Consider the following 288,358-nt stretch of genomic DNA (forward strand, 5'->3'; position numbering starts at 1 on the left):
ACCATCTTTTACAGTTTGACTGTGTAATTCTTTCCTTTGAGTCATTTGAAGTCATGTAAAATTTTCCTCCCTAAAATTTTGGATTTCTTTTAACAGGATTCTCCAACATATAAATAATCTGAAGAAAGTCAAGGGAGGAAAAATCTGAAAAAACAAAGGTACTTAATACTTGCTTTAAGGATCTGTCCCCTGAACTGCATGCAGCCTTTATAACTTCCCTAAGTGGCCACATAACTGTAAAGCCACTTAAATTCTTCAATTGTTGTGCATTTTTCTGAGCCCTCGGCATGTTGCCACACTGGTATGACTGTCCAGCTTCTCAAATGGAGCAGGATTAGCTGGAGCTGGGTTGGAGGAAGTGCAGATTGAACCTTTAGTTGTCTTTAGCCATAGCTCCATGTAAAAACTTCAGTATTTCCCAAAGGCTTTAAATTCCTTTTTCCTGGGCATCCCAGGACTAGCTTGGTGTGGAGTGGCCCAGCTGTAATTTACATTTAAGCCTAATTTGGATTCATAAGCAAGGAATTCCTCAGTGTGTTTTACCTGAGGGGCTTTATCCAGCTGGCATGCTTTTAGCATGACTAACGGTGCAGGCTGTGTGTGAAGTACAGCAGCAGGAGGTGATGGGAGTCCTCAATCATTCCTCCAACCAGAGTATAGGTAGACATTGTAGGGAGCCTGGGTTCAATCTCTTCCTGGCAGAAGTTGGTCATGCCCACCTTTCACGCCAGTCTTCCACTTAAAAGCTATTATAATATGGCTTTCCTCTGCAAAACAGCTCCACATTTTAAAGGAATATGTACTTATTTCCTAAGTAAATGGGAAGAGGTGAGGAGAAGCATACACAAAATTTGTGCCAGAATAGTCAAGTTATTTTGGTGTCCTGAGGCAGTTAAGTTAGAGCTCTTGTCTGGAAAAAGGAGAGGGAGGACTTCTAGTCCTTGTTAGTGGTTATTTAAAAGCTTTGACTGATGACTGATTAACTAAAAATTCATGAATGTTAGCCTCCTGGCTATTGTAAATCTCAACTAGATGCCTAATTCTGCTCACAAGTTGAAGAGGAAAGGGATGTACCTTCGTTGGTAGGAAGTGTACTTGCCTGCTTGCCTCTTTGACCCCACCTTCCCTCCCACCCTCCTTCTAACAGGTCCTTTATGCCTTTTTCTGTATTTAGACCCTGAATTTTTAGGCTTCCGTCATTGCCTTCTCCAACTATACCAAAGAACATAAAATGAGATTTGCCCTAAGGCACAGAACCCAGCATCTGCATTAAAAAGCTTTGTGTGCGCACACCTGGCTAATGCAATGGTATTTGAAAATGAGCAGAAATGGATGTCATTACACATGTTTGGCAGCAGTGGGTGTAGAGCATGCAAAGAAGAACAGGTCTTGTAACTTGTATGTCTCATTCAGAATGCAGAGCAGTGAATAGGAGAGGCTAAATCAAGGTAATGTGGACATTTCAGAGTGTTTGCACGCCATTTGGTAGAATAGCTTAAGACTTTTAAATGTAAGTATTCTTGAAAGGCAAAAGGCACTTGAATTACTAATATGTGTATAAATGTAAATTTTGGCTTAACAGAATATGTGTATTTTTTGCTTTTTTAAAATGTTGTTTAATATTGGTACTAAAGATGTGCACTCAGTACATGAAACATAAAAGAAGTGCCTCATCTTCGTCATTCTCCCAGTGTAAAACTTGAGCAAGTAAGATGTTACTGCAAAGCAACTACACCAGAATAAAACTGTGGGAGTTAGAGTAGTGTTATTCTAAGTCTCTGAATAAGGCATAGCTCAAGTTATTCTTTACACTGTTCAGAGCATTATCTAATCTTTATACAGCTGACATCAGTTATAGTTGGGATGAGTGTGGTGGTTGATAGTCTATGTAGCGTGGTGGCAAGCTAAGGGCAGATTTTTGTGCTGTTCATGCACAGCAAAGTCAGCACATGATCTAGAATCTGTTGTGATGTGTTGTGATGAGATGACCACCACTTTCAAAACACTTTTAAAAGAGACTATTCTTTCATTAAAGTCAGACTACACATGTAGAAAACTCAAACATACAGGATATCTGTAGGTTGTAACAGAGTAATTTAGCCAGCAGGTTGTTTCTACTCAGGTTAAAGCAGAAAAGCTGGGAATTGTGAGACAGTGGAGAGGAGGATCAAGATGTTGAGAGATTAAGATTTATCACCAAAGTATATTTTCCCAGATTTGAAAGAAACAGAGAGGTCATTTTTTTCACTTGTAACACCACTGTAAAAGTATCGAAGACAGTCCATTTACTAGATTATCTTGAAACTTCAGAAACTTGAAAGCGTGTTATATGGGAAGTGTAGTCCTGCATAAGCCCTCAGACTTCAGCCAGCAAGAAAAAAGGGAAATTTAATACTCTAATAGTATTAACATTGTATTTACAGCTGCTGCCGCTGCCCACATGAAAAAATGTTTCCCAGGGGCTGAGATCAAAGGTACTGCCACAGTGTGACATACTATGGGACTACACTATAATAATTTTACAGATTTAACAGATTGTTTCCAATGAAAATGTGTGTGATATAAACTGCAGGTGTTCATAAACAGAGGAGGATTATTATTTTTTTTTTTAGATACAGGTTAAATTTTAAATTAGCTACTTGCTTCAGTTGTGCAACAGCCTCATGTTTGATCCTGGAAATGTACCTCCTTTATCTGTAATTTTCAAGGAGCAAATATATTCCAAATATCCTAGACTTTTGACCTTGAATCCCTTGTAACTGCTAGCCTACTCTTTCATGTTAAACCAATAGGTTTCTAGCAGTCTGTGTTTGCTATGGCTTTTCTTAATTAGTTTTTATAATGCTGTTAGATACCTTATAAGTAAGGAAGTTTATATGCAAGTGGAGGGTTCTTTATTAAAATCGAGGCAACCCCCTCCAGTTACTGTACTTTGCAGAATGTCTTAGCTGAAGGAGACTAGGCTGTCCTTCTTTGTTTTATTTTGCCACCCTGATACAGATGAGGGAAGCATCATATTCAAAAGGACTTAGAAATGGCAGCAGGCTACTTGCCAGGCAGTGTGGGTATGTCATCAGAATGGCATGCAGGCATTTAGCCTCCTGACTCTATTAACGTTAATGGGAGTCAGGCAGTTCAACCTCCATATACCATGCTCCAAACATATCCATTGAAGTCTGGCAAACAAGCCCTGAGGCTTCCTTGTAAAAGTCTTTGAAACTGCTGCTCTTCTGTAAGATTTGTGATGAAAAACAAGCCAGAAAGCTGTCCACTATACAGGGATTTCTATGCAAAAGCTGTGCCTGAATATAGATAGGTCTGATGTTTTTTTCATACTACTAAAATCAAAGCACTCTGAAGGGAAGAAGGGTGATACAAGAGGTCCCTGCTTCCCATGGGCAATGAACTGGCTGGCTTTGTAGATGCATCTTCAGGCAGGCCTTTTCTTTATGTATTATATTGAAAGTTGCTGAGAAACACCTGAATCAGGCACCACAGTTCACATCCCCTGACAAAGAGTTGCTGATTTATTGTGCTGTTCTGGTCTGGTGCAGAGTGGCTGTAGAAACCGTTTATCTTTCTTCTGGGAGTGTGGAAAGATATTAATGTGTTACAGAAGGCTGACCATAAAAATTTCCCTTTCAGCTCCTCTCTCAGTAGGGAGAATCTCTGCTGCCCCCAGTTGTGGGGAGCAGGAACTGGGGGAGCTGCCCTTGCAACAGCTGATCAGTTGGTTACCCATGAGAGGATAAGACTTAGCCACATCTGGGAATGGGGCCCCAGGGAACTCATTCTTCATGCCTTCTGCCACGTGTCATCTTATCTATGATAAAGTCTGAAGGTAATACTTATTCCCATGTAGATATTGCAACAGGATCACAGATGGTGCAAAAATAGTTTCTGGAATGCAAATATAAAGGGGCAGGAAGCCAGAATCCATTGCTTTCTTACGTGCACCACCGTAAGTTTGAAATAATATTACTTCTGTCATCAGAGCTACTCACTATCAAGATGCTGAGAGAAGGAGAGTCAAGTTCTTTCTTACTTCCAGATGCCTTAAATTCCTTGACTCTTCAAATGGATAAGTGAAGATAGATGGTTCCAGGTTAAGCTAGTTTGAAGTTACTCTTATGCATGTTCAGAATCAACAAGTTTTTAACAGTGGCCTATTTTTACACTTCCTGTATTTCTGCAGCTGTGTGGTCCCCTGCAGACTGGGCTGCCTTCCACAAGCCATAAACCAATTTGAGGACTGCCCTGATTTAGGCTTTGTGTAAAATTCTCCTTGACTGCAATCATTGGCCAGAAGTGCAGCAATGCGGGGTTGCAAAATACAGCTATATTGCAACTGAGAATCTGCCCCCAAACTGTTTGATTTTAATCAGGTGCAATGCAAGATATGTCAGGTAACAGATTTCCTGTTAGGAGAATTTGGTCAAATTTTTCATGGTTGCATGGAGTCATATTTCACTGTTTATGTCTTTGTCCTCAGTAATACAAAGTAACTTGCAGAGGAAATATGTGGCTGGATAAAGGAAACTGAACTTCATGCTTTAGGCTATAATTTGATCCCTGCAGAGAAAGAGGTCTCTCCGCCCCTGCTGCCTGTGCTATTGCAGAAGCAATCATGTTGTGCATAAGCAGTGTTGTGTGTGTGCTGAGACAGGAGCCAGCAAGAGTGAGTTTGCTGGTCCTTTCACCTCACTCACTGACCGCGGCAGGGAGCTGGAGTATAGATGAGAGCAAATGTGTCACGTGTCCACGTGACACACTGTGTCCCTAGCCACCATGGCTGCCCACGTTTCTACCTCTGCTACCCTAACCTGCAGGATTTGTTTGGCTGTTGCTGAAAGCAAGCTTTGTTTGTTTCACCAGTAATTTTACTCTCTGGAGAAATACCATCTGCTGCTTCATGCTTTTTTCTGGCTGCTACAAGAAATGTGGTGAACTAGTATTTCAATGAATAATATTTTTAATTCTTCAGGAAAACAGTTAGGCATTTTTGGAGGCCTTTAAGCTTTATATGCGGCTTTCAAGGATGGTCATAGCTTTCCGTGCATGTTTTAGAAGGGTAAGCTTTCCTTTCCAGGGTAAATAAAATCCAATTGAAAAAAAAAAAACAAACCAGCAGACAAACACTTTATCAGCAAGAACAACTGCAATGAAACTTTTTTACCTGGCTTCCTAATGTTTGGATGATTGAAATTAAACTGGAACGTCACACAAACTTAAAAATGAAAAATTAGAAAGCTAAGAATAGACTTGATTTGTTTACGCTGTCTTTTAGCTAACTGTGATTATTAATCTGAGAGGTAGTAGCATGATTTTAAGGTTTCTTTTAAAATAAATTTGCATTCTTTTTCCTGAGGGTACTGGTTGGCAAGGTGTACATACTCAAAATAATGCTAATATCTTGTTCTTGCAGCAAAGAATGCAATAAAAAGCCACCTGTGGCCATATGTTGTGTGTTGATCCACTTCCTATTCATAGATGACACATACTACAGTCTGATTCCAACTAGTAAGATTAATTTTTAATTAATCAAAATACAGCACTCCCAAAGCTGTGGATCACATGTTGATCTCAGCATTTTTCCTTGATAAAGCTTGTTACTGCATTACAGGCTACTCACATCTTCTATTTGGTTCTGCAATATTTTGTACTTTCGGAAGGCTTTCAGCTGCTTTTTTTGATTTGTTTACTGACATGTTGAAAAGGTGAAGGAATTTCCACTGGCTCAGTGACCCCAGTTTTTTTCCCATCATTGTTGAAAGTAGACACTCTGCAGGATGGGCTTATTCCATTTGATTATAGGAGAAGGCTTTCAGAAATGCACAACTGTGTTTTGTGCATGGTTTTCTCTATGTTCAGTTTGGCTTATTGACTCAGAGTTGAGATAGGGTCAAGATTCTGTGATCAAAATTAAATCCTGCTGTTTATTTGCGCTAAACAGAAGTTCATTGTTAAAACAAGATCTAAGAATTGAGAACCTGAAGTAAAAGTTAAAAGATTCGCATGTTCTTAAAATCATAGCAATGGTTGTAAGAAAAAACCCAACCCAACCCAACCAAATCAAACCAAACCAAATTATTTGCTTGTTATTTCTGGCAACATACAGTAAAAATGTCAAATACAGGATGCAATAACAGTTCTGGGGTTTAATTTTGCTTCTTGCATGAGTTCTTTCTTAGGTTATTACAACTGATGTTTATACAAACTATTTTTTTCTTGAAAATTAGCTTTATTACTTTATTTTACTGTTTTATCCAGATGAAGCAGAAATTTTCCCATATCAGATTTTCATTTTGCAAAATTGTATGACCTTACAGCTTTCAAAAGAATAACAAAGCAGGTTAATTTACCAAAGTTGGAAGATGCAGAATAATGTTATTTTAACTATATTTCAGCAACTATATTTTTAAAACAGAAAATTGAGCCATCAATCAGTGCCAAAAATCTGTCAAAAAAATATGCATCTTCTGCAATTCTTAGCACCTATGAAACTAAGTGGTATTAATTCCTCTACTTCTAAGGAGAAACCCCACCTATTTGCATTACAATTACTAGTTAATACATGGCATAAGAGTTTATAGATTTCAAACTCATGTCTATTTTAAGTACTGGAATATTAAGCCATAGATACACAAATTTCATGAGAAGTTAGTAGGTTGGCACTGGGATTTTCCGTTATGTAAACAGTTCAAGATTGCATTTAACTCTTCAAACAGGCATACCTAGTAGCCATACCCAAAGACATGAGGATCATGTAAGTGAACTGCAAATAAAGAAGACATATAATAAAACTGTTTGCTAAAAAAAATATTTACAAAACATAAGGTGAACAGAAATTCCCCTTCCCCAATTTTTATTTTAAGACTTGCTTCTTACATATTTTCAGGATTGCAAGATATAAAAAAGTGTAACTATTATGGAAATAATTCATTGCCTGTGTAGGAAAGAAACCCAACATCATGGATAAAGCTTATCACATCTCTGACAGGTAAGGAAGTTTGTATATCTGTTTTCTGCAGCTCATATTTCCCCTTATTAATTGCAAAACAAATTAAGTAACACCAAGTTTTCTAACTGTGGCACACTCCAGAGAAGACCCTAGAAGGATTCAAGATGTTTGAAGTATTTGTCAGAAACTAAAAAAATCCTCTTTCAGTGGCACCTAAACCTGAATTTTCAACAGGCCTCTTCAGCTTCTCTGGGATCTGGGCACTGGCTGCACAGCTCCTGGCTGTCCTGCTGACCTGTTGCATGCAGACAGGGAGTGTCTGCAGGCACTGACAAATCTCAGAAGGGCTTAGTTTCTGATTAAATGATTCATATCACTGCAGGGGGGGATTTCTTTTTTGTTTGTTTGGGAGTATTTTGAAACAAAGGTGGTGCCAGAACTGGTGCCCACCTGGTATCATAGTAACGAATACACTAATCTAGAAAGAAAAGATGTTGATAATCACTCCCTATGCTATCCTATCTCCCCACTTTGCAGGAGTATATGTTTTGGAGGCCTGGTCTTTTAAAAAGCTGGACAGAGGCAGGTGGAAGTAGTTATCCAGCAGTTGGGTGCAATTACATTTTGGTGCTGCTCTTCAGCTGATAACAATTGTAATTACCTGTTGTGCTTTCTGCTCATGCAACTTCTGAAAGCTGAGCTCTCAACATGCATTTTAGTGTGCTTTCACTAGTACAGTTGTGAACTTCTCATTCTTTTTTTTCTTTGTGTTCCTGTGGCAGTAAGGTGTTCTTGTTTCAAGGAAGTAAGTTGCTGAGCTATGATCTTCACTGTCACAAAGGGTAAGAGTATTATTTAAACTAAGAAAATCTGCTATGTGTAGAAGGCTAGGAAAAAACACAGTAGACTACAAATGTTTTAATGTATTTATGCAGCCTTTGAGAAAATTAAGAGGTTATTTAATGTTTCTGTAGGTTTTATGTGTAGTGGGGTCTGAGGGACAAAGAATGTTGTTGCTAGAGCTATGCACAGTCCGTCTGTGACCTATATCAAAAGTCAGCAAATGCAGCTATGTAATATCTCTACGGTGTTTTGTTTTGTTCCTGTGCATCCCATATCTGAGTGATCTGTGTGTATGGCAATTTTGAAAAGAATGTTCCACGGCCAAGATCCAGAAAGTTTTGAAATGGCAATTTTGAAAGTTGCCCTTAAGGAAGAAACACTGTAAGACACAGGCAGGTACTGTTTTCTGGCACTCCTTTTCCAGTCTCCTTTTTTTTTTTTTTGTTTCATCAAACTTAATAAATCCAGTGTCACTAAATGTGATAATCTGGCAAGTACAGCTAATCAGATACTTAATGGGACACTGAGCTGTGTTTAAATTCAGTTCTGTTACCAAGACAGCTTGTTTTAAAAGAGCAAAAATGTGGCTGCAGTACATCCATCTCATCAGTAGCGTGTACCCCTCATAAGCTTCTTGGAAAGAAAGCATCTTTGGAACAATAACCTCTTAAAAGAAAAGTAAAAATCTAGTTAGAATATTTGCTCAAGTTCCCAAAAACTAAGGCTGAAGTCCCTTCTCTAATGGAAAGGTTTGACCCCTGCTTAATTATCTCCAGCAGAAATGGTTTAAGCAATGGAGTGACAAAGTATTCTGCGATGGAGCATTCTAACTTTTGCCTGTGGTTTTGTTCAGTTAGCCATTTAGTTGATGGCATGTTTAATGTGATTGGCCAGTTGTCCCTATCCTGAATAAATGCTCTAACTCTTAAGGTTACGCAGTTACATTCGTACTCTCTAGACCCTATTATCTAACATTAACTATAAGATGGCTTATGATCTCTTTCTTTCTTGCTCCTGCTGACCTGGGAAGTTCTCCGCAAAAGCAGAGTTCTTTCTGTGGAGAAAGATGCCAAAGAGCTCTGTAACCCTGTAGAGCTTACTTTTCATGTTCTATCACCTTCAGTAGAACTGGGAATTCAAAAGTCATGTTTTGTTCCTTGGTCAGTGCCCCAGTAGTGGTGCTGCTTGGGTAGAGGAGAGGCCTGCCTTTTCTCCCAGCTGGGTGGGATTTAAAGTGGGGATTGGTGTATTTTTCGAAAGAACACAAATAAGAATTGTAAGAAAAAAGATGATTTTGTAGGCTGAGAAAACCTGGCAAGGAAGGTGATCACCACCTCTGCAGATCCTGGCAGGGCTTGGGACTATGCTCTTTGTTCAGCTCTGCCAGGGTTTGGGCAGTTATGAGCAAGCCCAGAAGCAAATCTTGCCCTTTGTGCAGAAAGAGTCTCAGCCACCTGCTTAACCCCTTCAAGAAATACAGGTACCTTGGAGGGTAGGTGAGAGCCAAGCAAGATTTGTGAGAATGAAGCTTTTGGGCTGATGTGTTCAAGTTGTCTGAACGCCTTTATGCTAACTCTAAACTGTTATTGCTAACTGTGGTATTCTAAATGAGTCAAATACATAAGGGTGGATGAGTAAAAATGTTTCCGCAAACACTTATTCCTTCACTATTGCCAGGAGCCTTTTACAGCTCAACAAGGATATTTTCATGTTAGTTACTGGTTAAGCATAGGAACAAGTGTAGTGGTTTGGAGCCTATAAATGCATGGCTATTTCTAAGCTGCTCCTTTTCTACAAGCAAAGTACTTCTATCTTCAGATTTGATGTGCCATGTTGTGTGCAGCATTGAGTAATTGAAACGATTTGTCTGATGGTATTTCAGAAGAAAGTAATCGATCACCAGCTGAAACTGCAAATGGGTGCTTCTTCAAGCTTAGTTATTTCAATCCCTGTCGTCAAATTTATCTACAGATTCATATGTTTTATTAGGCATAATAAACCTCCATCTTTTAAATGTGCAAATTGCCATTACATTTTGGACACCACAGCGCTATAACAATGATGCCAAGAAAAACTATGCACAAGCATGACTTTAACACTGTTCAAATGAGACAAAATAACTTGGCAAAGTTTTTTTTTCTAAAGAAGAACATGTTTTTATTCTCTAATATCAAAATCTGGAATAATACTTCATTTTAAATATTTAAAGGCAGCATTTAAAATCTAAGACTCAAATTACTAAGAGTAAATTCATAAGGCATGCTTTTTTTTTTTAATGGTGGGTAATTAAGATAATACCTGTTTTCAAGTAAGTGGAAAGAAAAAAATGAGTTTTGCTGAATTAGTACGTCTCACAAACATTTTGACCTACCTGTATATTGGTATGATTTTAATTGCCTGAGATGTTATTCCCTTTTAATACAGTTGAATTAGTTGCAAAATTATAGATATTTTTTTTTCTTTTTCTATTTTTAACATCAGCTGCAAAGTAGGTGCGTACATCTGTATTTTACTAAAAGGAATATAAGGACTGTGCTTGTTCAGTCTGCTTCCTAAGCAAGCATCTTCCCTCTGTTATGTAGATGGTTTTATATTTGCCCTCTATTCCTTTTCTAACCGAAGGGGTTTGAAAAAACTCTTTGAAACAGCGGGGTGATGAAGTGGGATGTGATTTGGCCCCCATCCCCATGCTCTAGTGAACCATAATGACATGGCTATATATTGTTTAGAGCTAACATCAACATCACAATTATATGTATGAAAAGTTATCTGCGATCTTAAGTACTACTGTTACAATTTTTATTAGGATGGAAAAGAGAAATTTATTGCCTTGTTTTACAAAATCTTGGGTGAGTACAGTGTGTCCATTCAGTGATGTATGTTATTCGCAATCGAATTTCAGATGCTTTTGCAACAGTAGAACAACATGCCATTTGAAAAGTACGAAAAGTAGTTTCAATCCTTTTTACTTATTTTTACATGGCTTTACTTAGAAAATGTCAAAATGTATGAGAAGAGAGAAAGCACTGTTAATCTTCTGACTTTTAAAATAGTGTTGGGTTCAACTGATATGTTTAATGCTGTCCTCTTGTGAATGTGAGCGTTTGGTGGTGCCAAAGACCTGGGCAGCTCAAAAGAACAGATCAACAATGGATTAACTTGGGTGAAAATACGAGTAAGAATTTTTTTGTAACCAAGTCACAACAAGACTTAAGGTCAGCCATAAAGCTTTAGGCCAACCAGGACATTAGGTGGGAAAAGAACTTGTGCCATGGCAAGACAGAGGCTGAAAGTGCTGGAATAGTCAATAGCCAAGAGAAGGTACTTGCAGGACTGAGGCAACCTCAATGTTTCTGTCATGTTTGTCTCGGGCTGCTTCTGCATCAGCAACTGATGAACCTTTTGTTGCTTAACTCCAAAGCTGTGCTGGTAGTGGAGGCTGCAACATATCTTTGCCTGATTATTTAGAAACCATTGGGAGCTTTGCCTCTCTCCTTCCATCTCCTCCTCCTTCTTTCCCACCCCCACCCCTGCTGCCATGTATGTTACACCCGCATTTTGCAAGAACTAAGATGCACCTTTTTTGAATGTAACTCCCTGAAGAATCTGTCTGTGTGTGGTAGCAATATAAAGGTGCAAAAGTTATGTTGAAATATACTTTCAGCAAATGTGATTAGATTTTAACGAGTTGACATTTGGCCTTGGCTTATTTCACTTTCTTATTGCTTAGTATTTCTTCCCTACCTACAATATTTCCTTTGTTAATTGGATGCTTTTTATAGTAAACTGCATGATACTGTCCTTAATAGTTGACTGGCATGTTTCACTTGGACTTTTAAATACAGAATTCCCATTCTTTACCTATGTGAATGAAGGGAGGAAAAAAATACCCTGTGTTCTAGCACAAAGCTACCAGTGTGGGAAAGTAGGCAGGGAGCGTAGTGCTGGCGCATTGGGCCACTGCTTCTGTGGTCCTCTGTTCCAGGATTGCGTGCTGTGAATAGTGTCATCTCCAGTACATGGCTTCAAGTAGCCAAAACTCCACACAAATATACTGATTAAAACCAGGTGTGAGCAGAAATGGAGGGCCACTCTGGCTTTTGCAGCACGTATAATTTTGTGGTCTTTTGTGAACTTTGATGCTGGCTATATTTGATAACTGTGGTATTTATAATGAAGGGCTAGGATGGTGGTTTCCATGCTCTGGACTATGAGGCTGTGGTACATGGCCTTCACAACTATGTTAAGCAAAACAACAGTTATTGATTCAGGAGGACTGAGCTTAGTGTGATCGTGTGGTTTTCCTGGCTTGCTCATGTGTCTGCCGTTCTACAGGACATGATGAGCAATTAGGCTAAACAAGGAAAATGTAGTTAGTTTGTTGGTAGCTTCAAGAACATGAGATGCAAGAATAATGATCATGATGAATTTCAGTCCCATTGAATTAAAACTAAACTTGCTGCACCTTGTTGTTTTTATAGAACCTAAATCATAGAATAGTTAGGGTTGGAAAGGACCTTAAGATCATCTAGTTGCAAACCCCCTGCCATGGGCAGGGATGCTTCACCCTAGACCATGTTGCCCAAGGTTCTGTTCAAGCTGGCCTTGAACATTGCCGGGGATGGAGCATTCACCACTTCTCTGGGCAACCTGTTCCAGTGCCTCACCACCCTCACAGTAATGTCACTTCTTTTCTTTTCTGGACTTTTTCTTCCTGCAAGATATGTAGGTCCTATATTAGCAGTCAGGATGGGGAATATAGGTGATGATTTCCAGAAAAACACAATGAAATGTCTGCAGTTTGGCACCAAATATGTATCTCTTTACCCCCCTAGGCTGCTGCAAAGCTAAACATGTATGAAGACTTATCTTCACTTGTGTAAATATTAATTTTGGGAATTTCATTAACATAAGCATATGTTTTAACCTCTTTCATTCCAGAGATTTTGTGCATTGAAACAGAATTTCTGCTTTGCAACGCATACAGTCCTCTAAACAGCTAAATAGCTTTTGTGATGGATAATTGAAGGTTACTACCGATCTGTTAACAGGGAAGGAAAAAGAGGAGGGAGTCCTGTTTTTCTGGGAAGTTTTTATTCTGTTGCAATGTGCCCAGCACACACTTCTCATGCTTTACTTGTTGAAGGTTTTTTTCCATGTCTAGGGAGGAAAACAGGATATGAAGTTTTCGCAATGGCACTAAAATGGCTTGTATGCCTAAAAAAAAAAAAAAAAAAAAAAAAAAAAAATCCTGAAATCATGATGGTGTGATTCTTGCACCTACGTGCAAACATGACACCAACCCTAGAGGCTTTCTGGGAACTGGGCATGGGACTTTCCTGATATAGGTGCCTGTCCCTTAGCTGTTTGTCAAGTTCATTTTAAAATCTTTGCAGAGAATGAGAAAACTTTAGGATGTGATTGTTCTGATTGTTTCAGATGCCGCCACCTTGGCAAAATGAAGTATTGCCTAGAAATAGTTCTTTCTGTAAAGAGAGGTTATTTCAAATCCAGACAGGTACATTTAGTGACATAACTGTAGCCACCCGGGGTCCTTCACCGCCACTTTAACACTTCATTTAAAAAAAGAAAATAAAAAATAAATTGATTAAACCCTCGTTACGTGTTAATGCATTACATTGTTAGTCAAAGCAACAGTATCATTATGGTCTCTTAGCTGCAAGTGGCTATCTAAGATGTAGAAAGATTAAGACCAAAAACTTTGCTGATTTTAAGGTCTTTCAGTGTCTGAAGATGTCATCAAATATAGCTACAAACATTGAGGGACTACTGAAAGAAATAGGGTTTCTCTTTTCAAGTAGTTTCTGAACATGCTACTCATACATACCATTGGTAATGTGAATCTAATAAGTTCCTTACATAATCAAGTTTAAAAATAAGTTTGTCTTGATATGTAGGTTGTTACCACTGGAAGTATGGTGCTTGCATAAACAGTTAAATTAGAAGTTTTGGTCTTCCAATCAACTGGTATGTTCTTGCTGTTTCCTCACCCCACCATCCATAAAAATGTTAGAAATGGTTAGAATGATCAGGACCATTAGGTATTTTGTTAAATCATTCTAGGTATTGTTTTATTTGTGAGTTTGGTTTGTTTTGGGGTTTTTTTTTTTTTTTGCCCTTCATTCTTTATCTTCCGCACAGGCTGTTTCAGACTGAATTTTTTTTGTTTTTTTTTTAAATAGCAATAACGAGTAACAACAAATCCCAAAGTTTTCCTCATCTACAAAGTTCTGAAGAAATCGTTAGTTAACAAAAAGTTCAATACATTCTTGAAACCCTTAAAAACTGATAGGGTTTCACCTAAATAAGCGTTAATTTTTTGTCTTTTCTTTTTGGAAGTTTATTCAACAACTTGCTTGAAATCCTAACTTTTTTTGCAAAGGACATTTTTGTTGCAACATCTTCATGAATGTTCTTCTTGAATTTCATCTATGCTTTAGCTGCTTTTCCTGAAATGTCCTATATATTCACTGACTTGCAAACCTCTAGCCAACTTCCTAACTCTGATGCCAGTATTTTGGGTTCATTCCTACCCTGTCCCCAGTCAAACTTCAATGTGCTGTTACAGCCATTCTGTAACAAAATAGATGTCAGTGTCTGTCTTTCTAGAAGAGCTCCACTCATTGCTAATTCACAAACCTGGTGGGTGATAGAGATTAAAGCCTCACTGTAGTTTATGGTTTCCTGATCACTTGAGGGAAGTTTCAGTAGGATCTGTTCCAGAGGCTTTTAAATTTTGTTCTATGTATGCTACCTCCTTACAGAGGAATCCATATATATTTCAGGCTTTGCAGCAACACGTGATTAATTCCAATACTACAAGTTGGATGTGGGCAAGCACTGTCACAGCTTGTATAGATCTGCAGTACTGGGCAATGAATTATTCTCTGTAAAATAAATGCCCCTCACAAGCGTGTTCACTTAAGCAGTAAGATGCTGAAGACCAGCGTTTCTGACTAATCTGTATTTGGTGCATAATGCAGATGTACAAGGAGCATATACCATTTGTCTATAAAGATTCAGTTAACTGGAGCTGTAGATTTGTGAGCCATTGTATTGCTCACACTACTTTTTTCCAGCTCATGGAGTCTTTGAAGTCACGTTACACATAAGATTGTCATCAACCTGGTGGGTTGCATTAATTATTTGCATTGTATCATCAGAGTGCAGGAGTTCAGAAGACTTCACAGACATAACTGTGGGTTGTCCACTATAGGGATAGTAATTGTGCAGTTATGGTTACCAGTAAGGCTTTTAATTTATATCTGCGATGCCTGTGTTTTTAAGGTGGCAGCAAAGAGACTAAAGCAAAAAAGGGAGGCTAGAGCGTTCCCTGTGTGCTTCTGTTACTAAACCTGTCTGGATCCTGCAGTTGAATAAATTCTATTTTATTCTAAGCCTGCTCAAGAGGAAGCAGTCCTGTTGCAAAAGTACTGAATTTTCCCTTGCTTCAAGAGCTCTAATAATTTTACAAGTATGATTGGTTTTATGCTGCTGCTGAATTTGCATAGGTTGTGTGACATGACAGTTGTTTGTGTCAGATAAACACTGATCATTAGTCAGGGAAATCAAGGAAAACTGGCACATAACTTTTTTTTTTTGTTTACAGCTGGTATTGTAAAACCGATTATGAAACGGGATGTGCCGTAAATATATACGGTATCATTCTCCTCTAATTTAATGATGGAAACTTGTATGCAAGTTTTTATAGTTATTTACTGCTCTTCTTCTTTCTGTTACCCAGGAACGCTTGTAATTTCTCCTGATGTTTCTGAGATCAGTGGTGTTAATGCTCTGTTGTAATGTCAGCCTAAGTGTCTATGCTGATGACTGATTGAAACCTCTGACTCTGCTTGGTGTATTTCCAAAAGCCTGAGCTGGTCTAGAGAAGCAGGGTGCTTTTGCAACTTGTCACCTTGGTGGAGTCATGTTGGGCGTGTGGTGAGGCAGCTTTCTTTTCCCCAGATGCTCGGCTCCTCTACGTTCATAAACACTACTGAAAGTGGAGTTGGGAATTTTATGAGCTCAGAGACAGTGGTTTTGATGGAAGTAAGTGCACAGCATTTAAAAATGAATTACTTTGGGTAGTTGCAATGTGCCTTGCACTCAAAACTTCAGTTTCTCCCCTCCCCCATTAAAAAGAAGAGCAGCATCGTTCTCATATAGAACCTAAAAAAATTACGAACAAATCATTGTAACTTTGTTGACAAATGACACTTATTACCAAAACCCAGAATTTCATGTGACTTGATAGTAAACCTAAATTGCCATTGTAATACTTCATTATTTAATTATATCATTGTTTTACTCACATATTCATCAGATTATAATGGTCTTCTGATTTGTTCGGCCATTGGGTAATTTCATGTGACTTAAGTACCAAAATGTGAAAAAATGTTAAACTACATCCTCCACCCTGAAGAGTAATGGAAGAGGCTGCCCTATTTCTGAGTTCTTTATAGTGCTGAAACAATTGATTTTATCTGAAGAAAAATCTTGTGTCTCAGACAATAATTACCAAGTAGACACTCTTTAACACCCAGAACAAACATCTGGATCATGTTGACTTTCTTTTCACCATGGCAAAAAGGGTGAATGAAATATAATTCCTGCTTTCTGATGTCATGAGGATTCCTTCATTCTCACAGCAGCTGGGGCTCCCAATATACATAAGCATTTATATATTATTTTTTTTTAAGTGTTGCAGATGTGTGTTTTTAAAAAGAATAGACACAGCTCACTATGAACTGGTTTCTGTGTCAAAAGAGGTAGATAGATGAATTATTCTTTATGTGTAGCCTTTGTTAGTCATTATTTTGAGCAAAATGTAAAACATTTAATGTCCTTGTTGGATATATTAGTACTATCAGAATCAAGTTATAATTCCTAATTGCTTATGAATAGATTAAGCTGTTCCATTTTCATCTTCTGCATGTGTTTATATTTTGGGTTTTTTTTTGGCATTCATAGCAGTTTCTTGGATCTGTATGTATGTTTGATTTTCTTGAGTATTTCTAATGCTCTATTATTTCTAGAATAATATTCTTAATAAAGCATAATCTTCCATGATAAACTGTAGCAGACCGGCTATGGGACAGAAAAAAGCTATGCTAAATCTTGGTCTGAATTTTAGGCCCCTTGTTAGGTTTTAAAAGAAAGAACCTGCATTAAAAATAGTTTGACTCTTTTATGTGGTGGATTAGCCTGGGTTTAGCTGCTTTGAAATCTGGTAATCAGATAAAGTTCTTCACAAAGCAACTGCAGCTCTTTGCACTAGTGCTTACGGTATGGACCAGCTTGAGGTCAGTGATCAGGATGAAGGTACATTTCAAAGAATTTCCCTTGGGAATGTGTGCTGAGCATTGCTGATGGATCAAAAGAGCTGGTCTGTGGTGATGAAAAGGAGCAGAGAAGCACTTACTGTCATGGAAGTACAAACTGCGTTTGCAGTAGCACTTGGCATCTTTTGTAAAGTGCATGGCTATCAGGATAACGGAAAGCATGACAGCCTGCGTTGCGTACTTAATCTTCTGAGCAGAATTATTTAACCAGCTGTGGCCCTTCTCTTTCATGCCTGGACAAGGAGGCCTAGGCACTGGTGTAGGTTTTCTGAGAGTGAAACTGGTCCATTTTCCCTGACAGTGGAACTGATTCAGTTTTGCTGAATTGAATGTCTTCATCAGCCTGGCTGATCCTGGCTACCCTGCTGTCAGGTGCAAGTAGGGTTGTGATGCACCCAGGCAGAGAGGGGAGTCCTCTAAAATAGCAAAAACAGGGTTTCTGCTGCCACTCTGGAGCAAGAGGGGAGATTGTCCTATTTGCTTCCTATGTTTTCCCAAAATTGCAGGCATTCCTCTTGGCTGGACTCTGTATTCTGGTAGAGGTGAACATGAATAATACCATCACACTTTCTTTGTGATAAAATCATACACATTCCAGCCTAGGATCCACTGAAACTTGCAGACAGGCACACACAAGCAAAAGGCAATAAAGCTGGTTAATTTGAGTTTTTCCTTCTCTACATCAGTCTAAGAGAGGAGAATTGGCTTACCACTTCTTGCAGTTCAAAACAAGCACATGAGCTTGCTGGCATATATATACACTTGGAGAATGCAGCAAGTCTTGTTCAGTGGGATTGATGCAGACCTGTAAAATGAAAGTCTTGGGTAGCTTTTGTTATCGCAGCTGCTAGTTGCAGAAGGAGAGAGTCTGAATGTCCTCTCCTTGCTGCCTCTATGAAATTGTGAGTGAGCATAACATGCCAGCAAAGTTCTTACCCAGAAGTCCTGGAACTGCTATGAATTATGTGAAGAAGTAACTGCTGATATTTGGCAATTACATAGCAGAGTTAGGGATTGTACAATATAGGACTGTATTCTGTCTTCCCACTTATTTCAAGAACAGTTCCTGTATAAAAGGGTTGTTCGGCTTTTTGCCTGCTAAATACTGAATTGATCACACTATCATGTTGGTGATGAAATTTTTCATAGGCACTCTGAATTTCTTGCCTTCACGGCATGTTCGGTTGTGATGGTATACCTTGAACTTGTTCTGCCATGACAGCTGTGTGTAGTGACTGCAGACCTGAGTGACTCAGAAATAGTCTGGCAATCAGTCTGTGGTTATAATGTTTTAAGAAGATAGGTACCAATACAGGAGTTGTGCTTAATGACAATAAATGTAATAAGTAAGTGTAAAATGTAATAAATCAGCGTAATAAAACAGAGAATGCATTAAATTTAAAGTCATTGGAGTGAGTTTAGGAGAAAATTGCTTTAATGTCTTACACATGCGGTAGGCCCAAGATGACAGTCAAAAACTAAGAACTGCCTAGAAAGCCTTGTATCAGTGAGGACAAAGATGATTATAAGTAGCAGTTTGTGTCTTGGGACTGTTAAGACTTGTGTTTATCTTCCAGTTCTGTGACCACTGGAAAGGACAATTCCTCCTGTATGGGATACTTGTGTTCTCTTTGCTCCTGTATTTGTTTTGATGGTGGTTCTCTTTTTATGACTAATGCTGTGTACTAGGATTTACCTCAGTGAATGCACAGACTGACTTCTCAGAAACCACTTGGAAAATTACACCAAGACTGGAGTGAATTCATGTGTGAAATTTCAAAAGTCTCTTTTTGTGTCTGAAGCACTGATGAGAGCACTACAAATTAACGAGAACATTAGTATAGTTACGATGTCTCAGATCAGTTACAGCTGAAATGTTTTCAGCTAACAAACACAGCTGCAGCTGTTGTTGTCATGTTGATCTCCAGAACCAAGTGGAGAAAGAGGAGACAGGAACACCATGAAGAGCAAGATGATGTTATGGGAGTTCATATTTTAAGTTAGGCTCATACTGGCACTCTGGTTAGGTGGCAAAAAGAGATGGTGAAAAAAGAGGCAGGAGACATGGGGTGCCAGAAAAGACAAATGTGGTCTGAGGGCTGCTGCTCCCCAGGCAGATGAGCTTGCTGGTGAAACACACTGCTTGAATTGTTTGCAAGCATTTCTGACTGTTTCTCTCTAATCTTTTCATTAGAGACTGGAAACTCATTAACCTGGAAAGTATCCAATAGCTTTGCTTTAGCTCATACTCAGGTATGAAAGTGCCAGAGGTACTTGGCAAAGGGGCACAGAGCAGAAATGATTTAGGTTTTAAGTGCTGAAATGTTAATGGGTCCTAGTGAAAGTCTTCTCTTGTGAACATGCTATTCACTAAGCATTCAGTTTGTACCTTCCTCAGAAACGTCCAGTTTCAGTCATCAGTAGAAAAAATGCTGGCTACTAGCCTGATTCATGAAGGTAGTGTTTGTTAAATGCTGTCTGAAGTTATACTGCCAGATACTTCCAGATTATGGTTAAGTAGGTACAGAGATTGAAATAGTGTTCAGTACTGGTTTAAAGTGCAAGAAAAAAAATCCTATCTGGTTTCCTTTAAAACACTAGCCTTAATGCAAAACATAAAAGAACCAAAATGTTCATCTTCTGGTTTTGCTTGTCTTTGTCCTCTCTGACACTGGGACAAGTGACATACTCACACTCCCCTGCTGCCAGAGATAAGAGTATTCTTAAAAGGGCAATGATTGCAGGCCTGTTTGTGTTCACTGAGATATTTTCTTGTATACCACAGAATATGCCTGCTCCTAGTCTTGCTTCATGGCTGTTTGAACATAAAATGCAAGAACTAGGTAACGGAACAGCAGTGGCTGGGGTTGCTTGGGTATCTGAGCTGGTTTGCTATTACTTAAATAGTACAGTTTTGTGCCCTCTAACCCCTTCCTTATTTTTTTTCCAGTCCTGTCTTATAATTGCCCCGATGCCGATGTGGCCTATTGAACTGCCTTTGCATTAGCATTTTAGCTCAAGTTAGGGACGTGCTTTTGAAGCAAATCTCTGGATTGGTCCCCATTTTCTCTGGACTGTATTATGGAGAGTTCTGCAAGCACACAAATTAGGTTCCCATCAGATTAATTTAAAGTGAGAAATGGCATCTAGAAGGGCACATTAATCTATGTCCAAATGTTAATGGGAAATTAGTTCCTGGGACCAGGCCCAGACTTGCACTGAAGTAGACATTACAGAAAATGTTGACACGCATATTGTATGGCTGTCAGGTTTTCAGTAGTAGCTGTTCCGAACCATAATGTTCATTTGCTCATAAAATGCAACAAATGATAATCTGGGTTATAATTACTGGAAATTCCATATTTTTTCACAAGATTGGAGACTTAAACCAACTCCTGGAGTTGAATTCATTGGATACTACTGCCAGCACAAGGTGTGTTGTGGAAGCATGTATCCTGTAGTGGGAAAAGGAGGGGGATTGTTATCACAGCTTCCCATATATCTTGCCTTACTTTGGGGAAAACTGAAGTTGACTTCTGTTATGTATTGTACAATAGGTTGTCCTGCCTTTTCCATCACTACATTGCATGGAAATCTGTTAAATGCTTGTTGATCAGTGGCAGCATTTTTTTTCTTTTTTAAAAAAAGCTTTGTATTGTCCTCTTCTGACTTGCCACAGGCAGTGACTATCACACTGAACGAGACTTTGTTTCCTTATTTAATGTGATCTCAATGTAAAATATGTAATCCTTTTGTAACCCAGAGAACTATACAGAAGTTCAGGATCTGAAACAGAGGTAGACCCCCAGCAAAGAATTGTGCTTATTCAGATATAGTAGTGAACCTTATTTAGGTGTAGTAATAAACACAGTGTCATTTACAGGAAAATGCTGCTTTTGAGACAGTTACAAGGAATTATATTCCAGATCAAATTTTAAGTGGAAGAGAACATATCTTCTGTGGCATAACTGCTTTTCTGCTTCAGTAGACACCCCCAGTCTGTGATAAAGCTTCAAGCAATCTCCTGTGAATTAAGGTTTCCTGGAATGCAATTTGCCAAGACGTACATTATCCTAAATTTTATAACTATTTTGGTAATTTGGATGGTGTAGTGGTTAACCGAGATGCATAAACTGTCAGGAAAGAAGAAAATTTGCTGTGATTCTGCTGTTTCACTGGGGAAGGGAAAGAGTGGTGATTGCCCATTATCCAACTGTCAGTAGCATGAGCTATCTTATTTGACAGTTAAGAGCAAATGGTAGGAAAAAGGAAACATTAGTAATAAAGGGTTAAGATGATGAAAATAACTGATGTTCCTTAAAAGCTTTGCTTCAGTCAGGAGCTTTCAGCTTGTTGATTCAAAGATTAGGAGATGTCCTTTAATGAAAGTGCACTTTGCATAGGTCTGCTGACAGTGAGTTTACAGAGAGCAACATTTCCGGAGTGAACCAAAGCTGTGCCAAGCTTGTTATTCTCTCCCTAAGAACATCACTACAGGCAAGTATCAAGGCAGAGCACAGTGATGCTGGTGGTATTTCCCTGAATACTCTCCCAGATTTGGAAAACGTGGTTCAGGAGCTACCCGAAGCAAAGGGAGCGGGGTTTATTTTGTATTTAATCTCTTTTCTTGCACAGTTTTTTTCCAGCTGAGTGTAAAAAACCCAAAACCCAACAACCCACAAACAAAACAGCCAACAAACGAACCAACAAAAAACCCCCATCCAACAAGACAAAAACCCCTCAACAAAACAAAAAAAACCCCAAACCAAATTGACAACCAAAAAACCCCAACAAGTCAAACCAAAGCAACAAATACATGTGTGTATAAGTTGTTGCAGTGTTTGGTGGCATCAAGCTTAACTATCCTGCATTGTACAAAGAGCCCCATTTAGTTTTGTTTTGACTACTCTGGGCCTGGTAGCCTCATCTGATGTCTCTCATTTTAAAAAAGGCAGTGAATGGTTGTTCCATTCACTTTTTCACAGTACAGGGGATTTTATGAATCTCTGTCAGTACACTTCAATCTTACCCTTGTGAAGATGAAAATGATTTAGTTATTTCTTGTGTGGAAACAAATTCTGATAATCCTTGTTAAATTAACTTTGTCTTACTAATTCTACTACTCCCTTCAGACTGTTGTGCTTCCCCTGTACTCACACTACATGTAAATGAAATGAAAATGTAGGCTTGTTTTATACTGAGCTGGTGTCTTAAGGGTACAGAAAATAATCCTATGAAGATGCTGGCTTGTTTTTTTTTCCTTAGTGTGTTTAGTAGAATTATACCATGAAATAATTTCACTGCTACTGTAAATAAGAAGTGCTACTCTCATTACTTGCCTGTGTCAGGACTGGGGCATAGACCCTTCCTGTGAGCTGCTTTTACTTGCTAGTATGATAGGAAACTGAGCTGAAGAAGAAGTCATTTTATGCACCATAGAATCACAGACTGGTTTGGGTTGGAAAGCACCTTAAGATCATCTAGTTGCAACCCCCCTGCCATTGGGGGGGACATCTTCCACTAGACCAGGTTGCTCAAGGCGCCATCCAACCTGACCTTGAACACTGCCAGGGATGTGGCATCCACAACTTCCTTGAGCAGCCTGTTTCAGTGCCTCACCACATCTGACCTAGTGATTCATGGAGTGGAGCAATGGGAACGCAAGCCGTCTGAAGTGAAGGAGCAAGTCCCTTTTGATTGTAAAGTGGGCCAGTCTAATGGCTCATGAGCATAAAACTGCAGCCACGGTTATCTTATGCATGTCTCCTACTCCTAAGGTAGGGACTATCAGTGGCCTGTAGGCAGCAAGTTTAAACTGTATCAAAGGAGGCAGTTAAAAGGGTGAAATGATGTTACACAGACTGAAAATGATGCTTATTTTGCTGCTTTCTTGCACTGTGAAAATTATTCTGACCACAGTTATGTGGCTTTCCTTCAAAGTATGTGAAAGGAACGTCATTTTAAACGTAGGGCAGGGGATAATTGGGGTTTAGAGAACTTCCCCATCCAGGAGATCATAAGCCTGTGGTGTTTTTTCAAAAGGCTCTGAAAACTGATGGCTTTGAACAAGGCTGATTTGACTTGTCATTGACAGGTGATTCAATCAGGTGGATGTTTGCTAGTTAGGATGGATTTGCTATGGCTGTTTCTTCTCGTTTTAAAAGAATAAAAATAATACATGCAATGAAACACAAGACAAGCTTAGTTCAATGTTAGAATTACAATGATTGGCTCTCTCAAAATAATTAATGGATTGCATGTAAGAAAAAAATATCCTGAGCTACCTCAAAGGTTTCTCATTAAAAACCCCTTTTTGTGTGTGGAATAGAAGCAGAAAGGCCAAGTTTGCAAGAATTTAGGTTTCAGAAGATGATTTTCTTGAGAGTTTAATGTAGCAGTGTTTCCCTTTAGAGCTGGGGAGCTTTCGCTGAGCTGAAGAAGTGTGTTTGAATAGCCAAATCTGCTGCAACTTCAATATTCAATAGCTCTTGGATTTTAGAGGTATGTAGTGACTGAGGAAAGCTGTGATAAAATCATAGGAGTATATAAATATGTACCTGTTACAGTTTGTTTCTATTAGTAGTCTGTTGTCAACAATTCATTGTGGGGAATGGACTAAGGATAGAAGGAACCTTAGGATGCAATGATTATCCTTATTCTTTTTTATTTTTTTCTTCTTCTTTATTTCAGTATTTTTAGAGGCAAAATAACTTCTTTGGCAGAGTGATTCTGCATACTTGGTCATGTTATATGGGTCTGCCTTCTTCCTGCTGAAGGGTCCATACAAATAACAAATTATATAGACATCTTCAGTACAAAGATTGTTCCCTTGAAAAGAAAAATATGAAGCAGCTTTCTTGTAGGGAAGGGGCCTAAATGAAGACACTTTTGAACTGCCTTTGTAAAAAGGATATAAACTCTTGAATGGCCTTAGAGATTTATTTCTATTTATATATATTGATGACTTCTAGTCTTACAGACTGAGAGTAACTAATATGGTAAGAACTAGCACACTGTACATTGTACTCTGTATGGACTTGGATGTGTCTTGCAGTTTCTGTAAGTAAATGCTTTGAATTTTATTAATATGAACAATCTGGTACTAAGAACAGAGCTTTAAGAGGCTGACGAGAAGGAGCAAATGCTGAAAGGGAGAAATATGTTGGCTAAAGAACCGGATAGGATGAGCAAGTTATGGGTGGGCTTTTCTTAAAGAGAAACTAGTTGTGTGGAATAGCTCATGGCTGGTAGTTCCTGAGAAAATTTAAGTGTTTTACATTTAAAATGTTTGTGTTGGAAAAGTCCTGACTATTCCAAGTGGAAATAGGTAGTTCTGAGATTTGTAGGTGATGTGTTATATGTTTGAGAGCTTGCTAATTCCTGGTAATGTATTATGAATAATTAGCATTGGCCTAAAAGTTGATATAGATTTGTTTAATATGTCTCTGCTTCTGTATAAACAATGTTTGCTTGCCAAAAGCTGCCACTGCTGTTAACCAACCCTACGTAAGGCCTTTAGCAGTATCAATTTGTTGTGTCCCCTCTGTATTTATAGTGTCAGTAGATATCTGTTAGGAATTTTGTTTATTGAGCCACTTTGGTAGTGGAAGATGAAACAATTTCTCATGAGGAGTTTAATAATCTAATGGAAGATCATTGCGTTTAAATAATTTTTCAATGTGCAGTTCTTCCTGTTACAGGGCTGATTTGGGGGAGTTAGCACCTGCCTGTAATCCCAATAATTTTTGTGTAGCTTTGCGGAGAAACCAGAGGAGTAGTACATGATAAAAGTGAAAGGAAAAGAGTTGGATGTCAGGTGGCCATGTGGATAGGTTCACCCCCTTGCTCTGTTTTATGAACAAAATGTGACATCATACTGAGCCTAAATGTTGAAGGGGCAAGACAGTAAATATTACCCTTCCATACTAATTTGACACCTGAAGCAAGTCTTTATATTAAGTTTACCTTGAGGTTACTGGAAAACATTTTAACACTCAGCACACTTGATTTCTTCTTTTTTAAACTGGGGGTAGCCTGGGAACTATTAAGTGCCAAATGCTTTCATCAAAGCAATAAACAAAAGAGGATTCTATAGGAGATCCATTTACTCTTGGGAGGTTTCAACAAAACACATTTTCACTTATTCAAAGTGGAAGAATAAATCTGTAGCTCTTTTTAAAGAGACTTACTTCATGGTCCTAGGAGGCAGACACAGTACTGGATTTAAAACAAAAGCTGTAACAAAAGCATCCTCAAAAGGCTCAGCAAACTGTGGTCATATTTTATAGGTTGGTAATACATCTGCATGTGAGAGCTATTCAGTTACTGCCCAACCTAGCAACATAGCCGACGAAGGGAAAAATACATGCTGTAGGGATGCTGATTTTTGATTAAATAAAATAACAGTGAATCAGCTTCTCAGCTGAAAGAAAAAGCTGTGCTCATGAGGTAGAAAATTACTTCTACAGCAATGGAAGGCTTGAACAACCAATCTTGTGTTTTACCTGTATTTAATTAGACTGTATTTTTCCGAGTTGTTTTTCTTGTTGCAGAGCATCTTTATACATAAACACTCTGGTAATTAACCACATAAACACACTAGTAATTAACCTTGCCTGACTTATTTAACAATGACACAGTTGCTATCACAGTAGAGGATCCTAGCTCAAGCACGGGGCTGACATTACTGAATAAATACAGTAAAGAGAAGCTGGCTAGCTCTGCAGATTATCTCCTGCACCACATTATAACCATGAATGGCAGCCAACAGGGAACATATCTATATGCATTCATCTGTTGTCTTATGTCTTAGATATATGGGCTGCTATATGCCTTTGGTGGCAGAGACTACTTCTGCATGTATTTCTACCACGTATCAGAGTGTCAGAAGCTGATCAACTGTGTTTATTTAGCACAGAAGATGGAAATATCTGCTCAGATGTATTTTCTGAAAAGACCAGGCTACAGCATCTATCAGAACTCAGTTTTAGGGGTTTTAGCCAGTCAGGTAACTTACAGAGCAGATTGGCAATTGTTCGACCATTCACAAGCATCCCTCTGGCCACGGAGAGAGGGAGCAGTCACAGAAACATACTTAGTCAAATCCATACTGCTATAGTCATTTGACCAGTGATGTGTGGATCTGTGATGCAGAATGCTACAGCAGTACAAGCAAGTCTTTCATGGGGCGATCAGTGTTGTTCCTTCTCAGTCACAGCATTCACTAGTGGAAATTAATCTGTGCTTGCCATTCTGATCTTACAGTTTAGGAATACAACATACTCCAAAAGAATATGGAAACTGGCTGGATTTCTTTTCCCTCTGTCACTTGCAAGTTAGATGAAAATAAAGACCTTTCTGTGATTTAAATTTCAGCTATTTTTATGAAAAGTTATTTTGTAAAGAATCACTATAAACTGCAATTTTTATCATTTAAGGTCTGTATTACTTAGAAAACATTTTTTTTTCCTGATTGAAAATTGTGATGTGGGTTTCAGATTGTTAAAAAAGAGAGTTTGAATCAGTATTGTACATAGTATATAAAACAACAGGAATGAACTGCAAAGTTAGGAGTGTAAATTTTATATATAAAATTACTTTTGAACATATAGTACATATGACCCAATAAAATTAGTAGTGGGAATTTTGGGTGGGTTTTGTGTGGTTTTTGGTTTTGGCCGAGGTTTTGGTTTTTTGGTTTTGTGTTTTGTTTTGGTTTTTGTTTTGGTAGCTTCTCTTTGTGCACGTGTGTATGTGTTTTGGGTTTTTTTTTGTTTGGTTTTTTCCTGAAGTTATGGTTTCTTGATGTGTGGGATCAACAATAGTCTTGCCAGGTTTGATGATATATTGTGCCTGAAGACTTGAGGCTTTAAAGATGCATGTTGTGTGCAGCAAACAGAACAGCAGGGAAGGCTGAGAATGGCTGAACACATTAATGCTTAGAGCTCAAAAAGTCAAACTTACAAAGGTTTCTGACAATGGCATAGGAATAGTTATATCTACTGTAAGGAATATTTGAAACTGGCAACATTATAAGAGAAGATAGTACATAAAATTTCCATTGCTTCAAAATGTGTTACTCTTGAGTTTTTTTTTATAGTATGTAGGCTGAACTAAGAGGACAGGGAGAGGATCCTTTCTAATGGATATTGTTTCATCAAAATTCATGGTTTCTATTATTTGCTGATATTCTGCATTTTATATGTAAATGACTTTACAGTTTCACCTGCAAATAAAAACTGTATGCTTGCAAAAAAACCCACCCCAAAACAAAACAAAAAATTGCCAACATGACAATATTTGGAAAATTTAGCAAGTTATGTAGAGATGTCATACTAGGATTTTAATATAGCTAGCTCCACAGAAAATGTTGTAGACATTTTTTCTTATGTATTATTCACTTGAAGATATGTTTAGACTTTGTTAGATGGATTCTGATAATGCAGCCCAGTGCAGCAACTTCAAGAATGAGAATAGGCACTGTATGTAGGATCAGTTCTTGCCTAGAAACTGTCAATGTGGCTTCCTCACAGAAGTCACAGGCACAGCACAAGGAACAGCCTTTCAGGGCTAGGAAGGTTTGATAAGAATGGAAATAAGACCAGAAAATGACTAATTGCTTGTGTCAGCACTAGCCAGAAGAGGGGTAAAAAAAAAAAAACCAAACCAAAAAACTTCCATACTTCAAATTTAAAATTAAATTTCTTCAAAATAGTAGCAATGAATTATTGAGTAAATAGTTTAATTTTTTTAAGCAACAAAAACTGAGTTCAACACCAGAATTACCAAATCTTCCAGCAGATCAGAAGATCTTTGTCCTGCAGCATAATGTGCAGAGAGGTAGTGAAGATCCAAATTCTGCTGATGTAAATAAAATTCCAGGCACTCTTGTGAGATCTTCAGTTCAGGCTTTTCGGTACTGCTGCAAAGTGTTCATACATGATCAACCAGGATATAGCTTTAGTAAAATGTGGTGTGACTAAGACACTTGAATTTGCAGTTCTCCCTTACCTAGCTTGAAATGTAGATATAATAGCAAATAAATATTTCTTTTTTTTTTTTTTTTTCTTTTTGAGATTTGCCTGACTCCATTTGTCAAGGAAGTCCCATTTGTTATAGAATGGTGATCACACTTTTTATTTTGTTCCTCCAGAAGTTTATTATTAGTTTGGTTGTACCACCAATCACTTGATTTTAAATGCACTTTCTTCTCTTAGATATTGCTTCGTTCTTAATACAGTTGGTGATCAATTGAAAGTCTCTGAGAGCTTCTTGCCATAGAAAAATAAAGAAGAAATCTATAACAAAATGTAAGATCAGTATTGTGACTGACAGTTTTCTTAATAAGGTGATATGAGAGCTATCTTGGAATTCAGAGCAATAGACTACTAGGGCTCCTGCTCCCTGTGGACAAGACAGACATATAAATCTTAAAAATTAAATTCTTTACATTCTTGAGACTAAGTTGAAAGCAGCAGTTTGTATTGAGGCCTGTTTTGGTTTTTACTGATTAAAGAAGTGTTGCATAGAGCATCGTGTGAATACATAAACCAGTAAGCTTTTATCAGTCTTATAGATATTGCTGCCTGCAGTCTCCTATAATAATTTATCAATATGACTGCTAACCACAATCAGATCAGCTGTGCGTAGCAATAAATATTTCATAACCACCCACAGAATTAGATACCATAAGCTGTTTGAATACCAGGAACATAGGCATTCTGCATCTTTGTATAGTTGTGTTCTCTAAGTGCAACATAAAATATAGATATAAATGGTAGTGGTAATACAAATAACTATAATTATAATACTCGGACTGTTTCAGAATAATTTCAGATGTGCTCTCAGTTGAAGTAAACACTTCTGTCACTTTCTGTCATTTTGCCTTTGCAACACCAGAAGATTTAAATCGGCTTCTTAGCTACTTTGAATATTTCAAACATAATATATGGCAAAATATCCATATAATAACATTGCAACTCAGTTCTTGGAAAACTCTACAATTGGACTATGAATAGTTTCCAAGGAGAAATTACTGACTTTTGATTAGATGTAATATGATTTGAATGTCTAATATGTCCAAGAATTAAATTGTGATGTTCATAATCACAAAGCACTGAATTCAAAACACTTGCAGATGCAAAGGGCATTTTTTGAACAGATATTTCAGCAAAGGTTTGGCTACTGATAGTCAAAGTTCTGTAGCAATGGTTTTCAAAGAATATCCCCCCACCCCCAAAAAAACCCAAAACACAAAACCCTGACAAATCATAGGCAAGTTACTTTGTTTCCATTGATTTCATATCCAGATTTGTATTATACATATCAAGTTAAACCTATACAGTAAGATATGTAGATAGTCACACCTATGTTAAAGCAGCTTTATATAAAACTTACCATTATAGTCACTCGGTTATGCTAAGAAATCATATTTTTCAAAAAAAGAGTTTATTTTGGGGAAGACTTCTTACACACACCCCCAGCCCTATGCTGTGTTCACTTCAGGGGAGAAAGGATCAACTTCTGATGTGTATAACTATGAAATCTGTTAAATACAGCTTTGCAAAAATTCGGGGATGAAGCTGAAAATTACGGGTCTTAGGGACTGCTATTGTGATCAGTGCTTGCACAGCCGGCAATAAGATTTCTTGTCTTAATCTGCACACATTCATTATAAATGGTCTTAACGAATAATCAAGAGCAGTCTATGCTTTGGTTCAAGAATAGGGAAGTTTAAAAATACTGGGAAGAATATAATGAATTCTTTCTCCTACATCTTTGATAGCTTCCTTTCAGCTATCAAGGGGTCTATGAGCTATCTTTTCTTTTCACAAAGTAACTGGGCAATTACTCTCCATCTGAATCATTCAGATGCACAGCACGGATTCCAGTATAGGCTTTTCTGAACAATTTCAAATCAGACTGAAAACCACCTTTTTTTTTTTTTTTTTAACTGTAACTTTTCAACACAGTGTGCAAATCACAACAGAAATCAGCTTGAATTGCACACCCTGTGTGATTTCTTAGGGTGAATAGGGTTGTGATACCTTGCTTTGCTCAATGTTTCTTCAGTGTTGAACTACATTATTATAAACTGAACTGCTTCATCAGTAATTTTGTGTTATTTTTTTAAAAGGAGTGCAATCACAAACATGGTATTATTTGAAAGTTGATTTTATTGTTTCACAAATGGAGCAGAGTGCCCAGCACTTAAAACAGAATTGAGAAAGAGCTACATATTATGGTCATCACAGCATCACTAGAAGATGGCTAGTACTGGTTTTGAATGTCTCAACAGTAGCATTGGTACTGGATTTCTTTGGTGTAGAAGAGAAAGTATTGTTCAACCAAAACTCTGCAACAGGACTCTGTCTATGACCACTCTGCCTGGTGATACGAGTGGCTAATGCCTTCACAGTCCATTGGTAGGTAGAGTAATCAGCAGAAATAGCCCATGGAGAAGGAAAATAGGATAACTTTCCCAAACAGGAGGACAGAAGTTTATGATGTAGTAAGGTATGATTTATACTTTACTAAACTAGATCTTTGATATCTGAATCCTTTTCCTGCTTTGCTACTTCCTGCCTTCATTTACTCTCCAGGTTCCTCATCTTTCGAATTTATTTGTTTTGGGTGGACAGCACTTTGGGATAATAGCATTATTCTTGATTTAAAAAAACCTATCAACCAAACCTGTGTCTGTTGCCCCAAGCTAAGTAAACTTCCTACTCATAGTGTTAAGAGTATGCAGCTGCTGGTATCATTACTATTTCTTCCCTTGCTGTCATGGTTTAAGCTGAGACACTGTCCTCCACCCACTGAATTACAGAAGTAATTATTGCTTAAATGAATAGTCCATTATTTAAGTAAATAAATTTTAATTGGAACCCTGTAGAATTCTGGCCATATACATTGCCTCTTTGCCCAAATAAATGCACATGCCTTGATCTTTTGAAAACTAAAGATGGTTATGTGGTATGTTTCTTTTGTTTGCACAGTTCATTGGCCCCAAGTTCATATTTGTTAAAACTTTTGAACATGTTTACAACATTAAGTGCCTATAGTTCCATATAAGCTTGCACACTTTGAATACCTATTTAGAATTGGGTAAGACTCAAGTCCTGCTTAAAAACCTTGTTTGATTAGTTTTTGCAAATAATCTTAAGTGTGTATTTGTTCTTAAAGCCTGCTCTCTAGACAAAGATTCCTTACAGCTTAGTGATTCATGATGGAAAGAAAAGATCAAAAGACTGCAGAAGAGAAAGTGCTTGACTTTTGAGTCAAAGTGTTGGATCAAATCTTGGGAGACCTAGAGTCTTGGGCTGGGCCACAGACTTCCTGTATGGACCTTGTATCTTGGTTCTTTCTTCTGCAAAATAGAGATAAGAATATTGCCCTGTCACAAGATCTGGAGGGAAATATTTCTGATGGTAAGGAAATAGTCATTTCAATAGAAAGGAAAAAGGATTCTATGGTAAATAACTGAGCATGGAAGTGAGCACAACTAAAGTTTGAAATTAGCAGTTTAATAAAGCATTTCTCCAACTCTGTCATGTATTTTTACTTGGCCTGTTGCTGTGGCATGTGAAAATAAAGGGAATGACCTCAGAGTTTTGTATTAACTGTGTGGCTTAAAAAGAGGAAAAAGACAACTGTTTTGCATCCTTAGTTAATGATATTAATGAGTTTGCAACAGAACTACAGCGCTGTACTTTAATCACAGCTAGGGTACTTGTTCATGAAAATTTTCTACCTTGCAACTCTGTTATTTTCTTTCTGTTTCTTGCTGATATACCCGAATCACAGCTAAAAATAAATCTACCGTTTGCCTCTTTGGTGGTTTTCTTTTGTTTGTTTGAGGATTGGGTTGGTTTTTTTCCTTCATTTTTCCTTCCTGGATGTTATACAGACATCCTTTTACTTTCAAAGCTCAGCTCAGTCACCTCAGACTAAGCCTTATTGCACTTCATTTTTATACTTGTAGAAATATAAATGGTCTTAAGCAATGTAAAATCACTGCTACAGTATATAGAACATGACAGTAATTTGGAGAGGAGAATTTCAGGGTAACATGGAAATAAAGATGTGAGTGCCTTACAAAGAAGGAATGTGTCTATTCTGTTTCAGATCTGTTTTGGGGGCATTTTGTTCAAGCAAGAGAATGCAATAATGTAATAATGGTAGTCTAACTGGTGGTGGTGTTAACTTATTTTCTTCTTAGAGGTCAAAGAAAGTCAGAATTGAATGTTATTTTTATGTGATGGCCTAGAATTATTTTAAAATTAGAAGAAAAACAGTAGACTGCTATACCAGCATAAATCCAGAATTTCCAGATCTGACTTGGCATAACAAGGTGGCTTTGAGAGATGGTCACTAAAAGTACAGTGGAAGTCTAGAGAGGAAGAGTGAGCTTCCTGGGATGGCTCAAGCGCTTGTTGAGAGTACACGGGTGCAGACACACTGCAATCAGGAAACTAACATTAGCTCAGACAGGATGCATGAGTCAAGGATATTGAAAGGAGATGAAAAATGTGGTATTCAGGCATCTGTCACTTGCCAGTTGCTGAGCACTATTTGTGGTTCATGCTGCTGATCGGAACGTACTGGAAAAAAAACAAAAATACTTTAAATTGGGTTAACAGCTAACATCTGTCATGTGACTTACTGAAAGAGAGAACTGTTTCCTGCAAGGACATGACCATAAAGGACAGTAAAGGAACAGCTTGTAGTACTGTGTTTCCCTTTTCCATCACCCCCAGTCCCCTTGAATCTGTTCATCTCAGCTGACAAGGTTTACCAGCCTGAAATACTGAGTATAACCTGACATTTGCAGTCCAAAAGTTTTAGCCTACATTTTCCTCTTTTCTTTTACAATGGGTTATATTCTGAATTAACATTTAAAATACGTAGGTATTCAAACAGACATCATAACATGGCCCACTTGCATGGTTTCATTTAGACTGGCTTCAAAAGAAAGGATCCCAGTGACCTTGCTCAGATCTAATAACAGTAATTCCTCTTTCAAACTGTGCTTTGCTTTAGTTAACAATACTTACAGGTATTTCCATGGAGAGATGTAGTCAAACAGTGCCATGGTACAGAGCAGAAACAATTTCATTTAACATATGCTGACTAATTCACATTTGGTGTGAGCTTTAGACTGAAGTTATGTCAGTAGCTGGACATAATGGCTTAGATATGAATCTATTCTGAGCAGTTGGTTTGGATAACCACAAAATATATTTTGCTCTCACTACTTTCCTGGCCCCAAAATATTTGTCTGAAATCTAGTACCAACTCTGACATACATTTCAGTTGATTTTTTTTTTTTTTTTTTTTTTTTTTTTTTAAAATAACTTGATGGTCTGTATTAAAATACATTTTTGTTTGGTTCTCCCCATTCCCCCCCCCTTCCCTCCCCCGTATTTCTCCAATGTGTCAGACAAGAAATCTGACTCTTCCTTTGTTACAGTGTTTCCGTAGCAAGAATAAATTCATTGAATTTTTGCTTCTGACCTGTTTAAGCTGTTTTGGCGTCTCTGTCATTTTCCCAGAGCAAAGAGTTCTCAAACTTTGAGTGAGTGTTTATTTCCATGACATTTTTATTCTGCTTAAATTCTCTTGGATATACTGGATAATTTTAGACAATAGTAAGCTGATACTCTGAATATGCTGCAGCTTGTCTCTTGTTATTGAAAAGACCTGTGCAATGGTGGAATAAGTCTTTTGGGGGTTTTTTTGCTTTTTTTTTCCTTGCAACTGAAATTTCTTCTCTACAGAGAAGATGGATTTTAGAAGTTTCCAAAATAGCTTGGAAAAACAGTGAAGTAAAACTACAAAGTAAAGCAGTCAGTTATTTTAAGACCTACTGCATGTGTTTCTCTAAAACCAGTCCTAAAACCAGTATTTGCTATCCAAAAATGCTCAGTTCCCTGGTTTATATTTTCTAAAACCTAAAGCTATTTATAGTTTGAACTCTTTGCTCCTGCTTTACCTTTTCCTCCCTTACACTAGAGTAAATAAAAGCACTGTTTGCATTTATTTGGCCAACAAAGCTTGAATTTGGAGGGTAGGATTGATTGACTGGATGAACATGGAGACAATTTGAATCCATTTATATATATTGTCTCAAATTTATAGGCTCTCAGCTGCTTAGAGCACTTTTGCCTATTGTTTACATAGAAAAAGGCTTATCTGACCTTTGTGTTTACATAGCATAATGGATTTGCCTTTCAAACACCGATCAATGATGGAGGTTATCTTTGATCTGCCTAACTGTATTGTTATTTTCATCTGGTGAATGAATTCACCAGTTTTATGGATAAATTTCCTGACTGGGAACATCACATTAATGCAGCTAAGGGATGTTTTAACTGTCCATTTCATTAAGACAAGCAAAACCTCACAAAACCAAAACTGTGGCACTTGTAGCAGGATCACACTTTTATGTTCATTTTACCTCAAAAGCAAAACCTAATAGTATATGTTTGTTGCTTATTACGCATCTCAAATGGAAGTATTATTTTCTTTGCCTTATAAGGCAGATTTTACTTAATAACTGTCTGACAATTTATTTAACTAGGTTGGTGCAGCCAAAGCGTGTTGCCAAATTACGATTAGGACATCTACTGTCCAGAATATTTATTGTAGTGCAGCTACATTACATGAAAAACAACTTTTAAATGATGTGCCTGTGACTGGTTTATAGTGCTGTTTTATGTTTGGTAGTAGCCGTGTTTCTTTGAAGACTTCTAAGGTTTCCTTTTCATTTCTTCTAAAGCAATTTTTTTTTAAAGCACCCGAACATCCAACCCTTCAAATGAATAAACACAGAAAATGTGTAAAACATTATCCCCTACAGTTCTTTCAATAATGTAGTAATCTGGGAGACATTTCAAGTTTCTGAAAGGCTTTCTGTCTGATTTCTAGGTATAGACAGTTGTTGCTCTATGCTGTAATTAATTTGCTAAATCTAAGTATGTTTCTGAAGGACGCATACTTTGGTTCTGCCAGAGCAGTGTCTCGTGCATATGAGGCAGGAAGGCAAAAGCAATATATTCAGCTTAACTGCTTGTCTTTGCAGTCACCGAGAGGAGTTTGTTATGCTGCCTCCAGCAGCGCAATTGGCTGTGTACACCAGCTGATCATCAGCAGGCAGCAGCACTGGCTCAGTGTGCTTTTTTCATTCTGAATATTTTTCCACCCCCTATTTTTAGGAATTCTATCTAATGACTGAATGGAAATCCTGTATTCTCTTAAATTCCATACCTGACAGTTGTCAACACCAACTTTTGTTTCAGAAGGTGCAAAGAAGGGTGAAACTCAGGACTCCGTCCTCTTGCAAAAAGTAAAATGATGGAATATAATTCAGTAAGTGGTTATAGATTGTTTTCAGTTAGTTCATGGCTAAAAATAGGAACTATGGCTGCTTCGTGGTATTTTTGTGTATATGATGGCCCTTTTGGCTGACAAGCGTATGTATCTACAGGATCTGACCCTTGTTTGATCAGTGCCTCCCATGGTTTTTTGAATGACTACTGAAAGGCTCTCTTCCTGGAAATAGTCCAGTATGCATCTAATATTACAGTGATGAGCACAGATTAAAGCTTGGAGGCAAATGTCAGTGGTGTACTCAAGAAAAAGCTACCTGCACATGATAACAGAGCGTCTTTGGCTGGGCCTGAGACCACCCTCTCTCAAATCTACAGCCTGACAGGTGGCCTGTAGAGCTGTGCTAGAATTTGGGCCTAAGACTATTAGTCACTCATCAAATGTGTTTTCTTATTAGTTTCTTTTTGTTCACCGTTTATGTAGGGTACGTACATGTAGAAATTGTTTTTTGTTATAGCTATGAATGGTGGTACTTCAGAATTTACTTTTAAGCTGATACTGCTCTACAAATTCTTGGGATAATGAGTGGGCCAAGATAAATTTTGTATTTGTTTTATTTCTGTTGATTGGTTGGCTTGGTTTGTTTTCCTTCAGAGCTAGGAAAAGTACATTGATGCTGCTAGTGCTGCTATACCACTATTTAGTATATTATTCAACTCAAAATGTTTTAGGCTTATATTTTTAATAAGTATAATCTAAAAATGAGAATTTATGAGATATTTGAGTGGATCTGTTCAGGTGTTTGAAGAGACTATTCTATATCAGTTATTTCAGCTGATCATTAATATTTGTTTTGCTTCTTATTATGGAGTCTTTCTGAATTCATCCCCAGCCTCTGATTTAGAAATGAAATATCTGTGTGTGCCTAGTTTTGCTGTGAAAAGTCTGAAGCTAATGGCTCTGGCAGACAGATTAGGCAAAATCCGAGAATGAGCACTTACAAACAAAAAAAATAACAACTGCATATTTGGATTCCAAAGTGCTACCACAATGATTAAAAAATAAAATAAAAACTTGAGCCCTTCATTTGATCTGAAACATGAATACAAGTTCACTTTGAGTTTACAAAGCTGAGAACACTGGCATCCTTCAAACCTCTTTGGAAAAGCAGCCAATTCAAACTTCCTGAGAGTGAAGTTTGTGGGAAGTGGCTTAACGTATTAGAAAAGTGTTTTGAACTCCAGACAGAATAAGGTATTATGCTCAAAGATGATCCTTATGCTTAGCGAAGGAAACTACAAATTATGAAACGTTTGGTGTATGGTTTGACTTATGCCACAGTTACAGCTGTGTTTGCAACTCTCCAAAATATTCTTATCACAGGGAATGTCTCATTAAAAGAATACTTACTTTTTGTTTTATTCTCCCCTGCACAAATAAGGAAATGGGTAAGAGCTTTCAAACATTGTAATCAAACATTCATCCTTACAGACTCTTTGGAACAAAGTAAACTTTAAAGATTAACCTGATCAAACTAAATTTAAAAAGACAAAAAAAAAAAAAAAAAAGAAAAAAAAAACAACAAAACCACCATATCCTTGGAACCTTACACAAAACTACATAAAGGCCCACTGTATAAAATATGCGCTACAGGGACATGTAAGGTATGCAAAGCCAAAGAGTAGGGCAGGCCTGAAAAGTGAATTTTACCTCAGACAAGCATCAAGTTAGCAGTCAGCGTGCCATCAATCAAATTCCATGTCAGAACTGGAGCTTTGGATTTTGTCTGTGTTTCTGGTGCAGTGTAGCCCCAAATGGTGGATTTAATTTTGTCTTGTGCACCTGTGTGTATGCACAAATACATCCAGTATAGATAATGTCTGTAATGTTAGAAAGAGATTTCTGAATATAAATGAACCTTGACTTTGTATATCGAGTTCATTAGCAAAAGCTGTTGTGTGTTGCCATGCTTGAATTTCTTCTTGAATGAAAGCTTCAAGTGTAGGGAATGGTATAGCAGCAAGCCCCAGAGTCTGGGATCCTGGCTGTCCAAGGAATAAAAAGCAGCCAAAGAAGATGTAGAGAAAATAATTTCTATGTATGACTTCTTGCAGAAACTTCCACTCTCAGTTCCATGTTATGTCTGTTTCTTTTGCGTGCTGGTTCAGAAGGTGAATCTATCTCCCTGGTAGCATGTTTGATACTTAAAGCTGCAAAAGACATTTTCTGAATTGCTTTTCATATCAAGCACCTACCTATGAAAGCCTTTAGAAAAGTGTTGGTTAGAAACAAGCATCCAATAAATGATAGGACTATTAATAATTAGAACCTATTATAGGTACCATTGAAGTAGCTTTGTGCATCAGCTGTATCAAAAGATATACCAGTAAAAATGTGTAAGGAAATTCAAATGCTTCCAGGTTTGTGAAGTTTTTTGTCTGAATGATTGTTGTTTTTCAAATATTTTTCAGGAATTAGGCAAGTCACCTCTATTTTTACAAGTTTTCTAGACCCCTCCAGAGAATGTAGCAGTTTTTCACTAAATAAAAAAGATGGTGGAAAACAGAATTGTAATAGGCTTCCTGTCACCCAAAGGTAACAACAGACTTTCATGTGGTACAAGAGGCATAGCAATTTCACAGATAACTAAATGAGAAACGGACTCTAATACAGTGAATGAGAACTAAATTATCTGCTACATTGAGCAGCATGTTAAACATAATCATTTCTTGCCTACCATATTGCATTTTGTTCAGAATCAAATCTCTGCGACAGTTTTGATTTCTCATTTCACTAAATCAAGGAAATAAAATCTCAACATGAAATCTCAATTCCTGCTCCCCCTTTTTTTTTTTTTTTTTTCTCATTCAGAGCTTTTCATGAGAGTGGTTTTTAATTACTTTTTTCCCCTGACCACTTTTTTGTTTTCACCATCTTTGCTGGAAATGCTGTGCTGTTGCATGGACAGGAATTGGATAATACTGTTTTGTACTCGGATATTTAATGGATGTGAAGGGAAGATTTACCTTTGGTTTTGTAACTCCCTCTATGAAAGTTCTTGAAACCAAGCCCTTTCCAGCACCTCCTCTACTGAAAGCAGTGTGAGCATGTTCAGTTGCTTTTCAAGTAACAGAATTTATGAGGCTTTGAATATGGTGAGGCTTTATTGCAATGATATCAAAGGGTTCTGTGCCTGTTTTGCATTCATGGTGTAAAGGCCCTTCATGGCTATGGAGCAAGGGACTGCAGCACTCTCATACTCTATCATCAGTATATCAGTAACTCACTTCATTAGGTTCCCAGAATCACTTAACTGTGATCCAAAGTTACAATTTAACAGGGTTCAAAAATCTATTGTGAGGGTCTCATCAACACCTAATGGATTTGCTTAGTGGTCTGCTGTTTGACTGATTTCTTAAAAGGGAAGAAATTATACCAAAATAAAGACTTCTGCAAAATTAGATGTTCATTTTGGCTGAAGTCACAAGTAAGTGCAGAAATCAACTGAGAGCTGACAAAGAAAGACTTTCAGAAGCACCAGAATAAAATCCAAATGGATTTTCTAACTAACTTGCCATTGTAGGTTTCATAAAATACATATGGCAATAGGCCTTATGTATATTGAATAGGATGGTTGTTCTTCCTCCTCTGCTTACACCAAGGACTAGTGCTTAAGAGCTTCTGTAAGATGTGGTGGATGCAACTTGACATACTCCATGATATCTTTCACATCAGGGAAATAGCTTAATGTTCATGGTGTTAGAGATGAAACCTTTTTTGGTATATTTTTAGGTTTTATGGTTTTGTTGTTTTTTTCCAGATCATTTTTCTTCCTTTTTTTTTTTTTTTTTTTTTTTAAGTGATGAGGGAAATGGGAAATGGATCTAGGGATTTGTATGTGCATGTGGTAACTATTAATCCAGTGCATTCTTAGTGCCTCAGGATCAGTGAACTGGTCTGTTCTAGCCTATGCCTATACCTTCCAGAAAGGTATGACTTCCCATGGAACTAATTCGGTCTTTCAGAAAATTAACTGTGAATTCAAAGACTGAGTAAGAATCCATTAACTCAAAATCATAAGGATCTGAGCAAAAGCTGGTTGTGTGGGTGAGTTATGAGGCTTCGTTTGATGTGTTTCCATCTTCCCTGCCTGGATGTGTCTGGCACTGAATGTGCTTTCTGTGCCACACTTCAGTCTCTATTTCCAGCCCTAACAGTCATTGTTACTTGCCTGCTCACGCCTGCCTGACCAGTAGTTGCAGTGTAAAAGGAAGCCCCTAGGGTTGCTGGTAGCGAATCTTGCCTTCTTTTCTGTCAGCAAGGAGGACTGGGAAGGAAGATCCTAAACTGACATCCTTCCTTGGGCGTTGTAGCCCAGCTTTACAACAAAGACTGAACAGTTGCACAATGATCACCAAATACAGTTTGTAATTTCAGTTTGGATGCTTCTGTCGCCTATTATATGCCATGAAGTAAAAGGTCAGGATTTGCATGTCTAGCCAAAAGCAACAAATGAGAGAGGAAGTGTCCAAGGAAAGAACAGGAAAAAGAGAACTCTGGTTTTGTTAAAAGCAAATGTACCTGAATACAATCTTTCACTATGAAAATAATAATGAAACATTTATAATCCTACCTGACACATGTTCACATAGTGGGAAGGTATTTTTCTAAGAAGGTGAAAGGAGAGAGAGAAATGAGTAACACTTGTGAAAAGTATATCAGAAAGTAGGTGCCTTTTTTTTAATCTATCTGCTAGCATGTGGAACAGTTCTGTGTAGGTGTATTCTAATGAGAAGCATTATTCATATATGTCTCAATAGTAGAAAACAAATGCTTATGGTGAAATTCTGTTCTCATAGATCACGTCTTAACATTATTTTTTTGTGGGTTGCTAAAAGGTACATTAAGACAACTGTAAATGTAGCATATGCCAAAAATATTATGTTATTGATTTCTGAGAGGTTATAGACAGTTTTACTATACTCACATACTCCCTAAGAGAGGTCATTCTTTTCCCATAGTCTAATTATTTTCCTATGTGTGTGATCTCTGTCTTCACTTGTCATGGGGCATGCTGATGCAACATAGGAGATTCTTAGCTTGACAAGGAGCAGCCCTTTCTCATTGTGTAGCTTTTTGACTGAACTTAATTTTTATTTTAAATGTCTGAAAAGAATATTTGGGGTGGCGAAAAACTACCGATGATGAGAGCACCTTGCAAGTTAGGTATCCTGAGATGCACATCTTGCATGATATGCTGTGGTATGGCAGAATTTTGATAATACCATTGCTTCATTTTTTCTTCCATATAAATGATGTTTTTAACAACCCAATACTTCAAATATGAAATAATCACAGTTTACTCTGTAGCACTACAATGAAAGAAACCACAGGTCAGCAGAGCAACAGTTACTTGAACAGCTCTTGGGTTTAGAGCAAGGTCTGAGGTTGCTAGCTGAGGGAAGTGTACCCCATCAGTTTCCAGAAAAAACTTTGTGTTTCATGTGTAAACTAAAGCTTTGGTACAAAGCTTTCATTTCAGTCTCTTTCTGCCATTTTTACTTTGTCAGTTGCAATGCCAATGATGACATTTAATTTTCTGTATTGTACAGCAGAAGACAGCTAAGCAGGTGCAGCACCACACAGTAACAGATGGTCTCCTCATCAATTTGTTCTCCATGCTTGCAAAGAACAAAATGAAAATCATACCTTTGAGTTATAGCAGATAGGGCCAAAGCATTCAACAGTAAACACACACGTGTATAGTCCTGAGAAAGATGCAAGTGGAGCTAAGATATTATGGATACTAATCTGGGCTCCTCCTGTTAACTTGATATTGGATAAAATATACTCCCAAATGAGTGACTATGTAACTCAAGTTGTTTATCCTCTTTTATTTGTCCCATTCTTTTTGAAGTATACTTAAGCCAAAGGCCATAACTTGACTGTGTTTCAGTGTGTGAAATACTATTTATAGGTTCTGTTAAGTTGGCTTTGTTTATTACAAAAAAAGTAGTAAAATCAGGTTTTTGTTTTGCAGCATTTCTCAGAGCTCTGTGTGTGGGTACCAATAACCATAACTAAATGATGAAGGAAATGCTGCATGCAGTGTTAGTTGATGTGTAGTAGTTATTATACAAAGTCTATAGTACATATTTCTGCAGTTCTTTTCTTAGAGGTTTGTGACACTGGGTCAGTTAGCTTTTTCTTTTAAATAATTTTCTACTTACTTTTGCAGTTCCAGTGTGCACTTTTTTTTTTTTTTAAATACTGAAAATCTTTTAAGCTTCTCAGCAGCATACAGGAGCTTTCCATTAATAAAACATGTTACTGTAATCAATGTAAATGCCTTTATCCTGATTTCTCTTCTATTGCTAATGATTCTAAGCAATAATACTCAGATGCTTAATAAAATGACCTAGGGCATGTGAATGAATGCAGTTTCCTAAAATATTGCTAGAGTAAGAAATGCATTTAACAGTTTTCTCTGACTAGGAAAAAGATGTGAGGATTTATATAATTTGATGTAGAAAATGAGACTTGATTTTCATATTGTACTAGCAGAATGCTGATGTTTCAATCACAGTGAAGCAAACAAATCTGAAAAATCATTTGAGTGGATGTTGATATGCAACTCATTGTGTCTGCAGGATGCAGAATCAAGTTATATACGCAATGGGATTTAGATGTATCGGTAGATACATTCAGGGCCTGAAATTATACTTGGCTACTTTGTAGTGTCAGATGGTTCCTGCTTGTGTCCAGCACCAGCCTGACCAGCTGCCCTCCATCAGGCACCAGCACAGATGGGTGTATTTCTCAGGCAAAATCCACACAGCAGCAGTGGCCTGACACTAGTACATGGGTCCTGTTCTGTTTCTAGTGGATATCTTAGCTCTGTGCAACTTAAACTCTTCATTCATTACTTGTGTAAGAATCTGAACAAAACTGACGAGGAGGAGTTAGCTCAGGCATCTCTAGAGGGGGAAGCAAGGAAACCCTATTCCCAAGTTAGGGGACCAGATAGCTGTATTCAATTCAAATTATTTTGGGGACTGGATTTCTATAAGAATTTAGGATTTCACTTCCCCATGGCTGAAATATTCGGACTTTACAAGCATTGTAGTTATCCAGCTTCTCAATCAAAAAATCCTGCTCTTTCTGGTCTTCTGAAAGCTTAAGCAGAAAATTGATGGCTATCCCATTAAGCCATAAGGCTTTAACAGCATCTCTAGTCTGTCTTTATTTACTGTTGATCAAATCCTACGTAAAACAGCTCCAGCTGCTGAAGCTTCTGCAGAAGGAAAACCTGCAGGAGATCTCCTTTCATCTTGCCTACGCAAGTCAAAATATTAAGAAGTACCTCCATGGGTCCTTCTCCCTTCCTCCCTCCTAATCTCTTTCCTTTTCTTCTTCCCTTCCTCCCTTCTTTCCCCCCACACACAGTGAAGCCTGAGATGCAACAGTCTACTACTAAAATCAATATCTAGGCTTCTTGAGGTGCATGTTGCCTTGTCACTTCCAACTCCATTTGTTAGATCTAAATTTGTAAGCCAACTAGCATTTGGAATATAAATGTTTAATTGCCACTTTTTACTAAGAATTTAATACACAGTAATACACAGAAAGGCTGTAGCTAAGGTGAAGAATTATTTTGTGCTCATCTAGCGCTTTGATGCCAAAACTGCATTTCTGTGCCATGTACTTTTTCCTAAGCAAAATAGAAATTAATTTAAACACTTGTAGTAAGACTTTCCCCACAGCTGCATATCCCAAAACCCACAGATGTTACCTTTATATTCAGAAGTAACTGACTTGGCTTGTCAGGTACACTTACCTGGAGGAAGGCATAGTATCATATGAGGTGCTCTGGCAAGCAGAATGATGCCTTTATTCAAGCCATTTCCCTTCTCTTTGTAGGTTGGTGAGGAAACAGGCAGAAGAAATCTGCACCTGACCTAAATTATACTGATTTCTAAACATGGAGAAAGACTAATTTACATAATTTCTGAAAACACCAGTTTCTGCCAGTGGCTCAAAGCAATGGTGACCTGACCCACTACAGAAGTCTTCATTTCTGTCAGCTAAATAATTTTTGTTTCATGTTAATTTGGTCTTATTTATTTTTTTCTAGCTTTGTAGGACTACGCTAAGTGGAAACAGAACTTCAGAACTGGGATAAACTTAATTCAAATACGATACTCTTATCGGATATGGCTATTTATCTTCTAAGTATGACAGAAGCTATATTAAACATAAAAACGAGTTTCCAGATACCTTTGCATTATGCGATGAGTATTCTAGGAATTTGGGTCAGTCAGTAGTAATTATAGCAGCATGGTTAAATTTTACTTTCCTGTTTCCTTTTTTTATCACATACTATTAAAATGGAGAAGAGGAAGAGGAATAATTTTGTTTGTAAAAACAATTACAGGCTCTCTAATGTGACATAATTAATTTAAAAGATTTATAATAACTTGTGGGTCATTTCCAATGTTATTCAAAAGAGAAGTCATTGTTAAGAAATGAGTTGGTAGAAGAAGAATCAAGAACGGCATAAGCTGAAAAAACACAAGACAAAAAGTTTCACTGGAAAGAACACTTAGGTTCTTCTCCAGGCAAGTTCTGCTCCATTCCCAATAGTTATCTCCTGTGTGCCCATTTATCATTCAAAATAGTTATGTCTGTGGTGCTAATATGATCAATGAGCAACTGTATAATGCTGCTCTACAGATAAGCCCTAGATAACAATCCCACCAACAGTGACTTGCCAACTGTAAGCCTAAGCATTAGCTACCTGGGGCAGTACTCACTTTAAGAACACCTACCAACCGAGCAGAGGATCTTGTTTCTTCACCCGTCCTCTTCATATGGTACTTCCTTGTTACCTTTAAAAAATGAGAGGGGTTACTCAGCATATGCCTTGTTCTTATCTCTACAGCTAGTACAGAAAAAATGCTGGCACACCACTGAATATTTTGCACAACAAGTAATTATTCATACTATCACACTTCTCAGCTAGTCCATGGCTGAAAGAAACTATGTAAGCAAAGAACAGTGGCAAAGGTAAAACAGAATTAGTTAACAAATCGGTGGAGGGGGGAACCCCCAACACTGAAGACCAAGTGTTGGCAACAGGTCATATACCAAGTCATAACACAGTTTTTAAAATTTAGAAAGCTGAATGTCTCAGTACTGCATGAAAACCCCTCTTTCCTGACCTACCCCCACCCAACCCCCAGTACAAGTTACAAATATCTGCTAGTTATTACTGTGTGAATGATGAACAGGTTTCAGTAGGCTATGTGCTACTGTTCACATCCAGGTAATTTCTGCAGACAATAGGTTATCCCCTGTTCTTCTGGTCAGAGATTAAAAAGAAAAAAGAAAAAAAAAAGCTTAAATAGTGTAAAGCTGAAATAGCATAGAGCTGCCTTAACCTACAACTGCTCAAGCACAAGCAAGTCGGAGCAATTGCCTTAAAATAATGCTTTGCTTTTGTAAGTAAGTGGGCTAGTCTAGCGTCTACTGCACAACAGTCACAGGGATTACCATTCTTGTGTAGGCCCTTACTGAGTCTAGATTTGATAAGGAAGCTAGTAAATCCTCTCCCAGAGTTGGGAGACTTACTGTGTAGGGTTTTATCCATCAGTATCTTACAGCACTAGAACACCCCAAACCATAAGCTGCACCGAAGGCCTGCATAGAGAGTAGAACCCTTTTCTCTAAAACAGATTCTCTAGGAATGTCAAAAATTGAGAAATCCAGCAATGTTTCTGTATGGAAAGCACTCTCATGTGAGAAGGCTAGCCAAACAGGAAAAAGATTCCTATCCATCTAGTGCTGTTGATTCCAACTCATTATCAGTACTTTGCTTTGCCTGGGAAAGGGTCATTTATTTTTGCCTTTTTAATAAAACTATTTTCCTCATTTTGCTTTTCCAAATACAAAAAAGGAACAAATAGAGCCTTTATTCTGCTACCCTTGTGACACAGGAGTTGAACCTAGCAGTCTGGAGATCAGAAGCACAATTGGTAGAGGAAAGGAGAGCAGTACATGCTGCCAGACCCCAGGAAGGGATTGTGGGACTGCACAATCCAGGCTAACGGAAACCATGCTCAGGCAAAGTATCACAGCAGAAAGCCACCCGGGCTTTTACAAAGCAGTAATCTTTGCAAATTTTAAAGTAAACAATATAGTAATATTCCAGTACTACTATAATACTTTTGCAGTTACTTTCTTCTAATCAGCCTGACAGTATTCTGTTCTTCCCCATACAGATACACATTACTGTTCCTAAAGGAACTCTGGGTTTGTTTTCATCACTCTTTCATGAACCAGGTTTACTAGATTGACTAGTTTACATTTTACAGTTAGATTTAAATTGCTTTTTTTCTCTTTAAATTGTTTGCAGCTTGTCAACACAATGAGCAGAGAGGAAAGCATTTTTGATTCATATCCACACTATCTATATTTAGAATCCTTTGGGATTCCTTGTAAAAAAAAAAAAAAAAAAAAAAAAAAAAAAAAACAAACAAAAAAAAAAACAACAAAAAAAACCACAACAAAAAAACCCCAACAAAAACCCAAAAACTGCAACCAAAAACAACACCAAAAAAACCACCACAAAACCCCCCCAAACTACCCTGCTGCAAAGAATGTTCAAAACCAACTTGTTTAATTCAACCTCATTGCCTGAAAATAATTCACTTTAATAAACAAAAAAATAGAATTAACAGCCTTCCATGCTATTGATTAAACAGTTATTCACCACTGATCTTTAGTGCCTTATTTCACCTAGTGAGCATGTTTTAAAACACTAGTTTTCCTACTTCTTGATCAAATTCATACTCCTAAGTAGCATTTCTAGGTGGCTCAGGCACAGCATATCCAGTTTTGGTTGTTTTTTTTTTTTTTTTTGGGGGGGGGAGGGTGTGTTTCAGGCTGCCTTATCTAAACGCAAATAAAAGCTTCAGCTCTTATTTATAGGTTGATCACATAGCACCCCACTCCTTATTAAAATCCCCAATTTTTAATCTTTCCTTACATATGCTGCTTTCTATTCTTTTCTCTCTCAAGCTCGTTCTGGCACCGGCACACTGGTTTGAACGGTCTTCCCTTTCCAACTCTTTGCATCATATTTTAATAGTGCCAGTACACAGCAGAATCGCTTACTTTGATATCTCCATTATTCATCTCTTGTTCCAATACCACTTGTTCCAATTCACTAGGAGCTTGCAGTACAGTGCCTAAATGTTCTGCTCAACACAAGGATGCAGTACTGTACTCTCAGCTTTGTGAGAGCTCCTCTTTGATCAGCCTCCTCCCTTTAGGTGGGTTTTGGCCAACAACTTCCACTGCTGTCTTGTGATTTCTCACACCTCTGCTTCTTGCCACAGCTCCTTTTTCAGAAAGCTCTAAATTACCTAATACTTTCCCACACCACTTCATGAGGGAGGAACTGCTAGTTTGTAGCAGCCAAGCTACAAACTCAGTCCTGGATTTAGGTATCCACATTTTTTAATGGAAGAGAAATGTCTCACACAGCAGGTGGGCTACATGGACAGCATTTCAGTGCAAATCAGTATGAACAGTATGCATATTTTTATTAGAAAGCTACAGCTTTCTGAAAGGGTAAATGAAGCTCCATTTATTTCTTTGTTTTGTGTTTATTCAATAGGCTACTAATTATTTCCCACATTTCACTGGTCCACTGATTTCCAGTGGTCACTGATTTTTCTCATGAGTACTAACAAAAGGAATGGTTGTTGTCTTTACGAGGAGCACTGTCATAGACGCTATTTGTAAAACTGAAAAACAAACCTAATCTTGATGAATAAATGACACATGCTGTTTCTGACATGTTAAACAGAACAAGTAAAGGCCCAGAGCCTCCTTTTCACAACTCTTACTGTCCCAGCTCTCTAATCTTCATTCCTGCTCCTTATGCTATTTTACTTTACAGACTGGATCTACAGGACAACCCATCTAGTTATGTGGGGATGCATTTCAGCCTTATCTCACCTGGCCAAGACAACTATTCCCAAACAGTTCAAGTACACATGTAATCATGAGCATTACAATGTATGGACTCAACAGGTCCAGTATTAACGTACTGGAACCTGGTTTCCTATCTTGTTTTAAAATTTAATACCAATCTAAAATTAAAATAAACCACTTCTTCCTCCATGCAAGAAAAGCAACCTTTTCTTTCTTTCCAATAAAACCTAGAAACCTATATGTCATATATCGCATATTTCCAAAACTCCAGATTAGATAGTCCTAGTTCCCTGTAATCCTCAATTTTTAGGGTAAAAGGTACATCTTGGCAAAAGTACAAATGCAAAATTTCTTCATGCACCAGAAACTATAGATATTAAGATATTTTGGCCTTGGTTGTGGCATTCTGATGCTTTGTCTAAAAAGGGATTTTCATTTTTTTAAAAGTTTCTTTGCACCATTATTAAATGTGTTCAATTTTACAAAGAATTGCAATAGTAAAAACTTGGGTATATATAAAAATATCTGTTAAAAAGAAGTCTTTGCTTACTTTAAAAGAAAAAAGCAAGACTTACTTAGGTGCCTAATGTGAGCATGAAATGGAATTCAGGTGTTTGCATCCAAAACTGATTTTTTTTTTTTTTCCAAACCCAGTACTACCCTGAAATGCCTTAGTCCTCCTTTTCAATGTTTTTGCCTGGATCTTGGCTTTTGAATGTTTCCAGATGCATTTAATTTTCGTAAGGGCTAAGTTTCGCAAGGATAGGGGAAAAAAACAAGAAGAAGAGCAAATCAGATGCTAGCATAGACATTGAAGTGCAAGACAGTAAAAACAGTAGAGATATAAAAACAGTAACTAACATGTTTAAGGAATTAGGAGTCACGCACCTTCCTTTCTTTTACTAGCAAAGCTAAATAATGTCTGAAAACATCCCATATTTGAGCACAGCCAAAAGCATTAATATACTTGGCTGAGCTTCAAACCCTGTTGTTTATTCCAGGTAAGAGGTGGCTTTGATTCACAAACACGTTTCCCCTGAAAAGTTTGATGTGCTGTCTGTGGCCAGACCACAGGTACTGTTGTGAAAAAACGAGAATAGAGAGAGAATATTCTGTTTCTGCTGTTGAGATGGAATGTTTTTGCAATAGTGAGCGTTAGGTGCATACAGCCTGAGGAACAATAAGCAATAGAAACAGTGATGAATTGTCTTCCAGGGACGGTAGTGGTGCGAGCACTACTTTTGAGTTCCTGCTCCCAGCACTAAATATATTGCTTCAGGTACTATTTAATACAAAATACTGACATAGTTGGTATTCTCCATCCCAGACAGATGACAACCATTCAGCTAATAAATTGTCACACACCTTCTGAGCCTCGGATCTACTGAACAATGCATTTTTTTCCCACCCTGAAGGCTGGTGCAGCTTCCAAAACAAAACCAACAAAAAAAGGGGCAGAATGCCCACTTCCCAAGATAGCCTGCATCCTTCAAATTTCAATCACTCTTCAAGCTTAGGAGGACATTCCTCCCCCTGTTGGCCAGGCAGTTTAGTCAAGAAAGCTTCTATACACAGAACAATTTCCATTCTTTCCATAATCTACAAAGAGAGGGTTCTAGGCTGTGGATTGCAAGTGAAAGCAGGACACGCAAACCTAAGAGAGGGGAAGGATTAGATGCAAAAAGATAATAATGACAGCTTATTAACTGGCTGCATTTAGATGCCTGGTTTGAAACCTAAATGTTTGGGTTACATTTTAGCCACCAAACCCTACCAAGTACTGCCCATAGTGTACACAGGTTTCAAGGCAGGCTTTGAAGCCTAGGGTTAGTTATCAAAATTTCTATCTAAAGCAACAGAGAAGCTCTCATAGATTAATAGTTATCGAGTTACTTTCTTGGAAGGCACATAACGTGCAGTCCTAGATAATCTTGAAGATCCTAATCCTTTCTCCGTTTTTACAAATATTTTCGTTCTCTTGCTCATGTGTTATAAAATAAAGTTTAAGGATGAAGTCTTAGGGACAGGGATGCTGGCTGTAGGAAGTCTTTAAGCCTCTCCAAAAAAGCAGAATTCATGACCTTTAACTCTCTAGAGAAAACCAATACATTCAAATTAGTCCAAAAAAATGACAATGGTAAGGAGAGGGACAAATCAGAAATCTTTAATATAATTTGAAATTAGTGTATGTTTTTTATCTAGCTCAACATTACAACAGCTTTTTACAATCTGAACTTTTGGGTTACACACACAACTATGCTATTATTCTAGAAAAGAGAAGCTGTTTTAACTGATAACAGCATTTCTAGAAAGGCCAATTTAAAGAAAAGTAAATGAGCTTACTAGTTATAACAAAAGGGAGAAGAAGATATGCTTTAAGGTCATCATTATTGAAAATCTTGGCAGAGACAGAGATCACAAACAAGTACAGCTTGGCAAAAGTACAAATAAAAATTTGCTAGCATGCAGCTTTTTGTTTGTTTACTGTCCATATAGGTCTAGTGAGCACAAATGAGATGCCACAACTGCATCCAGTTGTCTGCCAATATAGAGTGGAAGTCCTTGTGTGGTTCAAGTTCCTCCGTGGGCACATATTACTATTGGCTCAAATAGTCGATAGTGGAGTTCTTCACCTTTAGAAGCAGGTAATAGGTAAGTTTAGCTGTTATCCTAATTAGAATATATCCCTTTTCATTTAGCATTTTCTCAGGAACAGATGGAAGAGCAGTCAGTTTCTTTAATCACGAATCAAAGTCTCTTTTTAGCTAATACTCTGGACTTCAAAACTCCCTCTCTTGGCTTCCTCCTAGTAAACACTTCTGACTCATTCCTGCCTTTTCTGGGTGCTCAGCTGCAGGATCCCAGCCCCTCTTTCTCCACTGTCAATACGTAATTACTGCTTCATTTTGGAAGAAATACAACCAGCAAGTACGTATTTTCAGCTTGATAACATATTATCATCAACCTATATAACTTAACAAACCCAAGAGAACTACTGAAAATATTAGATATTTCCCTAATAACAGGTAAATGGTTAAAGCACCTAGTTTATAAACCATAATTATAATATGCTCTATTATAAAATATCTGCTAGTGCTATAATTGGGTATGGTTTTTTTTCAACCACATTACCATCATGTTGTTATGTTCAGACAGAGCACGTACTGTACATGTTTCACTTGGTAACCAACAGCTGTATTCCACCAGATGAAATCAAGACTTACTTGCAGGAATGGAGCTTCATCATTTCCACTGGTAATTTTTAATCCAAGCTGGTTGACTGGAGACATTGGTCCCAGCTGAAAGGCAGCAAGTTACAGCAACCAAAGCCTGTCAGTTGTGGCTGTTGACTGTTCAGCTTTGAAAAATAGACAGACAACTTGCCCAAGATGTTAGTGCATATCCAGCAGTGATAGTTGGCAGTCCTGCTATCTTCTCATAGAAATTGGTATTATCTCCTCTACTCTGTTGCACTTCACCAGCAGTACTCAGTATGCCTGAGGACCCAGTCTAGTGTAGAGCAGTATTGCACTGGAGACTTACTATTGTGCATAGTAGATGTAGGCCACAGAATTGGTTTCACATAAGGAACAATAGAAAAACATAATCTCTAACTCTTCCTCTGTATAATTTACTTTAGAATAGAGAGCAGCCATTCTGGTGCAAGGCTGGAAAGTAGAAGCAAAGGCTTTTGAGACCCAAGAGTTACTCTAAGTTTGGATGAAGGGGTCATCCACTGGCAAGCCACTCTATGTACCTTAGCAGGATGGGGAGCAGAATTTATTTTGTGGAGTTTCTTGACTCTCCCCACAGACTCTTCAGTGGGGTCACAAAATGCTGACCTGTAAGTGGAAGAAGGATTGAGTTCAGCAAGTTGGAAAGCATACCATTTTCAGTTGAGTTGTCTTTTTTCCCCCTCTCCCATAGATATGTCTGCAAGACAGAATTAATTCTAAACTAGCATAGCCTTTTTTCCTTTCCCTAAAGCACCGTGTCAGTTGTCTAAGTTCCAAAGCCATTATTTTAGAGAAAATAGAAATTGTTTCCATTTGCCTAAGTACACTTATCATTAAAATTTTTGTTGTACTTTTTCATGGGTTTAAATACTAGGACTTTGCATCCTTGCTAATACAAAGGATGAGATGTGGTTAAGTGCCACAAGCAGGAACACCAAAGTGATCCCTCACAGTTCTACAATATGCATCTGGTTCTGCCATATGCAACTCCGCTGTTCTCACACAGAGATTATCTTCAGTGACCAAAATGTACAACTGTTTGCGCAGCAACAATATACACAGATTATTTTTAGTTCAAACATGTGGCCCTATTCATTGTGCAGCTGCTTTCATGCATTAATGCATTGTGATACAAACCCTTAATTGTAAGAACCCAAATTAATTGCAAGCAACGAGACATTTTGGAACGAAAATCTCTTTTGGCTACATTGGAATCGAGCTGTTGACTTTTCTAGCTAAAAGAGATATGAATCATGGAAAATATTTCATTCTTAACCCCTCAAAGTAGCAAATATTCCTGAACTAATGCAAAATGCAGTTATGTGTTGGCTTAGAAATTATGGCTTCTCTGCCAAAGGTTAATTTAGACTATTCATCCAAGATTAGTTGCAAGTTTTTAAAACTGTAAATAAATTCTTGTTCCTAAACAGCACAGGTTTTCAAAGCAGGGAGTATAACCCACAGCCTATAAAAGGAAAAGATTTAAAGCAGAAATGGGACATTTGACTTCTGCATATTTGGAACATTTAATAACTCTCTTGGTTATATGGAATAAGTTAGACTGGCAGCTTTTTCCTCAGCTCCTTAGTAAAAGTACGTTTCTTTAATAGACCCTTAATGCTTTGTAGGATGATTTAGAATCCAGTCCTGCATCTTTTACAGACAAGTGTAGAACTCTTCTTTGTTTCAGGAGGGAAGAAGCCCAAAGATTGTTAGTGCCTGAAACTACAGACTATAACTTTGTCTCCTGTTTGAAAAATGGTGTGCATCTTTTCCCATTCATATTACAAGATATTAATGTAAGCATAAAACCATTACTATTATAATTAGCAGGAGGATTTCAATCTCATTCTATTAGATAAAGCAAACTATGCAAAACTTAAACTGTTTTTAGCTGTAAGCGCAGGAAAAAAATGTCTGAGGTCTAACGAAAGGCAGCTAGGGAGGCAAAGTAACTTTTATGAGACCTAGGTCTCAGATAGATAGACAAGCTTAGGTTGTCGCACTTCAAAACACTGATGCTATTGAATCATCTCATACTGCTCCTTTGCTGCAAACAACTGCCCACATAAAACGACTATTCTGCGTCTGTCTTACATAGTATAATCTTAGCACACATTTATGTTCACTGTCAGTTTAACTCAATTGTTCATGCTGCCAGTTACCATAGTAAATTAAGCACACATAGTATTCTGTTGCCCTTACCTGAAAAAGCAAAAAAGGATAATACAGATCACTAAACTCAAACCACCCACATCCAGAGAGCCTTGTGTAATTTCATCTCATTTTTATATTTCTTTTGCCCTCTAAAATCCATGGAGCTGCATGGGGGAGCACAAAATTTTAATCCCATTTAGATTGTAAGCAAACATGGTTTTGGCAGATTCACCTCTGACTCAAGTATTCAGAAGCTTATTATTTACAGTAAAATATAAGTTTAAAATTAGAGACAATAGTTAACATAGTTCTTGAGAGCACTAAAGCAAATTCCTTACAGTTGGGTATGGCAGCATTCTAATTCTATAGGTGAATTATTATTACTATTTTCTTGAAAGTGCCTGTCAGTGATGGCCTTTTTTTTCTGAGTCCGTTTCTCAGTAGGCATTCGCTATCCCTCAGAAACATCCCCAAAATAAGCAGCTCTCAAACAAGGAGTTCAGTTCAGAAGGGCAGCAGAGAATCTTTGTTATTGTTCCCTCAAGTAGCCCTAAGTTTTCATCAGACAGCCAAATCAAAAAGAAGAATTTATTCTTCTGTCTGCAGAAGAATAAATTGCCTTCGAAATTGGAGTGGATAACCCATGTGTAGCTACAATAAAGAATTCTTATCTGGTCCATTTAGCCTTTTTAGACCCACTAGACTATCTGGAGAGAATAAACGACACTCCTGAATTTCAAAAATCCAAATGTTCATTTTAAGATCGCAGTGACCATATACATCACTTACACTAACTAGGTATAAGATGTGCTCTTTGAGTTGTTCTATAGAAAATATCAATCTGTTGAACTTCATTTTGTACTCATATGAAGCAGTTCTAAAGTCTACTGTAATTTACTTAAACAGCTAACTTTCTGTGAGGCTGCAAAGACCACAGAAACTCCAATGCTTTTGTCAGATCAATGAAAGCTTGCAAAATACCAGCTTCTGCATACTTGCTTCAATAAAGGTCTTGATCAGATTGTTCCCTGGGAATTTTTCAACAGTTTGCATCAAAACTGCACAAAGATTCTGAGTTCTGCTTCCCGCATTATGCAGAAACAACAGCCTGTTGGAGGGAAAGCTGGTTGACCTAAGCTACTTAGTGAGGATCTTTTGATCTTGCTGTCTGGGCCAGGTGCCCTTCCACTCCTCCTGACCCTCACTGCATGTGACAATGTCATTTACAGCGTTGCGTAGCCGCAGCGTTTTCCTTATCCAGTTTAGAATAAAATAGACTAGTCTATTTCTGTTGCTGACTGACAGAGTCCTATCTAGTCCAACTGCCTGACTAATTCAAGGCTGAACAAGTTAAAGCATGTTATTAAGGGCATTGTCCAAATGCCTCTTAAACACTTACAGGCTTGGGGCAAAGACTACCTCTCTAGGAAGCCTATTCCACTGCTTGACCACCCTCTTGGTAAAGAAACATTTCCTAATGTCCAGTCTAAACCTCCCCTGGAGCAGCTTTAAACTATTCCCATGTGTCCTATCACTAGATCCCAGGGAGAAGACATCAGCATCTCCCTCTCGCTTCGCCTCATCTGGAAATTGTAGAGAGTGATGAGATTGCCCTACAGATTTACTACAACACTTCTGCACCTCTGGCACATCATGTGATAGAAATACTGTAATTATACAGCACACAGAAGTAGCCCTCCTTTCTCTTTCTGAATGCAGTAATTTTATGATGTGGAAAGACCACCTGCAGAGCTGGCAGTAGTGGTAATGGAATTGATGCTCTGATGCTGAACTCACTTGAGCTTGGTAGGGTCAGTATCAGCTTCTGGCCTCTCATTTGCTCTAGCTTATGTATCAGTAGAACCTTCCACTAATACATCAGTTAGTGCTGGTCTTATGTGGGATCCTCTACTACTTTCACTGCAAGTCTTTTACAGACAGGCATTACAAAAAAGGGTTGGTTTTGGTTTGGTTTTCTTTTACATTTTAGGCACTTTCACTGGCTGCAGTGGTTTAGCTTGTAAGCTGAGACAATACATGGCTACCGGGCAGAAGTTATAGGAATATGAGCCTGACAGAGACCCACCTTAGTTGACTGCAAAACCCATAAGATAAATTTTTTGCTGGGTTAGTAAAGAGTTCCCTGTAACTTCATGTTACCATCCTAATTGTTTTAGCAAAACCCTCCAGTCCAACACAGGGGCAAGGGAAGAAGACAAAAATGTTGTTTCCAGCACTGAGTCCTAGCAAACCTTCTTACCCTAGGAAAATGCCCCTTTTTATAGAATTATGGAATGGTTTGGGTTGGAATGGATGTAAAAGGTCATCTAGTTTCAAGCCCATAGGCAGGGCAGGGACACCTTCCACTAGACCAGCCTGCTCAAAGCCCCATCCAAGCAACTTTCTCTAGTGTTATTTCTATTACTGTATTCCGTAAGCTCTTGTTAATACTAGTGAAAATGAGTTTTGAGCTGCCCTCAAGCATACTTATTCACATTTAATAGCACACACTGAAATTACATTCTGACAGTTATTTGGTTAGCTGTGTTTTGTGCCAAACACTTACACAGTCAGTACAAAAGACCTGGTAGTATAATCTGTAATAACGCTTTAAAATGAGAAACTATAAAAAGCCCCTTTTCTCTCTTTCTTTTACACATATGGTGGGACTATTTTATTTAGATGGTATTCTCCTTTCTCCTCTTACCTGGAGATAAAAAAAAAAAAAAAAAAAAAAAAACACCACGCTGTACATTTTCAAATGTTTCTTTACCGTAAAATCTTCAACATACTTCAACATAAGCAGCAATTAAGCAGCTGTCCTCACAGTTACCTTATAATGTCTCCATTAACCCATGCTCATCTTCTGCTATTTATATAGAAACAATTAGCAGTAGTGGTTGTGCACTTTAGATCCTGCTTTATGCTACGCTTATTTTCCATACCTCTGGGCTATATAATTTAAGACAGCAATATTTCTCTGACCTTACTCCGCTCTAAACAAATGTGAGACCTTAAATTAGAAGTATAGTGATAAAGTAAACCATAATGGAGAGGCAGGGATCAGAAGGAGAACTTAACAGTTGAATAACCTGATTTGTCATTATTACTTTGGTACATCCAGGGTGTCCAAAAGCACAGGGGATATTAAAATACAGACACAACTACATCAAGTGACATAAAACTCATTATCAAAAGGTATTTTTACAATCAATCACTGTATGTTGCCCAAATGTGCAGTAAATAATCGATTCTACTGTTAAATTTGTCTTTTAGCAGAGTCAGCTAAAGTGACTCAGGACAGACCTCAGACGCAGCATACTTAGTCACGTTTTTTGTATTAATTATTTTTTCCAACTTTTAATTTAGTTGCATGATGTTACATAGCAACAGGTTATTCTGTTATTTTTAAATAGAAGAAAGTAGCACAATCTCTAACATTTCTGGTTAAAAAATCTTTTATCTGATAATCACCCATATATTAAGAGTAGGTGTCATGGTTTAAGCCAGAATAAAACACCTTCCTAAACCTGTGTTATCTACATAGTTCTTTTTGCTAAATAACTGTTCCTCTACAGATCTGCAATGTGCTTCATGACTCAGAAACAGTAAGTATTACGTCACCACGATTGAACCATATTAAGCAGACACACTTCGCAATTCAGCCGCAACTGAAAAGTGCAGAAGTCTAGTGCAGTTTTTGTACTCTACACAAATTTATTCTCATTTCTGTGAGCAGCTAAAGGTATGATGCTTCTCAAATGAACTCTCCTTATAAGGCTTTTCCCTCTGTGCTTCCATTTATTTTGCATTTATTTCCTACGCATTAACAAGCTTCATAATCATTTACCTTCCTGGATTCTTTTTTATCCATTTTTTCTCTCCGATTAAGAGACTGCAGGCACTATTACTAGCAAATTCCTTTCCTTTTGGCTACACATCCAGCAGCCAAGTACTACAGCTTTTCTGATCCACTCCAGATGCAAAGCGCACTATACAGAATGGAAAGCACCAAGATTCAAGAAAAACCCACTCCCTGCTATGTCCAGCTGCAGTGGAAGTGGTTAAAGTTGCAGCTTCAATACGAAATCTGTCTTGAGCAGGACTGGACAGATAGCTAGTCTCCAGGGAAGAAAGCAGGGGCATGAGCAAACTGACAGAGCTTAGGCTTGGCAACATGAGCAAGAACTGGCTACTGCTAATAGAAACACATTTGATATCTATAACTTATGCAATCGTAAATTTAAGCATAGATTTAGACATTTTTTTCTACTACATCCTTTCAAGAAAAATGTAATTGTGCAGATTGTAGGAAATGGTCTGGCATATGCAACAAGACAGAAAAAAAGCCTACCTCATAGGTCTCTCTCTACCTTGCAGATCCTCATCCTTTCATATTTATGTCAGTATTCAGTATATATTACTGAACTGACAAAAATAGACACTGGGGTAGTATATGATATAACCATGATTTACTCAGAATACGAATAGAGCAGACTTTCCTAATGAAGATGTCAAGTTAGACTTGAAAAAAGTGACTTTGCCAGCTCCTATTCTGATACAAGGCTTAAAGGCATAAGATCAAAACCTCTGGTTTTGTGTACTGGTTTCGGGAAGTTGTAGTTTATACTCAGAGCTAACCATGCAGTAGTACTGCAATCCATGAATTTTAATCTTTCTTTAAATCTTTTAACATTAGAGATACCAAAGAAATGTTCTGTGTTTGGGTTTTTGAAGGATCCATGAAAACTTGTACTGCAGCAATATGCATCATAACCATCATTTTCTCCTGTTTTCAAAATGTCTGGTAAATCAATTTTCCTTGCTCATGCTCAGAATCTTGAGCACTACCAGGGTTATCATTGCTGATAAAAGATCAGAATCTTACAGTAAATTATGAAGATATGTAAAAAATATTCTTCTACAGCGACCATATTCCCTTTAGAATGTGTCATGCTGCACATGCAAAGATATTATGTAGCACGCTCAAATCCATCCAAAACTTCCTCTCCAAAGGGTAACCCTTTCCCACCCCTTTCAGTTGCTGCTTTAGCAGGTCAATACACAGCATTTTGGAATACTCCTCCAGGGCTAAAAGAGGAGAGACATGAGCTGATATTGCCAATCATTCTTCAGGGATTAAAGACATTTTTAGCCTTTAGTGAGATGTCAGGTGAGGGGCAATGCATTTTTACCATAATCCTGGAAGCTTTTATACAATAGACTCTAAGCTTGTTGGATTTTTCAAAGTGCAATGATGATGTCAATTGTTCTCCCTTCACTGCTCAGATTTCATTTCCAAGAGGCTGATCTGCCTGCCCCATTCTTCCATATCTCACATTCCTCTCCAGAAACAGGCTTCCTATTACAGTGACTCCAAAGACCATCAAATATGGCCCATCCACTCTAGAAGTGACCTAATACTTACTGTTTCTAAGTCATGAAGCACATTGTGTCCCTCAAAGCTCTTGTGCCAGGAACCTACACCAAGATACACAGTACAGATTTCTCTGTACTGTGAAAACCAGACTACCTAATCAGAGCAGTTCAAAACACAACATAACATATCCCATATTAGAAATACTAATTGAACTCTATTGTCCTGAGGTATACAGATATCTTAACTAAAGATCATTGAAACCCTTATTTTCACTCACACTGGTAATTCTCAAATTTAGCAATAGAGAACATGGCAGCAGTCCCCCATCAGCTTCCAGAGAAAGAGGTCTCAATTTAGGTCAAGAACTAGGTTTGAATTTTCCTGTGCCAGTCACTTTCCAAAGACTTCACATTATATAGGTTCAGTCTTTCAGTATTCATCCACCCTTGCAGTTCACCTTTGGGAATTATTTGCTTGCCAGGTAACATCAGTCGAAATCCAGATTGTAGTAACATGAATAATTCAAAACTTCAAAAGAGACAGAGACCAAAATATAGGTGCACATCTTGACAAGATACATTAACATTTTCCAATAGAATTGAAGCATGCAATGAACATACCCTAACAGGCCTGTCAGAAGCCTTCAATGTATTTTACCACTCGATCTGTATCAGACTGCACATATAGTTTTTCCTGCCACAAACATTATTCTTACATAGATGTCAAGGCTCAGGTCCTCAGCAGATAATAGGCACCTATTTCTGTCTCATGGGATCTGATTCTACCATGCAGGCATCATAGACCTTCAGGAAGACCAGGGCACTTCCAAAATGCCATCTAACTACAGAGGAGCTGATCAGGTACTGCTTGTGCCCCACAGTTCAGGCTACCTTGAACCTCCTTCAGGCCACATCTGTGAAGGCTCGGGTGAGATTCACAAGTGAAGTGTTCCTCTGCCTGGGGATATTCCTTGTACCCAGATGTATCAAAGCTGGCTATAGCCTCCTCAAAAAGACAGGTAACAAAGACTGTATACAGCCTGGAACTTAAGACACTACCTGGAACATAAATAAGCCTTGGCTCAATTCCCTATTCCATAGAGATCTGGATTCTCACTGCAGAGAACAGATTTACCAAGTTAGATTTTTTTGTTGCTGATGTTGTTGTAGTAAAACCTTGTTCCTCTCCCCTCACCCCACCTTTACGTTGGCATTTCTTTCTTAATGTGCCTGATGACCACAAGACCTGACATTAATATATTTTCTTCGTGTATATGACCTCGGCCCTGCAGGCTACTTTAAGCAGAAAAATCCTGCATCCCATAAACGCTTACAGAGCAATTCTTTAGACTGCCTATAAAATACGCTCCAGCACCTTCAGGATGAAGGATGAGCTATCAAGTTAGTATATCAAGTGTTGTTCCTTTGGGATGTGACCCTTATTTAATGCTGCAGCAGTATGGCTCCTATGGATTTCAGTGCAGTACTTAACTATACTACCGGTAGAGCTTTCTCACTTTTACCAGCATTGAGTTATCAAACTAAAGTAAGCATAGATCAATAGCTAGATCAAATACTTGGACGTATCCAACTATTTGCCATACCCTGTTGACACAATTATGCACATATGAGATTGAACTGTGGAGTCTAAAAATTGTCATTTTATACAAAACCATGTATATTGAGAGAATATAATTGCAGCAAAATCAGAATGTTTATACCCGAACATAAAATCTGAGCTACTTCCACATTTCTACAAAATTGGAATCCAAAACTTTCAAGCTTAATTTTTTTTCACCATAGAAATATTTTCCTTCTCTCCAAGAAGTGAGGGGAGCTTTTTAGCTGGATTGATTGGAACAGCTTGTCTCTAAGCCTTTTCCAGGTTTTCTAGAAACTTAACCACCCAGCTGGTCAGATCTCCTCCAAGGCAAAAGGTTTAACTTTTCTAATGATGAATAATGAGTGAAGATGAATAATTCTAGTGCAGTATCTCCCCAGATAACCCCAGTTTTAAGCCTATTTAAAAAGCAGAAAACGTTTCTTACAGCCACCACCCCTGTGCTCCTTCGTTCTTTGCCAGCCTCAGGCTAGCACTGCTTCATCCTCTTCTTCTACCAGAAACACAGTTTGTTTCTGCTGATTCTCTTCCATCTAAGAAATAAAACCCTATGAGTTTTTCTCTGTTTGTTCTGATACTGTTAGCTCTACTTTCTGCGGTGGTGTAATAACACGGGAAGATGCAACACTTAGCTGTTTGTGTATTTCACTTTGTTTCAGCAGAAATATAAACATTTATTTCCAGTGACCTCAAGCATTCAAAGTAAGATTTTACCGAAACACTTAGTTACACACTGTGCTTAAAATGCTCTTTCGATAACAAAATTATTTTAGACGCTGTTCTAAAGTTGTCTTCCTAATCTGAAGAATAGTTTAGGGTTACCCCAAAGAGATGGGCAGACAATTTTTTTTAACACTCATCTGTTTGTCTCAAATTGTTTCCCATGAGTTTTGTCTTTTTATTTCTTTTAATAGCTTCACTGCAGAGCATAACTATGAAAGCAATGCTTTCAAGAAAGGAATACTCTTACCCTGAAATGTAACTGATGCCCAAAGCGTGCCTTGAAGAAGAAAATTGCGAGATGGGAAAGAATACAAGTCAAAATCTGGTGTAAATACTAACGTGCTTAAGCACTAAACATCTAGCATAAGCCCAAATAAAAGATGTGTCTTCGTTTCTAGGCCACAAGTATATATAGTCACATATTGCTTTTACACATGAAATGTTCTTGCAAAAGATAAAAGGATTTTACTCCATGCACCCCATTTCTCTTCATTCGTACAATTAACTCACAAATTAGACTGGGTTGACACATGCAGAATTTTCAAAGCCTAAAATCTGCCAAAACAGCACCGCACCAGCTACTAAGAAGGAAAAAAATAACTGCTATGGTTGAACCCAGGACACCGTCAAAACCCAGAATCAGGATGTGTAATGGGCATACTTTTGGCAGCTTAGCCATCTAAGAGTTGAAAAAAGTTAAAAAATAGCTGGGAACTGAGGAAGAAAGGAACCAATTATGACTGTTTTTTCAATGCAAGAATTTCTAAATCAGCTTGCTTTTAAAATAGTCCTATGAATATGCAATACCCAATCTGGAACAAGGCAAAAATTCTCAAACAGGAACGCAAGTAGACAACTGCTTCGAAACAGTCAGGAAATCTATTTTAGCTGATCCAAAGCAAGCTTTATTAGCCTGCTTTCTCCATTAAACCCCATCAGACCACCATTTTCTTTTTTTAATTTTTTTTAATATAAGTTATCTTTATTTTACTTGCCTTCAGTTAAAATAAAAGATTGCCAAACAAAATGTATGATTTATGTAGGTTTTATAAGCTGTGGAGAAATTCTAAGGCATTCTCCTGAGAAGGAATCTTTTCAAAACTAACAGTAGGCAGCATTCAATACTTTCCAGGCCCATATTATGCTAATCCTCGATAAAACCAGATAAAATTAATAATAAAGAGAAAAAAGAATGATATAATTTTTTTTTTAAATACTTTATATATAAAATTGTGTCTTACACAACTTGGCACAGCGAGAACTCCTTTGATGCAGTTGAATCTATAAAGTTCAACAGCTCTGGATTTGTCAGGACAGAGTGGGCTGGCAGCTGCAGAAACCACTAGAAAAATCAAGAGGGAAATCAATATTAGATACTGTCCTGCATAGGTCATAGGCCTACAAAAGGCGAGTTAGTGAGTACCAACCTTATTATGCAAGTATTTTTAAAAGTATGTACATTGCTGTGGGATTCAGCATTTATCCTAAAAGCAGAAAATGTACAGTAAAGTAAGTCAGGGCAAATCTACAACTTGGCTACACAGAGGCCCAAATACTGACTTTTCCTACTTGGACACACCTGAAAGAAAGAACCAACAGTAGCCGCTACCTTAGACTCTGTGTGTACTCAAGGTAATCATAATGCAGCTGCTTGAACTTCCTGACTACATAGGAAAACCAAATTGTGCTGCTGGCAGAAATTCCTCTGTCAGGTGCATATCTTCTGCATTCAGAGCCAGGGCTCAACTTTTTATTGGCTTGCCTCTCACAGCTCACACTGGTAGGAGTACATAACTTCTTTTAACTATTTTAGCAGCTCCTGCTGCTCTGCCCTATCACAGAAATATACCTTCTGCTAGCTTATGTTGATAAAAATCTTGGAGGCCCAGGTCCTAATGGATGCATAGACTCATATCCTCCCACTTTTACTGCAGGAGTGGTGTAATAATTGCTCTAAAGGGAGAAATTAATGCACTGCTCATACTGACAACAGAGATGACTCTGGCAGTCAAGGGAAAATTGAAATGTAACATACATGCAGAGAAGGCAGAGGGTGGATGGCACATTCTCAGCTTTTATTATATATATATTATATATAATTTATATTATATATTATGTATATATAATAATATATATTATATATAATTTATATTATCTATATTATATATAATTCTCAGCAATTATTATATATAATGATAGTTACACGGGAAGGGCGAACTGAGAGAGATGAGATACAGGTGTGTAAAATTCCAATATGTAGATCCATTTTTAGTTTTGTAATACATTTTGGATATTCAGTCTGACAGTTTACCAGCGATTCAGACTGCATAGAGCTCTTAATACAATTTTCTGGTAGTACAAACACTTGCTATTCATAGCAAACTCAAACAAAAAATATTTTGTGATTTTGTGCTATTACAGACACATACAATCAGTTTAGCTTAAGGCACATAGAACTAAATAAAAACCCAAACTAATAAACTTCTGTAGTCACAACTCATTCATCAGCTTTCCCAGAGAACTTGTTTGTATTTCTAGTGTCACCAGTGATGACGACAATTAAAAATCCTCAAAACAGGACTAATTTAATACAATAGGAGTAGCAAACACGGCTGTTCAAAGTTGTTTCTTCCTCTCTCAGCTGAAATAGAACAAGCTACTGATAAGCAGGACAATCAGAAGTGCTATAACATTAAAACTAGAGTGTTTGACATCTCACTTTGAAGGACAAAGCACCCAATTATAATGGTGAGCTATAAAGACAATGTTGAAATTCAGGTTGTCAAAGTGGTCTAGAGGAGATACATATTATAGAAGCAGCTTGCAGTTCTCTTACTCCTGTTGGACCTTAATAAATGCAGCCTAGAAGTGGTATAAATCTTACAGAAGTGGTCAGCTGCAGCCTCTAGGAGGCTTGCATGACAATCCAAAGCTTGTGCCAAGAAACAAACTCTAATTGTCCCTTCTGGAGTGTACACTTCTGGATTAGCTGTAAGGGAAGAGTCTAGAAAAATAATAGTCTGGCTAAAGCGGTATTTTGCATTTGTGGTATCAAACTGAAGTTGAAAAGAAACAAACAAAACCCAAGCAAACAATCTCCCTGCCACTCCCCCTCTTCCCCCTCCCAAAATGGTTTTGAAAATCAGATGTGAAAACTATTTTGCTGCTCTCCCCATTGGCTTGTTTTATGCCAAGGGTATTTCTGCTCACCACAAATATCTCATAAACAGATGTATTTATGAACATCCATACCTGTACATTCAGCTTCACAATGGAGTCTCTTCTAGACAGCAAAAACAATTTTCTCAGATCTCTATAAAAGTTATCCAACTGTCCCAGTTTTTTATTGTCTCGTGCAGTAGAATAGAATTGTGTGCGCTACACTTGCTCTGAAGAGACCTTACATAAAAGGCTTGGGCAAAGAATAAACTAAGCATTATCAATCCCAAACATACACAATATATTACAAAGGCAGATAAAGCAAGGGTATTAAAAAAAAAAAAATCATGCTAACATTTTTGGCTCATATCCCAGGGGCTTCTCTCACATTGTGGTACTGATCTCTAAAACTGCTATGATATTTTTCAATCATGTACTTCAAACACCTCTATTGCAAGATCTTTGTCTTCAACTTTGCTATCAGCAAGCAGAATCCCAGTTTGGGCACAAATACTTCTCCTTCCCAACCTCCTCACTTTTGTTTTCTCCTCCTTTTCAAAAGCCCAAGCTCTCCCATGGGGCTCCATTACGAAAGAGGAATACCTACCTAAAACTGGCACCAGTTATCTATTCACAAAACAGTTCAAATTCTTCTTTGGAATATAAACTGCTTCCACGACCTTAGAAATGCCAATGTCCCATGGCTGTACAAGCCATGGTCATCTGTCCTAGAACAGATGTTTCACGAAACTCTAAATAAATCATTAGTCCACAGTGAGATAAAATGCTCTTTCCTGCATCACACAGCAGTGTTCAAATTTCAGGGTGAAGGCTTTCCACATGATTAATCATATATTTCATGGGAGCATACATACTGAATCATATTTTATACAAGCTTATGAACAGGATTAATGTGCACATCTTACTGCAGGATCTTGACTGACTTTTGTTTGGTTTCAGTTGCTGAGGGGTAGATTGGTCTTTGAAGAAAAATTTACCAGTGACTTTTTGGAATAATGACCTAAATATGAAATCCTACATTAAGGGCATATTTTAATTGCTTCACTTTCCTGCCCAGTGAAACAATCAGCAAATAGCTGAGCAGGATGAGGCTTATGCATATTTTTAAGCAAGAGTGAAGCTTTGAAGTTATGAGTAAATGTTAGGAACTTATTGTACAGTAGGAACTTTGCGGTCATAGTATTCTCCTCCTTATCACACTGCTATAGTTATGCTTGTAGAATTTTACCTTTTTCATTGAGAAAGCAGCAAAGCATGAAATAGGTGCGGTTCTTACTAAATATTCATAACCTGGGGGCACTGCACAGTGCAGGCAGAATCCTGTGCTGCTCATCCTTCCAGGTCCAGGGGTACAAGTACTTCAGGATATGGAGAAAGCATGGAGATTTCTCTGTAGTGTTAAATTTTGCTTTTGTGACAATATAAAGCGTTACAAGAGTCACAGATTACTACTTCTATTATGTCAAAAACTGTAAAATCTGCTGTCAAGGGACAGAGTTTACAGGTTTTGGCCCGGTTTGGCAGTGCTGAATAAAACAACTGCTTGCTCTTGTCTGGAATAATGTTGTGATAAGTCTGTAGTAATTCGACAATCTTTCAGCCATCGTCAGTAATATTCAGGTTCATTCACTGGTTTTTGTCCTACTCTGCCAGACAACAAATAGCTTATACCTGATTGGAAGCAACTAGAATGAAAGAAATCTGATTTTTCATTTTCTTTTTCTTATTTTCTTATTTTTCATTTTCATCTTTCACAGGAGTCGATATTTATATTCTATGTACAAAAGAAAAAGATGCCAATAATTTGTTTCATGTTGGTGCACACATTCAAGCATTTCAGTTTCTGCTTTTAGCTGTGCTCTACCATAAAAATCTCCTCCGCCACCAGAAAAGATGTAATAGCTTCTGGTTTAAATGAACTGAAAAAACAATATTAAATAAAAGAAGCCATGAATAAGATTATACTGATATGATTTTGAGGCAAGTTAGAAAAAGAACAAGAGTTTCAACATGTTTCTGAAAATATTTTGGCCCATGCAAGTAATAAATATATTCTAATAGGAAAGTAAATTGCTTAATACACTTCTTCCTGGCAGCATTTGTGTGTCAAACTACATCAGGATTTTCCTTTGAAGGAACTTTCATAAATATCAGGTTGAGAGAGACATATCAGGTTGAGCCAATTCTTACATACCATGCTCTGTTTACTGCACTCTTGAGGAATAAAATATCTAACTTCATACTAATACAGGATCACCTCCTGTTAATCTTGCCCTTGTAAAAGGACCCATTGCATCGATTTATGCAAATAAAGAATATAAAAGAAAAAGGTTAATTGGTATTCCATTATATTGCATCAGTTTAACCTGTATATCCCTCTCATCTCAAAGAGCTTTTAAGTGGTGGTTAGGAAGGCAATTGGAAGTCTAACATCCTTCACAGCTGTATGCTTATTGCATTCTCCAAACCCAATCCTGTGCCCTATTTTGATTTCACAAACATTTGAAATACGATTAGTTCTATTTTTGTTCCTAATGGGACCAGGTGGTAAAAGAGAATAGGAAGCAAAGCCATTAAAATAAAACAAAAAAATTAGTTCTGGCAGGTATATCAGATGAATAATTAAGTGCGCACTTTGCTCAACAGTGCAAAGAGAAGTGAATTCCTGAAAGTTTTTGCTAGGAGGCATTGTGTAGCATCTCCAAAGTATGTGGGGTAAAGGTGTGGGCTGGGAACGGGAGTGATCCAAAGAGAGTTAGGGATTAGATTCCTGAGAGATTGCAGGAGTCATCTAGGGTTAATAAAACGAACAAAGTAAGGGAAAACATTGCCTGTAATGAAGTTTATTGATTATGAAACTGGCTCCAAAGGGAGTAGTGTTTGCCTTTTACGAACATGACCAATCAAAGCACTAAAGACTGGCTTGTAAAAGGACACAGCTGTACTAACAGAGATTGGGACTTGACCTGGGGAGAGTTTCAGCTTTTTTAATTTTTTAATGCATAGTGTGGTATTTGTGTATGAGTGCAAGGTATCATTAATGTTTTTACCTGTCCCTGCACAAATGTCAATGTCATTCTCTGCAGCTGTCAGCTGATACTGTGGTTTGCATGAACAATCTACCCATCCCATCAATCAAATGTTTGCAGTAGCTATAGGCAAACACAGTGTTCCACGTTTTACTACAGACTCCTGTAGAAAGCTGCATTTTCATCTGAGAGCAGTAAGTCACCGAACTCAAGATTCTCCACATCTGAAATTTTTTGTCATAAGGTTGTGGATGCTCCATCCCTGGCGGTGTTCAAGGCTAGGTTGGACAGAGCCTTGGGCCACATGGTTTAGGGCGAGGTGTCCCTGCCCATGGCAGGGGGGTTGGAACTAGATGATCTTAAGGTCCTTTCCAACCCTTACTATTCTAGGATTCTATGATTCTAATTTCTTTAACCAGATCAAGAAATTACATTATTTATAGAAAAAATAAAATCAAACCCATGCTGACTACTCACTCCTTGACCCTTATTCCCCCAAAATATTGATCTGAGGGTTTCCTCAGCAAACACTTAGAATTTTGGCAGCCATATGACCTAGTCCTCTACCAGAAAAAGTGTGCTATACACAGATACAAATTAGATTGCAGAAAGCAATACCTAACTTATTTTTTGTAATAAAACAATCAGTGATGTTAAAGAACACATTTTGTCTCAGCCCACAAGTGATCACTGCAGGGAAAATAATTAAAAAAAAAAAAAAAAAAAAAAAAAAAAAGGAAAAATCAGAAATTAGTGTGGTTGTACCTCAGGTCTCAGAGAGCTTGTCCAAATGGTGATACATACAAAACCCTACAGGCCCTAATACTTTTCCTAATATACCAAAGGTGACTTCAGTAAGGAAACAGGTTCAACAGAGAAATCTTGATCAATCCCATCTAATTGTGTCTGTGGTTCACTATTTCATTGTTATCACTTCCAGCTACCTTTCTACATAAGGTTTTGAGGGAGTTCTCTACCCTCACTCTCATATATTTCACATTACTGGTTTGCATCTGAAGTTTAAAAATCAGCTAAAACAATGTGAGAGAAAGTCTGGTTCTGGAATGAGATTTAGGATCACCACACCTCTGCCACATAAATTGTGATGATTTGCAACCAGAGCCTCAGAAATAAAGTCTTGTCTAATTGAAACATTTGGTATGAGGACATGATGTTTCTTCATAAGCTGCTAGAATGCAATTTAAAGAAATGTTCCTGGCTGTGTTTCCAAAGAGTTATAGCTGACCTTGTGGGTGTGCCATGATTGCTGCATAAACTGTCAAAGTAGGACTTTAACAGATTGTTGGGAAAAGTCAGTCAGTGAAACAGTTCATTTGAAACTCTACACTTATAAGGATAGTGAAACAGAGTAGCTATTTCAGTAAAGTGACAGAAAAAGGTGGTGTTACAAAATAATTAAGAATCTGTGATCTTCTCAAAGAATAAAATGAGTACCACTCAATTTCTATGTTGCTAAACAATTAACCTTTAAATCAAACAAGATTTGTATCTATCCTTAATAACTTTCACTTACCATCTCCAGAGAACTAAATCAATTCCAAAATGGGAGTTATGTGTAACTGAACTTTTTGCCTTCCAGTCATTCAGTAACTCTCTACAAATACTGCACAACACTTAGTGGGATTAGGACAAAATAAATCCTAGAAAAATTGCACAACTGTGAAGCATGCTGATCTCTTATCATTGCTATAATCATATCAGGTCACATTAAGTTTCTGTGTTGGAAGTGCAGATCTGATGATATTACAGTGCATATTGATTCTGGCTGTTTGCTGGAGATAGAAGTGAAAACCTTGGAGAGAGCTGGAGTGAACCAAGAACATACAAAGTAATATTTGAACTAAAGTAGAGATATTTTCATATCTTGGTTAATTGTTGGGGATATTTACACAGTATTCATTATTACTAAATGCAGCTGTTTTATATACTATCTGAATAGAACTTTGTTGCATAGGTTCATTAGCTAACTTTTAGTTAATTTATACCTGAAAGAAGACAAAGACTTTCACCAAATACTATTTTCCCAAGAAGTACAAAGCTCCCTGAATTAGTGCTCAGTTACATGACCTGAGCATTTTCTTCTGAGCTAATGGAAGGCGAAATAACGCCGTTTTAACTTCTCTCCAGTTCTCTTACATGAAGTGTTACCAGAGTTTCTCATTTGTGGCCGACACCCCAAAAGAGGGCAGAAGGACAGAGCAAATCATCTGTTTTTTATTATTCTCATTTTCCAAATAAGCACAGATGATGACTGCTGGATTCAAGCATTTTCATGCTTCAAGTCACACACTCTTTTTCAGACATACTTGAACACAGTTAAAGATGGTTAATACTCAAAACACTGCACCGCACTGGATTACCACGAACAGCTTATTCCATGCTTTAGAAAGCAACAGCAAACAGTTTTCTCCAGCAGGAAACCACACAAACTTCTGCCTTTTAAGGAGAGATTGGGCCATTCACGCACAGCTGAAGGGTCTCAACTTAGAACCATATTACCAGAATGAAAACAAGAATTTTGCTTAGAGCTAGAAGGTAAGATTCACTTCCCAGTGCTCCTGAGAAAAAATGGTGTCTAAACCTGACAATTCAGCCATTACAGGGCCTGCCTAGACTCCCCCCTCCTTTATTCTGTGGTCTTTGTGGTAGCTAAGTATCCAAGAACAGGATGATACCACATCAGCAAGCAGCAGATGTTTCTCTCTCTGTGCTTCTATATAGGCAGACATTTGTGGAGAGTATTCTCTTCTTCCAAAATGATGATTTTTCTTCCCCCCCACCATGTTCCATGAGGGGTGGTGAAACTCAGCTGGGTAGTACCCAGCTCAAGACAATACATTCAGCCCCTGTAGTTCTTAGATATTCAACAATATCATCCCTTAAAAAGAACAAGAACCCAAGATCCAAACTAAAAAACCTGAAAGTCATGGTATTTTTCCTCCCATTTGGATTGCACAACATCATAAGCAAGACAACTACTAGTTAAGTCAGAATGGTAACTAGATGTACTTTGTATGAATATATACCCAACCTAACATTAAAAGCAAAATCTGCAGCAGCTACAATATTTTAAGCAGTTACCACTAGATCTTTTTCAAATATATCTTCTGAGTCTCCCAGTAATTACTAGCTGTATGCAACATGCCATTTTTCTGTCTCGTTAAGAACCCAATAGTATAATTAGATCTCATGCAACCCCCAAAACTGTTTATCGTAACTTGTTATAAAAAGATATAAAAATAAAAACAAAACCTTTTTGTCTCCAATACAGACTAAGACAACACACTGAGAACACACTTGCACAAATCAAGACCTTATCTCATAGATACACCTATCTATGAGATATCTATCTAGCCCAACAGTATGTGGCTAGATCAGTTATCTGTGCCAATAGATCATGTGCACTCACAGAAAAATTTGGTGATTATTTGGAAATCAAAAACTTCATAGAATATGCATGTGGCAACATTTAATATAAATCATAGATTCATACAGTGGTTTGAGTTGGAATGGACCTTAAAGATCATCTAGTTCCAACTCCCCTGCCACAGGATGAAACTAAATTAAACTACTAAGCCTTGGAAGTCAAAGTGAACAGCTCTGTGCAACTCGTCCAACTGCCTAAAACATGAGTGGCTCTTAAGGAACCAAACTATCCGGCCAAAAGAAGTGCTTCACTTAGGTCCCAATAAACTGGGTGTCAGTTGAGGTAACAGACACTGTAAAGTACTCAGCTTTTCTACTCCTAGCTGCATTTTCTTCATCGCAATTCATCTCTTTCCTAAAATTTACCACCAAGGCAAGAAGCAGCATTGGAAGAAAATTCAGAAAGGACTGCTGCATTTGGGAAATAAGGTGTCACTGCCCACTGAATTCCTAGCACTGATGCTAGGGTATAAAGTAGGTTAAATAGGCTAGGCAGCTACTGATCTGAGCTATTAAAAACAATCCTAACTTGAAGTTTTTCACACATATTTTTTGTTTTCAATCTTTTATCTAAAATCCTGATTGTAAACACTTGCTAAATAGATCTCTCCATTTCACTTTTAAGCCTGTGTAGAGCTAGGGTGAGGAGCAGGAAGAAGATGGGAGATGAATCAAAAGAAAACTGAGGTTCTTAACAGCATCCAAGGGCTAAGGAGTGTTTCCTGTCAAGGATCAGCCTGCAAAAAGCCCGGGTGGGACTTGTACTGCCACTGACAGCTTCTGGGAAGAAGCTCCCTCAGGCAGGTATAAATCAATAAATACTCTGCCGCAAAGGAAAGGTGGTTGAGAGACATACCAACGGTTCAGGGTGAACTGCGTATTATTATAACCTCAGGCAAAACGAAGCTGACAAATTATATCATTTTCACTCCCAAATTGGTGGCACGCATCCAGGAGAACACACTAAAATGTTAAGGATCCTAAAGGAATGTGAACAACATCTTTTTTTTTCAAGTTTGAAATCCACCTCTAATGCCTATGGCCTGGCCACTGAATGGACATGGCTTGTATTTTCCTCATGGTATTATTCCAGTAAGCAGGTTTATTGGCAATAGAAGTGACAATCTTTAAAGCAGTGATCAGAAATGACACAAAGTGATTTTTAATAGAGCACTAAAACTTGAAAAATAGCAACACTAAGACAATTCACAATCTCTGATCATATTACTTTTGCCAAAGCAATGCTTGAATGACTTCAACTCTTAATTAAAATCAGTTGAAGCAAAGGAATATGCTATCATGCACAGGAAAAGATTTGGAGGGGTTGGTAGCACAGTGCTGTACCAGTACCATTGAGTTCCAAACTGCTCAGCCGCACTTGGCTGATCCTCAGGTTTCACTGACATTACGCTCCTGCTTAACTTGAACATTTAGCATTTTTGCTATTTTCAGTTGTTAAGAAATACCCTATTATCCAGCTGGATTGGAGTCCCCTGACTTTTTCTTCCAAGTCATCAAAAGCCTGATACAGAAGATGGCCCTAATGTACTCAGAAAACAGATTCCAGCCTGAAGAAAAAAAATCAGCATTTCCTCATGTCAGCAACTACTGCAAGGAACATCTCTTCTGAATTAAACACACGTGCTATTTTTGCTTTGCCATCTCTAACACCTGCACAGTAGCACATGTATGTAAAGCCTTTTCAACCATACATCTAGAACATAAAATACACCTTTCTCTTCCTGGAAAGAAATTTGGGGGGCAAGAGGGAAGAGAAAGGAAAGCATCATGTGAGAGAGTAGTCACCTTGATTAACCTAATACTAGCAGATGCTCAGCATAGTAGAGACAATAATGGTGCTAAACACACAGAACAATAGGAACACAACTTTCTCTCTGAAATGTGTGTTTACAAAAAGACTAATTTTATAACGTATAAACAGCTCAGATGAAACCCAGTTCTTTCAGAGGCTTACATTCTCCATGGAAGTACCTTCACAACAAAACTTACTGGCAATAGATAGCCTTTAAAACAACTATTGGTTTGAAAAGAGGTGAATTTTCAAGTTATGACACTACTAGAAATGCAGCTATAGTGGAATAACAAAAAATTAAATGTTCCTGTGTCTGATCCAATCAAAACAGAGTTTGTATTTCACTAATCTGATAATCACAAGTTGTCCAACTGCTTCAGAAAAATCTTTAAATCAATCCAGTTGTAAGCATGACATTCATAACAGAATTCCCACACAGTCAAGAAAAAAAATTCCCAAGGTATGAGCAAGCCAGGCTGAGACTGGTGAGAAGGGTAGAAAACAAGAACCATAAAGGATTTCTTCATTAATTGTGCTGCCAGCTTTTGCAACCTGTCCTGTTAATGAGCATTCTTCATTTGGGAATTCAAAGTATGAGAAATATTCCAGCTCTCAGACAGCAGTAGGAGCATCAGCCTTCACAAAAGGACAAGTGTGACCACCCCCGTTCACCCAACCCCCCAGAAACCTGCATCATATAAACACACCATAAAACTTGCTCTCGACTTAGCAGGAAGTCCAAATATATCTGCTCCCTGAAAGGCTCTGAGTGCTCTGTAGGTCAAGCTGTGAGCCATTTAAGAAAAACATCATTTAGATATATATATATTTATATAATAATATAAATAAATTCTTTAAAATTTAAACAACAAGTATCTTTGTTAACTGTTGGGTGGCAATTGGAATAAATGGGAACTAAGATTACATAAGGTGTGCATAGTAGTTGTTTTTTAAACATCACATGCAACATGGAACAAGAATTCCAGGACTGTCTTAGATTCTGGTATACTTTGCATGCAAAGCTTCACTATCAGCCCGTTTCCAGTTTTCTTGCACAATTTCTCAGCAACTTAGTGGCATTCTACATAGGTCTCTAGATTAATTTGTCTGGATTGACACAAATGCTTTCAATTTAGTAGCATTTTACCACTTCAAGAAGCCAAATATGCTAAGATGAAGATAAACATACACATATAGGAAAAAAAATCCCAAACCACCTTCTCTCTTACTTCAATATGTTGAAAGTGCTCTCTAATATCCTGTCACTCCTGCTTGCACCCCAATTTTCTTCCAGTGCCCTTCTGCTTGAAGTTCAGGCTTCATATCTTTCAAGACTCCATAAATCTCTGCCCTACCAAAATCTGTCCTTATTGCCGCATGTACCATGGACCTTGCTCCACTTCATGAAACCTTTCATCTCCTTTTCTTCACATGCTTTTCTCATGCTACTATTTCTGTTCTTGAAAATAATCAGTGCACCTATTTGCCCATTCTCTCACATAAAGCCCTCCTAAGAATTATTTAAAACAAGACCAGCAAGATACATTAAACATTGAATTCAGCATTCTTTCTGCAGTGTAATACCCTCCTAATCCCATAGTGGTGCCCTACATGGTGCTTTGGACCTTTTCTAGGACTTCTCTCTTTGTTGGACATGGTGGGGGGAACAAAGTGGAAAGACTGGAAAGAGATGACTTGATTCTGTCTAGAAGTCATTCTGCCTCCCCATTCTTCCTTCACTTCAATGGTAAAACGCCGGTTACGTAAAAATTCAAAACAAACATTAATGAAGTAATTATTAAAAATAGGGTATTAACATCTTCAGAAATTTGCTGTATTTAAGCTCATGCAAACTTGATGTGCGGATGCAGAAGTTTCCCTACCTGCATATGTAGCATTTATTGAACATCTTAACACAAATGCCTTTCACTTCACCAGTATTTTATGTTACATCCCAGTATTCCACACTCCAAACACAGAAATGGAAATTAACAACATTTTTTATCCTTTAGAATAATTATTTGTTCTTAAAAATAGATACAAAAGGTAAATAATCATTGCTTTAGAGTTTATTAGGTGCAAAGAAACTTACTGTGTGGGGCCTCCAGTGCTGCTGCCACAGTAGTGCTCCCAGGCTGGCCAAAGTCTGCTCCTAGAATGACACCCGGTGGCCACAAAAACGAACAGCAAGGCGTTCTCCTTGCCCTCCAGGCTCGCTCACGGTTCTCGGGGGCAGAAACCATGACTGTGTTACAGCCAGGCATCATGTGGAAATTCTGTGTAGGGATCTGCAAAATACGGGAGAACCCTGCGTGAAATTCAAATTAATATACATATACACAAAGTAATTACATATTGTTTTAAACAATTATACACAATTTGATTTTTCTTCTTTTTTATACAATTGTATAAAGTAGCAGCTAATCGTTTCATAATTCTCAAAATGAAATTTCTTGGTTTATTCCAGAGTTTCATTCTGGAAACAGTTAGCAAAAGGTGAATGGCATTTCCAAAGTACGAGTGTGCAGGTCAGGATTAAGCCATAAACTGCTATTCCAAGGCAGGGAAGATTAGTTAACCTATTCTTAAAAGTTACAGGACTAAAATGCATTTATTCAATTTTAAGTTATAGGATGAAGAAATCCAAATTAGAGACTTACATTGTCATGCTCAAAATAGCTTTGAACAAAGTAAAACAGTAACAGTGTTTCAATAAAATCATCAAGTACCAAGCAAGGCATCATGCTATAAAAAATACTTGGCAACTGAACTTCAGTGAGAGTTAAGAGATTCTTGCCACATATTTTTTTCTGCTTAAATACCATATGAGTTAGAGCAGAGCTTTTCTTAACTATCAGCCTAGCCAAAAATGATTTGATAATATTTTCTGCAGAGTAATAAGAAATGTGCTGTTTTAAGGAGAACAAGCAAGAGCACTTCAGTACAGATTTTTTGTGTTACATTCTTAGGTCTTTTGGGAAGTGAAGTGGAAATGGAATATTTATTACTTGTAAGTTTTTATTTGTCTCATTTTATTCCTCAGATCAAAGTCAAAATTCTTGGTGATGCCATAAGCATCTTTACAGTACCTAGGGATATCAGAGAAGACAACTGCCCTTTTTTCCTGTTGAGAAATACCTATTTCTTCTCCAGTAAGTACAAATCTAACTAAATAAAGTGTTCCAGACATCCTTGCACAATGGAAATTCTTATGGCAATGGCAACTCTGTGCTTCATTTGCTGACTCTTTGTACTATTATCCTTACCGCGCACCAGTGGAATGGAGGCGGCAGGGATGCACCCAGCCATTACGACTCTGACCTCTGGAAACTGGTTTACTGCTTTCTCATCTCAATTGTGCCTTAACATCTCTGCTTAGAAAGGTAAGTGTTAAAACAACAAAGATACTTGTTTATATAACCATAATGAAATTATCTGGGTACTTTGTGTGAAGTAATAGTTTATTAAGATATTTTACCATACAACATCTGAAAGAGATTACCACTGAACGCAAAAGGGCACACACGGGGCAAGCATAACAAAGTACACCAATCTGGAAACAATGACAAAAATGTGTCACTTATCAGTAAGTTATGCACGTGCACTCACTAGCCAACCAAGTATGCAAGAATTTAAAGCTTGTGGCAGATCCAGCGGCTGAATGAAATCTAAACAAATAAGAGGCATAGCAATGGGAAGAATGACCTCCCACTGTATGAAGTTTAAAGCCGGTTATTGCCAAGAGACATGCAAAGCTGTTGGACTATGCACACAGCTAACCCTTGAGATACCTTGGAGCCAGCCCCAAGATAGCACTGGGAAGGCAGATGGAGGGTTAAAAGACAGCCTGCAAACTGCTGCCAGCTGCCCCAGCTGAGCCGGGACTCAAAGCTCTGTGTTCTGACAAGCAAAGCTGGGACTGAGCAGCCTTCAGAGGGAGATGAGTCCAAACACCTCTTTTGATCTTGTTCCTCAGTGGATGGAGTCAAGTTTTGCAACAGCTGAAAACTTTCAAACACTTTTTCATTTGTTTGTAAGATCACTTGCTTTTTGTTCACTGCAGAATGAAAACTCATTTTTAGCTGGGAAGTATAAATACTAATTGCCAGTCTACTACTACATTTTTGTACTCCCTCTTCCACCTGCTCCCTCACTCTAGATTTCTGTGTTAAGCCAATTTATGATTGAAATGTCCTAGGCTCAGGCGTGAAAACATTTTACAGTACCAGTGTAAGCCAGACATAAAGGTACTAAAAGGCTAATTGCACAGCATGGTATTTTAGACCATCATATTTACACCCCCATATACTACCATTACACACGTGCTACCACCTTTATACAACTCCATGTATATATACTGTATTAGGGTTAAACAAGGTATGATTGTGAACTAATAACCTAATTTGAGGAGGTTGAGCAGTCCCATAAGGAACCAAGAAAAATCTCAATAAGAGTATTTCTGAATAGCAGTTTCTTTCCTGTATTAACACTAAGCCTGCTGTGGAATAAAATTTATTCTGTGTGACAGAAATGCTACCTGCATGTTATTTTAAGTTCTACCTTTCCATCTCCCCCATACTCCTCCTCTAAGAATTTCAAGATCAGGTCTGTATTTTAGAGGAGAAAATCAAACACACACATGCACAACCCTCCTGTCCTCCACCCCAAACCCTAAAACAGACTTCCAGATTCCAGAAGTAAAGGTGTGAAAGCAAAGAAGCAGAGGTAAGCACCATCCCCAAACCCACCAGAGGCAGGCAAATGCAAAACTCACACCAGTCATGTCCCAGCTGTGGTCTGAACTCATTCTTAACTCCCAGATAACCGGGAAATGAACCATAACAAGTCATTTCATAGCTAACATGCACAGTAAAATCTCTACTGATGTTCAGTTGCTTGCTCATTAGATTGCCTTTAGTGAAAGCCCTCTTTCCAGGTGATCATTTATCTTCCCTTAATAGTCTGAACGGTCACAACTCTCACATTTTATAAATTCTCACCATGAATTATCTTGGTGCAACTTTACAAAGTATCTAAATGAACTACTGTGTAGTTCTGACAACAGTGAAATTTCTTACTCCTTTGTGAAGGTTTCTTTCATTTTTGGCATGATCTTTACATTCCCAAACTTGACAGACATAGTAATAGTTGGTCTTGGCATTCACTGTTGTGTGGCTCTGGCTCATACACTCATGTACTTTGTTTTAAAGAATTCCCTCTGGCCATTACTGATTTTCAGCATGATTTTGTTTTTAAATAGTTTCATGCCAAAATCCAAAATATGTTGTTACAGAGGCACGAGATCAATGTATTTTAATACTTTACAAGGTAATTCACTATCAGTTCTTTAGAATTCCAAAAAAACATTTTCTTCACTTAATTTTGCTGCCCTCCTCTCTCACATTTACTTCCATGTCTTTCCTTGTATGATCACCTTTGGCTGGAAACCCATTTCTCATTCGCACACTTGCTATCTCCTGTCCTTTAAAATGTTTTTATTAACAGGTGCATAAACTTGTTTGTTTGCAATTCCAAGAGGCTTATAGACTACCTGACTCCCCCCCTAATAGCATGCAGTGGTATCCTATCCTAAGCTGATGACATTGCACTTATAATACTCGATTCACACAATCAAACAAAACGTCTTTTAACGAGGGGGGAAAAAAAAGAGACAAACAAGTCAAGAAGGGGTAACGAAGGAGTTCCCAAGGTCTGAGAAACAGTTGTATTAAATCTGCAGCAGAAAGCCCTACCTTCCTCCACATAAATGAGGCTGCCATGCATAGTTACCAAAAACATCACAGGCAGCTATTTACACACATTTCTGTGAAGAGTCCAAGGACAAGGCACAAAGCTGTGCAAGGCTGACCCTCAAGTTAATAGACACCAGGAATTAAAATCTCTCTACCATGGCATGTTATACAATTTGAAAACTTCACATTCATTTTTGGGGATGACAAGAATATTAATTCTTCATTCTACATTCTTGTTCTAGGTCATTTTCCAGTATCACCCATACTTACAATTAAACTAGAAATTAATACCATACCTTTTGTTTGTTGTACAGAACTTCAAGGCATTACTTTAACTGTTATTTTAATTGTAAGCTTTATCAAAATTTTACTACTGGGTAAGTACTTGGTTGTTACTTCACTGTAAGCAAGTCCTTGAAAGTTATACTCATTTCTAAATCCAGTTATAAAAGAAAAGATGAAAGGGATTGTGCTCCTTGTGTGGCAGAAACTGAACGGGAACTCTTCATACAGCCATTTGAACTGCTAGTGCTCTGGAAACAAGGATGTAAAAGTTGAAGAAACTGGTTTTTAACAGATTAGCAGAATAAGTCAAATGGAAAATTACAAGAGTCAAGGAATGTTAGTTATATAGGAAATAATGCTCCATCGACCATGTGGATTGTGCAAATAAGGTTCTACTTAGTGAATGTACTCGTTTCCCCTCTACTAGCAGCTCAAATGACTGTATAAATAGCAACTACTGGTAAATTCAACTATCACTTTTTAAAAGACCAGTGTTACCATGGCAACTCTACAGCAAAAAATCATGTGAAGTCACGATTAAAAAGGTCAGGAAAGCTGGCCTTACATTTTGCTTATTTTTCCACAGTATAAGAAGGGGGGTAACTGTGATGTTTGCAGATAGGCTAGAAACACAACTGGGGAGGGAGAAACTGTAACAATGGGATGCTCAGCTGGCAAATACAATGCATAATCCAAACTAGCTAGGAGAGGCAAAAATCTTCTGATTGTTGTTGCTGGCATAAATCCTGAGGTCCAGTAAGAAAAGCAAACCAGTACAAATTCTAGGATAGGGGTTGTTCAAACATCCAACTGCAACCTAGGCTGGGTTCTGAATGAATTTTGCTTTTATACTCCAGCTATGTTAATACATAACATCTCCCACATTCTTTTGTGAAGCCAGAGAAGTCCATTTTCAGAACGGACAGGACAGCACAGTGGTTTAGCTCTTGGCTTGATTCTGGGGCCTGGCTAGCTCAGCAGGTCTGCCACTGGTGAAGTCCTACCGAGTGGAAAGAATTCAGGGGCTTCCCGGGAGAGAGAAGAGAAAAAAATACAAACCAACAAACCTGTCTTGCCTTATTCTAAAGACTTCAAACAGGTGGATATCAAACTTCCAACTCAGCTTTCTTGAAAGCCCTACTGAAACCCAAAGGCTTGTTTCCCTAAGGTGGGCATTAGGTGCCTTTTAAAGTCTATAGCCCTAAGAAATACAGTATTGCACATTGCAATATCTGCTTCTTTGGTGTCTTTGGTACATAACAGACTTTTTAGTCATTAGTGAAATGCTACAGCTAAAATCAATGTAGAAGAACCTTTTTTTTTTAAAAAAAAAGTTTGTACATATGTAGATAAAGAAAAGAAACACAACCCTGAAACAGAAGCACTGTGAACCCGAAAGACTGATCACCAGCTTGGCACCAAGTAAGATGGTAGTATCGATATACATTAACAGTGCTAAAACATACTTACGTTTATGCTTTTCTTTCTACAGCCTGCCCCAAGAGTAGCCAATACCTTTATTTTTAGAATAGCAACAGAGGTGGGACATAAATATCCCAGGAAACTAGCAAATATTCTAACCAGGCCCTCTGCAGCTGGACAACCTCCCTTTTTCCTCCTCATCTATGAAAAGGATTGGTTATCCTGTCCACAGTCACCATCACCTCTGCTGAAGTATGAGGCACAAGCACATTGTGAAAGCTCTCCTTTCAAGCTAGGAGGCAAGGGCATTACTTAAATAGTTTGTCACTTAGTTATTAGCAGGCCACAATGAAGGCACCAAGATTCATGTATAGCAGCACAAGACACATGTTTTGAGGCAGTTGGTGATACCTAAATGGTGGCTGTAGTCATTCAATTTCTTTTGATGACCTCACAAATGATCAAATTGACCCTTAAGTCATTCATATATAACTTTAGAATGCACAACAGTTCTGAGTAAATGTGATCCATGTTTGTGCTGCCAGTACCAGATAGAAATCATTGAGATGTGTTTCAAGTGACTGATGCTGGACTTCAATGTATTTTTGGGAAGGCACAATATTCCCATTCCCAAAAGGGTAAAACACAGAGATAGAAGGAACTCATGGTTGTTGATTATGTATGTTGTATGGTTAGAAACTGAAAAACTGGTTCTTGCTGAATAAAACCAGCTGCCTCCACAGATACTTTCCCTGATGAAATAAGGCCATGTTCTTACGTTAGGCAAGCTTGTGCATACCAATCATCTCAATCACATTGAATTAATATAAAAATGCATACTTAGGGTGGCTCAAAGCTGGATCTGTGAAATGTCACATCTAACTTTTTCCTGTGTAAAATAACTAATCCAGAATTCTAATATATTGTCTCAAAGATGTGCCAACTTGTATGTCAAGGTTGACCTAATTAAAAAAAAAAAAAAAAAAAAAAAAAACAAACAAAAAACAAACAAAAAAACCCCACGAAAGCCCACTTGCTTCAGTCCTGTTAGAAGTTCTCACTTGAAGTTTCCGAGCATATTTAGAACATGTTTAGAAATGTTTTGGCAAACCCTGACAAGGAGCAGTAGTCACTTAACAAGTTTCCATGCAAATGGAGCTCTTTCCACTGAAATTGAAGCAAGATATTAATTTTTCCATAAAGATCAGTGACACCCTTTAAAAGTCAGAAATGGTCTACAAATCATGAACTTCTACTTAAGCTTTGGATATTTTAGTCACTAAAGTATTAACATTGGGGGGGGGGCGGGGGGGGGAAGTAAAAGCAAGACCAAACAATCAAAAAGCCCCCCAAAACACACCACCAACAAGATGCCATAATAGTTCTAAATAAAGCAAGATTTCTGATTCTTAAGGATATTATTAGCTTTACCATGGTTCTTTGACCTTTTATTAAAGCCAAGATGAGGCCCCCAAAAGGGAAAGAAACTACAAAAAAGTGGCAGATCTTTGCAGACTCGAGAAGGTTGTGTGTTACTGTAGACAGACAAGGCTTTTACTCACCATGGATATTCCATGAAAAAGAGGAGAGCAATACCTGGCAGGTTGTCTCCTTTCACTTCTTCCTGGTAAGAAAGTCTTATGACTTGCTAATAAAGTGCGTTTATCTGACAAGAGTCCTGCCATTTACAAAATTCTTTTTAATGACTATTTCTTCCCGCCCCCCCCTCTGAAAACAAGTTTCTCAAAATAAGACTTTTAGAAGTCATAATTTATCTAAATTTAGTTTTCAGGACTCATTTAAAAATAATTGAACATTAGAATCACAGAATCATAGAATCGTAAGGGTTGGAAAGGACCTTAAGATCATCTAGTTCCAACCCCCCTGCCATGGGCAGGGACACCTTGCCCTAAACCATGTGGCTCAAGGCTCTGTCCAACCTGGCCTTGAACACCGCCAGGGATGGAGCATCCGCAACCTCCCTGGGCAACCCATTCCAGTGCTTCACCACCCTCACTGTAAAGAACTTCTTCCTTATATCTAATCTAAACTTCCCCTGTTTAAGTTTGAACCCATTACCCCTTGTCCTACCACTACAGTCCCTAAGGAAGAGTCCCTCCCCAGCATCCTTGTAGACCCCCTTCAGATACTGGAAGGCTGCTATGAGGTCACCACGCAGTCAAATAGTTTTCATAGCTGAAAACATTCATTACATGAAACAATATCAACTTGAATTTCTGACATAGTGCTTCTAAAAGGTTTTAATATGCTAAGGATGACCAATGTGCGATAGAAGATTCAGCGCAACCAAAAAGACTGAAGTACCCCAAACTGAAAATTCTGTGCAAAAATACACCATCATTTATAGCCCTAAAATATCCATATGGAAAACTACTGAATGCTACATTGTAACTGCACATGGAAGCCACTAACGTGGCTTAGTATTTAGCTAAAATTTGCATATTGAGTTTTAATAATAACAGTCACTGCATAGGAACCACGCTGGTTATTGCAATTCCTAACTTAGATGCATTAGTACAGCAAAGGTTTCCCAAAAAAAAACAAAGACACCACCACTCCCACAGAAAACCAAACAAACCACAACAACCAAAAATCACTCTTCCAGAATAAGCAAGTACCCAATGCTAAATTACCTCAGTTCTCAGGCAAAAACCTCTCTCCTTCCAAAAGGACAACACTGTTACAGGTATGACACTTATCATTTTAGTCTTCATTTACCCTAACATATCAGAGAAAAAAATTAGGCATAGTGTACTCTCATCCCACTTTGGGGATGAGAGAAAGCAAAAAGGAATGAAAAAACACACTGGGGCTTTTTTTTTTTTTTTCTTTCTGCAGGTACTTTTGGTGGCAATCGTCTAAGGCAAGTGTGACAAACCTACAAAAGCTTTGCTACAGCAATGTCATTACATGTCATGGCATTCTACATTTGACATTTATTGAAGTTGTCTTCCTGGAAATGGAGCAAAAGATTGCTGCAGCTCACAAGAAATCACAACCCTTCAAAGAAAAATACAATTAAACTTTGCTTTTACTTTTAAAATTAGGTCTTGTGGCTTTTCAAGTAAATTAAAAAAAAAGACTGTTCAATAAATAGTAATGCACACAACTCACTAATTAAAGAGACTATGGGCTTAAGACTATGGGCAATAGATTTGGTGAATTTTTAACATAAACTCAAAAAAAAGCCCCAGGCATGATTTAAGAACACATTATATTAAGAAAGTATGTAGGCATAGGCATATGCAAGGAGAATTAATTTCATACATTCTCAGCACAACTGAATTGAGAGGTTAACAGTATTTCTCTTTAAATAAATTACCACCTGGTCACAGCTTCACTTGTAGGAAATGAGTCATGAAGCAATGGTACCATGGTAATGGCTGACTATCGTTCAGGTTATCTAAAATGCAAAATGCTACAAAACATAGGGAAACGTTATGCTTAAGTACTTTGTGATAAAATAAAATCTGGGAACATTCCAGAGGACAGTCTTTCAAGTTCCTCCAATCTCTTAATTGAAATACAGACAAAGCCTAAAAACCGATAGATTAAAACTATGGTGATGGTCAGGTAAATTTATTTATACACAAGGTCATAAGGCGTATCTCAGGCATTTGTTAATACTGCACCCTCTCATTAAAATCTGTTTCTAACAGTCCTGTTCTAGTTTCCAAATTTTAAATTATTACAGAAATTATCTGTTACCGACTAAAAATTTGACATTAAATCAGACTCTTTAGAGGAGGACAAAAGAATCTACTGTGAATTCATCCTTGAATCTGCCAGTCCTGGTCAGGGTTAAACATTCTGCTACAATAGCACAATATATTATACAAAGCTACTTTTACATATATGTGAGAGAGAGATATATGCATGCTAAATATCTCTCTATACATTTAGCATTAAAGATACCGCTCTATAAACTCATGACAAAGGCAAAAATTACCACTTCTTTGGCCATGGCCATGCAAGAGTCTTAGAGGAACAGTTTAGCCAAATTCTTTTTCAACACAATTGGTTCAGCCTTGTAATTATGTTTTTCAAGGTATCTATCCATTCTGGTTTCCTGAACTTCATTAGTTTTCCATATCCATTTTTATATCAGTTCCACTGCCTTTGGTTAAATTATTCTCCATTCATTGCCATACATCAAGCCTCAAGTAACTCTAAGTCAGACCAATGATTCAGCCATGTAAATCAATCAAAGTTAAGCTGCGGATCACGTAAAAGGTCTATCTTTTATGGTTCATTTCAGCTATGAAAACTATTTGACTGAGAGAAGGACAGTTACATTAGGACACCTATGACTTTCACTGGAACCAATGTGCAATACTGACTCTTCAATGAGACGTATACAGCATGTATGCAAACTGGTGTTCTGATATCTTAGCCAGGATAAATTCACACAACTTCACTGGCTTCCAGCTCAGGGGTTGGTAAGTTCAAACTCACACAAAAGAAACTGTAGGAAAGGCAGTTTGGGTTGATAGAAAAGGACTTCCTAACCGCCTTAGTTAAACGAGTTTATGGGGTAATCCAGCATTTCTTTTTCTACCCTGACATTACTTTCGGCCGGGTAAAAAGTTTCTGCACGCACAGACTACATTTGGGAACTCCTTGGTAAATAAGCAGCCAGTATTAATTTCTGCACAATTTTCATCAAGAGAAAAATAGCTTCCAATATGCAATATGTATTTATATACACACACATACAAACATACACTTACACACACACCCCCCTTCCCTTCCAACTCTTTAGCACACATCTTAGGAAAGGCTCCTAAAGGAATCTAATCAATAGAGATCATAAAAATATTATTTTTCTGTTTCCCTTTACTCCTGGGAAAGGAATCTTAAAATTCAATCTTTCTGCCTGCTGAGCTCCTGACCTCTTTTTCAAGTTGACAAAAGATACTGCAGGAACTCAGCAGACATGCAAGTGCAGAAAAGCATCCTACACAAGGAACCATTCCTGAGCCTTTGAAACAAAAATATACGACTGATTGATGAATGCACTCAAATTCTTTATCTGCCCAGGTCAACATCTGTCATGTAAATAGCCACATATAGACACAGCCCTGACAACAATCACACAGGGATCTATACAGCAACAAAGTCCTTCCTTACAAATAACTGCAGGATCATATCTAAAATTTCTCGATGGTGGTGTAGAAGATCAAAGGTTATGATTAACCAAAACAACATTGGACCATGGAATACAGAATAATCTCAGGTAGCAGCAGCCTTCTGCATTGCGATTGAAGGAAACTGTTCACGTTTCTTACTGCATATCTGACAATAAACAGAATTAAGTTTCAGTGGAAGTATACTGTTGTTGATATTAATTACTAATGCCGGTAGCCCCATATGAAGCAGCGTAACTGACTTGTATTACATGATAAAAGCAAGAGAGAGAGAGAGAGACACTAATATCAATCCAACAACTATTATTATGGTATGTAACTATGTCATCTTCACTCAGTAACATCAGAATTTGGGAGTAGATCCTCAGTACATTGTCACAGAAAGTGAATTTTACTTTAGGAAAGACATATTAGAAGTTGGGACACCTCCACTCCTTCCTCTCTCTCACCCCTCACCCCCCTCATAAAATTAGTTATCTGTTTGGATCTTGACCAATACACTATGAAAGGCCAGTTCCGGCAGAATTTAGTCTAAAATAAAATATCACAGGCCCTACCTCCACAAGGCAGTCACAGATAGAAGCACACTCAGACATGTGCACTAAACTAACTTAATTTGAAACACATGGACCTATTATGCCCTTTTAGATAAATCCTCAGGAACCAAAGATGTTCTTCAACACAATTCATACAGTTTCCCAAATGCATTTGTTAACCAACCAAAAAATATAAATTACTTCTGTATCAATATTTGGTAGAACTGAGCTGAACACTACTGCAGAAAAAGAGATCCCTGAAATACTGCTGGTTTCATGCCTTTTACTCATTCTATGAGCAGAGATAAAGGCTCAAATAGTATACAGCATAGGTCATAGGGCAGAAACTAAGGACCACTACAGACTAACACAGGCTACACCAATGAACAGGAAATGGACAGGCTGTGCATAAAACCACAACTTTTTACAGAAAAGGAGAAGTTAAAGGCCATAATAAAATACCTCTAAGTAGGGCTTTTAAATGTTTGTATGATGTTAGAACATCTGTTTGTATGTTCCATTCATTACACCATAATTATTATTAACACATAAATACTCATACATTAACTAGTCTGGGATATAAAAAATATCCTGTCAATTTCTTAAAGGAAGTGATATCAGAAAAGCGTCTGCAGTAAATCTGCCAGACATTCTGGAAATAAACAATTTGCCACAGAAACCATGGAAAATTCCACCACCTTCTTCTAACTATTGATAATATTACTTAATGGGAAGCACTGAGTCACTGAAATTTATTTCACATGCAGAGAATGAGTCTGTGGTAAACAGGTAAGTCATCTGTTTACATAGCCAGACACTTGCGGGGAAAAAAAATCCTTTAGAATTTGTGCGGCGAGGGTGAGGAGGTCAGCGTGTTCCCAGTACCCAACCTGTGTTTTCCAAAATTCATTATAGAGAAAAATAGAGTACTCCACTTCTGAGTGGCCTCAAAAAGAAAAAAAAAGCCCTACCTAAAAATGAGTTCAGGCTATTTTTTTTTTCCTCTGAAAGAACTGTATTCACAGCTTTACAATGGCCCTTAGAGTTACTGAGAATGAATGGAGTAAAACTGAAACAGCCTACCCCTTAAACTGAAAATGAATTAGAAGATGAGACACATGAATATTTTCTGTGTTAAGTATAACCCCTTTTCATAGCAAAGCAAATTAAAAGACGACATTCAAAACCGAGAACGTCAACAGATCTATTCAGAATAGACGTCAAGTCCTGAAAAGCAGTTATAACTTAAGAGATAAATATGATCATAAAGAATTGATTCTGGCAAACAGACAAATAAGATGCCGCACATATATCCTAACTACATAATCAACCATATACATGTGAGTGCACACTAATCCAATAGGTAGAATCAAGACTGATAAAGCGGTATGCTTCAGAGACAAAACATGTAATTTTTTAGTTTTTCTACACAGTTATCTTCAGGTAAGTATAACATCTACAAAACATTCTGAATAGCATTTGTTGGTGGTTAATGATCTTGATGTACAATATCTCATGCTGCTGCATCTCATGCGACCCCTCTATTGCATGTGGTAATTTGCAGGAAGGGGGATGTTTTGCATCTACTGAGAAAAGGAACAGGGAGATGGGTATGCAATGCAAGTAGTTATTTTGCATAAATGGGCCCCATAAAGCTAACATCTTCTTAGTAGATTTTGCTGTAATTTAGGTGGGAAGGGATACAGTAGCTCCTTCCTGTCTCCTTCCATTCCCTTCTTTCTAGACAACAAATCTGTCATATTTATCAGTGACATGGGAGAATGCCTTGGGAACAGCTAAAAGTTTCAATGGCTGTAGGCAGGCCTCCATTTCCACACAGAAATGGTAAAACGTCAGTCATATGCACAGCAGTAATAAGAAATTTAGTATGGGGAAAGGTGCAATGAAAACATTCCCCATGTCATGATGTATATTTTTCAGAAAACATTACCACTGATAAGTCAATGTTTCTCAAAGGATAGAGATGGTGCTACAATACAAAGTGCATAACAACAAAAAGGAGATGCTGTCAGTGTATGTAACTGGGCGTTTGGTTTAGATCACAGGGCAGGAAAAGAGGAACATAGCTGTTAAAGAAGGCATACCTATGCTTTGCCTCTAGAAAACTCCAGAAAAGAGTATTTTAGAGAAATAAGTATTTGCTCTTTTATGAAGCCTTAGTCAGAAAGCAATTATTTGTTAAAACCAAATTTGTTCTACAGAAACACTACAGGCTCCCTGTGACCAAACTCCATTGTGCACCCGTGAGAGAGACTGCAGCCTCAAAGCCTAGCCACTGAGTGGAGAACAACTCGCAATGTCCACGATGGGATATGGTCTAGAAGAAAGGGCTGATGAATATTCAGCCAATCTAGAAGGAAAAAAACAAAAAAAAATTTAAAAATAAAAATAAAAAAGCAAAAAAAGAAAAATATTTGTTTAGCAAAGTAAGGCCCCAAAATTTTCTTTTCATTTGTTAACAATGGCAGGAGGCTAAGTCTTTGAAAAGAAAAACAAGACAAACCCTTCCATCTTTGAGAAAACTTGAGCTGAGCCTAACACCAGTGAGAGAGCTTCCACATTCAACCCAGCTCCGTCAGTGACATTTGCAGCACGTGAAGCAATAACTTCTAGAAAAGTATTTTTAGGTACACTGTGTGCTTTATACTACTATATTACAGTCATGGTTTGCCAGCTACTCCAACCAAAACAAGAAATACTGTTGGCACAGGAGTTATTTTAAGGCACTAACTAGAGTTACACAAAATTTAGCAGGAAGAAAAATGAGTTGTCTTCTCCTAGTTAGAGAATAACAATAGAAAAAAATATTCTTGAGCATTGCCTCCTGCATTCCTTCTGCCTTGCAGCCTTTCCTCCTTCATTTGGTCTTAAATTTCAAACTTAAAGAGTTAAGTCTTGTGCCACAGAGGTAAAAAACCCAAAACAACAACAATGAAACTAAAACCAACCAACTAACAACAACAAAAAAAAAAAAAAACAACAAAAAAAAAACCCCACAAAAAACAAAAAACCAAACCCCAAACATTAACAAAGCTATCAAAAGCTTTCCCATTCTGGTATAGACTCAAAATGATGTCTTTTGAGCCTGCCCTACCACCCCCCTCCAAACAGCCAAAAGCAGTTTTCAATGACACCCAAAACTAACACTTCTGACCATAGGACTAGTGCAAAGGTGCATCAGTATTTTTACAAAACTTTGATTACCTTCTACAACGAACAAAATGTAATCAATTTTGATTGTGCAACTGAGTTAATTTGCAGTCATTGCTTCATCATTTCTCTCCTTCTCTAAGGCTTGAAGAGTCTAATATTCCTTGCAATATGTTCCAAACTCCCTATTCTTACAGTAGCTATTATTTCTTGTTAAGAGGAAGGAATCTTGATTTGCAGATCAAATAAACAGCATACATTCTATTTTTGTAGAGCCAACTCATGTAGCTGTAAGTGTTCTTCCCAAATTAAACCACCACCACCCCTTCTACCCACAAGCACATTCATTCCCCAGTTAGAACTAAGTTCTGAACTCTCTCCCTTCATGGTTGGAAAATGATCCTATGCATCCAATGAAAAGATACAGCGAACTTGTGATTTTTTCTCCTCTCTTATGGAGACTGTTGCATAAAAATTCATAAATCTCACCTGGACAGCACAGGACCCTCATACCTCCATGTCTTTTTCCCCACCTCTGTGTCCAGAGGAGCTTTTTAAGATTTAGTTTCAAGTTTTCCACTATATTTAACCAAAATTCAGATTTACTAACTTCATATAATTGCTTTAATATCCTCAAATAGTTCCATAAGTTTTATAAATATTTGGTGAGTTTGGTTAATATGATGAATTCAGATCAAATATACCTGGATATAAACAAAACATGATTATTTATTCATTAAGATTATTACAGAAAATAAGAGTTGGATCTCATTTATTTCAGGGTAAATCTATTAATGAAGAAGTCAGAATAATTCCACAGAGCAAACCTGGGGAACAAAGAAATTCATATAATCCAGTTAGAGTTTTCCTTGCTACCAACATGACTGTTCCTATTCATCTATGAATGCCTCTGCTACACAGCTAAAGACCAAAAATACAGCCAGACCCCTCTCATCTTGCCACATATTTTATTTATATTTAGACTACAAACAGGATTTTAGATATTTATCTCACAAGGATTAATATGTCTCCACCATAAATGTAGCTACTGTACTGCAATGTAAGTTATGCAAGTGCTCCATAATAAAAACATAAGTATAAATTGCAACTGATTAATTCAAGGTGCAGAACTGGAGAATGGACTGCAAAATCCTTCCACAGATTTCAAAGTGACAGCCTTTCAGACCCACTCTACTGTACAGTTGGTCACATTGCAGAGTTCAGATTTAGATTTATTAACTGCTTATGCACTCTCAAAAGACTTACTCATCAGCATTTCCTTATAAAAGCCTTATAGTCCCACCTTCATTTAGATGCAGAGAGGAGAGATTTTTCAGCCAACACATTTGCCTTTTTCTGATCCATCAATCCAAGGCCCTGTCTGTTCAGGAAAGGCCTCCTATTCCAAAACCCACTTAAACCAGCACACAGTTTCCTCAACTATCATATCTGTATGTCAGATGGTGGAAGCCATACTACAGCACAGGCAGGAATATTTTATGCTCATCTTCTTTATTCAGAAATTCTCTGTTCCATGCCAGGGATTATTCTCTTCCACCTCCCCTAAATTACAGCATGATTTAGTAAAAGTTTGTACAGAAGGAGCAAAAAAAGATCACCCTCATACATGAAATTAACTCTGCTGTTTGCAAATATTTTTCTTTTTAAATAGCAAGAATGTTTATTTCAAAAATCTCTGTATTTCAGAGCTATTTAAGAATTCTTTCAGGATTAGTAATTTTTGGTCAGCAGAAAGTCCACAGAATTTAACGAATCAAAGTTCTGGTCAAGCCCAGAATTCCTGGCTACCCAAGCCGCCTCTTTGCAGAAGTAATGAATAGTAAGATTTAGCACAAAGGCTGGGTTCCTAGACCTTGTCATTCATCCAAGTTTACCTCTGAACTTTGCAGGAAACTACTCCTTAAGACAGAAATGGTAGTCCTCATCACCAGCCTGCTCCATTAGGCCTCGGGTAGTAAATGAAGTACACGCCGTCATACCTTGGCACTGAGCCTTTTCTGAGGAAGAACACATCAGACACCCAACGGCTCATCTGTCTGGTCTATATCTCAATTCTACTGCAGCAATAGTTTCTGCAAACGTTTCTTCCTCCCTTTCTGGAGATACTACTGAGCTGTCTGCTTGTGACCCTTTTGGAAAACCACTGAAGACAGCTGTGCTGTCCCAGGGATGTACCCTTTACGTGCAGCAAAATCCTTCGTGCTCCATGACAGGAAACCACAACAGATGTTACAAGACCACCTACACCAAAGGACTGGGAGATGATCTCAATGTTAAAGTGTCCTATGACAACTGAAACTAGAAAATTCTGCATTGAATTCAGCAGGGTTGAAAAAAGCAGAGTTTGTATTAAAAAAAAAAAAAAAAAAAAAAAAGGTGATTTTTACATGCAAGTGGTCAGTTTCTAGACCTGAAAGTTTATAACCACTAGCAAAGTGGCAACATATAAAATCCACACTGCCCAACACCCTCCCATCATTAAAATCCTGAAGTTTGCTATTGCCACATGTAAAATGAACAGTAAATTTAATAAAATGGCTTAGTAAAGTGCTGGCTTTGGAAGATCACTCTTTAACTTCCTTTCTACAAGCGGAGGACCTTGCTATTCTACAGTAACACAGCACACAAATTAGTTTTAATTCTCACTCTTGGTTTCTGTTATAAAGATAAATCTGGAAGGAGAGACCATTTTTCTTATCCTTCAGTGTATTTGTTTTGACACACACATAGCTCCTCCTTCCCCACCACTGTCCACAAAAATACAGGCTTGCATTGTTCTGCAAAGCCTTTAAGATTTTCCTACTCTTTAAATATTTCATAGGTTCATTTTTAACTTGTTTGACGTCATATTCTATACACTGAAGCCCTTTCATCATTACACTTTTTTTTGTGAATGCTGCAGTGTGAACATTGTAAATGTGACCATATGCAGATGCTGTAGCATACGCAGCATGTGGCAACCTCAGCTACTGTGTACAAGATATTTCAGAAAGTATTTCTAGTGGAGTGCGCGCACTTTGTCTCCAGCTTCCAGACAACCTATCATATAGCACTCAGGGCAGCCAGGACTTTTATGAGAAACACATGGGAAGTGAAAGTCACGATCTACTTAGTAACTAGAATGAAAAGAAACTTTAAAAACAGTGGGTCCCGCTTCTTCTGCGTTTTCCCTGAGAAGCAGAAGTCATGCCACTGAAGTCAGTGCAACTACAGCAATGAAATCCTAATGTTAACCCCAAAATTAAGACTGCTACATAGCCTTGATAGTGATAGCTGAATAAAGAAAATGTGTATTTTGATTCAGAGCATTCATGTGAACAGACCCATCACAACTGCCCCGTCTGCAAGCCAGACAGTATTTGTCCCCACCCTTAACAGGTCCAAGCCACAGAGGTTTGGGATGGTTGAGAAACATTATAAAACTGTATCTGCATTAAGGCTTTATCCTCTGGCCTTCAATGGTATCACACCTCCAGCAGTGCTGCACTCTGTATTTACCCTACTGTCCTATCCCAGGTAATAGTTGGCACTGGTGGCAGTAAGAGAGAGAACAAAAGGCTGATTGACTCCAGGGAATTCACTGGACAGCCAGTCCCAGGTTAGGGGAACACAGAAACAACATTTTAAGTACTCTCTCTTCAACTGCAGCAATCTTCTAGCCATTAAGAGTTTTTCCTAAAATACGCAAATTGTAAGCCTTAGAGGTAGAAGTCAGCTTTATAACCATCAAGCAGGCAACATCTTCTTGTGAGCAATGAGTCAGCTTTTAGTTTCAACTTCAGATTAAACACCCACTGAATATAGTTTGGCTCCCAAACTCTAAACTGCTGTACCTCCTTGCAGGAAAGACACGCAGTGCTTTACAGGCTTTAGCACAGAAATAACTACTTCAGAAGTGCTGGAAGAATGTACTTTCTAATTAGTAGCTCAGCACAGATGACAACTTGCAGAACAAGATATTTCTGCAAGTTAAGAAAAATAATCTAAAATTAACCCTCTGCAATCCAGTATTAGGTGGTGATGAAATCATATGGTGGGGGCTCCAACACACAGAGGAAGAGCAGGGAACGCAGACAAACTCCTGAGCCCAGTTAGAAGAGAGGTCTGTATTGGCACTGATAGAATTCTTCCCTTTATGCCACATGCTGTGCCCACAGTGTCTTGTGAAAAAAAACCAAAACCAAACAAACCAGAAACAAACAAAACCCCCTACAATGTGTATTACTGGAAAAGGTCAAAAAGGCACATGATCATTCTAGGGGAGCAGGAAGCTTTTTATTTCCCCTTCTTAGGGGAGAAAAGAATGTAGACTCCCACCAAAACCACCAACTTCCCACACACAGAAAAGAAAAATCACTTCCAAACATCAGGCGCATTTTAGCATAGCAAAGCTTGCTCAAGGTAATGCTTTGCAGAAGAGAAAAAAGAAAGGTTAAAATAAGGCACCAGTAGCACAACCAATTTGAAAATGCCTGAAGCTTAAAACAGATTTATTTTCCTTCCCATTTTTATTCCCCCTATGTAGGCTACACTTCGAAGATTTGCATTTGAATAGGACTTGCTCATCCTCCCCAAGGGATCAAAGCAGAAGGAAATCTTGCTGCTGACTTTAGAACTTCATTAGTTCCCACAGCAACAGACCCATCACACACACACACCCCCGTCAGCTCCGGGAACAGCCTCACAAGCAACCCAGACTTGTTTGTAGCAACTGCACATTTCAGAGAAAATCGCACTTCACACTGAGCTGCAGCAGAAGAGAGATTCCTTTGGAAAGCCTGGTACTTCACCATATTTCTCACTAACTGAAAGTGTACATTTCTTCACTGTCAAGCATGGTAGTTGGAAATTCATGAACATTGCTTTGCAAGCAACAGAGTTTCACATCTTAGAGAATGAGACTCCCTAAATCTCAAAAAGCAGTTAGAAGTATTCCCCCTAAAAAGTGCTTCTCAAGAAACATCATGATCCCATTATCTCTAGTCTCTGCAACTCTTGGCTGTCATGTTTCTTCTTCACCACATGTCCCTAAGATACTAGATGCTTTGGTTGATATGAACCAGGTGAAACAGCTGATAAGACAGCTAAATCTGAATTTATAGATCTATTCACCCCAAAACAACTGCTTATTCCTGTATGCAAAATCATGATATACCACCTTGCTTTTTACCAATGTTACAGAAAAGACCACAGCTGCTGGCATCTGTTGCCCTTTCACTTCAGAAAAAAAAAAAAAAAAATTAAAAAAAAATTAAGAAAAGTAATTAAAAAATTATGGTAAATAATGTAAATGACCTCAAGGGAATGACAGCTTTGAGCCAGATGATCCACTCAACTCACATTTGAAATAACAGATGAACACAGAGGAAAAGCAAACTTTCTTTGGTCTTTCATGCATAGATTCTATTGAGTAATAATATCATTTAGAATTGAATGTCTTAGGCTGCAATCACATTTACTGTGTAGCAGTATAAAAACACTGGAGGCAGTATAGAAATATATAAATATTTTTACAAAAATACTGACAAGAACGCAGTCTGAGAGCACAGGGGGAAGGAAGAAGGCATATATTCTCCAGTATAACTTCTCTGAAGAGAAGCATTGGCATTTTCTTCTGTGTAGGAAGTCACTGAATACTAAGCAAATGGTCCCTGGGGATGCTGCATATGAAAGATTTGAGGTAAATGAATAAAAACATCCAATGCCATTTCCTCTCCCACCCCAGACATGCAAAGATTGATATTTCCAGTTGGAAACAGACTTCAGAATTTTGTGCTTATGGGTCATGTAGATTTTTCTGAAGTCACATCAAGAGATACTTATGCTGCCAACTTAACCTGATCTGGTCTTTTAAAATAATTGCAGCTGCTTTATGGTGGTGTGTTTGGGGAGACTAGATCAAACCTACTCCAAAACAAAGCAATCCATAGAAAATAAACAATACAGATAACAGTATATTTGATTTATTATGACTTAAAAAAAATAAAAATACACTATTCTACTTACTGATGCTTGTTGAGCTGACTACCACAGAGAACAGAAGATGGCAGACATTCTTTTACTGTAGGAGATCAGCCTGGGACATGGCTGCATGGAATACTATCATAATTCAGATCAAGTCAAGACAAGCAAATTCAGAAAGTAATGAGGAGGAGGAGGAAGTGAGGGGGGAAGACGACATACTGGGAGATGGAACCATGCTCCAATTTTTATCCTAATGCCAACATATTTATTCAAGTATTTTCACGTGCAAAATGCATTTCTTTCACATTTCCCTCAAACAGTTCTTCACTTGTGTCCTGACTGAAAACAGGAGGAAATACATGGTACTCACCACTGATTTCAGAAAATGAAAGAAGTCAGCCTGCATGTGATTTCTCCTCTTAGCGTGAGATGAACATCTATTATCATAGCCACAATGCACAACTGTGCAATTTCTGCATTGAGAAAATCTTACTATCAGGGTAGCTTGTTATCTATATTGGGCACCTCTGTATCACAGTCTAGGATGCCGACATGCAGAACGTGTAGAGACAAAGATTTTTATAGAAAGAGCACTGGGATAATTTTTATTAACAATGAAAAGAATAAAGTAACTTGTGATATAAAGCAAATCTACATCTCTCCAGCTCCTCCAAGCTCCTAGATGTGGTATAATTCACCAAAGCAGCACACATGGAAAAATTACCAATTTACTGATATTTCTATCTGCATCAGATGTAGAAGGGTCACTGATTTTAAAGATAGGTGTCTTCCAACTGATACTTAGTCCAGATGTCAGAAGCCTGACTACACTATACTTTAGACTATGTCTTGGGTTACGCAAGACACATTGTCCTTTATGGAACATTTGAGACTCAGAAAAAGCAGTTTTCAAATTGATGTCTGCAAAAGCACCAAATAATTTTAAAGCCTGCAGCTGCTTTTTTGTTATTCTACACAGTTTGAGGTCTCTGCGTTAGCCATGTGTTGGGAGCTACTTGGATTAAATCATAGATCACTTCTTGTCCACCATCCCACAGCTCTCTGAAACACAGTGTCTATCTAGCACTTAGTCATGGCTTTGCAGAGAGTGGGAAGAAGGAGAAGGGCAAGGAGAACAACTCAGAATAAGAGTCAGAGCAAATATAGCTACTGGCTTCAGTACTGGTAGCTCTACCAAAGAATCTGCCAGTAATTTCTATTTTCCTTGCAGAGTATTTTGGCTCTGTTTACTTCATAAAAGGTGATCTAAGCGTACTGGGTAACGGAGCTTATTTTCTTTACTAAAGAGCCAAGAACAACTGAAAGGGATGCTTCTTCAGTACAACACTAATCAGAATACTTTTCTTGGCAAGGATTTTTATCTGAAATCATTTTAGGTCTGTTAACCTACTCACCTAGAAAGCATCTTGATGGCTAATTATATTAATTTTCACTTCTCTTATAACTGCTGATAGCAATGTAACAATACGCTATGAGGCCACTTGAAAAAACCTCCACACACAGTAGCAATATTACTCTCAAAAACTTAGAATAAACTAGTAAATCCACATACAGCACATCTGAAGTAATTTTACATTTTTCTCCAAAAGATTTTACAGGTTAAGATCAAGTTACGTGAAATGCACCCTTAGACTCTGTGAGGACAGAGGGGTGACAGCAAAGAGCTCTGGGATGAACGTGAAGAATAGCTCCTCGCCATCCCTTCCCAGTCAAACTGATTCAGACGTGATGAGAATCCTGCTTCCACTACTGTCATCGAATATCCACAAGGAAATTCAATTACATTTCAAATGTTCTCTACCTGCCCTCTTTTTTTTTTTTTTTTTGCCTGTCTCATTCCCTTAGAAGTTTCATTGTCAGTCACTTTTGCTGGAGAACAAAAGATAATTACCAAAAAAGGACCTTCATCCCTTAATACCAGTAATGAAAGTGCCCAAGGTTCTGCCAAAATATTCAGTCTGCCCTTCCTTCCCAAGGAATCATTTTAATTATTTTCTTCCTGTCACAGAACCAAACTTCTGACCACAGTCTGATTTTCTGCTCAGATGTTTACAGGGCTACATAATTTTATTGAACCTTCAAGAATTTATAGTCTCTGTGGAAACTAAAGCAGTTCAAATAAGACAGACCAATGACTAAAGCAGCGTAACACGTTTCTTGGTCTCCCTTCAGTAATTTTTGCTTACCTTCCTATGATATCCTTCCCAGACTTTGGGTATACCTCACTTATCAGTGAAAGACCTCTGTTTTTTAATGTCTATCAAATGGAATTTTGCCAGCCTTTTATTGGATTCTTTGCGTCTCATATAGACAGTCCACTGGAAAAAAAAAAGTATGCTTTTATGACTGTTCTATCACTTTTGCTTCTACCTATCCTTTAAAACTGTATGACAAACAGTTTTCATCATGTTCCTTTAATCCAAAGTTTTGCAATTTTTTTCTACCATATTAACACTTCAGAGAAATTTTATGGCAACTGCAATCCTGTTTGGTGCTTGGTTTGTAAGTCTGAAATCCAAAGGCACTTAGAGCTCTGCCTGAAAGAGATACCCATTTGCAAGTGATTTGCAAGATATGTTTTGAAGACACAGGTTTAAGTTTGACAGAGTAATGCGACTGTCAAGAACCTTTCAGGCCATGATACTTTAACTTCTCTGAATATTCAGTTCAAGGCTATTATTTTTCCTAATAGGTTACAATATACTTAGCACTTAGAATGGTCAAGCTTAGTTCAGTTTCCAAGCTCTCTGCATTGTTTTGAAAAATCTCAGCCATCGCTGATATAATAACTAGTAATTCTGAAATGAAGTGCTCCAGATCTCCACAAATTGACATCTCTCTACTTATATTGTTCATTGTAACTGCTTTTTTTGGGCCATGAACCATGACATGGTTTCATCAAGCAATCACAAAAGTTGTAATTTTTGATGCAGGAGTTTTGTAACATAGAATCATACAAGAGTTAATATTATTTTTGTGTCTTGATTTGACAGCTCTGGATTTTAGTTTTCATGATGTCCCATTTTTGCTTACTGAGCCCACTGAGATTTACAATGCCCAATGTCCTAATAGTACAAAGGGAAAATTATTGCAAAGTGCAATCCTATACGAACATCTACTACTGTTGTGACAGTTCAATTCATGCTGTTGAAATCTTCTAAAAGCTTAAGAAAAAAATGTGTGACTGGCTGATTCTTACATGCTGCTGCAACGATTTAGACAGCATGAAAATTTTTAAGACTGTTCCATACCAAAGCCTACATATGCAGCATTTGACCAAAACCTGTCATTTGAGAAAGTTCTTATAAGCTTCTAAATAAGCCTTATAAGGTATTTCTATTTAGTTATTACAGGTAACCTTGCTTTTTCTGTTGGTCCTTCCAATAAATGGCAAAATTACCATGCACACCTGCCAATCTGTGTAAAATGCATTATTACTACATGTACATACACATGCATATAGAGATGTAGATATATACATATGATCACTACTGTATGTTTATAGCAGTTTTGTATACTTTAACAAGACAAAAAAAACCCACCAAAAAATTAGCTTTTTTCCATTCTTTGCTCTGCAGTCATACTAGTTTCCCTTTGAAAGTTTTTTTCTGTTCCCTAAATTAAAACAACTCAAAGCAGTGTCAATGAGCTATTTTAAGCATAATATGCTTCCCACATCACTATTTAAAAAAGCACACAGTAGCTGTCTTAGTCCAACACAATTTCTAAGAACATTCCCTTCTGTCCAAAACTTTAACCAGTATCTGGTTGCTAAGAACAATAAAAGATTTTTCCTGCCATAATATAAAGCAGCAACACTAGCCAATATATAATGCCTCATAAAATGATAAAAAAACCCCAATTCTCCGGTATTTCATCACGTGCCCAGATCAGGAAGTCAAGCAGTTTAGAAAATCTAGGCAGTCTAAGACATGTTCTGTAGGACCAGAAAAAAACCCCACACCACCCAAACCCAAACCATCACCATCCTCACTCTCTAAATGACATGGCAATTACCATCTCCTAGGACACTATATACTCACTGTGGAACCGTCAGATTACTTTGCACAACAAAATTAAGATCACAAAATCATACAGTATGTCTGAAACTACTTCAAAATTCCTTCCCAAATTCTTGGGCTACAATGTGCTCTCCCCTCAGCCACTATTAATGACTGGGGCCTCATTCTTTGATTTCAGCAAGCAGTCTGTAAGCCACATCATCCCAACATGGAAAATGCATGAAATAAACATGCCTGATTTCAATTGAACAAAACGAGGCTGACTGAGAAAGTTCCATGGCAAGGAACCAAAGAGTAGCTTTTGGAGAAAAAATAAAACCAAAGCATTAGCGGGGGAATTTCTAACAGGTGCCTTCACTTACCAGCTACTCAAATTCTGTCAGATCACCATGGCACTGGGAGATAAAGGAACAAGAAGACACTATTCCCTTCTACCATATTCCACCACACTTTTTAAGCTCATATTGCTTCCCCATGAATATGATAATTCACTTTTTTTTTTTTAAAATGTGCCTTAAAATACTTTAAAGGAAACCTATTTATTTGAGAAGGCTTAAGAAAACTGTGATTACATCTTCAGAAGTGTTGCATTTGTTTTGGCTAGATGTACCGAGTCACAAATTATATATTTTACAGATGAAAAAAGTCTAACAAGGAGACTCCTCATTGATTTCAGAGCTTCACACATTAGGAAGGGTATTCTTCATCTTTGGTTTTTACTATTGGTAAAGATTTATTGGGTGAAGTAAAAGGTTTACCAGGAAGCAAAACTCTCAGTGAAGCATATGATTTTCGCTACAGAAAAGAGGAAAATGAGAATAAAAGAACAGCGATTTTCTGCTGAAGAGTTTTCAGTGTTAACAGGTTTTCTTTTGCCCCAACTGTCCCTATAAGTTCATTGTTTTTAAATTTACCAGGGAAAGAAAAAGGGGTCTAATCCCTCACATGCATGGTTCCATTAGCACTATGAGATTTCATGCAGAAAGTTCAATAGAGCAAGAGGATAAGCTCAGTAGCACAATAATTGTACTGCATAAAATTATTAGGCAAACTATGTATAGGGACAACATTGGCTCCCCATACCCAGCCTCCGCAGACAATTCAATTCCATCAGAAGAATATCCCATCAGCTTTTCAGGTGCAAATGCAGAACAGTACATTCAGAGTGCCTCTCCTTCCATTAGGGAGCTTTTCCTCTTTGCCATCTTAAATACACAAACTATTGAGAGCATAGAAGCCCAGAAAGTCTGGAATGGTGGGAGGCAAAACAGGTACCTAAGATAATAAACATCATTAGAGGCAAACTTGTTACGGCATCTAGATCCAAACAGCATAATCAACCTGCAGCTGGAGCTAATGTAACTTTATCTTCTAATTATAATACCATCCCTATATTCTCAATGACCAACAATAAAAGACTGAAGGCAGAAATGGAAAAACATAATCTTAGACAATACAGTTGCATATAGAATACACTGACTTTGTATGCATTTAATCTAATTCTCATTCTTCAGGCTCTGAGGTTGGTGTCTAGTGAAGAGCAATGAAGCTTCCAAGGATCATTCCTGTTTGACTCAGTAATAACAAAGCACCTATCAGCATTTCTTTAACACCACTGCCAATGGCATAAATAAAAATTTACCTTTAGCACAGAAAAAGGATTAGAGTGTAGGTATCAAAATAATTGTCTGTTAGCCCCCACGTGCCCATATTGTTTTTTTAAACAGTGTATGTGCAAGCAGGAAGAAAGTGAATACGGTACAGCAAGGAAGGCACCAAGGGTACTAGTTGTCTGACCACAACAAGCTAATACACCCCTAATGCAAAAAGGAAAGTTGTATAATACTCTGTAGGAAAAACAAGGCAACTCCCTCGCGAATTATATAATTATGGCATTGCATAATGGTACATAAACAGTTTATACAAAAACAAAGAAGTTGCTCTGTGTTCAAATAGGCTGCACCTAGTATGGGGATAGTCCTTCACAATTTGTATTTTTCACCCCTAATGACTTTGACTGAAAGCAGAATTTGGATCAGAAGAACTCAGTTTCACAAATCCAAAAGTTTACAATGTTTTTGGAAGCCAGAATGAGACACATGCAAAAGCTAGTATTCCTATTCTCCGCCAAGCTCCACTACTCCAACTATTCACAGTATTGCCAACACTTGAGCACTTCACACAACAAAACAGAAAGTCACTCTCCTCCAGAACATACCTGCCAAGTATAACCTAGATTTACCTTCCTTCTTACCTATAGCAGTTTTATTACAAATCTTGAGATGTCTTGCCAACAATGACTCCCTTTTCCCCTTGCCTCCTAGGGAAAATGAAAGCTGCTGCCACCGCCACTACCACCACCAAAGGTTAAGTAAATAAATCAAACTTACAACTTTTCAACAGCAAATATTTTGATACTACAACTCTTCACTCCTGTTACTCCACGAAGTGGTATAAAAAAGGAGACTGAGGGAAAAAGCCTTTCCCAGGTCTAGGCTAGAACAAATCAACTGCAGCCTGAAGCCTAAATTAGCAGTAACCTCTGACACCTGAGCTTTGACAAAACAGTAAATGAAAAATTTGTTAACCCTTCACATCTTTTTAAACTGTGGTATTTTTTTCTACAGCATTCCTGGTTCCTAACAGTATGAAAAAATGAAGTTAAACAGCTTTAGGCAGATAAAACTTTAAAAATTGCTCTCACATTTCCATTGGGAAGTTACACAACACAATACTTCAAATTTACTGGGTTTTGTGAGGAATATGGTTCATTTATTAAATAGTAAGTATTCTTTTTATTTCAGTTTATTGCAAAACCAAAGAGACTGTACTGAGTGTTTTATTTTAAAAAATAAACATGGAATCTGAAACGAGACTTTCAGGCTAATGAAATAACTAAGGTAACACAATATGGTAAGGCTAACGCTAGGGTCAGGCTGTGATGGTAACTAATTTATCAGAAAAACATATCACTAACATTCATGATTTTTTCATATGAATCCAATATCACACATTCTAAAAGCATAGTTCTTTCACTATTGTTTAGTTAGGAGTAAAATCACTAACATTTTATCAGTACATTGCATTACATTATAAATTACATTATCATCATATATTCACACAGGATTTTTCTCTTTATTTTAAAATACAAAAACAAAAGAACAGAAAACAGTTGTATCTACTAAAAGTGAAAAAAGAAGTAAAACTATAATTGAATGTAACAACAAAAAAAAAAAAAAACAACCATAGCAGAAATTTTATGATGATAGTTAGAGACAAAAACATTAACTGGAAATCTAACTACCATTTCTTAACAAGGAATGAATATAAGCAGATCACAGAATTGATTGCAACATATTCCCCTCAACAGAAAAATCACTTAGCAGAGAACCAAGTCAGAACATTTATTATTTGGAAATCTCAGGACAAGGTATAGCAGTGCTAGTTTTCAAGAAAGTTTTAAAAAGTCACCTTCAGCTGTTATGAATAATGTAAAATGACCCCTGCACATCATTTAGTCACTTAAAGTTCAACTCAGCATCTTTAGTATTACATAGCAACTTCCTATCACAGCAAAGAACAACTGCATTCTCCAGTGAAATATTAATAAACTGTTATTTTCTATGCTTATTTCGGAACTCTGTTACCACTCCTTGCTAAAACCAACATATAACCACCTCTTTCACTTGTATCCTGTTGTGGAGACACTTGTGTATCCAGGGACCTTTGCAAGCACCAGCTTGAATACCAGCTGGGATACCTAATGAGATACAGGCAAAGCTCATCATCTCTTGATTAAACTCATTTTTATAAACCCTGAGTTCCTGTTTGCATAATATTAATGAGTATTACATTTTAAAATGGTATTTAGAGACAAATACATTCACTGGAAATATAACTACCATCCACTACAGAGTGTGCAGCCCATACTATCTGATTATGATACTTTTTTCTCAGTAATCTGCTTATTAAGCAAGGTCCCTCCTGTCCCTCCTTACCACATCATTAGACCTGCAAAATTCTATAGCGAATGTGTGTACCCTGCCTGTAATTGCAGAGCTGAGCCCTCCACAACCTTTATTGCAGTTTTTCCTCACTATAGTCTTGTAAGGTATGTGAATGCTGCTGAGCCAAGCTGAAGCACAACAGAAACTAAGCAATATCCTCAGGAATGTACTGGAGGTATTTGATAGAACAGGAAATACAGTTTGTGTCTTGACTTCTAGACAGGGTCCTACCCATGGTTTTTTTTCTTTTTACTCTCTGATTTGTCTGGCTGGTGAAATACTGAATAACTCTTATAATTGTCTGTCTGTTCTCTTATAAAGGCTGTTTCTGTGCTTATAACATTTGTAGAATGCAATGAATAGAGAGTAATGTTTAATCAAAAGTTTCTAAAATAAAGTTAAAGCATATTAGTGGTTTACATTATTTTGAGAAACATACAAAAATAAGCCCAGAAAAAGGTCCTATTTGACAAAAAATTTCAATTTTCACAGCTTTTAATTTCCTGTAAGTTTGGCTCCTAGTGCATTTTAAAAACTTGCTGTATTTATATACTGACTCTCTTCAGTTGAGAAGAACTGAATTTCACACCTTATACACTACTGCAACACAGTGACCCAAACTGGAATTAAAAAATAATATAAAATTATTGCCATAATAAGTGTTTAGGAGCCTGTGTCTTTCCAATTTTCTTTAATGTAATGGCACGTAACAGATCAGTCATAAATCTGTATTATTTATTTATTTCGAGTCACAGAACAGCGACCTAGTGAGTCAGTTTGTTCCACTCTAGCAGCAGGATCCGCACTGGTTTTGTGACACAGTAAAAATACCTGAAATACAAAGTTTGAAGTATGGATTGTGTCATGTAAAGAGTGAACATGAAGATAAATGTAACTCTCCACCAAAGAACTATGCAAGGGGAGGGGAAATTAACTTCTCCTTGTGCTTAAGACTTTTTTGCTTTATCCAACCTGTGAGTGACTGCTGAGGGAAGTCTCCTTTTCATGTCATTGCCTATGGCTCCTATTCAGTGATCAGTAACAGTAACACCGAGAGCACTTCAGAATGCCTGATTGGAGGAATTAGCATTAGTACATTATTATTCAATTGGGAAAGTCAGAATTAGAAAAACAGGCTCACAACTATAAAAATGTCACTCACTTTGCTGCTTGGCAGCTACATTGATTTACTTGATCTCATTGCTTTTTGGCAACAGTCTTCTTATGCTACAGCTTTTCTTTTTTCTTTTGGGACTTTCATGGCAGGCCAGTATTTTCCCCTGGCATGACAGTTTACTACCAATCCATTACCCATTACCTTCCTGGCACGTGCAGACTTCAGAAAAACCTTGTCTGGGATTTGGCACTCTACCCAGTGCCTGATAAATGTTATAAATTTTATTCATTCTCTTGTGGTGCAAAGTGGAAAAATACGGCATGCAGTTATGCCAGCATTACTCTGTCCTCAGCCAGAGCTGCTTTTCACTATAAAGTCCTTCAAAAAGAACTGAAATAATTTAGTGTCACTAGAACCACCCCAACAGAAAAGGGGAAAAAGAAAAGTGGCAGTTCTCTTGGAGATTTTTGCTTCTCTGAACACAACAAAAGACTTTATGTTTTGAAAACAAAGCTTCTAATTTTAAAAACTTTGAAATTTTGCCTTTAAATCAGTAATGCATCATCCATTTCTAAGTGGACTGAACATCAAAACCAAAGGGTTTCTTTGAAGACACAGAGTTTGTTGCAACTTTGCCATAACTACGGAAAAGTAAAAGAAACAAAGATTAAAAGATAAAATCAAAGAAAATCTTGATTATAGACAAAGGTATCACTGTTACCATCTGACTAGTTGCGTATGTGCTCATTACAGGACACTTTTTACTCCCATTAGGTTGCACATTAGGTTGTTCTTGATATAGAATAACAATCATATTTCTCAATGAATAACAGTAGAACAGAAATGCAATTAATTGCAATAATAAGAGCTTTAGTTTAAAAATAAAAAATCCTACTGAATTTCCACAGGCTGATGCCACTCCTAGCAATCTCCTTAATGTTAAGAAGTTATGAAAATGTTACTGTTTTCATATTTTGAAAATTGCATCTTAGCTACTATAAGTACGCTGCCTAAACTTATGTGTACTAAAGTGAAGTATCACAGGGCTCTCGTGTTGCCAGTTCTCAGTAACAACAGATTGTGGAGACTCAGTGTCTCCAGTCTGTTACCTGCTGTGGTTGTTTCCAATGTGCTAGAGTTTTCCGGGTTAAGCACTTGCTATCACAGCTAGGCTCTCCAAAGTGAAATTATTTTTTTCTCTTCCTAGGAAGTTGCACCATTTTATTACCAACTGTTGTATAATCTCATGTATCAGTCTTCCAGATCTGATCTTCAGCAATCAGCTGATATATTACTTCAGCTTGTTTCTTTTCCCAGTAAAATTGTATTTGTCACTGATTTTCGTAAGACTAAAATTTTAAGTGTGCCTTCCTGTAACATATGTACACCATTATTTTCCCTTACAAATTAGCATATCTTACTGCTTTATGCAGTTATAGTTGCAGAAAATAACATAAATAGTTGATTTTAATGTAAGCTAGCCCAAGGTTAGTCACGTGCTATGATTAAAACAGCTCTCAGTAATCTAAATAGCAATGCATCTGTGAAGAAGGTAATGTAAAAACTAACCCCTCTGACACAGTGAAATTTGCATTCATGTGAGTAAAAGATTTGGAGAACTGATACTCTGGAGAATAAATACTTTGGTTCCCTGTGATCCAAAATGGGTGTACTTGTCTAGCATAGTATTTGCTCCATATGCCACCACGTATTTGCAATTCTTCTCGAATTCTGATGCCACTGAGGTTAATCACCCCAACAGATTTCCGTACTCATCTGTCCTGCTGTGTCCTGAAAGGATACTCACATTAGTGAGACATCTATAAAAAATGTTTGGGACAAAACCAGATTTAGGAGAGACTTTGTTTCTTATTTTATGCAACAATTCAGTGTTTTAATACTCACCCATCCCTTACTGCCTCTCCTCTGCCCAAGATAAAACAGTCATTGAATGGTGAGGGCAGGAGACAGACATGCATAGACAGAAGCACCCACACCAACAAATGTGAGAGAAGATTAAGTGTCTTCCATCACACTTAATAAGGCTATGGAAAAGACAGGTTCAAAGCACTCCTGAAATTAGCATTTATTTCTACATAACAGTTCCAATCTGAGAGACTGAGAAATAATCCTCCCAGACTGCCCACTTTCCCTGCCTTTTCTTAGGACATGAAAGCCATAACTTCAAGCCCTTATTCTATTCTCCCCTATTCAGACAGAAGGTAAATTTAAACGGGTTCTCAATCATTCTAATAAATATCCCCACTGCTGAACTTGGGGAAAACAAAAACAAAAAACAAACCATCTATTCACTTAAGTGTATAGCTTAAGTGTACAGCTCCAAAGCATTGTAACAGTTTAGCATTTCCTTTAAAGTCAACAGCTACATGCCTAAATAACTGAGGTGCAGGACACTGACCATTTCCTGAAATCTCATATTACTTCCAGGTTAGTTACTATGCTACATCCATTCAAGTTACTGCTTTCTACACGTCATCATGTCATTGAGACATTTAATTTTACTTAATCCAGGATGCTAGTTTCTATGAGAAAAACAAAAATATACCCAAAGAAATATTTTTATATTCTATTTTGTACCCCAAGATAAATGCTACGCAGGTTGTGTTAAAACACTGACAAGATTCTTAATGGAGAGGATGCTCCATTCTGAAATTTTTCGCTTTGTCCCTTGAGCAACTAGATATTCACCTTGTTTCTCTGATATTCTGCACAGGGAATCATTCATCTGTCTAAATCTAGATGTACATGAATCCCCTGATTATCGGCAGAGCTCTAGCTGCTCTAGAATGCTGTAGCATGCCCATGCTTTGTGATTTGTAGCATGGTTCCTGTCCTAAAACAAGCATCTAAAATAGGTGAGATAAATTATACTTTGAAACAGCTGAAGTTCAGAGTTATAGGAAATGCATCCTGATCTGCTTAAATAGTAACTGATTAAATAGTAACTCACCAACTTTCTGCTGAGCTGATAAATTTTGATAACTGTAGATAATAAGATTGCATCATATGGTAGCTTTTGTTTGCTTTCTTTTCATCCTGCAATCGAAGAAAATGTGAATTTTCCTTTGGCCAGCCTAATCTGAGTCTTTGGTCAGCCTGTTTATGTGTATCTCATATTCTACAATTCGGAACAGTGATAGAGGATGACTGGTTTTGCATATTTTTGGAACTAAACCATTTTATGGCCAAGGTAAAAAAAATACCTAACATTAGCAGACTTAAGGAAAAAAATTCACCACAACATATAAACCAACACACTAATGCTAATTCTGAGATTTACCAGAGAAACTAAAAGGGAAATGAACATCAGGCAGGTGGATCATTCGACTGTAATGAAAAGAAAGGTGGAAAATTAACAATTAGTTAATAATTGTTAATACAACAATGAATAATACAACTACTCTACCAGGAAAAATCATCCCGGTAGCTGCTAAGCATCCTGGCACAAAAAATAGGGATTACTAAGTAAATCTGGAAAAGATGATGCGTGAAAAAGGAGAAAGAAATCAGGAAAATGATATCTTAATACAGGAAGCCTAGACTACCTGGCGCCACAGGTTCAAATGTTCTCACTGATTGAGCCACTCCAATACTCATCAGTCAAAGCAAATAAATTGAATGTTGTGAACGCAACTAAACCTTGCAGAATAAGAGCATCAGAAATAAATTTTTAAAAATAAAAAAAAAAAGAAATTCTGTTTTCTAAGTTTTGCATGAGCATTAACGATTCAATAGCACCTTTATTAACAATAGTGGTTGGCTCTTTGCCACTGTCTAGGATTTTTATCATTATACTGGCTCCTGTCCTCATTCCCAGAAGTGTCTGCTTTTCAAAGCTATTTTATTTCTATAAAATGAAATATTCTGGACAAAACTACGACAGAAAGTAAAACATTGTTATTGTTACAAAACCTACCAGTCAGAACAAGATTTTCATATAAAATTATTCTAGGAAATACGATTAAAGTGAGAAAATCATAAATAGCTGAAAATGGAAAAGCAATAAAGGAATCCTATAGAGGTGGGGAAGAACGAGAGAAAAAAAAAGTAATGTTATGCATCGAAGTAAATAGATTAGCTTTTTGTCACAGGATGTTCTCATTATCCAAGATCTAGTCATAGCTTCACAAAATTCCAATTATTCCCTTTTATCACAGGATTAATTGCATGGCCATGGTAAAATAATAAGCTACTACGGTAAATTTTATTTTTATTTTCCTTTCAGACTCAAGCAAATTGCAGGTTTACCCCTTTCAGCCTTTCTTTCACACATTTGCAGCTATGCTGTTTGCAAATAAAATCGTAGAAGACTCACAAAGAATCTGAGTAATTGTGCATGAGGTCATCCAGAAAAAAAAATACCATGACTCAAAATAGGACATCAAAAGGTACCAGTAAAGGTAAGTATACAGCAATAGAGGGAATCATGAAAGGAAGAAGATAAACATACTGAAACTACTATTCTGGTACAAATATAAATATATAAAATTCTGATATAAAATTCTGATTTTCAAATGCGCCATCTCACACAGGTCACCATCACACTCAGGATGTCAGCAGAAGGGCTGTATGTGGAATTTAGGCCTGTAGAAGGGCCAAAGCATTCTCCCTCTCCATAATTGTATAGGTATCTAAATTTACCAATTTGCTCTTTAGACTATAAAGCAGCTATATTGCAAGCCACATAACTTCACCTATCAAATATGTCTACTATGTCCTGGTGAATTCCACAGTCTAGTATAAACTGTTTTATTAAAATCGCAGAGTTCTATGACTTGAGGCTTTGTTAAGACTTTTGGCTGATACATAAGCATACCATTAGGATAGAGAAATGTGTATCCTATTTTCATTTTCCCTATGCTCAAAAATTTGTTAAGCCTGCCTGTCATACGTTTGCTGATTAGACTCAAATAGCCACAAATCACATTTTCATCTTCACATCGTAGAAAAAAAAACAATTGTCATTTTGTTTGGGGCATGCCAGTCTGCTTCAGAAACATGCCAGCCCTTGCAGAGACAAATTAGTAGGTATAGTGAGCCAGTTACATTCCAGAGGCAAGTCACTCTTGTCAACTACTCAATATGTGCCCCACTGATGACCTGCTGGCCTTACTGGTGCCTTGTAGCATGAAGACATCCTTGGTGTGCATTTAGGATGACCATGTAAGTCACTTGTGAGTTTGCCAATTGTGAGCAATGTAAGGTCATTCTAAATGAATCTTTATATCACCACACACTTGCATTAATATTCTATCTAATACACAGCAGATTGGAGAAGTAATTCTCAATGCTTAAGTGATTTTTAGAAACAAATTGTCCAGATGCTCTGGATAAGCCTAGATCTCTTTTACGAAAGCCAGGACTAGGGGAGGTGGTAAAATGGTGTTATTATACACATTTGTGCCCCTCTAGTCTTGGCCTGGTGGGTACAACCCTGGCTTGTGCTAGCTGCTTATTTGTGTCAAAACAAGCCAGGATCAGCTTTGATGTCACTGGATGGGAAATTGCTTTCAAAGGAACTTTTATAGTATTCCTTTTGTATAGTGGGATCCCACAAACATTAAGAAACAACTTAGAACCTGGATTCAGTACAGTGTTTAAGACTGCTTTGCTTCAGAGGATGCAATGTCTGTCCAGAGATTGTGAAGGTCTAACAGAAATGCCAGGTGAGAAAACCCCATCCTATTTAGCATGCTGAGGGCTCTTTTCTGCTTCAAAAAGCTGTGCCATTCTTGGAGATTTTAGTCACTGCACAGCTAACACTGCTTAGGTAAATGGCAGACACCAGCTGCAGTTCTCTAGAGCAGGCTATTTTGTTTATTTTTTTGTTTATTTTTAATAGTAGACTGAAACACAAGCTTTTGGCCTCAAGGAGGAGAGTGAAAGTGGTGCCATTGGGTTGTGGGAAATTCAGAATGTTGTATATTTTCTCTTGCATCTAGGACAGCAGTCTGAAAGACAGTTTGCCAGCAAGTAAATATTTTTGAACAATTTTTCTTCTGCCTTAGAGAACTGTAAAATATTAAATAAATGAGATAGTTAAAAAAAGAATGTATAAAAGCCCAGATAAAACCCCGAAACTTTGGGAAATATATTTTGTTCAGTAGCATGAATGTTACTGTAAGACAATCTAAAAATATATGCCGAAGTTTGCTCTAGTTTAACTTGGTATAAATCGGGAATATTTAAAAATTATTGGCAGACTTCTTAGTTTATACCCATTCAGCCATAAATTAAAAATAGCCAATATACTTTAAATATGCTTTTGTGTCATTATGGTAAACTTAAAAATTTTAAAATTCTTCTTTGCCAGATGATCACTTTGACTTTAATAGGAATACGGTCTACAATGTAGGCATAAACATAGTATTTTAAGTCTTTAAAGAAGAAATTCCACTCATCCTCATCAGTTATCACAGATACATAGGACATTACTAATGGCAGTGACATGTCATAAGATTCCTTGGTAAAGAATGAAATTTAGACACTCTGATGAGCCATACATGATGATGTGTCACAACTTCTGAAAACATGCAGCAAGAAATTACTGAATTTATAAAAAATTTCTACAGCCTATTTACTTAATTTGCTAGGATGGAAGAGAAATTTTACATCTATTTTCTTTAGCAGGATTATTTTTAAAAGGAGAATATGAGTTTATGAGGAATTATGGTAGTAAAACAACAGAGTATATTCTAGAAAAAATGGTCAAGTTGAACAAGATGAAATGGCCATTCCTTTCTATTTTGTTATAATAAACATTAAGGTCACCCTTCTATTGATCCATAAAACATTTCATCTTATCTCATATCAGCAATATAGAATTATTTAAATAATGTACTCATGTATGAGAAGTTTCAAGGGGCCGTGCCATCTGAAACCTTGATTTAGTTGATAAAATTACGAGCGGTAAAAAGTGGAGATGCCCACATCACTGTCATGGAACAGTGTAAGAAAAAGAACAGCTTTCCTGAGTCACAGCAAACATTCATCTAGTCCTGTATCTTCAACCATTAGCTAAGTCCTAAGAGAGGTGTGATGAATACAGATGGAGGTATTATGGGTGTATACACAATGGAGCTCAAATGTCCTAATTTATTTTAGGTTCAGTAAACTTGCAAAAGATCACATACTTATCAGAACATTGATGTGTCTGAGTTTTCTCTTTAATTCCACTCCAATTGCTTTCATGGAAGTTCATTTTTATTTCCTTAATTGATCAATAAAAGCCCCAGTTTTACTTTAGAACTGGAGAATCACGTTGTGTATGTTATTAATCATTATATTCTCATTTGTACAGGACAGCACCTAAGAGTTAACAAAGGGCAGTGACCTTATTATGCTTGGCATTGTGAAAACACATACAAAGTCTTCAGCTTACAGTTTTCACTACTGTAATGGAATACAATTAGAGTGACAGAAAAGAGGCAGAAAATACTCATAAGAACACAAGAGTCACACCAAAGGTTTACTTAGTTCATATTCTGTCTCTGACAGTGATCAGCAGTGGAGTTCCAGGAAAAGCACTAGAACAGAGCAAATACCTATGATGCTTCCACCGAGCATTCTTCCAGTCTCCAAATCTTAAATTATCAGCCCCAGATCGGGGACTTCACAGTTTCTGTGTTTCTGCATACTCTGATTGCTGGACAAAGAGAAAAAAGATAAATTCAAAGTCCCAAATTTTCAAATCTCCAAGCTAAAATGTAGTCTTATGAACATTTATATTGATTCTCAAAAGCATTTTCATATACTTTATCAAAACCTTTGGAAAATATTGATTAAAAGTAACAACTCACTATTTTCCAAACAGAAGCATGTTGTAGTCATTGCTGATAAAAGAATGCTGCATCACATATTCCTATTCTGACTAAATTTCAAGTGTTGATTAATGAAGTTATCAGGCTAAATGACTATTAAATGCGGTGTATCTGCACTGTGCTAATTTTGAGTCTTTTTGAAGCTGCCTAATAACACTAGTTCCTCTTGAGTACTTTTCTTGGGTAGGAATATTTTAGTAGTTTCTTACTATGAACTGGAAACATTACTATTTGACAAGTTAAATGGTGTTTCACCTGAAACTAAATGCATTTTAAATGTATTCTACGGTTCCAGACTTATTTACTACTATTTTTCTTGTTTTGCTTATACACATCTTTCTCACATAGATATTTAGGAAATTGAATGTATTTAGATAATAATTTTTAAAAAACTATTTAAAGGGCTTCAAAATCTAAGTAATTAATGCACTTTGAAAATGTTCTTATTCAGAATAAATAATAATTTGTGAGTTGATAGGGATTTTAGATAAAAATAGGAGGACCTTGATCTATCACAGAAAATGTATTATATTTCTGACAACTCTGCATGAGCACAGCAAATCAGAAAAGCCACCACTATATGGCTGCAATGTTCAGACATATTTTATAGGTTTTGCAGTTTTTATCTGGACATGCTTAAAGAACTTCAAAGGGTTCTTTTGTACTTTGATATAGACTGACAAAGCATAGTCTTTGATTATCAAAGTCTAGCAACATTTATTTCAGATATTCTAGTAAAATCTAAAAATTGCAAGAGGAAAAAATAAGCCATTGATAGGGTTTGTGGATGCATCAGATTGCACAGGTTTGTGCAGTTTATTAGAAGTACCCTATGGCATAGCAAATTCATTTGCACATGTTCCTCAGTATTCTCTACTGTTCATAAAGGTCACAAGATAATACTATTCATAACTAGGAGTTAGAACAGATGCAGCATACCAATCTGGAAATGACTGATTCCTGATTATGAGCACTTCTGTAACATGTCTCTTTTACTCCTGAATTTTAATAATGATGAGATTTTAAGCCTTGGAATATAGCTTAGCTGAAAATTGAGATCAAAAGAAAAGAGCAAGGATGTCAGAAATTAACTTGGACATAATACATACTGCAAAAGAAAAAAAAACAAAAAACCCCAACATTTATAAATAACACTTCTTTCTTCTCCTAAATACCCATTCTCTTCTATTGCTGCTGGCAAGCAGAATACACCCTCACCTTCTTCAGAATATTCCCTCAACCTTCTTCAGAAACTCCCACTGCTCTGCTCTGTACCTCAGGTGTAAGGTAAATGTATTGAAAGTATCTCAGTATTAAGTTTAGCTACCAAACCAGCCATTTCATTCACAAATGTAGAGGCTATAGACAGACAAAATCTAGAAATTTTATCTGTCAGTTTAAAATATGAACTTTTCCCTTCTAGGATGCAGTTTCAAAGCTATCGTTCTTCTGCATATATGTATGTGTAAGTATATGTCTAAGCATGTGTGCCTGTTTGCAGTCCAATGTATGAGCATACACTGAATTGGCAAATGCAAAGAGGGTTCCTAATGATGTAACTCCCCTGAGAAATAAATACACTGCCACATAACTCAGGTCTGTCTCAGTAGATCTCACCATAAATCTGCAGGAATCAGAAGTGTCACGAGGCAGCATCAGCAGGGAGTAAGGGCTGTTGCGCTGCTGTCACATTTTAAAGGCAAGGACAAGGCAAGCTGTGTTAGACATGATCTCTGTGAACAGAGAATATGTTGCAGGTAATCAGTACCATTTCCATGGGCTCATTCTCCAGACTTCCTCATATTTTTGAATGGGTCATTGCTGGTCTGATTTCCAGCTTTCCATGGATGAATGCATGAATTTCTTACGAGAACTTGTATAAACCGTGGCTCAAATTTCATTGAAACTGATGTCTGCCAAGAATAATATTTTTGTGGTGCTAAAGTCTCTGATAAACTATGTATTACAACCATAATTTATATGTATCACAGAAGTATATTATCTCTGAGAAAAACTAGGTTTTCTGCTTTAATCAGTACTAAATCAGTGTTATAAATCCGATCAGAATTATTTATTGGTTTTCAGTAAAAAGCTGATTCATTGATCTTGTAAAAGTTAGCAATTTTAGGATTTTCTTCGTAAGGTTTAAAGTCACAAAAATTTTAAAATATTAAGAACTAACTTTCAAATGTTTTTCTGGAAGAAAAGACAAGGTTCCTGTACAAGAAATGCAAAGCATTTCTTATGAACCTCAGTTAACTGGGTTGTAGGTTAGCGTCAGAGTGCAGCTTCAGAGCAACTTCAAATCCAATCTAAATTTCACAAGCCTATAGTCTTGCAATCTCATGCTTTATTGTCCATCACCCTATTTCTGTGTCTTGGAAGTTCCAAGACAGCTCATTCATCTGGCATTATTTCCTAAGGCACAAAGCAAGATTTAGTCTGAACTTGTCAAAGCAGAAATTTTTAAGACAAACATTTCCCCCTGCAGACATCCAGAATTATGAAAAATATACTCTAAGTTTTCACTAATGACAGTTATGAAAAATACAGTGTTGTTTCTACCACAGTTCTCTCTGCTGTCAAAAGTCATTCAATTAAACTCAATATGTATGTGTTTCCTAAATAGCTCTGAAACCCACAGTTTGATTTCAACTGAAATTAAACAAAAGGACATCGATCCCAACAATTATTATGTTTCCATACGTTCTGCAGAAATAGATGTCAAACTGAGGATTGAGATCATACAAGTTTCTGGCTGAAGAAAATGCTGCAGAAGGACTTCACATTTTTTTATAATACCTGAGAATCTGCACACCAGCACTTCTAAATACTGGGTTGTAAGAAAAGCCTCAGGATTTTTGTACCTTAATCATCAAGGCCAACTAACCACAAGGCACAAGTCCATAGGAAATGGGGCTTCATTCATGCTGCAGGTCTACATGCCGTTTGTTAGTTATATGACTTTTTCATTAGTCAGACATGGATTTATAGCTGTGTGGGGGATGGAGGGTGGTGTGTAAGAAATCCTAGCCTCCCTTATTAACACAATGAGGGACTCTGCATTTGTCTGGGATTTCTGATACCTGACCTCCAGCCAAAGTGCCTAATGTCTGGAAATTGAAGCCAGTATCTGCACAATTCAGTCTCCGGGTTCATTTGCACAAAGTCTCATGCTATGGGTTTACTGTAGAAGTTTTGTGCAACTACCTTGTACAGCAACATACCTGTCTTTATCTACCAGTTAAGATCAGTGGGGGTGGAATTAGTTTAAGCAAAAATTTATGTAATTAAAACAATCACTCATTTCCAATGCATGTTCCACATGCAGATTAAGCAGGTAAGAAAGAATGTCATTCTCCACCAGCTTAGTGACTACTTGGAATGCATGCAAAAAAGGGCTACTTGAAGGTATGTGCACTGGGAGAAGATTTCATAAACAGAGGATGGTGGAGAACTCATGTACAGTTACCTTCCTCTACATAGTGTTGTGATTTAGGTAGTAGAAATTAATATATATTATACAGTGAATAGGGAGATTATGAAGCAAGCTGATAGCTGAAGAAAGGCAAATTTTCCAGTCACCTTATAAAACATTTCCATTTTGTGTCATTTATACAACTGATTCTGAGACACTGAAACACGTGTATTATATACAGTGATATGATCGCTTTGTTCCTTATGGTTAGCTGTGGTTGCTCCTGCAACTCCTGATACAATCAGGTCTTTCCATTTTGGAAACCAAGGGAAGAAAGTCCAAGATTAGGTTTGAAAAGCAGTACTTTTTTCTCCTGTAAGAATTAATACTCAGACAAATTCTCCCTAACAGTGAAGTACACTGACACTCCCCAACAGCGAGCTCTCAGCCAGTCATATTACACCATGCGAAGGATGGCACTAAGGTAGCTGGAATTTCATTGAACTGGCATGCATCTCTCTGCCCAGTATCTCCCTGCCCTTCTCAGGCTAGCACAACCAAAGTGAGCTCAGATCTGCCTGTACCTGCCAGTGCAGGCATGCCCTCCTTCACATATTTGTAATGTGATTTTAGGCAAGTTATCATGAATAGAAAATGGGTGGGCCTGGAAAAAGGTTAGAACTTGTCTGGAATTTCTGAAGAAACACCAAGAAATTCTGATTTTTCAAAACACAGCCTTTTTGTGGAAACATGATAATTTTGAAATAGAAAATTCTCAAAAGGGATTCAGACTGAAAGCCAAGTGTATGGCTAAAAGCAAAGACCTAAAAAAACAGATAATCATGGAACAAATTCACATCAGTTTTCTTCTGGGATATAGGGACCCAGCATTACAAATCTTTTTAATCAGATATAGCAGAGATATAAGATCCATATTCCAAATGACAGTAGTCTTATCTCCAGCTGAGATGAGGAAAGCAGTAAATATAGTAATAACAGACTTTTGCAACACTTTAGAGGGACATCAAAATATTGTATGTAAAAGTCCTGCTTAGGATTAGGTCAATTTGCCACTATCTGAATTCACATATCAACTTTGCTAAACAAAGATGCATAAGGCTTTAGCAGTTTTTAAAGCAACTGCAGCTCTAACCCCTATGGTGGTGTCGTGGTTTGAGCCCAGCCGGTAACTCAGAACCACACAGCTGCTCGCTCACTCCCCCCCCCACTTCTTCCTCCCCCCGCTCCCGGAGGGATGGGGAGGAGAATGGGAAGAATGCAACTCCCACGGGTTGAGATAAGAGCAGTCCCGCAACTAAGGTATAACACAAAACCACTACTGCTACCACCAATGATAATAACGATTAGTGAAATAACAAGGGGAGAGGATACAATTGCTCACCACCCACCGACCGATACCCAGCCCGACCCGAGCAGTGATCTGGGCCTTCCGGGTAACTCCCCCCGGTTTATATACTGGGCATGACGTGCTGTGGTATGGAATACCCCTTTGGCTAGTTTGGGTCAGGTGTCCTGTCTCTGCTTCCTCCCGGCTTCCCCTCCTCCCTGGCAAAGCATGAGACTGAGAAAGTCCTTGGTTGGAATAAACATTACTTAGCAACAACTAAAAACATCGGTGTTATCAGCGTTGTTCCCAGGCTGAAAGTTAAAAAACACAGCACTGCACCAGCTACTAAGCAGGAGAAAAATGACTGCTATAGCTGAACCCAGGACAGGTGGGTTCTTCAAGAAGAGAGTCTTTCTCTCAGATCATGCATTCAAATTTCTTTGACTTGGCATGAGATGATGGGCAGCCAGAATTTTTGTCTATAGACATGCCCACAGAAAATATACATGATTCCTACAATCATCAGGATTGTATTAGCCACAATAATATTTTATTTAAAAAAATTAAATGAAGTGTAAATAAAAAAATGCTCTAAACTTAATCTTGTTTCTACTTCCTAACTAGAACTTGTAGCAGTAGTTTCTTATCTAATTTGGAACATTCCCCTCTTTATTATGCTATTGATATTTCAATGAGGCTAAGTGATATCAATGGAAAAGATCAATGGAAAAGAGATGTCATAGCTATAAGATCCAAATAACTCATATAAAATATTCATTCTCTAGGCCAGCTTTTATGGCTCTAAATAACGCCCAGCATTCTAATATGACCTCTTTAGTTCCTGTGTTGCGAAGGCTCTGTGGTATTCCTAGGATCCCATGCTACTTAGGAAAGACAGACAAATGTGCAATATTTAAACAGATGAGAAGCAGGATTTAAATGGAACATTAACAAACAGGATTTTTAAACTTACAAAATTAAGTAAATAAGAAAGGAATTCATTGTACCTTTTTTTTTCTTATCAGCCCCGATGTTTTTGCTAATATGCCTTTGTATTTAATATTTTCATCCTGAAGTGTTTTTAGATTGTCTTTTGTCTAGCTCCTTGATTTTATTACTTCTTTAAATTAACCTACAATGGTTGATTTTATATTAATAGAGATAAAGGGTAATGTTCAAGAGAGGAAAATTTCTTACAACAGGTCATATTATTGTCAGTAAAAATCTTACCCAAAATACCACATGTACATCCATTGGCAAGCTTCACATTTCTGAGCCCTAGTTGTTGTACAATATCATATAATTTTAAGGAAATTCAGGAAAGGAAATAATTTAGATTCAAATTCAGGATACAAATACGAAGCACAAAATAAATGATAAAAAAAACCAACCAAAAAACGCACAGATTTACGTACAAGCTTGAAGACTTTACTGAAAAGACCACATACAGGATTGAACTCTCAGTTATTCAGCAAAGAGAACTAATGCAGGAAGTTTCTGTCTGGAATTATACTGAAAGGCTATGCTTAGTACCACCAGAATTACCAGCCTAAATGTAAAGGTAGAAAAACATTGATTTACAGATCAGGTCTAGTCTACATGCTTTTGCTGGGTTGAGTTCTTACGAGAAAAAGACAATCTTTAGTGTCAATTTTCAAATAAAAAGTTATGGGCAAGATGAGTTTTCTACCAAAACAACCTAGAACGATGCACTGGGGAATGTTTGGGGAAAACACATCAAAGCATATGTATGCATGTGTATAAAGTCTGGGTTCCTCTTTAATTTTAAAAATGATGCCAGTTAAGAATAACATTTAAACAGTTACTTGAATTCTCAGAAAACTAGTTTTCTTAAAATCTAAGTCCACTCTCCAATAATTCCTTGATTTGGAAACCAAAATATTAACAAGGATAAGCAATGTAAAAGGGTATAATCGCATAACAGTATGAAACAAAATGGTATGAAGTACAAATCTATGAAAAAGATCATGGATTTGGTCACCTTTCCCTAGAGGAGAATTCTTTTTGTTGAGAATTTACTATTTTTTCGCATACATTTATGTGATATTGTCATATTTTACACTTATTTTCTGCTCTGGTTTACTGTTCCACTAAAAGCCAGTGCAACTGAGATTCAGGCTTACAATTGTTTTAGAAAGTACTCTCTTGTAATTTTGTAAATGTCTAGTAAAACTCCACGCAATCTTAAAAAAGGTCCAACAGTACTTATATAAAGTATTGTTTTAACAGCATTTTTACTATCAGAACACAGAGAAAATAGATCCTCCTATTTTCTTTTCATAGGTATATAATCTAGTAGTAACTTACAGAGAGGTCAATTAAAAATTTTCTGATAAAATATTTTATTATGTAGCAGAATAGTGTGTTGCTAATCATTTTCAGATCATTGAAAGTAAATTGGAAAAAATTAATAAGGCCTTTTCCTAAAGCCCTGAAACTGGAGCCAAAAGTATTTTGGCCAATTTAATTAACTACTCTGTATATTGGTTGAACTACTTCAACTTCAGATGAACCCTTTGCAAGCCCTTTGCCAAATGGCTAATGGCAGAAAAAAAGGGTCAGATACAATACAACAAGGTTCCCTCATAACAAATAAATAAATCTAGGTGAAGTCCACACTAAAATGTGGGAAAACTAAGTGCAACTTTTTAATATGGCTTTCACATGCAAAATCATGAATATAGGTATGTTTAAGATTTTTTTCAGAATATAAATAAAACACATATACACACACATATAGGTAACTAAAAGAGACATTAACCCCTTGTGAGAACTCTGGCAGTGGAGCTCTAGTCCAAGACACCAGTGAGAATATCCCAAAAATATGCGTATAATAATTAATTTATCCAGTAATGTCCATTTGTAAATTGGACTAGTGCACAACAGGACCTGCAGTGCCTCTTTTCAGATTTGCTTCTACTCCCCAAATTGCTTCTTGCTCAATCCCAGCTAGAGGCATTGCTCTCTTGCTACTGAATTTACTTTATTCCAGAGATAGGTAAGGAAGCAAGGCGCACAAAAGCACATCTGGCTCTTATTAATGGCTTCCAGCTGTATACAGCTCCCAGTATTATCTCATGTCATGTTTGTTCGGTGTTTCCACATGACTGCTCAGCTGGCGAACACTAGGGAGTTTGGGAGAGTTGAACAGAACCCCAGGCTGACATTCAATACCAGCGTTTTATCTGTGCTTTCCTTTTACTTGCTGGCAAAGGAGATACCCTCTTTACCTCCAAGTCAGACTGAAACTACTCATGGGACTTTCTCAGTGTTCCCTGAGGAACTACGAGTAGGCAGCCTATGCAAAGAAAACTTTTGCCTCTCCAACAACATAGGGAGTGATTTATTTTCTAGAACTTTTGACAGAACCCCTTACATGAAAAATATGTGAAAATGGAGTAACCAATATTACCCTATGTTAGTACAGATTGACCAACGCTGTCCATTTGTGAGCTTGCCTTTAAGGCATTTTAAATCAACATCAGGTAATCACCATTACACTTAACCAATCATTATGTCTAACCAAACATGTATGTATCAAAGCAGAACAGGACAGAGCTAATTGGCAACAAGGGTAACTGGCACCATGAATGTCCCCTTAGAGAACAGAAATTAAAATGTGGACTGTTCACTACCTCTACCTATCAATAAAATTACAGAAATGCTGCTGAGTAGCATTTTCTTCCCATGTTTTTGTCTCTGAAAGTACTGTATTCAATTCATCCAAGAAAATTCGTGTTTTCTGTGTTATGTTTTGCTGTTCCTCAGAACAGAAACAGGAACAGTGTTACTTCTATATTCTGTCAAAATATGACTACTCCTAATGGTATTTTTTCCGGTGTATTCTGAAGTTACTTTAGTGACAGGGCTCCTTCCAGCAGAAATCATCCCACTGCTTGAATAGGCATCTATTCCACAGTATCTTTCTATTTCACTTGAATCTTGATGTTCTTATGTATTTTATTCCTTTTAGCATCACCATAAATGCTGCACAAGTTCTGTTCCTGTTTCATGATTACATCTCTCATTTGCAGATTTACATATTCTGCACAAGTACTCTTCATGCAAGCTGTGTTTGTTTATTATTACATTTTTGCCTCTTTCCTAAGTCACCTACTAAATTTCTTATATTGGTCTATATTACATGTGTTCGCATGGAAAAACATACTGCAGTATAAATATCAGCAGAAGAGGGGAGAGAAAGAGAGAGAAAACGTGCAAGAGAGATCTGTTCTTCCAGTTCTATGCTGATGTTTTTTCTAGGCAGAACTGCCCAGAAATAAGCACATTTCCAGCACAGGAAGTTTCCTAAATTTATTTCAAGAAATGGAATATTACTAGGAGACTGTTTTCCAAAATAGGTAGCAGAGAATAAGCTTAACCAACAATAATGATATTTCAGTAGTAACTATATACAGATATTAATGTTCAGAATCAAAAGTCCAGGACATTACATTAATTCCTGGTCAGAGTTTGTCTGGTGAATCTGGCCTGATACCTTCACATTCCAGAGGTGTGCTGCTCTCCAACCTCCCACCCCACCTCCAAGCTCAGGCGCTAGTTGCTCACATGTCTTAACCTCACAGCCTCATGTAAGGGGCTGTTCTTACATAGCCTTTCCTAGTATTTCCAGTTTTATATCCTCTTGCCACATTCAGTTTTTAACAGCTAAATAAATATGCCTGGCCACAAGGCAAGAGTTGATGTATTCATGCTTTAGCCACTAAATATACATGTGTGCTGCAAATGCCAACCCTGGAATGGTGGAAGAGCACAGGGTATAGATGGAAGTAACTACTTAAGGGTGGTGTAAGGCACCTGCATATGCACAACAGCAGTCCAAACCCAGGCTCCAGCTTCTGTAGCAACCAGGACTGTAGCATATTCCACTCGCCACCCTGCCATTCCCCCCAGCTACCCAGTCCATTTTCAAGATGTCTTAGATAGGACTTTATTCCAATGGCTAGACACTGTTTCGAATGCATTTCTTATTTCTTTTTTCTTGGCAGTTTCTCATCATCATGTTTCCATTGTGCTTTTCTAAATTAGCATCTTTTGTTGCACTTTTTTCCCCTCTTAGAGATACATAACAAACTATACGGCCTTAATTTTTTTAACTCAAAAGATCAACTGGCAAAATCAAAGAGGGGGAAAAAGGCTGAGAGAAGTCCACATTATGCTGAAACAGCAAAAGAAATGCAAAGAGGTCACAGCCCAACTACTCACCAGCGCATCATGCACCCTTTGTGCTCTCTCTTTACAGGGCCTCTAGCAGTATACAGTGAAGCACCTTAAAAGATGAAGATTACTTTCACATAAGTAGCTGAAGAGAGCCTTATTCTTCCAGGGTGTACCACTCAGAGTTTTATTTGGCCATCTGCATCATTAAGTGATGACTCTTGGGATTATAATATTCCTGAATATGTGCTGTAGCATATTGAGTTGGGATATGCATTTTGTTGAACAGTGATAGCTGATAGTGTTGCTGCTTCTGACAAGCACTGAGACTTCTGGGCTGACACCCAAAGTGCAAGGAAGGAGGTAAGACAGCTGGTGAAAATCTCCATAGTAGTACCCATGCCCTGGGATAAGCCTGTGAATGCGATGTGGGACAGGTGCCTATGCCCCACTGACCTTACTGGCAGAGATCTCAAAGGACAAAGCAGGTAAAGCTACACTGTGCAGGTTTTTCCTACACCCTTCTCGTGGGAAGAGAAAAGCTACACTTCTGAACCCTATCAACTCTTATGTACACAGGAATATAAAAAATCAAACCAAACAATTATGCTTTGATTATATTATGACCTTTCATTGGCCACACAGATCCTGCAGAACTAGTCCCTTAAACAATTCTGTGGTTCTAAAATACAAATATAAAAAATAATGAATTTCTATTTTCCTTCCATAATTTGACAGTTGAGATGAGAGAGGTTAGGAACAAACCCCTCACATTACCTCTGCATTTAAGACTTCTTTTTTAACCAATACTCTATACAGAGATCCCAGCCCCTGCTCTCAGGAGGAGTCCTACTGACACAATGCTCTGCTTCTGCTTCAAAAAGCAAAGTACAATTAGAACTGACATGGTGTGCTCACGACTCAGACATTCTCACCTAGTAATCCTTCCTTCTGATGTGCATTTCAAATTCTGATCCTTTTCCTGCATAAAAGATCTAGGATTTACAAGTAATATAAAGGATTAATTAACTATGATGCTTATGAGACAGAATAAATAGTCCCCCTTTCATGTAGCTAGTTAGATCTTTTCTTGCAAAGATGAAGCAGAAGATTGTACTTTTTAACTTCTTATTTCTTCACAAAAAATCTTTTACATTTTACACACAGAAGTTTCATAATAGTAGTTCTCTTAACATTAGAAGCTTCAAAGGATCACTATTTTTATTCCTAGTTTAACATATATTTTACTTTTTTTTCCCTAATACTTATTAATGTGTGGAATATGAGTGCTGCAAAAAGAGAACTGCTATTTATTCTTCCAGAGCGGCACAAGCTGCTTTTCTCATTCTTACCGTGAACTGCTTTGAACATCATTTCCATTGAGTATGCCAACTTTTCATATTTTGTGAGCCAAGGCCTCCTGATTTCATAGCCAGCTTGCATCACCATGCAAGTTCAATTTCCATTTTATACCTTAAGGATTAGAGTGATGAAACCTGACTCGATTACCTTAGGGCTAAAAAGATTGAAGTTTTGATCAATGATCACTGTCAGCTTTAGCACACATTTTCTTTAATCCTGCTTAGTATGCTGGAGCCATTAGGATTGTTTTTCCTGTAGTTAATTTGGGTTTCTGGACTGGAAACAATCCTTAATTTAATCATAAAAGTTTGTTCATGTCAACCACATTTTTGGATCTGTTAAAGTTTCATTAAATACGCTGTGTGTTCAGCCATGCTTTGAGACTTAGGTGACGCTGCCTAACATGCATAGGGCACTTATTTATGACTGTCAGTTTTCTGTCAAGGTCCTCAAAGAGTATACCTTTGAATATATGAAATGTAAGGCATTTCTAAAAAAAAAAAAAACAAAAAACCCCAAAACCAAAAAAAGGTTAAATGACAACACTGTAGGAAATAAAAAGATGTGGAAATAAATGCAGTGGAAAATGGACAAATAATATCTAACTGATCCTGCACTCCCCATTTACCCATCTCCTCCGCTTCATTCTCTATGCTCTCAAACACATGAGAATATACACAAGGAGAAATCTACTATGTTATCAGTCCTTGTTTTAAATGAAGTAGAAGACAACCAGTATATCAAGCTTCAATCTTACTCTCTGCTAGCACCTATTTCAGCAGAGCGTTTCATCCTGACCTATACATGATCTTCATATATTTTAAACCATCGCTTTTACCAGCTTTTGACAAACCATTAAGTAGTTTAGTAAAAAGTAAAACCTTTTGAGGGCCTGAGTAAGATTACCAAACCAATTCCTGCAATGAGAATTTTATTTGATTTAATATGGGAGACCAGTTCACACCACTGAGATCTAATTTCATAAAACTTAACAGCCATATTTAGCAGGTTGTGAGATTTAGTTACTTATTGATCAAGAATCCTGACACGGTGCTGATTACTTTTTAGTATTTCTTAACATATTGAGGTTTTAGCTGTGTTTACAAGGACCACACTGTTAGCCACTTCAACACTACTTTGTTCCCTTAAAGGCACAACACCCCTTTATTAACTTACCAACTACTGTACATAATTATTTCTAGGCAGAGTTCACCTTTATTAAGGAGGCCCAGGCAAAATCTCCATACTGCAAGACTGCACAAGGTTGGCAGTCGATTGAGCTGGCAGACACTCAAGCCAGATATATATCTCATGGTAAGAGTGTGCATACCAGCTTTAGTTCTGCCACAGCAGAGGGAGTGTTGAAAACAGGCTTAAAAAAAAAAAAAAGCTCAAAACAAAACAAACAAACAAACAAAAAACAGGAGGAGGTGGCAGGGGGGAAGGAAGGTGTAAAATGGGTTTGTTGTTTCAATGACCCATGAAAGAGGAACACATTCTTCCAAAAGGAACATACTCACTGAGGATACTAAGGTAGCCTGGGACACAACCCCCTGGTTAAGGGATAGCTATCCTTCCTGCAGTGATTTCTACCACCTCACACCCTCTAAAAAAAGGTCAGCTACTCTATTTTCTTTAGATTTCTTAAGCTTTGTCACACACATTGATTTCTTCCATACATTATCATTTAAATATGACCTTACTAGAGCAGTGCCACCCCATAAGTTACAGTACAAACGTGCATGCAATTCACTAGGTTTGAATATGACTGCAGAATTTGATTTTATATAAATGTTACTTAAATGATCATCAATTTGTAGACTACTGTGGTATTTGGAAGCCTACAACCCTACCGGTATTTTAGTGTCTTAGCAGATAAAACATTGGAAGAACTTTCATTTTCAAAAACCCAGCATGTGCTTCCTCACATCTTTGAAAATCTATCCTGTGCCCTTTTGGTTGCACACAATTAAGTATTATACTTTCTTCCCCCCCCCCCCCCTCCCCCCCCCCCGATTATACTTGTATTTAGAAGTACTTAAGACTACAATGCTACAGAACTTGCATAAGTAACAAACTTGGAGCCAGACATTCACATTATTGTCTGAGATTTACAGAATCTGAAAACTTTTTCCCATGTCTACCTTTGTAATCATGTACATAGTTCCTTAATATCAATCCTTAGGGTATACAAGCATGTACAAGTAGTTAATATTATTTTTACTCCATCATTTCTGTCTGTTTGTTAATCTGGAAACAGTAGAGGTCATTTAAATCCTCACCCTATTAATGATCCTGATTAAAGATTAGTAGAAGCTTCAGCAGCCTAGAATTGGAAAAGCATCATTGCCCCAAAACTATATCCCACATTCTTTGGTCCTCTGCTTTCTGGGAACCCAATCTTTTTATCCTATTTCATCATAAGAACAGGTGTGAAGGACACGAGACAGTTGCATTCTGTTTCTATTCTTCCGTAAACAGACTAGCATATGCTTTATTACTAAAATACAGTTGTACACCACATCAACTTCTGTTCAGTTTTAAGTATGACATGTTTAAGAAAGGTTTAGGAGACTATACAGTTCAAGATAGCTTTCACACAGAGGAAAATTCTAAAACGCTATCACTGCCAGGAGGAATTTTGTTCATTTTGCATTATGCATTACTTTCTTCTGCTGTTCTGCTTACAACCACATCATTTGAACATCCTCCCACACAAGATTTTTCTCATATGTAACCTGCAGCCATGGTGACACTACTGCACTCCTATTAGAAAGGGGACAAACGAATTCAGTCCCAATGAAGCAGAAGTTTCTACAAGAATATTAAACAATACACAAACTCTTTGGTCAGAAATTGCTCCCAAATTAAAGACACAGAGAAAAAAAATGCATGCTGAAAATTATCTTTTACCCAATGATCTGATTAAACTGAAACAACATTAAAAATACTCTTCAACATTAATGGGAGTGAGAAGACAATATGATAGCAAGGAGTCTTCCAAATTCTATTTAATTGCATGTTTAGGCAAATAGATTCTAATAGCCTTCTTAACTGTTAGTTGCAGTAAAAGTAATTGTGTAACAGCAAAATGAGTTTATTGCCTGTGGGTTGATTTATAAGTGCATGAACACATCTCAGGACTGAGATAGTTTCTCATATTGATTAACTGATTTTCTCCTATCACACAAACAAGGACCTTCCAAAGGCAGGAACCAAAACATAATGTATTTTTCCCAAGACAATACTTCATGGGAATTCACAAATGGCTGTTTTATAGGATATGGCAGCTCATTTGGTAAATACGATATTCCACAAGTATGAATGGAAGTAGTGCAGGAATTTCTGCACCTTTATCTACCACTGTACAGTTTAACTTCTAGGTTCTGATCTATAGTTTTTTAAATGGCTAAGGCCTGCGTACTTGAGATATATCTTAGCAAAGACACCCAGGTTGTGGAAGCACAATAACAAATAAGAGGGGAACCCTCATGGAGCTCCTGCCTCCATGGCCAGTGTTTTTCCTCTGTTTGCAAACAATAAAGCCTAAAAGTTATTTCCCTCATTTTTTTTAAGAGCAGCATAAAAACAGCCAGTAGACAAACAGGGAGAAATTTGGTGCTTTTGTTCAGGTCTTGACTAGCTCCTTATCTGACTGGTGAGTGAGAGAAGAACTCCATCACAACTCTTCCTACAAACATGTTCCTACATGCCCAAACTAAACCACCATAACTATACACCAAAGATAACTTATAGCCCTACACTTCTAGTCAGTTATTTTTTGTGTTACTCAAATACTTCAGACCACAACGCAGACAGGCTTTCTACAGTATTCCTTATCATACGCCTATAAAAACTGACTGATTCTTCACAATTTCCTGATACATTCATGTTCTTCCTCCAAAAATCCCCCACTTTAAAAATCACAATCTCTCCAAAGCTACTCCTTAGCAACATTTGCCTACATGCATAGGTAGTTTACCTCAGATTGTTACAAAGAGTAAATTCAATTGCATCTGATTGTCTTTTCTTCAAGTGTTGTCCCTTATTTCTTTCATTTTTTATATCTAAATCTCCCTCAGAGTTCCTACCCCTCAACAGACCTTCACCAGCAGGACACAGCACTTCAGATCACAGTAACTGCCTGGCCTGATTTACACACTTAATTCTTTTTGATTACTCCAAGAGGAACTTGAGTACATAATACAGAAGGATAACAAATACTGGAGCCTATGTCAGCTGTGCATGTTGTCCTATTTTATATTACTCCTATACCAGTATTTATCTTGACATTAAAGGAAGGACCAAGACACCCTTACACATACATCTGCCATCCAGAGGGACCTTGACACGCTTGTGAGGTGGGCCGATGCCAACCTTATGAAGTTTAACCAAGGCAAGTGCAAGGTCCTACACCTGGGTCGGGGCAACCCCAGGCACTGCTACAGGCTGGGCAGAGAAGAGATTCAGAGCAGCCCTGCAGAGAAGGACTTGGGGGTGTTGGTTGACGAGAAGCTTAACATGAGCCGGCAGTGTGCGCTTGCAGCCCAGAAAGCCAACCGTATCCTGGGCTGCATCAAAAGAAGCGTGACCAGCAGGTCAAAGGAGGTGATCCTGCCCCTCTACTCTGCTCTTGTGAGACCTCACTTGGAGTACTGCGTACAGTTCTGGTGTCCTCAACATAAAAAGGACATGGAGCTGTTGGAGCGAGTCCAGAGGAGGGCCACGAGGATGATAAGAGGGCTGGAGCACCTCCCATACGAAGACAGGCTGAGAAAGTTGGGGCTGTTCAGCCTGGAGAAGAGAAGGCTGCATGGTGACCTCATAGCAGCCTTCCAGTATCTGAAGGGGGTCTACAAAGATGCTGGGGAGGGACTCTTCCTTAGGGACTGTAGTGGTAGGACAAGGGGTAATGGGTTCAAACTTAAACAGGGGAAGTTTAGATTAGATATAAGGAAGAAGTTCTTTACAGTGAGGGTGGTGAAGCACTGGAATGGGTTGCCCAGGGAGGTTGCGGATGCTCCATCCCTGGCGGTGTTCAAGGCCAGGTTGGACAGAGCCTTGAGCCACATGGTTTAGGGCAAGGTGTCCCTGCCCATGGCAGGGGGGTTGGAACTAGATGATCTTAAGGTCCTTTCCAACCCTTACGATTCTATGATTCTATACATGCATAAGAATACACATACAAATTTGGGACCATATGCTATCTTTAAGTCTCTATATGTGTCTATACATACACAGGTAGAGAAGTCATATGGATGTAGATCAAGGGGTCCTGAGCTTGCACAGTATCATATATCGTGAAAATAAAAAGGGCTTTTCTCTACTATGCTGCTTTCACTAATACAAGCCTATGTGCTTTGATGGTAGTCAGCAATACTAAAATGAATGATACAGTTACAGTGTCCTGTTATTATGCCCTGTTTTCCAATACAAAGGTTCACTGGAGAGAATGAATATAACTATGTGGATCAGGGAAGAGGGGAGAGAAAGAAAGAAAAGAGAAGTTACAAATAGGCATAGAAGGAAGGATGACTGTGTAAGAACTGGAAGAGGAAGAGATAAAGGACTGACAGAAATCAATGTGATATATGATGATATAAGAAGAACTTTTGTGAAAAATGACAGCAAGAAAGAAAAGAAGATGGAAGAATGAAAGTCCAGGAAGGAAATTAAGCTACTGCCAAAATAAGAGCTGGCTACATGTATTTTTTAAAAAACCCTTTTTAGGTTTTTTTTTCCTAAAAATACTTTGGGATCACAACTGCATACTTGATTCCTGAGATGTTCAGCCCTGAACATAACGATATAAATTCAGTAAAACAAATCCTCTGTCAGAGTACTGATTGCCTACAGCCATAGGTTAATGAATATCTTTCTAACTGGTAAGTCCTGCACGTAAATGAGGAATGTGGACCTCAAAAGGTTACAGTTCTGGTCCAGCTGAATACTGAGCATGTCACCAGTACATTGTGAGATACTATAATGGATAAAAAAATATTTTCTTTTTGTAAGAGCACAATTCTAAGTAAGAAATACCATTTTGCTAATAAAATAGCAAAGATTGTGACCACAAAATTAATCCTTTTTAAGAAAACAGTATTAGCCAGCTGAATTGCTGTGGGTTAAAGCTCTGTCTTTAACAGAGGCATACAATTTTCATTCTCAGCAGCAGTTGCTAGGATCCACTTCTGTTTCCTAGCAACATAATTTTAACCTACTTTCCTCGTGCATCTCTTACAATGACCAAAAAGTCTTTTTAGAAACAAATCTTTAACTCTTCTATCAATACAAGTATATGCATGTAATAGTAAATCTTTCTTAAGGAGTTATTGAAAATTCATTATTTTTCCTGAAATTAAGTGCAATGAATGTAAAAATGATAATGAAGTATCCGTGAAGAACTGCTGATTTTCAGTTTCTATTATCCTTGTAATTCTGGACTTACCGTCATCTCTTGAAAAAAAAAATATTCTTTTCCCTCATGGAAAAATATATTCTTTCAGGGGGAAGTTTACTGGAGAATTCGAGAAAAGGACCTAATGAAAGCATTACTTCTTAAAATAGAAAGTACTCCTTTTTTGATTGCATCTGTATCCTTGGAGTGCCATAAACTGGATATTAAAGGAATAACACTCGGGCATATTTTGAAATCTTATGAAGAAACAACTGAATAAAGATATGTCTTTAAAAATTCCTAAGCAATGACACATGTAAAGGGAACAAACTGTACTCCCCACTTCCAGTACCAGTCTCATATTCATTGTTTAGATATCATCTTGGTAAAATTAAAATCCTTTGTGTTTCTTTCAGAAGCAGAGTATTTCTGCCCTGTAGCTAATTAAGCAAGAATTACAAAGCACAAGTATGACATTATTTGCATGTTCATGGTTTTTCATTTTCACTTCTCATCAAACACAATAAATGATCCAATGTCATAACCAAATGGTATCCCACAGCACAATAGGAGCATCACAGAGTTCTTTTGATATCGGTCTGCATTGGGAAAAACATAGTGTCTTTCATTTGAGAGTTTGTAAACAAACCTTGCATACCCCAGATAATTTAGAGAAACCAATCTATGCAACATCATTATGTTTCTTTTCCAGCAGGCATTCCCATAACCTGTCAGCAAGACATACACTTTAAATTCAGAATAACTCAGCGGGCTTAATCAATATGGGATTCAAAAGAAACACCAGATCACTTTAAACATGTATCAGTACATATGTTGTCAAGATAATACTCACATGCCAGAGAAGGCATATGGAACACTAGAGACATTAACTAGATGGGTGAGACAGGAAAACAATGATGACATGCCCAAATTTGAAAGCATTTTTCCTATTTCTAAGCATAAAAAAAAAAAAAAAGAAAGAAAAAGAAAAAAAATCAATGTGTACATTAATAAATATGCATTATCACAATCCCTTTCTTATTTATCAGTTTCCAGTACAAAGATGACTGTTAATTTATTAGCAAAAATATAAAGTTTCATTAATGTTGGAATACATTACTCAAAAATGATGTTATTTGCATTAAAATTATGGTTTTGTTTCTTCTTATTTAAACAGTAAATAGAGAAATAATACCATGTGATACGTGACATCATATACAACAAGGAACGTGTACAGCTCATCAGCAACATAGGGAATTTTTCACAAACTATAGATTGAAACCTTTGTAAAGTTCTAACGCTGCCCTGATACATTGGTAATTTAATTGCAATGAATAATAAATGATCAGTTCTAATATCTATAGAAAACTGATTTATGTAAAATTTGTTTCAATTCAAAAAATGTTCTTGGTGTAATTACATAGATAATAGCTTATTTAGTAACTCTTCTAAACATATCCATAAGTTCGCCATCATGATGGTACACCTGCGTTGAATAAGAAGCTTGTAGATGCTTGCAAATCATATATTACTACTGATAGATGGAATAACTCATGGTTGTAACACAGCTATCTGATAATTGACTTGTTTGGGAGGCACCATGTGGTATTGAGTACATTAAGATCTCTTTCCTGGATGTAAACTTTCGTTCCTGAGATACTACTGAGATGAGATGTAGCACCATGTTACACAACTACAGATCTATAATTCCTACTGAAGTATTATCCCAGAAGCCAAGACTGCTATTTCAACATAGTTAGTTTCAGATGTACCACTGATTAAACAACAGTACTTCAGCAAAGCTTTAAATCATATGTAACTGCCACAGTGGAAGGAGCTGTGGCATATGCAATTCAGTGAAGTTCTTTTAGGCAAAGATATACTAATATTATGATCATTTTATAAAGATTAATACAGCAAATCATTCTGAGAAATTCTACAAATACCTATCTCACAAGGAAGTATTAAACACCAGTGTAACTGCATACATAAAAAAAAAAAAAAGAGTATGAAGTTTGAGAAGTGTTTAGTGTAGCTCTCAGACTTTACTAGGTTAATCAGTTGTATTTTGTAAACCACCACAGAACAGGGAGGAATGTGAGAAGCCACTGCCTCTTCAATTTGGGTTTTATATTATGAAACACAGAAAAAAAAACCCCAAACAAAACAGCAAGGAGACAGACAGCACTATCAAAATGTGAGAAACTTCAAGAATAGAGATGCCTAATTGCCTTCCAAAGCAAACACCTGAAGATTAAAGGAAATGGTTTTGTAATACATGCCAAGTCTTGTCACAGAATCCATCATCTTTTATACTTAATGTTGTGCTCAGGAAAATACTAAAATATGAGACATGCATTAAGAATGAAACCACAACGTCGCTTTCACAATAGTGTTTTTGAGCACCTGAGGAAACATGAAAAGAGGTTGACATTCAGAAACCACTCAGAGACAGAAAGGCATGGGGAAAGGTTCTGCCCAGACGAGATCTGAGGGAGTTGATTTTCCCTTAACCTGATGTTAAACATAAGAACATGTACAGTTCTTTTGTTGTAGAAGAGGGGATGTGGCTTGCTAAGGAAAAGAAACAATGGGCAGTCTCAGAAATCTCACTATTCGGAGACTTATGCATGAGTTAGTTACAAATCTACTGAGGAAATTCTAAACAACTGTCAATGTTATAACATTTGAAATCAGACATTTGAAATCCGAAAGTCAACCACATGCAAATTTTTCCTACCATAATGATGACATCTTTTTCATTATGGCATAACAGTCATCTTTTGCCCAGTTATTTCTATACAATACAACAGACTTGAAATAAAATTCAAGGATATGCAGGTTGATTTGGAGCACTAAGAGTCTTGTAAGTACCTTCTGATACAAAATCTGGTCCACAAGTTTCAAATGTCAAGTCCAACATCTGGGAATAAATCCAACATCTGAGACAAGGCACTGATTTAGGAAAAGAAGTCATATCATGCCATTTTGCACAATAGAACCTTGGCACACTGAGTTATCTCATCACTATTAATGCTAAGGAAGTCAGATACATACACATATAGTATCTCTGCAGTGTTACAAACCACTTGTTATTTAATATTAATAGCTGAATATTTGAATAGTTTTGCCCAAAGCTTCTACTTGAATATATTCATTGTTGGTTGATTTTAATTAATATTATAATAACTCCATAAATTTACAACTGGCATACAGGGGTCATAAGATTTTGCTAATATGCTCCTTTCTCTTGTACTTATTAACTTCTGTATAATTAATTTGGCCTTAATGCATTTATTCTTAGGTTACTGCTGCATAAATTAGAAAACTGTCACATCCTATATCTTTCCTGGAGCTTGGAATGATGCTTTTATTTTATTCTCATATTCACAGTTCATTCTCATGTGAAATAGCTTTACTGATGTACGTACTCCTTCTTAAGTCAGTGAACCCACTGGCATAAGAATAAAAATGTAGGTTTATTTCATATATGACTATCATATGATGTCACCTTCAAGAAAAATGGGAAATTCACTGAGCAATTTCGTGATGGCGGAACTGCACGAGTAACAACCTTATCGTGGGATTTAACATGATAATTTTTGATACTTTGAGATCATTATTGCTATGGCAACATTTGCAACATTTTATTGCTGCAAAATCTTTCACTGAAGAAATGAGTTTGCACAAATACAATTTAAGGAAAATACACGCATGCACACCCACAGAATTGAAAAATAAATGCTGCCTGAACAAAGACACTTTGGGCTTTAATTCAAGAGAGCACTTTGAGATATATTGTCATAAACTCATACGATTTCAAACATGCTAGGAAAAATCTCACTGTCATTTAGCATTGATTATGCTTAAATTAGGCATAAAGAAAAAAGCATATAAAATCTGTTTAAAGTGTAAATTCTATTTACGAAAAATACATCTCTATTTTTCCCGCTACTAGGTTCAGGGCTTGCAACAACATGACTCAGTTTAGTTGGAAGGCACTTAGATAGAGACTTTTGCAATTCCCAGATGGCAGAGCAGACACTGTGGGCTGTTTTTCCATCATCAGATTTGGAACTGCTGCTGCCACACTGCTGTCAAGGTAGAACTGCACTGTGGTTGGAGGGTGTAACATTAGCGGGAATAGGCTGACCTATTCAAGCTGCACTGTAGGGTGGTAAACAGAAGGAGTTAAGAGAAGGGTGTGGGAACAATCATTCTAGTTTCTAGCCCACACCAAAATTTGTGCTGACACACATTTCCTATCCCTGCTGGTTTGATTAAAGATGTAATTAAAGTTCTCCACTGCAGCGTAGACTTGCTTTGACTTCAGAAGCAATGTTAGTTTCCACTTGGCCTAGAAATTAGGGAAAATGTCAGGTGACATGCCCTCTGTAATGTTTGAAATGCAATGCCTGTTATGTTGTCAATTTTTCAATTTGGTTCAGACACTAGTAAAAATCCCACTGCATACAAAGCAAGTCCCAGCCCATTGAATCTGCGATTTCACGATCAGCTTGTGGTTCTGCTAATTCATAAGAACTGTGATGACAACAGTTTCATAATTGTGCAAATAAATTGAAAATATGGCTCAGTAAACAAAATTGTAAGACAGTTTTGGGTTTTTTTTAATTTTCTATATGCATCATTTTGTGTGTCCTGAAAAATAATTTGGTTTAGCAATATTACCTATTTCCCCTTAATTCCCAGATCTACCATATCACATACATATTTAGCACTTAGTCTCACAAGTACTTGTTTTCCACTCAAGCCATCACAATGTTACAGATTATTTTTGCACAGCTTTTGACAAACTGAAACTAAAGGCTATAAATTCACAGCTGCACCTGTCTCATTTCAACACAGCAACATTCCTAACACAGTGAAGCTCCAGCATTCTAGGGACTTCAGGTTAATAATAATAACTTTATTACTATCAACATGGAACAAAAATGCTAAAACATTTGAATGTAAAAGGCCCAAAACTACAATTCAGCTTAAAAAATTGAAGTATACTTACAATTCCTTATCAAAGTTTATGGGTACATTTTAGCAGCTCCTCATTTCTCATACCACAGCCCAAAAGTCATACATTTACTTTGAATATTGATCTTCAGGAATGGGTTTTTTTTTTTTTGTTTAATTAAAGGCAGGGTAACTTGTTATGCAATGAATTTTTTTCTCTGTGGCAGACATCTGTACTTCCCAGAAGCTGAAATACTCTATTTACCTGGTGATTTATGAAATGCTACTAATGTACTGAAGATTTCTGCACTGACAATTTTTTCACAGTTACAGCTAAGGTTATAGATTTTAAATAAATAACAGAAATGTACCCTGAATTGAAACACCTTTTCAGTTTCTTCCAGTTGGTGATCTGAAGATAGTATAGTGTGCATTTTTCAAATTTATCTCATCATATGTCCTAAAAAGGAATATGAATCTATAAATCTACCTTATTCACTCAATACACATCTTTTGGCCTTAAAAGACCATGTACATTATGTATTAGTCATAACAGTCTCCTTGTTAAAGTATAAATGTATGTGATATATTACATAAATACCTCTCAACAAAATATACCTCTCATATTTTCTATTGAGATGTGGATTATTTTGGTCTCAGTTTTGGCAACAGTCTATTCTTTTGTTTTTCACAGTTGTGTTTTGTTCAGCTTCTTACTTCCAGCTAACAATTTTTCATATGGATATTAACTTGATATGGCAAATTTGGGGCCAAATGCTGGGCCTTCCATAAGGGGAGATCTAAAGAAAGCGGTCTGTGTTCCTTGTAGACTGTGATTTAAGGGAGCATACAAAACATACAATAAGCCATATTCAGAGCACTCAACAGTATAAAAACCCAACCACTCTTGAGCTGAATAGGAGCCCAGATAAGGCTTCTGATTTGAGCCCTTTGGGAAAACTATTTCAGTGTCAATGTCTGCAACAACCTCAAAAATGAACAAAATCTAGCATGTATCTATAATTCATGCAAATCAGATATGAAGCTAGCTTTAACCACAGATAAAGTGAGATTGAGACATAACTTTCAGCCTGTAACACTTCTGACGGAAACACACAGGCTAAATCTTTCCCTTCCCAGCACCATCCAGATTATATCACAGCAGTGCAGCTCCAGCTTGCAAAGAATCTTTTTTCAGAAAAGTCTCTGCCCTTGCACTATTTATCCTTATCCTCACAATTATAACCCAGGGCTTGAAGCAAGTGCACTACACCGAGACACTGGTGCCAACATCTCCTCAGCATGGCTTTCTGCAGGGTTCCTCCCTCTGGCATAAGTAACCGGGAAGCGCTGCAACAGGAGAGCCAAGCCTGGTCTGGCTGTAATTCCACCTGTATTGAAAGGTTGTGTACTGGAAGAGAGACAGCTAGAGGAGAAAATGTTCAGTATCCAATCGAGTTCTTACAGCTAGCTACAACATTGCTGTTACTATTCCAAACGTGTTAGGATTAATTGAATTTTCCTACTGATAACATCGGGTGATACATTGTGCAGCTACTTATTAAAAATCTACTCCTGAATTCAATGTATGTAAAAAAAAATTCTCATCAAACTTTTCACAGAATAGGGCTATGGCTTCTCCATGCCAAGTTTGGTCACCTGTAATCAGCACTTCTCCATTATTTACAGTCTTAACCACACCTGAAAAGAGCTCCTATAAAGCGCAGTGTGTTTCCATCCTTCCTGTCCTTCACTGAGTAGAAAGTTAGCTCTTGGTAACTATTTTTCACAGGTTTTTATTTTGTCTTCAAGCTGAAAATTCAGCGCAGTCCAGCAGCTGAGATTGAAGCCAATTACAACATTTTAGGATTTTCTCATTTCCAGTTTCATTTACAGCACCTGCTATTATTTTGAGATTGCCATTTTCCATCTTGATGTTTAATCACAATCCTCTGCTGCTGATGACTTCTACAATAATTTGTTCAGTTGTGATTCATGATGTAACACACTTTTGTCTTTCCTGCACTGCATGATTGCAGTTTGCTGCCAGTGGACTCGCTTTGAAAATGTACATTCTGTCTTACACTTGCTACTTCCATGCTGTTTTCTAAAAAAGCTTTCTGAGCTGCTGGCAGCTCTGAATTCAGCAGCCATGACGGACATATTGACAGCAACAGCATTTCTTCCTTTCTCTGAAACACAGCTCAGGAGGAGAATTGTGTTGGTAATGCATTCCTATATCCTTGAAGGACCTTAATCTAATTTATAAGAGAAAAATGCCCTTTGCAATCTATAATTACCACCTGTTACGCAAATAAAACAACAAAAAAGCTGTATGCTAATTGGGAATATACTGATCATAAAATCTCAGAAAAATAGAAACTCTTTTTTATGATATTCTGACTTTTCTTGGCAGCAAGCTAGGTCTCAATGACAGACAGCTTCTGGATTTGAAATATAAACGATGTGGGAAGCACCACCACTTACAGCTTGCTCCATGCTTTCCACCATAACAGTTTTGCTTTGACTGCCAAACCTTAACCACATGAGTTGAACTTGTGCCTGCTAGACACTTGTCTCTGGTTGTTTTGTTTTCTTCATTGATTTTTCCCCAAATCAATGTGAGCTTAAACAGCATAACCATTTTTGAGTGTGAGGCTAAGGAGAAAAGATTTCTCCATATCAAAAAATATACAGAAATATTTATGTGAAGAGAACACAGCACTTTAAAGTTTGGAAGTGTAGGAGCAGGAACTTGATTTAACAAAAAGGTCCCCTTTTTGTTTAGCTTGTGACTTTTCCACTCTGTGAAAATCCACTCAACTTGCACCAAATTGCCAAGCCCCTGAAAATTGTCAGTTCATACTTGGATGTGCCTTATTGTTATTGTCACAGATTTGGATGTGCCTTATTACCCAGAAGACCAGAGATATCCCACTGGATTCCCGGAAACTGGGAGCCCAAAGTCACCTGCAATTGCAGACCAGACCTGTCAGTCAGAGCTCAGAGGCGAAAGCTGAAATCAATACTTAACAGAGGTCTGATTTTTTTATTGACAGTGTTATCCAAGAAGAAAACTTAGTCACCCGAATGAAGACTGAACTGGATTGGATATGACTGGCATAAGACATGTGACACAATACTACACATGTAAATTTTCTGAGTTTTAATCACTAGATTCACATTTTACCCAAAAAAAAAAAAAAAAAAAAAAGATGTAAGTAAAAAAAAAGAATAGCTTAAAGAAGGGCATTAAGGTAATAAATGGAATCATTCTAATACTTTAAGGACCCAAACTATTCATCAAATATTTTTCAGTGGATCTGCTTTGAAGTTGAGTCAAAACGCTTTACCATCAGTTCTTCCATTGTTCCAGCTGACAGTACGATTTTTCTGTTCCTAGATGCCTTTTGTCACCTTGGATTCACTGCTCAAACCACCTCTTTTCCCTGCTTCTTTTATACCATTATCCTGAATCTACTAATTTATTTTAGAGAAGAGTGGCAAAATTATGTGAGTACTTTCACAGTCTACATAACTTGCTTTTACTTTCTTTATTCCTATCCCTCAAAGAATTGTAACTAAATTCTCTCATAAGGAATTTGAAAGCCTGTTTCCTCACCTCCACCTCCCTCTCCTCCCATCTCAAGCAAAACCTGTTTCTTCTCTCACTCACATCTGTTCCCTCTGTTTTTCTTCTTGGTCTTCTCCTTCTTTCTGCCTCCTCTCTATCAAATTAAAGATGCAAATCGATCTCTTTACAAATTATTTCTTGCCTATTTCTTTCCCAGTTAGTAGCCCGTCTTCTTTATAATTTTTAAATACTTCAATGTTCAGCTTACACCACTGCCAGAAGCTCCATTATCTCATTTATCTTTTCTACAGTTCAACTTATCTCTTAGATTTCACAGAATAAAACTGTTCATATTCAAGTGGACAATTATCTCCTCTTAGCTGAAACTAACCCTGACATGCATTATGTTCCTTAAGTGTCCCTGATTCAGTAAAACAACTTCTTGAAGTTTTCTTAGCCACTGTTTTCCATGAGGCTGCCATCTTTAGATTCCTCCAACATTTTATGAATGCTCCATAGGTATCTAAAGTGATCACTCTTCCATCAATAGCGTTATCTGCATAATCTCCTCCACAAACAATGAAGTCAGGTACCGTCAGGTGTAGTCAGACCTTTGCTTTCTATGCAAACAACATGCCTTCCTTCTAATATCTCCCCACAGACGTGTAGTCACCAACTTAAACAGATCAAAACCAGAGCTTTTTTCCATAAGCCTTCCTTGCTCCTTCCTCTCTTGGCTGCTGTTGACATCATCAGTGCAGCTTTGTCCTTTCGGACCATACCTGTGACATTATTGATTGGCAGAGCTCTCGTTTTGGAGAGAGAAATTCCATATACTTTTTGTTGGCTTCTACATTAACAAACTCTTTGCTAGAGTTACTAACTATTTAATAATAGAGTTAATAACTATTTGATAAGAAAGTGGGGCACAAACACCAGCACCTGTGGGACAAACACCAGCGCCTGTGCCTCCCTAGTTTCTAAGACCTCTTTTAGGAGTGTACTCCAACCTGCTCATACAGTATCTTGCAGCTGATTACTATACGTGCTCTGATTTCTTTACAGAAATTGCACAAGCTACTTGTTCTCACTTTAAAAACCATTTGTGGCCCCATTACCTTACTTATCGTCTTTCATTCACTGATGATTGGTAACTCCCATTTTTGAACAGCTCATAATGCTAACCTCCAGCATGCACTTGGTAGATTTTCAAAAAGGTTGCACTATCCAGCTTCTCATTCCTGGAAGCACACATCATAAATATCTACCAAAATATATCTGCACATTGTAAATATCTACCATCAATTTGAAAAGCTTTCTTTAAACACTCCATGTTCTTTAAAACTCCGTGTTCACCTTGCCTACAGCGAACTTGACAAATGTAGGCTGAGGAAGGGTAAGTTAATGTCTTGAAATTGTTATCTACCAAGCTGAATATTACTCACTTCCTTACACTCCTGGTCCTAAATTACAATTCAATTACAAGCTTTTTGAGGACTGACTTTTTAATCTGTGTTTGTTTACATAAGAGCATGCCACCTACAATTAGGTATGAAATAGTGCAAAAAATACAGAAAGAAAGCATTCTTCTTAGGACCTCTTCATTATTTATTGTGTGTTACTTTTTGTTATAGTATCATGAGTCAGACAGAATCATAAAGGAAGATATCAAAAGGAAACTCTGAAGAGTCAAGCAAATGAAAACCACCCCACAAAATTAGATTTTTATTCCTTGTTCAGCCACAAGTTTTTCTGTTCATGGGCCTGTCGTTTGCGGCCAGCCTTTCAGATGTCACTACTAATGCTTTCCCGTTTTTACATCTCTGATGTGAAAACAAGATGTTGAAAACGTACTCTCTCATTCTAATTTTTTATTAGTAAGGAAAGTAGTTGTTTGCTGGAAAGAATCAAATAATAAATTTAAGAGTAAAACTTTACAATAGAGTGGTTTGATTGTAAATGGAAATAAAAAGCTGATACTTAGAGAATACCTGTTACATCATATCTAATGTGTTCACTGTCTTTAAAACAATAAAAAGCATTGTTTCAGAGATCGCTAGCTGTTTATAAGCTCTGACTGATGAAATTAAGTTTTATGCATTGCTTTTGTTTTTCCTTGTTGAAGCATTTACAGGGCATGAAGGGAACAGGGAGTCTTAGAATGTGAACCAAAGCAGTCCAGTGCACAGGGAAGAGCGTTCCCTTGGGCTAGCTGATCAAACCACAGACATATGTCTGAGATCTCAGTCCTGCTTAGCACTTCAACCATAGCCCTACATAATGTGGAGGATTAAAAAAAAAAAAAAAAAAGGAAAAAAAAAAACAAAACCATCCAAACACAAAAAATCTGAAAGCCTATTCTGACAATTCTTTCTGAGAAATGAGAAAGAAAATTATTTAGACACCAGTAGCTTTTTTTTAAGTTCTCTGGCCATTGAAAGAGAACGAGATAGTAATGATGTCTCAATCTTTCAAGTTTGAACGCTTGCACAAAGCGTGGGAGACCTGAGTTCAGACCATGGTTTTTATTGTCAGATAATTTAAACACACTTTTTCGTATGGATATCCTAGCAGTGAGCCTGTGGGGAGTATTCACCATACATCTCCATCAAATGGAGTTCAAGATTTGCTATAATGCAATGATGGAGTGAGTCTGAACATAACCACATACTGGATGTGGCAATCTCAGCTGTGAAAGAAAAGCCACGTATCTGGTCTCCGCTGTAAGGAACATTTATTTATCTGATGAATATTTAATATATGGATGTGTGTATGAATATACGTTTATATATGGAACCAGGGGCATCTAGATTCTAAGTGGGTTTATTCAGGAGACAAACGCTAAATGGTTTAGCACAAGGAATTTGTCCAGTTGCATAAATGCAGCAAGATGTCTAGAGGCTTTTATTACTAAAAATCATACACTTCAAGTGTTCAGTCACTTCAAAGAAGAAGCGGCAGCAGCCAGAGTGTTTAGGATTTTTGGTTTTTGAACTGTGTCTTCAGTTTATTCACCTTTACTCAGCCTCAGCTCTGTGAGGCGCTTAAATTATTAAATAAGCCTAATAACGATGGCATTTCTCTTCTGCCTGCTGAAGTAGAGAACAGTGAGGAATGAATGAATGTTAGTCAGTAAGACTCCTAGTCTTCTGTTCAATGTATTTAACTCTACACACTTTAAATTTAAGCTGACATAAAATACATGATAAAAAATTTAAATATACCCTGACTTCTGTTCATGAGTAATAGTTAGGTTGTAAAACAAGAGGAAATTAAATGACTTCACCTAATACTGCTTCAAATTCACACTTCCAAAGGGCATTGTTCACTCTTAATATGCAACAAGGAATTGTTTTGGCCCACATAGTGTGGTAAGTGTTGCAGCATTATGACTTATACTGAGTGGTTAGTCTGTTACAGCTGCAGTAACTCAAAATACAGTCAACTCTGAATCATCCTTGACTAGTTTATCCAAACTGCACATTTTAAGACTTCCAACTTGGCTCTGTACAGTGCCACCTTAGGTCCAGTTTGGTTTATAAGCTCATAAGGTTGGCGCTGTAGTTTCCAGAAGATTTATTAGCAAGGGTGTAGTGCAATGCAAAATTACATAGCCAGCCCAGGTTTCCTCCTTTCCATGGGAAAGTAATTTTCATCACCAGTAGAGAAGGAAGGAGGGAGGGAGGGATGGAGGAAGAGAGGGAGGAAGGGAAGAAAGGGAAGGAAGGGAAGGAAGGGAAGGAAGGGAAGGAAGGGAAGGAAGGGAAAGGAAGGGAAGGAAGGGAAGAAAGGGAAGGAAGGGAAGGAAAGGGAAGGAAAGGGAAGGAAAGGGAAGGAAAGGGAAGGAAAGGGAAGGAAAGGGAAGGAAGGGAGGAAGGAAGATGGAAGGTTTTTAGAGACCCTATACTAAAATAATATGCCAAATACAGATGAGATTAAGGTTTGGCTATGGAGAAATTTGGCACATAACTACCAAAGACATAGACATACTCAAAGTAGTTTCCATCTATGTAGATAACAGATAACAGCAGTGAAGACAGAGTGGCAACAGTTCTCCAGGCATCCTACATTTGCTAGCTTGCACAAGCAATCTTCAGCTATCTTCACTGCTATTTCTACCCAAGTAAGTAATATTAAAGCCATGCAAGGACATGCTTATATGTGGTAACAGACTAATCCTCAGTGCCTGTTCTGCCCCCTTCTTAAATGTACATATGAAAAGGTAAAAGATTAAAAGGCTGCTAAGAGTAAAGGCATGTTTGTTGCAACACAACATCTGGTTCATCAGGGAATAAATTCAAAGACCTCAAGCTCCTGTGTGATCTTCATGTGTAGATTTTTTGTTCATGGAAACCAAACTGTGATGATGGCAGTTAATCATTCACACTTACCTAAATACGGAGGTAGGACATAATCGGGCACATGCTCTGAGTCCCCCAGTTTCCATACAATGCAGGAAGCATAAAAGACCAAAGAAGAAAGTGACTCAGGCAAGATGGAGATTAAAGTTGACCTGACCTAGAACTAAATGGAAATTTCCTTCAAAAAGCATCACTTTCTCTGTGGAATTTTAATTTCAGCAAAATACCACTGCCTGGCAGGAAAATGTTTCTTATGCAAAGTGCATCATCAGCCTTTCTGAGAAAAAAAGCAATTTTACAGATGCACAGGTATACATAAGAAACAAATTCAACACACCACATCCTCATCTTTCTTTGTTCATGTTACATACATTACAGCTTTTTGGAGCTGCAGTGAGAGACTCACAAGATTTGTAAGAATTTTCCTTTGAAGTAAAACTTATTGGAAGGAATTAAATGAAACTGTCATTAGCATTTGCTTTACATGACACATGTAAGGGATTTAACTGAATACAAACAAAATAAGTGACAAAAAGTTTTTCCATTCTTTTTAACTATCCATTATTAGGTCTTGTGTGTTTGGTTTTGGTTTTTGGTTTAGGTTTTTTTTTTAAAAGCTCAGTATTTTCAAAGAAAAAGAAAAATCCATCCATCTCTATTTCTCTATTCCCCGTTTCAAAAAATGTCTACCCATCTTTCATACAATGCCTTTTGCTTTGATTTCTTCTGTGGTTTTTTTTATTCCATTTTTATAGGAGTATCTTTGAAATGAGTTAGAATGACATAGCCTTATACACTGGTTTATTCCCTTTAGGCAAGAGTGTTATCTAATGCAGAGACTAGATGACAAGAGATCTCATTGCCGATGGATGTTTTAATGATTTGGTTCTCTTCTCAAAGTTTTTAGTAGTGGTAGCACTAATGAGCATTCCTCCTGAGATTCCTACACAAAGAAGATATTTATATAAAAATATACACTAACTATCAGATTAGTGGTATCTCTGCAATACTGTTTCTTATGTGTGGGAAATGATTCTCAGACTTGACAGGAATAATTCTCTCATCCACTCCAACCTTGTTATCCAAGGATTACAATCTTGGAGATGCAAAGACGCAAAAGCTACCTACTGCCAAGCATAAAAATAAAACAGAAGAAAAGGGGAGACAGTGTTATCACACAAGATGAGCACCATCAAGGGGGCAGTAAGCAAAGGGACCACAATGATACATTCCACAGAGAAAGACAGATCAATTATTAGCCACAGGATATTTAGGATACTTATGATGGAAAGACTAAAAGCAAAATAATTAAATAGATTTTGTTTTAAATGAGGGGGTTTCAGCTAAAAATAAGCTAATTTGCTTCCATAAACCCTGAAATCTGCTCTAGCTTTCATCGAAGAGTTGGTATAACTTGGATTTTACTTTTTAATATATCTACATTACTGTCATTTATCCGCTGATGGGACTATAAAAAAAGATATAAAATTATGCCATCTAAAATCACATATAAATTAAATTACCCAGTTTTGTGATATGGATAACTACTGCTCAGAGAGTATCTAAATGTTTAACTGATTAACCTTAAAACCTAATGGAATGACTAAGGTTGGATGCTTATCTCCACTTAAAATTAATGGAGAAAGTAAAGATCCTACATGAGCTGAAGCCTATCTTAAGTTCTTTGATCTTGCTACAGAAATCTGATCACTGACATGAAGCTAAATCTAGTGAAGATGCACATCAGAGTCAGATACAGGAGGAGCTCCCTGGTCCTAAACTACAACCACAAATGAAATATCTTTTCATTCATGACACAGGAAGAGAAGGTTTTGTATGAGGCATTTTAGTTGGATATATAAAATCAAGTAGTGTGAATGCCTTCCAGGAAGAATATTCTTTAAGATTCCACAGTTACTTTGGTTTTTTATAGACTGGTAAAGTTCATTATTGCATGTTTTCCATTCAAACTAGAAAGATACAAGCAGGAATGTGATGAACATTGGAAGATTAATATGCACAAGTACATATTATTCCTAACATTATATCCTACCATGATATAATAATCATTACTATACATTAGTGCTACCCAAAAAAGAAAGAATCAATGATACGTGAAGAGCTGTTCTGCTGAAATCTGCATTTTTGCTGAACTTTGGTGTGACCTTGAATGCAAATCAATCTGTGATGCATGTATCCTGAAGATTTATTGCTGTGGTTTGCTCCAATCTTTTCTTAATAAACTGAGTTAAAAATAACTCAGACAGCTCATTAGTTATAGCATGATACATTTTCCCCTTAATTTCAGGGATGGCAAATGTCTTCATTATTCTTAAAGCAACATGTGCTGTGTAATACCTACCATACCACAAAAATTAATCTAGTCCTCTATGCACCATCTGCTTAAAGAACAATAATCATCCAGTGAAGGATTTATTTTCTGCATCCTACCTCACACCATTTTCTGCCTTGTGACATCCTCCGCTGCAATAATGTTTGCTTAGTCCTGAGATTTATTTTTCCTCTCCTCTGAGTATTATTTGGAGTTATTAACAAAATCAAAATAATCTTCTTTGCCATATTTGGGTTGTCTACAATGTAACCAAAAAGAAACAGTTTAGAGAGTTACCTCACTGGAAACTCCATAGCTAAGAAAATTCTTGTGGCATTAGCATCAAATGTTCTATGCAAAGGGATTGTTTTTCTTCAAGGAATTTTCCAGGAAATTGCTATAAAAATAGTATTTCTCTTGATGTTTCCATTCTATAGTAGCGCGTTTTTGCCAGCTTTTTTTTTCAAGACATTATGTAACATAAAGAGTATTTGTCTTTTTAATTCTCCATTTTTCAGTGCTTTATACTAATCAGAGCCAATGATGGCTGTTCCATTTAGATATTAGCCATAAATATGCATTTCTAGGGGTAGCATCAGACTCACTACGCAGCACTAGAATTGTTTCCTTTATCATCATGCTCTCTGTTTCCTTTTGAAATAGTAATTCTGCTCTGTTCATTACTCACTCTTCTCCCTCACCCAACATTCTGTGGGCAATAAGACAAACTTCAAATACAACATAGATAAGAAGCAACACATTTTACCTAGCATACCACCCCAGTTACAAGCCTGCTGGAAATCTGGCTTTACAATTTATATGTATTAAAATACAATTTATCATATACAATTTACAATACCTTTTATATATATATACACAAAATTTTTATCTATATTAAAAAAAAATCCTTCTCCCCTTTCTAAATCTCTGTCATGTCAATAAATCCCTACCTTATCTTCTAACTTTGATACAACAGTTCAACTCCATTGCAGTTCTTTACCAAGAACATTTTTGAAAATCAGCTTATGTATGAGACCTGCAACATCTCACCTGCCTCGAGCTGGGTATGGGGGGGGCTGTTCCAATAGCTGGAAGGAAGCAGCCCTGGAGGGGTGTGTGTTAGGCAATACATAGCCAATAGCACCACCTGTGACTTACATTCCTCCTTTAATGGCTATTGGAAACACTCAATAGGAACAGCAGTAAGCAAAAGATAGAAGTATAAGTAAGACTTGAACTATCCAGAACTTAATTTTTAAGAAAGAAATCAGCCTATATTTAGGCCTGTATAATGTTACTAGGATAATGACATTGTAAGGAACTTGGATGCCAAGCTTAAAAAATATGTTTGAGTCTATGAAGGTATATTGATCTGTCAGATCTTACCTGAAATTGAAAACCCAGAGGTTTAATATTTAGCAGGCAACTTAGCTCAGATGAAGATTTAAAAAAAAAAATCTGTTCAAGTAAACAAAAGAAATGAGAGAACAAATTACTTATTATTGTTTGCATTTAACTTGGGCATCTTTGGAAGAACACGTCTCTTCTCAAAATATTGCACATTGTACATAATTGATTGAACTTGCCCGAACTAACACAAATATCTTTTACCACTCTCTAAGAAGAAAGTTTAACTGTGAGACCACTTTACTGTAGACATTTTGCCTCAGGCTCCTATTATGCAAATTGTAGTTAAACACTGCTGCACATAAAGGAATGTGAACAATTTGTTCATACACAAGATGACTGTTGACTTAGCTAGGAGCTTGTCACCAACAAAATTGCATGACTGTTTTTTAAAGCTGACAAAGACCATTTCTTTTCATATGCAAACTCTGGGCATTCTTCTCAGAGTTACTGGAAAGCTTAACTTTTGCAGAATAAAACATTTTATTGGCCTCATCTTCCTTCAAACCTTATCAAAATCATTTATGTTAGGACAGTAATGGATGATGTGCTTCTATTTTACCAGGTATTTTCATGACTTTAAGACAGTCATGGCTCCAGGAAAAGAAATACCTAAATATGATTAATGATACAGCAGACTCCTATAATAGTGGTAAAGTATGCTGCCATCTAAGAACATGCAGGAACGGTTTTGCAATGATGAACTGCCACTTAAAGAAGGAGATTAATTTCTTTAAAGCACTAACTCTGTGCCACATATGATTCTCAGTATCACACACAAAATTCCTTTGATCCTAGCTGGGGTTAGGTATTACTCTGGGTACACTCTAGCCTCTTGTAAACAAGCTCATCTCTTTAGCAGGCATGCTTACATGGTCATGATGCAAAGATGAATTATTTAGCTCAGGCTTTGTACAGTCCTGCACGGCTGCCAGACGAAAACTGGCTTGCAGCCCAGTATCTTGAAAAATATGTGAAACCACTTTGCAACTGTGTGTATTTGACTTCATAGGTGTATCTCATCTCCTTCTTTGTTGAGTTAAAGTGCCACCAAATTAATAATTTCAATTTCTGCCACAAGTCTATCCCTAGAGAATGCTGAGGAATAAAATCCTTATATTCAAACTTCTTTCCATTAGATGTAATAATGTATTGAAAGGGATTTGAGGCTACTGACCCCCTGAGCTCAAAACCTACCACCTGCTAAGTAGAGATTTCACATATGAGAACCCATCTATTTCTGTTTTAATGTTGTACTCCACATAATAAGAATAATACTGTGCACCTTCCAAGGAAGGAGGTCTGGAAGTAATTAGCATTTTCAAAACACACTAAGAATACAAAATCCCAGGTAAATATGTAAAGAGTAACCAGATAATACTAAAAGGAATGCTACTGCTTTCTGTCCAGTCATCATTTGAGGGTAAAAAAAGACCCAAACTGTGAGCTTGAAAACTTTCAATTAAAAAAGCAACATACTTTCTGAAGGATATGTGGAAATGGGTCTATAAGGGCTGAAATGATAAAACATACAGCAAGTTGTAGTATGCAAAACTGCAGCCGCAGATGTTTTCAGTGCTAAAAGGCTGAATTTGGTCTAAATGTACATGAACAATGTGATTTTCACTACAATTCACAATAAGTTTTCTTAGTTCTGACTTTATTCCCCCAGTGGATATTAATGCAGACAAACTATTTCACATCTACATTTTCTACTGTCACAGAGAAATATCATACCTCTGGGTACTTGTGACCTTTCTTACATTATGAAGAGAGTTGCATAATATAGATAGCAATGAGAATAATGCTAATGTCAACTATGAATTATGAAAGAATCTGAAATGAACAACCATTTAAAATCATCTAACATGGGAACTTCCTAACACGCTCTCAGAGCAGAGTAGTGGCGGAGAAAAACCTCATAGACCAGGTTATAGCTGAATTGCAGATGAGCAGACAGAAACAGGGATTACATGAAAGGAGCACACAACCTCCTAACTGAAAATTGTGGTAAGTCAGAACAACTCATACAGCACACAACATCCTGCTTGTCAATCTCTTCCCAAAGGCATTTCAGATATAGGCAGGCTGCAATGTGAATAAATCTTACTGCCAGCTTCCTGCTACCTCTCACAAGGATGGTGGCCCCTCATTGCATGACCACACATAGCTTGCCATGGGATCAACATCCATACAATCCTGTGATGAAGGACACCTGCATTATAATCACTGAACACATTACGGAACAGTCCATAGGATTCTATGAAGCCCGTCTTAGTGAAAAAAAAAAAAATAAATCCATACCTCTTTCTCCAAGGTCTTATCACTTAAATACTAGCTCGCTACTATTTTAAGGTTATTTCTGGCAACATGAAGTAAGAAAGACATGTGCAAGCTGTCTACAGGCATCCTACAGATAAAAGAAAACTGGTTCCTGAATGGGTCCCAAGGATTATTATATTTGTAGTACCGTAAAGGCAGACGCTACAGCAGTGGAACTCTTCAACTAGCAAAAAGCCTCAAGTGGAGTAGCTATTTGCTTTTTATTCAATCAAATACAATGCAACACACACTATTACCAAAAAGGGTTTATTCAACTTGTGTGGAAAATTCCTTGGTATATCATTACAACTCATGTGTTTGAATCCAATGACAAATGAACTAGCATCTGAAGTAAATCCGATCAACAGAACTTTAAGATAAGTATTAATTACCAGACATATCATACTCTCTGGACAGTACAAGCTGTGCCCAACTAGAGAAGACATTTCTTATTTAAATATTTTTTACTACTTTTTTGGCTTAGTATCTGGAATTGCTGGACTTAATGGGCAGCTGAAGACCAAGAAGAAACATCACAAAGATCTTTCAGAGTCATAAATTGAGAGCAATGAATGATTTAACACAGGTTTTTAGGACCAAAGATATCTTTTTATATTTACATTACTTCATTAGTTTCCAGGAAAATATGTAAAGAACATCTGGTAGGAGCATAAAGGACTGTAATGCCTTCTAAGGAGTCATGGCTTATGTGACAAATCACTACATTATTTCCATGAGGCATATAATCAGAAAGCCTGGATTAAACTTCACCCCCACACTGAATGGAAAATGTCTACAGACCTCAAGAAGAAGGAGGATCAGTAGGCCTCTGCGAATTAGAAAGACCAGGCAGCACAGTTACATTAGCTAACAAAATTTGTCTGGAAAGATGAATGCTAAGAAGAGTTTGAAGTCATAAGGGGAAGTACTCTAACTCATCCTAGATTTAAAATTCCAGATTCATCCAATTTTCAGTAGTCCATAATGCCAAATATACACATCAGCAGTTGAATGAACTGATGTGGCTGTTAGACATAAAGCAGTAACTGATAGAGACTGCAAATCCAATCAGAGACATCAGACATTCAGTTACATAACTTGACTGTTGACCACCGCAGAGACCCTCAAGACATGCAGTCCCTATTTATTGGCATTGTGATTCATATCAAACTTTCGTAGCATTTTTAAATCTAAATATTGGCTTTTATATCACATTTGGGATGTACAGATATACATAGCCATTAAAGGAGAATTTTAATAAAAACTTTACAGGTTTGTCTTTTGAATGAATTGCATTATCCCACTACTTATGGCAATGACAGAATTTAAATCTTAAACTTCATTTACAGTCAATTGAACAGATATTAAAAGTGATCATAGTAAAGCTGACTGCTCTTACTGCTTTGAGAAGTCAAGTAACCATTAAGTCCTTTTTCAACAATGTTTGGAAAGCATTTTCATGTTAAATGAGAATTCAATATCATATTATGTAGCATTATCATTTATAGAACACAGCATTATAACGTACCATCTTAAGAGCACCCTACAACATAAACTTTCGGTTAACCATTCTGAACATCACAAAAGCTTTTAATCACCTGTTTTCAACTTCTCTGCACTTTAAAAGGCTCTGAGGAATACAGATATTCAAAAACATAATTATATTAGACAATTATGGAAATTAAGTTAGCACTGTGGAAGCATGACATTTCCATTCACATCTTCCATTTTTTTCTTTCACAGAAAGAAAAACATGTTTCATTTTCACACTGAATATCCTGTCTACACTATATTCTTCATTCATTAGCTCTCAGAAGAACATTATCATGTCTGCTAAATAGCATTTCTGGGCCAGTTTCACAGCTGTATGTCAGAAAGAAACACAAAGACATGTTCTCACTGGATTATTATGCAAGTTGATCACGTGTTCAAGACTTAAAAGGTTAGAAATTATGTGATATTTTGCAATTACAAATACTATATGCCTCCCCTATGTTCAGCTTGTCAAATCTTTGCAAAGATGAAATGTGATTAATCATTCTTTTTTAAAAATGTATTCACCTGCAACGTCCAAAAGAGATTAGCTATTTTCTTTGTGTGTCAGTTTGTCTCAGGCTGTTATTCTCTTGCATGTCTTCCTCCTTTTCATGTACCACCATAAAATGACACTTGGAAAGTACTGGAAATGTTACTATCATGTAGATAATAATTTTAAATAGTATTACTCCTTGTAAGGTTTATGTTATTACCTGAAATTACTGTTCTATAGCATGAAATCATCAAGTTTGCAAAAAGTCTATTATGCATCTTATACCAGCTTGCCCATCATTCAACAGCTTTTAAGATGCTGGTGACATGTGAAATTATATACATAGGTTCACTAAAAATATCTGTCAACATCAAAACCAACTCAAATGTACCAGGAGCCATATTTAGGGATCCAATGGAGTAAAATATTCTGATGTTTAGCTAAAACGATTGCAAGAGAACAATTTCGCTAACCTTATTGACTGCTTTAAACCATGGTAACAGAATTCAGTATTTATTAACTTACTTTTACTTTTACCCCATAGAACATACATAGCATACATTCTCCTTTCTGCACAATCTCTGTCTTTACATTATGGATTCCATACACTCATCTGTGTAATATGTGTCATATAAGTAAGAAATAAACATGTGATACAGGAAAAATTACTGTTTCCTGTTGTATTCTAGCAGTACCCAGGAAGTACCTCCCTTACACTGGAGAAAACTCCCTTTACACTGGACACAAGACAAAAAGGTATCAATACCAAGCCCCTATTCCACTCCTGCAAAATAACCACCCCACTTTTGGAAATCCATAACTAAGGATTGATTAAAAGAGAATTGTTAAAGAAACTGAGGATTCAGACACAAAAGTTGTCAAAACTTAACAGGCAGCCGTACACCAACTGAGCACAGTAACAGTCTATATAACAGTCTATGAAATACATATTCAGTAGAATTTAGCACAAAATGAGACAAAGACAAATGGAAATCCTGCAGATGAGTACCAGATGACAAGGCATGCCAAGAAAGTGGAAAGCTGAGATCTTGGAAAAAACTCTGCAATCCATGGGAAAATAGCAATTCTATAAAGCTGGAATTGCTAAATTAATGTTTCTTTTAGTTAATGTGAATCTGTAGCTTCATACTGAAAAGCGCCATAACACGAAGTCAGCTATTAACTCTCCATCATCTTACATCCATCTATAAATATGACTGACACAGAATGCACATGAGCTTTGACACAACTTGCTCATACATGCTTGCTTTTAGAAAGGCCATTCATCTATTTACACAGGAAACCACCAGTCAGGTTTTACAAATATAAGAAATGCTTTTCAAATCAGCCTAATGATTTGTTTACCCCAGAAAGGAAAAAATTTGGCCTCAGTGGTAAATAACAGTTTATCAAGTTGACAGATTATTCTTTGCATTTAGCAGAGAAATGGGAATTAGTCCAAAGTCATAGATCTAGTCCTCTGTATAAATAATTTATTACATATATTCAAGCTGTCCAGGGTGGGCTTCAGAGAACGTAATGACGCACACACAACTACATACATATAAAATTTAAAACTATCACAGATTTTTCTATTTGCTATTCCTGAACACAAGTGGAAATTACATTATACCTGAATATATCTAGTCACACAAATATATGGGTGCAAATATTACCCTGCAAGTTTACAGATGACAAAAATACTATTTTGAGAAATGGTTATGACAACAAAAAGTTACTTAAGAGACCTTAAAAACAGGAAACAAAGCCTCTAGAATAAGAAATCCATTATAAGTTATACTCCTACAAGCATATCTGTGAAAGAAAATTCCAGTTCTAAGCCTCACTCTGCAGACATATAAATCATATGATGCTATATGATTTATAGTAGCATCATAAAGCACATGGTCAGCCACTGTCTTCTGTTAATTCCATATACCAACTTCCCTTACCATGATCCTACCAGAGGGCAATTTTAGACTGCAATACCAAGATGGGAAGAAAAGAATAACACTTAGCCTGTAGTACTATTGTTATTCAGTCTTCTCACAATAGATCCCAGTTTGTTTTACCACTATTGATCTGCCATTTATTGATAAACAATAGAATGGAAATACATATATATGTTCAATCTTATATTACAAAGAGCTTGTACTGAGAAACAAACAAATTTTGTTAATGTCATGTTTAGACATCAAATATTTTAAATCCTAACACAGATACAGCAAATAAGACTTTAGCAAGACACAAATAATCACCCATCAGTTGTGAGACACATTGAGATTGTGTCACCTCTCAAATATCATTACCAGTACTGAATCTCTGCTGGGTTTAAAATCAAATTGTTCAAATAGCTTTCCCTGGGGAACTCCCAGAGAAAGTGTCTTAGAAAAGATCTTGAAGCAGAGATGGATGACCAAGCCAGCAGAAGCACTGTGCCAGATGCACAGAGAGTGAACACTTAATTTTCAGTGGAGTTCCCAAACCTGTATCTTAGATCTTTAAAAACTCTGCTCAGTTACTACTTTTCCTTGAGGCAGTGCTCTGAGTACATAAATGGGAAGTGCTGCTTCCCCTTTTGTGTAATTTAGACACAGTTTTCTTTTTACATAGAAGAGAGTAAGATTCAATACATCTTTTGACTGAGGAAATATGCACTTATCTCATGAAAAGGGCCTTGATGACCAGGCTATAACCTAGTCTGGAATGATGTGCTCTCCTATGAAAATTGTTTCTCTATATGCAGAATAATTACAGATTAAATACAGACAGAAATATTTCTACAGGCTGGTAGATAGAGCACTCAGCAGGGAATGGAGAGACCAGAATTCAAATCTCTGCAGTGACTAATATTGTACATTCTATCCCAAGGATTCTTTACTGACAGATCAATAATAAGCTGTTTACTTTAACATATGCTTACAGAAATAGTTAGAGATTCATTTTGGGGTGTAACTATAACAATTTAAATAAAACCTAACTATAACCAGTAAGCATCTACATATCTCCAAATCCACCCGTCTATTTTACATTCCTGTCCAAGGGTGAAGGTGCATACTTATCTAGAAGAAGCACAGAAAGAGTCTAATGTCTTGTTAAACACTGACAGTTAACTTCTAGATCATTAAAATACAGCAACCCTACTCATTGAATAACTAGACAGTGTTCAGGTTGTTAAGAGTGAGTAGAACTACAGTTTTAAAAATCAGCAATACGGACTAATTCCTCACTCGTTTCAATGCTAGCACTTGGTGAAGAATGACACGTTTACATTTAGTTGGTATCCAAAGTAGCTTTGTCACTAAGTCTTTTGATTTAAAAAGGCATTTGATAAGAAATGTAATACCAGAATATATTTATAGGTTAACCTCAACTTCTTGACCAGCTTCTTATATAAATATTTTAAGGTTAAAACGCTGAGATCTGGTGCTTAAATAATGTTAATGAGACAGAATATATAAAGTATAATGAGTCAAAAAACAAATGGAATGTGTGTAATTTGAGAATCTCAAATGTTTAAGAGTCAATGCTCAATTCAGAAATCACTCTAATGTTTGAAAGTTTATCAAATTAAGTATAAAGAAACAAACGGAAACCTGTGATGTCCTATTAAACATAATTATCAGGAAATGTTAAAATTAAGTACAGTAATTACTTGAAAATTTCTGATTATTTATTTGCCTATTTCAAATTACTTTGAAGGAAATACTAAGTGCAAGCAAAAGACAGATGGCCTCCTGGAGACATAGCTCATTTTAAATACCAGTTCTTCATTCCAGCTACTACAGAGCACAAAGACACACTGGTTTCATGACAAAATTATAGGCATTTTTAATTTTATTTCTAACTAGCATTTGAAGCAATATCCTGAAAAAAAATATTAAAAAGTGAATTCAAAATCTTCAAAAGAACTTATGTATGTAGCTTTTGAAGAGATTTACATTGGACGCTTCAGGTTTTTTTGAGTGCCTTGAGCGTTTGAACCTGCCTCTAAAACAATTCTATCACTAGAGCCATGGGCAGAGACCTTTAAAAGATGTAAAGCACTTACATTCAAAAAATTAGATGATTAGGTGTTATTTCCAAAATCTGTGCTCAATCATAGTAGGTTTTAGTATATTATTTCCACCATATTGGCTGACAACATTTGATATTTCTGGTGCTAAAATAGTTTAACATATTGCTGCAAATAGACAGTTTTCAAAGCACTAATAAATAATATTGCATATCCCTTAATGGTTGAGCAAAGAGAATAGCACAGAGCATACAGATTAAAAAGACATGAAACAGAGACTGTGAGCGTGAGCTGTCAGTAGATATGATCAAGTCATCTTTTAGCCGTATCTTTGAGAAACTGAGTTCCTTTGGTCTTACAAACTTTGGTTTGAAATTAAAGTATTGAACAACATTCCAGTAACAGTAGGAATCCAACAATAAAAAAACCCAGTGGTACTGCCTTATATCTACCCGCAAGTCCTCCATGACACTCCATCCATGCCTACATAGTTCCTGATCACAGAATCACAGAACAGTTGTTCAAAGGGACCTTGGATACACCCTAATCCAACTTTCCTTTCCAAGCAGGGTCACCAATCACAGGTTGTCCAAGACAGTATCCAAGCAAGTTTTGAGTATCACTAAGGAGGATGACTCCACAACCAGCCTGGGTAACTGTCCCCAGTGTTCAACCACCCTCACAGTAAAAAAGTATTTTCTTATGTTCTGATGGAATTTCTTGTGTTTCAGTTTGTGTCCACTAACACTTGTTCTGTCACTAGACACCATGGAGAAGAGCCTGGCTCTATTGTCTTTACTTCCTCCCACCGGCTATTTATACACATTGAAAGGATCCCTCCCAAGCCTTCTCTTCTCCAGGTTAAACAGTCCCAAGTTTCTCAGTCTCTATGACAGACGCTCCTTCACCATCTTTGTGGTCTTTACTTGACTCACTCCAGTATTTTTATGTCTCCCTTTTACTGGGAAGCCCAGCACTCCATGTGTGGTCTTACCTAAGTAGGACAGAGCTAAGTAAAGGAGAACAATCACCTCACCTGACCTGCCAGCAATACTCTTCCTAAGGCAGCCCAAGAGGCTGTTTGAGTGGCTAGTGATCAGAGTGTATTATTAGTTTATAGCCAGCTACTTGTCGACCAGTACCTTCTCTGCACAGCTGCTTTCCAGACAGTTACCAGCCTGTACTAGCACAGAGGGTTGCTCCTCCCCAGATGCAAAACTTGGCATTTCCCTTTGTTGAACTTTATGAGAGTCCTCTCTGTCCATTTATCCAGCTTTTCAAGGTACCTCTGAACGGCAACACAACCTCTGGTCTACCAACCACTCCTCCCCCTACTGCATTGTCTGAAATGGTGGAAAACGGTGACAATGATCCTACTACCTCTCACTATGTCTATTTCGACACTAATTTTTTGTTTTCTTGGACAGCTAAAAAATTTTTATCAATTATATCATGTCAGAAGACACTTTGGGGATCTATTCTGACACAATAATAGTAAAAAATAGTACGAAATGTGTCTGGCTACTAACTGATTTGCAGTGCTATCAAGTGACTTTGGAAAGTGTATATTCTAACTACACTGTATAGGACACAGTAAAAAAGATGTGTACATGTAGTATTAAAAATCTTTGCACAAAGAGGCTATCAATAAATAAAAAACATACAGAAGTTTCAAGCCTGCACAAAGCATTCTAATGAGGTTTTGCACCATTTGTAGAAACCTCAGAAAAATTAAGCCCAGCAGGGGTCTGTGCTGTCATTAGCTACATGACCAGGATACTACACAGTAGCAGTAATGCCACTAGCTTTGAAGTAACCATGTTGTTACAGCAAAATACCATCTGGTATTTTACCCTGTTACTCCATAAATGACATTTGTATGCTGTAGCTACTTTAATAACCTATTCTGAAAAGGTGAGAACACTAAGCAGATGTTGGGTCAAAATAAATTGTTTATATGACATAGAGTTCAGACAGGCAAATTAGATCTTTAAATTATTTTCTCCTCCTAATGTTACTATACTGTAAATGCACAGCATAATAAAAAGCCCCAAAACCAAAGAAACAAACAAAAACAAAACAAAGAAACAAACAAACAAAAAACCCACAAAAAACCAAAACACCAAAACCCAAAGCAAAACATAATAGCTGCATATTTAGAAACAGATATGAAATTACATTCTTGGAATCGTAACTACATATTCTGAAGGTGCTTCTATGGAGCATACTTTTTATACAGAAAAATGTTTAAACTAATTTGTGGATTGGTTGCAGGCATTTTTTGTGCACAGCTATGTTCTTTAACTGTGTCAAGCCAGATGCTGGGTAGAATCTTGTGCTTTTTTTCCTGAACAGATATACAAATATAGTGCATTTACTGCAAATGTTCCTGCCTGCTAAGAAAAAACTTCATACCACCACCTGTCCATGAATATCAATCAGATTTACTTCATGGTAGGAGTTTCTGAAGAAAGTGCCAAGGCTTATTAAAACATTAGATATGGTCTCCAGAAGCAAAATGCCTCTAGTGCCAAACTTTGAGGACTCTGATTTTAATACCTCAGCATGGCTGTTGCTTTTTCAAATGTATTTATAGTTAAAGTTACATAAAAAAAATCTGCAAGATGTGCTTTGATACAAACACTGCTGTATAACCGCAGCCTGTCTTCAAATGCATTCCATGTTCTTGGAGATCTCAAAACACCGTATATTGCTTAGAGAATCTTCTGGCCCACCAGATACATGCCACTAAACAAGATGAGGCTCGTAAAAAGGAGGAAAAAGGTATTCTTGAACACCACTGTAAATTTTAAACCCCCACCTGGATATACATTTTACATTGCCAAAAACTGCAATTCACATTTCTAAGTTATACTTCTGTTGTTCCCATTATCAACAACTGCACTATTGATTCAGGTTACATTTCTTTCTTTAAAAAAGCAGAATGCTGTAGCTGCTGCATTAGTCATACTGACAGGACTAGTTCTGTTAAATTTACCTAGAAGCAAACTAGCATAGCAATACAGCACTTGACTGACAAAGGACTTCAATTTTGGTCACCTGTACGACAACTAGGTGGTGACAGGCAAAGTCACTTCTGTTCTCCTTTACTCTTCTCCAGTTTCTGTGCATTGTCTATTTAGGCTGCAAACTTCTTAAACCAAGACTGGTTTTCTTCATATCTGTCTTCGTACCAGGGAAGCCAAAAAGAGAATCTTAATCTAGGGTATGATCTTTGGATACTATATTCATCTAAGAATCAGCAATAACACAAAATACTAAAAATAAAGTAGAAGGCTTTGATTAGTGAACTTACTGTAAAATTCCTGTATTAGCTCCTGAAATATGTGAAAAATTTTTGAAATATTACTAAGGCATGAAATAGCTCATAGGCACACAATGTAAATATAAATCGATAGTGTACACCAAAGCTCTTTTGAGGGAAATAAAAGAAGGTAAGGGCACAGCTGACACCTTTCATGGGAGCTGAGTAGCAGTTGTATGCGTGTTAAGAGAGGTTAGTTATTCATTCCTCAATTAAGATGAAACTATGTTGAAGATAACCTGAAGAATTAAATAGATTTCATACCCAAAGAACATTTTCAAACATTTCAACATTTCAAAATAAAATTAAAGCAATTTTCAGAAAGAAAAGAAAAAAATGCAATCAATAAAGTCCAATCTCTCTCCCTGTCCCTGCAAGGCAAAAACTGCCATGTGACAACAATAATTCATAGCAGCATTCACTTTGCTTTTAGCTATTTTTAAAGTTTGGAACTACTTCAACAAAGTGATAAATAGGAAAGTTAAAATATTCCACAATCAGTTACCCTTGGAAAAGAATGCAGAGTGTGGAGAAAGCCTTTTGCTGATATTTTTCCAAGTACCATAAAGCCATTGACATAGACAAACATATTGTACATGTTATGTAATTTACATGGAAACTCTGCATATATGTATCGGAAGCCAAATTTTGAGTTCTCTATTCAACCTATATCCAGTGGTTACCTATCCAAAGAAGGAGTCAAATATATGAAAGAACCTCAAAATATGTTATGCTTCTTACAAATGTTATAAAGCAGTCTTAACGGTACTGCAGTCATGGTTTTTTTCTGCAAAATTAAATTACTTATATATATATTTGTACCAATAAACATAAGATCTTTTATGGTTTTCAGTTTGAATATCATCCAAAATAATTATGCAATGTATATGTGAGTTTTTCAACTGCTGTGGTGCTCACTTAGGCTAAATAAATGCTTTTTTATTTTTCCTACCTGTTCTATCCCCTCAGAATCTTGCGGGGATTTTTCTCCTGGCTTACACAGTTTTTCCACTTCTCTCTAGAAGCTGTACTCCATTATAGCTAAAGTTTTAGAAGGGGAGGTCTCACCAGATAACAGGCAATTGTTGCTGCTAAGAGTGGCAGTCATTCCCCTGTCCCACTCTGTTAGATTGGCTCAGCCGCCTTATGAAATCACCTTAAAAGGACAATTATGCCTTTGACCCAATAAAGTTGAGCCCTTAATCCATATCATATAATTTCAGGAACTCAATTACATTGAACTGTTCAATGAACTGTGATCCTAGTCTTTCTTCATTATAAGTCCTTTTCAGTTAATTTATAGTGAAATATTTGGACAGATTGTTACAATTATCTACCTTCTACTGACTATCAGGAGTTTTGCCTGCTGTTCTGTGAATGATTCCTATATCCATAGTTCTTTACACCGCAAGTTTTACCTCTACGCTTGCAAAAGTAGTCCTTCAACTGTTTTTTAATATTCTGCCTATAATTGCAACTATATAACTTCTTATTTTTGCCATGCTTTTCATTTCATTTCTGAGAAATGAAATCCAGTAAGCTAGATAAGCAAAAGCTTAATTTTAAGTATCTACACTCACATACTTGGAGTATTTTGTTTACCACTAACTCTCAAGCAGTGACAAGTAAAAAAACCAAATTTACTCCACAATAAAATTAATGTATTCCAAGTAGTCTCAGAAAGCAAAACAACACCTTGTTTGGTTTAGAACAAAATAAATATTTAACTATCAAACTGAAGAACAATTAGTTTTATTCTGTCTTAGCCCACATATGATTTTCTTGCATTAATGCTGCATTACCATATTTACCACAATACTCCTGAGTCACCTGGCCTTTTCATCTCACTTTAATGAATGTGACAATACCTGCATTTGTTTCAGTCTTGGAGTTTTCACTTTATTTTCAGTGGTAGCCAAAGGGCAAAACAGTATATCTTTAACAAAGTAGCATTCTTTACAGACACATCTATGGGCTATTCTTGAATACTGAAGAACAACAAGCACATTAATTGTCCTGGCTTGTATTGTTCTACAGAGAACTGTTGCTGATCCATCAACAAAATAAACATTTTAATATTGGTCGAGAGTGTTCAGTAAATAACCACTGCCATCTACGTATCTTGTCTAAAAATTTTATGGATTTTCATGTTATTGAGATCACATTAAGCAGCAGAGCACTGAAGAGGTTAATGGAAAATTTCTTTTTGTTTCCCTCTACAGTCTTGGCATGAAAATTTCATAATAGTGAAATATGTAATAATCTTTTCTCTGGATCATCAGAAGACAGGGTAATAAACTCTACCTCAGCAGCAATGCTTCTATAGTGTTAAGTATCTCACTTGCTTCAGTGGTTTGTGTCAAACCAGGTCTGTTTCTCATTTGGGTAAATAACTGGAGAAAAGACGAGATGATAGAAATTAAGAATAATTTATAATTTTCTCAATAAAGAGAACTCACCATCGGAAACCTGAGGGAGTCTATGTGGTTTAGCATATTTATTAATGAAAATTCATTAATTAATTCACTCTCAAAATGACCGTGAAAAGTGTGTTCACGAAGTAGCCAATGATACAAAGTTACTCAAGGTAGTCAGGACAAAGAATAACTGCCAGGAGCTGTGTATCTTCCTTTACAGTAAGTGCTTGTCTTGGGAATAAAGTGACAGCTAAAATTCAGTAGATAAAGTGATACACAGTGCTGTGCTAATACCATAAGCACATCACCGCCTGGATGTAAACCTACTGACCACTGAATAGACTCACTGTTTTCTGCCTCAAAGCAGCTCATGATACAAAGTAAAAAATCTGTTATCCAATATGTTTTAACCACAGGCGAATTCGGTTTCAGAGTTGCAAATCATTTTACTAGGTCAGGACACTGCTCTGCCTGTTTGTTTGATGTCCTGAATTGTGAGACAGAGAAAATCCACTCAAAAATTTCAGATAGGCTTTGTGCTGAGATAGGTAAGAGAGGGCGAATAAAAAAAAAAAATAAAAAAAAAAGAAAAAAAAAATGAAAAAAGAAGGAAAGAAAAAGAACTAACAAGAACCAAATGACCAAAGTTAATGTTTTCTAATAAAGGCTGGTTGTATATAGCAACCATACGTTACAGATACTGTAATGTATCTGCAACAAGTACATGTAAGTTTTATCTATATTCAAAGAAGAAAAGCTTGAAAAGTGTGGTAAGCCGTCACCACTATCACAAGCAAATTAAAACTGAAGCAAAATATACTCAGGGCTATGTTAAGCCCATGAAAATGGGCTTCACTGACTAAAATAGTATAACTGGTGGACTGTAAACTATGCTTATCAAGAAAAATCAATCTCAATACAGTATATTTTTAACAACTAATTTCCAGTAATTATTTCATTATATGTGGTTGTATTTATTGAGAGTATACAGAGTGCTGGAACTAATTCTGTACAAATTAGACTGGCTCTATGTTTTATATTAATTCAAGAAAAATTTATATATTCTGTGTTTAAATATTTATTATTCTTAATGTGTGCTGTACTCCATTTACCAACTCACATCTAAACACATTCAAACAGCTTTCAAAGTAAAAAAAAAAAAAATAAAAATCTACTAATATTTTGATATTCATGGGTTCTTGCAATATGTATATTTGAACATGATCAGGTGATTATACTTGCCTAGCACAAGGCAACTTTATAAACTTGGGTTATTTACTCTCTATTTATCCTTTTTCTCAGTTCTGAATATGAAGGGGATAGCAGAGAAAATGATGTACAAATTCTGTGCACTCCTCTCCTTTCTGCTTAACACTCTGATAGGTTAAAACAATATTTCTCCAGTACTCTGCAGACAGCATTACTCAAAACAAAGTCAAGATCTATACAGTATAACCATCAATTCGGTTCTTAAATGGACTTAGCAAAATAAGCTGAATATTCATTTAAAACAAGTAAACAAATCAATTAAGGTTGTAAATAACCAACCACAGGTAACAAACCTTCTCGTCCTCAAACCCAGAATCTAGTCACTTCCAATAAAAGCAGAATGCAATCAGAATCCTACATTTCTGAATTTACATTCAAACTACTATTTCATTTTTTCATTGTAAAACATTACTTTTGAGAGGTGGTGGCATAGCCCTGTATGTTAGTGAGTGTCTTGATTCTAGAGCTTGATAATCATGAGGACAGGGTTGAGTGTTTATGGGTAAGAATTGGGGAAGGTCAACAAGGCAGATAGCATTGTGGGAGTCTGATATAGACCACCCAATCAGGATGAAGAGGCAGACAAAATATTCTATAAGCAGCTGTTAGAAGTCTCACAATTGCTAGCCTTGTTCTTATGGTGGACTTCAACTTATGTTTGCCGGAAATCCAATACAGCAGAGAGAAAACAGTTTAGGAGGTTTGTGGAGTATGTGGAAGATACTTCCTGACACAGCTGGTGAGTGAGCCAACGAGGGAAGGTGTCTCACTGGACCTGCTGTTTGTGAACAGAGAAGGACTTGTGGGTGATCTGATAGCTGGAGGCTGTCTTGGGCCCAGTGATCATGAAATGATAGTTTTCCGTTCTTGGAGAAATAAGAGCAGGGATCAACAGAACTGCTCTCTTAGACTTACAGAGGGCAAACTTTGGCCTATTCAGGAGCCTGGTTGACAGAGTCCCTTGAGAGGCAATTCTGAAGGGCAAAGGAGTCCAGGAAGGCTGGACATTCTTCAAGAAGGAAATCTTAAGGGCACAGGAGTAGGTCATCCTCATGTGCCAAATGATGAGCCAGTGGGGAGACGACTGGCCTGTCTGGACAGAGAGCTTTGGCTGGAACTCAGGAAAAAAAGGAGAGTTTATGACCTTTGGAAGACGGGGCAGGCCACTTAGGAGGACTAAAAGGATGTCATCAGGTTATGCAGGGAGAAAATTAGCAACTAGAACTTAATACAGCTACTGCCATAAAAGACAATTAAAAACTATTTTTATAAAATACATTAGCAACAAAAGGAGGCCTAAGGAGAATCTCTATCTTTTATTGAATGCAACAAAACAAGCACAGAGGAATGAGCAGAGTTGTCTAATGAACCAGACAAACTAGGACTAGTAACAAAATGGAATAGCTCTGTTCTGTTTACTAGAATGATCTTCTAAGAGACAGGCCTTTCTAAAGCAGTAGACAGTTTACGATTTATTACTTAGGTGACCATTATTCTGCTTGCACTGACAATTATTTTCACCTGCTGGTTAATTATTGAATTCTTCTACTGTGTTACCGTAAGTTGTTCATGGACTATTAAGCAGGACAGAACTGGCTACGAGGTGCACTATTACCTAGCTTAGCTGGGTTTACGGGGAGGCAACAGTGTGATTTGGAGATACGTATGTTTATATCCTAGTGTGTTGCTCCAAATACCCACAGAGATAAACAGTCACACAGAAATCTCTTTATAGAGCAGAGAGGTCAATAACTATTAAAGCATAGCTGAAATGTGGCTCATTCTCCAGACCCTCAAATGTCTGCTGTACAGACTCTGAAATGTATTCTAAAATAAAGGGATGCTGCCTTCCAGTGCAATCTGTGAATTCATGACACACATTGAACCTATTTATATAAAAAGATCTTGCAGACAAGAGAGGACTGTTTGCACTGAAGTACCTAGACATACGTATTGTTGAAAATGTACAATGTGTAACAGCAACAAAATTAAGAGGTATCTCCAAATAAAATGTTTAGTAACTTTGATTTTGAAAGTTATACATATAATTCTATATCCTGTTATTATTTTGAATTGCAGTATGTATTGTCGGAAATGGACATTTCAAAAGTACACTTTCACTAGTTCCAGCACTATATTTCAGAAAGTTCAGTTTTGGAGTAGCAGTATAACACCACCTCTGAGATAAACTCAGTTTTCAGCACCTCTGTTTTTCATTTCGTTAGCATTGTTTCTTCATTTTCTTTTGGCTTAAATTGAAGCATTCACTTACGAAATATATTAATTGTATTTAGAAGTCTCACAGTTAATTGATAATTAAAATGATCCAGAAATCACAGCAGGTAAGAATGAAACATTTATTTTGTGCATGAAGACAGAAAACAACTTGACAGATCTACATGTAATCACTTCTTGAAGGTTTCCAAAGGGGAAACTGCAAAGCTTTATAGGCAATTTATTTCTAGTTCTTTATTATCTTCACCCTTAGCAAGTTTCCAATAATATAGAGTAGAAAACTTCATCACTGCAGTATGAACCCTTTAATTCTTGGCCAGTCTTACTTCACTATGATGAACAATGCCCTTCAATTTTGCTGCTGCCTTTTATGTATTTGAAAAAATAGTGTTCTCTGAGAGTCTTTTTCTCTTTAGGTCAAATAATCCCAGTTCACTCTGGTTTTCCTTCTAAAAAGAACTCTGACTATTTTGCTCCTATTTCATTCAAACTTCTTAAGTTTTCAAAGCGTAGTATACTGTTGTATATTTTATATCACTGACCAGTTTGGAGACAGGTTATATATCTCAGCATATGAGATTCACCTGACCTCTAAATTTTGTGTAATAAAATCTAAAATACTGTGCATACAATGGGTCTCCCTGTGCTCAAAGGAATCCTACAGGTTTTCTGTGACTGAATGGCACTGATAAAATTATAAACTAAAAGCTCTTTTGCTTACATCAAAACCGAAGTGTCATAGAGTTCAATAAGGAATGTCAATTACAGTGGATTAGATGTCAATATATTGAAGATAATCAACTTGATCTGTAATTTACAGGCATAGTTCTGATTCTCATGGTAATTAAAAGTTCAAATAATTACAGTTTGACATCTATATTTTACAGAGCTATGAATAATTCTAAGTATTCTACTTACCTGATGCCTAAATAATTACAGTCAAAGTTAATTATATCACAGATATGGAAGGCAATCTACATCTCTATGTGGACAATCTTCTTTTTTTTAAATACAAAATAATCATAGAATTGCTTTCTAAAGACACAACCTTTTTCCTGAAATTGGCACTTGACCTCAATAACTCCACATAGGTTTTGTCAGTTTTAAGTCTCTTAATCCATAACAAAACCAGAGCAAAAAGCTTTGGTTAAAGTTATCTTCAAAGCAAAAGAAACAGAAAACTAGCTATTGAGAAAATGTGATAGACAAGTCCCACAGAAATGTGAGGAAAGCAATAGGGAGCACAAGTTTTTTCCTAACTGAAAGTTGAAACTTCCTTCTCTGTTAAAGTTACAAGTTTTAACAATGCAGATATATGAAATGCTGCTTTATATTAGGACGTAATTGGGGTTCGTTCACCTCAACTAATTACTTACAACATATAATATGTATGTAACATACAGGGATAGCACGAAATAGCATGGCAAATGGGACCAGCATGAATCAAGCAGTTTGAGTAAAGGCTACCTACCAACTGAAAAGGCCAAGTGGGCATAGTAAAACATACAGGCATAAAGAGAGCTCTGCAAAGAGATGCCAATAATTTGCTCAATACCTGATTTCATTCTCTCAGCCTCACAACTGAAGCAAGCTGGTTTATGAAAGACTTAATCTAGGCCAAGCAGTGAGACTTGCCTGGCTAAATTACTACTGGGAAAAATATGTCTTCAGAAAAATACATAGCAAGCAAGCAAAAGCAATGAATGACATTAACATGAAAAATCTACATTTTTAGAAAAAATAGAAAAGATTATCCATAAAACGCCAAGCTTTCTTCATTGTGCCAGCTACTTAAAAAAACCCATTACTAAAATATAAAAATTGAAATAACAAAAATATATATATTTTATATATATATATATAAAATCAAATGCAGAATCCTATGCTAACTCCCAACTTGACTATTTTACTGTATTCTACGTCTTTGAGTGGCTACCAATAACTGGGCCATTGGGTAATTTTTGTCAAACTAAATACAATATTTTCTAGACTGCAAGACACTACGCCCTTTTCCTGTAATCCTCTTGTCCACACTGAAAACTTAATTAATCACCACCCTGTTTCTAAAATTCATCTCCTGGAAACCATGGAACAGAATGACTGGCTTAGGAAGGTGGGAAGCACTCTAGGTCTTGCAAGTTAGATATGACGCTCAAGATATGCATGTCATTCATTTTGTGGCGCTAGATTCTGTCTTTTTTAACTCTGTTCACTATTTGCTGAATTCTGACTGACTTTCAAATATTCCAAGGATGAAGAAAAATCACACTTAGACTATTAACTATTCACTGAAATAAATAAATATTCTATCTCTAATTCTCAGGATCTCTATCACTGTGCAGTAGGAAAAAACCCCTAATCTGCATTTCTAAAAGTATGAGGGTTTACTTATCTCTATACAAATTTTCAAGTGGAGAACTGTTCTTAAGGTGTATTAAATAAATACAAACGACAGAAATAGAAAGGAAAATTAAGCTCTGTGTGCTGATAGGTTCCTTTTCTGTTACCTTGGCAACCACAGTGGTACTCAAAATAGACAAGGTACTTTATCCTCTCGTCAGATAACATTTAAAATTTTATTTGGTTTGTACTAGCTGGATCATAGAAACTAAACCCTCAAGCAAAATCAAGTTCATATGTGCAATAAAGCAGATGAAATCCAAAATAAATTTACACACATAACAATGATAGTTTCTAAAAAGAGAAAGAATAGGTTGTATCTGAATGTTCAGGTTTTTTCATTTCATTTATTGATTTAAATTAGTTGGAGAAAAGAGATTATAGATATTTCACCACTGACAATATTATGGAATTTCTTTCTGATGTATTTTTTAAGTTTGTCTCCACCTATTTGTTTTAGAAGAGGAACTTTTCAGACTTAGCCCCCAAAATAAGCCATTCCTAATAGATGACGCTTGTCTTGGGGCAAAAACCTGTAGAAATAGTTGGGTGGGATTCTGAAGCTGAAATGCAAGGCTTTGGATAGATTAAACTCCAAATCTCCTTCAACAATGGTGGAGAGATTCAGATTCAATGTCATTTTACACAATTCTAAACCATGCAATCAATTTATCCAAAATACTTACTAGATAATCCACAAAGTTCTTAAAAAGCATTTTAAAAGCATTTAAAAAACACACATTTAAGGGATAAAAACTACACTTTAAGGGATAAGAAAAAACCTATTAGTTCTTGATTGTTAACAAAATAGCAATTTATGAAATTCCTTTTCAAAATTAAAAGCAAGTTTTGCCTGAGGAAAGACAGTTTTAATTTTGAGCCAGATTGAGATTCGCTCTACTCTAGTTATTTTTTTCATAAAGGTGAATAATATGCTAATAACTTCAGTGGTAAGCAACCATTACATGACTGTTCAGTCAAAAAATATGAAGAGCAAGAATAAAGATTAACATTTACAGAGACTACCCATGTAGACAAAGTATGTTAAATCAGCCTAAACCCAATACACTCCTAATCACTGATAAAATATTTAAGGTCCCCACATTCCTTAAGCTCTCTTGAGCATTTAATTTCTAAGATAACAGAAAAAACTAATTAAATTGCTTTGGTTTCATTTTCTTTCTTGTATCAGTCCTGAAACCAGAGCGGAGTGTGCACACCACTCTAATATGTCACATTTCTTTCAACTTTTATATATAGCCAGCAGCAAATAAAAATCACAAAAATTCTATTCTTGCTGCTTTCTCCTCTTTATTATACCCAAATTAATCCTAACATACTTTCAACAATAATTTACATCTATCCAGCAATACCATGATGTGCCTCTACTACAGATACGTACAACATATTAGTTTCAACACAGGAATTTAATTGATAGTACTTGCTATAGGACATGATAGTAGGAAAGGCACAGCAGTGTTGGCTGCAATGCAGGGCAGTAACATAACATGAACTAGCCCTTCCTGCCTGCTTCACTGCAGCACAACATCCTCATCACTGCTTCAATCCACACAGCAGAATATTGAACATTTTGAAGTGTATTCTAATAGAAAAAAATAATTTATAAGTGCTTATTTGGTGCTTAAGAAATTATTTGGATTGGTGGATTTAGTCCTCAAACCTAGCATTTATCAGTAACTTATATGAAGTATATGCTTACAGTTTAGTCAAGTCATGTTCTACTGTGCTTTCTTCCTATAGTAACTCATAATTGAGCAGGCAAGAAACAAACATTTATGTATAACAGCTAATAAGACAGCTAAAGATTATTACTTAACGGCAAGAAATGGTTTGTTTTGATAAATTTTTGAAAGGGAGTAGAAGCAGCAGCAGTATGTGAGCCTTCAAATTCCAGTTGCTATAGCAACTGGTTGTATTTTTAGCTATCATAACTTTAATAATCGTAGAGAATATCAGTGCTGGTCTCTCCCCATTTTTCGAAATCGAAGTCTATATGTTGCTGCAGCACAGAAAATTTTAAATAGTGTTTTACACATATAAAATATCTTGTATGTCATTTTGCCACCTTCAACTTACCACAGGAGAGAAAAAATAACAACAAAAAAAAAAGTCCAGAATCATTTGGCCTTTTAATGGGATTAAAGAAAAATTATGACTAAGCCTTAAACCTTTATCGAATTCACTCCTTTCTAAATCTGTCAGCCATTTAAGTTTTTGGGGTTTTTTCCCCCTTCTTCTGTAGACATTGGTAGTCACAATTTTCCCAATTTGTTGTCCTTTTAGGTCACATATGCTTCATTCCCTATTGTTCCCTTCCTACTTCCCAGTTCACAGTCTTTTTTGAAGTCTAAATTTATTTTACAGAAAGAAGTCACTAAAAGGCAGCAATCCAAACCACAAAACAAAATTCCCCATTAATTTTCTTTTGGACAAACTATTCCTCACATAGGGGAAACTCCTCATCCTTTATGGAAAACCTTATGAAAGGCAAGTTGTCTTTTAGATTGGTTTCAGCTTCCTTCCTATTTCTAGACCTCCCTACAGACCAGATTATGGCTGAAATCCTGATTCCTAAAACCTGAGAAGTAGGGCCAAGACACTTGCTTATATCAGTCTATTATTTTCATATATAAAAAGTAAGTTATGGCTTTTCCTTAAGGATACATTTTATTTGTTTTTAACTAAATGCATACAGCCTAGGAATCACAGCCATGGCAGGGTAAAAGTAGAATTTAACTAGTCTTGCTGTTAGTAATAAAAACTCCAGAATTGCATCATAATCTTGTAGAAGGTACAATGTATATCTTCCATAAATCACAAGTTAAAACCAAAGCAATCATCATGAGTATGATTACACACAGCTGAATCTTAACCAGGTAAGATGCTGCCTTATCTGTTACTTTTTACTTTAAGCATAACCAAACATCTTGAAACAGCTGGGTTGTGCAAGCTGAATTCCAAGAATACAAATGATGGAGCTGAAGGGCACCCTATTACATGCAGTGCGCTGTTGTAAGTACACTTGTCATAGAAATAACAATAACTAATAAGTGTTCCATGGTTGTGCCATAAATTAATCCCTGACTAGTTTCAACCAGAATAACTGTCCATTCTAACTAGGTGATTTTTAAGATCCCTTCCAACCCAAACCATTCTATGATTCTATGACAATGTTCCTTTGGGTGTGAGCCAGGAAGCAAGGAGTAGGAGGAGTAGGAAGAGTCTGTGATTCAGGTCCTGTGGGTGTTATGAAGGAGAGTCAGTGCTGGTGCATTTTGCAAAAACTGATTCCTATCAGTTTTTTCATATTCTGCCTGTACTGATAGGAAAACTGTTAATGAAATCTTGCAATCTATGGCTAGCAGAAGTAGCAGTGAAATACAGGTCCGATGCATCTTACCTAACTATATGTTGGCCCATAATCCTCCTATATACAATGCCACAGAAAGCAAAGTGCATTTTAAGACATACTTATATTTACTATGGTCACAAAAAATTGCAAGGTGAAAGCATGTTTTAGGAAAATACTGTCTTTTTAGTATCTTTTATTTTTAAAGATATAAAATGGTATTGGAATACAAAACAATATATAATTTACATCCAATTTTATAAACAGCCATAGAGATTTATCTTCTGAAATAATCTGAATAAACCATAGAGTTTTATGTTCTGAATTAAAATGAACAATTAAACACTCCAAGGTTGTATATTAATAAAATTTGAGGACAAACCAAAGGCAAAAAAAGGGTGTCAATACTTTGGATGCCATCCATGTGCCATCACAACTACCTTTTTTTCTAAGTAAACAATTATGCAGATAATTCATAACCCAGACTGAGAGACAGCGTATTGCCCTAAGAGATACTGTGGGGAGGGGTTTCTAGTCTTTAGTTTCTCAGAGTTTATTTTCACATGGGTACATGGACTGCAACCCAGCCTGCAGCCAGCAACATCTCCTTACAATGACTGGTCAGTAGCCAAAGGTCTGCTCTCATCACCCGGGACTAACACCACATTATGCCTAAATTGCCTTGGTCTTACGGTGGTGCTGAGCATAGCCATCTGCTGTGTTGCAGAAACATTGGAGAAACCCCACCAAATACAGTCAGACTGTCCATGTTCAGCATCACTCCCATAGTCAAGCATCTTGCTGCAGTAGGCCTGCAGGCTCAGCATCTTTCAGGTTTAAGCAAGAGCTAACCTTTGCCATTCAAATGTATGGCAAATAGAGGTCTGCAATTACCTTTTGCTACCCTAAAACTGTATTTACTGACTTTTCACACAGATTAAATGGAACTATTTTAAAAAGTTATATTTGGCAAAAGAAATTACAGCAGAAAAAGACTCAAGAAGTATATTCAAAGATCAAGTCAGCCAAACTAATTTGTTGAGCTCAGTGAACATAATACAACCACTAATTACTGAACTTAAAATGAATTCGCTTTGGCTCTGGATGCACCTCATCTGTTTAATTTCTGAAAACAAAATGCTCATCAAGTGTTACCTCTAGGAAATAATTTCTAAATGCTGAAGAACAACTTTGGGATTTTGTTGCCTCCTGTCCTGAGGACTCCTCTATCTCCTTTACTACTGTATCTCCTTTACAGTAGGCACAACTTCTTGGATGAATTCTTACATTTGGAAGAAAATTCTTTATCCCAGATGTAACTATGTACTTGAATAAGGCAGGTTTAGGAGGAAGATCCTTGCACATCGCAGTAAATTAGTGGGGGAAGACACCACGTCACCACATATGATTCAAAAAGGCAAAAAAAAAAGCTGATCTCACATTTACAATAAGATAGCTATACATGCAAATATGCTTATTTTGAGTAACATGATTTTAAAATTTATCAGTTCACAAATTAAATCATAAAATAGTCTAATTTTAATTCTTATATGGTCAGAAAATGAAGTAAAAATTCTATGATTCTGGGTTATTTGAGGGTTTGGGTTTTTTGTTGCTTTTTTTAAAGATATAAAGCCATGCTGCCAACTTAAAGCTACCTTTTTAAGTCACTGGGTAGCTAGAACACAGGAGTACCATATGATTTAGGCAAGAAGTCAGAAGTCACGATCATAACAAGGATGGCAAACACTCAATATTTGATTTTCACAGCAAGTTGTTTGCAGTCATATTTATGTGAAGAAACAAAATCCCTCCTCAAGATACGTGTTTAGTAGATTTTAATAAATGCATCTGATAAAATAGCAATTCACATTTTTAATGAAAAATATTTCTCCAACCCAAATCTATCAAACTTCCTATTTGTCAAAGGATCTACCCAAATGATGTTGCTTTATAAAAAAATAAATAAGGCAACAAATTCCAAAGATCAGGGACCTTATTTGCCTTGGTTAGTATGTGTCCAAACCACATAATTTAAAAATATAACTAAAATGCCAGTAGCAAAGATGCCTGCAGTTCTGTGACAGAGGTGAAGTGGATGGATAACAGCTCACATCTATGCTACCTTGAAAAAATACATTTTTAAATCCTGAAGAAGTCAGGACCTGGATTCCAGCTTCACTTACCACTTTTTCTTTTGTGTTTTTTTCTTTTTCCTCATGTTTTGAAACTGTATTTATACAAGAAGTTTATAGCTTGATAAATAGATATCAACCACAGAGAATCAAACATGAAATACTACAATGATGCGTATGTGTTGTTAGCTTGTATGAAGACACAATAAAATTGTCTACAATAAGCCTCCCAAAATATTGTGAAATGTGATGCTCCCGGTCAGAAGTATCACCATTGTTTCCAGATGGTGTTGATCTACTTATAGTGTATTTGGGAGAAAGGTAAGCAATCACAGGCAAACATAAAATGCATCTCTTCAAGAAAACATAACATGGCACAAAACTTTCTACTTTTATGTCTCACCTTTTCAACTTAGATGTATTTGAAAATCTCATCAACACAGATGAGAAAAACAGAAATAGCAGAAAGGAGTTTAAAGCTAAGACAACGATCATTTGCATAAAAAAAGAGAAATATATATAAAGGCTTTAAGACAAGACTCTGTAAAATAACAAAACCCCAATTTCCATAAATGACCTCTTTTTGTTTTCTTATGCTAAGAGAATAAATATATGCAAATAAAAGTCCTATTTGTTCCAGGAAAAAAAAAATCTGTGATCCACAGCTGATTGCCAAACTTGCATTTATCAGAGGAGCATGAATCAAGGCAAGTTGTTTTGTCTTGCTTCCACTAAATTTTGGTTAAGACTTTATTTTTCCCTTAATTGTCATGGAAACATGTGCAGAGCAAATTAAAGCAGGTAAAGCCCTGCTGACAAAAAATAAGTTGCTGCTATTCAGGCTATGCTGATTAATGCTTTCTGAAATATTTAAGAAATAGTGGTACTCATATGCCATTTGGTACTATTTCAAAAGTACATTTTATAAGACTAAAGCTTTATACTATTAACTGTCCAGCTACAGCCTACTGAAATGTTTCTTCAGTATTCTCAGAATTCAACAAGCCATTTAACATTTTAGCATGTTTCAACATTTACAGTGACTTGAAATACACCTTCTAGACAGGAAAAAGGAATAAGAATAATAATAAAAAAGAAACTCAAAGACAGTGAAAAAGAAAAAGATAGAGAGAAGGAGGGACAAAAAGAAACAGAGAAAGACTGGGAAAAAGAAAGAAGTACAAGCACATTGATTCTATTTATAAACTTTAACATTTTTGTATGTAAAACTTCTTCTTTCCCCTTACAACTTTTTCAGAAAAGGCCAAGTAACCTACTCACTTTCCCATTATGAAAAGACCCTAGACTACCCTTTCTTACAGCAAGTTCTTTCTTTTTGACCTGTGAAAAATTGAAGATGTATACAAATATATATGTATCTTTATGGCTCCCAAGAAAGGTGAAGATTGGAAACGAAGTACACCTGTTTAAATAGTTGTGGCACAAAAATTGTGTTCATCCTGCTGTACTAGATCTGTCCAAGGAGCTGCCACAAGCTGGAGCATCCCACACTCATCTACCATGTTAAATTCTCTCTTTCCCAAATGCCAAATCATGAAACAAGAGTCACCCTGTAAGCGTATACAGTACTTTTAGCAAAGCCCTTGAGCATTTACTGTGTATCCATCTACCCCCAACATAACCCTCTGACCTCCTTTTCAGATCTCCATAAAGAACACCCCTTACCAATTTCCTGCTGTGCCAGAGGTCACTCAGCACACAAACTGGCTATGAAAGAGTGCTACTTATAGAGTGAAGTAGGACAAAAGCTGGAGGCTGATCAATGGGTGGGCAGCAGAAGAGGTATAAGAACCAACCCATTTCTGAGGACAGCCACCCAGCCTGCGTCCAGTGCTTTGACTTCTCCACCCCTGGAAGGCCACTTCTACTACACCAATCTCTATAGAAGTATCCCAGTAAGCTTTAACTCACACCACCTTCGGCAGTTCTAGGAGTATTTCAGTAGTATCCACTGGTGGGTTCACTGAATACCTGTCATGTGGTATGATAAGCACAAAGTTGTTAATTATGGATATTAAATGACATTTTCTCCAAGAAAGATCCCTGTTGATACCAGCCCTGAAGAGGCTCCCCTTTGTTTTCTCTTACTGACTCCTATGGCCAGTCCCGACTCCCATGCCAATACAGATTGAGAGCCCCCACTGTTCTGTTTGTTCCAGAAATTCAAGAATTTATGTTGCGTCTGACTTACTGTGAGTGATCTACCATCCAGGATACCCTGGAAAATGTCACAACTTGGAGCAGGTGCAGCTTTACCAAAGGTAAATGTGGCACAAGGATGACATGATGTGGGCTACATGGTGTTTGACAGAGAGGGACTTGATTGCTTCCAGATATGAACTATCCCACCTGAATGACACAAGATAATGGGGGAAACGACTTCTTCAGGTTCTCACTTCTAGCATATCAGGTGTAACACTCATGAGGTATACAATATAATAGGAGCTATGGCCTGAAGAGCACTGCCCATGGAAATCCAATGGGACAGCTTAAGCAGATGAAAACAAGGCAACCCTTGTTTGGGTCTCTTAAGACTAATAAAGTCAGCAAGGCCATGCCCTCTTCACTACAGTCTTTTGTTCAAATTCAGCAAATAGCAGTTTGAAGCTGGGCTTGACGCTTGCTATTTCAATGGCACGTTAGGCAGACGAACTATGTAACTCTCTATACTGCTAATATACCATTTCCCTGGCCAGTAGGCCCTGATAGTAACACACTATCCCATTCTACTTCACAGGAGCACCTGAACATTTGAAATCAGCTAATGAAGCAACCTCAGTTGAAATATCAGATTTCAGAACTGGATTGTCTATACGCCAAATGCAATATTTATCAAATCCTAAATATCAACATTCTAACTAAGGAGAGGAAAAAACCCCTCCATGTTCTTTTAAGGTTATTCCAAACATGTATATTGACTGCATTGCAATTTTTATATAGATAAAACTAGCTCCAATGTACTTAACCATTTTAAACAGCTCACTATATCATAAAAAACCCCCAAAACTATCATTATCAGTATAATAATCCTCTTTTAGTATTAAATATGCATACATGAAGATAAATATCAATTTATTAAAATGATAATATAGTAAATCATATGTGATTTAAACTCACTACATCTATCAGTTTTGGATCAAACCCATGTTTTATTACAGTTTGTTTTAGAATGACCCAGTTTCTGAAATTGAGACATGCAAGCTATGTCTGAAGGATAATTATTAATTTTCTATTCTTTCGTAAAATAAAGAAAAAAAGCAAAAGCCTGCTCGTTAGCAAAAACTATAGATACAAAGTTCTCTCCAGACATCTCCAGGTATTATAAGTAAAGAACGGATAACGATCGAATTGCTAAGAGTTATAATTCCAGCATACTAATAGCTGGCATTTTAATTATTTGTATTTAATTGAGGAGACAGTTTGAATTCTGAGTCGCATAAGTATATGGGTGTCATAGATTTTTTTAATTATACACTCATCTCACATTCTTACACAAGAAATATCATTCAAAGCATTTCAGAGTGCTAGGATGATACAGCTGGCAACATTTGCAACTTATCACTGGTGAGATATCACCATTAATCTGAACTTTGCCTTATGCTCTTAACACTGGTTTTAAGATTCACATAGGATTCATGAGGCCTTTTGGTTTCTCAGAACATAAGCAATTTAAATACTTTAGCTGTTTGTTAACTCAGAACTGGGGACAGGAATGTGGCCTCACTCTCTTTCTGGTCTCATTTTGAAGTCTGCAATGACAGACCCCAGACATAAATAGTCCTTAAAGGAACTAAAGATCTACCACTTCTACTGTCTTATGCCCTGGCTGCCCTTTAACTAAACATGTAGTGTGTTAACACAGCAGACATTTGCATTTCTGTTTTTCAGGCAGTATTACTATGCAAGTAAATAGACAATATTATGTTCTAGCTCTCAGACTTCTTGGAGGACTAAAATTCTGTTTAAATTTTATTATTCTTAATAATACTTGTCTTATGTCATTCAATAATTACTTGTAGTATCACTTTTGCAGTGAATGCCAGGTGTAACTTGGATCCTATAAGCACAAATACATACTTCAGACAATATTTCTGAAAGTAATAGAGGAAAACTGATTAAGTCCTTCTGATAAAAGCTGTCTCAAATATTAAGAATATTCAGTTGCAGGCTTATATATCATGAAAGCTCCTCTTTACAAATTCTTCAAAAAGCACCCTTCACGCTCAAACTCTTCCTGATTCCAAAATCTTGGTACCTTGGAAAGCCAGTCTTTCTCTAGCAAACAATAAGATCTGTAAGAATGTTTGTAATCACTATGAATGCAATATGCTGCTTCTGTTCTTCAGAAGCTCTGGAACAAGCTTTGAATGCCTTACAACATGAGAATTTTCCAAAATATAGAATATTGGTTTATAAGTATTTTACTCTAAAAACATTAAAAAAAATAAAAATGTTATTGAAATTTTGGAGAAGAACTCTTCCAATAATCTTCAACGCTGTCTGGAATATGTCCATTTTTGAACCCTTCAGACAGCTGCAATGATTACCATTTAGCACCTGAATCTAGCTCCAGCAGTTGCGTGATTGGTAGCAAACGGCAAACATTGACCCCTATTCCATCAGGTATAAATCTCAACTGATAAAATAATTAAAAAAAAAAAAAAAATCCTTTCAAGTATGAAGGAGGAAAAGCAAATACAAAGCATGAAAATGGTCTGAAGACAACTTCTGAAGATACATAATCTACTTAAGACAAAGCACTATACTGACTTTTGAAAAAGGCATTTTTCCTATATTCTACTCAAGCCATAGTAGAAATTTGCTCTTGGCTTTTAAGATCTTTCAAATCACTTTTCAGCCCACTCCAACAGACTTCTGAGCCAGATGGATGTAGATCAAGAATTTATAAACATATGGCAGAAATGGCAACCAATATCCTCGTAGATGTGTGTAATGATTCATTTAAAAAATATATATCTCCCAGGGTTATTAATAGTCTCTTTTCTAAGTTTCATATTTTTTAAAGGTTAAGATTTTGAGTAATCTACTTCAGTTTTCTCCAGTGAAGTATTGGCACAGCAGTCTAACTGATAACTGCCCAGAATGATTTCAATGCTTAGCTATAGCCTTTTGGGCAGTGCAATATAATGAAAACATCCTTCATCAGCACATGTTCTTCCATCCTTGAGTAATTAAGAGGCTTTACTTCACCCACCCTGTTTCACTGTTTCAACCAGCGACATCAATTAACAACTGGAAATAAAGGGCTTTGATTTGCTTTAATTTATATGTGTGCAAATTATGATGTATTTAATTTGAGTCAATACATACACTGGCCAGACTAAGTGTAAATGAAACCAGGAGAGAGTGCCTTCGTACTGCTCTTGGAATCCTTCAAATGCAATTTTAGACAGCGAGATAAACATCTTTTATCAGGTCTTTCACTCAGCACTCATAAGACCCTCTTTAGTGAGTTTCTCTCTGTACTCATTAGCATACATATTTGGTTCTGCAACATCATATTTCTGAAAACAAAACAATGAGGAATAAATAGAATGAGAGAAACTGGAATTAGTGTGTGTCGTATGCCAGCTTCACACTGTCCATCTCCATGAAAATATTGTTCATGGCTTCTTTGTGATGACTCATAAAGCTGTAAGTGCCAGATTTTTAAAAGGCATTTAGTACCTACAGATACTACTGTAATTATGGACACAGAAGTGGCACAGAAATATTCTGCTCAAATGATGATAGGCTTGGCTTCTCAAATCTTGTGTTACTTAAGGCCACATGATCCAAATTAGTTCTTTGGGATGCAGCCATGTTGGTCCTCAATCCTTAATATTTGTCTTTCACCATACCTTGGCATTGCAACGACTTATATACAATAGTTTTGAAGCAAGGAATTACATTTCTTTCTCAGAAATCCTGATTTTAGAAAAATTAATCAATATGACAAAATATCTTGATGTTTCCTTTTGTCACCTAAGCCTCACTCCACAATTCACAGCTCAACAAACCAACTCAACTGGTCGCTATCTAATTCATCTTCATCACTGAATAGGAAAAGTCCATTCAACCTCTTTGAATAAGTTCTTTCTCCAAAGTTCTCCTCTACCTGTCCCTCCAAGCATCAGGGATTTTTTTATTATTTTTTTTTTTTTTCCTCACAGCCTATTTTTTAGATTTAGTACTTACAGCCAGTCTTGGGAAATGAACTATTTTAACTTGCGTGGAACCAGAATGTTCCTTTACTGCGCTCCTGCTACTGAATGTCGAAGTGTCATTGGTTAGTACTGAGCAGATAAACTGAGGATATATGACAAGAATTCAAAGCAGCATAACTAAGCAGGGTACCTCTGGAGTTTCAGAAGTACTTAGGCATCTAAATACCCATGTTTTCACCTTTAATGGTTTTACTGCTGTGGTTATTCATGCCCTAAGTGATGGAGACCTACAAATGCTGACAAGTCCACACTTGACTCTCCACTGCTGGATAGAATATTTGCAGATGGATGTGTGATTAGCATATCCAAGCCATTTTTAATCTAAAGAGTTCAATACCAGCAGCTATGAAACAGAGGGTAAGCATTTTAGACAGTTGCCTGTGTAGGCATCCAAGGAGATGAATGAGCTTTTGAATAATAAGTGAAAATCCATGCTGCTGTAAATTGATAGAGCAGTCACATCTTCTATGTGATATGGCACTTCTATCAGATATGGCACTGATAAACTCAGTACATCAATATCTACAATTGGGCCTAGAAGGTCCCAAACGATCCTTCAGGAAAATGACAGAGAAAAAGAAAAGATCTGACACATTCTTATTTATCTCATTCCCCATCCATAGAAAATCCTACTTCCCTCTGAAGCGCTAATGCGTTAAACTGCCATTTCCCTATCCACTTCACCACTGGCATACAAAGTAGCGTAATTAGTCTGTTGTACTGCTCTGTGTTCCCAGTACTGTCTCTCAGAAGTAAAATGAGCTGTGAAGGTCTGGAGAGCTAAATCTTTACCCTGATGAACCATAGTACTACGGGGATGGATAGGTTTCCTAACACTACTGTAGACTTGTAAACAGCAATATTCACATATTACGTTATTTCTACAGTTCTGCCATAACTACAAACTTGATCCTTTGCTGTTTCTTTGCTCCTACAACTTTATTTTTTAAGAAATGGATATTTCAGGCTGTGAACTTTTGCAAGCTTTTTGACATAAGTGGCTACTGTGAAAAAGCAATTCACTCAGGGATGGTATGTAGAGGAATGGAACACAACTAAGTCAAATATGACTCTAGTGTGTGATGTTAAATGGTACCTTTCTAATGGCTCTGGGCATTAGTAATGTTTACGGGGAAACCATCTTTGGATGTTGTAACCATCTAGCTATGAAAACTATGTTGAAACATGAATATGTTCTAGTTTGTTACTTATTTACTACTAAGTGACTATGAACAGGACTAACATGTTAAAGTTTTTATTGCAGTCTACAAAGTATAGAAGGATAAACATCTGAAGCTTCTTTCCAGTGTTACAATAGAAACAGCGAGTTTCTAAGTGTACAGAAATACATTTCACTCAAAGTTAATTATATGTTACTCAGATTTTTTCTAATTAATTTGATAAATTTACATCATAGAATATCCTGTATGTGCTACAGGTGTTCTTTTTGAAGTCATAAGTTAAATCTTAACTGTTTAGACATTTATGCTAATAGTTTATATGACTTGAGGAAGCAGGATAGTTTACTCACACAATTACTACTACATTAAGCAGGATTTGCATGCATAGGGAAGTGTTATTTAACCCCATGGAAAAGATTTAATGTGTTGAAGGCTCTGTGTAAACAAGTATAGACATTTTCAAACAGAATTTAGCAAAAGATGACCATTATTTAATCTTTCAACCTGTAGAAAAGATATGAGAATTCATATACTTTTTCCATGCCATGAAATTTACTATTACTTATCGAGCTTTAGTTGTGATCATGTGTAATGTTGTATGTGCTTCAGGCAAAATGATAGTTTTCCACAGCTTAATACTACCGGTCTTTGCTTTTTATATGCATGGCAAAAATGAATAAAAGGGTTTAGAATAATGAATCTCACAAGTAGCATAGGATAACATGGCTGAAGTGTCTTCTTTTGCATCTTTTCCTGATATAGCTGTATTAAACGTTGATGCAAACTCATATCGGAAACAGAAAACTGTGCAAGGAAGCAGGACTGAAGAAGACAGAAATGCGCCTTGGTTTTTCGATTAGTGATTTTTCTTTTTTTATTTTTTTTTTTTTTTTACTAGCTGTAAGCTCGGGATGGTCTTAAAACAGTTAAAACTTTCTCAGTATATTAGCTATTGTGATCCTTTTCAATCTGTCATTTACATAGCCAGTCCTTCAAGGTCAGCAGCCTAGACCTTAAGCCCTATATAACTATTTCTGCAACACAAAGAAAAGTTATAGAAAAATATTTTCTAACTTCTGTAAGAAGAGACACTGAATTTTCAATACATGTATATAATTTTTTGTATATATTAAATATCTAGAACCACATAATTTTACACTCCATGTCCAATTATGTTAGTGGCATTTAAAAACAAACCAACCCAAACTTTTCCTTTTATTTCCTGAAACGATATTAAAACTGTGTTAAACTACTTTTAACATTTACAGGACTGTGAGAGACTGAACTGAAATCAGACTCCACGGTCCACTGTTTCAAAGATTGGTATGAGAAGCAGAGATGGGATTCCACCAACCATTGTCTCAGAGATGGGTCGGAGGAGTAGAGATAATACTCTAAGCCCACTGCCTGGAAGAAGGGTGTGGGGAACTGAAATGGGGACTCCACAGTCCATTGCCTGAGAGATGGGTGGGAAGAGCTGAGATAAGACTTTACCGTTCATTATCTTGAGGACACACCAAGTTTGCTGTCAATTGGAAAAAAAAAAAAAATGACTAGAGGAAACCCCAGAAATTACTAAGTCAAATCTACCACATTTAGAAGCAGTCTCACTTGGCATAGGAGAAATCTGGGCCCCCTCATGACACAGGCAGTGAAAGCAACATTTGCTGACTTCACCTATCTACAGGCATAACGCTGACAGTACTGCACACAGGATTAAAATCATAAATACATTTTCTTGCCCATCAGATGGCCTACTAATGCAACAGAAATGTAGACAGACCCCAATAATATGCCAGAACTCAGCACACTTCTGTCCATGCTGGAGACCCAAAACCAAGTACAGGAGCAGAACTCTCAACAGGCCTAATAAACAGGCTTTATTTTATATGGAGAGAGCATCTGGTAATAGCCAGCTTTTCATTACATAAGAATTGCAGCATTTTTGTCCTCTTTTTTTTATTTCCTCCTATTTGCTTATTATCTTTCTCTAGAAACAAAAATCAAACACACAAATTATTAACTCCAGATAAACAATAGAAACAACATTATTATGTCTGGATATTTTCTGCCTAATTCTCAGGGCACTTAAATTTTCATCAGCTATCAGGTTATCATGATTATTCGCCCATCTGTAATTTCATACCTAATATACTGCCGTTATCAAGAAAACTATGGTGCAACTATGAAAATGCAAAATGGCATACATTATTCAACAGAAAAGCTCCACGTAACCTATATAAGCTTTCTGCTATTTTTGCTTGTGCTAGTATTACCAGTGGTCTCCAGCATACAGCACAGATGTTCCTCTTATATTGCACATGGTTATTTTTCAAGTAGGTTCTCAAAGCAGATGTTCAAATGTTCTGTAATGTTCCCACAGAGACTGCAGGTTGAATTGCTGCCCTCCATTTGATCCCACTAAGGGAAAACCCTGTTTCACAGATAACAGCAGACAGATTATGACATTTGGACCATGTCTTCTTCTCTCAATCAATACTTAAATTAAAAACAAATAAACAAACAAAAAAAAAAAAAAACAAACAACAAAAAAACCCCACAAATTATGAATGGCTATGAAAATACAGAAACCCACAACAACAAATCAACAGTTAGATAGACTGATATTAGAAAAGGTTCCTGAAAACTTGATAAATCTGTAATGTGGGGAAGAACTGAACATTATTTCTTTAATGAAATGGCTTGCAGAGGGAAAATAACAATTTGTCATGATCAAGAGCAGACCAGTGCTACGCAGTAGTCAAAAAAGCCACGCAAATGCTGGGGATTACTATGAAAGAAACGAGGAGGGAAGGGAACAAAAGAAAAACAAATCCAACAAACCCAAACCATTACACCAAAGTAAAAAAATATGCTTCTTGTATCCCTTGAATACTCTTCACAAAAAGGATACAAAAGACCTTCAAAAAGTCAAGCAAATGTAAATAAGACTTTCTATGTGAACAACGAAGTAGCCCGGGATTGTTTAACTTTAAAAAAGAGGAGAAATCTACAAAATCATAAATTGCATAGAGATGGTAGAGCATTGACTGACTGTCTGTACAAGTACTGGAAATTATCAACTTATTAAGAGATACAGGCTTCAAACAAACAAACAAAAAAAAAATGTTGTGATTCAATAGACAGTGCTACACTGAATTGTGTAACTCCTAGTCAGAAGGTACTGTGGATGTAGAAAGTTTTGTAGGTTCAAAGGAAGAGGGTGCAAGGTGAACAATTAAATGTTACCAGAGGATCACATCAATACTAAATACATAAATATGTAAATGATACAAAGCTCAGGAAATCCTGTGAGCCAAGATACAGTCAGAGAGCAAGAGAATACCTTGAGCAAGTATCATATTCCCTTACACTGCTTTTATTCCTCTTCAGGCATCAGTATATGCGCACTTTAGAATCAGGATATTATGCTACATAGGCTCCTGGTCTGAAAGAGTACAGCTATTTTTATATTCTAAAATTTTCCAAAAGAATCAGGTTTGAGAAAAATATATTGCAAAAGGTTCTCTGTACAAGGTGGAATTAAAAAGCTAAACTATATAGACAAACAGAAAAAGATCTGTCAGAAAAGCATACACCCTATTGTCTAATATAGTTGAGCCCAGTTTCTGATAATCTGTCTTTTATAGGGCAAGCAGCAAGTTGAAAAACAGCTATTCTGTATATCTAAACATTCATTTTCACATGGAGTGTGACTCAAGAGCTCAGAAGTTTCCGGTGAGAGCTTTACCTAGCAAGACAGTTAAGCCTGCCTCGTGTTGACCAGAATGGATAAAACTGAACAATTACATCCAGGGACACAGCAAGGCACCAGCAGTTTGACAGTTAGAGCATTCACACAGCAACAACATTTGGACGCTTGCCTAAGCCCACTGAATTCACCTGCATTCCAGTCGGGTGTGAATAATGCAACAGCCAGGCAGACAACTAGTACGCTGCTGCATCCGAAATGCTATGCTGCACTGAGAGACACTAATATTAGAAGAACCACAGCACTGCCTAGCTGCTGGATTCATGCTGGTTTGCATTCAAGCAGTCAGGAGACAGGGGGAAAGCTGGTATGGAGATGCTCTGAATTTTTCACATTCCAGATATATTTCCAGACTACAAGGCTGTTTACAGACCGACCAATCTCCTCGTATGAAAAATTTTGACAGATCTTGGGTTATTTCAGCACAGATTCTGGCTTTCTTTTGAAGCTTTGTGGGCTGGTTCCTGTCGATACGTTTTACCATATTGACAGGTCTAGTGTGCTACACCTAGACCTATTTTTAAGGAATGCAATACTGACAAAGAGGAGCTTGCCTCTAGTTCTGAGATGACAAAATATAAACAGCTCAACAGCAGAGAAAAGAAATAAATCTGCAAACACATGCACATGGCTACCCTCTATGTAACATTTTTCCTTTCTTGATTGCAGACATATGACACTCATCTAATATATGCAAGCAGATTTGCTACCATTGACAGCTATGAAAGGCATTCTTTCAAAAAGCCAAATTGATGTACATTTTTTAAAATTTATTTAAACAAATGACAGTTGTCACAAAAACAAGTTGTTACAGAATTCTAACAGATAACTGTATCTGCAAACTTAACAAATAGGTTCTCACATTTGCTAGCGCGACGGGACTGTGTTATATATTATAGCTCATTTTGGAAGATCTTTGTTCTAGGTTCTTTTGAGGTCTGTGTTACTGTCAAGAGCCAAGAGCTTTGACAGCTGTTGCCAGCTCTATGCGGTTTGTTTAAAACAATGAGGGAGTTGCCTAGCAACATCACATCACACATTTGGTACCCTACAGTATCTCACATTCCTAACTACTCTGCATATCCTCACAACTTAAAGGGACACTGTCAAGTTAACCTTACATGAAAAGTGGACTTACTTCTCCGTCTCCCATAATTAGATATATGAGGTGAAAGAAGAAAAAAATGACCTTATTATTAAAAAAATGACTTGAACTTTGCAGCAATGCTTGATTTTTATCCCAAATCAACAATATCTGTTATCACCTGAGGCCAAACTGAAGTTTGACTTAAAAAAAATTTAGTAAAAGGCAAACTTTCGTAAAGAATTTTACCTTACTAATGTAGACCTTACAATTTTTTTTTCTTTGTGTACATATAATTCCTATCACACACATGATATCCATCTCCAAACTCGTTATAAAATACAAGATTTACTGTGAAAAATTCATTGGCTATTATTCCTGCTAGGAGGCATTTGTAATCAAGGCTGTAAAAAAGACTTGTAGGGCCTTCAGATGTCATCTGAAGTCACAGATGGTTTAGGATCCTTTGCTTAAATATCAGCAGCCCTAGTTTTGAAAAAGGTCTCAACCTGATCTAATATACCCTATGTATGAAACACTTCTGCAACAGCCATAGAGAAATACAGATTTCTGATACTTCAGTCTTTTTAGTAATTTCAATTAATTGGAAATATGTCTTTACAACTCCCCTGTTATTGCAAGAAAATTCCTGAAGAGTTCTAGGAGAAGTTCTTTTGAGGAGAATCCAGAACAGAAACAGGAAAAGGGAAAGGTATTAAGAAAAAAATAAAAAAAAAAATCAGAACTAAGAAAGTCATTAGAAAAGCTGAAGCAAGATACTGTAGATGAGAAAAGAAAAAAAACAACCAACCAATCTACAATGAGGGGGAAAAAAAAAGGGAGATGTGTATCATTAATGTCACTTCTAGCTCTTTTTCCTAGCACATACTCCTATACTTGTGGGAGTTTTAGAGGTTGTTGTTGGGGTTTTTTGGGGGGGATGGGGAACAGGTGTGTTTTGTTGTTTTGGGGTTTGGAGTTTCTTTTGGCTTGGTTTGGTTTCTTTAATAGCTGAAAAATCACAAGCTAGGGATAAAATATACAGGCTAGCCTTCAAAGATAACAGACATGCATGTTATTTTCTTCTCTTTTTTCCATCCACTATTACATGATGAAAGCTCTAAATACATTAATGGTAAAGTTTCATTTGCATCCAACAGAGAATTCAAATAGATGTAAAAGCAATGTAAAATAATGGAAATGTACATGCAGATTGTTGCAGCCCTCAGGCATCTGGAGAGTTGCCAGCACAATATTCAACGTGTTAGTGTTCAAAACTTAGAGACAATTTGAAGTTTAGACAGAAACTCACACACAGTCATGAAGTTGGGGGTCATTCCTCTCGTATTTCAATGTGTAATGGCATTTGGGGAAATATTTGGTTCCCAAGGTTCATAGTCTTCAGCTACGATTTGGGAACAATTAAATCAAAGGGTATGGCTATACAAGTACATCGTTTACTAGCTAAGGTATGGATTTAAAACATATTATCTGTCTCTTGGTATGAATAAGAAATACCCTAATTTCACTATCAGGTACATTGTGCCACTTTCATGGATATTTCATGAATTTTAACCTTTTTTCCAAAGGTAATTACTTTTGTTGTGATATTTCAAGTACCTAGGACCACATTTGTACTAATTTTTCTACAACTTGCATGCAACTTTAGGTACTGATTTTATAATGTTACCATAATAGCTAAAATGAAGAGATAGTAAAAGAAAGCAAGAGACTTGCTTTCCCTTCTGCATATCATAGAATCATAGAATCGTAAGGGTTGGAAAGGACCTTAAGATCATCTAGTTCCAACCCCCCTGCCATGGGCAGGGACACCTCGCACTAAACCATGTGACCCAAGGCTCTGTCCAACCTGGCCTTGAACACCGCCAGGGATGGAGCATCCACAACCTCCCTGGGCAACCCATTCCAGTGCTTCACCACCCTCACTGTAAAGAACTTCTTCCTTATATCTAATCTAAACTTCCCCTGTTTAAGTTTGAACCCATTACCCCTCGTCCTACCACTACAGTCCCTAAGGAAGAGTCCCTCCCCAGCATCCTTATAGACCCCCTTCAGATACTGGAAGGCTGCTATGAGGTCTCCACGCAGCCTTCTCTTCTCCAGGCTGAACAGCCCCAACTCTCTCAGCCTGTCTTCATACAGGAGGTGCTCCAGCCCCTGATCATCCTCGTGGCCCTCCTCTGGACTTGCTCCAACAGGTCCATGTCCTTTTTATATCAAAGTCTCTTTCACTTGTTCAAATGATTCAATATCTATACCTTGGCTGGTAATGGGGATTTTTTGTTTGTTTGCATGTCTCTTTTCTAATAATTATGGACATGAGAATTTAAAATGGCATTTCCTGGAACTGCTGGCAAATAATGAGCCAAGACTGCTGAGAAAGAGAACTGAGAAAGTGAACGGAAGAGCTGCTTAGCTTTCTTAAAGGCTTTTCCCATACTAGAGCTCTGGAAAGCAAGTATTGATACTACTGAGAAGGAGTAGTCATAGTTTCATGGAATACCTCCCAGAAATAATAGCTATGTTCCTCATCCAGCAAGCCCAGATCTTCCCCCTGATATAACATTTTGGATCTGCCTCTTTCCTCCTCATCTCTGCTTTCTGTCATTACTAGCCAGGGCCTCATCTCTTGTCTTTAGGGCAACAGTGCTCAAACTCTATAAGCAGGCTGCTGAGGACCGTATAATTATAGGGTCAATTCCTCTACAGATAACATCAGTATCAGGAAAATGTCAGGATTCAAGCTGTCATCACATGGCATACCAGAAGAATAAATTTCGCAGAAACAAGGATTATTCCAGATTCAAATATGATTCTGTTCAGTCCCTGGCCATCCACCTCTTGTATTTCCCAATACAATCTGCAGCAGCAGGCTTCACTACACATATGAAAACTACCAAATTTCAAATATTATATTTAAAGATACCACAGCATTTCTGTTGGAAGAAGTTAGCAAAAATCACAGCCAATGCTTGCGCTGCATTTTAGTCCATTCCATAGTGATGCAATGCAACATAATAAAGCAAACTTAATATGACAGTTCCATACACCTACAAATATAAGATTAGGTCAAGTACATCACATATATGTTTCACAATAATTTTGTCTCTAAATGGACACATTCTGTAATTCTACACATACTATACCCTTTCTCCTCTTCTTACTGATCAAAAATAATGATATGAATAGTAATGTTTAATTATAGCCTCATCAATAAGTTGTAATGAATGAAAAAAATCAAGGAGATCTTATTTTACATGCTGGAAGAGTGAGTTAGTTTCAAGTTGTTTTACTGATACTTAATTTTGTACTAAATACAAGAAACTAAAAACCCAATCACTCTTAAAAATTGCCATTTTTCAACTTAATTATCAGTACAAGGAGACACAGTCGATCCTGCTACTTAACTTTTAGGGTCCAAGACCAAGAATATCATCTGGAAAATAATGGCAAAAACCTGTTTTATGTTCATATGATAAAGAAGCATTTGGGACTGAGGAATTATATCACACTATATCAAATTAGGTCAGTAACATGAATCCAGATGGCAGAAGATGAGGAAATGATTGAAGCTTTTGAAACACAATGTCATATGAAAGTGTCATGGAAGCTCAGCAAGTACATAAATATCATCGAGGATAGCAACATTTGCTACTTCACATGACATAGAAAAAAAAATAATATTTAGCATATTTAGCTATATATCAAAGCATGCCACCTGGAGAACAGAATGATGTGAGGAAAGGAACAAAGGAAAGAGTTAAAACCAATGCAAAATTCAAGACTGATTCTGAAAAAAAGTACACAAATGATGACAAGTAGAAGCAGCAATAACAAATGGATTGATGTTACAAGAAAATTCAGTGATAAATTATAAGACTAGACAGCTGCCGAGTATGAAAATACCAGCAGTTTTTCCTAGATAATGTATTCTGTAAAGCATAACTGTATCCCTATTATTGATGGTTTATTCAGCCTCCTCTTTAACATTAGCAATTATAAACTCCATCACCTTTTGTGACTAGTCTGTTGTCCCACCTCATCTCTCATCGGTTTCTCCTAAATATTTGTCTTCTTTAATTTCACAAATTATGTGAGATTCTAAATGAAGGATGGCAGGTAAATAACTTTAAAGATGCACATACCTAAATGTCATTTAGGAACCCCCTCTTCCCCTCGCAAAAAAACTTGTTATTCTGTAAACTCCCCATTAGTGGCTGTTTAGCCATGGAAGTGCCTGAGCTTTTTAGATCATCTTCTGGTTTTCAACTTCAAAGTACCACAGAGCCTATAATTATGCTTCTAAGCACACCCCAAATTGCGAGAACCTTGGTAGGGTTGAGTAGCTCCAGGACTAACTTCTATACAAATCCATTCAGTTAGTATTTATTTCTATTGAAACACCAGTGATCATTAATCAAGCTGAACCTGTCAAGAGAGATTCTCTCTCAAGGGAGATTCTGCATTCTGTTGGACATTTATCTATGCAGTAACTCCCACTCTAAAGGTTCAGTTCTCCATTTGACATGTTGGTTGATTTTTGTAAAATGGCAGAGATCACAATTACAGCAAGAAAGTGAGACTTGAGCCAAGCCTGCCATTAATCATTAGAGATTTTTTTTTTTAATTGGATAGCTGCAGAATTAGCACTTCTCTGTTTTTCAAAAATAAGGTAATAAATCCTCTTCATCTTTCTGAAAGAGAGTTGGTGGTAGCTAGCCTGACTAGAGGAAGAGGTTTTCCTTCGCCTCTGAATATGGATTTAACCCGGATTTTTATCTTCATTTCTTTTTGGTTAGCTCTGGATGTGGGAATGAAAACTTCAGTAGCTTGGTGTGTTGCCTGCTTTGGATCCCACTATGTTTCACTTGGTCTTTCATAGGCCATATGGGAACCAATTTGTTCCACACGGTATTCCTAATATCCGGACACAACTCCAAATCTTAAGCTTCTGATTTTAACTTCTCGGTGTCAGAACAGTAGCTTATCATATTTGATCAAGACAAATGATTGTCACTATACATGCATATACACTTTATATATAAAGAATCCTGGAAAATCCTCATTATCAGTGACCAATGGGGCTACATATAATAATCTGCATTTTTAATTTATTTATTTTTACACCTAGGAGATGGCATCTGTTACCCTTTGTTAGTTCACTTACAAACCAAACTTACGACTGTGGCAAAGTAAAATTTAAGGATAGAGAACAGGCTTACACTGGTTCTAAAAATCACTGAAAAGCTTGGCAAAATTGCATTTACTGCAATGAGAGCTAATCTTTCGCCCTGGAGCAGACTGGTGTGAATGAAATCCATTAGGCAACTGGCAAGAAGTAAACTGTAGAGATTAATATTCCATGCCCCCAATGCTGGCACTTAGTCAAGCTGAAAGTTTCAATAATTTATGCTTGGCAAATGTACATTTCTTCCTTTGAAATACTGGACATTTCAGATGAAAGACAAAAATATTTCTTAGAATAGAAAGACTGAAACAATCATGCAGAAACAGAAACAGAGTGGTGAGCAACAAAAGATGCAAAGCATCACTCACAGATGGGAGTAACAGGGGAGATGATCCTGAAAGTTTTTATCCTGTTGCAATATGACACAATAAAGTGAGAGGGAGTAGCTTCTACTTTCCTGCAAGTTTTAAGGTTTTTTGAAAGATACAGCCAAGCTTATTCACTAACACAGACAGAATGCAGAGGCTTGATTCAAGATAATTCAAGAGACTGCTAGCAGTAACATCTGAGAAGACTGGGTTGGATGGTGTAGTTAAGTGCTTAAATGGGAGAGTAGAAGCTTAAAACAGGTGATGCCTTTTGGAATAGATGTCCTGATTTGGTTAGATTTGCAGTAGATCTTGAGCAATTTAGACACTCCTGAATGAGACAATAGTGCTGCATTCAGAAAACATAGATGATAGCTTAACTGTTTGAAAAGTACATATACCAATTGAATGCTTACAAGCTCCAAGACATATAAACGCAGCTATTTATTTAGATACTTCTTGTGCAGCTAGGTGATCCTGACGGAGGCCTTCCATTCTATCTGTTTCATCTACAATCAATTCCGGGGCTTACCTAAAAGTTTCTATCAATTGTGCTGTTCTAGCATGGTGTGCTCTGACGTGGATTGTAAACTCTGCTGTGTAACAGGGTCTGTTGATATCCACATGGTTATTCTATTTTGTTACAGTGAAAACAACATGCTGTTCTTTGTTTTTGCAGGGACTGGTTATAAAGGTGGCTTCATTTGCTGATGCTATTTAAAAGTTCCAGGATTAATTGCTTTGCTGATTTATATAAGGAACTTCAGTTCATTGAAAAACCACCTCTTCCTACATCTATCTTTGGTGAAATTTTTAAGTTGAGGTGTTGGACATATATGCTTTAATGAACAAGGAAGGATGAGATATTTAAAAGATTCTTCGCAATGTACCAACACATTAGCCATACCATTTTATGCTATAAAAAGGTAAAATAAACATGCAGATAATATAGACAAGGACAGACCTTAAGAACTCTTTGATAAGAGAATGATGAGTGAAGAGGTAGTCAGAGGATAAGTGGAGAGACAGAAGGGCTACATGATGAACAAAATAAAAAAGAAAAAGACCTATATAACTTATCTGAATTCTAAATCATATTAGTAGAAAATTGTAAAAGGAAACAGGTCTCTGCACATATCATTTAGAGTACATTGCTGAACATCAATCAACAGCTCTAATGGAACAGGATTTTCATAATCGTCTAAGGCTCCTGAAACAGCAAGGCCCTAAAAGAAGACTATTCAGGACAGTCTTTTAAATATCATAATATTTATTTAATCAAAGATATCACACTGTCTTTATTCTCTTCTTAGAGTCCCAGGCATTGCTTTTTTTTCAGAATGCCATTTCATTTACTCCATTTGAGGATCAGAGAACTTAAAATTTAAATGTTACATAAAGCAGTATAGTCCTTCCCACTGCCAGGAAGAATTACGCCATGCAATATATATGTGCCCTGAGACATATACTTGCAAAGACAGAACTTAGCCAAAGAAAAAATAAAACTTCTAAGACCAAGACAAATGTCCCTTCAGGAGAACTGGAGAAGCAGGAACTGTGCATGGTTTCATACACTGTCACACCATATGCATTCTTCAAAAATTAGTTTTATCTATCCGAAAAAGAATATAAATCTCTGAATTTTTATTTCCTGCATTATCCAAAGACACAATAGAAAACAGGAGGCACGCTGAATATGAAACATTTTTCTGACATTTCCTGATTTTACCTGCAAAGAATAGGGCCTCGGGTTTCTTAAGACCACATGATGCAGTACCCAAGAACAGATGCTGAAATACTATTATCATTACTATTATTTACTTTCCTGTTGAAAGGCAGAGTTTGCTGCTGTTACTGGCATTGGCAGAATATGTGTATTTTGAATTTTGTATGCTGCTGCTGTTTAAAATGGTTCTCATAGCCAGATTGTACCACCTCACTTGCCACAGAGAGAGCTGAAATATTTCATCTTATGGACTGAAAATTCCAACCACCCAAACAAAGCTTTTTAATTTAAGAATGCATTCTTCATATATTATGTTTGATCATATATACACATGTATATGAATTTCTCTCTCAAGAACAGAAACTGATTAAATAACTATTTTCTATTTTAAAACAGTAGGACAGAGAAACTCAAATTTTCTAAATTCTGAATTTCTAAATTCTAAATTTTCCCAAAGAAAAATGGAAGACAGGATCCTTTCCAAATGACAGTTTTGTGATTTTTGAGCTGCAGTCAACATGTGCTACTTTGGCTCATGTGTAAATGCTGACATATACAGCATTTATATATATAAATAAATGCTGTATATGTGAGCATGTCTGACAAAAAAAGCCCACAAATGCTCAGATGTTCCCAGAAATGGCAAGAATGTGCTCTGACTCTGTAAACAGTTACCCCAGAATCTTTGCACCACAAAATAGAATACGTCTATAATTTCCAGGGTTATACTTAAGGTCTTTGTGTGCTGGCTAGAAAACAACTGTTTTACAGTAATTTCAGTCAATGTCAGGTAACAGCGTGTGTCTGTACCAATATTTGAGGATTTCTTTTTCTATAGCCCTGGAACATAATTAAATAATAAAAACAACTAAAGTAGTCAATGCACCTGAAGAAATTAGTCTCTTATTTTTTACAAAATTATTCAGATGCAGAGGATAGAATCAAAATCTGCCTACCCCTCAAAAAGATTAAAGTTATGAAAAGCAGTTCACCATTTGGGAGATATTTTATCTTCATGCATAAGCATCCATGGGACATGAAGTCTGGTCATCTGCCATAGTAAATGCTTTCAAACATTTTATAATGACAGAGGGCAAATTGAAAAGACTTTATTTTATAGGAAAAGGTGTGTATGATAACTGAGAGTTACAACAATCAATACTAACAGAGAATTAAGACTTAAATGCTAAAGTAAGCAACACCAGCTTTTATTATGCAGTATACTTCTATATTGCTTTCTGAGGGATATCATGACAATGTTTCACTCATAGTTCTATTGCCAAGTTTTAATTACCTGCCTTTTTGATCAAAGATGGCAAAGAGGATTCTAAACTTAATTTAGTGCTTTAAATAAGTGAGCGAATTCAACATATCGGCCAACTTATTAGCAAAACTTTTGTCCTGTAACTGACGTACACTGTATGTGCAATTAAATCTAGCATGAAATAAACAAAGTATCATGATGTGCCAGATTTAAAGCTCTAAATTCCCTTCAACAAAGATATTAACCAAGTGCAAACAAACATTCAACAACAAAATCACAGTTGTAAGGAACTGCATCAAGACCTTTCTAAACGAAAAGGAAAGGTCCATTAGCAATTAGTTTGTAATTGCATGTCTCCATGTCATCTTAATTAGTAGTAGATAATTTTTGGTTCAGCCTATTAGTTACTCAGCATGATTGGTTTTGGTTTACACTACTTCAAGAGGATGCAATCTTTCAGATTGGTCATAATTTAGTTCTTTAATTACATTACATTGCTCCAGCCAGTAGCAACCTAAAGAGAACTAATCATCATAATATAGTTGTGTTACATTAAAGTACACATTGAAGTGTGCTGTGATTTTTATGATACTTTGTTGAATATCTAAATCATATTACATATTGTAAGTCTAAAACATTATTATCCCTAAAACTTTTACTTCTTTTGGTTTGTTCACATGCTATATACAGGAGAATGGTCAGGTTGTCTTTAAAAAGAAGTAGGTATAGGAAGACATGGATAAGGAAAGAATTCTCTAAAACCTTAAAAGTTTCTTGAGAGAATTTAGTTAAGTCAATGTGATTTCAAACTTGACTTAAGTTTTAGATGATACAAGTGGAGCCAAGGTGATACTGGATAAGCACAGATAAGGGTTTCGGTTGACCAAATTTTTTGTTTTAATAAAATTAACCTGACAGATTACCACCACTCTCCTACAAAAAAACTGCCCCTCCTACATATTTGTGTACTTGAACTGGAGCTTCACCAAATACTGCTTACTAGAAAATTTTATATTTTTTCTTGGTTTAGCAATGAGTGTCACTCCTGTATTGTATTATGCAAAATGAGCATCCAAGCCCATGACAGCACCAAAGCAGTTCAAAACAGAAAAAAGAAAACCCAAACCAAACCCAACAATCAAACTGCAAATATTCATCTGGGTAATACAAGTACAGCAGAAAAGGATGCTGGGAATAAGAGATATAATATACAGTAAGCAGAACAATTCTGTGTGGCCTCAGAAGGGTGAATATTACATGTGTCTATATCCTTCTGTGCCAGTACAGGAAAGGAAAGATATAGTTTTGAAAGGGATGAAAACTTCCTCTGCCTCCAGCCTCTTGCAGAAGCCATGACTGCAGCTTGTAGGACAGATCTCACTTACATAAAATTCTATGGAGTTGTACCAAAAGTAGGTGACATAAGTAGAGGAACCAGTTTGGCTACTTTAGGTGTCCCTTTGACAATATTATTTAAGCAGCAAAAGATAATGCAGGTGGAAACAAGTTACAGGGCTTCTCTGTACAGCAAATGTTACAGGGGACGTGTAGAAAGATGTGCTTACGAGGGAAGTGTAAAGGACCATGGTTCCCACAGGCCTGAGCAAGAGCTAGTAGAGTTAATTAGCAGAAGCAAATCTGTATTTTGATGATGCTGACACAGGCGAGTACTTTTGCTATTTCTGTCCTACTTTGCCTTCCTTCTAAAACCCACGTCAAAGAAGGAATAGAAAATTCCTAGAATTCAATTTAATCATATCAAAACAAAACAAAATAAATTCTTGACGCAATGGAGCTAGTATTTAACCTTAGGAATTGTAAAATGTAGTGTTTACTTTCCTCTACGTTCCTTCTCTGTGCAGGAGCAAAACAACGTCCAAGGAGAACACCCTTGATTACCACTGTTTACCATAATGCTAGTAGTTAGGCGTGATTTCGCCCACTGTAAACAATATTATAAGGTTAGAGATTAGATCTCACTTATTAAAAACAGCATTTAAACTCTCTATACACTTTACCGATAAGATCTCTACTGGAGAACAGCATGTATTACATCTTAGCATGTAAATTAGAAAGGGTTTAGAACAAAGCACTGCAGAATTACCTGTGGAAAACAGAATTTGGAGTAGGGTCAGCATTCTAATGTACAAGAAGAAAAGCAACCATATACACTCCAATGATGACCTAAATATATGTGCAAAGGATGTTATATAGCAATGAGAGTTCAATTAGAACAAAATGTTTGTGTAGACAGACTTACTGGTAACACTGAAAAATTTAGTAAAACTGTACCAATGAACTTCAGTATTAACCAAAGAATTAGTGTAAGCAACAGAGACCTGCGAAAATTCTCTTCATGAATGGCACTGAAGAGTAATCACGGCATTCATCAAAAAAAGGGAAAGGATATTAAATCTGTCATGATGGTAAGAAGGAGGAAAATTATCTTCTAGACATTATCTAAAATTCCCTATTACACGCTACTCCAAACTCCATTGCTATGGAGTCCACATTTGAAACTCTTACCTCTTACAAACAGCAATAGAGGTGATTTAGCTCCAAGTGTGCTTTTCATCATAGCCCTTTATAAAGACTGCTGAATAAAATGATCCTCTTGTTATGAGTATGAAAAATAACACACAAATAAGGTGACTTGCCCAAGGTCACGCAGCACTTTGATGACAAAGACAGAGATGGGGATAGAGATAGCACTCATTTTTTCCAGCTCTCCTCACCGAACAGGAATTTCAGACTCTATTTCAGACTAGGTTGAGTTATGACAAACCCATACTGACATGCCACAAATAAACAGTTTTATTGCTCAGTGCATAATCTGTTGGATCCAGCAAGTCTAACTCTTTAACAACAGTGTTAATGCTGTTTTCACACATCTGATGGCACTTTGTCTAGTGTAGCAGGAATGCCAGTTTTTTCTGCAGACAAACACTGTATATTTTCCTGAAAGCATGTGACAGCCAAAAGTAACCTCTTCTTCTAGATTAAAACCTTTGATGTAATTACTAGGATTTTATTGTGAGATAGTCTGCTGTATCATTCAAAGAGCATGTTTTTTCTAGAACAACTAATAATGACTTAGGCTTTCAGATTACCCAAGTCACCAGCAATTCCATTCAGTATGTAGCAAATTTATGTTCTAGGAGATAAAATACTCTGAGCAAACAGACAAGGGTCAGAAAACTATTTTAAAAGCAGCCTCCATTGTGGCCAGCGGAAAAGGTAGATACAAGAAGACAATGCTGACTTTCTTTTAGCTAAGACTCTGTAAGCCTTTTTAAGACAAGCAGGTTTCACTGACAGCTGAGGAAAGTGTTCACTACTGCTTGTTTCAAGCCATTAGAAAGCATTGCTTTGTGCTTTTAAGCAAACTCCTTGTTTCCTCGAGCTCCAGGGACACGTGCCAGAATTACCATGCAATTACAAATTAACATGTGGAACAGGTAACAAGTTGAGATCCCTTGTACTTGATACGATAGAAACAAGACTCTGAGGTTGCCTCCTCCTCAAGCAGTGCATGATACAGTCATGAGATAAGAAAAAAGAAACTAGGAGAAGTATTTCCAGAAGAGCTAAGTAAAATCAGTCTCCTCAAATTATATATCCCCTATTAAAATCATGTAAAACATTTCTGCATTTCCCTCACTACAGGTGGGATTTCTAGCAATGTTTCTTTCTGATGCCATTTTATGAAACTTGAGATGTCCAGCAAGACAAAGCTTGACATCCACGGCACCCCACAGCTCCCTGCTAGTTCTGTCTTTTGGAACAAGACTTGTCCTGGAATGTAGTTGCTGTAGCAAAAGTCCTCTTTCCCACAGGGCACTCATTGCTCCTTACAGCACTGGCTTCCGTGTGATGTGCTGAATGTAACCCATTCACTACTTTTTCCCCACTTCTGAGGTCTGGGCTGAGCCAGGTGCATCTACCTTGATGTAGTGTATAGAAATAGCAAAGTTCTCTGTGAGCTAAGAATTGTGTTTGTCCTATAGATGGACAGTTAAACTTCTAATGTACCTGGGGATTTCTGGAGCCGAAAAGCACTAAAAGTGTCAAGTCTTACAGTCTTCACCCAGCTGTAACTGTCATTACTGATAGCTTTGAGAAGAGCTTTTCCTAAACAAAAAGAACAGGCTTTTTTTATATATAAAAAGTGCATGTCATTTTAACTTATTTTCAGTAAATAGGAACTTGCTAAAAATCCCTAATAACTAGGGAAAAAAAAAAAAAAAAACAACCAAAAAACAAAGAGATAAATCTGTTCAGAGTCCAAGAGAAACCAGCGGTATTACAAGGTTAAACAACAACTATCTGCTTTTATAAACTGAATTAAGTTACACATTTTGGAACTTGATCTCACTTATTAAAAAATCAATCAACTTCAAGTGCCATAACATTTGTGATAAGGATAGGGTGGAGACTATATAGACATGGGGTGTCCCAGTTGTCTATAGGACTCTCAACATAAGTATTTAGGTTGGAATGTAATACTACCATAGATTTAAAAAGCAAACAATAAAGACAATATATTTCACCCTCAGCTGGATCTTTCAGTACATGAAAAAATAAGGGGGCCATGTAAACAATGATTCTGTAATTGAATATCTTCTTCAAATATTTGTTTCTACATGGAATGGGGTAATATTTTTTCCACCCATTAAACTAGCTATAGCTACTGCCTTACTTAGAAATTGTATGCAAGATCTCGCACTGTTTGAATCACAGAACAGTGATTAAATCAAAGCCAATCAATGCTACTATTTTCTCCAAAAAGGAAAACATGCCCACTCTCCATAAGAATAATTCTCTATCCAGGATTAATAATCCTAACATTTATAACAGTAGAAATATTTTAGTTATTGACATATTAGACCCCAAATAAGTAGGAATTTATACCTATTGCACTAAAACCTTGAACCACCAGTGAGTGGAACATGACCCAGCTAACAGATGAACCAAAACCACAGTAGAATATCCAGGGTCCTATTTCTCTTTGCTATGAAATAATGAACAAAGATTAATGCTGAAGCAAATGGACAATGAGGAAAAGGAGAATGAGATCCTGACCCACAATAACTGAATAGGTGACATTCTGCCAGCAGTCTCCCTTCAATGATCTTCAGCTCAACAGCTTGCCTCCAGTTTTCAGTTTCTACTGAAAAAATAATTGTACATTGAAGGCTACAAACAGAAGAACAAACTTATTTTTAAGGTATTGGAAAAGTTTTGACATGGGTTCTTAACAAAACATGAACAACAAATACAAAGCCATACAAAAAACTTGCTTGCTTTAATGTTTTATTACAAACTGGGCACCCAGCCCACATTCATTGAAAGGTTCACATACATTTTGTATGAACTTGGGCCAAGCTACTTTATGGTTTCACATCAAAACCAGTCAGAATTTGTGGGTTTTGTATGGCTTCAGTGTGAAATTGGGTGAAAACAGTATTTTGCTTGGAGTTCCGGGATCCAGCTGAATCCAAACACAAATCAAAATTCAATGAACATAAAGGCAAGTCGATTAAAGTGGTTTTTTTTTAAAAATGTGTAAACCCACCAAGTTTTGCACAGCTATGAATGGCACTTCTTTGTCATATCATTGAACACCAGCCAAATATGAAGGAAAGGGGTCAGAAGTCTTGTTGTCTTTGAAAAATCTGTACTCATTAAGCTCTGAAACAGTTCAGTTGAAATTGATGCAAGCATATTTTGTGAGCAACACTACTCTCATTGACTTCGCTTAAATTGCTTGGTAAAGAACTTAAGCTGAATTATATAAGGGCATTTTTACATCTAACTGGGAGTATTTGTTAGCCTCCTTCCCCCCACCTCGTCCTCCCCAATCAAAATTAAAGTTTGTAAAGTTAGCTAAATTAATATAACTTCTTCTTACAGGCAAGACATGAATACAATGGAACAGTAAAACTAGAACATGATTAAGAGGAAGTGACAGACTGATTCTCTAGTGCTCGGTACCTTGCATAAACACTTATTATTTCATGCATACAGGAAGAGGGATACCAGTTTGCACAATTAAAAATGTAAGAGAGTTGATCCAACTGATTCAAAAAAATCCAAACCAGCATTAGTACTGAGACTGCAGAATAACAACAGCTCTCAGAGGGTGTTTACATGCGAAATATGTGCTAAAGAGTGGTACGTAACTCCTCTGTAAAGTTAAGAGAATTATGGTATAAGGGGGACAGAGATGACATGATTTAGTTTAATTACTAACATAAGAAGGAAGTGGACCGATTAGAATGAGCCCAGAGGAGCGCTACAAAGATGATCCAAGGGCTGGAACACCTCTCCTGTGAAGACAGGCTGGGAGAGTTAGGCTTGTTCAGCCTGGAGAAGAAAAGGCTCCAGGGAGACCTTAGAGCTGCCTTCCAGTACCTAAAGGGAGCCTACAAGAAATCTGAAGAGAGACTTTTTACAAGGACATGTAGTGACAGCACAACGGGGAATGGCTTTAAACTGATAGATGGGAGATTTAGATTAGATACGATGAAGGGTCACTCTCAGGGTGGTGACACACTGCCACAGGTTGCCCAGAGAAGCTGTGACTGCCCCATCCCTGGCAGTGTTCAAGGCCAGGTTAGATGGGGCTTTGAGCAACCTGGTCTAGTGAAGGTGTCCCGGCCTGTGTCAGGGCGGTTGGAACTAGAGGTCCCTTCCAACCCAAACCATTCTGTGATTCTAACTTCAGTTTTTAGCTCTGTGAAATATCTTCTAGATTAACTGAAGAAGGCTGCTAATCCATTTTAAAACCAAACTCCTAACTCACTTTAAAATTAAAAGCATTTATTGCCCATTTGTCAATCTGTATTAAGAAGTCAACTATGATTTGGTTGCTCTTAGTGTTCACACCTGTGTCTTAACGGTTAAGTTTGAGTTAAGGAGAGAACAGGATGAATCATATCTAGATAAACTAGACATTTTCAGAGGGACTGGGCGTGATAGGCTTCGTTTTAAACTACTGTATCGAACTGCCAATGAAATCTCAGAGCCATTACTCTGAAAATCATGGCAAACAGAAAAGGCAATTTTGGAAAAGGACATAGAAATGTAAGCCAACTGGCTTCAGTTCAATATTCAGAAAAACAATGGGATAGATTAAAGAAACTATTGATAAACTATAAACTGGTGAAAGGTAACATTCAGAACAGATCCATCAATACTAAATCTTACAACTCTACTCTGATTTTCCTCTAAAATTAGGCAGCATGGATAGAAAATCTGCCAAAAATGTTAAATTTTAACCTTCTTCAGTGTTTATTTTGACAATATTTCTCATTGCATTCTATATATATGCTCATTGCAGCCTATAGAAAGAAATGGTTTAGATTAAACTTCTGTACAGACTTTCTACAGCTGTCTGAAAAACAAAACTCAGATAAGGGTTATTGAGGACCTTTTCCCAAATGGAAGGATGCATACACCTGCTGCTATTCAGCAGGTGTTTCCTAGATACTGATGAAAAAAGAAAATATTTGACAGTGACACTGACAGGAATTAAAAATGAAATTAGAATTTTAAAACATATTGATAAATTAGAAAAATTGAAACTCACTAAATCCAAATGAAAATTACATTAAGCAGAAATAAACTGCACAAAAAATGGGGCTATCTGCGTAGGTGGTACTTCCATAAGAAATGGGATAAGCTTATAATTTGTCACAAAACCTGGACAACTACATTGTGCCATTGGAATAAGCATAAACATAATATCCATATCCAAGAATAGTAGTATAGCCTGCAAGACTTGTGAGGCAATCAAACCTTCTTACTATACCTAGAACAAGTAAAGATTCAGTTGGAGTACTGTGTCCCGCTTCAGATGGAAAATTAGTGCCTAACTGGAAAGACGTATGAGTAAAGATTAAGTAGGTTGGAACTGTTTGAATGGACTCTGTGGAGATTGTAGGATCTCTGCCACTGAAGGTCCTTGCATACAAGACAAACTATTTCCCCTTCAGAATTACAGAGCATGCTACTCTCTATTGCATTGGAACAGGGGAATGGGTTAGATAAGAACTTCAGTCTGCCACCTAGAGTTAAGAATGCAACTTTTGTTTTTCATGGTAGTTGAAGATTACACAACCTTCTCCTCAATCTCCTCACTTGAAATATACCATGAGACTGTTAGTCCACCCAATACTTGGCCAGGCCTGAGTGACGTAAATGGACACTGAAATAATGCTTTTAACTGGAAACTCCTATAATTACATATAATGATAGCTGCCTTAAAACTAGAATTAGATTCATTTATAGATTCATTTTCTTGTCTTTGATCCAATACATAGCATAATATTACTAATTTCCCAAGACCTGTAAGGTTATGTATTTAGTACTACTAGCCAGTAATTAATTACAATCACCAGTGCACATCATGACAATGGGATTACTCCAATTTGCAAGTTAATTAATCAAAATATTGTTGTGTCTTGATTTAAGTTGATTGTAGATGAGTTACCAAGAGAGGAAAAACTATTACTCCACTTGCCTGGAAAGGACAGGGAGAGAGAAAAAAATGGAAATAAGACAAAAGGGAATTAAAAATATCCTTAATATTAATATGAACCATGTTGTTCATACCTGACAAACAGCAGCCAGCACAAGATTGATGGCATGCCAAGAAATTAATTTACACTGGGGTTAAATTAATGGCCCTTCTTGAACAATTTGACCTGGCATACATTCTTGAAAAGTCAATACAGGATCAAGCAAAGAAATACTTAGAGAACCAAAGGAGTGAAGTGTCTCTCCTCTAACGCTATCTATGTTGCCTGCTAGTGCTGTTGTGTACAAGAAATTTGCATGTTCAAGAGTTTACTAGCAAGCTTTTCAAAATATGATAACTGATAATTGAAATAGTAACTATTAAAAAAGAAATACAGTTTTATCAACTATAGAAAATAGTAGATTTAACGGTGATAGGTGCGTAACTTAAACACAAATACTATATCTTGCTCTCTCAAGGAGATTAAGGAGTGACTCATACTATAACGTTGGGCACTATTAAAATACATGGATGGATGTACAATTGTGCCAGCTTTAAAAAAGGCTGTTATATCATAAAAGACTTATGTAGAAAATATCAAAGACTGTACTTCAGCCAGTCATAAATCTCTAACTTTTCCACTGTGTCTCCTAATAACGGTCTTGCATTTTATCAACATCTTTCACTATTTTTAGGGGTAGGCATCACCAGCTGGAGAATAAAAACTAAAAAAAGACAACAAAAAAAGAACTGGCTTATGAATCCTCCCAAGATAATTATTGTTAACAACATTCTATTCTTTCATTCAAAGAAAAGCATGAAAAGCACTTCTTAGTTCTTTTGCTTTTTTAGTCTGGTACAAGAATACAGTTTTCCTTACCAGCAGTAGTTAAAATGAGAGGCACATACTCATCAGTGCCGCATCCATTACAAATTAAAGGATCAGTTAGAAAGTGGGCTTAATAAAGGTAATTTTCTACTGTATATGAAACCAGCTTTCACTAACTTATCAATGTACATGCAATTCCTGTGTTTGCAATTACTCAGGAACACTGGACTAATTCAATGTTACCATAAGTGCTCGAAACCACAACAATTAACCCTTTTTCTACCAAACAGACCATCAAACAGTAGCAACACTGCTGACTGGACAGAGTACAAAGCCGCCTTTCATGTTAGGATCCATCTTGAAAACAAAAAAAACCTTAACCCTGAAACATATGTGTAAATGTAGGCATGCAGATAAAATTTTCTAAACTGCTATATTTCTGAAATGCAGCTGTTATTCTTTCACACTAAAATTTTCCCTTTAGTAATTGCATAAAACATTAAATTATTCCTGTACTTTTCTAAGCCAATTACAAAATGCAGTGGAAAAAATAATACAGCATGATTGGGTCCAAGGCCTTTTACTGCATGCTTAAACATGAGAGTGTTACAGATATCAGATAAAACAGTAAAACTCATTTTACTTCTTTGTAAGCTTATATGGAACATAAAGATTCTCAAATACTTTTTAAACAGAACAAAGAACAAACTGTCCACCCTTTCACCTCCCGATAAAAAGTTTGCTAAGGTGCCAGAGTATACATATACACAAGTATCTATACCATCTTATACATGTCTGGGCTTAGGGCTTATCTCCTGGTAAAGTATGTGAAAAGATTTTAATTTTAGGGAAGTGTTTGTGGTTCTGACATGGAGTCACTACAAAAAAAAAGTGAACTATAGTGTATTTCTACAATGTACTGTGATTCTGTCCTACATTGCTGCCTGGAGAGACACTTAACAGTACTTTGCTAGCTTATCACAAACAAGAAATGACAAGTAAAATTAAACTTCTAATTTTCCCTATAGGGAGCCTTAGCTTTCTATTTCAGAACCTCATTTTCAGCTTTCCACACACTTCATCTTAACAGGTATTATTATTATATGTGTGCATACTGGTTTGTGCTGAGATTTATCAGCGTTAACATCAGTCAAAAAGGATACTAAAAGTCAGAATGAAGTAAATTCTATCCAGGGAGGCCGAATCTATCCCAAATAATATAATAAAAATATATGACCTTTGATTCTAATGTGAAATAACTAGCCCTTCAAAATAGCTACAGGAATATGTTTCCCGTTTTGCCTCTGTAGTCCTTGTACAACTGAAGTTTGTGACCATTTGCTAGAAATATTGGTATTATGGCAAAAAAAGTGAATTCATAAAGGTTATCTAAGTTCCTTCCACCACAAGTTTCTAATAGAGTACAAACCCCTCAAAATTTACTCTTTTAATCAGGTTGTCATAAAGCATGTATCGTCTGCACCTCCCTCTTAATTTCTGGAAACCACGTGGTTGTTGAAGCCATGCTGATCTCAGACCTGGTGGAACAAAGCACTTCCCATAAACCATCAGCGACAGGACTGGGCCCAAAGAGACATTAATTAACTAAAGCAATTAAGACTTGCAAATTTGTAGGTATAAACATTTTGTAAAGATAAAGCTGATCTCATCCTGATGCCTCCAAATAGAAACAACATGAACTCAACACATAGAAAAAGCAAAAATCTGCATCACCTCTTGCTCCCTGGTTTTCAAGTACCCAATTAGCTGGTATTTCCATGGAGTTGCTACCTTTTTGAGGAATTACAGATGAGAGTCACAGAATCAGCATCAAGATCCAGTTTATGCTTGGACAACACACAGTGTTATATAATAACATAACAATATTCAAATCCTGAAGACAGGATGGATGTATTCGAAGTTGCTCACAAAACTATCACATGATCTAACCCACCTTCCCAAATGCCTTTGCATGAGCAGTCTTGAAATTCTCTGAAAGAACTCACAAGCTCATTGCCAAGACAGGTCTGACTGACAGTCGTCTTGGTCATCTAAATGGCTTTTGACAAGTTCCCTTAATGATAGATTTTAAGGAATCTACATATCTATGAAATAACAGAGAAGGTCTGTGCACTGACAATTACTTTGCTAAAAGTCAGGGAATAGAGGCTGGGAATAAATAGTCATAGTGGATAAGAGGAAAAACTGGAGGGGGGGAGGGGGCAGGGGGCGGGGGGGAAAAGGGATGTGTGCAGAAACTGAATAGCAAAGTGCCAAAGTTACCAAGAATATGAAGTTATTTTGAGTAGAAAACAGTGTGGAAAATTGAGTAAAGCCTTACTTGATGCAGTGACTGGACAGCTAAATTCAGTGCTGGTAACTGCATACTGGATACACATAATGTAAAACTGTCCTTAATTCACATATAAAATAATGGGATCTAAGCTGAACATTGTTCCTAAGGAAATTAAATATTAAAGTTATAATTGACTGTTCTCTGAAAATGTAAGCTTATTGTTCAATAGCAATCAAAAAAGCAAGCTGAGGATATGAATTATAGTTAGGAATAGAGAAACAAAATGTGACTACCACTATAATATCCACGGTTTGCCCCAGCTTAAATACGCTGCACAAATCTAGGCTACATGTCTTGAAAAAAATCATATAGAATTGGAAAAGGACAATTAAACATGGAGCTGCTTTAATGACTAAGGAGGCTTAGATCAAGAAACCCATGCCTAAGGTCTACAAAATCCTGAATAACATGCAGACAGTGGATTGGATCTGATTTTTCACTACCTCTTCAAATATAAGACTAAAATGCATCAAACAAAAACAGCTGGTGCAAAATTCAGAGCTGACAAAAAAGATAGTTCATCACACAGTGATTAATTAAACTGAAGCCTTCTTACTGGGATCAACTTTCTGTATTATATAGTGTAGGTGTGAAGGAGCTACTAGCTTCAGATCATTTCCTTTGGTAGCCGTTCATGTGCCAAGCACTTCCATGTCACATGATGTGCCTTTTATCCCCATCTGCTTTTCTCCCATTTGGATGGCATCCTCCTTCTACAATGCTAGTGAATGTCTGTACCTTGGATACCAGTCACAAGCGATTTTCTCTGTATCAATTGTATCCTATTCTCAGAGAACATTTCCAGGGCACTTTGCCTATGAACAGTTTGGCCCATAGGTTTTTGCTTACAGGAACATCCATATTCCAGAGAACATGGATATGATGAAAATCATATTCCATCTGCTTTCTCATCAAAACAAAAACTAAACAAAAAGAGGGGGAGGGGGAAATGAGCACGTGGCTTGTTGACCACCCCTTGCTGCCTTCCATGCATTTGAAAGGATGTACTTAGCCAGTCCTGCAGAATGAAGGAAAGGTATTTCTGCTGAAACATTGTGATCAGTTTGCTAAGTAGTGTATGCTTTGAAAATCAAAACCCACTTTTAAACTCTGTAGAGTGAGAGATATTCTGACTGATATGTATTGTGGGAAAACTGGTTCATTTGAAAAAATGTTTCCAGTGACAAAAATGAGAACATAGGTAGTTTTGTACTATATTATTGTGCAGCTCTGTTTTTACCATTTGTACTTTAAGGGTGTCAGAAAGGAAAACAAGGGAAGCACTCAGATTACTTCTCCTTATGGAGATGGGAAGAAGAAAACCCATTTTCTAATATCACCCAAAGAATTGAACGTTGCAGAAGCCTGTGGAAACAAAAAGCTTTCATCTCCCCCCTTCTCCAATGGAAAGAACAGTAGTGCAACTTCTTCCATAAAATGTAAAGACATTAAAGCCCTTTACTGGGACATGACCAGGATATCCCTGCTGAAGCAGAAATTTAGCCTGCATTTGAACTTCTCCCTAGCCAAAGTTCAGCACATTTCAAACAGAAAGAGCACACAGAGCCAGTCTACATGCAGTGGCTCGTCATAGCACTGAATAGCTTCTACAACGGCCATTTCTACGCAACAGAAACTGAATAAAGAGGGAAAAAAATAAGTTTGTTTCTTCGTCCACTAAAGCATATAATCAATATAAGCAGATAAGGATTGTTTCTTGTCCAGTGGGTTTCTCCCCTTTGTTTACTCCTATGACCAGTTTTAAATATTCTAGTTTTGTTTTGTTTTGTTTTGTTTTTGGCTAAGTAACCAAAACCTGTAAGAATTTTCAGGCAAAACCCCACAGATTTCACAACGCACATTCACACTTGATGTGCCTCACAAATAAACTGAGAAATGAGGGGAAAACAATGACACTGTGCTCTTTGATCTCTACAGTACACTTATTCCAGCAGGGGACTTTTCAAATCCACACCTACAGACAGTTTCACTTCACAACTCTGCGTGGTCAGGGAGTAGGAAGAGCAAGAGTCTCTCACAGAGGACTAAACCACGAGCAGATGCAAGTGTTTGTAGCCTCCTAATCGTGTTATGATGAAGCACGTTAGAGACATATAATGCTTCTTCCACATCCATGAAATCTGAAAGTTCTGTGTAATAGCTTCCGAGTTTCTCCTTTTAAACACAGTTGTGAAAGAGCTTGATTCTACTACACATTTGCCACTAGTGTTTCAGTATCATGAATTGTCTCAAACACTAGCTTCCTGAAATGAAAGTGCACGCAAACTGCTAATGATTTGGGTCCTTTGTTTTTTAGATAATATATCTAGACTGCAGCAAGATTTCCACTTTCTTTCCCCCCCCACTCCTCACTGTATCATTTCAAGCAATTATCCAAAATCAGAGACTGCACCATCTGGAATGCTCTTTGCCTAGTTGGTGCTCCCTTGCCTGGGGCATTCATGTATCATGTGTTTTGAGGTAAGTGTTCACAATTGGATTTTATATGCTTAGTACCTAGGAGGACTGCTTTATACTTGCATCATTTAAGTTTGTAAGGCCTATTGGAATGAAGGCGAGCCTGATGAATTATAAATTTTTTATACAACACAGTTTAGTCTTAGTGTAGCAAATTCTGTAAAGAAATGCATGTCCAAAAGGTTCCTCCTTCTTGATTTTTCTGTGTTTAAATCTAATGGTAGTTTTCCAAAACAAGCAGATAGGTAGGTAGAATTAAAAGATTTACTATAGTTTTCAATATTCTCATTTAGATCAAAGAAGTTCCTACAATGCTACAAATCTATATCTAACTATATCTAACAGATCTAAATAGATATCTAGATGTACTTCTAGTATGCATATATTCATAAAACAGATAAACCTGTATCTATGGCATCTAGTTATTGGTATTATTAGTGCACCTAAATATTTTAAGCTTCAGTATCTAGGGCACTGGAATGAACTTATCCTAACCAAGCTGGTACCACCTGAAGACAGTGCAGGTCTGTATTTTGAAGAAAAGGGACATACTTTCTTTTACGTTTCAGTTTTATGCTTGACAAAATCTGCAGGCGAGAAAAAAAAGTGATCCTTTGCAGAGAGTTCAAACAACCAGCCTTGGCTCTATTGTATAAAATGTTGGACATTTATATTCCTTAAGCTCTTGTTACCAAAATAAAGTAACACAACATTACTAGATGTATAATTCTGGTTTTTAGAGTCAGTTGGAAAATTTGGCAGTATGTTTTTACTGGTGTTTTCTATTTCAATATTTTACGAAGACAGCCTGATTCTGATGAGGTTCCTCAGAAAAAAGTTACAAGAATCCTGTTCATTTTTTTTAGCTTGCTTGCTGGGTTCCTCAGCAGCTGCATTCCTGCAGTCTGCAGTTCCATGCCAAAGGCTGTCACAAGGTCAGGCTTCCAGTATTCACTACTGCACAGGCAGCCTGCTAGACTATGTTGGAGTTTCAGTCCCTCTTATGTTTCAACATATTTATCTATCATTACCAATACCTGCCTCAATGAACATTCAGGTTTAAGGCACAATTGTGAATCTTTGAACATTTTCACACAAGTAGAAGAAAGGAAATGTCATATGGCAGTCCAGCAGGCAGAAAAGCATATTCCATAATGACAAAACCCGAGAGTGTAAAAAACATTGACTGTTGTCCTACCTCATGATTCAGTCATAACTTCTTCCAAGTGTAGTGAATCATTGTATGGATTCCTCCTGGAGCAATGGACAGCCATGTACTGCTGCTCTCTGAGATGGTCAGATGCCAATAAGCTCCACGGACATCTCAGATCTGCCCTAGCCTTTAAGACATGGACCCCCCTTCCAAAAAAAACCAAAACCAACAACCAACCAAAAAAACAAACAACAAAACACCACCACTCCCAAAATCACCAAACCAAGAGGGAAAAAACCCACCAAAGTACACTGAAAAGAAAAATTTCCACTACTTCAAAAGGCCTGTAAACCAAATTCAAACTTCACTGTCATAGAAGTCTACCTCCCCTCTTACATAATCTTTTATTTACTGCTATGTTCTCTACTGGTTTCTCTTTTACATCTATAATACTGCCTTCCCACATTTTCTTGCTTTCTTGTATTCCTTCTGTTGTGCATGGTTTATTTCTCCAAGAATTGCTCTCCAAGAGTTGCTTCATAGTTGCTTCCTTGCTGTTCCTTTGCCCCAGTTCTTCCATCTGGTAAATCTCTTGTCCCCAGCCCTCTTTAGCTCCAGCTCCCCAGCTGAGAGTTGCTTTTCCTAGATACTTAGCTAAAAAGTTAAAGACATTTCCAACACATGATCCACAAATGTACTTTGGTTCTGTGCTGGTAAGTGGTGAAAGGCACACAGAATCCACTGGGCAGCCTTTGCTTACTCACACAAGGTTGTGGCACTGGCACAGGAAAGCTCCCTTAGGATGCCTAAGCATATTAAAACACTCTAATGCATTCCATTTAGGTTCTTGAAAATCATCACACTAATAAAGTGTTCTCTCTGTTTTCCTTTATCGTAGACATCCAGTCCCAACTAGCCAGAGCACAAAACGTGTCCCTTACAATCTCTAGTGAACCGCTACCAAAGGCTTGCCAATGATTCTCCCTTATTCCTGCAAACATGCATGAGTACATACAATACAAAGAATAACACTTGAGTAACAATAGATTTTTTCATTGTTACTATGAAATTCTATCCTTGTCATTCCACGTATTTATCTATCAATCTCACTTAAAGTCTCTCTAAGAAAACAGTTTATCTGCTGATTTCTCTACCAGGTATGTTTTACAATTTTGGGTACTGAAGTAATCAAAGAAATAAATGTATTTATAGTACAGAGCTTGGACTTCAGAGTACTTGTAAACATTTCTTCAATTCACCTACTTATAGCAAAGGTTAAACTAAAAATCAAGTGTGTTCCCAGATTTTTCAGCTTTTCTGCTCTATTCTTTTAAGTGTTTAATGTTCCCATAAAAATCCTCTAAGTCTTTTAAGTATTGTACTCTATAACTTGACAACAACAAACCCGATGCACTTCGCAGGTCTTTCTCATGACAACTTTACTCAATATTCCCATCATTTCATATATTTTTTTATGAACTTGAAGTATCTACAAAGGACCTAATAAAACCTTTTCAACCTAAATGTGCAAAGGTCAACACAGTTTCAAAAAGCCATGGTGTTTAATCCTGTCAGTGTGATGAGTGTGGAGTTTGACCAGAAGCTGGAACTTAAGCACTAAGGTGTTTTTGTACCCTGTTAGAACTTCTTTTTTTTTTCTTAATTTCTCCCAACTATGATGGTTTCATGACTTTTTCAACGTGCTTTTGTCTTTTGCCATTTAGGGAGACTGAGACAAACAAGTACCCGGACCTGCAATGCACTTTGATGACATCAGGTAACCCTGGTCTTCAGACACAACTATGACTAGTTGACAACAGTACAATTATTTTCCCTGTGCACAGCTTATCAGTCAACTTCCTAGCATTGATGGCATGGAAACTCAGATTTTTCAACTCCAGGAAAGAGAATCCCTATTCTTGTACAAGTAGATCAGTATTATTAATATGGGTCCCATAAACCCCAGGAAATTTGCTTTGCCTCCAATATAAGGTGCATTATTCATATCAATACCATCTAGTTTAGTATTATTTTACAAAACTCTTGGAACACTTAAGCCCCAAACTCTACAGATAAGGAACAGCATCGTACTGTGAATATGTTGAAATGTATCCACTGCTCAAAAAAACAGTCTCTAACATGATAAAAATAGCACAGCTATATCTGTAAGGTCTGTCTGCTGTTTCTGCAGTCTTAAAGGGCCATTCACTGCATTTTTCTCTCTCCTGCAGTAACTTGCATAACTCAGACTACTAACCCAGTGCATTGCAACAGTTATGAAAATATTTCCAGTAGAATACCTTCTGAACCAAAGGCATGAGTCAACGTCATTCCTTCCTCTCCCACTTTATTTGTATACACTAGACAGACCACCAGTTCACATGAATTTTCACATATTTATCAAAGGAAAGAGCTGGTCTTATGCTTTCACAGATGTTTTATTTTGAAGTGCTGAATCTTCATTTAATAGGGGAAGGTTTACAGAAATTCACCCAGACACATTTCCACTCAAAAGCTATAATCCTATCCATGGGATAGAAATAAGAAGATAACCTTAAAATACTAAAATTTATAACCCAAGGAAAACTAAGGAAAGGATCTTAAACTTCAGCAGATTAAATTTAAAAATGCAGTTAGGAAGGAAAAAAAAAAAAAATAGAATTTGAGGAGCAACTAGATACAGGGATCAAAGCTAGCTTAAAATCCTTTTTCAAACACCTCAGAAACAAAGAGCCTGCTGAAGTGTCTATAATGCCCATTGATATTCATGTTATAGCGATAGTACTGAGGAAGGACAAGATTATTGCAAAGAAGCTAAGTGAGTTCTTTGAATTGATTCTGTGAGCAAGAAACTGCAGAGGTCCTAACTTGGGAACCCTTCTATAGAAGAGAGTACGCACAGACCAAGTAAAGGGTAGCACACCACTGGAGCCAGACAGCACCCATTGGGGAACTTTAACAGAACTCAACAATGAAATGCCAAAACTATCTACGTAACATGTACTATGTATGTGTGTAAACCTGTCAGTATAGAAATACAGACAATAGCAGAGACAGAAGGGTTGCTTTCCCTCTAAGCTCATAATTAACCTGAATTTTGTCTAGATGGAGTTCAGGCTCCTTCTCTGGGGGAATCTCACAGGCAACCTTCTTTAGGATCCTCACACAGCAGGAGTAAGACATCTCTGCTTTTCTTCCCAGCCAGCTCCCATGGACTGCCCACGTCTTCCCCCTCTTTACTTAGCTCTCTACAAATTCTGCCTCCTGGAAAAGTAGCAAAATGGTGTCAGAGCTTTTCACTCCTTGTTCCCTGACTTTTACTCCTCATTACATTGCATACTTTGAAGTCACCAGCTGCACTCACAGATGCAAACACAATACAAGGCTCTTCTGCACCAAACATTAGTATTGCAGAAAACTGTAATCCCTTACCCTTTTTATTCCGGTCTTAATATCATTCCAAAGATCTGTTAAAAGACATTTTGTCATGTTAGAATTCCCTTATCCGTTTCTTTTACCTGCCCTCTGCATATACTATAGGCCAGCCAATATTTAAATAATTAACTAAGCACTAATCGCTGTATTTCTTCTTAAATGAGTAACAGAACGTAGCTCTGCTAAAACTGTAGCAATGCCATACAAATTACGAGCACATTTCTCTGTGTGGATGGTCATAGTTTTTAGGCTATATCTTGAAAAAGAATACATGCATACATAGCACAAAACGTAGAAAGCATCAGTGCAAAACTGCCCTTTAAATAATGTATCTGCTTTTCATAGAATCCTAGAATAGTTAGGGTTGGAAAGGACCTTAAGAACATCTCGTTCCAACCCCCCTGCCATGAGCAGGAACACCTCACATTAGACCGTGTCACCCAAGGCTCTGCCCAACCTGGCCTTAAACACTGCCAGGGGTGGAGCATTTACCACTTCTTTGGGCAATGTGTCCCAGTGCCTCACCAGCCTCACAGTAAAGAACTTCTTCCTTGTATCTAACCTGAACTTCCCCTGTTTAAGCTTAAATCCATTACCCCTTGTTCTATTGCTACAGTCCCTGATGAACTTCAATTTATTGAAGACAATAAATTTTGCTTAAAATTTGCAATTGCTTTTTTCTTTTTTCTTTTGCACACACACTGCTCAGTTTAAAATACTGCTCTCACTGATAGCTGCTTTGCAAGTAGCTGCAGTCCACGTAGGAGCCCATGAAGAGTAGAAAAATATACTTCTTAATTTATTGTCCTTAGCTTCAGTGAAAGATCTTAAGAGAAATTAGATTTTCCAATTACCTTCAGGGAAAGCAGTGACATTTTCTATTATCCTTTAAGCACTTAGAGTATATGAAGAACAGAGAAGTCAATAATCAGTGATAGCTATGCCATCCAAAGTCTAATTACCAATGCAGTATTTAGAAGCACTACTCTTCTCTTTTCTAAATTTTCAGAGTAATGGAAGATTTTATAGGCTTTTAAATTTTTAGGGGGTTGCCATGAAGAAGAAAAGAGCACTTCCTGAAATGAAATTGTCTGTTTTTTAAAATACTTTCTGAAATACAGATCCAATCCTATGTATTTTCCTACTGCTAAAAAGCGGATGACCTCCTGAACCATCTACCCTCATGTTTTCTACACAATTTTCCAATTCTTTTTAGAGCATTGTAGAACAACTCTCCCCCCAGATTATTACTTTTTGTCTTTCTCCTTGGACTGAATTAAGTAAAAACCCCAACAACTCAAACCCAAACAACAAACAGAAAATCCAACCCCAGACTAACACTGGAAAAGAGGGACTGTGCAACATGCCCATCAATTCCTCAAGCAGTAACAGAGCTATACTTGCTCAACAGTTTCAAGCAGAATAGAGAGGTTTGGTCCCCACTAGACCACCTGCCTGACATCTCATCATAGTAGAAAACAATTGCTCAGAAAAATCTGCTGCACAAAGGCAGGCTGCTCATAGTTGTGGCAGAAAATCCAAAGGTTCTAATACTCCCATTTCCTTCCTTTCTCTTACTCCATAGCTCTATAATATAAAGAGGAATGTGCCCAAGAAAAACATTAATGAAATACTTCTGTTTCTAATCAGTTCAAGATCTGAAGGGACTATGAAACTCTTTCCAACCCTGGGTGCAATCACAGTCAGATACATTCAGAAAATGAGTCCCACAAAGCCTCAGGGACTACCCATGGTCAAAATATTGATGTGAAGGAGTGATAATTCTTTCTGAGATCACTTAGTGCCATTCCCAGTGATGTTTAATGAGAAGTGTGTTTTAACCCAATTCAATTTGGATATTCACTAGGAGGTGTATTTAGATTATTCATACTTTGAATATTTTTTCCATTTCTATTTTGTAATGATCATATCATGAACTCTAGTTAGGTGCCTAACAAAGTGAATGATAGAGCTGGCAAAGGCAAATCTGACCTTTTTTATCTCTGCGAAGCACATACTAGAACACACAAGGTGAGATCAATTTAGTTTAAGTAATCTGTATGCAATGCACATCAGCAGCAAGATCATAGTGCCACAGGCAGTTTGTTGGCTAAGGATTATCAGACTGTATATCCTGTATCAGGAAACAGATCTAATAAATCCTCATGCTGATTAAAGAAATATGCCATCAGATTCAGAATTCTTGTTTCTAGGGGCTGACTCTTCCACAGAGTATGTAGCAGCTTTTTTATCTGCCTAAACTTGTTTGCATCTCAGAATGGCTAATCCACGTGAGAATAGAAAGTGAAGAGTGCCATTCTTTGATGACTACATAGATTCATAGAATGATTAGGGTTGGAATGGACCTTAACGATCACCTAGTTCCAACCTTAGAGCATTTAGCTCATCCTCTAAGTCACACTGTAAACTGCTTAGCCCGACTGAAAGATTATAATAAAAGTATAAGAACATTGTTCCAAAAATGGATGCTTTGTATTTTCACTTTTTAGCTGTTATTATTGTAGCTTTGTCATTAATTACCTTTTCAAAAATATAGTGGAACTATGGGATTTTGGTATCTTTGCAGCAGACATTAATAGAACTACAAGGATAAAAGCAAAAAGATGCTTAAATGCATAAAAAAATGCATAATGGCCTGCCAGCTATATAATATCATACTCCTGTCATTCTCAAGTATCCTGAATCTGTTACCAAGTTCTACAGCAGTTTGAGTCCAAATAGAGATCCTGGCCTGGGTCAGACTATGTTTCTTCTAGGCACTAGACAATATTTATTCACAGCAGACAAGCAGTTTTTGCTTAAAGTGCAGAGGGTTCCTCCAAACAATACAGAAAGAAAATATCATCATGGAGCATGCCCTCACCCTTCATTTCTCGGGAAATTAGTGTCTATGTAGAGGAATGGATGCTTCTTGTAAAGGAAATAAAAATAAATCAATCTGTTCCTATGCATGTGCAGAATCCAGATGTAAGAAATACAGTCTGACTGAGTCTGAGGTCTGACATTCTGAAAATGGGGTCATGAGAATCAAATCATGAGTTTCTTCATCTTCAGTGCAGCTGAAAGCTATACTGTTTATATTCATTGCATGCATTTAATTGGCACTTCGTTGTTGCTACTAATGGAGGTGGTAGACTATGATTCCAGAACCAAAATAAGTATATTTACGCTCTACATTTTAAGCTTTCCTTACCAGAATCAGAACATTCTGACACAAACCATCTGACATGCAGTTACCACATGGGTACTTTTTACCCTGGACGCTGTCCAGAGAACATCGCAGGGGATGGGGGTGCATGATGGGCAGCCGAGCACCTACACCTTTTGTTTTCTTGCTTTACAATTGTTTTTCTACTCACATGATCAAAAAATTTAACTATATGGGATGACATAAATTTCAGAGAGTACTTTCCCTACTCTGCTTGAACAGCAATGCTTATAGGAATTTCTTATTAATAGTTATTAACAGCAATAGCAATACACATTACAGCACAGAGATGGAAACAGAATGCAACCAAAGTCATCTGCAAACTGCCTTTAAAGACTGTAAATTATATGAATAATTTACAAGCTGAAGTGAGCTGATGGGGCAGATGCTAAGAAATTGAAGTAACCTTGCTTTAAAAACACTAAAAAAGAATGTTTTACTGGCAATAACTACATTGCAGGTTTCTATAATTAGCCATTTTACAACCTTCTTCATGTGGTACACTTTTTTTTTTTAAATCTGGATTTGTTTTCTTAATTGTTTTACCATGATTTTATATTTTCCCCAAGTCATTAGCATCTCTTCAGTCCCTCAAAGATAAGACAAATCAAAATTTCAAATCCAAACAGCTAAACATTTGAAAAGGGAAACACACAAGAAAATACATGAAAACCATTTGGATCTCTGCCACTATATCAATTTTCCACGGAAGGGTTTTCGATAGAGAGACTATCATCAGCCCTGTGCAAGGGCCTGGGACAGACAAACGAGCAGGTGAAACTGAAGTTCTCTCAGTCATGAAGAAATGCTTGTCTCTAACAATGAAGAGACATTCATAATGATAAAAGAGCTCTGCCATTGAATCATGTGTACTTGCTAAAGTAGCACACATTTGACATATCCACTTAAAAACTGTTTTATATCTTATTCTCATCTTTGGGTTTTATAGGTTTTAATGACTTTCTGTTTGAAGTTACAGAGCTCTGGTAAATATTGATCAGATTTTCATGAAATTATGTGCATTTTCTCTGAAAGTAGTCTAAGTGTCATCACCTTAAAGCATCTGAAAACATTTCTAAGTAACTATACATAGACTCAACAATAAAATTACCACTTAAGAAATTTTGCTTAGTTAAAACTTCAGATCTATTTCTCACCGCTTAAGAACAAGAAGTGAAACTGCAGTTGTTAGCTAAGTGGTTAAGGTAAGTGTTGCAGGAGGAACTGTCACAATTCTTAAGCTGTATTCTCTGGTGGTTGAGAGGGAGACTGAATTTTCAATAACAACAATAATAATTATATTATCTGAAGTCGCACAAAATCAATTCTTTCTCGTCCATCACATTTCATTCTCCTATGGAGCAGTACTTGAAAAGGAGAGTAGGATGATCAAAAAAAAAAAAACATAATATTTTTTCGATAGCACTAGCCCTTTCTATTCTAAAGTCTGTTAGAAAGACAAACAGCAAACCCCTTTTCTCTCTGCCCCACTGGTCTTGTATTCAGGGTCCATCAGGGGACATTATAACTCTGATTCTCCAGGCTGGCTGCTTTCCTGATAAAACCTAGAACAGCTGCTTTGATGCCTTTGCATTGGCCTTTGAATTCTTAGATTGCTATGAAGCAGCTTAATTATGGGGAACTACATATACATCACTACAGAAATATCACATATTTTTATGTGATAATCCTTAACAAAAATACAGCTGTAATTCCTCTACCCCAATTAGCTGCTAATACTGCACTCAACATTTACTTTTAAATTGAAGAAATTTGCTAATTAACAAATGTTCACACTTAGCGAAGATGATTATTTGTTCTTAAAGATTTATTTTTTTTTAATTGTCTGTGCATGCCCATTTTTAATTCTCTCAGCATATCCTCATCAGGTCCATCCAGAAATAACCAGCCTGATAACAACATTAGGAGGAGATCTCTGACAGTATTAAAAGTAGAGCAGGAAGTTTTCTCTTTCCATACCATATATTCAATATTCTACTTAGATAGTAAGTTTTCTGTCTAGCATATGACTTTTTTTCTTGCTAGACATTTTCCACCCGCTCAATAGTACCTGATTTTCCATATATATCTACCCATGGCAGTGATAGTACCCATTTTAATATAATGGCATGGTTTGAAATTAAAAGATGCTGTCACCTGATAAAGGGAAAATATAGCTAGAAGAAAACTTCTGCACTATGAAGACATAAAATATCTAACCTTTTGTTGGGGATCAACAAAACAGTAAAAAAAAAAAAAAAAAAAAAAAAAAAAAAAGAAGAATCAGTTCCAGGAAGGAAATTTAAAAAAATAAAATTGATAAAAGCTTTAAAGGATGTTTAATGGGGTCCATTTCCCTCCTCCATGTACCCCACATAGATATGTTAGATATGCTGGATAAATTAGAAATCTATACGATGCTATTACAAAAACGCACACTATGAATCCCATCATTATAGGAAACTGACTATCCTGAGACAGACTGTAGAAAAATCCTGGATACAATAGGTGACAGATTTATTTATCAAACGGACACTGAGAGAGCAAGATGAAGGTTGAGAAAAGCACATTCAGAGCACTAATAGTTATTATAGAGAACACTGGAACAAGAGTGGATGCAAACTGCTTATTACAAGATTTCTAACCATCAAAAAGTCAGGTTTTGGAACAGGCTTCCACTCACAGTACTGGGGCAGGAGGTGGGCAGCAAGGGAGGCAAACATCTATCACTTTAATTGAAAGCTGTTATGAAAGGGTGCAGCTGTGGTCTGAAAATCTTATAGCACTTCTGTGTGGTCAAGTAATACTGAAATGGATGACCAAAGTCTTCTACTATTCTCTGAAGCACTCACTGACTTAGCAAGCATTTAATAATAGAAACAAAACCTTTTCCCCATTTTTATTTGCCCTGTATTTGAAAAAATATCACTATTGCATTACCAGTTCAATCTTTTTTACACATCATTACCCTCTTCTTCTAAAAATATTCTAAACAGGCTGACTTAATGAAACAGAAATGGTTAGACTGGGCATTTTCATTTATAAAAGCTATTGCTTGAAATCAAAACAGAAAGAGGTTATGCAGTGAATGGTATAAGAAATACAAAGAAATGTACGCTACAGTGTCTTACTGATTTCTTTTTGTTCATATGCACTCTTCACTAGAATGTCAGCATAATTATTTACTTCCTAACAAATTTTTGTTTTCTTTCTACAGCAGTGTTTTCTTTGTCTTTTTGTAAAAACAGCTAAATTCCAAAAAGGAAACAATTTCAGAAACATAGGTGGAAAGATTAGATTTTGTCAGCAAAATTACTCACACGCTGTTTCGCTTATTTGAAACTATATTTAGTACTACATGAAAGGTGTCTAACAGACAATAAGCATTATGTTTCCTTCCTATTCCACTGCTACTGTGTTTCAAGCATACACAGGGAAAACAGCTTTAGTAAGAAGAGTACTTTGGTTTACATACTTCGCTATGATCAAAATGATGTTCCTTATTAATACAAGGCAACAGATAGACCATTGGGATAAGTAAGTATTTATATTATTTATAAAACATTGGGGGGGGGGGAAGGTTACCTGAAATTCAAAAAAACAACTGACAATAATAATTTGTGTCATGTCTCTCCCCCTCCCCCCCTTTTTTTTCCCCAGATCTATACATTCTGGTCAATGCAGAACAAAACTGTGTTCATTTTTTCTTTAGATTTAGACTAAATATAGATTGAAAGTAAACCTAGACTAAATCTTAAACAAGACCAAAGATGTTGATAAATCCATTTAACTCACGTGGTTTTTTTCTTTAGACAAACATGACTTTCATTTCATGACTAGTTAAGAAATAAAGTATTTTCATGCACAGAAGGATCTTACCTCACAGTAAATGCAATACTTTGATATGTTCTGTTTATATAAATGCACACATAGATTAAATTCTCTTGACCAGAAGAATCTGTTGCAGCTGTGCCTATGCGCATATAGTAGGTATACATTAATTATTAAACACAATATCCTTCAGCTTCCTCTCAAAAATTTCACTCAAGATGAATAGTTGTAAACTAAGCATTTCAAAAGCTACTGCCATTACCAGGCAGTTCTCTCTTCGCCATAATGCCTATCCACACGGATTCAACCACTGATAACTAAGAAGAAACTATTTTTTTGAGAGAATTATTGGAAGTCCAATTTAAGCAAAGACTAATGGGCAGCTCAGTAAAAATAGGCACCAAATGGGGATATCTATCCTTCTCCTTAATTTCTTTAAAACAAAAGAATACATCAAATTTAGATGCTTCATAATTTTTGGAAATAGGAACATGTTTTTCAACAGTCACAAAGTCCACCTGAGTCAAAGTACAAAATTCTACTACAGGGAAGTTTACTTTTCTCCTGGTATTGACTAATATAAAGAAGAAAAGTAGAATACCAAAAACATACTCACATGGGACCATGTTTTGACAGACATTTAAAGAATGACTGCAAACAACTGTTCTTATGAATTTCTGTAGGAGGAACCTACAGATTGAAATCTTTTCTATCCTTTGAATTCATAGTCACTGCTCAATAGTTTTCAGTTGAAAACCATTAAGATATCATCTGCCTTATGAATACTTTCCTTTCATGTTGATAAAACATCTAAAGAAATGGAACAAGGTTCTGGATCTGGAGGAATTCATTTCACCTAGTTTCCTGTGTGTTTGGACCTGTACACTATTCAGCCCTCTCATTAACACACTCTCAGTCCTTTTGCTTTTTTCCACCAGTATCGCATCCTTGAGATAAAGAGAGAAAAGCCCTAGAGTAAAACCAAGAGTTGTGATGAAGCTAATGTCCCTAAATTCTAGGACACAGCGATACTAATGTGTCTTCAGGAAAGATGGCATGCCATCATTTTGAATGAGACCTGGCTGGTGTCCCCAGCTCAGAGTCTTGCCTTATTTGACATCAACTACATTATCAGGAGCATGTACAGGCCTGGCTAGCCATCCACATTACTTTAAACATAATTACATTGAAAAAGATTAGACACACATGCACGAAGCTGTATGTTCTAAAAGAACAGTGTTTTGGTACCCTCATCACTATAAATTTACCCACTTACTGCCAGAACAAAGATGAACTCACAGAATAGAAACCCATTGAAAATACAATTTGAGAATGCCCCGTCATGTTCAGAATTTATGTGAATAACCACTGGTAATATATCTCCTTACTTATCACATATAATGGATGGAGTATTTGTTTAAATACAAACCCAACACTATTAAATGGGTTAGTGAAAAGAGGTAAATAGTGATGTGGTATTTTTTCCGTATTAGAACTGATTCATTTTAGGCTTATTGATAAGCCTACAGTTAAAGTGTAGGTATCTAAATTAGATTAGTGCAGAATGATAGATAACTTTCATGCATATGCAACAGTACAGCTATTAAAATTCCTTGAAAGTCCATAAGGCTTGCATAAATAATTCTCAATGCAACAGCTTTGAGGGAAAAAGTAAGTGCATTGGTTTCCCTTTAATTCTATTTTTTTTTTTTTTTAATGCAGCATGCTATGGAAAAGGCAGTGAGATTCCCCGGGCTGTAAAATGCTGCTTTTGTTTCTTACATATCACATAAGGAATTTCACAACAGAAATTAAGTTGGCAACACAGTTGTTCTTGGTTTTAAGGGAAATGAAAAACTATGTCTTAAGGGAACTTGGCACTCTACTTTTTCTTTTCTTTGAAGCATACCTGACAGCATACAAATATAAAAGGAAGTTTACTGTTAACCACATCAAGCTGTACTTTCTTCATAGCAAAACAACTAGGAAATGAAAAAACAACCAACCAAAAAAACTCCCCCCAAAACCCAAACAACCAGAAAAAACCCTGAGACTGCTCTTTTTTAAAGTTCTTGCTATGAGATGTTATCTTATTCTTACTAGTAATAAAAATGGAATAGGGATAGAACCTTCCTACATAAATCCTTCTTGTGCAATCTGCATTTTCTCACTAAAATTGTCTGTTTCACACTTTTGACAAACCTTAAATGCCATTTGAAAAATTAAACACCCTTTAGCAGTAGCAAGATCTTTCAGTTCTGAACCTAATGCTTTGAACATATTCTGAACATATTTTATAGTGCTTTTTAGTTTAAGCACAATATGTAGCTTAGTGGGAATGAATTAATGTTAAAGAAGAAACTGAGTTGTTTCAGTTAGAAATTTTAGGCCTTAATATTATATGGCACAAATAAAAGTAGCGATTGGTTTTGTTCTTCAAAAATTCCAGGATTAAATATTCTTAACTGAGTTTAGGGACCACTATTTCAGCTGCTAGGATTAGAAGACAGATGCACATTTTCATGTTCTGGAATTCTTGTTACTTTCTAATTTCCATTACTAAAATCACTTGGAAAGCTTCTATATTGAGAAGCATCTTTACAGAGCCCTAAAACACAGTCATTTATTTATCAATTGGCTTGCAAATCAGCACAACCATCTTGCTATGAGCAGTTCTCGGATTCCCACTCCCCCAGTTCACTTTAAAACAGTTATAATTATTTAGGCTAAAAGAAGAGAATTAAAAGCTGCTAGAGAAATGTAGAACTTGCTTAGAAAAGTAAAAAGCTGACACCTGATATGCAAGTTACCAAAATAATTACAATATGTGCTTTGACAAACAGCTCTTTCTCAGTCTGCTTATTTTCTCTGACCATCAGAAAAGTAAAAATAAATGGTTTGTGACATTTCAATAGTGCAAATGTTATGGAAAAGTTAAAAAAGGTGAGGTGAGATATTTTAAATCAATGCAATGCAATAAGGAGTTATAATGTGTTTATATTTCTACTAAACATACTGTAGTTCGTTCTTCTCTATCCTCCTGCAGGCATTTATTTAGGATTTGAATTTATTATTCTAAGTTATATGATTTTTTTTTTGACATTACACTTTTTCTAATTTAAGGATGAATAGTAGTATACAAGGGTTCTCTTGATCAGTCATTCTGAGACAACTGATATTGGCACCACGGCAGGAGTGGTAAGACAATGCAGCAGTTGTTTCAAAGACAGCTATGTTTTCCAAGATATGGATCACAGAAAGAAGGAGGTAAAACTATTTTTGCTCAATGAAGCCAAGTGCAGAACATCTCAAACCTTAAGTGTTGATAAACTCAAAGCAATTTAAATGGCGTTCATTCTGGTGGTGGGAGGGGTGGGTGGGAGGGAAGAGTGTCCTAATATTTTTTATCTTTTCCTCTATAGTCCCTCTCTCCCAGAAAGGCAATTGGATATTATGGGCTCACCTGTAACTGAATAAACTAGGAAAACTACTTTATTCTTTTCCAAGCTCTTTCCATTCTGGGACAAGATGAGTACCAACTAGTTTGGGCCAACTTGCACAACACTTTCTTTCTTTCTTCACTCTCAACAGCGTGGATATGGGAGAAAAACTTAAAATCCCCAACAGAAATTCTTTATATCTGGCCTGAAGACAAGCTCTCTCTAATCACTGATAAATCACCTGTTGCACATGAGATAGTACCCAATTTTAACACTGATATTCTGAAAATCATAACAATAAAAGGCTTTCCAGTACACAGTGTAACAAATGCATCTTCTAGCAGCTGGATGTCCAATTGTAATCTAATTGGACCAAAGGGAATCTTCTTAAACTGGGGAAGATTACTTCCCAATAGCCAGATTTGACTCACTAGCTGCCTTCAGAAAATCATTCAGTTATCATGTAGGATGAGAAGCAAAAGCTTTGAAGTTGAGCTTTTCCACCTTTTTCTTCTTCAGAATCAACTTGCTCCGGAGCACTTTAAGAGGAGTGGAACTGTTGCAGCCACAAATCCTGCTTGCAAACTCAGGGGGCTGAGGACCCACGGCCTGCCAAACTACCAGTAAGTTAAATATAACTCATTTCATTAGTTAGAAGTTAATTTGCATGGAAAGTCAGGCAACAATAAAGAAGCATTTCTAAAGCAGCATTTATTTGGTTACATACTGTTATATAGAAGTATCTGGAAATACTGCTACTGTATTTTGCTATTTTGTGACATGGGAATGAGAAGCAGCAGCCAGTGGTGGTTGTTTTAGCCAAAAGACTAAGAGAAAATGTATTCTGTTTGAAGACAGTTTCTATAATGATGGCTAAGTACTATGTGCTAATGGAATAAATACTATAACCTAAATTCAGGACTAAAATGTAAACATTGAATCACTAGTTATGTAATTAGATACAGCTAAAAGGTGTATCATTCTTCCCCATGGGAAATGGCAGATTTTCAAATATTAGAATAATATATTAGAATAAAATATTAGACAAATATTAGAATTAAAAGCATTTCAGATTACAAAAAAATATTTAATTAAGAACCAGTCCCACAGTCCCCCACAAAAAACGTTCGGGTTTTTCATCCTAGTTAAAATGCTGCAAAAAACTGATCTTGTGGCATCTCTGCAGCGTATCATGGGAAACAATCCAAACGGAGAACTCAGCCTTTAGGGACAAACATGCAAGATGAGGCACCTGAACTAATCCACAGGAGATACTTGGTGATATCCAAGTTTCCTTTCTACTGGTGGGTGTGGGAGAAGGAAAGGGAGACAAGTGCTACAAATAAAAAAAAAAACCAAAAAAAAACCCAAACAAAAATCTGCACATTTTTTCCCCAAGAAATCAAAAATTTTCAAATGGGAAATACTTTAAAAAAATATTAGTCTAGTTAAAAGACCAACTTTCTATTGCAAAGCATTATAGCAAAATAACATCTATCCATTCCTGAATGTGTTTCAAACTGTTTTCTACTTAGTACTTGATATTAAACTGTAATGTTACATTACTTTAAAACCACATCTTTTTTTATAGACATAATTCTGAAGATGCATAAATGAAAAAATAAATCGATATTGTAGAAAAAGAACAAAGTATTGTAAGGTTACTCTTTTAAGCAAGGTGATAACCAGCTCTTCTGCAATGAGCACAATTTTTATCTCTGGCACCAAGGATCAGTTGGGCTAGATCTCTTACCCACTGCCAAAAAAATCAAGTGGTCTAGCCAAAAGCGTATTCAGTATCTCGGAGACAGTAGAGAAAAAAGAGAAATAAAAATTAAAAAAAAAAAAAAAAAAAAAAATAGTTGAACTTTTATTTCTGCCAGAGAAGGCAAGTAGTGCTTCCAGGCCCATGTCTGCCTAGTCCTCAGACACATCAGGAGTACCAGGTGCATACATCAAAAAAAGTAGAAATTCTGTTTCCACCATGCCATTGGTGTTACCATCAAGAACTAGTCCTCACTTTGGAGACAAATAAAAGTTGCCCAAAGATAATTTTGTTAGTATTCCTTTATTTGCATTGTGAAGCATCTGTGTTAAGGTTTCTATATTCAAGCATAAATACTTTTATGGTTTAAAAAGATATGATTAACAACAAGGCATTGATAGCTACTGACTTAGAAATTCTTTTGATCACTGTGTTAACAGAAAGCTGACATTGGCCGCAGTCTTCAACAAACATCCTAATCCAAGCAAAACTAAGAACGTATGTGCTCCCACGTGATATAAAGCTGTATTCTGTATTACGTCTTCCAGAGCTTGCATGACAAATAGAATCAGGTAAACCAGCAAACATGGGAATGTCTGCTAAAGAGATGAAACCAAACCAGAAAAAAAAACCCCATGCAATTGTGCAATACTTTGACATATTATCAAGTTGCACGGTTTACTTTGACAAAACAGAAATTGATATGAGCAAACTGGCAGAGATAAATAGGCAAACTGATGTGAGTTTCCTTCAGGTTTAGAAATTCAGTACACTCTTCAGTAACAGTGCCAACGTAACAGTACTAAGCCCCTTTTTTAGAGGACTGGACTGGTAGACCAGCTAGATGCCATGCTGGACTACCCCTAGCCCTGCATGAGCCAACCCAGCAGCTGTTGATGCCATAACGCTGGATCACACCTATCATGAGAAAGGAGTAGAAGCCAGCCAGTAAATTAATGGAAACAATGCAATGTTATTGAGGGGCAACAGCAGGGAGCTGCTTTATTTAACTACACTTTGGGAAAGAATGATCAGCATCCAATTGACATTTTATGGGCCAGATTTTCAGGGACACATGCCCGCCTCCTTTTTCTTCTTTTTATTCCCCAAAATCTTGCAGTAATGACAAAGTAACTGAGCAGTTACAGCCAAGACAAATCAGCAGTGAAATACCTTAGAATGTTAAGGTCTTATATGCATGTGTAAGCACTCCAGACCATATACTCTGAAATCTTTTTACCCATTAAAAAAAAAAAAACAAAAAAACATCTACCTTTGCATCAATTCCTGGTATAATACTGCTTTGGTGGATCTGGACTCTTTTCTGCTCAAACCCATTTGGTATCCAGAAACTTTGCAATCCTTACCGCCATCTCCTGAAGGGCCTAATTTTCTAGCCATGCTCAGACCTCACCTAGCATATGAATTCAAACCAAAACATGCTGGGAAATTACGTAGTGACCACTTTCCAATAACCTGGTTAAAAAGCATGTGAATATAAAACAACTTCTACCATACTCCCAAACAATAACCCAGCTATGAAACTATGGGGTATTTCCTTCAGAAACTGGCCTGCCAGGTACTGAGTAGTGTCAAACTCAGGAGACCGGAAGGGCAGGCAAGAGGCATCCTTATACCACTGTGGTATGAGGAAAAAATCCCACATTCCACATTCCCAGGCTGTTTTGCATATCTTATGTTGCGCAGTAATTAGAAATAGATAGAAGTAGAAATTATTAGATGAAAATAGAAATAATCCACAGATCATTAACTTGAACCACAGGACTCTGCCTTTTTTGTCTAGCAGGGATCAAAGAGAAACATACCCTAGTTTATGAAGCTGTGGCTGTAAACTAGTTACGTGGGCAAGAAAAAGCAATCTCACAGAGCAGTGATAAATAGGACCACAACTGCCTCTGCAACTGAGCAGCAGGTGAGTAAGGTGGATTTAGCACCTTAAGCCAGGCTGTTAATTTTCTTCTATGATTTTATGATTCTGATTTTAGCTTTTAACTATCGTCTTTCTATGAAAAAGACAGACTTGAACAGACTTTGAACATTTTTTTGTTAATACAGAATACTGTTGTAGCAATATGACTGCCTAAAGCCAATTGTTTTTACTGCTTTACTGAACAACAACAACAAAAAAAATCACATTATTTTCTTTTAATAAGACAACAGAAGATACATATAGCAAATTTTTATGTCCTAGAAGGCTTTTTTTAACGCTCTTCTGGATAACAGTGGTCATGCTTAAGATTTAAAGCTGTAACTCATTAAATAAACTACATCAAGAGCTCAGAATTAGTTATTTTGGTGAAAATATTAATAAACAAATTACCAGCTTTTTATTAAGTCCTCTCAAACTGAGTTAGAGGAAGATCTTAAATGAAGTCTAGCTGCACAAACTAGGAGAGAAAATGTTTCCAGACAAGATCCAAAGAACAGCACCAAATCCCAAACCACTGATACTTCTTGACCTTTGACAGCGTAGGGAGGGATGCTTCAGCTCCTTAGATCAAGGCATAAAATTCTAGATGTCCTATACTGCTGGTTTATGACCAAATTCATGGCATATAAGGTCCTGAAAGCATTCATTTTCAGGATATTTTAATATTTACTAGTCCAGCTAGAATGTCACTTTTAGCTACATGCTCTAATTTAAGCCTGTCTGCCTCTCTACATCTAGTGTTAATACATGTGGCAACCCCTAGAAACACCAACCCGCTCCCTGATGAAAGGCATTTTCCTTATGACTCTTATTCAAGCTTAAGCTTCAGGCAACATCTGTCAAAACTTATTGGTTTTGCCTACACCTACCAGAAAAAGCCAAACTAAAAATCACACCTAAGAAACCACAAAACCACCCACTATGCTTTGACTTCAAGGAAGGTGTATGCTGCAGGACATCTCCCAGCATCGATCTCCCAGTTCCCAGAGGGCAATATGCCTGCAACATACCATACCTCCTCCCAGCCAAATCCTCACATCCTTCATGTGGTATCAGGATTTGGAAGAGAAGGGGCTGTAAGAGAAAGAATGATGCACATTTAAGACGCTCCCTTACATGGAAGAGGAATGCAATATGATGTGCACCTGTGTCAGGGAAATGCTTCCAAGTACTGCTGTTAGGACAGCCACAGATGTAATTAACTTCACCTTAAAGAAAAGAAGATGAGGATAATCTTTGTAAATGCTAGCAACTGAAAGTTGGACTTACAAACTGAACTACTCCTTAGTATGCTGGCCTTGTAATTACACAGTCTTCTAAATGCAAGCTATTTCTTCAAAGAAGAGCAGGACTGGGCCCATTAGCGATGAGTCACATTTTCTGTATATTTGAAGAGGTGATTCTATGAAATTGTTTTATTTTCCTCCCTCTCCCCTAAACCTTGGCTCTGCATGTTTCTGAGTAACCATTTACAAGATGTTTTTTCTTTTTATATGTACATTTTAAGTACCCACGCAGAAAAGATTACTTCCCCAAAAGCACCTATGAAAATAAAATACGTAAGAAGATGAGTTCTTATAGTTTCCCTTCAACTCTAGCATCTTAGCAATGAAATCAAACTTTTAAGAAAGCAGACAAAGCAAAACTATTTGGATGCCAAGAAAGGATGATTATAAGCTACATCCAGAACAAAATTATTACAGTTTGATTCCTGACGGAGTTTCTTTATGATCTGAAATCTGAAAAAAGAAACAAAACATCTGATCCTGTCATGATAATTGTGGTTCTGTTTCTGAACAGACTGGATGTTGAATACTTCCAACAAAAAATATAGATGTTTTCCAAAGCTATTTCATCTACAGCATTTATATTCATTACAGATTAAGTAATCTTCAATTCCTTTATTCCTGCTCTAAGGTTTTTGCTATATAGCAACCATTCTGAGCAATTACTGCTGACACCCGCAGTTCTTTTTCATTCCCACATAGGATAGATACATCTTCATCAACAGAGTTTAAGCTCTAACATCAAATTCTATAAATTTGTATCCAAATCTTAAATCTTAATGTATGTCCAATCTGGTCAGTTAGAAATCAATAGTCTTTGCTTCCTCCTCCTACAACCATGGTAGGAAAGTAATGACTTTCTTAGAAGTGCTGAAGGGAGGAATTTGCACATACAGATTACTCAAATGCCTGGAGAATTCCTAGTATTAGTGAAAAGTGTGTACCACTTTCCCTGTCCACCTGAGCCAATCCCAACTAGGGACTTGGAAAAAAACAAACACAGGAGGCAAAAAAAGCAAAAAAGGATAAAGCAAAAAGGAAAAAATATTGTCCACCGTATCTAATAATATTACAGTGAAAAAGCTTCAATTCAGGGTTTACAATAATTGAATTGAGAAAAATAGAAGGCGGCCACTGTCATGTAATAATTAGGTAGCAATTAACAAGTTTGTTTTTTTTTTTACTTGATGCATTTTTGTCAGGTTTGTGATAAAAAGAAACGATGTTGTTCCTGACAAGTCCAGGTATTTTGCATCTTGCACTTCACAGATTTTGCAGTTTGTTCAGTTACTACTGTTTGAATGCTGTCCTAACGTAAGTCATCAAAAACTGTTACTCTCACATGCTAGGATATTCCTCAGAGACAAATTAAAATAGACCTAAAACACCGATCCAGTTAAAATACAAGTAAAGTGTTGAGCATTACTCCAAAGGAGTAATCTTCTGAGTGGAAATTCCAAATTAAGTACAGCAAATACTTGAGCAATGAAGTCATTAAACTCCTAAGGACAGCTGTCCAATTGCTCTAGGCAAAGTGAGACAGTAACACAATGACATGACACAATCCAGAAAGAAATATTTCACTGTGCAAACAACACTGCACTTAAAATTGACTAAAAAAAATTAAACCAAAAACTTAAGTTGCTAACCATAGACCAGCTTTGTACAACAGGTTGTTACAACATGTTTGCAGTGTTTTGAAAAAACTTCCCCCAAAAGATTACGAACCAATCAAAAGCCGAATGCAATTAAGTAAAACAAAGCAAATCACCAAAAAGCACACAAAAAAAAGCCTAACTTAGAAGACTATTTTAGGTGAAGTGTGTGATGACATTAACTCTGGCTTATTTCAGAAAATGGATGCAAACGTGATATTCAAGCTTTTGGAATATAGCTCAGAAAAACGTTCAAAACCAAACTTCCTCTTCAAAGAGGCAGAGGAATGTTATTCCCATAAACACACATATATTTAATTTAAAATAAGGTTGTTCTCTGGTTCATGTTGCAATACTACGGTGAATTACATCCGGAAAGCAAAAGGAAAGTTACCGTCATGGGTGAAAGCACCTTACTTTTCCTTGCCATGCAACACAACCAACTTCCATTCACCTGACTTTGAAAGGTGAGTGGCAGGCAGTTGGGATAATGGAGTTACTTTCCTTTAAACATTCTCTTTCTGAATGTGATTTAAAACACAACCTACCAGCAGTGGTGTTATTTTCTCTACAGACTGAGTGGCAAAGATGAGGTCAAGCGAGAAATTTGTTCTCTTCATAACACGTGAAAGAGAATACCAATATGACAATTATTGTCCCGAAATTGTTAGGTTAGATTTGGCTATTGCTTACTGCTAAAGTCAGAAAAGAGTACTGAAATTCAAATAATAATGTGTCTGATTTTAGAGACTTGAACATCCTGATTACAACTGAAGTCAGTGAAGTTTAAGATTATACAAATACAAAAAAATAATGATTAATTCCTAAAAATGCATTTGCAAGTACTCGGTGAGTCCGTATCAATAAAAGAACAGTTAAACTGAATTTGCAGAGCTAGTGTGTGTATGAACACCTCAGACTTAGATTATTTGTTTGTTTGCCTAAAGTACTGTAATTATAATCCCACTTTATTCATACATAATTTTCATTTTCATAAAAAATAGTTTAATACTTATATAGTAGTAATGTTAAGAAATCAAGTGCAACCAATAGCACAGAAATCCGTGTATTCTAATTCTGTCTGAAGATGCATGGCAAGTCTAAACAGAAATATTTTGGTTCTGAAAAGCAATTGTACAAAACCACAAGTCACTGTAAATCATCATCCATGACGTTTTGTAATTAGGTCCAACTTGACTAATAGAAATGCAAAAAGAAAGTAGATTAACCATTCATCCCTTTACAAATAGTCTGGAAGAAGATACTGACTATTCAATCTGTATTTTAATGAAAACACTAGATTGATATGAAATCATGAGGCTACTGGGTACAACCTGGATATAATGTTAGCATTTTCTACTCTTCAAGTTGAACAAATACTCAGAAACATGTAGCCACACAACTAGAACTTAAGTTTTTCTTAATGGAACCAAGAGGTCATTCTCTTCTCGCTGACTAAACAACATATGTATTTGCATTATGTTAGAAACTGTTATAATTTTCTGTTTATGTCAGGTTAGAAAAAGATAAAGCATAAAGGAATGCTTTAAAAAGAGAATCCCTTCAGCCTCCTTTATTATCCTCAGTGTGCTGTGAAAGTAAAGTTGCTTTTTCTGGAAGTTGCTGTTAAGAGTAACAGAAAAAAGTAGGTTTACTGCGTTATCACAAAAACTATACCAATTTCTGAGCACAAACCAAAAGCCATGACATTTTTCTTAATTCAAGGATTTAAACTTCAGAAAGTAAATACAGTTCCCTGTTTTTTATGGTAAGAGCTTTATGCTGCACTCCCATAAAACCTTTCAAAAAAGAGAGATTAAAAAAAGAGGATACTGGAAATAATTTCAGAACCTGCAGTAATTTACAGAATTTACTCAGCAGTTTACCCTTACAGAGTCCTCTCAGTATAAAGAGAAATGGTCCTGAAATTATATCAACTTTCACCTTAATACATTGTGTTATACCTTGAAAGTTATTCATTACTAAAAGGCTCAGACAAGTTCCATTAAGAATTTCAGATTCTGCAGGCTTTCTTTAATGTTTTTCTCAGACAGCACATCCCAGAAAAAAGCCGTCATAACTATTTTTTCAAGTGCTGCACTCACAGAACTCTTGCTTTGACACTGCCTGTGGCAGCATACGTGACTAAAACCATACAAGAAACACCTGGGCAAAAATAGTCTGATTTTCCTACTCCCATCAATACCACTACTGTATTTTGTGTATCCATGAAATAAAAATGTCTCTGAAGCCCCACAGATGCATTTGTCAGCTACTTCCCTTGTCTGCTGATCTGTAAAATCTCACTAAATCATGAAACAAAATAGAAGTAAAGAGAACAAAGTCAGTAGATATGGCCACTACCTCTAGACCTCCTTCTGACCGTGCATTACCTCCAGTGCTGCTACTGGCTTCTTGCCAGCTCCTTGAAAGGCTCACCTGTCAAACAAATGCCTTCTGGAAAAATAGGTTGCTAGCAAGCCTTTTTTCCTTAAAGGTATTACTGCTGAATACATTAGTTCTGATACATAAAAAGCTGAGGGCAGGACTGTTTCTGTAGGCTGAGAGTATACTATGATAAGCAATTTATTTTTTTTTAGGGAAATCCAAAACTTCTGAATACATAGGCTGTTGTCATACCCCTTCAAATCCTAAATGACACTCCACTTCACCTGACTCCTATTCTTCTACTGCAAGCAATGTAATTCTACTTCTGCTAACACCTTCCATGATAACTATGTTTACTGCCTTGGACCACCACATGAGCCTAGTATGACGGGAACACTTTAAAAAGAAAAAACAACATAAAAAAAACCCAAAGAACAAAGAAAAAGACCCAAAATAACACTCTAACAGAACTTAGGGAAAGTATCACCATTAGTTTATCCTCTGACAATATTTTTATGCCAACTGAAAAATACTTGGTTTTTTCATTGCAGAGATGGAATGACATTATGCAATCTCACCAAAGCAAAAGGATAATCCCATGTCAGAACATATAATTAAAGCCACATGGTTGCCATAGGAACAGATCGGGGAAACAAATAATCTGGTGATGGGCACAACAAAAGAGCATAGGAACAGAACTGGGTAACTTAATGTTCAAGAAATTTTATCTTGGTTGTAAGAGCAAAGTTTCCAGAACTTTTAAACAATGTGAAGATAGGAACAGCCTGACTGATAGAAAAAATTAAGTTAGGAATTTGGGTTTAGGTTTTTGCAGACTTATTTTAAAAAAACCCTCATAACATGTGATGCAAAAGTAAACAATTACAGATGTATTAAGACACTTAGAGAATTCATTTTATATGGTTTACTTTCACAGATTCTCCTTCCTTCAGACCATTATGGCAAAGACATCAATTCTGGAAAATCACTTTACAGAACAGTATTTTACATAGGATCTCTTCTATATAGGCCATACCTGTTCAGCATGTGCCAGGTTAACTGTGTACCCACTCTAGGGGCACAAAGTCCAGTACTTCCAGATATTGTACATTCTGCAAGCATGGTAATTACTCATCCAGCACAGTTTAATCTAAACAAGTACAGTTGATACTCGTAGGTTGCCACAACATGCCAAAATCCCAGGAAAATGTTCCAAATTCATTCTGTCTGAAAATTATTTGGAGGAAGGTGGAATTGGGACCAAAGGATTGGAAGACAAGAAGGACAGGACAAGTCCAGGAAAACCTGGCTGTCATTTATATTTCAATTTTCTCATCAAGTCAGTCTCTTAACATTATTAAATTGCTCTCTTTGAGATGTCTTTAGACTACCATACAACAGTGCTGGAAACCAGTGCTGCTCTAATAGACTAAAATGTGACACTCAAAGATAAAAAATAAAATGGGGGTATTTTCTGAATATTCTATTCATTACTTTATCTGTACTTACAAAATACCAGTAAAGGCTGAAAAATGCAAGTGAGTCTGCAGTTCATAAATTTTAGGGATTCTTTCCTGATGACATATCTTTGCCTGACAGAAAGGGAGCAAAAGGGATCTTTGTGAAAATGGGTTATCCACCTACATAGTTCTGGCAGAAAGACTGAAGAATACAGCAAGCCCTTCTCAGGAAATGTGAGCATTAATATGCTTTTCAGATATTCAAACCCTGCTGGATTTATGAACTTACCCTTATTAGACTGTTAGAAGATTATTCAGCTGATCTTCTTCCTTCTGCCATGGTTTTCTGATCACTTCTGCTGAGAGGATAACAAAAGTTGCTTCTGGCAACACCAACTACTCCAATCTGAGCAGAAGCTGCCAGCCAGACCTGATGCAGAGGAGCAAGAGTGTGGACTGAAACAGGAAGTTTGATTTATAAACGCTGCTATCTGCAGAACTTCTGAAAAACTGAGCAGAAAGACAGAAAGTACAGTTCTATAGCACAAATCGAGAAGAAAGATGGGACAGACAGAAAGCTTATTTTGTACCCATTTTAATTCCCTGGAACTCAAGCCCTGAAATTTAGAAGCTTACCTATAAAACAAAGGGAAAGCATCCATCCTAAGTGATCCTGCAATAAAGCCCCATGCAAGCCAGTCCTGACAACTGGCAAATCTGTGTCCTGTCGCTTCTTAGCCTGATAGTGAGCCGAAGCTCATTCTCATCAATTTAGTATAAACTGACAAAACTGTGCTCCAAGTTCCATCTAGCCTCCAATCAGTTTCAGATAATCTTACATACTGCTATAAGGTATTACCTTCTTCTTTCTCAGAACAGACCTGAACCATTCAAGAACCATGACTCACATGTAAAACCGGAAAAAACTACTCCCCAGACACCAGACTCAAAGCACATAAAAGTCATAGAAAACTCAGGGTAAGCAGGACCCCAGCTGCAGTATTGACTGCACAGCCAAAGAATAGAAAACACCTGGGACTCCAGTTAGCAGAGAATTTCAACATCTGTTTTCATCAAGCGTATTGAGCATGCCCCTAAATACTCTGAAAAACACCTGGTAAGACACCAACACTCTGACTAAGGTAAACAGACTAATTCCACAACCCAAAGTTTTAACTCCTCCTCTGAGCAAGCTCACTACCAAAACAAGCAAACAAAAACTAAAGGACTCAAACTATCACAATTTTTACTCCTTTCAATTCAGGCCCAGGCATGATTTTTGTTAGATCACTCTACAATCTTTCTTATTAAGCAGTAATGTAGGATTGTGAAATTCGCCTCACCATTCAAGAAGCTGGACACAAATGGACAAGTTTTACATCAAAGGTATAATTAAAAACAGAAACCTTCCAGTACAAAGCAGTTTTCACTTAGGTTTTCTTCAACATCTTTATAGGTAAATCAATAAACCCCTCTCATGAAATGAAATTATTTCTTCTAAATGCTGAGAAAGCAGAAGTTAGAGATGATTTTTATGACATTTATGGTTTTGTTTCTGATTATGAAGAGAATAAAGATTATGGAATTCCCATATTTTATTTTCTTTCTAAGGATAAGATCTTCTAAATTAACCAAGTATTGGATATGTTTAACCTCTACTCAGTAATCTGGGAAGAGAAAGTTTCTGTGAATAAACAGAATAAGAAAACTTCTTTCAAAAAATATGTCAGAATTATTTTTATTTTTTTTTCCTCCCCAAAAAAGTAAAATATAATAGAGACTTACGGAAAACTGTGTGACTTCACCCAATTTCTCCAGCTGAAAATACTTTTACTCCAATAATTTTTTAATAATAAGAACTAGATTTAGAATTACAGTGGAATTATCATTTACACCACTGAGATATGAATCAATGTTGTTGGTGGTTTAGACCAGTATATTCCAGCTGCTAAGTGTACTTACCTGAAATTAATTTTCTTCCTGTCTGAATCAATACATATATTGGAAGCATCTCCTCCAAATAAAGTTCTAAGTAACAAGTAAAAAAGATAAAATACTTTGGAGGCAATGGGATTATCAGGACCAGTCCTCCCTAGTGAAAGCATCAATTTTTAACATGAACTTAAAACATCCACTGAAACCAAGACTTGGACTTCAAAAGGGAATTTGTCTTCAGTTTCGTACTATCTCCAAGTCCCCCTGCTCTCAGTCTAGCCCAAATGATCAAAATGTTGTTTCAGAATGATGAAATATTTCACCATTCAAAAATGCTTCTTTTTCCATTTTTGTGCCAGCCAAAGCTAATTTGACCCAATTTTACTAATACTTATAGCAATTAGAAGCTGCGTTTTTAGATTAATAAATGTCTTACCAAAACAGATGTCACCGAGCTCCACATTGAATACTGTCTTCAAAATGTGAACCCTCTTCAATAGGACACAGGGCACCAGTGTGGCACTGTATACCCAGCCCATCAGACAGTCCCCCAGTCCTGCTCCCAATTCAGACCTTACACACTGTTTAGGGCCTAATTTAATTTCCTCTCACTTCTGGTAAATGTCATCTTTAGTCAAAACTAAGACCACCTGGATTTTTATTTAATTTTGGTTTTTTACCCAAAATGAACTGCAAACAGGTCATTTGTTACACCTGTTGCGAGGGGCTTGGCCAGACCTCTCTCTCCTACAGTCTGGAGCAGGAAGCTTTTGAAATGTGTGATACAGTTAACTTTTAAAGTGACCAGAATAAAGATACTCTGAATCAAAGGGAGAAAAACAAGAGGGAAATTAGTGTTACTTTCACAAATCCAGCAAGGATAGATATTCACCATAAACTGAGAGGTGAAAGATAACTTGCATAAGTTATTACTTGTAGGTTTCCCTCATTTTCCTTAAGTTTGCCACCTCTGTTTACTTTAGAGTATTCCTGTTTAACTGAACTTCACAAGAAACTGACTGTTCATCTATAAGATGTATTCCCGTCTTCATGTTAAAACGACCTCGTGCCACTATTGTGTATTTAGTGATAAGAAGGTCTCATTCCAGCAATAAAGCCATGTGGAATGCATTACTCAAAGACCTATTAAGTATAGAACATTCAGCATTTATTTATCACATTGGGAGAACAGAGTCCTTAAAAGGTTATTTAGACTATAGCACAGAGACTAAAATATACCCAGTATCCCATTGATTTGACAGCCTGCCATAACTGTCTCATACAGTCTTAATTAGAACACAATACACACACACACACATGTACACTCTTCTGGGAAAACATTCACAATTACAAAAAGCCACAACAAGAATAGTACTACATTTGACAGCCGGCATGCACATATTGTCATAATTCTGCTGGATACCTACTGTAAGTGAAAGGTATGCATCTTCCTGAACCTCTGAAAGGTAATGTCAGATTGAATAAATATCAGTATTGTAGGCCCATCCACCTGTGTGACACATTGCTGACTCCAGCTTTTCCTGAGGGGGAGGAAGACTGCTTGCCATTTTTCTTTACCAACATAACCCATACATCTATTCAAATCAGAAACAGGATTTGGGAGAAGAAAATGCTTTTAAGGTCTTTATCTCCATTGAAAATATAACAGCTCCACCTTGAGGCAGGACCCAGCGAATGTTTGTAAAAGGTGCAGTCAAGCTGAAGATGTATTACAGCACAGTCAGCTACAAACATCTAAAACATATACTGACATGTCCCAATATCCTCTTTTGCATATCTTCTTAGCATAAAAGAAGGCATATGTGTACACGTGTGCATTCATTTAGACAAGTTTACTGCCAAAAATTAAATGTATAGCAGATAAATACCCATTTTAAAGAGCAGCTCCCAAGGATGATCCAAGTCAAGCATAAGAAGGCCTGACAGAAGTACTCCTTCAGGAGCACAAGTATTCAGGTTTCTCTCTGAGTAGTCCACACAATCAAAATTCATACCATTAATTTCTCATTATTATATTTTGCTAAATAAGCGGTAAAAAGATGAATAAATGTCAATGTTTCATTTGAATCAACATTCAAATATTTTGAGATAATTGATTTCAATATGTTCCTAAGCATTGCCAGTAAGTAGTCCTCCTTTCCAGTATTAATGAAAGTATTTATTTTTAAACGGTTTACTTTAAAAACTTAAGTGCAGAATATCAACTTGTACATTCTTCAGGCTGCTTGAGGAGTTTTATTTTTAAAGGACAATGTAACAGCACTTAGAACCTTTCTAATAAATACAAATTATGTTAGCGTGGTGGATTGACCGTGTCTGGACACCACGTGTCCACCAAAGCTGCTCTATCACTCTCCTCCTCAACTGGGCAGGGGAAAGAAAATATAATGAAAGGCTCATGGGTAAGATAAGGACAGGGAGAGATCATTCACCAATTACTGTCATGAGCAAAACAGGCTTGACTTGAGGAAAATATAGTTTCATTTATTACCAATCAAATCAGAGTAGGATATTGAGAAATAAAACAAAAATCTTAAAAACATCTTCCCCCCATTGTTCCTTTCTTCCCAGGCTTAACTTTACTCCTGATTTTCTTTACTTCCTCCCACACAGTAGCACTTTCGGGGTTTGCAGTCAGTTCATCACATTATGTCTCTGCCTCTTCTTCTTCCTCAGCAGGAGGACTCCTCACACTCTTCCCCTGCTCCAGCGTGGGTTCCCTCCCATGGGAGACTATTCTTCACAAACTCCTCCGATGTGAGTCATTCCCACAGGCTGCAGTCATTCATGAACTGCTGCAGCGTGGGTCCCTTCCATGGGGTACAGTCCTTCAGGAACAGACTGCTCCAGCATGGGTCCCCCATGGGATCACAAGTCACTGCCAGCAAACCTGCTCCAGCATGGGCTCCTCTCCCTATGGGCCACAGGTCCTGCCAGGAGCCTGCTCCAGTGCATGCTTCCCATATGGTCACAGCCTCCTTCAAGGCACATCCCCCTTCCCTGGCGGAGTCTTCCAGGGGCTGCAGGGTAATCTCTGCTCTGGCACTGGGACCACCTTTTCCCCTCCTTCCTCACTGACCTTGGTGTCTGCAGGGTTCTTTCACATATTTTTGCTCCTCTCTCTGGCTGCAGCTGCTCCCACACAATACCTTTTTTCCCCCCTTCTTAACTGTGTTATCCCAGAGGCTCACCACTGGTGTGCTCAGGGCCAGTGGCAGGTCCATCTTGGAGCCAGCTGGTATTGGCTCTACTAGTCACAGGGGAAAGCTTCTAGCAGCTTCTCAGAGAAGCTGCCCCTGTACCCCTCTGCTACCAAAGCCTTGCCATGCAAACCAAATACAATCGGCAAGTCAAGGCAGACATAACAAAACCTCAATCACATTTAAATAGGTGGTGATTAGGGTACTGAGATAGATTTGTTATGGCACTTGTAATAGACTTGGGTAAAGACTACCAATAAGTGGAAACAGTATTTGCAGCAGGAGAAGCAGAATGAGCTATACATATAAAGAAAGTGATGATAGAAAAATGGAAAAAATCGCCATCAATACAGCTTACAGATATAAAGAGGGCACATGAGCAGCCAACTTAAGTAAAAAGTGAAATTAACTGTTTGTGCTGGGTTTAGCTGGGATACTGTTAACTTTCCTCATAGTAGCTTGCATAGGGCTATGTTTTGGATTTGTACTAAAAACAATGTTGATAATACAGGGATGTTTTAATTATTACTGAGCAATGCTTACACAGAGTTAGGGCCTTTTCTGCTTCTCACACCACCCCACCAGCGAGGAGGCTGGGGGTGCACAAGAAGCTGGGAGGGATCACAGCCAGGACAGCTGACCCCAACTGACCAGAGGCATATTCTATACTGTATGATGTCATGCCCAGCATATAAAGCTTGGGGAGGAAGACGGAAGGAGGGGACACTCGGAGTTAGGGCATTTGTCTTCTCAAGAAGACTTACGTCTTATGTGATTCTGCATGTGATTTAGCCCTGCTTTCCTGGACATGGCTGAACACCTGCCCGCCAATGGGAAGGAGTGGCAGAATCCCTTGGTTTGCTTTGCTTGCGTGTGCAGCTTTTGCTTTACCTATTAAACTGTCTTTATCTCAACCCACGAGTTTTCTCACTTTTACTCTTCCAATTCTTTTATCCCACTGTGGGGGAAGTGAGTGAGCGGCTGTATGGGGCTTAAATGTTGGCTGGGCTTAAGCCATGATTCTGTTCTGGAAAAACAGACAGAAAATTTACTGGGGACTGACAGCAGGACAACTTTGAAGACACATTAAGGAAGTTACTTTGCAGGTAAGAAACAAAAGAGATGAAAAGAGACTGAAATTCGGTCTTATTTAAGTGAATGAGAGTTCTGCCATTGAGATTTAAAGGAAACAAATCTCACCCTTGGGATAGGTGTATGGCTCATTCTTTTCATTCTCAAGCGTATGGAAACTTGTCCTGACCTTACCAGCATTGATAAGAGCACTCTAAGACTAAGTAAGTGTTGTAAAACAATTGACCCAATTTATAAATTACATGCATCTAATAACCATTGAAGCCAATGAGAAGCTTCATTAAAAAGCCATTAAGCTAGTTCCAAGATGACAGAAAGATGAAAAGAACTCTCAACTTGGATAAACAGGAGATTATTCACTGTTTTTTTAAGCAAAGATTAATATACAAAATGTATTCCAAATCTTTTAATCATTGATAGCCCAAACTATGACTCTTCACAAAACCTGCAGGGTAAGACTAATAACTTTCTTTGCCAAATTACTTAATTTCTAACTTTATTATGGGAAACACAATGTTATGATGATGTGAAAATGCAGTACAAAAATAAGCATTTCGTTTGATTTTAAAGTTCAGTCAGCATCTATAATTTGTAATCCAATGCCTTTTATGGTTTATTAAAATAAGTGTTAGTGAAACAATTTTAATTCTATACAGCTGAACAGCCTCATATAAATTTATGAGTGCAACAGATGTTTCTACTGGCTCATTTAGACTGCTTCTCCTTATATTCCCCTCAGCTGATGAGGTGCCCTTCTATATTACAAGGAATTCCTTTTACATCACAGTGGTACAGCTGGTTAGAAACACCATCTGCACTCATAAATGCCTGGATTGTATTTAGCTACACTATAGAGAACTTGAGCATGCCTACTGAAAGCTGGGGATGAAGTTCTGCATTATACAACATTTGCACACGTGCAATGGTTAAGTCCCTAAATACAGTTTATGCTGTCAAAGTAAGTAAAAATAAGATTTTACCAGCATTTGTTTTGTGGTGGCCATTTGGGTCAAAACACCTTCAATCTGTTATTTAACCATTTTTCTCTAATCAACGTAGCTTGCTTTTTCTAAAAGGCACATGGCTATAGTGCTCATGAGGAAAAGGAAGTTTACCCTGTTAAAAATCTATTTTTTTAGGTTTTGTTTTCAAAACCAATTATATTGATCCTGTTAATAGCAGTGTAGTAATGCACATATAAATTCTATAACGTTATATCTATTGCCACAGTGCAGCGAAGCCCTAACCCACACACTGGGTTCCCATGGCCTGGCAAACAGCATTCACAACTTCTAGAAAGAGGCTTTAGGAGCTGTGATCCTCACAAGGCTCAATTAACTCCACTGTTAAACATGCAACCATTTCCATAGTATAGCCAGTTAGCCAAAACATATCAAAATCTATCTCAACTTACCTCTACACTCACAGTACTCACTTCTGTTAACCACTTCAGCTTCTCTAACACAGATCAAATGATACATTTCTACTCCTTGACCGAATGAGCCCAAGCACTTATTTTCACACAAATATTTAGGTGCCTTTTTTTTCCCCTCCATACAAATCTGTTTCGGCAAGCGTTCCAGCCAGTAAAACTGCTTTATAGAAGCAGTTGCACTGAAACACAGCACAAAATTTAAAAGATGTTCAGACGTATTTTTTGTTGATCTGATATTGATTTGTTATTGATGAAGAGACACAAGTTTTATCTTTAATCTAATCTGTAGCCTGAAAGCTGCTTTACTTATATTTTTAGCAAGAAACAACTCATCTAAGAAAATCCAATATATACAATTTTACTCTTACTCCTGTAAACCAGTTGATTAAGCAATTGTTGACATGTGCCATTCACGCTATCATTTTAGGTATCAAAAATCTGCCACAGGAAGAGTAGATAAAGTACGATGCTAAGAAGTCTGCTGCAGAACATACTGTTCTCTGACAACTAATAAAGATCACTCTTTACTATGTTTGCCTTTTGTAAATACTGCATCTGTTCTGCAGCTTCTGCAGGCATAAAAAAGCCAAACCTTAAACATTGTAATAAAAAAAAAAAAAAAACCTTGTTCTTTTATTCAAATGTGATACTGAATCATTTCAAAGCTGTTATCTGGACTCACAAGTCTGTACTTCAGAGTTTTCATTTACTAGAGTTAAAATTCCCAGCAAGTATCTACCTTTAATTCTATATACTGAAAAGAATTTTAAAAACACAACATATGTATGATACAATGATTCACTTTTGCAATAACAGTCAGTACTGAAGGAAACACGTCTGGAACTTACATTTTCTTGGAGCCCTATTACACCTCTGGTAGGTAATAATACAATTATCACAGAGAAATACAACTTTGGGAAGATCTACATACCCATAGTTTGTTTGTTGGGATTTGGTTGGTTGGTTTTGGTTTTAAGAATTAACTGCACTGAAGTTATATCCTTCAAGGCTAGAACATCAATTGTTTCATATTGAAGAGTTAGTTTTACATTGCTGAAATAACCAGGAGTACTAGTTTTTCAGTTTAATAGGACTCTACTTTCCATCCTGCTCCACTAATGGGAGACATTAATCAAAAGAATGATTTGTAAAAGGAAAGGGAATAGATATGTATCAGTAAGGCATTTTCGTTCTATTGCTCAGAAATGACTAGCAGCTATAGTAATATTCCTTTTGGTTGCCTTTTTAATACCAGAGTTTAATTTGGAAACCATTATAGGAAAAATAGGAAATTTACTGCAATAATTAAACATTAAAATATGAAGAAAGTCTTGTAGAGGTTTATTTGTTACCAGCTGATGTACTTCATGTAACTTCTAAATCGACCCAGAATCACAGAGCTGTGTTCTGGTCACTGCTGGTCATCACTCACTTGAGCTACTTGATTTAGTGTCAAGTCATAAAGGGAGAAGAAAACAGCTATCATCACATCTGTTCAGAGTTACACGCCTCAGTCAAAGAAATGTGTCCTGGGACAGAGAATTACAGTAGTTTTGTTAATTCTAGGAATCCGATCTAGTTAAGTAAGTACTATTGGTGAGTAAGTGTCTGACAAGGCTACCAAAACAAAGCAGAGCTTACATTAACATTTACAGTAGTGTCAAAATGTTGAGTCTACCTGTCAGATAGTAGTCTTGGCTAAGATGGATGTTTAAAACCAATCTACTTGTTCCCCAACCCGTTTTCTGAGTGACAAAATAATCTACTTCTGAGCCAAGAACTGCCTATCCCATACAATATTGCCATACCTTGCGTTTTTTATTTCAGTAACCAAGAGAAAGCAGACTACGCTTTTGTTAAAAAGCAGTTTCACTGTCAGCTTTGAAAGATCTGTTTCCAGCACAAATCCTCCTTTTCAGAAATCAAGTGTTCAGAAAAAAAACCTTTCAGAAAATAAATAAATACAAGATTTCCAGAAAATCTTTCAGAGTTTCATCATTGTCAGTACACAGAATAAATCTACTGAAAATAGGGATTTGATTCTTAGGTGGAACAGCTTTGACCCTGTCTTGTCCATGTGTTCATAAATATGCCTGATGGTTTTATTTAGCAATGTTACTTATGTAGTGCCAGCTTACTTGTAATGTTATTTTGGGGGTGTTTATATTACTCGTAGTAGTAACAGAATTCAGAAGAAATATTCCTTTTCCTGTAAAGAATGCTATTTCACATTGAGAGCTAAATTCAGAGACTATGAGAGGAGGATCACTCAATTCTGAGGTATTTTAACAGCTAGAATTCAGGCCAGTGATATATCACGTGTCCAGATGGTTGTATGGTCCACTTTATACACACATAAAACCTTTAAAACATATTCAGATTGCCCCAAATTTAAGATTTTCTTCAAATAAAACTAATATAATTCATAATCTGATTATAGTTATGCAATAAACTAACAAACTGTGGTCTAAATGATGCAACATTCTCTTTCTGGGTCTGCCAACAGACTGCATAAAGCTATAAATCTTATTACAACATTAAATCTAAACCTAATTATGACACACTGAGGATTTAGGTCCTAATCCCTGAAAATTTTACTCTAAATGTGCAAAATTAAGTCGGCACAATACAGCAGACCACAAGATGCAGAACAGGGTGGATTTTCTAAACTGGAGTATTTAATTGTACAAATGGGATTCAGACCACCAGCAACTTAAATAAAAGCCAAAACAATCTCGTGGTCAAGAAAATAACTATTTTGTCACATTTCATGAGAACCTTCCCATGCAACCTCAAAGGCCCCAAAATCTGAACACTACTTTGCTAAGTGTATTTTCTTTTAAATCCAGAAGAATGTTGCAGCAGTTAAAATGCGAGATCAGTCTTACTTACTTACCAATTTCACTAAAGGACAGTACAATAAAAACAAACCAGAGAGTCTGCTTGCAGCTTTCGTCTCATTAGTTCCAGATTTAAATGTGGAATTAAGTAGTTTGAAGAGTCTTGAAAGTAAGAAAACTAAGTAAAAAAAAAAGTGTCTGTGAGAAGAGCTTTCATAATATAAAAAGACTTTGCTCTAATATTCTGCATTTGAAATATTAATGAAATATTAATATTTATAACATGGTACTACAGGAAGAATACTTATTGAATAATATTTTAATATTTATCATGTACCTTAGGATTTTAGTTAAAGCTTCCATAAGAGAAAAACAAACCTGAAGAAGAATGTGTACATCCTTGATGAACTACTAGAGCCCCAGCAAATTATTGTGGCTATGCAGGCAACCGTTCACCTGCTGCCATCAAACTAAAAAAGACCAGTTACCTTGGCAACTGCTGTATCTCATATTACACTGTGTTACTTCCAAGGCAAAAACATGGTCTTAGGAGAGACTTGTGGAGGCCATGTGGGTTTCACATTTTCATCAGCAATGTCCTCAGGGACATCACAGCAGACTTACAAAGCTGTCCTAATTCTCAGATAGACAACAAATGCATTTTCATTATATGAAATGACATCTAGATACAGTCTCCATCTCAGTGAATATGTGGACCATAAAATTTGTAGAAAGGATTTTGTTTTGTTACCTTACTATTAAAAATGTACAACTAAACTATACAGAGTATAGGAAAAACAATGCATACAAATAAGGGATTGAGTTCAGTGACTAGAACACGTGCTTTTCATTCTGCAATGTCCCAGGGAGAGAAGATGTTCTCGGCATTACATACATAGACCTTGTACATAGGCAGGACACACACACTTCCTTGGCCTGCCCTGCAGCTACAGAAACTTCCACCGTGTTTTCCAGACTGCAAACTAAAGTTTAACCAGCTCTGTCCCTCCTGCAGCCAGCACTTTCCTACACACTCCAGGGTGTCCACAGGGAAACTTGGACAGCTTGAGGTCCTCCTATCCACTGCTCCTTCTGCTTGCATTCCAATTACCTACAGCAACCACCAAGCTTTTCAAATACTTTAGGCATTCTGGCCATTTTCACAACAAATGTTTGGCAGTAGGGTAATATAGCTCTTATCAGAGACTTACATTTGTAGGCATTGTATGAAAAGTTCAACTTTCTCAACTATATGCACTGTTTTTGACAGATGTCCCTTTAGCACGTGCATTTGAAATCCACAACTGAAATATTGGTGCTTCTAAAATGAGGAATAAAACCAGGTTGCTCTGAACTCAAACTTCATGGCTTATTAATTATTTTTTTCTGATGTGTTCACAAATATTCCTAACTCATTACCCACATGCCTGAATGTGAATTGTGAAACATCAACCCCACTACCATTAGCTCAAATCACTTGAGCTTCTTTTGCTGGATTACAGCAGAATAATACCTCTCAAATTTAATTTATGTAGGGGAAAAGCTGTTACTCAGATTCCGCTGGAGATTAGTGTAATATAACTCATATTTTATCAAAAATATAGATGGTTACAATGTATTTCACAGTTTTGAAAGAATTTCATAAAACTGTACCAAATATACTATAGGATATTAACTGTGGCATTAACTGACTGCATCACCCATGCAATAGCAAGTATAAGCTAGAACTGCTGAAATTATAAGGAGTTTAAAAAAAATGGATTTGTTTTATTACTAAATTATGCAGGACTTTTCCCAAAGGACAGCAATATGCTTTTGTATAGTCTGACATAAAATTAAGAAATTAAGCAGCTCATTTTAAAATAGCCTGAAAAGATCACAATTATGATGAAAAAACAATGTAATCTTTTTGGCATGGGAAGCCTCTGTGTATACTTCTGCATATACTATATATTACATTAAAACACTAGCTCCAGAAACCTAATTAAAATTTAATTCCAATTTAAAGACAAAGATTTGACATTTTGTCAGAGTTTAAAAAACTGATTTAAAAACAATTCCTAAAATTATGGACAATAATGGCTGCCTCTATTTCTACACAAATAAACATGTTTATATAGTGACCTTTTTCAGAAAAAAAAAAAAGGGGAAAAAAAACCCCAGTAAAGGCAGGTACAGGGTATTGAAAGCAGAATCGTTAAGACAATAAGGATGGGGTATAAAAAGAATTATACTACAGGATTCAAAATCAGCCAGTCAAATTCTTGAGAAATCACTCCACTAAATGACCAACATTTTGCTATTTGTTGATGACACAGAAAATAGCTTTTGTACCTGGAACCTGTCAGTGCTGTCAACTGAGTCTTTATCAGATGGACATGATTTGAAACATTTCCTGATTAAGGTCTGAGGCTACACTTTCCACACGAAAGCATTTCAGTAATTGTGGCTGTGGATCTATTCATTTGACACGTTACACCAGTGCTATTCAAGTTATTTCATCTTAATGTTTTCCTAGTTCATGAGTATCTCAGCCCAAAAAGATTTAAACTAATCTCTCAAGGGCAAAACAAAGTGAAACACCGCAGACACACCCCTCTCCCTCAACCCCTTCACCATACAAATATAGCGAAAACTAGAGTAGTGGATTAATCTGAGTAGCTTTGTTTCATTTTAGACATCATCTTGCATATATACATGATTTAGATCCAGAGACCTTAACTACTATTTTCCATTTATGTAGTATAACAATTCTCTAAGCCTCTCTGAAATCATATTTAGTAACCTTGTCTACAGTAAGGCTTCTCTTACCTTCCGAATAGACCATGGCACATACTTCTTATCTGACCACTACACAGGACCTTAAAAAAGAGAGCTGGAGACAATTTTCCAGGAAATTGTTACAAGTCAGAGTTATCACCATCTTTTAGGATCTTGCCTAGATGTCAGAAATTCTGGGGTTTTGACTCCCACTGATTTGAAATAGGGATACAGTTCTCTACATTCCCAAGTTACGGACCTACATTTTGGATATTTTGAAGTATACCTTTGTTCCCTCCATGTCTAGAGCTGTCCAATTTTTTATAAATACCATAGTTCAAAATATTATGCTTTTATTCAGAAAAAAATACTCTTCTTTTATTATGCTTGCTATGGTTTATTGTTAGTTCTATTTTTCTAGCTTTCTTTTACTCTATTGACAGTGTACCAGAGAAATTTATGATTTATGCAATTACCTGAATAGGGAGGTAATTTTCAGTGTTATTACATCCTGCTTTTATTATTACTCTTACATGGGCTTTATTCTTCTGTTTATACTAGACAAGCCACTGAAAATAGCAGCCACTCTTTTACAGTACTCCCATCCAGTAATACAGTTGGAGACAGGAGAACGTCCCCTGCCCAAGTTGGTGAGACATGAAACAGAAATTCAAAGATTTTGTAGCCTGTGAACAGAAACAATTTCCAGTTTCTCTTTACAGTATTATCATCCTACAGCCTTGTGTTTTGGTGGTCTTAGAGAGTTTAGTATCTCTTTTACTGCCCTGTTGATCTTTGCTGAACCTTGGTGTGCTGGCAGCAGTAGGAGGCCAAACCATCATGAAGTGAGGTCAAAGCAGGCTTTTTTGAACTTTTGTTTGTTGTTTTCCTTCCAACAAAGATTTACTGCATGAGAGAACTTTGAGTAGATATTCTTCATGTGACAAACTGGGAGGACCAAGGAGTAACTCTGCACTACTTGTAACAGCAGAGATATTTTTGAGAGTATCATTAATAACAGATAAATTTCATAGTACTACTACTTACCAGAAGCATATTAAAGTTTATATTAATGCTTTTAGTCAGAACTGGATATTATCAGATTTCACTGATTTCTAGTTGTACACCCTCCTAACCCCACAAGCTCACTCCTAGCATACAGACAGAACTTCAGAGAAAGGGATTCGCCTTCAGAAAGGATTAAAAATTAGGGATGAGAGTTAATATTTGTTTTATCTTTCTATATTTTTAGTTGAAAGAGGACTGTTTATTTCCATATCAAATTTAGATTACTGATCTGACTTGTTTCATAAGGTTTTTCTTTATACTATGAGCTTGGGCTTTCAAAGAAAGAACATACCTACTTCTTGGTTCTGAAATAAGTCAAGACTCTCATGCAGAGAAGAAACAGTGTTTCAATAATTCAGATTATTCAGAATACTGTAGCTGTCTAACAGACTGTAATTTCCCAAACTAGATTGAAGAGAGAATACAGGAATAATGCCTTTACTCGTAACTTTTCTCCTACCACACTCTAAAAGTCTAATGCGTGCATTTTGTACACATTAGCATAGTTATGCCTATTTTACAGGCAGGTTAATTACAGCACACAGAGATAAAGCACCTGTCTCATCACTGCTCTGCCATTAGACTAAGAGTAAAGATAACCTACAAACCCTATATTCCACTCTAATGCTTTACTAAGCTATACTCCCATAAATAATAATATTATTATTATATTGTAATATTATTAGATGCTCACACAATCATTGATGCCAGAGGATTCAAAATCAAATCTAAATTCATTATATACAAATGACACCACAAAACTCAATTTTAACCTCATTACAGTAAGAAAATAGCTGACAACTGGAGCCATCAGGTCTGATGTTTCTCTTAATCTCAAAAAATCCATTAAATAATCGGAAATCCAGCCTTAGGACTGCTGCTACATTACTGTAGCCAATGAAGGATACAATATCTCTGCTACTGGCAAGAGCTATGAACACCAAAATGCAAGATTGTAAAACTAAAAAGTAAACAGTTCATTAAATTGACTAAAATACAAGTTTTGAAGGCTGAAAAAAACCCATGATTAAGAGTACATGGAATGATAAGCAGCATTTAAAAGTGAAAAATTAAGTCCTCTCTTACTACAGCATAGAGCAAGGACAGCACAATATTACTAGTGCGATTATACATTCCTGAATACTTTCAAGAAGCTCTGAAATAATTTTTCAACCAATGAAACATATAGTACCTATATATAGTAAGTTATGACCAAGTGGCAAACCATAAACATTTATTTTTCTTAAGCATGTAATTTTGGTTCTAACAAGAATCTACTAACCACTAGTTTTTGGAAAATATTCTTTGGTTAATTGCAAGTCATTCACCTTTCTCCTAGTTATTTCCTGCTGCGTGTTTCCCAATCATCCTTCTCTAGTCTTGCTATGACCCTAACATCAAGCTGGTCCTTTGACCAATTTACGTATTTTGTAAAACTGGTCAACCCCATTTCACAGCTTGCATACTCCTAAAGCCTATGATAAACCTCTGCTCTGGTGTGTATTTTCATATCCTTTAGCTTTGACTCTTTGAAACTCCCATCTAAATATCTCAAAGTCAATAACTTCAGAATATGACTTTCACAATTCAAAATGCTGGTGCTTATTATACAAAAAGTGCTTATTAAACATAAAATGTTACCACATTCAGGTGTTCCTATTTTCTTTCCCATGCCTGATCTCCTAAATTAATCACATTCCTTACAAGCTTCAGTTAAACTATGTTTGTTATTGGTCACCTCTAGTAAAAAGTCAAACGTATGCCCTTTCTTTGTGTATTTCGTGTGACAGATTTTTGTGGGTTCTTTAAATAGCACTGGCCTATCAAGAAAGTAGTCCAGTCCGGCTGGCAGCAGTGCTTCAAAATCATCAACAGTAAAAAAAGGCTCTTTTCCCTTATACAAAACAGTTGGGTTTGGATAGGCCTATTAATTAAAATAGTTTTGAACCTGAATCAGTTTGAGAGCAATCTCCAGTATGCCGATCTCCTACACAGGACTCTCTGAAGTCATAATTAAATTATAAATATACTTCTAAGCTAAAGAAAAGTATACTTCAAACATGAAGCAAGGTTAAGAATATTTTGATTAGTTTATCTATACTTGTATAGCATATATTTCAACTAGCATCCAGCTCTTTTCCTTTGATACTCAAGTCTTGTGCAGCATTAGGGTCATTTAACCAATGTAAGAAACCTGAAGTGTTGCTTGGTTTCCACAACCACTTTCACTTACGGATCCAGGATGTTTATCAGATAGAGCATGATTCTCACATGTGAATACTTATATGAGATTTTATCAAAATCTGACCAGATTTCATGCTAAATTGTGCTGGAATAGTCACTTAATGTTCTAAATGAAAACAGCAGCAGTGTAATTACCTTGTAGTAATTACTTCTTCCAACACTAAACCTAAAACCAAGCTGTTCATGTGAAATCCCTCCATTATTCCCTGGAAAAAAATGCTTGAGCTATTACACCAGATTCTGCAGCTCATTATCACAGCTCTGCATCTTGGAAACATTAACCAGTAGTAGAGAAAAAGATGGTGAGAGATATTAAAATCTGACATTTCGTGAATACTGTTCCAAAAATAGGTTGCAAGGCTCAGATTATGCCTGATAGTTCTAACACCTTTCAGTAACTGATTCATGAAGCCATTTTCACTGCACAGAAACTGAAAATGGACAGGTTGTCCTGTTCTCCATTTTGGTTTATTGAGGGATTTTTCCTGATCAGAACGTTGAACCCAGTCCATTGTTTTAATTACTTTAATATTAGGAAAAGAACCATCCCTACTAAATTATTCCTCTTTGCCCCATATATTTCAACTTTGCACCTGTAACACTGGAATCCCAACCTGGTCCCTCATATCACAGTCTGGCTGAAGCAAAAATACAACATTAGTTATTTTCTGTATATTTTTCACAACATAGAGGGTTTAAGGCCACAGTTGAAACAATTTCCACCACTTCCTATCTCCTTAAGACAATGTCGAAAGATTTAAGGCGTGATATTGAAAGGACACCAAGATGTTGACAACAACTGGACAAGGCATACCATTGCGTACCTAGGCAGCACTTGGAATCCAGAGAATCTAGTATCAGTGAATCACAACCCGCCCCAAAATATCTGAGTGCCAATTAATACATTGCCTTTGCAATGTTTTGTGAGGACTTCCAATGTTTCTTTTTCACTGTTCATATGCTTATAGGAAAGCCTTAAGCCTATACCGTAGTTAAGTCTTAGATCTGTAATACTAAGCTGCAACCACTGCATAACACAAGAGTTCCTCAGCATCATGAGGAGAAGGAGCAGTACAAACAGATTCTGAAACAAAACTGTTATTGCGACAACTGACTGCGAGTCTTTGAGACCACACAGGCAAATCATTAATGACAGTGTTGCTGCATATTACTTACTATACAACAAAAGACTTTACTAAATCATTCAAATAAACTTGCCAATCAAGCACTACAACCTCAGCTTACTAAGGCTGTCACCATAGCTCACAGGGTACTTGGGGGATTTTTTTTTTTTTCTTTAAAAACTTAAAGAAAACTTAAGAATTTAAAATATCACCAATACACAAAACAACACTGACAGCAAATATATGGAATCTAGTGCATTTGACTTCAAACAAAGCAGGAAAAGTCTCAAAGAAATGCACAACTTGGAGAAGTGCCTTACTTTAGGACTCTGCAAGCCTATTTTTATTATAATGGGTTCTTCTTGAAAAGAATGCTCAGGGTTAATAAGCATGTTTGCAACCTTTTCTACAATATGGCTCTATTTGTGTAAGTGCCATAGGTAGAATCCATCTGCAGTCTTAGTATTTAACTGTAAGTGGATGATATTTATTCAGTTAGTACATTTTTTTCTGACATTTATATTACCTCAAAGGACAACACCGCCTTTGGAAATTCTATTTCAGATTGAGCTAATTGAACTTTTGAAGGCGTGGTAATCTGGTCATGATTCAGCAGCATTGGTTATGACTTTGAAGGGGCAACGTATCATAGAAATTGATTTTTTTCTTTTTTTCCAGCCTCAGTGAAAAGGAATCAAGTTACACAAGAAAATAAATTAACTTTAAGTGAACCAGACCCCTAGAGGTATAACCTCTAAATGCCCCATTCCCACAACTCATGTACACACACACACTTTAAAGAGGGCTTGTCTTTATGCATAAGACTAAAGCTATTCTAAACTTAGGTTTGCTGCTTCTATTCAATACCTCAGGGTAACAGAAAGAGTATTTGAAGAACTAGAACAATATATTACAATGTATACATTATATACTCAAGGTAAATAATTTCCTCTGGAGTAATCATTAGCTGTGGAGTTTCTCTGGTGAAAATAACTGTGGAATTTGAACCTAATTACTTGATTGATAAAGTTTCCTATTTAGAAATCATTGACCTAAATCCAGGTCATGTAAAGTAGCAAACAAGCACTAAACACAATTTTCTATCTGAAAAGAATTGGTATTCTCAGACAGGAACCATGGAGATGCATCAAATATGCTTCTTATGTAAAATACACAATCCATCCCCCGAAATGCCTCTGAAAGAGTCCACAGTACATACAAAAAAAAAAAAAAAAAAAAAAGGTAAGTTCTTATATGGTGTTCAACACTATTAATATGAATTTTCTAAAGAGGTCCACATGATAAAGAAAGAGTTGAAAAAAACTGATCTAGAATAAAAACTGCCTACTGGATATTTGTAAGAGTTTTGGCAAGCAGGGAGAACATTAGTCATTGCAGCAACCCAAAATCCCCTAAGCATGTAGGAGGAAATGTGAGCAGGGAGGAGTTGCAAGGTAGTTTAAAAATAAAATAAAATTAAATTTAAAAGAACACCTCCTCTGAAGATTCGATTTATGCTTTCAATAAAACATTTGTCTATTCTAAATGGACTTTGTCTTGAAGAACGAGTTGAAGAACAGGCCTTTTCAGAATTCCAAATCCTTTCATACACTTTTGCTCAATCTTTTCTGCTCCAACAATTACCTGGGTGTTCATGGCACAGTGGAACAGCTTCAGTAAAAGAATGGAAAGTGCCTCTAAACAACTTAGCCAAGGCTTCCACTCTGGCATTCACCTAGATAGAAAACAGGGGAAAATCCCTCACACTCAGAGAGAGACAGTAGACCTTAGACTATCATACCTTAACGAAACGGAGTTACATTACTGAATGAAAGGTATTTGAGCACATGCCTGTGCTGTGTCAAAGAACATACTTAATGCATGTAGCCTGTCTCAAAAAGCTGTTGGAGGACACTCTTCTGAGGATCTGAAGTAGGCTTGAGCTAAGTGCCGAGTCTGTGATACAATGGAGGCAAACTTTCTGTATGCGCTTAGATGCTTAGAAAATGTTAACTGGAGGCGAGTTAGGCACCACCATGTCCTTTTTACTTAAAATCCTTACCTTTTTAGCAATGTAAAAGACAAATTTACATGCCAGGTTTAACCATAAAATGAGAATTTTATTTATTTATTTTGGCTTTGGCCTGCTCTCCCTGAAATACTACGAATCAGGACTTGGTCTCAGTAGACATTTGTATTTGATTCCCACTAGCTTTAAAGTAATCTTCTCCTGTAGTAAAGGTAGAACACATGATTTAATATATTGTTGTTAATATATTCTTGTTGTGCACCATGGAAAGCTTAATCTTTTGTATTGAGTTAGTATACAGTGACATAGCATACTTTCTTAGATCTAAAGCCTCAAGAGGACTTGAGTCCCACCTATGGGGTGGAGTGCCCAACTGTAACTAGGATGTAAACCAATTATTTCTAATAATTCACAATTAAATAGTATATATGACCTTTTCTGAAACAAATATTTAATTTAAGCCTACCAAAAAATGACAGATCAATATGTTCTCACCACTCAGGGTCAATCGGCAATTAGCATGCTTCTAGAAGATATAATTGCAAGCCTCAATATAGGCTGTTTCTTTAGAATCACATTGAAGCATAAGATGAAAAAACAGTATTATTAACTGTCTACATGTCTTACCACCTAAATTAATCTCTCTCCACACTAATAGTTAATTCTCCTTTTGAAAGTTAATATTAATGAAGAAAAAATGAAGCACCAGTGTCTCCTGCCATTACCCTGACTCCCCATCATGCCTACGCAAAAATCTGCTTGCTGTAGCAGCAGGACGCAGCAATGGTGAACACACAAGACAATTCCATGCACCTTGTATGAGGGTAAGATGTCATCAACTACAGCTCATTAACAGTCATTCCTGGTAATGAAGGAGAAGGAGAACCTAAATGAAGGAAAACAATGACTGATGGCAGAGATAATTAGCCAAGAACAAAACCCCCACAACTCTATGATCTCATAACAAGCACTTTATAGGAGATATATAATAGTGACATAGTCCATTGAACTGTCTCACAACAGCTCTCAGCAAAAGTGCCTGTAAACCTTCCAGGATTAAGTTATTTGATGCAAAGGCAGTGCCAGAGTCTCTGCCCTCTGCAGAATTAATTATAACCTAGACAATCTGCCCATGGAGAAACAAGTGTTGAAAGTTGTTTCCTTTAATATTTCCTTTTGCTCCTTTCTGACTTTATTTCATATAGATTTACTAGACCAGACCTACACAACATTTGAGTCAGGAACCGACTGGTGCATGTCATATTGACAGTAGCAATAAGTGACTATAGGTATTTCACAGCAAAATATTTTTCTTGATCATCACATATAAATCAAACATATAATTTGAGAAATACTCAAGATTCAGTTGTCTTACACAACACACCAGACTGAACAAAAGATGCTAATTCCAGAATTTCTACCTTGCGCAGCAAGAGGTATTTTTCTTTTACCTGTTTTAATCTGACTTCCTAGTAGTTTCAGTGCCAGTCCCTTAGTTCCAGAACTGTGGAATTTGGTAACAGTTGTGCTTGACATCAGCTTCCACCTAAGCTACCACCTTTATGATTTTGTAGACCTTGATCATATACCCTATTAGCCTTTTCCTAACAAACTGGAGTCACCTTCATAATGGTTAGTATTCCACCTCTCCTGCAGACTTCCAGGTGAAATAGTCTGATCATACTTTTTTTTCTATCCTCAGGACTTGAAAACATCATGAATTTCTGAACCACCACCAAGTTGTGTTTTAAGCAGTACAACGGAGATAGTTAAACTCTTGCACATGCTAATGATGTTGTGAGCTTTATCATTCCAGCCATGTTACAAAATCTGCCAGTGAAACAGACACACTATGTGAAGTTACATTCTCCATTTGCTAAATAAACGAAGGTGTGTTGTTTATTTTTCCTCCACACAGGGAAGAAAATACGTTTGTTCTTACGTCAGATGCTATACTGGAATACATTATATGTTAAAGTTTCATCTTCAAGTTAAAGATGTAGTTGAATTTGTTTTTAAAATACAGTGACAGTGATATTGACTGAAGTCACGAGACCACTTTTTGAAGTGAAATGTAGAAGTGCTTACATTCTTGTTACGCACAATGGTTCTGTATGCATCATGAATGCATTATCTACAAAATTAGGTATTTCAATTACTTTGGGGGATTGAGAGAATATAGCAGGTGAAGAATAGAGGACAATCTTCATTACTCACAGTATTTACACAGACTTTTAGATACTACATTTATTCATCTGAAAGAGTTAAGGTAGATCTTTCCATTTGTTCCATAGCATAATAGTAATTATTTCCCCATGGAATGAATTTCAGTATGAATTAAAAATGTAAGAACAAGCATCTGAGAAGACTAATATGAACAGCTTGTCTTTTCAGAATACAGCATATGAATTTATAGCACACCCAGCATAAGGACAAAAGACTGATACATTTTCCTAAAAGACTAAAAGTTGTGCCAAACACACTCTCACAAAATATCATTAAGGCCTGCAATTAATCTTAGAGTTTGGAAACAAAGAAAGCCTAAAGCTGCTAAGTAAGGCTGAAAAGGGGCTGCCAAAGCAAAGGGTGGGCTGCAGAAAATTCTCCTTATAGCTCTTGGTCTTGGGTTAAGGCTCAAATGAGAGTCTTGAGCTATGGTTAAGAAGAAGGGTAGACCCCAGAGCTGCAGCATAAGCAAGGCTAAAAGGCCCACCAAACAAAGGGAATGGCTGCCAAAAGAAATCTCCCCTGAAAATCTCTCTTTCTGGGTTATGGCTGTTGGTCCTGGGTAAAGACATATCAGAGATACACTATGTATAGGGCCAGAAAGGGGCAGCCAAAGTAAAGGGAGGCTGTTACAGGAAATCTCCCCTGACAACTTGTTCCTCTAGGCAACGCCTGCTGGTCTCAGGTTAAGGTTTAACTGAGGACACTTGTTGTGAGACAAGTAAGGCCTAAAATCCACAAGTAACACTTGGGCTACAACTTGTGTCTCAAATTTTGTTGCCCATTTTTCAATAAGCTGTACACTCAGACTTTTCTGAGAAAGAGAGGTCTTAGCATCATAATGTAGTTCTATAAGCTATTGAACTAATCTCAACTCTGGCAGCATTCACAGGATTTTTCTGTTATTCCCTCGGGTCTTCAGTGGCATCTCAGTTTTGCTAAAAGACCCTTCCACATAACAATGAACAAGCCCATTCACAACTACATACTTGAAGGACAAGTAGCCTTGGATCCCTATATACCTTCATTGTCCTCAAGACCTGTGGATTTATTTTTTAACTAGACATTCTTACTTGGCCATGATCTAAGACTGGAAGGAAAAGAAACCCCTCTGATGAATCTGAACAAGCTGTCAATTATTAATTTTTTATGTATATGTTAAGCTCCAAAACATCCCGATTCCCTTTTAAGAGACTTACAGTTCTGCTTTTCTCTCCCTTACGTCTCTGTATACCAGGAATAATTCCCAGGGAACGTGGAACCCAAGTCAGGCTGAAAATAAAAGAAGATACTATTATATCCACATCAAGGCTAAAGCACAGAGAATAAACGAGATTAAGAAGGCAATGCCCTGCCAGCTGGCATTTTACCAAACCTGTACAGAGGGTAACAACCTCCCACTTGTTCATTCTCGTACCTTTTACAAGCAATTAGATTTCAAAAAATGACTCCTAATTAGACTCCTAATCAACATAAATTTCCTCTGCAGGGATTTTGATGGATGAGAGCACACCAATGAAGCCAGTAAAGACTTTCTTTTTTATTTCCCTTAATATCTGGGTTGTCAATACGTGAAAAAACTTAGGAAGTTCACATTTCTCAAATTTCTAAGGCCTTCTGTTAATTATTAAAAATATCTCTGACATCTTGAAATGCTTAAGGAAATGCCGCTTCTGGGTGAACAGAATATTTTCCTAGAATTGACACTAAGTAAGTGGTGAAAGGGAAGTCTAACAAAAGATGACTTACGAAATATACCTCGAAAACTTAAACAATTATGAGTATTTCAAGCTATATGAATGTATCTATATGAACTAGCTTCTATTCTCGAGTACACTTACATTGTCTTACAATTGGCATAATCATCTTGTGGCCATCATCTGTTCTATACAGCACATGTGTGCATATATATATATACACACATGTATTTATTTATTAAAACCAGTAGCCATATATATATAAATATGAAAAACAGCTCAATTTAGGACAATAGGGAAGACATAAAAAATAAAGTAAGAAAATTATATACAACTGATATTTGCTTTTGGTAAGCTTCCAATTTCTAAATAATTTCAGTATTTCTGGTTTTGGTTGCAGTTTTTGTTTGATTGTTTGGGGTTTTTTTTATTCCTTAACTTTCTGGAATGTGATTCTCTAAACATACTTATTTATTACACATAAAAACTGAATCTAAGTCAGCAATTCTCATCATTATAGATTAAGCTAAAATTTGTAAATATTCTATTATTAATAAACTGCTTAATTCTTTTCTCAATTCTCTGCTGTAATTCATTTACTTTCAAAAAATATTTTTTTTTTCAGCTATCTATTTTAGTAGTATTCAGCATACTAAAACACTTCAAATTCTTGGGCAAATCATAGAAGCTAGGAATGTTGTGAAGATAAATTTGAAAAAAACAGCACAAAACATACATGTTAAAGCGCTGCTCCTATACTTCTGCCATACGTAAGTACATCTACATAGATAGACCTAGAGTCTGGACTTTTAATAGGCTTCTTGAAATGTATACTTGTCTCATAAGACCATTAATTCTGTTACACCTGTGAGCCTGAATACACAGGCTTTCGCTTTAGAACTTAATGTAGAATTCTGCAAGGCCAGATTCAGGATCCATGCAAAACAGATGAGAAATGGGTTGTCATTCAACCTCTCTACACAGGTTCTCAATAAATTACGAAAACATTCTAACACTAAATCTGTCTTAGTTTATCAACCCTTTAAACATTTGCTATCAACAGACATTTTACCTTCTCTTGGCAGAAGGTTTTTGTATTTTCATTAAAGGGTCTTTCAGCAGCTCAAGAAGGATAAAATAACCCTGTATTCAGGGTTAATGGCAACCATCAGGATTCTGTGCTAGAGTGCTACTGAAAAATCACAGCAAATATTCTTCAAGAAAATAATCTTGTTCATGCTGTGATCTATTGCATATTGTCCTTTCTTCTGTGATAAAAATCACACTGAAGATTAAACTGAATCATGACCTAAGGTCACATTCTCACAACAAATAGCAGTGGGAAGGGGGAAGGAAGAACACAACACACAACAGAACACCGCCACCTCAAGACTTTTGATGTGAAAGGAAAAAGCTCATTAAAAGAACAGCACCCACTGACTCACAATAACAAAGGTGCTAAAAAAATGTGCTTTAAAAATTCGGATTCTTTGAAGTGAATGACAGGTTCACCTTAGCATAGTTTCAATTCCTCAACAGAAGTGAAAAAAAAAACCCAAAATTTTTATTCTTGATCTAGCTGAACTTTTTTACTAATCGGAATAAAATTTTCATTATAACGATGCCTGTTTACATTTCTGCAGTCTGACAGTTTCTATTATAAGCCCTTATTCATAGGAGTTTAATTTTGTATTTTAGAAGAAAACAGTCTGATTTTGCAGAAAAGGCTTGGATTTGGGACATTTAAACCATATATGGATTACATGGCTTCAGTGTAAGGTATGTAAATGCACAGCATGTCTCATGTATTTCAAAGTCATTTATTTTTTTAGGTTGACCAAGTCATCCATTCTCCTTGACAGACAGCTTTCCTTTTTACATTTATCCCTATTCCTATGACTTCCTCTGCTGAACTTTGCCAGCTTTCTGCCTTTGAAAAAGCTTTGCTATGGGCTCCATAGAGTTGTTTCTCTTACAGGAAGGAAAAGTTATCATTAAAGAAATAGTGATCCTGCGTACCTTGGAGCTGCATGTGTCCACCAGAGACGTGGACTGACAGAATAGCTATTCAGCTATACCAATAAAATAACACATACTTTATGTTTGGCAAGGTAACAAGTACCTGCATCCATCTCAACACATCTCAAAGAGCAGCAAAACCAAATCAGACAATAGCTTTTTTCCATTTTCTATTTCATTCTCTCTATTTCCCTAGAAGCTTCATAATGACAGCAACAGTATCTTCAGAAAATACAGTGTCATCATATCAGAAGGAAAAGACCTAAAGAAGTGCCAGTGGTAACATCAGTTAAAAACAAATGAAAGCCCCCAGATGCTTAGGAAAGAGTGGAGACTCCAGGGAGACTTTGTTGCGGCCTTTCAGTACTTAAAAAAGGCCTATAAGAAAGATGGGGAGAGGCAGGGCCTGTTGTCATAGTTCAAGAGGTAATGGTTTTAAACTAAAAGAGGGGAGATTCAGGCTGGATGCCAGGAAAAAATTCTTTACAATGATGGCGGTAAAATACTGGCACAGGTTGCCCAGAGAGGCGGTGGATGCACCATCCCTGGAGACATTCAAGGCCAGGCTGGATGTTGTTCTGGGCAACCTGATTTAGTTGAAGATGTCCCTGCTCATTGCAGGGGGGGTGGACTGGATGGCCTTTGAAGGCCCCTTCCAATCCAAACTATTCTGTAATTCTATGATTTCCATTCCCTAACCCAATGTACAAATATGTCAGAAATTTTGCATTCCTGGTATCTTTTGCGAACGACTGACTGATAAGACATTTTCTCCTACTGTTAAAACAATGTTTGGAAGTGGGTCACAAATTGACAAGACACAGAATGAAAAAAAAAAAAAAAAGCTACTGCATGAATTGAATGAACAAGAACATTCGTAATTAAGATGACAGTCAACTAGCTCTATTCTTTCTGGTTCGTATCAGGTACCTTTGAAATAGAAAAAGTGTGATGTAATACACAAATCAAATATTAAAAAGGCCAGAACAAAATTATTACATAGATCTGAAAACAATTTTATATGACTTGAATTAACTTTTTATGATTTATCTTTTTAACCGTTTCTTTTCATCACGATTTAAATTTAAACCCTTAAGTCTGCTCAAATGCTCATTATTAATGAAGACCATTAGACATAATCCACCAAAGTAAGTCATAACTTTAATCTTAAGAAGGTAAGGAACTTCAGATACTGTCTTGTATTTTAACATCCATGTGATGGAGGATTATGAAAACCATAAGTTGTTGGGTTTTTTTTCCCTTGTCCAAATATATACATTCATACAGAGAAAACATCCTACAGAGTCTCGATTTTTTCAACCTTTACCTCCAGTCTGGTGATTTTATTCTAAAACAAAGTAATTCTAAACACCATATAGGGGAAGTCAATCATGTTCTCATTCTTCAAATCTTGCAGAGTGAACCAAATAAAAATAATTAATAGGAATAAGGTTTGCATGACGAGCCTCTGACTAGACATATCCATTACTATTAAATATGCTTTATGTCCAGCAGCTTGATGACTGACAACCACTGTTGCCTTTGTAATTTATCTAGCTTTGTTTCTGCTCTCTAGCATCACCTTCATGATCACTTCCCCCCCATATTATAGAATTCATTGCACTTTTGAAATTAACAAATTAAATTAAAAACTTACTATAGATTTTAAAGCTAAGATAAGCAAGGAACACATAAGAAAGGGAAGTGCAATTACAGTTGTGAAAATGTGTTCTAAGGAATAACCCCCACCAGCAGCAGTTCAGTGTCTTGTAAGATATATTAAGCACAGTAATAGCACTGTCGCCAGTCTGTAACTCCTGTGTTCTTCAGTTATTTCGTTTTACTGCACAATAAGCAACAGAATAACTCACTAACTCAGAATGTGCCTGCAAGACTGCTAACCGCTCTGCTCAAAAAGGGAGGGGGAAGAATCATTTTTTATCAAAGAAGTTGCTCATTAAGCATATACAACATATGGTGCATATGCTATATCTCATATAAAATAGAAATAATTTCTTAAACTAGTAATATTTTTATTGGTGTAGTAAAACTTAGCTCATTAGCTCTATGTTAATGAATGAAGATTGATGCCAGGAACCACTTGTTTACCAGAGTTCAGGTACCACTATAACGCATTAGATTACATACCCTTAGAAATATACACATTTTTTGGTTAGCTGTTCCTTAATGCGTCCACCAAACATACTTGAAAGCTAGACTGAAAAAGAAAGAGAAGCCTGCTATATGTAGAATTGATTCTATATGTAGAACTGATTTAGCAGCTACAATTGATCTACTATATTTAAATTCTCTATGTCACACCTTTTCTCAGATGTTGAGCTTAATTTATGATTTATAGAATACTTAATTCAAATGGCAAAACAATAATCATATTCAAGACCTTGTTCCTAATCACTTCTCAATATGCCTACAAAGACATTGCCTCAATATTTCCCACAGAATATTCCTTTATCTTCACGTTTCTGTCCATAGCTAGCAGAATTCATTGCCAAATGGGTTTTAAAATGTGGTTTCATTAATTCTTTCCTCAGACATATTAAAAAAATATATTAGATCTACCTATGGGCCATATATCTCTGACAGCCAGGCTTTAAAGTACATCTATATTCAACATTCCAGTTTCTGTCCCATTTGAGACATGAGGCTTAAACATTCTGACTAGAAAACAGAATATGTCATTCCCTTGAAGCTTGGGTCTAGTCATGTCATATTGGGCTATGTCATAAAACTAAAAGGAACAGGAAGAAATGTGGCATTAAAAATAAGACAGTGCATGCATTGTGCTATTAAGCCATCCTAATACTTCTTCCAATAAAACTTCACTGAAAGCTGGTTAAAGTGAGATACTCTCACTGGAGACTCTAAATATACATAGGCATTAAAAGAGAAATAATCATGCGGTTTTTGCAGTGCTTGCTCTAGGGATTCCATACATGCAGGCCTCATGCAGCACTAGTATAATCTCAGTAAGTGAAACCATCTCTGGATAATTAATATGTAATAATGCACTAGAGTGCAATTTTTTCTAATTGAATTAGTAGTACCTAATTTCCCTCACTCTCAATCCCTTCTGCTAGCATGTGGTTAATCATTTATATTACCACCTTGACTTTAGTTACATCATACCACAAAATGCAGTTCAAGTACTAGTATTCAGAACTCTGCGAAAAGGGTGGTGGACAGGGATGCTTCAGATACAAATGCTATAACAGAACGTGCAAGCTGCTTCTAGGTCTGTAATATAATTAAATACAGTCAAAAAGGTAAATATGAAGAGATTTAAATTTTAAAAACATTACTGCTTTTATAGGCGACTGCTGTTTGTTTGACAGCAGAGTCACTTTTTTAGATAGATTTAGCAGTTGCACGACCATGACTTTCCTAAAATATCTCTTCTTTTTACTGCAGTGCCAAGTAAAAGATTGTCAGTCGCTCAGAGAGATTTCAGGATGACAAGAAACTGACAGAAATTTTAGATTTAACTACAAAAATCAGTATTCATATTCTGAAATAAGAAACTTCAGAAAGAATTTTTCCTCTTTTGCCTCTTGCCTAGGACCTTACACCAGGAATAGAAATTAACCACGAAGACATGGAGAAACAATGAACCCGAGATAAAGGGTACAAGGTCATCAGTACCCTCCAGACCTTCAAAATGCTTTCAGTTGTGTTTCCAGCGTACACCACAGTTCCTCTGAAATTACTCCCTAGTATAATAGCTTGACAAAACTGTCACATTTCATGAACTTGAGAAGTTATTCAGCCTTCGTATTGCTCAGTATGCGCCAAGCTTTGTGACTGAGAACAGTCAGCATGGATTTACCAATGGATTTACCAATGGTAAATCAAGCCTGACCAACCCGATTGCCTTTTATGATAAAATGGCTGGATTTGTGGATGACAGGAGAGCATTCAATGTCCTTTATCTCAACAAGGTTTTCAGCGCTGTCTCCCACAATGCTTTCTCCTAAGACCTGTCACATTTAACATCTTCATCAATGTCCTGGAAGAGACAGGCTGCTTGCTCATCAAGTTTTCAGATGGCACAGAATTGAGGGAACACCCCCAGTTGATACACATGAGGGCAGCTGTCCTGCAAGGCAAGGCTAAAGGTCCAATACTTGTTCAGCTGGGAGAAGGGATGGCTTTGGAGATACCCAACAGCAGCACTCCCGCGCCCATGGCAAAGTTACCAAGAAGACGTAGCTACAACAGTCCATGGCAGGAGGGCAAAAGACAACAGACAAACCAAAGACAACCCACTGGTTATAAGGAAAGACACTTTTTCACTATTAGGACAGTCAGATGGTGGAACAGGCCGCCCAGAGAAGGCTGTGCAGTCTCCAGCCTTGGGCCAGATCAAGCCCTGAGGAGCTTGGGCTGGCATCAGGACTGAACCTGCTTTGAACAGCATGTTGGACTAGAAACCTCCCGAGATCCCTTCCAAACTGAATTATTCTGTGACTATTAAATCAATATTCAGTGGATCACTTGCATGCATTTTCCACTACAGATGAGAGCTTACAAAATGCCCTACAGATTGTGAATCAATTATCAAAATTAATATAAATCAGGTATCGATATACTACAAGGAATAATACAGACAAAACAGACCCCAGAGTATTTTAGATTTCTTACAATCTACTACAAAGAAGAACAAGAGAAGCTAGAAAAGAGGCTGCCAAAAGGGAAAATTTTTGAACGCCACTCTTTCTGTACCCATTCATTTTTAATGAGTCACCAGCAAAAAAATTAGAAAAGGTGTTTAAATTTTATATCCCACATTCTACTGTTTGATGAAATGATTTTTCCTCCTCTTTAAACAGAAAATAAAGGTTGATAGCTACTATAAAAAACTTAGTTTTGTCATCTAACCATAACTATAATACATTAAATGCCTGCTGGGAAGTACAAGACTTTCGAACAGACTGAAATAATTACAGGTCAGCTTTGCCCTTTCCTCCTCCCCTTTCCCCCCAGACCATTCTCCATGCATTGCTGAAGGGTTCTCGGAAAGATTAATTGCATTTTTTTCTTAAATAAAGGGTATCGGGGCAGCAGCAACTCTTGGAAAATCTCATGTGCTGGGTCTATTTGCAAAATGCATGACAGGGGCTCAATGTCGTACTTCAGATGTGGATGTTCTGCATTCCCTCGAGCCTTCCTTTTGGAAAAGCCCATAAACCCAAGTTGTTTGCAATCAGATGACTTCCTGAAATTGCAGTATAACCAAGTAAATCCCAACATGAGAACACAAAAGATTCCTACAGATATCATCATCAGTATGACACTTCTGTATCAACTGTTTTACTTAGCCATTTTGTTACTATTAAAATAGAACTAGTGACCTGCAAAATTTCTGTATTCTCATTCCATATATAATGCATTTGACTTATGTTAAAGGGAAATATCCCATGACAACAAACAAAAACTACCAAGAAAATAAAAACTAGGACAACTTTCCCACTAAATCACAGATACTCCCAAACAATATCAACGACAAGGCAAGTGTTACTTGCTAATTACAAGAACAGATTCCCAACTGAATAACGCATCTTTCAGAGAAAAGTTCAGCAATGATATTACATCTGTTTCCATGATTTAAATTCAAAGAGTAGAATGTTACCATTTTTACTGAGTTGATATTTAATGAGCTGCATGATGCTAGTGTAACAACTGCATTCTACACTTCCATAACCGTGTCATGCATGACATGCAATACTATATAACTGAGGGGTTTTTGCATGTTACTAAGACCAATTGTTTGCATTCTAAAGCTCTCACCTTGACAGAAGTTCCAGACTCCACATATAGGTGGAAAGAGCCTATATGACCATAAGGTAAGGAGTCAAGTTTCTACTGATCAGTTTTTGTGGCACTGAACCACACCATTATGACAAAAAAATTTTAATTGACAGGTCAACATTGTTTGGACACAAAAGAACCTGAAACATGGTTGCATTTCATAGAGCAATGTAATAGATGTAAGCAAGTACTACACTATTCCGTAATGGACCCAAGACATTTTGAGATTTTCATGCAGAGAAAAAATATAAATAAAAATATATACAACAGCAAGACAGAAAGGACTCCTTCTCAGTCTATGTGCCCATTTTAATCTCATTTATATCTACCTAGATAAGCACTAAGGCCCCTATTTTAACTTTCAGATACTTCTCACTGGTCATTTATGTGAGAAATTAGCCTTGACTAGGTCAACATATGATTCCCCAGTTGGAACAGGTTTTTCTACAGACCGCTATATTTTCACATAAGTTCTATGCATCTTTGGGGGAGGGAAGCGTGCAAAAATAACATGGTAAAAATAATCCATTAGCAGCTCAAATCATTTCTTATCACAAAAACAGTATTTGATGCACAGAAAGGATAAGTGGTGCTTACGAAGCAGGGATGTATAATGAACAACAAAAAAAAAAACCTGTCTTATTTTTTGCAGGGTTGAGAATGCAATGGACTGCATTCTTTGGAAATGTAAGAGATGTCCAAACGGAAATATTCTTTGAATACTGACTTGGAAAACTGTATTCTACGCTTAATAAAAAGTTTTTACAAGATTATTTGCAAACAATTTAAATAGTCCTTCTGTGCTGCACCACTGCATATGAAGTACAGTGTCACACAAATCATAACAGTTGTAATAGTTTTACATTTTGCATATCACTTAGCTACTTCTTTTGAAGTTTTAGAACCGTACAAAAATAACCATTTTGAGTCAAAAGAGGATTGTATCACACATAGCAAATGATGTAATAAATCCCATTACAATGCGGTATTTAAGAAAAATACTCAACAGCATTTTAGTAAGCAAAATCAATCTCATCTGGACAATCATACGGAATTGCCCCTCTGGTCCATATGCAATGTCTGAGCTGGACAGAACATATACACAAGAAAAGCAACCATGTCCTCAGTAACTTACATAAGGCATTCCCAAATACCTGAGGATTTCCTTTTGTAAACCTGTGCAAAATTATGGTAATGAGTTATATGTTCCCACACATCAGTTGAAATGTCAAAACAGCCAATATTTGAGTGCTGCATTTCCATCAAGACTAATATAAGAAATTGACTGAAATTTTCCCATTGGCCTCAGTGGTATTCACTCGCACCTTCAAATTTTTATCTATCTTTGCTCACCGGCACTGTGTGTTCATCATAAATTTGAATACACTATTTCGTGCTCAATATTCCAGATCTCATTTACAGGCTGAACTTCTACCAAGCACAAGTGATAGCAGGAATCCCTGCATAGTATTTTCTTCCACACATTAGTCCACAAAAAAATGTAATATTTTCAAAAATGACACCCCCCCCCTTCCCCCCAAATCCTTATTAAGTGTCAGAATCAGGCTAACAGCTGTTTGGTTTCATTGTTTGGGGTTTTTTATAAACACATGAAATAGTTCATCCTTTGCAAGGTTTCTGAGAACTGGGAATGGTACACTCAGAATGACATTCTAAATTAAGGCAATGAATGCTGCATAATGTAAGCACCAGTATTCAAAATGATCCAATGTGACATCACAAAGAAGAAGGTTTTTAAAAAAATAAATAAATAAAAATCCAATCACAGCAGCCTCTATGGGAACCCCCCACATGGAATTACAGTATTTCCTCAGCAAACCCTGTGGAATTATCAATAATTGTTGTCCTTTCAAAGCCTTTTTATGACTTCTTATTGTATAATACTGCTTTAAAATTATAACCAAAACCACAGTTATATTTGCGACTAAATAAATTCAGAGGATATTTAGGGGATGCACTGTATCTTTAATAGTTAACAGCACCTCCACACATGTTGCTCATGGTATCACCACTGAAACATTTTGTTTTAATAAAGGCTCTTATGATTGGAACTAGATGCATATGTTCTCACTTTATGTCTGGTGGAGCTATCAGCTCATTAGCATTCACTACCTCCCTCAAAGCATTCCCTTAGGTATAAAACCCATCAGATTTATTTCCATTCGAAATTACAAGTAATACAAGGCTATATTTTCAAAATCTGTGAGAGGGGAGGGAGATCTTGCCTTTAATCTGTAATTATAGCACGGAGTGTGAATATGAACTGTGGAACACTTTGAAACTCTTAGTTTTACTGGCTACAGAAAACAACAGTTCGACATTGCAGCAGAGGAATAGGTGGGGTGGAGGGTTAAACATGCCAGAGTTTCTCCTCCCTGGTGCTCTGGACAACAGTAACACTTGTTGTTTATTTAAAAGAAAAAAATTACATTACTTTCAATCCTTACATGTACCAAATGGGACATCATAGTAAGGTAAAGTGAATAGATCACAAAACACACCTCCAAAACATCTCTCAAATGAAGTTTACAAGCGCTTAAATATTATAACAAAATACATTTACTTGCACAGAATAAGGAAAATACATTGCTTTTTGACAGAATCATTGATTGTTAGAAACCTAGAAACATATGTTGCTCAATTCATTGAAGTATTCAGGCATTTACTTTAAGTATACGTTTAAAGTCTAATTAAAGTGCTGAGATTATTCATACGTAGAAAATTAATCACATGTTCACTGCCCAGAGCTTTCGAGTTCTTCTGAAAAAAAAAAAAAAAAAAACAAAACCCTATTTAAATATGCTGGGCACCTAAGTGAACTTGGACTGTGGGACCAAAAATGAGACAATATGCCTCTTATATGTCCAAACAACACTGACTATATTCTCAAATAATTAGTATTATAACCCCAGATAATGAGTAATTCATTCAATCTACATAGACCTACTATTAAAAGGGCTACAAACTCAGATCACACTTAAAAGTCATCATTTGCCGTGGCCTTTGTCAGTGGAGCCAGAGCACTGGAAATGCATTGAGTACTGAGAACACAAAAGTGCTTCTAGGACTGACAGGAGTGGTAAGGGGAACAAGGTAGATACATGCCTGTGTACATACATGCTTCAAAGATGACAACACATCACTAGTAATAGACATAAGAGATGAGTCACATACTTATGACAGCATTTTAAAATTCAAAGGTGGTATTTTACAATGATTTTACAGACTTATTTTAAGCTTTGTACTGCCACTTTATATGATCTTTCCGCTTGAAATGAGCACATGCATCTCCATTAGATTTTCCTGCACAGTGAAAGAGTTGAATGAATAAAGAAAATGCATTACAGACAGGCATTAGGCATGTGTTCAAGAAATCTGGAGATAGCTGAAACTGCTGTAACCTCTGCTTTCATTTTTAAGGTAAGATACAAATACATTTGTACTGCGTAAACAAGTCTTTATTCTGATCGACATTAATACTTACCAGATGCAATGAGATCAAGGAAACACTCTCTGAGGCTACTGTTATGGCCAAATCTAATCTCTCAAGAGACTGCCTGAGAAATCAAATACTTATGTTCATAAAACAAATGAGCTTGTGTGAACCTGTTCCTAGTAGCTGCAGAATTTAACTGCCGTGCAACTCCCAACCACTTATGCTACAAACAAACTGAGTACTGTTCCACCTTTAATTTTCACCCTTAAAATATCTACATTTTTGTATGGCTATTTAAGCCAAATAACATAATTTAGCACATTTGTAATGCATTTTTATTAAGAATAACGGAGTGACTAGTGTTTTCTGAATGCTTATGTCAGCTATTTCAGAAGTCAAACAGGCTTCCCCTTGCAGTAAGATAAAAAACCAAAATTACAACAAGATCACCACCACTCTCCAATTTTCAATCCTATACTAATTTCCAAACCAGTTCCATAAACCAGCACAGACTCACAGATATAACCATTTACCACAGTCACATTCTCAGGCTTGGCATAGGACCAACAGAGAATGAAGTGTCAGTATCTGCACTGAAACGTGTCCTGCCAAATGTAAGATAAGAGATAACCAGTGTTCCCAAGCCTCTATAAATCTGAAACCATGGAAACCAGGAGATCAATGCATTAGCAGCCTGACACTTGTCATGTTATAACATGAACTAAAGAGAGTAGTTCTTCCTCCTTCAATTCAATAGACATTCTCTTTACTAGCTACACTGTTGTGGTTGTTCTATCCAAATACCATTGAACTGTTCTATTTCAGTACAGAATTACTTTACACATAACATACTTCACTGGATAATAAGGTAGAATTTTTAATTTCTATCAAAAAGGAAAATTATAGAATCATAGAATGGTTAGAGTTAGAAGGGACCTTAAAGATCATCTAATTCTAAACTCTCTGCCATGAGCAGGGACACATTCCACTATACCAGGTTGCTCAAAGCACCATCCAGCCTGGCCATAAACACTCCAAAGGATAGGGCATCCGCAACTTCTCTGGGCAACCTGTTCATAACACACGGACAAATTAAACAAATCTGGAAAACACCAGTACTGGGATGCAAAGAACCATCTCCAGGTTAGCCAATGGGACACAATATAAAGGACTTGGATAACCATGCACAGCAAAGAAGAGCTCAAAGCTTGTGTGGTTGTGTCTGCATGACCCCAACATTCAGCAGGAAAGCCAGCAAAGTAAGAAGCTTAGACAACAGTATGACCTTCATGCAAATAATAAACATGTTTATTCTAGCATTTTTATCTGATAATTGTTTAATGGCCCACCTTACTTTCTGTGTAAAGAATGACATCTGAATAATGAGGCAACTTTAAAAATGGAGTACTACATATTCATGTTATTGTTCCATAGATTAAAGTTAAAAACAATTTAAACAAAAACTGAAAACAAAAGTGCCAAGCTCTGGTTTCAAAAAAGGGGCAGTGATCTTGAAACATATACAGTATAACACACTAGAAATTAAGCAGAAATTCGCTAAATTCCTTCCTCACATGTTTTTTCCACATGGGATTAAGGATTTTAAAAATCTGACTTGCTAGGATCAAAATATATAGCCATTACACTTCTGTTTCTCAGCAGTGAGCTGATGTACAGCTTAGCTTTAGCAGACACCCACCTCCTTGAGATGGGTGTCGGTCTCTTCTCCCAAGTTACAAGTGATAGAACAAGAGGTAATGACCTCAAGCTGCGCCGGGGGAGGTTTAGGCTGGATATTAGGGAAATACTTCTTCACTGGAATGGAGGTCAGGCATTGGAACAGGCTTTCCATGGAAATGGTGGAGTTGTCATCCCTGGAAGTGTTCAAAAACCATGTAGATGAGGCCCTTAGTGACATCGCTTAGTGGTGGACTTGGCAATCCTGGGGTAATAGTTGGACTTTATGATCTTAAAGGTCTTTTCCAACCTAGTTGATTCTATGATAGTAATAGCACACCTGATTGTACAATTACTGAGGAATCTTGTGCCCACTGCACAAACAGAATATTTTCCTAGAGAGCAAAATATGATGATTTATGGACTATTGAAATACTAGTATCTTGAATGACCATTAAAAGGGAGAAAACAGCGGCATCAGGATAAAAATCTGATTGTCCACAAAAAAAACCCAAAACAAAACAGGCCTCTCACTTTTCCTACACAATATTGCTCCAGTAATGAAATGCACACACATTTAGGTCATGTCTGCATTGTCCTGACTTGTACAAAGATATTAATGATTAAATATTTTGAGAAAAGGAGCTTTTTCACTTGAAAGAATAATGAAAATTAATCTTTTTACCTTTGAATTGCTTGTTTTGCCATAAAAAAAAAAAAATATTTTTTCCTTCTCACCATAACAGAAGAATGAAAATATACTAATCCACAGACATATCAGAATGAACCACACTGTGCCACTGAAACAAAGATGCTCTTCACAACTTCTGAAAACCCCAGAGACTGGGTTCCACAAAGCAAAGGTAAGCAAAAGAAAAAGCATTCACTCTGAAAGGCACAAACATTTCTGCATGGACAGCTAGGTAACAAAGTTTACAGGAACAAAAATACGGAGATCCAAAATAGTCTCATAATCTCACAACTTTGGAATAAATTTGGGAGATTCTGCAATAAATACAGACACGACATTTAAGTGATATCTTAAATCTACCCAATCTGCAGATCATGTAAAAGAGCTAGGATGTTTGAACTGTACTCCAAGCACTGTTACAAATGCAAATAATCCCTTGCAATCACATCCACTGTCAAGTAGACTGAAGGAAATCAGGCACCATGGATGATTTTTAGAATAGTAATCAGTATGGTAATGTTAATCTAAGACATCGCCCAGCATATTAATGAACCATTCTTATTCTACAATATTTATTGCAAGAAGGATGCATACACTAGAAGCAATTTAGTAAGGTATGAAAGGGCATCATAAGTTAAATCATTTTTCTCATTAACCTTGTTTCCCAAGAAATGGTAATATATCCCACATTTCAGTGTAAATTTCTCAGTGTTTCTCGTCAAAGGAGATTTTTTGCATTTAGTTAAAAATAGCAGCCGGCAATTAGGAACAAATATAGTTTTGATAGAACTGCAGAAGTATCTGTGACTGTGGCAAGACTGCCACAGCAGTCTTCATACATCAGAATGATGCTCTCTCCACAGGTCCTTCAGAAGAACATGTCTCTTCTGTATAGTTCAAACCTAGACATTAGAAACATTACAGACAGTTTATGAGGCATTTCTTGGTTTTATACCTATATTTTTAGAAATAAAACTGTTGCTTTCTGTACCTCAGGGTTGGCATAGGAACTTCTCTTCATAGAACAAAAGCCACTGACCCTGCTTGGCGGTTTTTCATTCCACTGTTGATTCTTTTCTTACCTCTTATTCTGCAATGAACTCTTGATGACAGCTCTAAACCAACAATCTCCCAGCCCCTTCTTCCCAAAGCGGAGTTTAATTTACAGGTGCCAAGATAGTGGTGTTTGGTGGCACCAAGTGCTCTAAAACCTCAGATCTCTCTCCAAAACCTCCATTCTGCACCACTACTTCTCTTCGTTCATCCACCCTCCCCAACCTATATCAGATCAAAAACACCATATTGCTCTTCACGACTTGTCTCCCTGTCCTACCCCATGCTTTTTTTCTCCTACCCCAGGTTTCTTTTATTTTGCCCCAAAGAACAAGTATGCCTACCACTATCTGTTGCTCTTTTTTTGTTTTTCTGGGATTTTATTATCCTTTCTCCTCCAAGCACATTTATAGATTTCAGATACCCTCTGCAGCACTTTAAAAAGCTGCCACCACTGCTGCCAACTTTGTTATCTTGCCTGAAACCTGAGAAGGAGCTATCATTTTTTTGAAGGTCACTCTTACAAGAAATCCACAATGCATTGTAATCATATCTAGCTTATGTTGGAAAGTACAAAAATATTGCTTATAACTGTTTTACAGAAAAGTATAAAGATACTGTTACAGAAAGAATTGTTTCTATATTACAAAACAGCTGTAGGCAGAACTAATTCCCAGTGAGTGTATAGAAGCGTCCACAGAAAAATAGTTCACATAAAAGAAGTACAAGTCCTCATATTTTTTGACCATTTTACTCGTGCAGTTTTAAAATGCTTGCTGTAGATATATTTTTTTCTTTTCAAACCAGCCAAATTGTTTCAGCATAGCAATAATAAACCAGTCATTTCTAAAAAGTTAATTAGGGTGTGTGTTGCATCGGGATGAAGCTCTGAGCCAGGTAAGGCAAGTTTAGGTGGCTTAAGTCTTAGAAGGGATTAGAATTATAGAATGGTTTTGGTTGAAAGCGACCTTAAAGAGCATCTAATTCCAATCCCCCTGCCATAGGTAGGGACACCTCCCACTAAACCAGATTGCTTAAAGCCTCATCCAATCTGTCCTTGAACACTGCCAGGGATGGGGCAGTCACAGCTTCTCTGTATAACCTGTTCCAGTGTCTCACCACCCTCATAGTAAAGAATTTCTTCCTAATGTGTGATCTAAATCTCTCTTCTGACAGCTTAAAGCCATTCCCCTTATCCTGTCACTATGTGCCCTTCTAAAAAGTCCTTCTCCACATTTCTTGTCAACCCCATTAGGTACTGGAAGGCTGCTTTAAAGTCTCCCCAGAGCCCTCTCTTCCCCAGGCTGAGCAACCTGAACTCTCCCAGCCTGTCCTCATAGGAGGGGTGTTCCAGCCCTCTCTCTGATCATCTTCATGGCCCTCCTCTGGACATGCTCCAACATGATTATCCAGGACTTCCATTGCAGAGGACTGGCCACTGAACAGAAAACCAGCACTTTTCTACTGGACTTGCTCCAATTTGCTCCATATCCTTATGCTGGGGGCCCCAGAACTTGGACGCAGTACTCTGGGTGGGGTCTCATGAGAGTGGAGGAGAAGGAAAGAATCACCTCCCTCGACCTGCTGGACACGCTTCCTTTGATGTAGTCCAGGATACAGTTGGCTTTCTGGGCTGTGAGTGCACATTGCAGGCTCACATTGAGCTTCCCATCAACCAATACCTTCAAGTCCTCCTTAGGGCTCTGCCCAGCCTGTAGTTGTGCTTGGCATTGCCCCAACTTACACTTGGCATTTTTGAACTTCATGAGGTTTTCATGAGCCCACATCTCAAGCATATCAAGGTCCCTCTGGATGGCATCCCTTCCCTCCAGCATGTTGACCACACCACACAGCTTGGTGTCATTGGCAAACTTGCTGAGGGCGCACTCAGTCCCACTGTCTATGTCACCAACAAAGGTGTTAAACAGCATCGGTCCCAGTACTAACCCCTGAGGAACACCACTCATCACTGGTCTGTGCTTGGACATTAAGTCATTGACCTTGCTCTTTGTGCGCAACCATCCAGCCAATTCCTTATCCACTGAGTGGTCCATCCATCAAATCCATGTCTCCCCAGTTTAGAGACAAGGATGTCATGTGGCACAGTGACAAATGCTTTGCACAAGTCCACACAGATGACAGCACTTACACCAATGCCGTAGCCCCTTTATAGAAGGCCATCAAATTTGTTAGGCATGATTTGCCCTTAGTGAAGCCATGTTGGCTGCCATCAACCACTTCCTTATTGCCCATGTGCTTTAGAATAGTTTTCAGGAGGATATACTCCATTAGATGCAAGTTGAGTCTCTGGAACACAATCTCTATACCCCATCAACAGAATTTTACTGCCATCTTTGAAGATAAGTGTGCTATAAACTGAAATCCAAGGCTAAGTTAATAGGAAAAGTTTCTGGCTGGAGAGCAAACCCACTCTGCATGAGGCAACAACTGGGGCATAAGCCACTGATGAACAGTGTACTGCCACCAGTATTAATTCTCAGGAATTATCACTATGTGCCCCAACATTGCTAATTGTGAGCCTTGTTCCCCCCTAATTAAGACTCTCTGTCGCCTTACCACACTTCCCTATGGCAGCTGTCTGCAATAACACAAGCAGAAGCATGACCAACCTGTTCCTTTTCACTTCTATGCTGCCAAGGGAGTCTTAGATACACAGATACATCACACAGCTTCCATCTCTAACAAATAGTGCTAGAACAAGGCTTTAGCACTGCCATCTATTTCACTCTCCATATGAGATACCCATGCACCAGCAAAAGATCATTACCTGACATGAAAGCAACAGTGAAGAGTTTGAAACAAATTTCACCTAACAAACAAAAGGAATCAAATTCTAAGCTTTGACTGTAACATTGGGCATTACCAACAAAAGCAGAATAACATAATAACAGGCAAAAACATTAATCATGGTGATTAAACACCAAGTCAAATCATAATTAGCAGCCTGTACAAAAGCCAGAGCCTCAACTACAGCCAAGGTGTACAACTGCATCAGTTCAGTTTATGGTTCCAAATAAGACCGCCAGATTCAGGCACCACAAGGGAGGCATCCCTAGGGGAGGTGTACTACAGCTCTCCTACAGGTTTCCCATAGCTCTGAAAGTGATTTGAATAAATTTTACCATCCAATTGTAATATTATCAGCTTTAACAGGAAACAAGCTAGCCTTAACAAGAAGTACTAATTACTGACCATTTGACTTGGAACCACATTTTCATTGATTTTTGGTTCTCATTAGCTGGGCACATAACAGAACACAATCCAGCCCAGCATGCACCTGCTGAACTAAAACTGACATGTGGAACATACGTCACTGGCAGACCTGTCAATGCAACTTGGCAAAATTGACAACACATTCCAGGAATAAGCAAAGAAAAAGCAAACAAACAAACAAACAAACAAAATCAAACCATGCATGAAAAAAACCACGCACACACAAAAAAGAAACCAAACAAAAAAAACCCAAAAAACCCACAAAACAAAACACCAAACAAAAAACAACTGACAGCTATAAATTCCTGGACAGAATATCTGCAGTCATTGTTAATTGTCTATGCTCATGAAGGAGAGAAGATGAGTATCAAGACTTGCAAGATCTTGACGCACCAGTGCTCATAGTTTTGCACCAAGGAGCTGTTTTCTCTTTCAGACAAATTTCTGTTCCATATCCACTTTTGTTCTGTAGTGTTGGAGTGGCATATTCTTTTTATCAAAGGTTTTACAAAGTGATGTTAGTAACCCTGTCTTCAAACACCTGTCTCTAATTGCACCGAGGCTGTCTTAAATTTACACTGAATTCCAGCAACTTACTCCTGTCCACATACAGCCCTTTTCTAACCTGACCTTTCAAAGCCAGGAAAGGAAGAAAGTAATAAAAAACCCTTTCACGATTTACATCTATGAAGTCTTAGCTTACATTTAGATTTCAAAATGTTGAGCTTAAGACTCTTGCACTGGAATTCCATTTAAGAGTTATGCTTATGGAATACAATTAGTCTGAAAAGCTACTACAAAGATTTTTAGGGGTTTTTTTCCTTTTTAGCTGATAACTGCTTAAAAGATAAAAAAATTATTTTATACTTCTGGACTGCTCAGCTGTGGAAAAATATGTTTACGGTCATATGAATATCTTCTCACTTACCGTGCAGTGTCATTGTGAGATTTCAAGCAAATCAAAGAATATTCTTAATCAGTGATTTAACTACATGATTGATGATTTATTTAAAACAAATGTCTATTCTGATGAATGAAAATCTCATTATTTTGAAATGCTGACTTATTCTACTTGATTACTCCAGTTAATAGGCAGGTATATTAAATTCTAGACCATATAAAACTCATTTATCTTAAATTTTTACGTGAAAAACAATCTTGTGTTATAGGTTGCTGTCAAGTAAATTTCTAGTAATGAAACAGCTACACAGTAGTTAAGAATCAGTAGAAGCTTGTTTTGCAACATAAAGGATAACAAAAATATAGTTTGCATATCAAATGAACCTTACAAGTATTAAAATGCTGGCCAGGATTACAAGGCTGGGTTACAACCTCACTAGTCATAAGAGATATGCCAGTGGATTCACCGAATGCAGAGACCATTTCATTTTATCACTGCGGCATACTTAATGAATACCCTAATACAACAAGCAACATCCGTGTTTTCCCTTGAACAGTGGCCTTTTGCACACATGAATATGCTTATAGGAAGGCTTTTGCCAACATAGCTAATATTTCAGAGGGAAAGGAAATTGCATCCTTAATGATATTACCATCACTAAAACTTCAGTTAAGCGCAAAGCAGGCTGGTGAGTCAATTGAAGGTCAAGCCAGTTAGAGGTAAAGTTCCTTGAAAGAACAGGATTCTGAAGTTCAATTATTTTCAGGGAGAAGTGTGCTGATAAGTCAATAACGTGAGTTTTATAGCTGACAACACTCATGGAAAGAAATCACTTCCAAGGCTGAAGAGGCTATGGACCACTGAACAACAATATGGGAAAAAAAAAGTAACTCTGCAAGTCAAGACATATTTTTAGGCTCACCATTTAGAAACTTCAAAAAAATGCTGCTTGCATGACTGATAAGTAAAGCAGCCTAATGCATCTCACTCTCAAAAGCTGTTGAAATACACAACAAAAATGCAATGTTTTACAAGAAAACATAGAAATGATTGATGAAAAATTGACAGTAATAGTAATCTAAAAGTTCAATTTCTTTCCATTGGCAGAAGGATTAGAGCTTCCTTTGCCCCCTCAAATCAGTGTTGAATGGGCTGGACGAGGTATCTGCTTTATAAGCATCCACTCAGGCACGCTTTTCTCACACAAACTGCTGTTGGTCCTCATCTCCACTTATGTAAATGCTATGTAAATCCCTCTTCTTATTGCCTCTAAAGCCTATAATCCTTTTTACAGTGTTTCCAAGATGTCTAACTATTTAGAATAAATAAATACAAATTTTCCCCAAATAAAGAATTGTGTTATAGTGCATTAAAACATAGAGCTTGGCTGCTCTTCTACCCTAAAATTTAGACTTCTTCACATGGTTCTAAAGTTTGTTCTTACAAACATATAAAAATTGTTTGGATGTTTTCATAGATATTCCTGGCTGCGCAATTCAAGACACAAAGAACTTTAGTTTGAACATTTTAATCAGAGCACTAAGCTCAACTCCCCAGCTCTGGGAAGCAAAGGAACTAAGCTTGAAATTGAGGTGTCACTAATAACTTACAAAGAATCAGTGCATTTCCCAAGAATCTCACTATATTGAACCTGTGTACATTACAGAGAAGTACGGCTGCTCTACTTACTCAAGTTTGGAAATACAAACAGCTTTCAGCATACTCATTATTTTAAAAGGTTGAACATTTACAGCGTAATGGAGTACTCTGGAAAAAGTGGCATGCTGTTCAGCTGCAATTTACCAGATCACCTATTAACACAGAACTAAAAATGAAGAGAAAGACAGGCAAATCAGCAGTTCTGCCTGAACATGGACTTTGGGCACATCCAGATTATTTAACTGCTAACAAAACTTACAGCAATTAGGAAGCAAGAATCAATTACAGTGTTATAACCTCAGCGATCTTCCATGGAATACACAAGATCATGTGGGCACCTTTATGTAGTGTGCACACAAACTTGTCCTTTCCACTGGGAAGGTGAAAGACTGAGAAAGGGGAAATGCACTTCGAAAATACTCTGAAAGTACTAAAAGTACCCATTCCACTCACTTGTTCCTCAGTAAGTGGTAAGACTTGTATTGCTCTTGTAGACAGAATTTAAAAACAAAAAACTGGGATACAGAGTTGGAGTCAGTCCACAGCCAACTTCTCACAAACATACAAACATACTTCTCTTCCACATACAAATAAATTACCAAGTCCTTTCAAAGTACTAATGAAAAAAACCTCACTTCCTGCACTTTCATTATCACAGGAAATATTAATAATTCTTCATTCCGACCAAGTAGAGGTCTCCGTCTGCAGCTTCACAGCCCTTGCTTGCATTCACAAGGTACTATTTATGCATTCAGATCAGAAACCTGATTGCCATCTCTACGCACTGATTAGTGATCAAATAAGGTGCAAAATATATTCAAGTATTCCAATCAACATTTTGCCCAAATACTGATGGCTCAATTAAACATGGCCACCTGAAATGTGTCCAGTACGTTCTACAATTTGAATGGCTTTGGCATTAGTTTTCACCATCTCAGGGAATCATCATTTAAGTTATTATTAGAAAGTTAGTATATTGCTCTTGGTCAAATATTGTGCTACTTTTGATGAAACCTAACAAAGTCTGGCACTAGCAAAATGAGACATCTTAGCTGGCTTAAGTTTCTTATATTTTTTGGTTTTCATGCAACAGTCTGGAGAGAGACAGGATGAATTAAGCTTTGAATTACATCCTATTCACAGAGGAAGAAAACTAACAGAGAGAAATTCAGCAAATTAGCAAAACCAGGAAAGATACTAATACCAGAGTCAACAATACTGGACATACATGTACCCCTTACTTCTAGATATCTTATAAAATCAAAGTTTGGATTAATAAAATAATTGGTCCCCTGTACATTAATGCCATAAACAGCAGGCAAAACTCTGCTGAAACCTCATGGTGGTTTAGTGATGTAGGAAAGTGTTTGTGAGAGCCAAGAGGAACTAAACTGAGGGTAAGAGTCTGTTCTCTGCATTATGGTCTTTACATCCAAAACCATTTTTTCCCAGGATTTCTACAAACATCTGACTTACTACCCTTTCTGGGAACTCAAAATACACACAGGCATGAAAGGTGTCTGTGTATCAACAGAAGTCATGCATGGCATCCTCCCACCAGGACTTGAGAACAGCTAGCAGAGAAAGCATCCAAAGTCAAAGCTGTACACACCCCTGAACTTTCCAGCTCCTTCAAACCAAGCAAAGCTTCATTCTACCATAAAGTGGATGTTCAGGTAAAAACAAAACTTTACGCACACAAGCACAGCATTTTATACATTATTTTCTCTCTTTTCTTCCTTTGGTGTTAGTACTAACATGAAGCCTGAAAACCTTCAGTGGGTTGGTTTTAAGAAAGTTATTAATAAATAATTTCCTTTTTTTTTACCTTCATCTGTTGTTTTGATAAATTCTATACAAAGCAATATAGTATTACACATAATCACAACTGAAATCTACAGCAGGCCAACTCAATGTGAAATGCATGCTTACAAAGTGTGCTAATCAAACACTGACAACTAATATTGATTTTGATGTAAAAGAAGTAAATAGCAAGGCTGAAAACAGCCTAAATTCCTTAATGGTGGCACAGCCACGGAGCTCAAGACAATCCATCTTTTTTTTGTTTGTTTGTTTAAATTAGAGCATGCATGTTTGTACAATTCCCTCCTTTTAGTCTAATACATTTTTAGCAAGGAGGCAGAGTTTTAAGCAGATGTCATATTTATAACCTACAGATCTTCATATTTTTTGTTGTTAATAACTTGGTTACAGGGAGAAAGCAAACTGTTCCTCTGAATGAATGATACCTTCCCTGGTGTACTGCATGAAACTGGGATGGAGTTAGATATGTGAAAAGTAACGAAACTGGGCCTAAGACTGTGAAGCTGTGATCTAAAGCTTCCCTTTTGTGTTTGACAAATACTGTAGAAAATACTAAAAGTAATTACTAATATGTGAAAAATATTATGGGATCTATACCTACAGTATACTTATGTATAAGTAACTACTTCTTTACACTCCTTTCACATAAGTTACTCTTGAAAGGCAAATTCTTCTCTAGCATGTATGTTTGCACGAATTGTAGCACAACAGAAATTTGGTTCATACTGATCTATAACATCATGAATTAAACACATGAATACTTTGAACAATTTTACATTACCAATTAAACCAATATAGCCAGCGACATAATTTGGCAGAAAGAGCTTGGGCTGGTTTTGGCTGGAGTACAGTTAATTTTCCTTACAGTATATGGTATGGGGCTATGCAATTTTCCTTGCTGCTAAAGTTCTGGGAAACAACGAATTCTCAGTTAAGTACCCACAAAAAATATTTTATAACATGCAAATGACTGAAAATGTTATAGATTTCTGACAGTTTAGAAACAATGACACTGAGAATGTTAAAAGTATTTCAGTCCAAGATATATAAATGAACTGTTTGCCTGCCTTTGTTAACGGAAGGGGTTACCAGTTCGCTACACAGACACATATTCAGGCATGCAGGCAGCAACATGTACGAAGTACAGAAGAGGCTATTAGTGAAAACAGACAAGCAAACAAATAGAACAGGTGGGTAGAATCACCAGATGGACAGACATTTCATATATAACAATTCTACTGCTGTCTGAGTAGCTCAGGTTGAAAAATACCCCCTTAATTACAACAGCTTCTCTTTTCCTATCAACACAAACAAGGACAAACGGAATATTAGTATTCATCCTGGTTACAAGACAAATTGTTCATTACACCAGATGACACTGATAACCTGTTCACTAACACATGTTTAATTTCTTTGCTATGGTAAGTTAATGAATTTTGTCTCCTCATTTAGTCTTCCTCATCTTTATTAGATCTCCCATTACGAGAACAAATGATGTGGACATGACTATCATCTCTATGATAAATACCACTACCTTCAACTCTCATCAGAAAATTATGTAAGCAAATAATTAGGGGAAAACAAACAAAACAAAAACAACCCAAACCCACCCAGTTGTCTTTCTTCTAGCGTTTCCATTCCCTGATTTTAACTGGTGTGAAAAAATAGTAACTGAAATCTAAAGGTGCATATGAATGGTGAATAAACAGTTCAGAGGATTTAACCTCTGTAGCTTTAAACAATTATACAATGCTGTTATTTTCAAAATGTACTACTATTATTATTCAGATAATAACTAGAAAGTATTAAGTTATTTTGTATGCAAGAAATTCATCACTTTGCAACACAGGAATCTTGTAACTTCTCCACTGTGACTGGAGTCTTCACCAAGAAAGGCACCAGTACAAAAGGTCTCTCCTGTAAAAGGGGGCAGCAAACACAGAGGAAGAAGTTTCCAATGGGCTGAAGCACAGCAGCAAGTTATATGACAGTTTTCACCATCAGCCTACTTCTGTTATGCATTTTTCAGTCCACTATTGAATAAATTGGTCGACCAGAAACTGAACATGAGCCGGCAGTAAGTGCTCGCGCCCAGAAAGCCAACCCTATACGGGGCTGCATCAAAAGCAGTGTGACCAGCAAGTTGAGGGAGGTGATCCTGCCCCTCTACTCTGCTCTCGTGAGACCCCACTTGGAGTACTGTGTGCAGTTCTGGTGTCAACATAAGAAGGACATGGAGCTGTTGGAGCAAGTCCAGAGAAGGGCCACGAGGATGATAAGAGGGCTGGAGCACCTCCTGTATGAAGACAAGCTGAGAAAGTTGGGGCTGTTCGGCCTGGAGAAGAGAAGGCTGCGTGGAGACCGCACAGCAGTCTTCCAGTGTCTGAAGGGGGCCTGCAAGGATGTCAGAGAGGGACTCTTCATTCGGGACTGTAGTGATAGGACAAGGGGTAATGGATTTAAACTTAAACAGGGGAAGTTCAGGTTAGATATAAGGAAAAATTTCTTTACTGTGAGGGTGGTGAGGCACTGGAACAGGTTGCCCAAAGAAGTGGTGAATGCTCCATCCCTGGCAGTGTTCAAGGCCAGGCTGGACAGAGCCTTGGGAGACATGGTCTAGTGTGAGGGGTCCCTGCCCATAGCAGGGGGGTTGGAATGAGATGATCTTAAGGTCCTTTCCAACCCTAACCATTCCATGATTCTATTCACAATTCACATAATTCACAAAACATGCAATTTACTTTTGTGCTTGCCAGTCTGAAGAGGACAAATAACCCATACATTTCAATTCAAACCTCATATTTTAATCAACAAAATTGAGTAAGTTTTAAAGAACTCTATGAATTTACTTAAGTGGTATAAATACTTTGTTACCTCTAAAAAATCCCAATCCACTAAAAACAGAACACCTTGTTTGATAAAAGAGACTATCACGAATTTTGATACAAAACACAGTAATAAACTCCAGTTGGACTACCAGAAAATAGGTCAACTTCAATAATACAAATATTGCTCCTCTGTTCAAGGGCAAAACCATTTTTAGTTCCCTATGCAGCTACATGCTAGGAGTTCTGAGGAGTCACTGCTAATGAGAACAAGTGTGTTATTCAAGTCATAGTCAGGTGCTGACCTCAGAGGAGAACTGATCTTCTATTATTCCACTGAAGAGCAAGACTTCCCATCTACATGCTACACTAACATGAAAAATCACATTTCGTGTGTGCCATAACTCATGTTTTAATTGGAGATCATATATATGAAGTACAAAACTCATACCACATATGTGAAATGTCAGTGCACACACAGCCTAAATGTTATAAAAGTAGAAAACAGAGAAATGCCTCAAAAAAAGTGTACTGTTTTCAATTAATCTGGAAACTGCATATATATCTCAAAGGTAGTGTCACAAAGGCAAGTGAACCCACTTACTTTCTGGTGGAAGCTGAAGAAGTTTGAAGGGATACACTGATGTACAGCTGTCCTCCCTAGAAAGTAATTATCTCTCTCATGGCTATCTAGAGAGAAACAGAGCTGTTCACTGGAAAAACACTGACAACATTTTTTCATTCTAGCATGCTCTGATAAAACAAGTCTACATTTAACTGAAGTAGGAATGAGCTTCCACAATTAGTACCTCAGGTCACTTTGAAATCTCCTCTCAAGGCAAACATCTTGCAGACTAGTATCTTTGAGTAAAGCTTCCTACCACTTCTGTCAGACTACGAAATTACAATCATAGATTAATACAGATTTAAATGTTCTCAAGGGAGCATTGAGTTTAAACCATGTAGCTGAGGTTGTCTGCTCCAGTTTTGAATGTCTTCAAAGATGGAGACTACACAATCTCTATGGGTAACCAGTTCTAATGTCTGACCACCCTCAATTAAAACAACTTTTCTACTATTTAACTGCATTTACCTCATTGCAACTTCTCTCTGGTGTCTCCTGTTCTATCACTGTGCACCTATTAGGAGAGCCGCATCCTCTCTGCAGAGGCTTCATCCTCTCTGTAACTACCCAGCAGACAGTTTAGGACAGCAATACGATCTTCCCTTGGACTTCTTCAGGCTAAACAAATCCAGCACTCTCAGTCTCTCCTTGTATTAATATGTTCTAGCCTTACAATGGCCTTTCTCTGGTCTTATTCCAGTGTTTTTATGTATTTCTTGTACTGGGGAGCCCAAAACTGAACACAGTATTTCAGAAGTGCCAAATAGAGGGAAATAATCACTGCCCTCAACCTGGTCTATGTGTCCTTGCTATTATCAGCCTAATATGTAGTTGGCCTTCTCTGCTGAGAGGTACACTGCATTCATGTGTTCAGCTTGTCTATGGGGACACCCAGATTATTTTCTGCAAAGTTTCAGGTCTCCAGACTGCACTGTTGTAGTTTGATACCTGTTGACAAACTCATCTTCACTGCGTATGTTTTTGAGAGCATCCAGGCTACAATCTCTCACACTTGAGCACTTCACACTGTCATACCTCTTCACAGCAAACCTGGCTAGTTCTGTTCATTATCCTACTCTAGCCTAAATTGGAGGCACAAAAGGCCAACTGAACTTTTTAATTAGCCAAAGAAGAACCTGGATTTTCAACCAAGACAGTGCTGGCAGAAAGCAAGGTTACTGTTAATCCTCCTAAATCTTGGATTCTGTTCATGCTGGGAGGAAGCTAGGGGAAGATTGCTATGGGTCAACCCTCAAATGCTGTAAGGTTACACCAACCCAAGAAACCTTGTATCATCACCTTAAAGCCATAAAATTAGCATTTGGGGCTTCCTTTGAAGCCCTCATTTACTTCCTCTTTTCATTGTTCCGGTCCTTTGATATATGTGATGTACAGAAAGTAAAATTTCTTACTCTTCATTTGAGTCAAAAAAATAATATATTTCACACTGAAGTGTTGACCATTAAATGAATTCACTTTATTCTGTGGAGGAAAAGGTTAGAAGTAGTACGTCATTATGAGCAGACACCAAATCCATTTCATTTCCTTTGCACTGCTTACCTCAATACAAATATCACTGCATGTGTAAGCAGAAGTTGGAATGATACATCATACAACAGATTGGAAATCTTGTTTTAGAAAATAAATGCAAGCTGCAAAGTATTTGATACTGTAATTTCCTGATGTAGCTACAGAGGGGTAAAATGATCATATCAGCCTAGGATCAAAACTGAATACCTAATTCTCTACTCCTTTAGAACCTGTGTACTTCCATACACCTGTAAACAATGGGAGTGAAACACTACCATTTTAGTAGGATATGTCTCCTACTCTTCGCAAAGACAGAAATCTGACAAATGTCCCAAGGAGAGCTTCCTGAAAATTATGATTAGGCACTGACTCCTACTTCTTACCTCATCTTCTACTAATGCATTTAAAAAGGAAAAACACATCACACTTTCTTGCTATTTTATATGTAAGTAGGTGTGTAATTTAATATCAATTCTGCATTAACAATGTTACAGAGTCACAAATACGAAGGCAGAAAACCCCTGCACTGAGTACTCTGAAATGCATTCCAGACTGGTGATACACACTTAAAGATTTGAGAAGAGAGACTTCCAGGAGAAAATTAAACAGTCTGAACATACTGAATCATAAAATATCTTGAGTTGGAAGGGACCCTCCAGGATCATCAAGTCCAACTCCTGAATCCACAAAGGGCAGACCAAAAGTCAAACCAAAGAGCATTGTCCAAATGCTTCTTTAACTGACAGGCTTGGGGCCACGACCACTGCCCTGGGGATCATGTTCCAGTGCTCAACCATTTTCTCAGTGAAGACCTTTTTCCTAATAGCCAATCTTAACTTCTCCTGGTGCAGTTTTATGCCATTTCCTCACCTATCAAGTTTATGAGCAGACACACTACACCCATTTCATATGTTATGAAGCACCTACTTACTGCCAATTCTTTTGGTTTTAATATCTGCTGCAGCTACCAGGGTTCTACAGATAATCATTCATCAAGGAAGTTAAATACTAATAATCTCTGCAGCTTTCTTCTTACTTTCACCTTCTTTTAACTTGCTTATCTATTTCAAAGCACTGTAAATATATGTTTCTATTCCCATGGCAAAAAAACTTAATGAAATTACGGTAGCGGTTAAGGCACTCATTTCTGTGGTGTTCATTTAATAAAAAGAATCCATTTTAAGACCTGCAGCACTGAAAAGACAATGTAAAATATTTATTTGTGCACACAATGCAGTACTGCCAGCCTGACTCAGGCAGTTGTCCTCATGGAGGCAGATATAGATGTAGGAACCCTATTCACAGCCTCATTAGAGTAACAGCAGAACAAGACCAAGTGAAACAGACGAATATGGAAAGGGATAACAGGGCAGCATCTGAGATGTGATACTCCAGCTTGCTGAGCCAGAAGACTTCAGAGTCCTAATCCACACAGGACTCTGCAGATCTGCAGGCAGCACAGGGAATAACAACAGTCTAAGTCTCAACTGGTAGCTCCAGGGACACAGCACATTAAGAAGTTACACAGTTAAGACAAATCTCTCCAATAATCACACTTACATGTGAGACTGAGGAAGTGCAATGGGAAATAGTGCCTGCTGTCAGTTCTTCGTCTGTACATATTTGCAGGTGCATGAGTCTCTTTGAAATCTATTCCCACTTCACAGGAAGGAACTGAAGATCAAAGTTTGAGTTGCCACTCTAGACTTCATATTTTTCATCTTAAAATATGTACAATATAGACCTACGATGGGAAAGAAAAGTAAATTTTAGCTATATCTGAAGGTCAGGTATCAAGCTTGACACAATATAAGAAACTGTCATAAAGCTCACTTGCTGATCACAGAAACCGGATAAAATCAACTTTTGTAGGACTCAGGGTGGGAAGAGAGGGAACCCCACAAGATCAGAGTTAAAAAGAAAAAGCCCTGAGGGTTTAGTCTGGTTGTTGGGTTTGGTTTGGGTTTTGGTTGGTTGGTTGTTTTTTTCTGGTTGATCTAAATCGTGGAAATGTAAATTTTTGCTCCATAGAGGTAGAGTACTGAAGAGCAATCAAACCAGAGCTGCTGATTGTCAGCATTTTTAATCTATTCCAATAGATTAAATGTATTCCTATAGATTAATCTATTCCTATAGATTTTAATCTATTCCTGTAATCAAAGTACAAGTCATATCAGCCAGAAAGGGTTAACAATTTGATTGAGTCTTGCTTAAATAGCAAGAGTACAACAAATCCTCCACAAAACAGGTGCTTCCATCACTTAATTATTCCTAGCCTGAAAATGCATTCTAGTTTGAACATGAACTTTGAGTTAAATGTGGAAAAAGTACTATATAACACACAAGTCCCCTGTCTGCTTTAGCTCTCCAGTTAGGTAACTGTTCTCAGGAAAGCTAACATGTAACAGCACAAGAATAATAAAGCCTTTCCAGTGACATTTCCACAGCTACCCATTGGAACCTCCCTCTACACTGCTGCATCCTTACAGCATGCAGCATCTGCATGTCAATTACATAAATACATATGCCATTCCTGGATTTTCAAGGTTTTTTTCACCCAAAACATGCATTTCTTCTATTAATAAATAATAGTAATAAAAAATAATAAAATAAATTCATCTATCATTACTTTGCTTTTTAGATTGGGAAAGGAATATCATGGGGCCAGTATGAGTTGGCATGGACTGGTCAGAAGGAAGAGGATCCCTAGGGAATGACAGCACCTCTGCTCTGCCTGCTCCTGTGCCATCAGTTTTCCTGGAGGACTTCTCTCCTTGCACACAGCAGGAATACGCCTGACCATCTCCATAATACCCAATACTATGCTATTAGCTGGGACACCTTAGTCCTCCTTTAGCTACGTGTTAATATGAATTAGCTGACAGTTGATGAAATTATATACTGTTCAATTCCTCTTGTAAGAAAGAGCCTTACTTTTGATCCTTCTTGGTTTATAGTTCCATCAAATTATAGTAAATCAGTTCCATTGTAAACCATCAGTTAGTCTTTGTATTTAGAAAATATGCAGAAGTGTTCAGGACTAGAAATTGGTGATAAGAGATAGATAAGATATAGATGGTGATAAGAGATAGATAAGAGATAGATAAGAGGCTCTCCACAGGCTTTAAATCATTATTTCCAGAAGTGGCACCCAAACAGTTCTGTATGGAAACCCTTTAATTTTGTCATTCAGCCCCCACTCTAATGCTCTACTCAAATGATCCTCCATGAACAAAATTTGGGGAATTTCTCCTGTAAATTAACTCTTTAATACAATGAAGCTATTATAATGCTTTATATCCCTCCATGGGATTTTAGCACACCACATGACTATTGCCAAGTAACTGCAGTGCAGAAAAGTAAAATTGGTCATAATACTCTCAAAGGTGGTACCTGAAATACCATAAATAATTCATTAAACGGCTTTTAATCAGATTGAAACTATTCAAGCAAAGGAATCCCTTCTGTCCATAAGTTACTTCTGTACATAACTTACATATGTATTAACTGCTCTCCTTCCTGAAATAATATCGGGTGAAAGTTGCACTTAATTCTTGGACAAAACCCTCAAATAATACAGTTTAGATAAATCACTTACAAACAGCTTTTGTAAAGCCAGTTCCAGTGAGGCTTCTTTATTGAAAGGGTATTAGAAAATGTACTACTAACTTTAATTTGACAGACTGTATTTACCCAAAATAAAATCTAAGCCATTTCTGGACCATGACAATTCATCAAGTTAATTTATTACATGGGAAGAATTTCTTCATTGCCTCCACAGTAATTCATTTAAAATGGAAGTAAAAAGAAATCACAAATTAATCATCCTTTTCAATTATTTCCTTCCCAACTTAGTGGAACTGCTTATCTTCAAGATTTTGTTCCTACTAGTACAACACAAGTTAAGTCCACTGAACATCCAATTTAGTATCACATTTTGGTTAGTGATACAACTGCTGCCCTGACATTATCAGTCTTCAGAATGGTCACAAGAATCTAATTGAACTGGCAAGAACTAAGAAGCCAAAATTTGAGTCATCTCTGATGCCTCATCAGTATTCAAAAGCTAAGCTTGTATTCAAACTGCTTTATCTTTCTTCTTTACAATTACTGAAAACTACTTCAACAATCTGTAGTTTGATGCTTCAATGAACCAAATGCATTTGTAGGCATATTTCACTTGGCAAGCCATAGAGACATTTTTAGATTTTTATCATCCTGTTAGACTCTCTTCCTAGTCGCCAGAGGTGGTAATTCAATAACTGGAGGATTAATCCTGAAAAAGAGCAGTCGAGGCTAAAACGCACTTGAAAGGGTTGGGTTTTTTTTTAATGAATTTAAGGAAGGCTAACCAGGCAAGCCAGAGGGGTGTGCAACTTAGCAATGACTTACCAAGTTTGCATGGTACAGTAGCTGTTGCTATCCTAGTTAGGTACTTATCCATACTTTAGGGAAAAGCTGTGCTTGGATTTATAGCAAACAGACCAGACGCTGGTCTTTGTCTTCATATTTTGTTTTGCAAAAGATGTTGTGGGGAAAAAAAAAAAAAAAAGAAAAATCTTACTTTTCCAAGATAAGAAAATAAAGTGGTCAAAAACACTACAGACTGATGGGATATACTTCTAAATAGCAAGGAAAATAGCTCTCTGCATACTTGGCTTTCATGTAAGATGACATCAGCTTAAGTCTTAACTTTGAGGTCCTTAAAAGGGTCAACACTGATTAAAAAGGAAAATCTACTTGGAAAATAAGGAAGTACCAGACATTTCTCCCAACATCCAAATAAAGCAATCAATATCTCCATTTTTGTCTGCATGTGACCTGCTATCTCTTGAGCACAGGATGGCTGCACCAGCTGCTCACCATGTACACACGTGGCTGTCAAGACTGCCATGAGCCCTAGCCAATGTGGGATAAAACTGGAACTCTTGCAGAGGCCATATCCTCTACGGGCAGGAAGAAATCTCTTCCCCTTCAATGCATTTGGCTCCATCAAGGAAGTATTTTTAATGCATATAAAGGGATAGGTTCACCCCACCCTGATAGCATTCCTTTCCTGCAATGCACTGAAGAAACAGCCAGGCCAGGCCAGGCCTACCTGGAAATCATAGATTGGTGGCCACTTCCCAGATCATGCGTCCCCGCACTGCCTCCACCCAGCTGGCCACCTCCGTTGCTCCCCACTCCGCTGTGTGACCCAGAGGATACATTTGGCTATGCATAATCAGAAGAGAAGCATGAGAATTATTAAATTCCCTCTAATAAAGTTCAAAGGAGCAAAATTAACCCAAGTATATATGTATATATACACACACACATGCAACCAAGGATCTCTGAATAAAGTTCTCCCACAGCTATAAGACCAGCCTTAAAAAAAGTGCACCCCCAGCCTTTGCTTTGCTGATAAGCATACTATTTCTGTTTCATAGCCCGCCTACCACAAGGCAA

The 288,358-nt window shown here is 36.9% G+C and overlaps 1 long non-coding RNA gene across 2 annotated transcripts; it reads right to left on the reverse strand.

The window, feature by feature from the left end:
* Window positions 1–30,321: 30,321 nt before the first annotated feature.
* LOC115610404 lies at window positions 30,322–232,273 on the reverse strand. 2 transcript variants are annotated; one of them, XR_003992209.1, is made up of 6 exons: window positions 232,208–232,273; window positions 74,174–74,369; window positions 61,854–61,954; window positions 50,721–51,338; window positions 44,325–44,384; window positions 30,322–32,768 (listed from the first exon to the last, which is right to left on the reverse strand). It is a non-coding gene; the product is annotated as an uncharacterized LOC115610404 (long non-coding RNA). The 2 variants fall into 2 exon arrangements; XR_003992208.1 differs by having other exon boundaries at window positions 44,310–44,384.
* Between the last annotated feature and the right edge of the window lie 56,085 nt (window positions 232,274–288,358).

This window comes from Strigops habroptila, chromosome 7, assembly GCF_004027225.2.
Source record: "Strigops habroptila isolate Jane chromosome 7, bStrHab1.2.pri, whole genome shotgun sequence".
Taxonomy (NCBI): domain Eukaryota; kingdom Metazoa; phylum Chordata; class Aves; order Psittaciformes; family Psittacidae; genus Strigops; species Strigops habroptila.